The 204758-nt window shown below is 38.8% G+C and overlaps 9 protein-coding genes, 2 long non-coding RNA genes and 1 other non-coding gene across 56 annotated transcripts; 5 read left to right on the forward strand and 7 right to left on the reverse strand.

The window, feature by feature from the left end:
• Positions 1 to 4688: 4688 nt before the first annotated feature.
• Positions 4689 to 9230, reverse strand: LOC139989101 (uncharacterized). The gene is made up of 2 exons (XM_072007071.1): positions 8598 to 9230; positions 4689 to 5394 (listed from the first exon to the last, which is right to left on the reverse strand). The coding sequence occupies exons 1-2, from the start codon at positions 8881 to 8883 to the stop codon at positions 5258 to 5260; spliced, it is 423 nt and encodes a 140-aa protein (XP_071863172.1). The 5' UTR covers positions 8884 to 9230; the 3' UTR covers positions 4689 to 5257.
• Positions 9231 to 17115: 7885 nt separating this feature from the next.
• On the reverse strand, positions 17116 to 22252 carry LOC139989092 (uncharacterized). Its single transcript, XM_072007032.1, has 14 exons — positions 22083 to 22252; positions 21739 to 21938; positions 21440 to 21653; positions 21187 to 21363; positions 20896 to 21032; positions 20583 to 20826; positions 20326 to 20505; positions 20063 to 20196; positions 19789 to 19984; positions 19286 to 19471; positions 19032 to 19201; positions 18687 to 18924; positions 18436 to 18612; positions 17116 to 18336 (listed from the first exon to the last, which is right to left on the reverse strand). The coding sequence occupies exons 1-14, from the start codon at positions 22132 to 22134 to the stop codon at positions 18197 to 18199; spliced, it is 2445 nt and encodes an 814-aa protein (XP_071863133.1). The 5' UTR covers positions 22135 to 22252; the 3' UTR covers positions 17116 to 18196.
• A 207-nt stretch (positions 22253 to 22459) lies between these two features.
• Znt49b (solute carrier family 30 member 9) lies at positions 22460 to 83666 on the forward strand. Of its 3 annotated transcripts, XM_072007034.1 has the most exons (12): positions 22460 to 22469; positions 80425 to 80485; positions 80664 to 81141; positions 81271 to 81457; positions 81551 to 81633; positions 81857 to 81980; positions 82056 to 82194; positions 82271 to 82594; positions 82701 to 82913; positions 83023 to 83157; positions 83216 to 83329; positions 83431 to 83666. In XM_072007034.1, the coding sequence occupies exons 3-12, from the start codon at positions 80718 to 80720 to the stop codon at positions 83473 to 83475; spliced, it is 1788 nt and encodes a 595-aa protein (XP_071863135.1). In that variant the 5' UTR covers positions 22460 to 22469; positions 80425 to 80485; positions 80664 to 80717; the 3' UTR covers positions 83476 to 83666. The 3 variants fall into 3 exon arrangements, with proteins under 3 accessions (XP_071863135.1, XP_071863136.1, XP_071863134.1); XM_072007035.1 differs by lacking the exons at positions 22460 to 22469; positions 80425 to 80485 and adding an exon at positions 80144 to 80317; XM_072007033.1 differs by lacking the exon at positions 22460 to 22469 and having other exon boundaries at positions 80145 to 80485.
• On the forward strand, positions 29514 to 70859 carry Hipk (Homeodomain interacting protein kinase). Of its 16 annotated transcripts, none has more exons than XM_072007168.1 (20): positions 40656 to 40793; positions 47630 to 47875; positions 51917 to 52011; positions 52598 to 52945; positions 54836 to 55165; positions 55263 to 55355; positions 55429 to 55647; positions 55740 to 56112; positions 56191 to 56408; positions 56519 to 56842; positions 57026 to 57205; positions 57317 to 57463; positions 57544 to 57708; positions 57792 to 58216; positions 58536 to 58625; positions 59015 to 59287; positions 59365 to 59530; positions 59758 to 59981; positions 60437 to 60757; positions 61381 to 70859. In XM_072007168.1, exons 3-20 carry the CDS (start codon positions 51958 to 51960, stop codon positions 61577 to 61579), a joined length of 4149 nt encoding a protein of 1382 aa, XP_071863269.1. In that variant the 5' UTR covers positions 40656 to 40793; positions 47630 to 47875; positions 51917 to 51957; the 3' UTR covers positions 61580 to 70859. The 16 variants fall into 16 exon arrangements, with proteins under 16 accessions (XP_071863278.1, XP_071863279.1, XP_071863285.1 ...); XM_072007173.1 differs by having other exon boundaries at positions 61411 to 70859; XM_072007174.1 differs by having other exon boundaries at positions 60437 to 60724.
• On the reverse strand, positions 30462 to 32143 carry LOC139989151 (uncharacterized). The gene is made up of 2 exons (XR_011800273.1): positions 31068 to 32143; positions 30462 to 30814 (listed from the first exon to the last, which is right to left on the reverse strand). It is a non-coding gene; the product is annotated as an uncharacterized lncRNA (long non-coding RNA).
• On the reverse strand, positions 75886 to 78920 carry LOC139989150 (protein YIPF1). The gene is made up of 4 exons (XM_072007185.1): positions 78621 to 78920; positions 78074 to 78456; positions 77819 to 77999; positions 75886 to 77748 (listed from the first exon to the last, which is right to left on the reverse strand). The coding sequence occupies exons 1-4, from the start codon at positions 78820 to 78822 to the stop codon at positions 77576 to 77578; spliced, it is 939 nt and encodes a 312-aa protein (XP_071863286.1). The 5' UTR covers positions 78823 to 78920; the 3' UTR covers positions 75886 to 77575.
• A 150-nt stretch (positions 83667 to 83816) lies between the features above and the next one.
• Positions 83817 to 85618, forward strand: LOC139989094 (transmembrane protein 237). The gene is made up of 5 exons (XM_072007036.1): positions 83817 to 84414; positions 84576 to 84901; positions 84980 to 85098; positions 85175 to 85355; positions 85431 to 85618. Exons 1-5 carry the CDS (start codon positions 83931 to 83933, stop codon positions 85611 to 85613), a joined length of 1293 nt encoding a protein of 430 aa, XP_071863137.1. The 5' UTR covers positions 83817 to 83930; the 3' UTR covers positions 85614 to 85618.
• Positions 85619 to 86033: 415 nt separating this feature from the next.
• LOC139989095 (CD151 antigen) lies at positions 86034 to 176462 on the reverse strand. 4 transcript variants are annotated; one of them, XM_072007037.1, is made up of 8 exons: positions 175964 to 176462; positions 150073 to 150170; positions 149362 to 149426; positions 123097 to 123289; positions 104332 to 104523; positions 90103 to 90276; positions 88391 to 88552; positions 86034 to 87936 (listed from the first exon to the last, which is right to left on the reverse strand). In XM_072007037.1, exons 3-8 carry the CDS (start codon positions 149403 to 149405, stop codon positions 87790 to 87792), a joined length of 912 nt encoding a protein of 303 aa, XP_071863138.1. In that variant the 5' UTR covers positions 149406 to 149426; positions 150073 to 150170; positions 175964 to 176462; the 3' UTR covers positions 86034 to 87789. The 4 variants fall into 4 exon arrangements, with proteins under 4 accessions (XP_071863138.1, XP_071863139.1, XP_071863142.1 ...); XM_072007038.1 differs by lacking the exon at positions 149362 to 149426 and having other exon boundaries at positions 175964 to 176405; XM_072007041.1 differs by lacking the exons at positions 149362 to 149426; positions 150073 to 150170 and having other exon boundaries at positions 175964 to 176414.
• On the forward strand, positions 105271 to 107998 carry LOC139988990 (uncharacterized). Its single transcript, XR_011800245.1, has 3 exons — positions 105271 to 105799; positions 106583 to 106753; positions 106852 to 107998. It is a non-coding gene; the product is annotated as an uncharacterized lncRNA (long non-coding RNA).
• Trnar-ccu (transfer RNA arginine (anticodon CCU)) lies at positions 157567 to 157639 on the forward strand. Its single transcript has one exon. It is a non-coding gene; the product is annotated as a tRNA-Arg (tRNA).
• A 1277-nt stretch (positions 176463 to 177739) lies between the features above and the next one.
• On the reverse strand, positions 177740 to 182333 carry LOC139988892 (uncharacterized). Its single transcript, XM_072006679.1, has 6 exons — positions 182259 to 182333; positions 181955 to 182171; positions 180910 to 181221; positions 179462 to 179602; positions 179082 to 179162; positions 177740 to 178487 (listed from the first exon to the last, which is right to left on the reverse strand). The coding sequence occupies exons 1-6, from the start codon at positions 182331 to 182333 to the stop codon at positions 178474 to 178476; spliced, it is 840 nt and encodes a 279-aa protein (XP_071862780.1). The 3' UTR covers positions 177740 to 178473.
• Positions 182334 to 183697: 1364 nt separating this feature from the next.
• Positions 183698 to 204029, reverse strand: LOC139989097 (troponin I-like). Of its 25 annotated transcripts, none has more exons than XR_011800264.1 (10): positions 203891 to 204003; positions 201277 to 201320; positions 198776 to 198793; positions 198270 to 198398; positions 197668 to 197791; positions 197074 to 197174; positions 188204 to 188247; positions 187939 to 188080; positions 186981 to 187087; positions 183698 to 184327 (listed from the first exon to the last, which is right to left on the reverse strand). XR_011800264.1 is itself a non-coding variant. In XM_072007048.1 (10 exons), exons 2-10 carry the CDS (start codon positions 201289 to 201291, stop codon positions 184262 to 184264), a joined length of 657 nt encoding a protein of 218 aa, XP_071863149.1. In that variant the 5' UTR covers positions 201292 to 201320; positions 203891 to 204021; the 3' UTR covers positions 183698 to 184261. The 25 variants fall into 25 exon arrangements, 24 of the variants coding, with proteins under 24 accessions (XP_071863149.1, XP_071863148.1, XP_071863147.1 ...); XM_072007048.1 differs by lacking the exons at positions 186981 to 187087; positions 197074 to 197174 and adding exons at positions 185125 to 185142; positions 195619 to 195719 and having other exon boundaries at positions 203891 to 204021; XM_072007047.1 differs by lacking the exons at positions 186981 to 187087; positions 197074 to 197174 and adding exons at positions 185125 to 185142; positions 194450 to 194550 and having other exon boundaries at positions 203891 to 204020.
• Between the last annotated feature and the right edge of the window lie 729 nt (positions 204030 to 204758).

Here is a 204758-nt window from a genome sequence, read left to right on the forward strand (position 1 = left end):
AAATGCGAGAACACTCCGTATGACTTATTGTTAGCGAGATTCCGAATGTCAAGCAGCGATTACTTGATTTGCTTAAGGAGGAATCACTTTCGTGAGCCTTGAACGATGTGCTATTCGTGGCTTCCGCGCACGAAAGGAAGAAGGCTAGTAGGCGCTTAACGATTTTCAAGGCAGTTCCGAAGGCGGTGGAACGGAACGACCGAAACACAAACGGACACTCGTTTTTTCGCTCTTTATATTCAGACTGGAAGTGATTTCACGCTTCGAAGGACCTCCCTTCGGCCTCCAGACAGGATCTAGGCGAGGCATCCTGCCTCGGAAACCTCACCTCCTAGCAAGGCGTTAACCACAGTGATATCTATTTCTTTCTACTGCTCGCCGCATTTTCTTTCTTACCATTTCTTAGAAATGCATTTTGCATTTGTCGTTATACAGATGGATTGACTTGCTACTAGTAATCGCGAGGTTGTAAAGTGGTATGGACGTGCCATGAGAAAACGAGGATTTCGAAGATTCTGTGGTCGCTGCTCCGATCGAATTCGCAACAGCTATTCTCCCAGAAAGACTACCGTGAGAGATAGGACGAAGGACGATGATTCGATCGTTCGTCGGTAGACATAACCTCGCTCGGTTCAATACGGTCGGTCAGTTTTTGCGGTGAGTCTTGGTCCGCCGAACAGAGAACTCGGTACCGAGGTGCCCGTGGGACATCTGCCGTCGAACAACACGCTACAAACGTACTTGCATCTCGTAACTATAACTTACCGGGCGAATCGATCCATCGAAACTTCGTGGGTGGGGGAAAAGTGGCCCGGTTGAAATTTCATCGGGACCAGAAGTGGTTGCCTCTTCGAAGGATTTCTCTGCTTCCCTCTGGTTCACCCTTCTCTCTTGCATCATTGTGATTCACCACCATAAGTTACACATTTATTCGTTAACTTCATATCGTGTTTACCTGTTCGTTAAAAATTATCGAACATCTGCAAAAAAAAAACTTCAGACTATACCAGATCATTCTTTGATATATAAGTCCTAAGTTTCTTCATTATCTATTTTTAATAAGGTATCGTTTCTAATTTATCAAAATCAGATTGTATCTTACTTGTCTCCTTAATTAGTATTTCATTACGACAGGTGTTAGTTTGAAGAAGGTTAGCAGAATGGTGAGAGAATAGCAATCGAGTGCCTAAATTAAAAGCTTTCTCGGTAGGTACTGTATATTTTACTAAGTTTGTAAAGGAAATAAAACGACAGTTTCGTGAAAGAGAAATTTGGCCAAATTCTAAATGACAGAGATAAAATTTATAAAACGACCTAATAAATAAATACCGTATATGCGGCCATCTGCATCCATTTAAAGATGCGATTTTTCGCATCGTACTTGTTTAATTCTCGAGTACCATTTGAACTCTCATGCAATCGAGGGATTTATGTGGCGTCCAACGTGCTCGTTGCGTGGAGCGTCGACAGAATTACTATCAATCGTTAAGACGTACTTTGAGTGCAGTTCGCTTGGTGCAGCATGTGGACGTCACGGTACAGACATTCAGTATCGACACATACAAGAAACAGCTTAGTTTTTTCCTCCTTTTTTCTTATAATTCCCACTTCCTTTCCAAGCATCGACACGTGCACTTTCTTGCGAGCGTTCCCGACTCAGTTTAACTTTTGTTTTGTCTCCACTGAAGCATACCTTCCCTTGTATACGTTAAATATCCTCCAGCCTTTGATTTATTAAAAAAAAGAAGAAAAAAAAAGAAGAAGAAGACCAATCTTGCCAGGATAAGTAAAAAAGATAACCGACGAAAAGATTGAAAATACATAACGAACTCGTTCACATAACTATTTGAAATACTCGAATATATTTTTACCCATAAATTATGCAGTGAACTTGCAAAGTTACATATTTGCATGCCAGACTATTACGATTCAAAACCTTGACGTTTCAGAATGATTAATGGAATAACGTAAAAACTTAGAGTGAAACGAAATGGCAAATGGTCCTCACATGTTGAAGCAAACGGTCATCCCGACCAGTTTCCGCGAACACGAATGGAAAGGGTTCGATGGTTGGTCCACTCGATATGAATGTCCTTTAATTAGAGCAGTTGGTTACTCCCCTCGTAACACGCGTGTTTACGGGGTATTAGTTAATGGAGGGAGCAACGGGCTCTGTGGAGAAAGGAAAACACGAGGCGCGTGCTACCGTTAGAAAGTGAAATGCCACTCTGCAAGTTCGTTACGCTATTGTGGTCATCATTTGGAGGATTTTGATCGGACATTACCCTTCTCGCTTACTATTCTTCGATTCGTTGGTATGATCGTAATATATCACCTTTTTATTTATGTTCCTTTTTTCCCTGATCGTCCAGCTGTTACATATTTGTCCTTTGTATGTATTTTGGTCAGTCAAAATATGTACGGTAACAGTTTTTCAAGAAACTCGTCATCTTCAGACGTTTAATATAATTTATTACTGCATAAATTTAAAATCGGCTTTTAATTTGAACGCAATAAGTGTTCGTTTGAAATTTCGTTGAAATCGTTGGAATCTTTAATTTCATTGTCCGTTAAATTTTTCTCAGATAGACACATAGGTAAAGGTTTTGAAATGTCCCGCGAGACTGGTCTTTTTCTTGGACTGCGTGATTTATCACCGTATAAATTCAAAATTGCCTTCCAATTTGCATTCCATTTGTTGCAAATCTACGTCGAGAGAACGTTAACACTTTGACAGTCGCACATTTCGGCGTAGGTCTTACCCCTAATCACCGCGGCACTTCCCACTCAGTCTATTATTGTATAATTATGTTCGATTGTTTGAGAAATCGCATTGATCATCATTATCGTCATTATTGAATCTTTATCATATTATCTTAATTTACTTTGTAGATATGTGTACATCTGTGCGTTATATAAATTTATTTATTTATTTCCTGATTGTCTCGTACAATTACAGAGATCGGGATTATGATCATTTGTTGATCATTCATTTTCGTTGGATCGTTAAACTCGCAATAGAACGCTATCAACTACAGGAATCGTTTGTCTCGCGAGTAAGTGCCGATTAAATTAAAAAGAAAAAAGAAACCGAAGTCACGTAAACATGATGGCGGCTGACACCAGATCGTAGAGTGAAATCACGTTTACGTGACAGCGGTCGTCAATTTGTTAAGAAATATTTTTAACATGCCAGAAACGAAAACGCTCGATTATGTAGCGCACAGAAGTAGACGAAAAAAAAAGGAGAAGAGCGAGCTTACATCGAATGACAGTTAATGAACCCGGTGGCATGTAAAAAATGATCGATTAACCTTAATTTCGATTAAAAAAAAAAAAAAAAAGAAGAGAAGCTTGATCGATCGAGCACGAACCAATATGATCCATCAAAATCGATCCGTCGTAACTTTGTTGGGGTCAGGTGTAACTTCGATATAAGCTGATTCCACGACTAATTCAGTCAATTAAGCCTGCGGTGGAACGTTTATTGACGATAAATGCTCGGTAAGCATACGTACAGTGGTGCACACCTGGATTTTCATAAGCATCGATGAGAATTTTGTAAAGCGAAAATATGATCTACGATGGCGCGGTCGTCCTCTCCCTTCTTGCCTTCTCTTTTTTCCTATAATTTACCCCTACCATAACGCGTCTTTGTTCTTTTCCTCTCCTCTCTCTCTTCTTTTTTTCTTTTACTTTACACTCAGAACTTCTTCTCTCTTTTCTCGAGTAATTGGATATCGCAACGACCGGGTCCTTAACGATCTTGGATACAATAACCCGATGAGGTCACGTCCTGTTTTAGGTTTCCAATTATACTCGAAAGCTGCGATACAAGATTCTAGCGCTTCGTCTTCCTTAATATCAAGCATATTTAACGCTAACCATAAACAATATTGCGTATGCATGAAAATATACTGAACATTGAAAATAGGAAATTATGAGACGTTGGATGTCGTTACGATTGGGAAATCGTTAGATCGACCCGAGCTTTCAGCCGATATTCGATTTAACAGGATTGTAAGTACAGACCTCAGGAACCAGCCGTATTAGTTACCATTATCGAAATGACCAGCTAGGATGACAGCCATTAAAAGCACGAACCAGCTGCTTCCCTTCGTAAGGTTCCCCCATGGTAGAAGACCCTATGGTGCATCACGCATTATAATTAACCATATATATGTATACCGTGTTCTGCCACCCCCCATGTTCATAGCACGTCAAAGATAAGTAAATGCTCCGACACGCACCTACACAGGGTCTACCAAAAAAATCGTGCGATAATCGTCATTCTTCTGTTTGAACGTCTTTTGTCTTATTTTTTCATGATGTACCATACGATTAATAATAATCTAGACGAGGTTATTCATATTTTACGCGTAGGAATTATAGTTTATTTTTATTAAAATTTTAAATTCTACTTGGTAACGTTTGTGATGATTATTTTGTGCCACCCTATAATTTACCCTGTATGCGTGCATCGCGGCGAACCGTCATGGTTAGAATCCAGGTGAATGTTACAAAATGTTCGTTACAAAATAGCATTCGTATTCCTCAGCTGCCTAATTTTCGATGATTCCATTTGACTCTCGTGCGTCGAATACCCAACAATTACATACGATCAACGGACGTTTCATTTAGAATTCTAATTTAATTACGAGAAAGGGGATAAATGAATACACACAGCGGAAACGTATGAAAGCACGATCGTTTATTATTTAATTTTCCTTAAATGACTAGATGACTAGAGATTTTTATATTTTTAATTATTCAGATATAGGTAGGACTTCAGTATCTCGGAAGACGAGATCAAACAGCATGGAGTTTTCACTCTTTCGTATTCAGTTATTCTTTGGAGGCGCTGCATTGTTGATTCATCGAAGAATCAACCGAATCAGGCTTTCGATGGCTCACTCTGCGATTGATTTAAAAAACGTTTGTCATTACAGAAGTCGTTATATCTCCATTAACAATAATCTCGTGTTTTGACTACGACGAAAGAATTTTTCTATCTCGTCTAAGTCAAAACATCTACTACAGCGAGCTCATCCTAAACCTCCATATATATCACCCGACGAACTATTTACAGAAATAACATGCTTAACAATTGGCAATTAATGCTAACGAGGACAACGTCGTCGATCAGTTAATTTACAATGACGACGGTATCACGGAAGAGCGATGACAAATAAATATACAGGATCCGCGACGCTCTCGTCACGATGATGTAGCTGCAATTAAATACAAGCTCGCTTTCTCAGTTTTGTGCCGCCTTTTTCGATGATTTCATCGTCTTCGACGTCTTCGACGCTTCGTTTTGTTGCTTCGAAGCATCTACCGATGAAGCAAGAGGCTTCTTATTCACCTCGCATACCTTCCGAGCTCGCCAATAATCTGCAATAAACAAAATAGGTCAAGTTATAGATTAGTATGCACATTTTGCGATTAATTGAAATTTAAAGTACGATACGCGCGTTGCTCGATGCATAATAAATTTAGGAATTAACTCGTTTGTAGTTTCGCTAGTCTAGTCCGTAGTTTACCGTAAAAAAGAAAGAAGAATGAGAAATTTGAAATGAAAACCGTTGCCATATCTTTGTTCGAAGATAAGTCGTAAGGTTTCGTCGAAAAGGAGACGACACACTTGTAAAGCTGGAGGGTTCAGTTTATTGCGACGCAGTTTAACGTAGTATGGGGAACACACTACGCGAGAAGCACAAAAATTTCCACAACAAAAGCCACGGACGAACAAAACGTCTTGTGGACACCCTATTTTTGATCAGGTAGTCACCTGAGCACCCTTGCTGTTTCCTTTTTTTACTCAATCTCTTGTCTTTCCTTTACTCAGCAGGTATGATTTCGCGTTAATGGTGTCACGCTGACTATTTCTTCTTTGTATTCTTCCTTTGTAATCTTTTTCTTTTTTAACAAAATTGAGAAACAATCAGGATTAAGGAAACGAAAATCGATTGAACTTAGGAACATACTTAGCGAACTTGATTTTATTCGACAATTGAAATTGAAAATAGCAAAGTAAACTAACAGTCGAGTAAACTAAAAACAAGACAATTATCAAAGATATCGATTCAATCCTAAAACGAAGGCACTCGATTCTGTTTGAGAATTGAGATCGAAAGTAGCAATTGCGATCAGAGAATTGAAAGATCAAATAGGCTAGAGTTGAAACTATTATCAACGATATCGACAATCTCAAAATTAAGAAACGTAATTTTATTCGATGATTGAAAAAGATAGTAATCGGGGAAACGAGTATCGAGTAACATAATAGCGGGACGATTATTATCAACGATATTAACGGTATACAAACTAAGAGACATGATTCTATACGATAATGACAAGTGCAAGAGATGGAGTAAATCGAAGGAGCGGCCATGTGTCGAGGACACCACGATCCTTTCTCTCGTCCTCCCTTTTCGCACTGGTTTGCCATATGGCGTGCGAAACCAAGCTTCCTTAACTAACGTCCTCTAGTTTCTCTCCTCTGGCTTGAATTCCGTCGAGAATTTCGTCTGTCAACATCTGTTTCCTCGCCTAGCCAATCTACAAAATATCCTACAACTGCGTATTTTCGCGGAGGGCAACGTCTATCTGTCCATATGTTCCGAGCAAGATTTGGGAACAAAGATCGGGATTACCTTTGTGCGTGGATCCTCGATGTACACCCTCCTTCCTTCTCGAGAGTTTCTCAATCGAACGAAGAATTTCCACCCGAGGATTTCAAAAGGAGGTCAGTTCCCTTTGGATTCTCTAAAGAACATACCTAAATCTCCCTTCTCTTTATTCGAAACGCGCCACAATTCTCAGAGGTCATAGACGATGCTTTAAAGTTTTTGATTGGCTGATCCGCACGTATATCAGGAGAAAGAAGGGAAGAAGTAAGGGAGTATCTTTAACCTGCGTTGCTGCTCTTTATAGTCGTAACGAGAAACGGATGGATAAAGGAAATGCAAATGCGATCGTAAGGAGCCGGGTATTGTGACAGGTGGTATACGACCTTCGAAAGGTCCCGTTGGTATCGCGTGTTCGCGGGTCTGATTTAATCGTGGGAAAAGACGCCGAAGTCGTCGCAGCGGTATAGCGGAGGTTAACAGGTGTTAGTGGGAAAGGGTTTGTTGTAGTGTTTCGCTCCGTTGACTTTTCACGGTTCTTCTCGTATACTTTGGGTCAAAGAATAATACAGCGACTTGTTATCACGCACGATGGTACTTCTGTAAAATATCCAACATGTAAATACTTCGTGTTCGTATCAATCGGGTAAGAACGCCCTGTATATCTCGTTTATAAAAGCTACGGTGAACAATTAGATGAATTAATCGAGCAAATAAAGTTAACCAAGTAATTAGAGTAAAAGTATTAGTGACGAATGGTCGCACGCGAAATATGCACTTGGCCGACATTACATGATATCCATTGTGCAGCGAGCGACCGTTCGCGTACATGGTAAAACTACTCCAAAGTGCGCTTAGGTCCAAGGAATCCAAGGAATGCGATCGTAAGTTCGTCTTACTCCTTGAAAACTGGAGCCCTTCGATGAGTCAGAGGACCCTTCAGGTATTTCGTCCGCCTTCAAACATGCGTGACTCATCGGCGTGATTCATTCGACAACCTATGAGAACACTTTCTAGACCTTCTATCCGCTTGCACATCGCTTTCTTATTTATAACGATTCGTCATTCCAACTTTTGCGTCAGTTGTTAGCAATGCAGTCGGGAAACGTGTTTCATCGACCAATTGAACCGCAACGTGAATTAACCGAGCAAAGATTGTGGTGAACGAAACGATACACGTCTCTGGTGTACGAAAAGATGCACGAGCTATATGTTAATAGGGAGGCGGTATCGTGCATGCGCGCGCGCACGTGTGTATGTGTGTGTATGCGTGTGCGTGTGTAAGAGAGAAAGAAAAGATCCGGAGGGCCAACTACGCAGCTGGGTTTGTAATTTTGGAAAGCGATAGTGGTTAGCCGACAGGGTCGAAAGTTTCTGGATAGTCGCGTAAAACCAGAAGCTTGGGAGGATCAGAAGATGGAGGGAGAGAGAAGGCGGAAGAGACGCGGAGCGAGGCTAGACTAAGAAAACAGGTCGGAGCCACGCGACCGGCCTGCGCTTGCGCTTCTACCTTCCCTTTCCTCGCCAAACGCTGTCGCTTTCCCGCCAAAAATCTACGATGCTCTTACCACCGTACTAACAAATTTATCAAATTCATTTCCATTTCGTGGATATCCCACCAGATATATCACGTTATACACATTTCTCATACAAAATGTTATTTCAGATTTATTATTCTACTCCGCTTCAAAACTTATAATTACCGAATTACTTGATAAATTAATTCATATTAAAAACAACGAAATTCTCTCTATATGATCAGTTGTAAACGAACTTTTTGTTGGTTTCTGTCAGAAATATTGAAAAAAGGATACTTTCAGTTACAATTTGTTACCATTTATGGAAAACCTATAAAACTCCATGAAATTTTCAGGTAATGCTGAGTCACGCTCGATGCATCACGTACTACCCAGAAACCATTTACTTCGTTACTCGAGCGAAGAAAATTGTCGAAAAATCTGTACTCACCGTGCATGCTGGTTTGTCTGGAATACGGATTGCTCCGTTTTTTCGGCGATTGTTCGTACTTGTCGTTGTGTTTCCTCTGGTAGTTGTTCTCCTTGTCTTCGGATCGCGGATCGACGCCCCATCGTTTCGCAAATTTGCTTCTCTCCGCATCGAGCGCCTCGTGCAGCATTTCCACGGTTTCCCTTGAATTCGGCTTGCCGAACAGGCAACGTGGTACGCGCGAGGCCATCGTAGTACTGGACAACACTGTGAAGTGAACTTCGCGACAAATCGAAGCTACCAGCATCTCGAAGACGTCTTCTGTTTTTATAAATCGGATTATCAACTTGCAAGGAAACACTTTTGCTCGGATTCTCCGCTCTCCGCTTCAGAAGTTCGAACGTCTTGACGAATTTCCTATTTTGCAGATAAATTCGAAGGTGTGCAGGTCCGTTTTCTTCGTTTTCATACGCTCAGCGTTCCTCGAAGAATTATTCCTTTTATATTTCGATCGGTTTTCCTCCACTTTTCTGTCAAGTTTTCTCGAAAATTCGTCGCTACCTTCCTAGCAAAGTCACGAGAACCGAACTAAATAAGCAACTTCTAGTCTTCACCGTTCGACGGTCAGACTCGTTCTGGTTGGATCTTCAAGGCAAGGAAGCTTCTTTCGAGCCCACCGTTTGCCGAAGCCACGAGGTTCGGTGCCCTTCCACCGACTTCCAGGATTCAAATCTGATTGGTGCGCCAACGTGGATGCGCAGTAAAAATGGCGCGCATTCACTATCGTTCCATCCTTCTCTTATCAATATATCCTCGTCTTTTTCAACTTACCAATCACGCTTTTCTTCTCGTTCCTCCGTCTCCCTCGCACTTTCGTCCCTCGAACCGTCCAACGGATTATGCTAAGCGATTTTGGTCAGAGAAGGGACGAGGCTCGCGCCATGAAGCCTACCTTTTATTTTTTTCTAAGTAGCACGACGTATAGAGCGATCACGATCGCGCGGAATACTCTCCTATACGAGTGTGTGCCGCGGTTCCTCCTCTCTAAATCATTCTCAGCTTTTTATCATCGCGATTCTTCGCGCGTGGAAATAAAAGATACCACATTTATTTAGCCAATTTCTTAGCTTGTACTTTTGCCACAATGCTAAAAATATAGTTGTTTGAACCGATAAGATCGAGAGTTGATAGTTGATAGATTCAATGTCTAAACTACTCCAAATGATATTTATCTTTGTAGATTGATCGTGCGTTTCGATAATTTACAGCTTGACGAAAAGAAATAGGTTTTGTGATACAAATAAAAAGTTGCGCCCGAGCTTGTCAATTATTTGATAATTTATGAATTCGAAGGGTGATCCGATCGATTGTTAAAAATACGTACTATGTATTTTCGCGGGAAGCCGAGCGTTCTGCGATGAAAGGAAAAAAAGACGATCGTTCGAAAGCAGGTGGACCAGGCAGAAAAAGAGGGAGAGCCGATGTAGGAACAAGTTTCGTGTTGAAAATTGACCATCGCGTCATTGCGATTATTTTTTCTTTTTCACAGCAATGATTACGATACAACCTGATGTCGATCAAATGCAAATCCTCGATGATCGTTCAATTTTAATTACACCGTTCGCAAGTTTTTCCTTGAACAGAATATCTTGTTTTTATACCCGATTCGTAGAATTTTGAAACTAACATTGTGTCATTGTACGCAACGCGATAGGGGTTCGAGTTTTGCATGGCGCATTGTGAATGTCGGCAAATTCGTTCAAGGTCGTAATTTCATTTCGGTACAAGGTGTTATCCTTGATACTACACTGGATCGGTCGTCTCGAAACACCCTTTCTATTTCGTTTCAACCGTGTATGCAATTAATGCGAATCGTAGGTGAGCTAACGAACGTAATGTCGTAATTATGAACAATGTGTACGAATGTGCTTCGTTGTACATATATCACGGTTTCCATGCGATGAGGGTAAATTCGACCGTTACAGAAAACGAGTTGAAAAACACCGTACACCGTAGATCATGCGGGCACACAAGCTTACGTGTGTTCGTATACGTGTAAAGCGGCTTTGAGTGTGACCAAAGTATGGACAGGTGAACACCGTGACCACGATGGTCAGCCGCCGTAACGATTATTACCGAGGTTTGTGATTGCTTTGAGAGATGTTTTGCGATATTCCCACATTATAACCGAGCAACATCATTAGTGGCTCATGATTGTTCAGTTTTTAGGAAGCTTGTGATAGACGTTATTTATCGCGGACATTATACATGTCATACTTTATAACGAAAACCATTTTGCCTTTTTTATCGTTTACTTCTTTCTCATAGAAAAGCAATAAATCGCATAATACAAACATCATAGTCTTTGAATGCTTTTCAGACTTTACTTCAATCCCGTTTCTAAGGGCAACCGTCGAATCCTCGAGGGAATATCAACTTCCTCCTTGCTTAAACGCGAGAACATCGATATCCGTGGGGGATTTTCAGTTTGAACGCTCCGCGCTCCCCAACGAGTTCGTTGTTTCCGGTCCCGAGCATACAGACCGGAACACACGGGGAACACGGTGACGTCAGTGCATCGTCGAAAATTAGAGAGAAACCGATCCGCAGGGGTTCTGTGTCAGGATGTAGTTAATACCGGCAACTTTAACTCGAACCCAAGACGATTACAGGGTCGATCATTTTCCATACGCCTGCACACCCTAATAGATAATACGTTTAAGCGGTAAGCAATTTGCCGGATTTTTTCAAAACGTTCGGTTCCTAACGAACGAATTTTACGAAAGATTTTTAATCCTCTTTATAATATTGGACATTCAAATTTCGAGGTCATAACGTTGGGATTCGAATTTGGAGAAATAAAGATCAACCAATACGTTTGATAGGACAAGCAATTTGCTGGATTCTTCTGGAACGATCGTTTTTCTAACCAAAGAATCTTACGTACGATCCTCGATTTTGTTCGCGATTTTGAACACTCAAATTTCAAGATAGCAACAACGTTGGTGCTCGAGTTTTAAAAATAACGATCAACAGCTGACTCGCGAACGGTCAGAATCGGACAAAGACGTAGGAAGTGCGTGGAAAGAAATCGCGAAGAATGGAATTTGAAAATTCGAGACTCAACCCTTTGGCCGGCGCGGCGCAGTCCGAGCAGCTGGCAGCATATGCTCCGAACGAAAGAAAGGAACAGAACGTCACTTTAAAGGACAGCCTGATCAGCGTTGCTCTTCCTTTTTTCGTAAATTCTCCTTGGTCAAGACACGTCACCCAACATCATCGGAGTAACGTACATCGGTCGGTATCTTTACAAACATCAAAGGGAACAGCCGCCTAGCATCGTCTAACGTTCGACCAACGATAAGAATCCGATTATTACCAAGCAATCGTTTTGATATTCCAGAAACGTGATCTCTTCCGGAGAGCGAAACTTCTTTTTAAAAAGATCTGTTTCGTGTGTCAATGAAGATTCTTATCTCCGGAAGCTGCTGGAAAATTTTATCAAGCGTCAGAACAACTTGAGGAAGTACGTAGAAGAGTAGAAAGGAGCGGCTGAAGAAGTACGAGGAGGGAAAGAGAGATTGAACAAAGGAGAACGTGTTCGCAATCACCTGTACACTCAGGTACCCTGGAGCGTGCGTAAGAAAACAAAGCTGGCTTTCCACGTGCACGTTTACCACAAGGAAGCCGAAAACAAACAGAATCCTTCGTGTGGCCCTAGTATATAAATGTACCATTACAAAGAAACTCGATATATTTCAACATGTTTGGTCATCTGCTCGCAACGCCACGAGGCGCGTGATCCTTCCTCTTACTTCTTGCATCGCGCGTGAAGTTAACACTTTGACTCTTTCCGATTTCTACTGTTAATACTTCAGCCGTAATCCTTTCTCGCTACACGTGGTACTGACGGGACATTTTTGAGAAATATATTCGTTTATCTCGTAGTCCTGTCGCTGACGATTCCGTTAAAATCTGCTCTTTCCAGTTGCCAGATGGAAACGTCCCGTTTATGTATCGCGCTTGTCATAGATCGAAAGAATAAATGGCGAAGGGGGTGATGTAGCCAACTGCCGGCATTCAGATGTTCTCAAAATTCTAGAATCTCTACGGTAAGCGTAAACAACACACGCGAATAAAAGATATTCAGTCGTGGATGGTGAGTAGTGACTTGTGACGTTGTGATTTATAGCCAAACGTAGGAAGAAGAGATTCTTTCTATTAAATTCCATTTCTCCAATTACATTGAGGAAAATATGAAATTACATAAAAATTCTTTAGTTAAGATGTCCCATCTTCCATTAAAAAAAAAAAAAAGAAAAATCCGGAACAAGCTGAATTCTTTTCATTATTTATGACATTTCTGCGTTTCTTCATTTCAAGATATTTACTTCTAATTTCGTAACAGCATGTACAACGTAACGTTACTTAAAGGGTAAAAAAGTCAAACATTTCCATATATCTTGAAAAATTATAAAATACTAGATGGGAAATTTTAACCAAGAGGGACGAAATTCGTCGCAGACGGCAATCGTTAAACAGGTAGATGCGTTCTACGAGGACGATTACGAGTAATTGAGCTAGTTTATCCGTGACAGAAAAATCGTGCATGCAACCGAACCACAGAGGAGAAGGAGGAGGGAGCGTTTAACACAGGATGTTCCTCTCCACCTTGTACCCGTGCGTGTAACGTTGTGTTTCGTTCATTTCCCGACATTAACCTTTCGTGCGATCAAGTAAAAGGATAGAGAAAAGAGAAACTACATGATCGCTGGCCTCTGTCCACTGGGAATGTTCCGTGACATTTTGTTCAACGTACATCCGTGCATACTTCGCAAACCATAAACGGTTGATTGAGAGAGGAATTTCAGAGAAAAGGCGTAATTTCGGTTATTTTTTCAAGCTCCATACTCAAGGTGAACAAGAACGTTTTCTCTTTGACGGAAACAGAAGACCATCACGAAACTTGAAGGATTTACCTGGACGAAAAATAACGTAGCTCCGGACGTATGCAATTAAAAATTAAGGACCAGGTAATATGTTATGGCGAAACGAAACATTCCGCCGTGGAGATCTTTTTTCCCCAGCGAACGAGAACAGCATTAGATACGAACAATAAGGGGAGAAGGCGTGACCGAGAGTTTTTCGAGTCTTTAGCGATCCAGCTGCTCGTATATACCTACCTTCACCGTTGCTCTCTCGAAACCACCTCCGCACGATAGTTTCTTCAGATAGAACGAATACCAGCAGATCTCTCGAACAGACGCTCAGGAGGGGGTGGAACAGCTGTTCCGCTTAGAAACAGAATCTTCGCGGTCGAACGAATCGCGTGATACTTTCACCCCGCTCTCCACATTACTTCTTAATAATCCTCGTTTTTACACCCACGATTCCTCGAACGATTCGTCATTTTTTCACGTACGCATTGCATACGCGTTTCATCGGCCTATTTAAAACGTCCTACGCAAATGCAGCTGCCTTTGGCCGACGCCTCGTCACGATTTAAGTATGTGAAATTGAAGGAGGCGCGAGTTAACATTTGTTGGGTGTTTCGTTCCAAAAGTCATCGTGTCTGGTGGACTAGTTTTTAAACGGTTGTGGTTACGTTAGCGGTTAGGGCTCGTGGGTGGATGAAAGAAGGGGAGGAAAAAAAGGAAAGAAGTCGGGCCAGGAAACGCAGGATTGCCAGATGCCGAGGGTAATTAAATCGCCGTAAACAGGAGCAGAACCTTTCACGTTGCTTGACGGATGGCAGCCCTCGAGGCAGCTACCATCTTCGAAAACCAGGTCCTGCACGTCATCCAGCGTGCGAATAAGGGAAGTAAGTCGTGCCCGTTAACTGTACACTGAATGCGAATTTTGTCCCTCGCATTTTTGCTGATATCATTTAAAAACTCGTTTTTCCGTAAATAAGTCTTTAAAGGGCCTTCATAAATTTTTTACGTACGGGAGATATAACGGATTTGGTTGTCTTTAAATATTACGTTATAGCCAGATGTTGCTGGCGATTAAATCGTTGACCGAACATCCGTCGATCTAGTATTAGATGGGTTCTCGTGTTTCTTCGGTCCAACAGGAAGCAGGAAGGACACGTCCGTTCGACGTAAGAGAGGGCGGTACATGAAGGACCGCTCATCGATACAAAGAAATCGAATCCTCGGAAGTTTGACTAGATTCTCTTTCTTTGGTCAAATAATCCATTTCCTTTCACTGTAACTGACAGTGATTTATTTCATCGTCGCGCGATTCCACGAATATAAGTCGTTGAATGTTAAACGATGGAGATGATCGAGTATCTTTGACTTTTTCACCGCTCATTGTTACATAAGATGTAAAGAGAAGATGACTTATCTGAAATATTTGGATTGATATTTAGCTCTTGGTTAATGTGCACTTTTCCTATTGCAGATTTAAAGCAGGAAATACATATATAACTCTAACGATTATACTGCTCAACGTAATAACTGCACAAATGTGTCAAACACTTACCTTTAAATAATAGTAAACATTATGCGTCTCAATTTAGTGAAAAATTGCGGTAAAGTATTTATTTGATGGTTTCTCGGGTTACGGTGTTAAAAGGCTAGTACGAACGACGAGGGAAACGATTTAAAAGTGAAAAACAAATAATTGGAAACAGTAAGCGCGATCGAATCTCCGAGAGACCTGGGAACAAAGTTCCCGCCAATTTCTTAAAGTGTGCTCGAGGCAGTGTAACGGCCGCCGGTCCGAGATGCTTCGAAAGTGGCAGGTGCAACTCGAGCCAAACTTCATTAAACACAATCGCATCTGCGCCCTCATACTTCCAAAACGTCTTGTGGCCGATGCTGCTCTTCGAGACGAAGAAAGAAGAGGAAGAACAGGAAGCCTGTAGAAGCTTCAAAACAGTCGGTTGAAGCGTTTCACCTTTCTTTCCTTACGCCAAACTGCACGCATTATGTCATATAAGACTTTTGCACACGTAACATCGATGAACTTACGAAACGATACGAAAGACAAAACGATCAATGATAGATCGATTCTATGTATCAGACCTTTCGAAGCATTTGAATTCGAATAATTGTTTGTCAATGAAAACACCCGTTCTGGATGCGGACGTGGAAAAACTAGACGTTCGAGATGTTAGGTCGTGGTTCGTGCCGAAAGGGACCATAGACGAAGAGTAGTTTCGGTTAAAACACAAATCGTTTCTTGGAAGGAAGCTGTAGCCACGTGGCTGATCCTTCAGGCACGCGTGCCTGGTCCTTTTGGCCTTTGAGATTTATTGATATTGGGATATAGTCTACCGTCAGGCATCGAAACGGGATAAGAATTCAAATTAGACCATTATCGAAACGGACAAGCTGACTTTTCATTTCCGCTAATTACGCAATACATTTAAATATACTTTTAACGAATGCATTTCGAAAAAATATGTTAATGTCTAATTAGCGTTAACACGTGCTTCTTCGATACGTTTCTGTAAATTGTTCAATACGAAACATTTACTGATTGTTTAAAATTTTCGTTCCAATAAAATTCAACAGATATTTTCTATTTAATTAGAGATTACGATAGATTTGTTCATAATAATTGACGCATGCATTATACTTGTGCGCTATGCGCACCGTAATATATCGATACAGTACAATGAAAGGAACACTTGCTAGATTACGAAAGATCTTGGATGAAAAATCATCTCTCCCCAATTTCTCATGAACTTGCCTTCTTAGGAAAAGGTGCTACCTACATGTTTTCCACAGCTTGCGCAGGACATCGTAAAAGAGATCCCAGCTCGAGGAACGAGGCACATAATAGGGTTTCCAGGTCCTTTAAACTTTAAAGGGAAGATCCTTGAACAGCTGACGCGTTCTAAGGTAATCAAGTACACTGTCTGATAAATTTTGTATACCTTAAAAAGACTTTTGTACGAGTAGGATCAAAAAGCGTGTTGTCGGATTTCTCGGAAAATTTTAGGGAAGAAGTGAAAAGAATCGCTACGATTTTGCAAATATTTGGTTGCAATCGGTGATTCATTCCGAGCGTTTCATTTTAAATTTAAAATCGCCTACCTTCGATCTTTTCTGTTGTATCGTACGAGTCCGTAAGTAGCGTTACTTTTCGCATAATACGATTAAGCTGCTTGATTTCGCGATATGTATCCGAAGAAGTTTCAAGCAATTTTAACGTTGAAAATTTCAATTTTACTATACGGATGCCGTTTGACTTTTATTAACTACGATTAGATCGAATATGTTTAGAACGTTTCACGAAAGTATTTGAACGCTTGTAATAGAAAACTTTTATGAATATATCGTGTCTGTTTAACAAAACTGTTTGCTAGTTTATTAGTACTATAATGAAACACGATTATCACGATTATACTTATAAAATTTGAAGTCGATTCGAAAATGTATGTATAAGATACAAGACATTTGTTGAGAACATACGGTTTACAAAAAATTGATATATACAATATGATCGTCTTAACATATTTACACATAATTAACGAATTGATTGTTCACTGTAGGGATCTGCGCAAAGTGTAAAATGTATATTTGTATTCTTTGTGTACGTTTTCAATTTTGTTTCAAACTTTATTGATATTATACATATCATACATATAAGTGTTGAAATATTTTTATCAACCAAATCTGTCCTAAAGGACTCTCCTGATTTATTGGTTCACTGAACAAACGATAGAAAGAGCATAATCGAAACGAAAAACGAAACAATTATTTCCGAGATTACAGTGAGCCAATAGCCCAAAACCAATTGCTTGGCGTGGGAAAACGGAAATGGTGATCGATATTTCTGCGAGGGTGAAAACTGCTTGAATTGAATTGGATATCTTTAACGACCTAGACCAAATTTTTCGAATAGTTATTTAATTCCCACGGATGTAAAAAATTTCGATCGATGCATACGTAGTTAAAAAGATCGTAAATATTCTCGACGAACAATTAACGCTGATTATCATGGATTTTATTACAACATCTGTTATATACGATATGATATCCAGGTAGCAAAAGGAGGGTGTGTCCAGAATTTGATATTATTTTACCCAAAATCGCTATGAAATACGATCTTTTTCCGGTCTTATATTTACCAGGGTTTACGTTAAACGACGTATTCTATCATTTATTCATAGATACCCATCTTTTTTTTTCTTTTTTTTTCAGTATATCTAAAAACATACGAAAAATGGCAAATTCATATTACTGCAATTAATTTTGTTTCCGAACGTATAAAATTGTCGTGCAATTTTACTATTTTGCATTCAAATCGATTTTCGGTTCACACGATCGTTCACATGACGTAACGCATATTGAAGTTTGGCAAGTAAACGAGATAATTGGGGTGGGCGTAACCGTGACGGAACGTGAGGGGTGGTCGAAACATCGAATTGTTTCCTAAAGCAGGATAATTAACGAATGTAGTATGCAGTTTCCCAGCGCCATATGTAAGCGTGTTGGTACATCATATGGGTATGTTCACCAATATGTACATTGTGCATACTGCATTTGATCCCATCACTAATGAAAACTTACTGTTTATCGATATTTTGCAACGGTCTTGGTAAATTTAAAATCTACTTCTGTAATAGTTAATAGTTGCACAAGTTTTACTCGTGTTTATTATCAAACACCGTATCCTCTTTTTCTCTTGTACATCACACCTAGATATCCAATTATAGCGACGAGAATAATACCTCCGATAATACCACCTACTATGGCTCCAGTATTACTATCAGTTACTGACTCATTATTGGCACAGTTCACTGAAAATAAATCTCTAGTATTTTCCTGGCGTTATAAAAATACTTAAATGTAACGATGAATTTCTATTATTGCACCGATAAAATTGACGTTCGTTTTACCTGATTTCGAAGTAATATCCGCCGCCTTATTGAACGCGATCAAAGAAACTTTACTGATAGTTACGACGACATTTTGAGCGTTCACCGAAATTTTATCGGAACATTTGTACACATTGTTTAGAGGAGTGGAGAATAAGTCGAGTTTTTCCATTGTGACATTTATATATGTACCGATAGCTACGAACAAACTAGCATTAACATAACATACTATAATAATGTAAAATTTCTTACAGCACATTTCGAAACCTTACCGTTAGCTCCAGGAAAATTATGTTTATCTAAGTAAATAGACAGATTCATAGACCGAATGAAATAATTTGAACCGTCGTTCACAAAATTAATCGTAACCTTATTTTCTTTGTGTTCGTCCTGGGAATCAGCTTCTGAATTCTCAGTCCAAGTTAAATTCATTATAGATTTTTCATTCTCGCATATGCCATTTACATTTATTCCGTTTTCAATCGGTACAGTCAAAGTTGTTCGGTTCGTCTACAGAGTGTACAAGATTAATTTCATACCAAGCATGAGTATTATTTATGTTATTAAAGCGAAGCGTGCATCGTGATGAAAATAGTTTAGATTCGAAGGATACGTACGTTAGATGTATTTTTCATCGTGTAACGTACTTTTATAGAAATCGTCATATTAGCTGCGATGCAAGGTACATTTTGCTTATTTCTCACGACGTAAGGATAGCCTACTACAGGAGGTATAGGTGATTCAGTTGTAGTTCCATCTCCGCCTGAAGTGGTAGAACACTCTGTCACTAAACAAACGAAAGCATTTTTATTGTATTTGGAAGAATTTGCAATTTTTTAAGTATAACTTGCCGCGATTAATATTAATTTACCTTTTTTCGGGTTAAGGTATTCTTCGGTGTTGAATGCGATAAATGTAACATTGGTTATGTTTAAGTGGATATCGTCGACCTTTATTTCGTGTATAAGATTTGTGCAATTATAAAGTCCGTTAATCCCGGATGCCGAAAACAGATTATGCATAATATATGACTCCCCGTGTACATCTGTTGTTTTATCTAAAATTATTATTACGATGCGTTAATCGTGAAATACGATTACAAAGTATAAGAACGCATAGATTTTGTGATATATAGACTGCGAATTCTTATGTAAATTCACATTTATAAGAATATAATTAAGAAATTAGAACCTCGGTAGAAAATTGTTTTACCTGCCAAATATCACAGAAAGCACTATATTTTGGATATCTTATATATTTTTTCATACTGTGCGCGTTCTATGCAATTTTGCATTTGTAATTCTCCTATAGATACATAAAAATCCGCAGTTTGGTGATACGCGAATGATTCCTAAACATAGTGGCACAACATACCATTTTTATCATAATACACGGTGGCCGTTGCTCGATAAACGTAGAAATTAGTCTCATTTCTAGCAATATAAAATGTAATTTTATTCATCGTATCATTTTTGCCTAATTCTGACCAGCTTAGTGTCATTTCAGAAAATTTATTACCGCAATTACCGCTAACAACAGCTGTAGATGGGACGTTTAGTGTTCTATTATTCTGTAAAATGTAGCATATGAGTCGATGTTACTGTAACAGTAGCAGACCAGAAGTATATCACATGTTTTAGAAACTTACTTGTGTATCACCTTTTTTGTATAGTACTGTCGCATTAATCGACATTCTTGCCAAGGTGCAAGGTATACTAGTATCAGTTCGCCGTACAATATACGTGAAGTCACGTTCAAAATATGCACTTCTACAGTCGGTTACTGAAATATTCAGATTTAGTTTTATTTTTGTAACCAATTGCATGTTACATGCGCGTGTAACCAATTTTTTCATTAATCGCTTGAAGCATCATGCTAGGTTTGTCTCGGCTGATGGTAAAAATATTTTACCTTGTTTCGATGCGAAATCTTGTTCGGCATCAAAGGCGACTAAGAGAACATTGCGTATGGTTACGGTAACATTTGCCATCGTCCTAAATGTTTTTTCAGGGCAGCTATGGATTCCATTTTCGGCGGTTGTAGAAAAGAGATCCTTAAATGGCGCAAGTATCTGAATGAAATCACCTGCGTCTAACAAATTTATCATGTTTTAACATAAATAATAAAAGAGCAGATATTTTTAATGGCGCGGTAATTTATACGCATACTCTGAGCATCCTTAAAATGCGTGTTATCTACGAAAATGTTAGCAGTAATCAGAGCAACGTGGCTGTCTATTTTCTCTCTCTGTATATAAAATACAATTTCATTTGTTTTCTTATTTTCAAATGTCGATTCATTTTTCGACACTTCTGGGTCCCAGATTAACAGCATAGTAGAAATTCCCCTTGAAGAGTCGCACTTTCCGGAAACTTTAAGCGTGGTTGGAACTTCTATAATCGCAGTATCGTTCTAAAGAAACGTAATTAATTTATATAAAAGTATTCTAACTTAAGAGATATCTCATATCTCAATTCTTACTTGCATATTGTTCTTTCTGTATGGTATCTTCAAAGAAATTGACATTCTTGCTAATGTACATATGCGCATGCTGTTTTCATCCCTTGAAACGTAAGGAAACGTTCGAGTTTTGTCGTTTTCGTCGGAGCATTGCTCTTCTACAAGACGATAAATGTTTGTTAGATTTCCCATTTTTCCATACTCCGATTATTATTATTCTATTATTACTTAATTATTCTGTTATTAGGTCCTAATAGAATAACACGTAATATCTATTAGAAATCGTACAAAGATAACATAGATTTAATTTACCTTTGGGCGCAGAAATATCGCCGTTCTTATAAAATGCGATTAAAGAAACGTTTTTTATATATATTTTTACGTTATCAACTGTCACTAGCTCTTCTCTTTCGCACTTATAAAATCCATTCGTAACGGATGCAGAGAATAAATGAAGATCGATATCTGACGTTGCGTTAAACGAATCGCCTAAAATATACATTTGTGAAAAAATGATGGAGTATAAGATATGGCGTAGAAATAAGTATTTAGCACTAAATTTTACCCTTTGAATTAATAGAATCAGTTTCGTTTAGGTGTATATCGAGACCGATAGAAAAAAGCGAGAAATTTTCGTGATCGTTGATAAATATAAATTTAATTGTGCTTTCTTTGTCAGTGTTATTTTCTTTCCAAATTAGTTTCATTTCTGATATTACAGATGAACAATGACCATCGACCGTAGCGTTGTTTGGAACAGTTAAGGTTTTATTGACGTCCTGTAATGAACATTTTAATGCATCGTATTGATTTACTCTTAACCATTATACGCAATATAAAAAATATTTCATATTTAAATCATACCTTCTTATCCTTCGTTGTATACGGGACCGTAACGGTAATTGACATATTTGTCAAAATACACGGCACTGTTGTTATCGTGTTATTTACGACGTACAAAAAATCCTTTGCTGTTAGTTTCGTTTGCTCGGCATTCATCACATTTCCATTTTCTAATCCCGATGCTAATTCTTGTGCATTAATGTTCCGAGAGAACGCTGAAACTTTTTATAACGTTATACACATTAAACCACTTTTATATACATTTATATACACATCGTTAGTTTTAAATTTAATAACAAAAATTATTTTTATATTTAACACTCAACAAATTATAAGCAATTGCGACATTAGATATATAATCTTACCGATAACGATTAAAGTAGATACAAATAATAATCCTAATTGTTGTCGATTCATATTTCTTTCACAATTATATACTGTCTTATTCGATTCTGTTAATTTTAATTACTCGCGACTTTATTCCACAAGATAATTCGATTTTATTGTAAAGAGGTCGAAAGTGAAGGAAAACGTATATGCTAGTGAATATAAAGGAATCAGCTTATCCCTACTCTTAAACATACATGTATCAACGTTATCGCTTGTTTTCTGATAGACCGAGATAATACATGTTTCATTCGATATTTTCATTCGATAATATATATTATATATTTTTATTATATATTATATATTTTATAGATATATTTTTCTAATTCATTACAGCGACGTATTATTACTTCAAGAACAATATCTAGATCGCATGCTTCTCCCTAGTTTTATCTAGAACTTTCTTAATATTTATGTTTCAATTAATTTGACTAATTTCCTCACGCTGTACCTTATTATATGTAACATTGGTCGATCGATAACTACGACAAAAATTATCTAATTACATAGTTCTCATACCGCCGCTACGAAGAAGCAAAATCAATAATGGTAGATAACAAATAAAAAATAAAATAAATGATAGGAAACGATTAAAGGTAAAGGGATCGATATATGTACATTTTTGGAATGTCGGTTGCAACCGATACCTTTTATCACGGTTTTCCGTTTCTGTATCACGATAAAGCCGTCGCTATCGATTCATACGTACAGTGGTTAACCGTAAGCACCAGTGAACAATATAATGTCTCGAACTCGCCCCTGATTTTTGTAGTTCGTGGGTGGTTGCGATTTTGACGAACGCCCTTCGTGTGTTCGACGTGGGCGTAAGAAGCGAGTGAAATTGAAAAAGAACGTGGCAAGCGTGACAAAAATTGGACAGGATGTGGTTGCACGCGCCCACGACAATCCACATTAACCGTGTATTAAGCAAAGGCAACCCTTCGCTCTCTTTTACCCGTTATTGTTCCTGGCAGCTGCCTAATTCACGGTTTCGCCTGATTTTTTCCTCCCTCTTTCTCCCTCGTTCTTTTCCTCTCTTCTCTCCAGACCACCGTTTCGCCAGCAAACCACCAACTTGTACCAAGTTGATCGCGTTATTACATAGTTATGAACTCCGATAATCATACAAACGAATAATAAAAATGAATCCTCCGTTCATATTCTCCAGCGATCGCGTTAAATTAGTCGCAGTGCAATCAAAAAATCGCTAGATCGATGTCATTTACAGAGAAATCTTACTTTCCGATATTAACGCAGTTTCCTTTTCTCTATATACGTCTACGTCTGTGTAACGATACAGCCAATGGAAATATCTGGAAAATTCTCCCGTTGAAATATCATTTAAAACAGCTGTCATAAACGATGAATCCGATGAGTCAGGTAATGTGCTGTTTTACACTTCGATAATCGTCATTTCATCTTTGCCGCGAAAATTGCTTATTGGTTCCGGTCAACTTCTTCCTCATCTCGTAATTGAGGCTACGTAGACACGAAAGATATTCGTTTCGAAAGCGGAACCAATTAAAAGCGGAATAAAAATTTTAAATGGTATTTCAAAAAGAAGAATGTTTCTGATGTTTCCAGCGGTTTTACGAACGTTATCGTAAGCGTACAGCGAGAAGGAAGGACGCTGTTAAACAGCGAATAGTAGAATTTCTCTTGTAAATAACATCAGTCTGGAAGCTTTCTGAGCGTACTTTTCACACAAATAAGTGTTTTATATCTACGCAATTATACACAGGACGCAATCGACTCTGTATCTTGAAAAATATCGGCTCAAATTAAATCAAATTAACACGTATCCAACGATACTATACGTACATCGTTTTTGATATTTTTTTACCAAGCACTAAAAAACCGGTAACTCCTTGTTTCGCGCAAAATAAAGTCATCTTTTGATGTTTCGCAAGAATTTACGACAGTATGCGCAACGGGCAATTTGGAACGATCCAGATGTTAGTCGTTTCTCTGTTTGCCTCTTTTAGGTTCCTAAGCGATCTCGTTTTCATCCCACGAAGAAAGGGAAACCGGCAAGCCCTTTTTACAACGATGTTTGTCCATCGGTAAACGACGTAGCCCGGTTCGTTCGTTAATAATAGCCGCAAAGAACGATCTTGTTACCGATCGTTGGCCGCGACCATTGGGCATTGTGCGCTGACCGTAATTTTCGTCACAAGGATTTTCCAAACTCGCCGAGTAATCACCGCTTTGCGGGGGAGCCGGTTACTCAGACAACCTTCAGACCCAACCATTTTCAAGTCATTCAACCAGAGATGCACGCCACGTGTTTTCTGCAAGCTGCAAAGCGTTACGTCCATGGATTACTAATCGTCTCTGTGCGTTGAAATCAGAGTTAAAATACACGACACATGTCAACGTTGCGTATAATCGCTATGCTATGGTGCATTCTTTCTTTATTTTCAATGTGTGTGTGCGTACCAGCATGTTTTCTTTTATGCGCGTAAAAGGATTAAGAATCGCGCGAAACAGAGGGAGAGAGAGAGAGAAAGTATAAACACAGAACGGAACGCAGATTGAACCGATAGAAATCTGCACGATGGCACGGCTAACCGTTCAAGGTTTATCCAGTAGTGCTCTGGCGACATTTTCTGCGATAGCCGTTTCCTGTGGAGTTGTATCCACTAAATTTCAACAGATCGATCTTATCGATCGGTATTACTCGATCGACCATCTGTCAAAGACACTCTTCAAGGGTTGCTAACCCTTTTCTGGACCTCTACTGGACTTTTACGGACGAGCGGTTACCCACAATGCACTGTGAAAGGTGGACGAACAAAGGGAATGAACGGATACGTCGATTGCTCGATGCGTGACACGAATTTCCTCTATCGACGTGTCTGCACTTACCGTATGTTTTGGAGAGGCACCGCAAACAACAATTTCGTATCGATTATATAATATGCGAACAACAGCGTTATTTCTCAAGTGCTCGCTGGAAATTATGCTGTCGATCGAATCATGTATGATCGAATGATAATACCTATATAAGATAAGAGAAAAGCCCGAAAAAGAATTTCTACTTTCAATTCTTTACACGTAACGTATATTGAAACTTTAATTTATTTCAATGACGAATTTATTCAACGAGTAACTTAGGATATTCTATTAACGATAGATACCTATTCTGGGAAAATCTTTCCGTTACAAGACAATTACAATTTAGACATAACGTCAGTTTCTAATTACTTTACGCGTTAATGCTTTTCGTATAGTCCGAGTATGAACCGAAAAATATAAATCAAATCTGAATCATCGAACGCCAACCTCGTACAATTTCTCGATTAAGTCAGTCGTTTCTACTAACTTCGATTCGGTCGACGACGCGGCACCACGTAACGGAAACGTAGAGAACACGTGCCGACGCGCGACTTCTCCTTTAGGAAGAACAGGATCATAGAAGGTATCGTTTAATCGCGACGATTGCTCCAGGTCGCGATACGTTTAACTCGCAGCATGCACAAGCGCGCCTCTATGTACGTGCACGCGCGATCGTCCACGCACGGTAACACGAGAGGAAGTTAAATTAACGAGTGGAGCTCCGCACGGAGCGGAGTTTGTTGCAGGAGGGAAGCAGCCCGCGTATCTCGGATATGCAAATTCGTAATAACGCTGTACGCCCGCGTATTACCGCGCGCGGATCCTCGACGCGGCATGCTCGTTGAAATTTACCGGAACGAAAGCCGCATCAGATAACGCTATTACGTTATACCCCACATTTTTCTTCCCTGCTACAATATCGGTTTCTGTACTTACGCCCTGTGCGATCTCCAGCGATTATCTGACATTTTGTTTGCCGAATTCCAGCAACCCTAGCAAGAGTTCGCCTCGAGAGACCGACGAAGGCTACCACGTTACAATGTTTCCATACCTGTGAAAAATATTCGTCAATTTATTAGTTTTATTATTATTATAACATTGACGTGCTAATTAATTTTCTCCAAGCACAAAGGATCATCCAGCAGCACTTTCATACGACTACACAAATTTGATATAGCGAACATTTTTTTTTTTTATTTGCGTTTATTTTGCAATCAATTCTCCTTAGAGAATTTTAAGTAAATTTATCTGACGTGGTACTGTGACACGATTAATAAGTGTTTATAGTATGTTTGATTCTATTTGAATCTAGTGCTTAGGTCTAAGATGTAACGTCTTTTTAGCCTGCGGATCCGTTCCGACGTGTCGAGTAGTTGAGTAATCAGAGGGTTTTGGTGGTTATATAGCGAACATGAAACGTAAAACGTGACGAAACAGCGCTTCATCGGGCAACAGGAGTATGCGATGCGACAAAAAAAAAAAATGTAATCCTCGAACAACCCTTGTGTCGACAGCGGAATAGCCATTTTTACTTGTCCTTTAACAATCGTTTACGCTCTTACGGAAATATCGCAAAATCGCTCTGGATCTTCCTTCTTTAAATACCTTTACATCGACGCGAGTTGTTATTTCGGTTGCTCACTATAAGGGTTGAACCGTCAATGAGACGCATCCCTATTAACCGCGCATTTTTTAGCGAAACTCGAGGAAACGCGTACGCGTAAATTCGATTTGAAGTTTGGCGCGTAACGCGGAAAGTGTATATTTTCCTTTAGCCGGTGGCAATTACGCGGATATTAACTTGTGCGTTAACTAAATTTCCTCGAGTTACGAGCGTAACGCGCGAGATTAGCATACGAATGTAAAAAAAACGCCGCAGTCCGGGGAAATCGAGCGAAACTTTTCGTTGGTTCACACGCGACAGGTGCGAACACGCGAAACGAACGACGTCGTCGACGACGCGACGGTGCGATTTTACGCGCGAATTTTATGTTCCGTAAACAAACTACTCTTGCAGAACCTTCCCCTTCGACGCTCGCGTGTGAAAATGACCAACGATTCCCAGTTCATCTTCGTTCTTCTTCTCCCCTTTTGTTCGCGCTACCGAACACAGTGGTTCAAAGGTTTAACGCCATTCGCTATTAGTACAATACGAATATTTGCTTCTAGATTTGCATCTTTTTCTCTTTTTTTTTTTTTTTTTTTTTAGGAAAAATATTTCGCGTTACGTAATTTTGAGATACGGTACGTCCGGCAGGAAATGACCGAGGGAATCCCTTGAAGACATTTCCGTTGGTATTTGCTTCCGGATTAAGGGACGACCGATGGGCACGTGTCTTTCCTGTCAGCGAAAAGGTTTCGCACGGCGAACGTTTTTTCTTCACGTTTTCGATCCGTCCGATTCGAAGAAATTTGAAAATTATTCACGCTCGAATTAATAAAATTTATATCGGAAATTTGAAGGTAATCGCGCCTTTGTCGCAAACTCCTGCGAGTTAGATATTTTTCTAGATTTTCAGAACACGTTTGTCGAACGTGCGTTCAACGTAATGTCTTAATCCATTAAAGCTCGCCGTTGCTTCGATACAATGTTTCATTTGCAAGCCTTTCCGATCGATTTTCGTTATCGAATTCCCCTCCTCAACATTGTAGCTACGAAAGGAAATTGCAACAAGTCCTCCTTTTAATATCTTCTTCGTTATCACGTAGATTCTAGAATTTCATCAAATGTAAAGGATATTTATAAAATTAAATTGTATGGTTTAACTCTTAATAGGTTAACGAGCCACGCGTCGTGAAACGAAGGTCTGGGACACGAATATCCTTCGACAGGGTGTTCTTTGTGTAATCGTGGCCCATTATTTCCATGCTGGGGGCACGTGAACCATATGGCTCACGCGACCGTCGATGCACGCGTTCTCCAACTTCGATCGAGCTATCGAATTCACGAAATTTAAACTTTGCACGCGCGATCAGTTCCCCGTCCGCGCTTCGTTGGCTTCATGGGAAATAACATTAGCCGTCCAGTGTCCCTGAATCGAACATTTTTTCCTTCTTCCCTGCAACCCCTCAAAGTACCCGTGTTCGTGTTCGCGTCGGCTATTTTATATTCGTTTTCGATCGAATCTACGATTAAGTATTCAAATATTCCGTGATTGTTTCATACGATTTAACGTGCACTACGTTCGAATCGTCAACGCACCGCAATTAGCAATGGGTTCAGCAAGCCGTGGCGCTAAATATGCATCAATCTGCACCGATCCGAGACTCGTTTTTTGTCGATCGTGTATCCTGTGCGACGTTGATGACACCGTGTCGACGTTATGCTAAGTTAAAGTGGAAACGAACGAGACGTCTGAAAATCGAAATGTACGCGACGGATCATAAAAAATATTCGAACGTGTATTATAGAAATTTTGTACGAACGTATGAAGTTTGTTATAGGAAATGTTTCGATATTTTATTAGCGCTGTAACTGAAACCCGATTATCGTGATCGTGTTCGTAAAATTCGAAACCAATCCGGAAATGTAGTATGTAGAAGTTACGAGCCATTCATTGCGAACATACATTCGGTAAATTAATTAGTATACAGCACGATTAGTGGTCTTATAATATAATTAGTGCTAAAGATGATCTCGCTAAATATTATGGATTACTAATAATTACTAATAATTTGGTGATCTACGTGAAATACGTGGTTGCATTAAGCAATCTCGTAATCTCTCTGTACGTCTTCAATTTTCGTTCTAAGATTTATAAATACGATTATGATGATCAGCTGTCGTTGCAGGATTAATGGAGTTTCATGAAATTTTATACGATACACGTAATATATATTCCTAAATATTTTCTATGGTTCGAATATCTTCCAGATTCACTATGTACATACATGCATTTCGTTGTTCCGACATGTTTGTCGAAACAACAATTCATGAAAACACGCATACATTGTAACTACAACAATCCTGCTTTCATTTTTATGCATTTTTTTGTTGACAAAAAGCTGTGTTCGACCGTTACAAGAACGGTATTCGTTCCAGAGAGCATTGTTCATTGTACAACTGCGTACACCTGCGCTTTACGATTGCTAAAAGCGGAAGAACTCCCCTGTACATATGCTTCACCTGTGCTTTTCTATACTTTCACATGTGCACCATATCGAAGAAAGAGTGTTGATTCTTAAATGACATTCTTTAGGAATACTTTCCTTCGAATTATCGTATATTACTCTTGTTTTGGGCTGGACTACGTTACATTGTTTATAATTGTTTGCTTGAAATTCTACAATGGATTTCTCTATTCATAGTTACGTTTTAAGTATCGAAATTATTTATTCGTAATAAGCAAATTTAGTTTCGTTTATGAATATGCTTCGGTTGTAATTTTATGTTACCGACAATAGATGAGGCTTGTATTCGTTCGATGGTAAAGTAGATTCCCCTTTTATGAACATCTAAAATGTCTAATGCGATTTTATCGATTCAGGATAAACCGTTATATTATCTTCGAAAGTTTCGAGATTTTGGCTAGATGGCGTTCGAGTTGACCTTTCGCAATAACAACGCAGTAAAGGATCACCGCCATTAAACGATACTTTCAGTGGCACGACGTTACATCGATGATTCTTTCTCTCGTAATTCGAAGGTAAACGCTTACGTTTATAAATTTTGTTTAATCCACGTAAGAACATTTTATGTAAGAATGATTATATCGTGAAGACGCGCCATAATAGACGAACATAATCCATCTCTTTGAACTTGAAAACGCAACAAGTATATTTGGTGGAATGTGTCACGAAAATCTTATTCGATACGATCGTACTTTATTTTCGTCTAAGTAATAATTCCTTAAATAATCCCTTTCAAGGACCTTAGTTTAGTTAGCAATACAGTCGGGACGATTCAACGTGGTATCGATTACTTTATAAAAAGATTCAAGGCACACAATAAAGAAACAGTCGCACGAAACAGATAACAATATATATTCGTTTATCGTATTCAAGGGAATTTTATCGCTTATCTATCGTGTTTGATCAATCGTACGTCTAAACAACGGTTTTGTACAAAACTTTGGTTAACCATCGTCGATAGCTTTGTTTGACGAACCGATAGAATAATTTTGCGAAAATTAGGAAAACGGAAAGCCGGATAGAAGCAAGCCGGCATGGCTCATAGTCTTTGCCGCCGATAAATTTATCATTTGCGTCTATTTACATCCGAATCGATAATCGACGCCGCGGGCGCGCCTCTTGCGGAGATATGTGTATATATGTATAATATATATACATGTTTGATAGTGAATAGTGAGTATACATGTAACCAACGTATCCGCGTATTCGTACTGTGTCTGATTATTATTCGATACAGCTACGCAGTGTGCTATTCTCGCGAAAATTCGGGTCCAAACGCTTCCTCCCGTGAGTACAATTTAACCCTTTCGGGGCGTGTTTCTCTTTTAACAACGAAAGTACTACATAATGTAACAACAGAAACTATAATCAAGTTTAAAAAATACAGATTCTATTTTACAAAAAGTTTTATTTCAGTACAGTTAATTTATTTTTGCTTGCATCAGCTCTTAGGTATAAGGATAGCGAATAATATGGTTTTTATCAATTATATTGGATATATTTATTACGTTAACATACACAATTAAAAGAATAAAAGGTATGTATGACGATATGCTTTAGAAACGAAAATAACATTGTAACTTTAATTGAGAAGGAAAATGATTCTTACCGACGATGGAAAAATTACTACTGTTAATACATAAATTATATGTATACATATAGATCTATACTATATACATACTCTAATATTTTTCCATCGAATATCGTATTCGAAATTTTTGTATACAAATGAATGAAATTTCTAGAAAAAAGCCCATAAGTAATGACGAAATTTTTCACAAAGAAGGAGATAAATTACATATAAGTCTGTAGAAAATTGTCTTCCCCGAGCATGCAAATTTTCACAGTTTTCAGATATGTAGCTATACATATACTAAGCTTCTTGACAATTTTCAAACGAATGTACTGCAATATATTTCATTTACAATTTTAAATTTTAAAAGACATTCGATCGTAAGGATACTAGAATAGGTTCGTTCAAATAATATTTTTACCGTTCTCGCTTCCGAGAACGACGCTTTTCGTCACGAGGCCGCCAGGTGTCGTCATCTACGCAGTTATCATTCTACACGCGCACGTTATACGACCTCACGAAAAATCCTCTCGCCCTTTGACATCTGTTTCCTTTCGCCCCTTTGTGACAGTCCAGTTACTTAGTTTCCCAGTTTTATTCGACGACTGCATTCGATCCGCTTTCTTTTCGCCTGTCTCAGCAAGATCGACAACTTCTTAGTACGTCTTTTCATACGTCAGAGGCTTTAGATCACGATTTTTGTCCACGAGAGAGGTTAAAGCAACCGAAATTACAGAAAATTCCAAGATTCTGAAAGTCGTATAAATCTCTGTCAATACGATCTTCGCTTATCTTCATCCGAAATAACCGGTAATAAAACCTAAAGTTATTTACATTTTTATCCTCATAGTAAAATTCTCAGCCTTCCACATAGACTTTTAGTATTCGAACAACCGAACGAAAAACATGGTCTAGTAGTAGGATAACGAGCTAGAGTTGACGGTATAGTTATTCGTGACTCAACTGTGTCGATGACTGGTATAGTTCGGACGTGTTTCGTGAGAGTCCTTTCTACTCAACTCGTATAGATTATGGACGGACGGTTTGTAAATCCGAGGCGTGAATCGTGAAGCGACTTCGAAACGGTAAGATATACCGTGTTTGGAGGAATTAAGCTAGCTTTATCTAGGAACGGTATCGGGCCACGCTTGTAAGCAAAGCTAGCTTATCGTGACCGGTTATAAAAGAACACAGATAAATGGTACGTGGAGAGAACACGGCCGACTTGGAGATCGCGGTCGACTCGGTCAAGCAGGGTCACCGCTTCCGCGACTGTCCTACACCAGCGACCGTGTGCGTAGGCTCCTGCATATGTATCGTTTCTTGTAGTCGGCTCAGGTACGCAATATTAGGTCCGTTTTTGCTGCTTATCATTCGGCGGACCGTTCTGTCGGTTCGTTCTTGCCGGACACAGTGGCTTACGGAAATATTCGAATATTTGTGACATCCTTTAAAGAGTATACTATGGCTGTTACACGAAATACGTTGTCACGACGACAGCGCTCGAGTTTGAAATAAATCTGAAAATGTATTAGGTACATAATACCTAACCTCAAAAGCTTCTTTCGTTTTATAAGAAAATAATAGATGCACGATATTTATTGTTTTATATGTGCATCTAATAATGACAATCTAATACATAGAAACTGCAAGATATTTAGTGCAATATACTGTATTGAAAATTATGAAAGTAATTAAACAGCCAATTATCTGTTATATTAATGTCTCGATATCAAGTGGAACCATTTTGAACATTTATTATATGCGTAGAATGTTTTTATATTTTCCTTGTATACTAATTTTTGAACGAATATATGTTTGTTATGAATAGTCAGCGTGTTTCATTGTTGTACCAATGAAGTTTCCAAATGTTTCATGCAGTACATACAACGTATGCATACAAGCTTCTTATGATAAGTTTCTACTTTTCTGCGATAAATGTTCAAAAACATAAACCACTGTATGTTTAACGTCGAAACGTAAAGAACGATGTGTACACGTGTTACACATTATACATATACGATACCATGAATGTATTAGACAATTTGTTCTCTCTCCAACTGTCCCTACTTCCGGTTCATACTTAACAACGACCAACGAAGGCAGTTTAATTAGGAGAAATTCTCAATGTTTTATAATATAAAACGTGGAACGTCTTTATTCTTAAAAGTTTCGAAGTCGTAATAACAATTTAGTTTTACGCGCATCTAGCAAAATAACGAAATTAACGCGCGAGTATCAATGGCTCGAGGAAACCGATAAGACTCGTTTCCGTTGCAATCCCACTTCCTATGATTACGCAAATCCTATGGCCGATCCGGAAGAATCCAGCCAACGAATTCGCGTCAGTTTTATCCGTAATAAAATTATATGCCACTTAGGTAATGTGATTAACCGGATATCGATCGTGTAGTAGCGTCCGATGCTGTTCTCCTTGCAGTAGCTAAAATGTCTTATCTAGCATTTTTTTTATTTTTCAAGATATGTTGAACTATTTGAAGTCGTCTATGGTTTTTATTTTCTCTAAGTAAAATATTATTATACAAGATATTACGAAATAATCGATAATTATTTTGAATCGTACGAATAGGAACGAAGGCGACACAACAACAATGATAAAACTTTGACTTTTTTCTTTCTCTACATAGAGTTTAACTTTTCATTAATCGCGCGTATGTGCCTATTAAGATAATAAAAGAAAATTCTGTGGGGATTAAATTTCATTATAGAACATCGCGTCCTTCGTAATTTGGCAATTGCAAATATCACACGTTAGTGAGTCGGATTCAGAAATTATACGAGGATGCGTAAATTTAGTACAGCCAATCCTAAATCTGCTTAATATTATTTATTATTTACGGTCGAGATCCGCAACGATCAAATCGTTGTTAAATAAAATCATTGTTAACTTCGAATGCATTGATTAACGATGATACAGAATTTTTCCATTCGCTGTAACCAAAAAGAAAAAAAAAAAGGAAGAATAGAGATTTTTACAAGGATGTGCGTTCAATCTCGACTTCGAAGTAGGAATCGATCCTACCATGGATACGATTTCTCTCATCGTGATATTCTTTGCTCCGTTCGTTCTGACTCGAAAAAGAAAATTTGATCGATCGAGAAAACTGGCCAACTTGGTCGTTAGTTCAACGTCATCGTATGCAGTTGGTTCACTGGCCTCGTCCCTGTGCCATATGGAGAACACGGGGAAACAAATTGTTATCAATTGTGGCGATAATTCGCCGTTGCAGCGCGTTCGCCACCAAATCGTCGCCCTGTCATCCTGGTAGGACCCATTAAAACGCAATACACCGGAAGCATCCGAGCCATCGTGCAATCAGAAATTCTTGCTCGATTGAAAACCAACTATTCTATACGCGAACGAATCCGGTGATCCAACGATTCTTTTATTCGCGCGGGTAGCTTCGTCGATATTGTTCATTAAAATGTTCATCGCGTTCGATTAAGTTTCACTATTTTATTCGTTCCGGTTTGGACTAGCATACGTACAGATTCTTGTGTCGACGATGTTTAATCCAGCTACAGTCCTTGAATATTTGTTATTCGTCTCTTTTCGACAAATAAAAAGATCGTTAATTAAAAAAATAAAAGACTAAGATCGACACAAGACAATATTATATAACAATGATTCTTTATACGTTTAAAAAATCTGTGTCACTTTGATCGTTACTTGCGTTTTGTATATCTTCTTTAATAATTGCCGTCATTTTTGCGTCAGCTCTACTGTCGCGATACTATACTATATAATTATTGCGTGCAACTGTATATAAAATAATTAAATACATATCTAAAGTAGTACAAGCACGTCATTTTGTATAGTTACGCAGAGAACAAATAATGTACTAAAACTTGAGATCGCCTTCACCTAAAAACAAATACATTTATCGTTCAATTAATTAACCACTTAACGGAATACATACGATGTTGTATATATGCAACGTGCATGAGAGGGTTTCTAATGGTAAAATCGATTGGACAGAAAATGATGCACAGGATGTAGCGGGGTTAATATTCGTTTGAGCATTCGAGACCATGTTGCTGCTGATAGGACGCTTTTCGTCCGCTAGATTGTAGATTGATCGAGTCTTTCCTAATTGAATCTTCCGTGCTGGAGGACGACGAGCAACGTCCTGAAGGTCTTTTCGACGAAACGTCGCCACACAACATCTCCGCAACGACGTTAATCTTGATACGAACGAAATTTTGATATTCGTTATACGTTACATGTCGTTTCTTCCTTTTCTCTCTCTCTCTCTCTCTCTCTCTTTCTCTCTTTCTTTTTTATGGCTGGGCAGAAGAATGTACCTCGAGTACCTTCCTCCTCTCGATATTTTCCGACCACGACTTACGGGCGTTTCGCCTCCGATATTTCCTGCGCTCGAGTATTTTTCCGTGTGCACGGTGACGTCATAAAGATTCGCAGAGATCGACGCGAAGTTAAATCGTATCCACTACTTGTCCCTCTCCGTCGTCATTTTGGTTTCTTTGTCTGTTTCACGGTAGGCTCATCGATAACAGCTTTGATAATGCATCTTGACTTTTGACTTCGCTTTGTGATTTTTTTTCAAAAACTACGTTATTGTCGAGTTTTCGAATATTTCGTCGTTTTTCGACAAAAATTCACGATCTCGAAAGATACATACGTTTCAAATGGAAAAACGTAGAACGTTATCTACTGGCAAAATGATTGCCTATTTTAGAGGGATGCAAAATGACTCATTGAAGAGTGCAACCGATGCTAATCTATTCCGAAGCAAAATGGGACGACCTTCGGCAAGCAAATCTATCGTTCCTTTCGATTCTTCCTATTATCCCTTTCAAGGTCATAGAACTCCATAGTATAAGGTATTAAGTACCCTTACTCAAAATTACAGAGTTGTTAAGAAGAACACAGATAATTCTCAACAAAATCAGCATTGCCAAACAAAAAATGTCCGACGCGGCTCAAGTGCCCAAGTTATCTTTACTTAAATTTCATAAACTTTTCTCCGAATTCAATAAAGTATATTTATTGTCTGTCAGAAATGTGTTAAAAACGGAAAATAGGATTTATGAAGGAAATAGAAGGGTATGTTTTTAAGGGTTAACCTATCGATGGTTAATCCTAGTAAAGCAGGGTTTTACTGTGCTGTTTACAGGATGACATCATCATATGAGTCTACTTTCATTTGGGTCGTAAACAATTTCCTCGACTGTTTATTGCTAACCATTAAGTCAACATTAGAGGGGTTTTGTTATAAATATCTTGATTTTTCGCCTGGTGTAAGCCTCGTCCTCACTAGCCGATTCTTTTCTCGGTGAACGATCCAGGGCCGTTCGAGAAGTAAACCTTCGAGCAAAACGACTTTCAGAGCTGGCAGTAATGTACTTTCACATTTGCAGACCGAGGCATTGAATCCTGTTGGAAACTCGTTTCGTATTGCGCGACAGGGACGCGATAAGAGGCGGACAGAGACGCAGACAGAAACCACCTTCAACGGGAATGATTTTTCGCAACGACGTACCGACGCGACGGTGCCGCGAGGCTTCTCACGAAAATGTTAGCTGCCTGGCTCGTTTCGAGTGGAACGGTAACCCGCTGTTGACGTTCATCGGTTTCGCGATCGTCCACCGTGTCCGCGTGTTTCCATTCGTCCAAACTACGCTCGGCCCGATCTGTACAATTCGCTACAATTCAGGTGACACTCGAGGTGTATAAGGATATGGCTACAGTGGATGCGTATTCCGACGAAGTGTCGTTCCGACGAATACGTCGAAACAATTAAATGTACGAGTACATACAGTGACTGAAAGAAGGAAATATTTTTACGAATATGTTACGTGTGTTGGACAAAACTTTTTGAAATTTCATTGCTACTCGTATACAATCGAAGCTGATTATGTATCGTGATGATAGCAGCAGAATTTGAAACCAATCTGGAAATGTATATGCAAGTTACAAAACATATATTTACTGTAAACATGCACATTGTGAAAACTTAGTACTTAGTACACCGTATAAATGTTACATAATATAACATTTTGCATTAATACTGTAATGAGGTACGATCGTCACGATTGTATTGGTACATCTTTAAAACAACACTGAATATGTATAGAGAAGTTACGAGATATTTATCGCAAGTATATCCATATTTCGCAGAGATTCTGAGAGTATTTACATTGTCAATTATACATTATGCCAGTATGCCACGATACTCACTGGTTAAATCGTATTTGTATATTTCGTTCGTGGGAACGACAGTTCGTCAGAAAACAGATTCATTGTAGTTGTAACTTAATAGTCTAAATTATTTATAGATCGTTCGATTAAAAACTATCGACCTTTTTCTTCAAAATGCTTTCAACGATCTTCACCGAGTATTTTCGTTAAGACGTACGTTCCCGGATGAACTTTAGAGACCGCGGGCGAATACGGAGGTTCGCGGTACTCTGATATTTAGAGAGCGATCTGTATTCACGTTCCCGCGCAGGACAGCAAGTGCACTGACCCAGTGACACGTGGAAAATCTCTTCGGCGCGTGTACGGTGTGGGTCGCATCGAAAACTCGCGAGGTGACTTTGCCGGCTAATATCGACGATGACAGTCGCCACGGAGGCATGTAACTTAACTTTTTGGCAAGAAAAAAAGCCACGTGACTTGGCTGACTCGAGATGCCTCGATAACTACGCAAATAACGACGATTTTAATTTTTCACTTATTCAGCCGATCGAACACGGATCTCTTTCTCGTATAATCTCCATCGACTTTCCAATCCGCGAGTCGCAATTCGAGTCCTCGACGTTGCTTTTCTCCACGATCGTATTACACATACCTTGCGCGTTCTACGAGGAAAAGCAGTTTACCGTCATTGAAAACGGGAAGACTCGAAGCGTCGAGTAACGTTGGAATAGGCCGATGTGTCGTAAAAATTCAAGTACAGCCCATTAAAAGGATAGGAACATTTTTTCTAATCTGTGGAGCCAAGGAAAATGACGAGAAAAGAAAAAGGGACAGTTTAGTTACTGAGAGATAATCGTAGAAATCACATCGTCCGTTTATTATCGTTGCGTAGCAGGGTCGTTTAAGCTATAACTTCAAAATCTGACAAATAATTTTCTCTACGCAACAATACGACTTGTCGAATAATTTTCTCTGTACAATAATGGAAGAACGGTGCAACTTTTCTCGGGAAGCGGATGGACGTTGTCAGCGTATATACTGCCGGAGCCGGCCGAGAAAGGAGAATAACGGGACGAACGCTATTTATTGCGTTTTCAGGTCAGACAGGAGCGCGTGAATTTTCGTACGAAAAACGGGTGCCTGCAGGCTTCCAAACCTCTCTTTCTCTTTGTCCATTTTTGAAGGTACTTGCTGTGAAACCGTTGAGAGATTTTCAAAGTAGGGTGCAGAAGCACGATGGTTAGAGTGGGGTGCGGTACGATGTGGCGAAGTGGGATCGAGGGAGGGGCGTAAACCGTCGTACGTACGGCCTGGCTCTCTTTATTGCACCCTCCTCTGGGTCGGTGCCGTGGACCCAATTCGCTCCGAGATCTCGACGACGTTGCGCCTTTAGCACAGTATATCGCGAACGTATTATAGACGAGTTGGATTTTCACGTTCCTATTGGAAAATTCAGAGTCCCGCCCGAGAGAACTGCTATCCTTTAATGGCCAATGACGTCACGCGTCGCCAGGTACGCGATTAGAACAAGCCAGACTCTAATAGGATCGTAAACGTTTCGCTTAGCCACGCTCGAATCAGCGAACTTTCTGTTGCGATTGAAAAAATTTTCTCACGAATTTCCCATGAAAACAACCCTCCGCTCGGTCGATTCGATCGTGCGATTCTTCTAAACGCGATGCGAGATCGCGTTTCGTACTATACGAGAAAAAGAGCGACTGTATCTTTAGACTGGCCGGGTCTGACGTAGAAAGATCCGGTTTCAGTTGGCTCGGGCGCAAACGGATTATCTTCTAATCTGCAGGCCGAAATTTCGAACTACTTTTCGCCTACTTTTGTGAACCTATCGACTAGATTGACTATCGCCCGATAGATCAAGGACGAATGTTTCATTTCTCCAAAAAGTACTCGAGACGAGTTTCAAGGAATGGGCGTAGCTCCCGGATATGATCGGATCGGCAATTCGTAAAGCGGGTAGCTATTTTTGTAATTTACGAAAAGACCACCGCCGCGTTATTAATACTCCGTCATTCGAACGAAGTAGTCATAAAGATATCATCCTTTCCGGCACACGCTTGATTCTTCGAGTCCCGTGTCCTTCGATCAAATAAATGCTAAATCGTTTCTACGGTATGAACGAGTAAAACGTCCGTTTCAGAAACTACAAAGTTCAAGTCCGATAAAGCGTCCTCGATGGAGTATTGTTTTACTCATCGCATGCGTTCTTGTTCGACATTTTCATGGAAAAACGATTTGCATGAATTTGATGTAAAAACAGGAGACTTTCGACCTTTCGCGTATTGCCATTCGATTAGATTAACGATTAATCGCGAGGTACGAGCACGTTCATTTTGTTCGATGGCGGTACGACCGTGAAAGTCCTTAGATCGCTTGGTATTTTACTTGTTTCCGTTTGTTTCACTACGATGATTACAAATAGCTGGTTCGACCACCCGTATACCGTTGTCTTGTCCTTTTTTTTCGTCAGAGACCGGCGTACCGTGGCGCACGGCAAAACAAGAAATCGATGGTGAAAATAATTGCACGAGACGTTTATTTCCATGTAACCCAGCGTTGCAAAATTAACAAACAAAACGAACGTTTCGCGCACGCGTTGCGTACACGCTGATCCTCGATAAGAATGCTCGTTAACGAAAACAAAATTACACAGATCGATCTACATATGTTGAAAGACCATTAGCGACTAGCGTCATTCGCCGACGTCATTGCGATTTCCCTTGAACGCGAACGCTGCGGCGAAGATCGGAACAGTGAAACACGAAACGCGGGGTACGCTTTCAAAAATCAACATACAAACAGATCGGTTCAAGAAGATTAAATTGGACGAAGGAATTATACACGTCTCATTTTGATCGAATAAAATTGCAACATTTTTACGTAGCAACGTATCCATATGTCCTGCAGATTCACGCGATAAAGAGGCCTCCACGGTTTCTCAAAGCGACGGTGGCGGTTGGAGTTGGAGCGCGTATACGTCAGAACGTGGCACATGAGTCATCCAAGAGGAAACGGGGACGGGGCGCTTGATGCGCCCACGATATCGCCGCCCCTGCGCAGAAAGTGAGCGCAAACAGCCGAGGCGTACCGAAGATGGCCGAAGTGGTTGAGTCGTGCGGCAGTCGAGCCCGAGCGATCCCCCGATCGCAGTCGTGCGCGTTGGAACAGGTAGTACGGGTACGGGTACGGGTACGGGCAGTCAGTAGTGGACTAGCGGTAGCCGGAGCAACATCAGCAGTAGTGTCCACGACGGCCGTAGCGGTGGTGCAGCGCTAACAACAGAACGAAACAGAGAAGAGAATATGGTAGGTCAAATTGACAGAAGACATCGGTAAACGGATAAATAACGGGTTCGTCGCGTTTACCCTGTTCTCTCCCGGGCGAAGAACCATCGCGTTGAAAACGAAGGTGCGCGCAAACGCTGGCTGCTTCACGGAATATGTATGTGACGGAGGTGGGCGAGGGCCGTGCGAAAAAGTGGCGAAAACTGTGAGAGAGGTGCAGTGCCTCCACGTCGGTGGCAGTGGCGGTATTGGTAGTAGTGGTGCTGGTGGTGTGGTGGTCGTGGCGGTGGTGGTGGCGGCGGCGGTGTGGTGTTGCTGGTGCTACTTCGGTGTATATGCGCGTGTGTATTGGTGAGACACGCACTTCGGCGGGGCCGTGTTTCTCGCTCTCGCTCTCGCTCTCTCTCTCTTGTTACGTCTCATTCCCTCCTTCTCTCGAATCCCCCTATTCACCGCGACTATCCTCTCTGTCGCGCTCACGGAGGCCATCGTACCGAAAGCGACCGAGCCAGGCCAGGCACAACGCAAGATGGCTGTGTGTCGCTAACGAGAGCCCGACAAACCAGACGGGGAAAAGACAACCCGGGAATAAACAGAACATGCTGCTACGTGATCGTCGGGCCCGTCCCTGAACAGAGAGACACTGGCCAAGAACCGAGAGGTATGTTTCTCTTTTTCTTCTTTTCTCTTCTACTTCAATTTTGCCGACGATCCGTAACATGTTCTTTCCTTCGGTCGTTCTTTTCGACACACCGTTAATCTCGTGTGTTTCCATCCCTTACGTACGAATCAATGAAACGATGCTTTTCTATATTTCTACCGACGATATTTGCGGTTGACAGGTTACCGGAAGATACCGTGACACTCTCGTGTCTTACCCGTTCCATTCTCGGTCGAGCGATTCGCGTATAGCCTATCATATTGCGAACACGTATATTCTCACGAGCATACGTACGTTCGATACACTGAAAACGTAAACAAATTCAAGTTTTCCCCCTCGTGAACTTCGGTCAATTGCCGTGCGTTCGTTTCACGAAACTTTTCTGCGAAAACCAGTAGGCTGATCGCGCGATCATACGGTGTAAATTGATCAGGTTAGCGGCGTGACAGTTTAAATTTTTTCTCCGCACCAGGTTTCGTGCGACGTCGACACGACAGCCACCTAGGAGATCGCGAAACGGGAAGCAGAATCGGAAACATCTGTTGCCGAAAGCTTGGAACGGCGAACATAACCTCAGAATGTCTGTTTGCATGCGTCGTCGTTAGGTAGAAGATATATTTCGGATCCGTGTTTTTCATTTCCGTCGATTTATACTTTTATCAACGAAAGCAATCGTCGGTAGGTGTGTGCGTGCTCGTTTCAAGCTTGATAAATAACTTTTTGCCGTGGTAACGTTTTGCCTAACTTTTTTAATCGTAACGATCGTCTCGAGCGTGGATCTCGATAATATGTTGCGCAGTGGGATGCAATTTCACGAAACGCGTAGTATTCCTGAAATTGGACGAAATGCCAGCGCAAACGGAGTCGTGCCGACCGAGTGGAAAAGTTTCTGAATTGTAACACGCGAGCGAAGAACATCTGTCGACCAAGCAACTGCGTGCACGTAGGCTGGAAGTCGCGTCGCAGAAGCGTTTACTGGATCGCGATTTCTACGTGTCACCGAGTTGTACGTCGATAGCGTACGTATATATGTATATATATATATATATACATACATACATACATACATACATATACGATGTTTCATTACGAACGAAATTCTAACACTTTTCGTTGCTTCGTACAACACGCGCGTAAGCTCGCCTGGAAATTCCCCATCCACCCAACACACCGTCGGTTGCTTCGTGCCAAAGTGTATACAGTATATGGATCATTTACCAACGTGCGACCGTCCTCGTTTTTTTCTCTTTATTTTTTTTTTTTTTTTACGTTAAAACCTACTGTCACAGGCAGTAGCGATATTTTTTATTTCCGCTTAGCTGGGAGACTCCCGTATCGATACCACGTTTCGTTTTGTGAATCGTGCTACGTTGCCGTCGAATGGTTCTTCCCCCGGCTGAAATTATATTTTAGCGACGGATCGAAAACTGCTCGCGATGTCGATCAATATCAACTCTTGCCTCATAATTCTTCCGTTTTTTTTTTTCTTTCTTTTTGTAGTATATACGTTAGGATTAATTAATACTTTAACTATGTACCTACACACGATTTTATCCATGTTAGTCAAAACGTCTTATGTAGCGTCTTTTCATTTTTCAAGATATGCTGAAATATTTAAACTATATCGGTATTTTTTACTTTTTAAGTGAGGTTATGTAGGCTGTTCCGAAATAATGACCAAAAACTTTAAACTGAACAAGGCAAAATAAAGATAGCACAATGAATATGATAAAAATCCGAATTTATTCGGTTTCGATATGGTAGATAGGATACTATAACTGAGAAGGGTAGAATTTGTATTCAGTAATCTATAATCTTATAATTTTAAAACAAATTCGGGGTTAAAATTGAACTTTGCTACGATTATATGACTCCTCTCGTTTCACTTCAGAAATGAGTGATTTAGAAGCCACATTGGTCAATTTCATAAATCAAGCACGGGAAAATGATGATATTACGAATGCAGTTCTTCAAATTTGCTATTATTCATGTTACCTTCTCCTGATAGATGACTTTATGGAACTAAATGATTTGTTTCTTGAGAATTGAACATTAATTGTTCACTCGAGTAATGAAATTGAGGAATTAACAGAAAGTGGAGAACACTCGGTTTAGTTTCTGAGATAGTCGAAAATGTAGCTCGATATTATAAAGGAAGACGTTAATCTTTCGAAATAAGACGAGCCGCTAACTACATTTCTCTTTCCATTTCGAAAACGAAATAGCGAGCGAAAGCAATTTCAAGATAGAAAGAAAAATAATCATCGAATCGTTTTCCCGTGGAAGTCCGACTGAAAATCCAATTAGTTTCATCCGTATCCCTGTTCCTCGGAGTTCTGCGCGTTCATCCGCAGATCGATTGATGCTCTATATTGTCGCGCTTGATTATCGTTTTCTAATTATCGACCGCCGTCTGGCAGTCCGTGAGGCAAACGAAGTAATCGGAAGTGGCAACCGGCGGCATAGCGCGCTCGCCCAGCATTTTTTATCTCGTTTCTACGAGATTTCCTCAAACGTGGCCTTCCGAAAGGCCTTTCGGTATTTCGAGGTTCACCTCTCGACACGTGCGAACACGTCTCAGAAGGACATTACCACACTTTACGATTACTACTTCTCTTCATCGTGCGTGCGTGTATATATCAACGTACGTCGTTCCATTTACTTTTTCCTGTTCCTCTTATAAACCACGTCTCGTTTTTAACACCGCGATAGGCGAATAACAAAGCACGAAACAACGTTTTATGGTAATATATCGTGACACAAGCGGGAGGAACGTGATTCCTCGTGTAAAAATAACTTGGAAATGTCGAATTTTTCATACGACGCTTTGTTTTTGAGAAAATGCGGTTTGATAATTTGCTTGATATACGTACAAGGTGTATTGTAATTCATGATAAAAATGGGGTCAGGGAGATTCAGTGACTGAAAACGAAACTGAAACGAAGGATAACGAATTTGCGTTTAAGAAAATCAAGTTTGAAAACTTGTCAGGTTAGTTATGTGAATCTGCCTGATTCACCCAGCCAGACAGGAGTGGACAATAGACTGGAGACTAATGTAGACGCGAAAACAAGTTGAGAACGTAGAGCACAGATTTTTCATTCGAAGTCTTTTTTACGAGAGAATGGAAATTAAAAATCCTGTCCAGCCTGCGTTTATCAGGTTAATTCTCGACTAAACGTGATCAGTTTTTTCGAAGAAAAACTTATTTTAATTTATTTTCATATATAAAATAATTTTGTTGTGATTGTTTTTCCATATTCGGTTGAGAATTAGCTAAACTTACATCTACTAAAAATATCCAGGATTCGTAACAAGAATGACCTTTGCCCATGTTTGTCTCATTCCAGGACCCTTTCCATTCTTCCATTCTTCAATACATTTAAATCACGATTTCGCAATCACCTTGTATATTAGGAACAATAAGGCACATACATCAACTATGCTCAACGATAGTTATTGTTTCTAAAGACATTATAATGAAATATTGTATAATTACACGAAATTGTACGGCGATGAGGAAGTTTGATCGAAAATGGTTGTTTCGTGATTTCAAGGCGATCACGAGCAAGTTTGTGGAGTAAACCGAATACCGATCGATACATTAAACGAACTTGCTATAGCGCTCTGGGACATTTGTTGATCTTTAGGTAACCTTAAATGAGGAATACGTTCGATATCGCGCGATAAAAGCAAGATAGGTGGCCAAGCTAACCCTTAAAGTCTTCGAATACTCATTTCTTATACAGTGGTGTGTAAGAATTTTCGGATAGATTTCCCACTTTATACTCCAAAAAGGATACTTTAAAGAATTTGAAATTGTGATTGTCAAGGCGGAGTTTATGAGATTCCAGCGATTTTTATTTTTAAATACAGTGACCAATATAATGCATAGAATAATACTTTAAAAAATTTTTTTAAATTATCCTTCTTTCAAACACGAGAGTGCTACGTTATATCTCTCCTTGTCTTTCAAATAATAAATTCTACAAAATTACAATTAAAATATCCTTTAAAGTACTGAATTTTCGACCTTGCTGTTGTTGTCTTAATACTTTTCTATGTAGAATGAATAAATGATTTGGTTTGCGATAAGAAATGTTCTCGTTCCAAGAAATAATATAACTGCGAAATGTATATACGTCATTGCACTTGCGAAGAAAAATCATCGGGAAATATTCGTAATTCTCCTTGCAACCATTCATCTTTTTTCTGTAACATTTTCTTTTAACTTTATCCGAGAAAGAGATAAGACTTGCTCCAGTTTCGTAAATCATCTTGTATAATTACATAACGATATTTATTTATTGCATTGCTTTCCTTCATTCGCCATATCCTTGTACCAAATGTCTCTTAAAAGATTCTTTTGGATATCGCTATGTTAGAAAAATTTATTTGACAGTGAACTTTTGCATAATAATCGCAAGATAATCTTCGTCGAAATTCCTACTCTAAATGATATCCAAACTTTTAATTTTACAATTAAATTCTTAATCGTAGAAAACGTTTCAATGTTTTTTTTTCTTTTTTTTTTTGAGAAAATGGATCTTTCTTTCGTATCGTATTTGTATTCTACAAAGAAATTTTGTTTTTTGTTTTCTTTTTTTTTTTATGAAATAAAATCCTCTCTGTTCGCTTATATCGTTCAACGGAATTTTCCATGCTTCATGGCCTTCCGTTTAAGGACTAAGCTTGGTCTGAATACTCCTATCTTCTGGTGAAAGCTCGGGTATCCTTTTGCTCGTACTGTTCGTACGCGAAACTCGTCGCTTACCTGGTAGATCTGGTTATTTCGTCGGTCGTAAACCACGATTCCTCTCGAAACCATCTCTGACACGCTTCCAATTCGATTTAGTTTGGCGTAGGTTTTTGCAAACACAAATAGAACGCGACACACAAGACCCATCAAACGTCTGTTACACTGTTTGATCGATAGAAACACTGTGGAATCTTGTTACAGTGTTCCTTGGAACGAATGGGATAAAGATGCTCCTCCAATCGACGATACTGTACTTCGACTTTTATTCTCACGCGTTTCGTGCCGAAAAATCGTTCGTTTCTCCGGTATGAAATAGGATCAATATTCGGAGGTTATAGTAAAGGAATGTTTAGATTCAAAATTCGTTATGAACTAATTCTGTATCGAAACTATCTCTTCATCTGATTTGAGGACTAAATATTTTGTATCATCTTGTTGGACATTTAGAAAATGTTAGTATTGTTATTTACACAGACTATTAGTAACGAAATTAATATTCTCTTCGTGTCTTACAAAACATTGCGGATCTATGGCTTATTTTCAAAGTATCTTCAAATTTATCAGATTATTCCCTTCGTCAGTTCTTTCATACTTGAAATACAATTTCTTTTTTTATTCGAGCGACATAAAAATCAGAAGAACGAGAATAGATTTATCTATTTCTTCCACATCGGTCTGCTATAAAATCGGAGTAAAATTCCTAAGAAATTTTGCTGTCAGATTATCTTGGGGATTTTCCTTTCGAATTTTCTTGCGTATAAAATTAAGCCAAAAATCCTTAAGGTTTATTATCTTCCCCTTCCGAACTTTCTTCGGCAAACCAAACTAGAATTTCCAATGAGTCATTGTTTTTAGTTTCCGCATTGTATTTTTGAAATACCTGGACGTAGATTAGCTGATGAAACAAATGATCTCTTAAATTTGTTTGTTGGGTAGTTCGGTAGACATTCGTAAACACTTTTAATAAGTTGCGCTTAAGAGCTGATGGTCGCACGATTTTTCCATTCACATCGCCAGTAGAAAATTCGAATATGAATGGGTTGGTCTTCGGCGTGACGCATAGCAAGAAATGTCGCATACAAATAGCGTCTCGATTTACACACGTAAATATCATAGGACTCGAATTGCGGAAGGATACGCGTTTCGGACGAAAGACATAAGTCTAAAAGGGTGTAAACGTGACATAGAATAGTTTAATCGGAAAATTCCGTTGTCGAAGGAATCGTTATCTTGCGTGCGGCTGGTCGGCGAGGAAAGCATGGAATTTTACAAGGGAAGAAGGAGCGTATAATGTGTTTATTGTGTAGTAATCTTAACAATCGACCGACGAAGTTTCTACGATACCGTGAAAAACTGTACTCGCTCAACCGGCCCAAATGGCCTTTTACATAATATTGAGCAACGATTTGTTGTTTTCCCGACGTGCGTCGTTTATTCATGTAAGAATCGAACACCGCAGGTAAAGAACGGGATAAGCAATTTTTAAATTCTATATAGCCAATTTTATTTTATTACTTAATTCCTTACCAAGGTTGTCCCTTTATTTGGTTGCGGTATTAAATATGTACTTTTATATTTTATCGAACGTTTCAAACACGATCATTCCATGTTGCCTACAAAATTTTATGGTTTTGCTACTAATTTTTATAAGACAGTGTTATGTGTTTGGATAGGTCGTTTTCTTTTCAATTGAAGATTACGATACCAATTTCAAAATTCAATTGATTCTCAAAAAATGTTGTGTCACCAAAATCGTTCTTTTATTTTCTCCACTCTCTTCAAAATATCGTAGGTACTAAAATATTCCTTGTCTTAATACCTTGTCTTTCAATCGTCGTATTAAAATGCTTCTGTCTAATCACAACTGACGTTAATATTAGATAATCAACAGATATGTAGTTATCATGTTTTCTTCCTGTGATGTTCAGTTGTATATATTAGCCACCAAGTGACATTGAAATAAAAATTTAACGACGATACAGCATCTCACATTTTTCCTGTGTGCTCTTCAATTATATAATTGCATGCTTCGTTATGATAATATCCACTTACCATTATTGATTTCTATCCGAATCAGAGTGTTTGAAAAACGCGAATACCTTTCATCTAACATACAAGAAAATGAGGAGTCAGATTCAAGACTTTCGTTGGAAATTACTTTCGAGCGAAGGATAACGAGTTACGAAATTGCGTAGAGGAATAAATTGTGATGCTTCTTCTCGAGGAAACAGATCGAAAACGTAAAAAAGAAAATGAAGAATTTGCAGCAGTAAGAAAACAGCTCCCATATTTAAATTGAACTGACTACGAGAGAAAGAAAAATGTAAGTTCCATATTCAAAAATGCCTTATTTTATTATTGCAAACATTAATTAATTAATCGTCTATGAATTTGTAACACGTTTGGAAAAGTGATTTGATGTTGAGTTGGTTTTCGTTGGTTTGTTCGCAACACTGGGGAAAGCACTTATTGCAACAACCTCTTCAAATATGTTCTCTTCGAAACATTCGTTTCAGTGATAATTGAAGCTTGCTTTAATAACAATTTGGTAATAATTGCAGCAATCCTTTCGACTCGTACTCGATCTGCAAACGCCATGTACATACCCGTGGATTACTTGCAAATATGACTTTACCGCTATCCTATTCCAACTATTGTTAGCAGCGGCGTGAAAACTTGCTAGAGTAGAAACGAAGAGTCTAACGCATGATCATCCAATTTGTCGGCGAACTTTTGTGCGCGCGATTGCAGGTTATAAATACAAGACGTAACAGCCAGACGTTTATGATCGCGATACTAGACGGTTAATTTACGACAACGGACGGGCTCGAACTGTTCGCTGTCTCTTCCGAGGAGAAGCAACGCGAGTTTGCGAGCGCGTACTTCTTAATCGAGCAGTGTTTCAACTCGATACAATTTGGTATACGGTCCAGTAAGATTCGATTTATCGCCGCGTGTCTGTATCTCGAAGTACGACTCTTTCTAGCGAAAAGTAGAAACTTGTGTTATCCAAGTTGTTTCGAGACATTTTCCTTGCGTTATCAATCGTCTAAGCGACGAATACCGCGATTGATCGACGACAACAATCCGTTATCTAAAGCGAGAAAGTAGTGAAACGACGTACATACGCCTGGTGTATGGCGTCTTCGGTCGTTTCCTTGCATTCGTCGCAGCTTCGAGAATATCCTCTTGAACGGCCGTTATTCACGCGTCAGATACAAAGAATTGGTCAATTGATAGCCGACGGAATCGGTGCCTCGACACGTTTCTAACGTGCTCGCATCAAACGTCTTGCATTCTCATTGCATCCGCACTGAAAATGAGTCAACTTTTATCTTTCCGGTTCGGGAAGTCAATATCTTCGTGATTCATCTGGACGGTTCATTGTTCGATCGGCAGTAACTCTACGTTGCGACAAAAGTTTCTACGAAAGTTAGGTCAGTTTCGGGTCCTTTCGGGTTTCCCGTTTATCTAGCGATCAGCTTGAGTCACCACGATGACTGTATACAGTAGTCTAGACTTTGCACACGATTATTCATAGCCTATGCAAGGGTAGTGTTGTGGACTGCGGCTTGGAACGCGCGAGTACCATCGCAAGCAAGCGCAAACTCGGCAAAGTCGGACTTTCGTTTCGTTGGTTCGCGCAACTTGCACGGATAGACAAGAGAGCGAGCGAGCGAGAGAGAGAGAGAGAAAGAGAGAGAGAGAGAGTGACTCATCGCCAGTCGCCAGTCTATATCGCGATAGAAACAATAGCTGTCCATGTTTGGAGAGTCACGGCTGTGCCATGAGAATGGAGTGTTTCACAAATCTCAATCACTCGTCGATCACGAAAAATCGCGATAGATTAGGTACGTTAATCACGTTGTTTGCTAGTCGGCGCCTATTCGCTTTTTTCCGTTATTGTGTGCCGCCGTCGCTTCGAAACGATTATACGCGCACGAGTCGTTCGTAGATAAGTCGAGAGAGATCAGGACGACGCTCGACAACGCGACTTTGCAATGCAAAGATCGTCCGTTGTGTTCGATGTATCATGTTTATCACAGTGTCACGAGTCAGCGCTATTGCCTTTTATTTATTCTTCCTTCGTTCTTTTTAATTGATGGCTAAGTAATTGTCTGAAAAGTTAGGTCCGTTGCTAAACTTTTGCAATAACCAATCGACATGATAATATATAAAAGTCGACTGATCACGAATAGTAAGCTGAAACTCCTTCGATCCGCTATCTGCTACGTTCAGCTATTACGTAAAGTTGCTACTCTTATTACGACGTACTTCGGATGGCGCTTCGTTCTTCAAATACCACTAGTCAAGGAGGACGTCTATTCACATTTTTCTTCGTTTTCACCAGCCCTGTTTTTCGTCTGATCCAAGGTGTGCTACCGAAATTCGTCGTGGAGCCAACAACCGGCTTTTTTCACCTTCTCGCCAACCGGCCATCCGCTGGAATTATACTACGACCCACATTTACGATCGTTCTTCTTTCCTTCGTTCTCTTACCTGGCGTGACGAGGTACCGTGAGACGAAACTTTCTAGCCCTGCTACTTACTCTTCTCCACTGATTTCATCTTATAAACTTGACGATCGTCGAGAAAAGCGTGTAGGGAGAGAATAGTTTGGCACAAAGACGACGCGACGGTGACGAGGCGATTCGCGTTCAAACTTAGCTCACGACCAACGAGTCGCGAATTCGTAGTAGCTTTCAAGTAGTTTTGTACATAGCTTTTAATTAATTTTTAGCCAAGCGCCGCGACAGACGTGATATGTTGAGAAGATGTCAACGAAGAATAGATTCGTGATCTATTGATACCACACGTAATCTGTCGACGCGTTAGCCTTTCAATAGGCAAAATTATCAATCCCATTCTTTATCAGTTTCTCGATTTCATTATCCAGCCATACGTTCAGTTACGTTCATTAACGTTCAATTCTCAGAAACCAAGTGATCTACTTTCATGAATTCATTAGTCGTAAAAATGAAATAAACGATAAAAGCGATCCTGCGGAGATATCTGAATGAAGACTTTAAACGTATCTATTCAATGTTAAGATCTTAGAACAGTTGGAACATGTGTTTGGCCATATTTTTAATGTTTACGTAGATTCTACGAAGTGTCAAGTATTTATTAGAAACGGTGATGGATTTTTTTGAGTCACGTCGGTATATTGTTTATTTCAGTTTAATTTTAGTAGATCGTTTGGTCCTGATTCTTAGGCACAATTATGAAGAGTTAATAGTAGAGAAACTTTAGTAGAGAAAAGTCATTCACAACTTTAACAATACAACGAAAATCACAACTTTTTGATCGAATTACACCAGGGTCTCCCTGTAAAATAATTTACCAGCTAATAATATTAGTAATTTGACAAGTTACAAGTTGTAGACTTCTCTTTTGCAACTCTGCTTTACGTATATTAATCGGATAACTAATCATTTGTATAATTCAGTTGGAAAATTTAATTCCTTTTAGTAATTTGTTATTGTTGCATAAGCGAACTTATTGTAACTTACGATTTGTAAAATTTCGCTAATATTAGTCGGCTGGAATAGAAAATGTTAGGTGTTCAAGTACTTCTGGACTATAGTGTACAATATACAATACGATTAGATATCGCGTTGTCTCTGGTGCACCAATTAAACAGAACTCTCTCTCTCACCGAGTAACGAGACAGTTAACATAAACGTAACTGTACTTGGTGGTACCGTAGATCGTTCATAATACGGAGCAACACTATTTCTGACAAGTAGCACTATAATTAGAGCACGTCGTGCACGCGGATGAAGAGGGATAGCCGGAAGAGAGAAAGAGAAAGAGAAGATCGTGGACATGTGTTAACGCGTGTGGAGGTGCCGCGGGGGCGAGAACCGAATCGGAGCTAACGAAAGTTTCCAAAACATTCGTCACGTGCCGATCGATCCGGGACGCGGTCGACCGAGCCACGGTATTTCTTTGTCATGTTTCGTTTTCCTTTTCCACACCGGGATACACCTAAGTATTATGCTGCTCTCGAGTTTTACTTTGCGACGTGTAACGTCGATTCTCGCGCGTGCACCCGCGAAGCTTTCTTTCGCGATCGATAAGAGGAAAGAAAGGCACAAGCGTTATCTTATCTAAAGCTTAATTTCATAAGTGCAAGTTTACCGGCGCTAGAAACGAGCGCTCCAGAAATCGATCGCATTATATTCTCTATTTCCTGGAAGTATATCGGGAATTTTCTGGAAATTATGGGAAATTTGATTTCTATAACTGGATCTGGTGAAACAGATGCGATTTTCACGTAGGAAAATTTCACGATTAATAACGGAGTATGTAGGAGCGTTAGCTCGAGAGAGACCAACCCAATATGTTTGCCCTGTTGCAGTTACTCGGAGTGTCAACGCGCAGAAACCTGATATTCGGTAGATGCCTTTTGAGAGCCGCTGGCCCGAATCAGCGTGGAACCATACAAAGGCACATGTACGTGAAGGAGATTCTAAAATATTCATAGTCGTCGTGGTCGGCTGTTAGTTGCGTACGTTTTTATATATCGCGCGTCGCCTCGTCGCAATGGCGAGCCGTGGGCTCCTCTCTCGGTTCGCCTAAATCAGAACGACGCACGATGGGTCCCCTCTTTTCTCTGGCTCGATCTCCCACTGCTCGCAACAACATGCCTCGGAATAAAATCCATCCACGAATATACGGAAACTCTTGCCATTTTGTATCTTCTTCTATTCTCTATCCTCCATTTCCCGTAGCTTTGTTCATTTTCGTTTTATTTTTAGTTTTGCCGACGCTTTCCCGTTATTTATCATTTGCTGTCGAATCGGAAACAGCGGTATATCGCTTGTTAGCTGACTTATTGTACGATTAGCGAGACACAATCGTAGATCGTAGGAACGAGTTTCGCGCATCTCGCTCGATCAAACTGGCGATCAGAACAGCTCTCTGTCAGCCTTTTTCCGCTTCGAGAAACGTTCCAACGTTCGAACGTTCGATAACGTCCTTACCTCGCAAAGAATGATCGTGTGAAATAGTAACGATTTTGTTATCTATATCATTGCAGGGAATGTGTGACATGTTCATCCAAACACAGCAGACGAGTAGCGTCAACGGCAGCAGCAGCAGCAGCAGCAGCAGCAGTAACAACACCGTTCACCACCACAGCAAAAAACGCAAGTTGGAGTACAACGTGAGTCAGCCGGTGATCCAACACGCATTGGTTCAATCGACCGGCGACTACCAATTAGACAATACCGGTCTGCAACAACGGTACTCCGTGAACGGTGCTAATACCGCATTTAGCTCGCTGCACAACAATAATGCGCTGCAGAAGAGTAGCCCGAACCAACAGACCCTGGTACGAGCCTCGACGATCAAGCTCTTAGACACGTACCAACGCTGTGGCCAGAAGGTTGGTGCCACTTCCTCCAATTTCCTTTTACCTATAATTCTCTTCTGACCCTCGTGATGCGTCGAAGAAAGTCGACTTATCCTCGTCTCGATCCTTCTTTCTCTTGGTCTTGTTGCTCGTCAGCTTTGGCGTTCATGCTTCCATCATCGTAGAAGACGAACACTGGTCGTACATTCGTAACGCTTAGATCACAAATTTACAATCGAGAATAATGTATTTTTAAGCGAATTCTTGCTGACTTCTTTAAACTCTATATCTATCGAATCTCGCTTCTTTTCCTATATTTTATTCTTCCTTGCTATTGATACGCTCGATGAGACGCCGCTTACCGCTTGAAATCGCTATAAATAAGTATTAACGGTGAAGCCATTCTCCTCACCTAAAAACAACCCGAAGAAGACTTTCTTCCACGGTTTTGTAACGCGCAATCGTGCGATGGGATGTGTATCAATATGAAACAGAGTCCTTATGCATGTTATTTATGAATGTTATCATGAAATAAAATAGCCTCAGTTTTATTTCAAGCGTTTGTTACATCGTTCAAGGGGAATGTCGACCTCCTGAAATCCTATAAACGTATCCTTTCAGGTGTTTCTCGTACTCTTCACATCGCATCCTGTCTCGTTCAGCTTGGTTCGAAGCAGCGATCTCTACTACCAGCTAACGACAGAGTTAATCCGTTCTTTATCCGCGTATATACTTTATTTCGTCATCCAGTTGGTTTTTTCTGATAAGAAAACTTGCGTTTACCAGCAGTATTTGTCTCTGCTTATTTTTCACCATGCTGGTTTCCGCAATCGTTCATGATACAACTCGTTACGATCGCTAAAAATAGTGGCGCGTTCTTTCCTTTCGCGAGGGAACGGTCATCGTGTTCGCCATTTTTTCTCCGTGACCGTTCGAAAATCGACTTTGTCATCTGGCCATGTTGGCTGTTTCACAGAAGTAAGTAGTGACTTTCGACGACAGTGATTCGTTGAATCGTTTGGCAAAAGAAAAAAGAAGGAGCCAAGAGAGAGAAAGGAAGAGAGAGAGAGAGAGAGAGACAGACAGAGAGAGAGAGAGAGACAGAGAGAGAGAGAGAGAGACAGACAGAGAGAGAGAGAGAGAGAGAGAGAGAGAACGTAGTACCTGCGGAATGATAATCGTTGGCGTTCGACAGCTACGGATTAATATCGTCTAATACCTGTCATGAGCCAACTTTCACAAAGGTAGCTTCGTTCCGCACGGACATACAAAGCCGTAAACGATTTTTGTCTTTGCGTATCTATCGCATTAAATGCTTCGAAAATCGATACGATGCTATTCTGACGGATAATTAGGGATATAATTGATTTTCGTTGACCCTTCGATCTTGAAGATATTGTAAGCAAGTACAGATGTACGAGCGTTCCTCAGAAATTTTTCCATGTGGCGTAGTTAGATATCGATTGCCGTCAAGGCTTTCATTTCATATTTCATGACCGGCTATCGTGATGTATTTCCGCTATAGTGTTCGAAGTTCCTTAATGCTTGCTAAATCTCAATGTCGAAGATCATCATCGAAACGACGTAAATCGATGTGTATGCAAAAAACTATTACGTAGAACGTTAACAACTAAATTTTCCTTCATATTCTACTGACTACACATCCTGTACGTGTTTGAAACTAATTTTTAACAACGTGCGAATGTCTGTGTGTATTTATTTAACAGACGAGAGTCATGTTATTCATGTTACATCGATTCTTATGGATTGTGTTTTGGATTTGTGTTGCCTCGGCTTGGATTCATCAAAGTTTCGTCCTGCGTGTGTTCATCGTTATCGTCCCTACACAACTAAAGCTATCAAAAGCTATTTACGATCTCTTAACGTCCAAAAATTTTTGTATAAGGTGTATTCCTCCTACAGAGAAAAACTTGGTCGAGGGAGGGTAATGGTGACGGCCTGGCAGTCCACTCCGCCAACGCGACGAACGCAGTGGGTAGTACTGTAGTGTCGCAACATCATAATCAACAGCAACAGCAGCTGCAACAACAACAGCAGCAGCAACAACAACAACAACACAAGCAGACAGGCATGACGGCACATAGCAAGCAAGTAACCAACGCTGCCAATGGAGGCGGTGGCAGCAATCCCCAAGGAGATGGAGATTACCAGTTGGTACAGCACGAGGTTCTCTATTCTATGACTAATCAATATGAAGTCCTCGAGTTTTTGGGCAGAGGTACTTTTGGACAGGTAAAAGTTTCTTTTTAACTCTCTTGTATAAACTGTGCTATTTTTAGCTTTAGTTTCATAGAAACTAAACGACATTTCGCCTTTGTTTTGTCCCTAGGTCGTAAAATGCTGGAAAAAGGGAACCAATGAAATAGTGGCCATCAAAATTCTGAAGAACCATCCATCGTATGCGCGCCAAGGGCAGATTGAGGTGAGTTAGGATATGAATGATTAGCCAGTTTTATTTTTAAGTCATGACTAAATGCAATTTTTATCCCAAATAGGTCTCCATCCTGTCTCGACTCAGTCAGGAAAATGCGGATGAGTTCAACTTTGTGCGCGCTTATGAGTGCTTTCAGCACAAATCCCATACCTGCTTGGTCTTTGAGATGCTAGAACAGAATCTGTATGATTTCTTGAAACAGAATAAATTTTCACCCCTACCCCTCAAATATATCAGACCGATTCTTCAACAAGTACTCACTGCTCTTTTGAAACTTAAGGTGAATTGCGTTTATATATTTACATGCTGGGACAATTTCGTGTTAATTTTTTTATGGGTCAATGAATAACCTTATGAATTTTTTTTTTTTAGCAATTGGGGTTAATTCACGCAGACCTTAAGCCGGAAAACATTATGTTGGTGGATCCAGTTCGTCAGCCTTATCGTGTAAAAGTTATTGATTTTGGGTCAGCTTCTCATGTATCTAAAGCTGTCTGCAACACCTATTTACAATCGCGATACTACCGTGCACCTGAAATTATACTTGGACTTCCATATTGTGAAGCAATAGATATGTGGTCGCTCGGCTGTGTGGTTGCGGAATTGTTTTTAGGATGGCCTCTATACCCTGGTAGTTCAGAATACGATCAGATTCGATACATAAGTCAGACGCAAGGCCTACCAACGGAACACATGTTAAACAATGCCAGTAAAACAACAAAATTCTTTTACAGAGACATGGACAGTAAGTATTGTACTTCATAACCATTTCAAAATTGATACTCTTGAAGGACAGATACAGATAATGTTAAATGAATTGCAGGTACATATCCATTTTGGAGATTAAAAACACCGGAAGAGCATGAGGCTGAAACTGGTATCAAATCAAAGGAAGCGAGGAAGTATATTTTTAACTGTCTCGATGATATTGGTCAAGTTAATGTCCCGACCGATTTGGAGGGTGGTCAACTTTTGGCAGAAAAAGCAGATAGAAGAGAGTTCATTGACCTCTTGAAGAGGATGCTCACAATGGACCAGGTAGTAATATCTAGTTCATGCTTTGATTCCATACAGCTATCGGAAGACAATGGCTAATTTCTAGAATAGGCGAGAGTCATTCCTTATCCATCGCGTATCCTTATTATTTGTAGGAGCGCCGCATAACACCTGGGGAGGCTCTGAACCATGCCTTCGTTACGCTGGCCCATTTAGTCGATTATGCACATTGTAACAATGTTAAGGCTTCCGTCCAAATGATGGAGGTTTGCCGACGAGCCGGTGACTTCACTGCAAGTCCAGCGCATCATCAAGCTCCTCCAGCACCTCAACCACCACCACCAACATCATTGGTAGCTAATTTCGTGCCGACGACAAATGGTAGTGCCGTAACTTTCACCTTCAACAACCAGTTGACCAATCAAGTACAGCGATTGGTTAGGGAACATCGGACTGCGCAAACAGGATATGATAATCTGGTTTGTTCATAATTTTTCTCGGTACCCTTAATCGACGCAATGTTTAATATCGTGTTATTTGAAAATTCGGTTTTGACCCTTCGCTTTCGCATTTTAGTTTTATTGTTTGTTGTTTATGTTCCTTCATATTATATATTTTGTATATGGAGTTTATTTTCTATCACGGTGTATTCTTTCTTTTAGTATCAAATATACAGTAACAGTAGTCGTCGTGCGACTCAGTACAGTAGCTCGTCAAGTGGATCAAATAGCGGACGAAGTGGTGTGCACGACTTTCCACATCAATTGGTGCCTGGTCTACTTTGTCATCCACCCAGTTATCAGACGATGCCAAGTCCTGCAAAACACGTAGTTGTTGCTCAAGTAAATAAGACACTTTTTATTTTAACTTAGTTACATATAATCATATTGTATATAATCAAATATTTAAAGAAAAATTCGTGATCGTTTAATTGCGCTTTACACGTTCTACAGCCTCCACAAGCGCAACAAGGCCCGTTACAAATCCAACCATCGATTATATCGCAGCAGGCTGTTGCTGCTGCAGCTGCAGCTGCCCAACAACAGTATGCAGCGGTTCCCGTATCTATGGTGGAAACTGGACGACAAATGTTACTAACCGTAAGTATTCTTGAAAGGTACAAATGTAAAAACGTTTATGAATTATAAATGGCCAATTATATTTTATCATTGAATTACAGAACGCTGTACAAACCTCTTGGCCTGGTGGAAGTCGTCAAATGGCCGCTATCGTACCATCTTGGCAGCAGTTACCACCGCAACATGCAGCCATACAGCAGCCATTACTGAGTGATGCCGGAGATTGGGGAAGACCTCTTATCGTCGACAGTTCTGCTATACTGCAGGTAAACGTTATTGCCTTACCTAATGGTTACTTTTATAAGTCGGTCGGATAGGTTTGTAACTAATCTCCCTTGTTTTGGGGAAGGATCAGAGGCCAGTATTTCCTGTCACGGAAGTATACAATACTAGTGCCCTTGTTGAGCATCCTCCCCAAGGTTGGGGCAAGCGTAGTGTTACGAAACATCATCAACATCATGTAACTGTACCTCAGCAGTCTCAACATAGGCACGAGCATAAAAAGGAAACACAGCAGTTAAGTCCAGTGAAAAAGAGAGTAAAAGAAAGTACTCCACCGAGCAACATGAGACGGCATTCACCTTCCAGCAGTCATTGGCAACAACAACCCATGCAGCAACACCATCACAGCAGCAAACACAGCAGTAGTCATAATGTAGAACACCATCAAGTTACATCTGGTCGGCAGCAAACTATTACAATTCATGATACACCATCACCAGCAGTTTCTGTTATCACGATAAGTGATAGCGATGACGAAACATCGGGCAAGTGGTAAGTTAATTTAATTATTTTTGTAGAATATTAGAAAGTAGTTAGAAATTATTGTTCGCAATTATAAGGTTAGAAGAGAACTGCTGTTTTGTGGCTACCGTATCGAAAATGTTACAGCTATTTTGAATTTTTATTATTTCTATTACTTTGTTATTATTTTGCTTCGTTAAAAGTTTTTTTTTCTGTAGCTCGTTGAATTTAAAAATATGATTATGCAGTGTCTCGTTTACAAGTGTCTATTTATATTTAGTAATTTATATTTTATTAGTAATTTATTAGAATAGAAAGTAGTGGAATCATGCATGAATATTATTGACAGCTGTGGAGATCAGCAATGTGGAGCCTGTCAAAATTTGGCAACTCGCCTGTCTGGCGATGGACGTCCAGTCCGCGAGGAAGTCATTCGAAGGTATATGAATGTAACGTAGTATCACGCAATCACACACCATAGCATCGATTAATGGTTAATAATCGCTAAGAACATGCTATAACACGAAGCTTCATAACACATTGAGAAATTAATGTTGTAAAACAATTAACGTATTTTGCGTTACTGCACCTGTACAAATACATATATTGCAAGACTAAAAACTGTATATAATAAAGGCAATCTAGAAACACTGTTGTAGCGTTTGAAGTGTCAATTGTCTCAACGGAGTAACAACACTCTGATTTACAGCTCTAGCGTTTAATGCCATTTTTTCATGCTGAGTGTTAACGTATTTTGAATTGAATGGGGATATCTGTTCTCCCTGACTCTTTCATGTGTAACTTACCGCATATGTTTTTTATTTCTAGTACGCAGTCAACACCACGCGCGGTTCAACCAGTACAGCAAACCCATTCAAGTAGTCAGTCGCATACTAACGGCCACGTAACAGCGCATAGTACATCTCAAAGATCGCAACGAAAAAATATTATCAGTTGTGTAACTGTCGGTGACAGCGATGGCGAAGCTAGTCCAGGTCGAGCGCATAATCATCTATACCAACATTTACCGCAACATTCTCAGCATCAACAAACTACGCAGTTAATTAAACACGAACCCCAACAGCAACATCACGTCAGCAGGTAATTATATCAACGATCAAAGTTTATAATATCATTGGAGACAGTTGTGTATAAAGCCAATGTGTTGTTGATTGCAGTAGCAGTTCTGGATATTCGTCTCAATCGCAAAAGAAACGTTTATTGGCCAAAGTACAGTCCGAATGCAATATGGTGAATGTTGCGACAAAACCGGAGCCCGGCGTTGAGTACCTCGCACCACATCCGTGTCACGCGCCAGCCTGTAAAGAACCACCGACCTATCAGGTTAAATTTTAATTCAAATTACGATCCTTTCTTTCGTTTCTCGATCTTTTCTCTCCGTTTTCTATGTTATTCTATTTTATATAATTTTTTTCTTTTTTTTTTTTTACCCCCTTTTTTTTTGCAATTGATTTCAATTTCAGGAATAACTACAATGATCCTGATTTGCATTCACTGAGATACCCCCATCCCCTGTTTTAGTAATATTTCTTTTGGAAATGTTTTTCTAGGATGATGCCTATGACATGCATGACTACTTCTTGCAGTATGTGACCACGAGTAGCGCGCATCCGCACCTCCAAGAGCAACACATTGTGTATACGACCGGCACGGACAAGCGGGTATCATGGCCTGGAAAGAGAGCTGAATACAAACACGAGTACGTTCAACCACCGGCTGCTCATTCCAGAGACCACCAGAAATGGGCGGTAGCGAATACCGTGCATCAGTATAGGTTAGCATCGTGCTGCATGTTACAACGTTTGATTTACACGACACTCAAAGCATGTAATATATCATACACAGATAGATTTAGAAAAATCTAGCAAGTAAATACATGGAATAGCGTAGTTAAACGAGATTTATATGCACGTAGTTATTGAACGCATATAGGTTTTCTCTTTGAATGAGAAATGACCAAACCGATGACAGGCAGCTCGTGTATACGTTGTCGAGACAACAGACGGGCTGAATATCATGATCGGGCAAGTAAACAGCATGAATTTCTATGTTATTTCCGGAAAGTAAAAGACCGAGAGTAAAAGTGAATCTGAAAGGATCTCGGAATGAATCGATCTCTTGATTCTCTGTCGGTTTGGTCTCTGTCCTCTTAGAGAGACTTCTTACAGTAAGTAAAGAGCGCATGGGAATTGCATAACGGAGGGATGGACTTTGTTTTGGGTTTTGTAGGCAGAGCCAGGTAGTGGGTTCGGCAGCCCATCCGGGTCATACCCACAGTCACCATGGGCATCCGGCCCACCTCAGTCCTGGGGGCGGTGGCGGGGGCAGAAGTCCTGCAGGGGGGGCTGTAATAGGAAGTGCCCAGCATCTGGGACAGCCCCTGTACCAGGAGTACGCCCATGTGCGTTCAAGAGCCCATGCCGTGCCACCCCCGGTATACGTAACTGCCGCGCCTTCTCAGGCTCCCACTGCTATCCAGCAGCAACAAGTGCCCACCTATCAGGGATTCACACCCGGGTGGGTACCTAGACACCTAGTTGATGCATGCATGTGTGTACCATTTATTATATTTTCGTTCTAGTGATAGTTCATCGTATGTTGTTATATTTGTGATCGTACTGTAGTACTTATTGTTGCAATATGGTGCGTTCCCGTGCAACCGTTTTATCTCGTTCTCAATGGCATGTAACGTTGTAAAAGATCGTATGATGTATTTATATAATTCGGTCGGATAATCGATATTCTTCTCTAAAAATGACCTGAACGTTGTTTTCATGTTTTATTTTTTATTAGTATTGTTGTCTTTTTTCTTATCAAAATGTAATAAACATACAATACATATTTTTCGTTCGATTGTACACTTATTTTGTACAAAGTAGACCATTGATTGCCTGCTTAGACAATTGCACAAAGATAAAGAAACGTTTCGTAAGCATTAACGAACGATGTATTATATGTAAAGAAAAAAAAAGAAAGAAAAAAGAAAAAAAAAAAGAAATTTGTCGATTACTCGATTATCTTAAATGTATGATATATACGTATATATAATGTTATCTACTTATAAAACCGTATGCGTGTGGAACGAAGAAATGATCTTTATAAAACAAATATTTCATTTCCCTTTTTAGAGCATTACGGAGACTTTCTAACGTTCATTATCCCGTTTTTTACAGCTCGTCTCCATTAACGTTGTATGATTCTAGTCGAGCGTTGCCACCACCAGCTCATCATAGCTCGGCCAGACCGTTGCTGGCAAGTCATGCAGCGCATCCACTGCCTGCACATATGCAGCCAACAGCCGTTTATGGATTGGCCCCACTTTCACCGGCCAAACATCAATATCAACCTTCTGGTTTGTGGTTCACCGAGTAAATTATTCCTCTGTCTGGTTTCAGAAGAAAAAATCAAACGGCGTGCGAGCACTAGTTTTCGCCGCTTCTTTTTTTTTTAACGAAATTTTACAAGGTCGAGAAATAACCGATCGCATCAAAGATAACCGTACGAAAGGAAAAAGAGAACCTATCATTCTTATCGAGTTCATTCCTCGCGAACGTGTTTTTTTACTAGCGAACGAAGGGGTCTCTTCGCGATACTATTATCAGCTCTTGAAAACACAGAGTAAAAAACTAGGCTTGTATTGTTACGAAAGGAATAAAAAAATCACGACTGGAAAGAGTCGACGGAGTCTCAAGACAAGACCGAAGTCGTTCTTCAACTCAACTTTTTGACAATCCGTCCTTAAAAAGCGATAGCCCCCTTCGAACTGCCTGTCTGTGCTATTATGAAAAAAATTATCAAAGCTCTATGCATGATTTCGATTGACAAGGAAGTAAATAATATGGCTTGGAACGTCGATAGACTGATCGCGTTTGCGTCGTGTCCTAATGATTTTACTAGCGTATTTATCATATTCTCTTCGTGGAACGTGTTGTCTTTTTCCTTCCGTTCGACGATGTGAACATCGTATTCGAAACGAAAAAACAAGTGAAAGTAACGAACAGAGAAGAAAAAAGCAGAACGATAAAGAAAAGAAGCTTTTTGATGCTTCTCGTTGCGCAATCGTTTCCTCAGTGAACCATTGCTTTGATGATTTGTATTTGTATTATTTTTCCAAATATTATTTGACGATCGATGTACAATTTTGTCCGACTTAGATAGCGCTTATGTTATATACGTGACAGTATATAATATAATTGACATGTTTTGTACGATTCTGAAGAAATAGTGTTGCCGCGTCAAAAGGAATTTTTACGAGGTTATACGAACGAAAAAAAAAAAAAAAAGAAAAGAGGAGGCCAGACGATTTTATCGTAACGTTTGAATCTGCATTATTTGAAATTAAGCGCAGTTTAAGCAGATAAAGAGAAACATGTTCAGTGTCGGTGATTTGTCAAAACTGTTCTGCGGTGTAACTGTTGTACGGTTAAGAAGTTATCTTTTATTGAAGTTCAACGTTAACGGGAATAAATTTGCATTTCCTTGTGGTATGATATATATCATATACATTACGTTTTTACTACTCGTTAACAAAGCTAATCTTAGCGCGGTATAATCCACGGTTATTGGCCGATGGAATTTTCGTCAGACTTGAGATTTTTGTTATCGAGCGTGACAACGCTTTAATGTATTCTAAGCGTTCTCTTTTAAACGGGTCATCGACGTTGATGAAGATTCCCGTTCTTGTACCTAATAATTGAAAGCGAGTTAATCAATTACACTCATACACACAATCATAACATGACACATTGATTTGTTGTAAAATGTGTTCCGGATTTTATCGCTAGATTTATTTCAAGCTGTGTTATAGGTATACTGGTGTAATACCAAACACTTCTTTCCAATGACGTTGCTATACGAAAGTAAAGTGTGTCTGAGTTTAGAATCGAATTCTTCTATTTTGATTCGAATACATTATGGGTATATTTGATTGCATGGTTAAATTTGTATTTGACAAAAGCTGTGTTTTCTCGCAGCAGCCTCACTATTTATTTTTACTACGTAATTAATCCTATTCTTCTCATCATAATTATTACTATTACTATTACCATTACTACTACTATTATTAATTGCGAATAGGCATCACCGACTTTAAGATAATTGCAGTAGCAGTTTGTAGTCATTTTTTTTTTTCTTTTTGTAGATATCACGTTCGCGATAGGTTTGCGTTAGATTCGTTTGAAATGAGATTTTTTCCTTCTGCAACATTTTTCAGCGTTGAAAGATCGTCGTACAACATATTAACATTAACTTTTTCATTCATCTGTTGCGTTTCAATGTTTTGCATTTCACCGAGGATTGTAGTTTTAAAATGTATGTATTGAGTATATGTTGCACAAATCTGCGGTACACGATTAGCATGAACAATAATAAAAGGATCTGTGTACAGTAATAACGCAAAGAAAAAGGAACAAAACAAAATATATATATATATATTCAATTTTCGCGAGATTCTTAGTTCAATCGCTTTCGTCGAAAAAGAAGCCTTCGTTGCAAATATCTGTTATAATGTCGGATTGCACACATGTTTTCTTCAACGTACATTCAATTCTTTCTATTCCGATGAGAGCGTCAATAGTGCAAGTTTTTAACAATCCCCATTCGTTTTTTCTCCCTCGTCGAATCATGTTCTTCCTTCTCACATTTTTCCACGTCAGTTTAAAGAAAGCAATTTCTAATATCTCACAAAATGAGAAAAACTATATATCATATATACATGTATAATGTATATGATTGCAATTCCTTGAGTAAACTGCATTCGATGTATATGTGCATGCCCATATGTCGATTTGTACGTATAATTATCCTGAGTGGTTCTCCTCCTACATTTCAACGTTCGAACAGGTGTAAGAATGGATTTGCACACATTTTACGACTTGTGAAATAGTTTCAAAGACGTTTTTCTGCGTGCTGACGTGTATATCGTGGTTTTTAATGGAATGACGCTTAGGCATTGTTTTGCTAATTATTTTATATACATAGCTGTATAATAACGTACGGGATATTAGCTGTGGTATGTTGATTAGAGTGAAACCATGTCCAGAGTTTAATTAGAAGTATTTTACACTTAGAGCGAGAATGTGAGTGAACAAGTCGAAATGAGTGAAACGAATGATTACGAATGATTAGCGTGATTGATAAGGAGAGAAAGAGAGCGAGAGAACAGTGTTAGAAAGAATAATAAATTGACACTTTAGATATGTTACCAATATCCTAAAACATTTTTCAATGTCTTAAAAGATGAATATAACGTGAAGCTGCTAATCCATTAATTTCGATCGGATAAATAGTCGTAAAATTGTTAATATTTTTAGAAATTAACTAATACTATTTATATCAAAGGGCACCTATGATAAAAACCTGGCTAATTTCCTGTTTTATTCGCGAAACGTCTACTTAAACATTCGTTTGTCTTTTTTTTTTTTTTTATTAATTTTCCAAATTTAAGCATCACGTTTATCAATTGCGCGAATTGGCTTCGTCAATATGTTTCTTTACGCGCATTATACGATGTAAAAATTAAAGGGAAAAAGAATTGTGTAACCAAGTCGATGTGCCTGTTTAACAATTAATCATATTTACATTTATATTTACTGCAAACGAGTAAACTCACAAAAAAAAAAACGTGTATAGCGAAAGTTGCAGTAAAACAGAAAACAAAGAAAAGTTACAATCAGCTTGTAAGTGTTACGTATTTTATCGACCACACACGGTACGAATATACAATTATAATTATACAAACACGTTTGCGCGCCTACATGTATATATGTATGCTTCCATATAAACCGTAGAAGTTGTATCGCGTAGGAGAAAACATACCGTTTTTTCTCTTAAGTCGTGAAAAAACAGAAGTCATATCCTTAGATCTTTCGCATTTTACGTAGAAAAGAAAAATGGGAAAAATGTGGCGCGTGTGTATGTATAGAAACATGCCTTTTTTTTTTTTTTGTCGCAGGAATCGATACATGCACAAACACAGACGTAGGAGATGTACATGCGACAGTTCTACGCATCATAGTCATACCATCATCATGCTTCATTTCTTTTTTTTTTTTCCTCTGTACATTCGAATGTATTTAGATACCTATGTCACTAGATAAGCAAAGGGAACTTCAGTCAGGTTTCTGTTGTTTTTTCTTTTTTTTTTTTTTTTTTGCATCCAAAGAGCAAGTTTTGACTGACGATGTAATATTTGTAATGTTTAGCATAAGACTGTAATTGTCGATCGTAAGTTCGGTTATTCAAATTAATCACTGATAATATCGTACTACGTATAAGTATGCTATTTTATTATGTTCACGTTGTTATTAGCGTCGAATATGCAAAAGTATTTGGGTAGTAGATTTTAGGTGGTCAGCTTTGTGGAGTCGGATGTCGGTGATTGTCTAACAGATAGAATTATCGTTGTCGATGTTTATTACTAATTAACAGCTTTGGGTTTAGAACGTATACGCAAACTACGCAATGGTCCTACGTTAGTTTCTCACTTTTTAGGTATAGATCGTCAGTCAGTACGAGCTCAGAGTCACGTTAGCGCAGTCATTGTTACTTTAAGTAGCACGTTTTTAAGCAGTGTACGAGTAGATAAGTAAGCACGAGTATCTAATTAATCGTAGGCTACCATGGAAACTGTACGAGAGGGTAAAAAGAAGAACGATTGTTTTCTTCTTTTGGGGACATACCGTAACAGTGACGATGGTTCTAGTTGTGATATTTTATTAATATAGGGTTTGTGTACGCGATATTATTTTGGTCAGGCTTTTCAGAAGGCCAACACGCGCATGACGCGATATATGTGTAACACATAAAGAAGATACTATAGTGTTTTTTGTCGTTAACAATCCAGGAAGATTATTGTCATATGGTTGTTACTTCCGATAGGGTGATATGACACGTTACCTTAGCTGCTCATCGTCTAACTTGCTCCAATTCTTTCACGCCATTCTTCTTCATGGGCTTTCCTTGTTTTTCACGGATTTCGCTTCGAGTGATACGACACATCAAATCATGTTTGTGATAGATTTTTACTTCCATACTTCTTTGCCATTTTAAAGGGGAGAATTGTGTTATTAGAATACGATCTTTTTAACGTAGATCGTGATGTTTCACAACGTTGTTGAGCGCGAGCGTAACAGTTGCCTCTTCCTTTCGGGTGACACGATGATACATAAACATAATAAAAAGAAAAAGGAACACATGTACAAAATACACCTACATAACACATGGATCATATATAACGTGCGCGTTTGAGCGCACACTTATACATATACACTCGAAGCTATAGAGATACAATTATTTTAATCATTTTTAAATTTGTACATACATTTCTTATCGCATCAGGGCAGAGGGGAGCGAAGTGATTTCTTAGTGTCTAGGTGTAGTGCCTAAAATGTTAATGAGATTGTGTCCAATAGAAAATTTATTTAGTGTGGAATTTCTAACGTTCGATTCCGAGTGCTTGTAAGAGGAACGCTAATTTCGTTCGAGCATGTTTGACCATAAAATTAGAAAATAGGATGATTTGACGAAAGAGGAAGCATTTTCCGAGGCTGATAGATTTTTTCCGTACAAGCGCCCGGAGTCGTGGAACGAATAACGTTCGACGAGCGAGTCTAGCACTGTTAATAAACAGATACTCGCGTTGAAATGGCCAGAAATGAATAAAAAAGGAGCGAAAGAATGAATGAAAGAGAAAAAATGGAATCAAATGGACATCCGCGGATAAAAATTACGTTTCTTTGTGGACTTAGAATTTAATGTTCATCGCGTTGTATGGATAGTTCGTATAAAATTATATATATATATATATTATATATATTATCATTGTAAAACAAAGCAACTGACTTTTTGCGAGGAATAGATAACGTAGCTACTATAAGTATAGGAGAGAATAACATATTTTTGGAGTTATACTACTAGAGGATTGATATTGTATTGTGCTCTGTGAGTTCTTAAACGTTTGTCTTCTTACGTTCTTGGTCTTTAATCGTCGAATTGCTCATCACGATCGGACCACATTTACATGTAGAAACGAGAATTATTAAAAGCAAATGAAAGAAAGAAAAATAACTCGAAAGATGTATGCTATCGACGTGTATATCTTATGTATGTACGATTTCTAAATTTCGGTTCGTCCCGACATGTCTCTAGAATTTTGCTCACGATCCATGTGTACGTACTCTTCGGTACGCGCGCGCGCGATCTCGTAGATTATATACGTGCAAGAGAAATCACAATAGTCTGTAGTATTTAATTCGTACCTTGACTTCTCTGAACGATTCGATATTGAGAGACGAACCATCAAGTCACACGTGATAAAGGTATTTCACCATTTTCTTTTTTTTCTTTTTTTTTTTTTAAGCCAACTGTATATCGTAATAGCGAGTAAATGAAGTCCGATTAGGGAAGCAAGAAGTAAACGATAGATCATGCGGGTAAATTAGGCTAGAATCGATGATTCACATCTGACTGTTCTTCGATGTTCTTAATGTTCACTATTATACTATGGTAATATTGCAAATAATTATGAACGGTAGTACTTGTATTATACGTTTGTCAGACTTATGCATAATATTATACGAGTAAAGATTAATCATAGTTTTTAAAAGAAAAAAAAAAATATGGGGGAAAACACTCTAAACACATCACTGCTGCTAAAACGTTGTTATCGTTAACGATTTTTCTCATCTTTAATAGGGTGATGGATTCAGATCGACAATTAGGGACATACCGTGGCATAGCTGGATAGTCTTCGCTGTGGAAGAAAGTAGAAAATTTGGTGTTTCGATGTTCGTACGGTTTAGAATATTTTTCGTTTTCGTAGTTCTCTTCTACTACTTTTTGTCTTTTCTTGTTCGTATACAATGCGCAGCCGTTCTTATCGTTTTCGTTCGTGCCACGGGACATTCTATTTTGGACCGGTTATTTACCAGGTCGGTTTTTCGGTAAAGATAGCTTTCGAACGAGCTTTCGACTTTTTATATGTATAGATAGTTTCAAAGATGCTGGTTGCTTATTATTCGTCGTTTTCCAAAGGTTCTCCTTTATTTTTCAAAGTTTGGGAATCTTTCCGAAGAGTTTCCAGTTGTACGGAAATGTAATTTTAATTAACTCTATATAACCTTTTTGTAACTCTGAAGTAGTTAAAATGGTATAAGTGCTTGATAAAGATAATTACGAATTGTAACGAAGCTAAAAAACAGGTCTATGTAAACTCCTTATAATTTAGAAACTTTATACAATCGTACGAATAAGCCGAATTCGGAATGTTACGAATAATCCTATTCGCTATATGGCTATACTATATATTTGTACCGCCTATAAATGTGCGCCTTTTGTGTATTTTAACTGTACTATGATAGTAGTAGCACTATTTGTACTATTATTATTGATAGGCAGATTTAATATCGTTATGATTATAAATAATTGTGTTATCTGATTCACGTCGCACGGGCCGATACACACCTATTCTATTTTCTAATCGTAATAGTTTTCAATCTAAATTGATAGTAAGCTTTGGATCTAAATATTTCGATGAAAAATAGATAGAGCGTAAATTTCTTCATCTTCCACGACGATAGCGATTTAGTGTCTTTTCGTTCTGTGGTCGTAATTTTCTCTTCTACCATAAAAAATACCTTCAGAATTCTCGAGGCTAAGTCGATTTCAGCTGTTCTTTTCCTTTTTTCTTGATGCCTTGCCTTATCGCGGTACCATTACCATCGATATGTATAATAATTACACTGACATCAGAGCATATACACACGTACAGGTACATACGTACATACATATACACATACACCACAGCAAAGTAGATACAAACGTAACACACGTTAAGAGGATAAGTCCTTTGTGCCGTCGATTAACATTAGTATTTGCCAAACTTCTTTATCCTATACGTAACGGATACAGCTGTATAAATGTGTAAATTATCGTTACCAGGTGTGCTCGAATTTATCGACGTTTAACGTGATCGTTTCTAACAATCTTCTCGAATCGAATATCAATTAGATCCGATACGCGGTATTACATAAAATTTAGAACAGACAAAGGAGAAAGATAAACGTTAAAATTTGTGAATTCGAGTACGCGTGGATCCTTCGTACGACCATGCATCCAGCAACATAGTAACCCCAATCGATCGCCTTCGTGGCGTAATGTAAAGTGAAGTTTCTAAATGGCGGTATTTAGCGTAGGTGAATATAAACGAACAAAAAGTAAAAAAAGAAAAGGAACACACACATACACACAAAGAAAGAAAAGGAAAACAAAAGTTTTTTTAAGCTTTCGCAGGAAGTCTGTCTTAAAGTATTAAAACTCTCAGGCTGCGCCGATTGTCTTTGCCGCGTGCGTATGGAATAGCGGCCGCACGGTCGCGGAGTCGTCGAACGAGAATGGTGTTCAACCGATATACCCGAGCATAGGAACCTCGAGACAATTCGAGTCTAACAGTTCTCGCTGTGCGCGACCCGTAGAGTTTGTAAAATAGATGAATATACGATGTATTCGCCATTTGGCATTACAAAGGACACGTAGAAATCGGTGGTTCTCCACACCGTAATATAAATAATGATAATAATTTGGAACGATCGTAGCTCAACGCGTGGCCTGTAAAAGACGAAAAGTAACCAAGATGTGTCGAAACTCGAGTGGAAGCATTCGTCGACAGTAAAATTTATTTACTAGTAGAGCGTGCCTTATATATCGACGATCCATGCAGGATCTTTTCTAGATTTCGTTTTTCGACCGGACTAATTGTTTTTCGTAGCTAGATTCGATCGTCTCGCGTCTTATACTCCAGTATCACGCTGAACACCATTTCACTCTTATATATATGGATGGATGAATACACATTTATCTATTAGATATATACATATATGCATATGCATATTATATATATATACATGTACGTATATATTACGTATAAATTGTATAATAGAAAGCAGAGAAAAAAAATTGGGATATCCATTGCTTGCGCGTGTGATGAATTATTTCAGAGGTCGACCAGAGTACAAAGCGTAGGTTTAGTTTGGTCTCGGAAATAGTTTGTGCACGAATACGGACTATAGGAGTCGAGTCGAACGTCGTCGCCGAATGTTAGAAAATTGGTTGATAAATAATAAGTTGAAACGAGAAATGTCTTGTACGCACTTGCGAACGAACAAAAGAAAGAAAAATCCTAGAGACGAAAGGCAAGAGAATATGAAAGAAAAAAAAAAAGAAAGCGGAAGAGTAAAACAGAGTTTATCCTAGAGCGAAAGAACCGCTGCGTTACGGTTTTACAGCGTTGCGTCGACCGACCGCGACGAGTCCCGTTCTTTGGCTTCTCTTTCGTATGTCCGACAATAAACGCTTCATTGGAGAGGGCGACGGAAACGAACGACAACCATGAATCAATCAGCAGACAAATCAAAAGTACTTAGGCTTTAAATTGCACCGTGTCAAACGATTCTCGAAACCTTTTTCGTCACTGTCGACCGACACGACGTCTCGATATTGTAATGGAGCGCATGGAACATTATATCATCTAGGTAACCAAAAAAAAAAAAAAAAAAAAAAAAAATTCTAATCTCATCGCGTCGTAGCTCGCGACTACTAACTGTTATACATACATCGTTGTGAACATTTTGCTTACGATCGAGAAAGAAAAGAAAAAGAGGAAAAAAATTAATCGACTGATATTTTTCTGTTTATTTCGATTTTTATCGAGGTTTTGGTAGTAGCGAGCTCCGCGTTCTTCCGTCAACAGGGGTCTTAACTAATCGGTGACGACTTACTTAACGAACGTTTCTCAATTTTTTAAGTCGCGCATCGGCATTTAGGTGCATACATCCTGGGGGCAAGAAGTCTATTTGATATTTATATTTTAATATACACGGGCCGATTATATTTAGTGTATTGTAATTATTGAATATTAATTGAAAGCCCTGGGGGCTGCTCATCCAGCGGTACGATAGTCATTAATTTATTGGAGGAACAGTATAACACTAAAAGAAGGAACGAACATGAAAAAACAAAATACATAATTCGATGGACGAGCAGGCCGCCGGGGCAAGAACCACGATTTTCTGTATATTACTGTAGTATAATAATCAAACACTAAAGACTAATGCTTAAGGTGATCGATAAGAGCTTCGATGCTCTTCGAAGCCGCGTAAGTGTAATCGAGGAATTATGCAAATTGAACGATTAAAAAAGCAAACGAAAAAGAAAAGAGTGCAAGAGAAATAAAAAGAAAGAAACGAATAAACGAAAAGAAACACACATATACATAAAAAAAAAAGATAATAATAAAACGTTTCAATTAAACGACAGAGAAAGAAAGAGAAAAGTACACACAGCGGTACCAGGCATCACTATGTTTTAAATGGTTAATAAACGCAAATGTCCGTGTATTCGCTCGGACACTTTTTCAACTGAGTTTTCGCTGTCCTTTTACGGCTGTATTATTTTGTCAAACGCTCTTTGTCTCAAAACCCTTGTTTCTTCGTTTTACTTTGCTTTTCGCGCGCTACGGCCGCGACTCAAACCTAATTCCATTGCAACGTCGACGTTCTATCGACGATCAATGGACCATCATTATGATATTCCTTCGTATCTGTTCTATCCTTTCGTCGGCGAACGGTATACGAAAATAAAAATAACACCATCGTATCCTATGTTCTTGCCGTATGCGTAAGAGCGAGCACGTCGCAGAGTCGGTCTGTATGCCGTACGCGGGCATCGGAGTTACCGATTCTCAACTTCCTGCATTCTTTAGTTTCTGGCGCAACCTACGCGTGTCTGGCGTTACAGCAGGAAGAAATTACGATTCCGTCGTGTCGGTTTTACAAAAGAAATTTAACCAGGAGATCGTTAGGATATAATAACAGCATAACAAGATCGATCGATGAGCTCGTGAACGAAAGAATCGAGGGAGAGAAAGAGAATGGACGATATACAGTGGCTCTCGGAAGTACTTGAACACTTCTAGAAACCTTTTACAAATATATTACGCATGTTATAGGAAGCATTTTGAAATCTCATTAACGCCGTGGCAGAACACGATTTTCACGATTATATCGGTTAAAGTTGGGACGAATCTGTAAATGTATATAGCGTTAATCAAACAGTTTCGTACAACACGGTATATATTCAGAAAAATTGTGCTTGGCGTTCAAATTGGTAAACTACTGTACTCTACCGCTCAAAAGTATTCAGATACTTGATTATTTTTAATATATAGTGTCTATATGCTTTAATTATAAATTTACAGAATCATACTACTATGATTTTATTTGTTATAATCACCACGGCTACGTGCAATAGCGTATCATAAATCGACCAAATTGATTTCTGGAAGTCAATACGCAGTGATATCATTTATTGACGCTTATGATCGTCAAATCTTTTTATTACGATATTGAATGTATGAGTTCCTAGAATCCAATGTTTCCAGCGAAGTCTACGATAATTTACCGCCCGGTGACTTCATAAATGGGCAGCGAGTGTTGCTTCTAATTATTCTAACTCAGTATTAACCGTTTGTACTCGGCATATTTTTCATTTTCTTATTTCTTTCTTCGTACAACGCGAAGACGAAACTTCAAGGAGATGATCTTTGAAAACTTCAAGGAAATGATCGTATCTCTAAAAAGCTCGGACTTCGTGTAATTTTCTGCTATATAACCATCGGTAATCTCTTTGCGTCCTCTTACAGGAAACATTCGAGTTGTTCGCTAGATTTACCATGTCCGCTCAGATGTCCGGACAGCAGAGTGTAAAGAGTTAATTTGTATACTTCAATAAAATTAGTAAGTAGATGGAGTAAAAAGTGTCCTGATACTTATGAGCGATATCGTGTACGCACCGACTCATTTGTAATATCGCGCAGCTTCGAAGAAAAGCTTTTGAAAAGAGAAAAATAGAGTCCATTACTTGTATAATTACACTTGGTGGGAGAGATATAACGAGGTTGTAAATTAAAGTAACAATTAGCGACATAGGTTGATGTAGCTAGTGTCTATGTTCAATGTCAATATGCATCTCGTAGAAGGGTTTTTAATCTCAAACCGTGGAAGTCATTCGCGAATCGAAGCGTATCAAAATTTTCCATAATATTCGAATCGTATGAAAAAATAGCAAACTGTGCGTGTCTAGAAAATTGCTTCTCAGATTACACTACGCATTATTTTGTTACTTTCGTCGCAATCTTCCCGACATTCTTGACCAAATTATATCCTTCTAACGTTAAAAATATCTCAAATTTGAACAATGATACGCGCGATGATGTCTTCTGTAATTTTATGTCAAATATGCTTTTTATGATCTTGTTATATCTCTTTTATCAACAATACGTACCTGTTATCACTTAAGCACACAATCAAAGCAACCGTTCGATCGAACCACAAATAAAATATGAAAACAACAAAGGAAAAGGAAAAAGAAAAAAATAAAGACCGCAACGGTCAACGCGAAACATTTGATCAAAAGAGCCTCGCGTTCGTGTAAGCCAAGCCATAGATGAAAACTCGTTAGGGGAAGTAGAGGAATAGCAAACTAAACGTCCCTTTTTATATCTTTGCATCAAATTCAGCGAACCACGAATTCTTTCTTGGGACTCGGAATAAGTAACTTAGCGGGTGTCTTATTCGCGACGTGTTTCTTCTCTGCTCGATATCTAACTGTGCTTTTAGCATAACACATTTGAACATGGTCTACATGATATAAACAGATACACACAGACATACACACACGATGAAAATATTTAGCGTCGATTTTTTCTCGGAGCACGTAGAAACGCGTGTTATAAAGCGTCTAATTGTAATATATACGATAAAATATAGAACGCAAAATGAATTTTGTAGAGCAAAAATACTGATACACGTTTATACACATCCATACACTCGATACGATAACTGCGTATTGTTCGACGTAAGTTTTTCTTGTAGTATCTCGATCGTGTTAGTCACTAAAGTTAATTACATGTCCTAAGTAACCGACCAAAACGGACTAACGTTATGTTCCGGAAAGCTATGGTAAGGCGATTGTGCGGTTCAACTATATTTCGTTGAGAATATATTCGAAACGAGACGAGAAAATGGTTCAAATATCTGTAGCTCCTCTAAAGTCAGATTAAATTCTTTACACTTTAACACAATGGTAAAAAGATTTGCCACTCCTGAAAAGAAAGAAAAGTAAAGATCAAACTTTGCGTTAGCAATTCTTAAAACGGGAACGTAAGGCTAGTTGCTTATCGGTTTGAACTACGTAGCTTCTTCCTTAGAAAAAAGAAATAAGGAAAAGAACATATCAGTATCACAATCGTCGATAGGAAAATCTGATATTCTCTTTTTAAAAGTTTCTAAAAATAGACGGTTGAACAGTCATATTTTTCTCCTGTTTTCTATCCGTTCTTAGTTTTTCGGAAAAACTTACCATTCACCTAGATAGTACAATAAAAAGTAGAAGTTCCTTGCAAACGTGCTGAGAGGCGGGACTGTTTTTAATTACAAAGCGCGCATTCTAATTAACCGAAGTAGCCAGGTTACAAATCTAACAGTAGGTGTTAGTTAAACGGATCGAGTAAATTGAATTGATTGGAACGACAGGCGGTATTTATCAGATTTTTCAAATACGCGTTTCTGTCACAACAAATAGCGGTAATTGTTCGATCGACGATAAGATTGATTCGACACGAAAATGGTATCTTAGACACGAGAAGAACGTACGCAGAAATGTAAGAAGTGCAGGAAGCTTTAAAAATACAGTAACTACGAGATAAAGAACGAAAGAAAAAAGTAAAGAAAGAGGAAGAATGTATATACGAATACTAACGTGTTTTCCCGTGTCTTAAAAAAAAAAATCGTTCGTTTTCAGCCTGATATAATATCTCTCGTCAAAGTAGACTATATGCAGTTTTTTCTCTTTTTTTTTTTTTTTTTTTTTTTTTAGGAAGAATAAAAATAAGCTTTGGAAGATACGTAGCCATGATCTCGAATTAAACTCAATCGACACACAGTATCGTTTATCGTAAAGTAAAAGTTTTGAAGATGCCGATGAGTTCAGTATAAAGGAAGAACGAAGAAAAGGAAATGGATTACGTACTATCTAAGCATGCGACTGAATAATCAACCTGAAATTATTGCAATATTGCGTAACATTGTAGAAGATAATAGTCAACGATTGTATAAAGAGTACGACATTTATGAGCAATGTTATATGAGTATGTGTATATATATATATATATATATATATAAAAGTACCTACATATATATGCGTATACTTGTAATAATTGATAAAACCAGGGTAAACATTAACTATTATCTATGTGTAATATTTAAAGAGCGCCTGGTGCGCGATCCGCGCACAGCCGCTCCGTATGTCTCTGTAATAACTATGCGTGTTTGCATTTACGAAATAGAAGAGGAAAAAAAATGTATATTATATGATACTAATATTAATATTAATATTAATGACGATAGATATGCCCGGCGACACATCTTATTGTAAATAACGGTAATAAGAACTAATCGCACGGTTCTCAATTCGTTTAACACGTTGCCCCTGTTCGTGTAAACGCGTTGAGAATCCGCGGTACTTTAAATTTTGAAAGAACGGCGAACAAAATAAATGAGATGAAATAGCGCTGCGTGTAAACGTCGAAGGAAAAGTCGATAGAAGAAAAGAAAAAAGCAAGTAACTAAGTAGACTGTCGTAGGTTTATTACTCGTTATTATTGCTCCTGCCTATTCGCAAACTTTGACTGTAATTATCTCGTAAACACGTTGGACCAAGTCGTTGTGAGCACTAGCCGTAAATCGTAGAACGTCGTTCCGATGGTTTCGTGATCGTCGAAAGGCTTTGAGTTTAAACGCTCGAACAGAAATTCTGGTAGCTTGTATCGCGTATATCAATTGTCCAAGCGAAGAAAACCGATTTGATAAAAAGTGTCTATCGTTTTACAGTATTAAAACAAGTTATTAAGTGCACGGCATATACTATAATTATTGCGCCTATATCACCGTAATCCAATAAATGTTCCTTGCACAGATTTTCTATGCAAAAGTATGCAGAGATTTGGATCTCCTTTAAAGAATGTACATGTCACATAGGTCAACTCGTGCGACGATATTTCCGCTTAGATACTGAATTAATTTGTACCAAATAGTTAGCGATCGCGTCAACAGCCATCGAGTATCGTATATCGATTTTATTTTTTAATGATTGAACAGATCCAAAGGGAATTGGACGAGAGTAGACGAGAGTACAAGCTACGAGAGATGCTTCACTTCTGTCTAAGGAGGAGTCAAGCTCTGCTCGAACTTTTTTGTATTTTGTACACGCGACGCTCACATCGACAAGGCTTGCAAAACGGAAGACTTCGTAGACCTCGAAATATTTGCTAAATTTTACTATCGTGTTATCTCTTGCGAATCGCTTGATGGACTTTTACAAGATTATCGTGTTGGTACCTTTCGAAAAAGTTGAGAAAAAGATAAAGAGGAACACTTTTAACTTGCAATTAGATTGAAACGCGAAATTACGACCTATCGTTCGTAGAAAGAATGAACATTCTTAGCGAAAGTAGCTTTTCAACGCACTCTTCGTTTCTTTTCGATAATGGCTCCAGCGAAGATCAAGTGAACAGTCTTCGTGTGGTGAAGAAAAAAGTCGAAATCTATCAAAGTCCCGATAAACAATTGGAAAGTTATTCGTCAATACATCAATGTTGCATTATTTGTGTAATAACGGCAAGCAAATTACTACTATCACGAAATATATTGATAGACCGATGATAATAATGTAACGATACTACTACAAAGTGAATGTTGCCTTTTATCACATTGGTTAATCGGAAACAAAGGAGAAAAAACTTAATTAATTACATACAATTATATTAACGACGACTAATAACTATAAATACTATCTATTGTATTATGAGTACTAATAACAATTGCTATGTACACATGGAGGTTCGTATGATTGTAAATGATATGTGTTGCGTTGATATGTAACGCGTCCCTATGTTAATATGGGGGCTGTGAAAATAAATCAACCAGACACTTTGTTGGCCTTCTATATTGCCCTGACACACAGGAATATTATATATACTTGATATGAGTCGACTGAAATGTTTTTAATAAACACTAGTGCCTCAAATGTGACAAATTTTAGTTATTTTCATTTATTTTTTGTTTATAGGTATAGTATAAATACTACATCTACTTGCACGAAGACGAAATTAACGTCCAATAAACATATTCGAACTGTACCGCTCCATTTTATCAGCCAGTATTTATTGGAACAAATAAGTATACCGACAACGTCGATAGTTCATTTCGAAATATAGATGCGTCCAAATCCATTATAATCGAATAAATGGCAACATTATTAGCCAGAATTATTACGCGAATCATTCTCGATTGCTATCGTGTGTATGGTCGTTTCCATGTGTTCTATGGGAAATGACTTTGATGGTGCATGAAAGAAATATCGCATAAATCCTGCTGCCAGTAGAAGATGCATCCCAAGAATTATCACAATATACATTATCCTATATCTTCCTGAAAGTTAATTTACTTTATCCACTTATTCTTATGGTTTTACAAATGTGTATGTTTTTATATGAAATACCTGATATTAGGGGAAGTAAAGATCTCAATAATACTCCTCCAGATAAAAAAGTCGCTAGTGCAACTAAACTCCATTGTAACCATTCAATTTGAATTGTCCATAGAAAAGCCACTGGAACATAAATGGCTAAAGAGTACCCATAAAGACATAAAAGTTCCAAAAGGCCAGGTGTTGCGTAAGACTAAAACAAAGATGTCCCTTGAATGTTATTACTATGTAGTGTCTCTTAGGAAAGATAAACGGACAAAGTCAAACCTCGATTAATTCCTCCTCTGTATTTCTTGAACTAGCGGTCCACTTCAGTGCACCCCATAACGTAAGTGGTAATAGCCATGCGTACAAAAATATACAGGTGGCAGCATAAGACACAATATGAAATTCATACCTCCAGTGATATTTGCCTGAATTAGCTGTATGTAAATAATCAGCCAGATTCCCACTAATAGCTATAGAAAATATTAGTGTAACGCATATCCAAAATGGACCATAAAGATCTGGATTTGGTCTAATATGAGATATCAAATAATTATCACTGCCATGTGGAAACATAGACCTTTTGATTCTTTCTACCACGTCATCTGTCTTTACGTTGAAGAATTTCTGGTAATACTCTATTGTCCAAAAGTTATGCGATGAGGCTAGAAGGGAAGCGATACAGTGTTCTAAAGAAGTGCATAGACTGAAGTTGATGTAACAGATGTAACATAATATTTTAAATTATAACATTCGCGTTTACCACATGAATAACAACAATCGTTATAAAGTTATTTGAAACTAAATAAAAGATCGCATAAATATAAACCTTCACTTTTATCGGGCATTCCTTGAAGATCTTCGATAATACCAATTCCCGTAGGATCGTTTGAGAGGTTATTAAAACCTTGATGACTAGAAGTATTGACATCCAGTTGTGCTTGACCAATATTTCCTTCATGATTTATCGAAGGAAAATCTTGAAACGAGATGAACTGTGAATCGCTTGTTTTAGATTGACTTCCATCCATAGCTGTTTATTTTGTACTTTTGTCCATCCGTTTGACAGAAGTGACGTATAGACATTGCCAGAGATGAGTACGTAGGAAGATCGCCGATGTAATGTTAAATAAATCAACCAAAAAATGCGCACAAAGAATAACAGTCTTTAGCGGTAAACGGACGAACTACACGCATATTTCTTCTCCAGTACTCTTGGTGGGAGAAAAGAGGAGAAATGTGTATTTGTATCGACGCGGTAACAGCGTGTTTTCTATAATGGTAGATAAAATCATTTTCTACCGAGACTTTTTAAAAAAATTAATCTTACCAATACTTACTTATATTTGCCAGTTTCGTCGGAGTTCCTCGTCACTTTTTGTAACTTCTTTTGTAAATTCTTTTTTTATAACTTAACCTTATGGGAACTGTAAAGGATTTGGAGATTGTGGATGTTGGAAGGATTTTAAATGACTAAACGCTTTGTAGATTTGCAAAATAAAACTGTTTTTTTCAATTCAATTTGCCATTTTACAATAATTGTACAATTTTACGAGTTCATCAATTTCTGTATAACTATTCGTGTAATTGTGTAATTTTATAATAATTTAATTTCGTGGTTCGACTAATGGAAGTACGACAAATCTTCTGATGCAAAAATGAGGATTACAATCTTATAAATACTTGCGGTACGGTGTAGCATTTTGTCGGAGTTTTCGAAACGCCACTAATTGCGAAGGGCTGCTTTCGGCTAACTGCGAATGGTCCGGTCCGAAGGCACATTTCCCCTCTTCTCATGCATATGCACGTTTTTCCCACCAAAATCATCTGAGGAGGAGATGTGTGTATAGTTCAGCTGTTTGACCACTAGAGGCGCTAATTCATGGAGCGAACATTTACTGAATTTTTCTCATGCTCATTGGCGATCTCTCAACGCATCTCTGATATTCTAAAGGGGAATATATATGCTCATACATATATGTATACATCTCTTTAGCTGATTCTTCTCGTCATTTGATGTTATCAATGAGTATTTATTAGTATATTTTTGAATAGTTTTATTTTACATGATACATGTCATTACATAAAATATAATTAGATATTAATTAATAAGTTCAGATATTAATAAAAACACGTATAAATTATATGTATGAATTTATATAATTGTAAATTCCATACAATTTTTATTAATATAACATATATAAGATAACATTTCTACAGAATCGTATAAAAATCATTCTTTTTATAATTAAACAAAATAACAAAAATTTAATTTTGTAATTAAAGTAATTGTGAATGAGTTAAGAGTTAAGTTAAAATTATTAATACTCTCGTGATGTATTAGCCTTAAAATAGTTACATATAGGGATATATTTGTACTAGATCCAATTTTTAATTTTAATGCAATTAATGTTATTATTGTGCAAGAATTTATATATTGGAGTAGATTTAAAAAGTTTGTCATCTATAAACATGTATGACTAAATAAAAATACAATATTTCTTGTAATAATCATCGGTTTTATAGGTATTTTATTATCCTTGCCGAATTAGACAATAATTGATTACCGTTTTGACAGTTTGAAGGGAACTTATTATAACGTTGAACTAAGATCGTATAACGATCTACTACGATTTTCGTATAATATTATTAACAATGTATTCCATTGTGTAAAATAAGTGAATGTGAAAGAAGGTAAAGATATACTGAAATATGTTTTGTTTTTTAAGCGCGTATAACTTTTTTAAATGTATTCAAATTGTAATATTTCTATTTCTACGTTTTATAAAAGAAAATCGTTTTTTAAAATAGAATATTTACGAAAAGAATTGTTATTCGTCAAAATACTTAAACGTTATTTATTTTTGTACAGGTTAGACGGTTCAGCTTGTTCTGCAATACTTATCACTGATCCAATATTAAAAACATGTTACAACGTGTGCCTAATTTTCTGAAAGTTCTTCATAATATTAGTCACTACAATAAAGAATGTTTATATATGTTTCAAATAGGATATGCAAGGAGACATATTAGTACTTTGATAACATATAATTACAATACCAGATACAAGGTGCAAATTGTTGCGAATCCTCAAAAGATTTTTAATGCAAATAATGTAAAACATCTGCAAGAATGGAGATGGATTCTTATTACAATTTCCAAACCAATATCTGTCATAGCAAAAGTACAAAAAGAAGAAACAATAGACTCCAGCAAAAATACACAAAACAATGTACAAAGAATCATAGAATTAAAAGAAGAAAATTTAGGACAATTAAAAGAAAGAAAGTTAGATGTTAAACCTGATGATAACCAGACTAAAGAAGGGCAACAAAATTTGAAGACAGAAGGTACAAAAGGAAACATAGTCAGAAAAGTATAGTAAAAAGCTTTCTTATTGATTTTTAATTCTATTTTTTATTTTTATTCATTTTCATTATTGTTTTTATTTCTTATATTTACATGTTTCTTATTTATAGTTAAAAAGAAGAAAACAGATAAAAGAGTATCGTCATTAGAACGTAATTTCATTACACCAGTTAGAGCTATGTCAGATTTTTTGCTGAAACCATCTGATCTTGAAAACTTACCAAAGACAAAAAGAAGATCACCTTATGAGTTTGAACCTCCAATTACTGTTTATTGGAGAAAAGATGTGGAGGCAAAGTAATACTACACATTTTAACGATGAAATCTGATGAGATGATTATTGTAATAAAAAATAGATAGTTATGTTTAACATACTGTGTTTATTTGTAGAGCGATAGAAGTCTGGGGATCACGAGAAGTCTTAGCAAAAGAACTTCTTAAGAAGGAACTTCAACAGAAAACGTATCAGCAAAGTAAGGATAATATTCTCTGCTTTATCTACACATAATTTAAAATGAATTTCCCTAAATATATTTAGAATAGAGTTAGAAAACATTTTATTTGATAAGTTGATTAGTTTCATTTTCTTCTAGACATTCTTCCATTTTACAGGATTATTGTCACTACTTTTGTTAACATATTCTTTTTGTAGAACTGATATAAATCTTTTAATTTAAATGTTTTATGATTTCATAGATATATTTACTGTTAAACGAAGATTAAGAGATTATAGACGAGAAATTGGTAGTAAAACACAAACCGTAGATCCAGAAGGTCTTTTTGGAAGATCTGGCAAAGTAGTTTTAACTGCCATTGTAATGTAAGTCCTATCTTTTTATTTTTATTTAAAAATACTTCATTATTAGTATACTACATCTATCTTTCTTTCTTTTAGCAATGGTTGCAATTTTTTATGTAAGCTGTGTGCGTGGTTGTATACTGGTTCGCATAGCATGTTTTCAGAGTGTATTCACTCTGCTGCAGATACTTGTAATCAATTGATATTAGCATATGGTATACATAAATCAGTACAAGTATGCATAAAATTATGTCATGTGGAATTAAGATAAATCTTGCTTTATATCTCTATATACATTTTTAATATTTTAGACTCCTAATCCTGATCATCCATATGGCTATACAAATATGAGATATGTATCTTCTTTAATATCTGGGGTTGGTATCTTTTGTGTTGGAACTGGTCTATCTATATATCACGGAATTCACGGCCTTCTGAATCCTTCGACAATAGAATCGTTTTATTGGGCATATTTTATCCTGGCTGGTTCTTTGGTATCTGAAGGAGCAACTTTATTAGTAGCAATACAATCAATAAGAAAAGGTGCAGGAGAAAAACGACAAACATTTAAGGACTATGTATTAGGAGGACAAGATCCTTCCGTAAACGTCGTACTTATGGAAGATTGTGCAGCTGTAAGTATTTATTAGAAAAAAAAAAAAAAAAAAAAAAAAAAAAAAATAAGAAAGGATAGGAACAATCGCAGTTATTAAACACGAGGTGTTATTTTGAATATGATAGGTGCTTGGTCTTGTATGTGCAGCTACATGTATGGGTTTAACATCCTATTTGGAAAACCCTATGTTTGATGCCATTGGATCTCTTATAGTTGGTGGTCTACTTGGCAGTATAGCTGGGTTTATAATACATACAAATGCCACCGCTTTAATTGGAAGAAGTATATCTCAAGAAGATCTAGATAAAATCAATGCGGAATTAGAAGCAGATATAATGGTAATATTTTTATGATTGTATCGTAATAAATAAATAAATTAATTAATTAATTAATTAAAAAAAATATATAAATATTTTTATTTAAATTAATTGAATTCGAAATAATCAGGTTCGAGCAATCTATGACGTCAAGGGTATCGATATGGGTAACGACTTAGTTCGGTACAAGGCTGAATTAGACTTTGACGGCAGGGAATTAACAAGGTCTTATTTGGAGAAGCACGATCTTGTTCAAATGCTACAGGTACTAGCTTAATGTCCAAACAGTATTATATTAATTTTCAAATTATTCTATTCCTTAGGAAGTAACAGGAATGACAGATATAAAAGAATTGGAAGCATTTATGTTAAAGCATGGCGAAGCTATTGTTGATACGCTTGGTGGAGAAATAGACAGAATGGAACTAAATCTAAAGGTATACCAAGAATATTTTACATATCAATTTCTAACTATTTGACATTATGATTTAACTTTTTTCTTTAAGAAAACTACTTACTTTTTTCTTTTTACTTGTAGAAAAAGCATCCCGAGATTCGACATTGTGACCTGGAGATCTTATAAGTACTGTATAATACGACTACTAATAAACGATATACATTCTAATGTAAATAATGTTTCATAGCAATGCTTGCGCTATGTATCTTATTTGCTGTATTTTATTTACATATTATTTATACACATATAGTGCCCGCGTTATCCTTTATGTATTAACAAAGAAATAAGCTAAATAAATTTGAATTTCTTATCTATAATTGTGTCGTACTTTTAATTTATTTTTTAATCTTTTCACGTTTAGCATGCACGTTATGGGCGTCGCCTATTGTCCTGAATTATCGATTTTTTCCAAGTATCTTTCACAGTGTACAACAAACGGTTACTATGGATACTTTCCTCTATGAAGTTCCGGGTATGAAACTGTTCTCGTTTCCAGTGAGATAGGCGCGTTTAAATATGACGTATTCTAACCGCGATATTAGAAAGATTGAACATTTTTACGCCATTGGAGAATCGGTAAAATGAATCGGGCGAACGAAAGAGTTTTGAAACGACGGAGCAATCCGGAAGTTTCGCGTAGAAACGACTCGAGCAGCAGCGAGGAATCTTCGTCGGTAACCGAGAGTACCGAGTATTCACCATATGTGCAAAACACTAGCACGCCTCTTAGACCTAGATGGACAAATTCCGAAGAGATCAATAGGTTTCGACGAGGACAGGAAGAGATCAACGACGCAGAAGAGGTGTCATCCGACAAAAAGGGATCGAAAAAGTTTCAGAGACGCAAAGAGCATGTTGATCGAAAAAGGTATCAGGACAATCGTGAAAGGGTCGTTGAAAGACAGAGAGGAGGACACGACCGACGTAATAAACGAAGACACAATAGGCGTTCTGAAGACGCTGCTAATAAAAGACGAAAGGAAACATCCAGTTCAGAGTCATCGAACAAAAATTATAATGAAAGCGATTTGGAACGGTCGAAACGAAAAAAACGAGATTTAGTAGGTAAAATTGCTTATGGTGAGAATGCTTTAACTCTTTGATTGCGCGATAAAATGATGCAGTATGAGAATAATTAAATCTTTAACTTTTTATAGGAAAAAAATATTAATAATCGTGTTATGTATAACGACATTTAAGATGTTTCACGCTGGTTTGCTTCGCAGGAGATAATGAATTGCCTATTACGGAAATCTTAAGGAGGTCGCAAGAAAATGCGCGAACCAAATACGAGCATCAGGTGCCACTGCCTGTGTTAACCACGGATAAAGTTTACGTACAGCACAGAGGTGGTTTTAGTGCAATGAAAATTAATCAAACAAAAGGTTTTCCTAGTGACAAGAAAACTGAAAGGACAAGTAGCGTTGATATTCGTGACGAAGAAAATTCTCCGCCTATAAAGGTGGCCGTTATGCTTCAACAATTTTGGAAAAATACAGGTCTTTTGTATCAAGGCCTTTTAGGCGGTATGGCGCTTACTCATTTCATCATGGTACGTTACCATTACTTTATAAAAGAAAATCTTTCCATCTTTGTGTTTTATCTTCTTCCTAACCTTTTCTTTTTTCAGTTGCACGTATTTTTTAGTAATTCTATAGAATTCATCGCAAAATACTCACCATTTTGCGAGATTTATACAAACATCTTTTCCTTTCTTATTGCCATGTGCATCGTTTCAACGTTCGATAAGTACGTTTACTTTGTATTAAAAAATTCGAAATCGTCGAATATCCTCCCAGAATTTTTAAATCTTCATAATCGTTAGGTTTGATTTGGCACGATTCGACGTGGAGCATCTGCGTGAACTTTATTTCGACTATAACAAAGCAGTGATCGCAGTTCCTTTGTATCTCGTCGTTTTCTGTCTTCATCAAATCGGCGCAGGAACCGACGATCAATTAAATTTGATACATTATTACAATTCCAATCATACCGTATGGCAAAACGTAAGCAGAAGATTACACGTTTACCTACAAAGCACGCAAAAAATATATTTTTATGTTAAAGACATTTTATTTTAGGTCTCCAATGTTCAGTCCCTTCTGGACGATTTAAATAGTTGGCAGAGGATATCCATGTCGAAAGATTTACTTGCAGTGTTCGCCTGGCTGTTTGTTTCCCTTGGTACTAAAGATGATTCGTTCCTGACTTACCTACAGTCGATGGAGAAGTACGCGGACGATATCGAGTCTTCCAGACGGTAAACGAATCAAAGTTTCTTCGGAAAAGAAGAAACCTTTCTTAATTTGGAATATCGTATTTGACTGAGGAACTGTGACGTGTGCGATTTCAATGTTTATTCGTAACAGAATAGGGTCTGATATGTACAATATTTATAAAGTTCTAAATTCTAACAGACAGTACACGTACATGTAATACCAATGAAGACAATAACATTGAGAATAAAATAACATATGGCGCGATCGTCTTGTAATAGTAAAATATGTTCTTAGATTTTGTTTTGAGCGTGGCATTAAGTTGAATCAACGATTGCGCAAATAAATTTTACAAGTTTTTAAATAAATAAAATAACGGGGAAATAGGAAGAAGTATTAAAGAAAGATAAATTATGCACGCAAAGTGCGTTGCAATTTGTTTAGAAAGAGAGAGAGAGAGAGAGAGAGAGAGAGAGAGAGAGAGAGAGAATATTCTCACATACAATCGTCGATACAACGCGTGTTCTCGTTGCACGACAAATTTTGCTATAAATAATGTGCGAAGGCTCGTATTGATTTGCGAAGCAACAGATATATATATATATATATACATATATATATTATATTATATTAAAATATAATACATACATATATATATACGCATCATATATGAATAAATACTGTACGTACATTTACAAATCGCTATCGGTTTTCTCTGCACGAATTTACATCGGCGATAATTTAAAATATCTCTGAACTTAAACGCTAACTCGTCAAGGCACTGTTTACAGTTCTGTCCGAGCTTATGAATTCGCTGAATTTCACGTCGTTCCCTCGTTCGAAATGGTCGATACTTACACGTCCTCCATCTTTCCGCTGAGTTAAACGATCTTTAAAGTCCTTCGTCGAATAAATTAAGAGACAAAATCGTTTTTACGTTATAAGAAAACTCGAGGGACGCGGTCGACTTTCATAGAATAGGAGGAGAACGATCGTTTCGCGATCGCTCGAACAATCGGTTCTCTCGTTTCTCGGTACCCTTTTTTTCTGTTTTTATTTTTGGTGAAAAAGCAGGACGATCGAATGGTCCGGTTAATCGACAAATGGGGACTCGCTTTGGCCCCGAGGAACAGCGCCGTGTTTCGATCGCTACCACTGGAACACGTCGTTGTGACTTTTTACTAGCTAAAGAACGCTAAACTCCCTTCTCGTACGTGTAACTTGTGTATATACCTTTAGAAACGTTTGTGCGGATTCGTTACGGCAGTATTCGAAGAGACAGCGTGATTTGTACGAGCGGAAGAACGTTCGCCGACAGTGAAACCAAGTACGTTCGACGTAGCCAGAGATCACTTGTCGCGAGTGAACGGGGCATCGTGATCGATGCTGTCCCGTTACAAAAAGAAGAACGCCTCTCCGTTCTTCCTCGAGAAAGAGAAACGGCGTACAAAAAGCTTCGGATTCGAGCACACGAGTTGCTCGCGACGCAGAACAAACACGCTTTGAAATAGGCATTCGTTGAAACATTTTTTTCTAAAATTGTCATGGTTCTTTTATATGGAAAATGCACGTGGTATGACCCCGGCCAGTAGTCGAGAATTAATTGAGATTCATTTAGGCGAGGAGGAAGTCGGTGAACTTTAAAGACAGAGTTTTTCTTTTCATCCGCTTCCTCTCGGCCGATTAATTCGATCGAAATAGGATTCCTCGCGGAGGTGAATCGGTCAACGAATGGAAGCGAGGATTTCGCGACCATTTCGTTATCGAATATCGGTAACTCGGTGTTGCTCCCCTTTTTATTCCTCTTCTTTTCATTGAATTCCGCGTTGCACGGGACGTATAAAAGAAAGAGAAAGAGTTTCGTCTTTGAAGATTTCCGTGGCGAGGGAGATCGTCACGGTGACCCAAACGCCACGCACCGTTTACTCCATTTTTCCTCGTTTCTTTCCCTTTCGAGTCTCTTTGTACGTAATCTCCCCTTGGGAAAGGGATAGAATAGGACAGAAATTCCAAGAGTCCGTCTCTTCGAGAGGCTGGGAGGATTTCAGCGCCAGAAACGGAGGAAATCCTGAATGGCGAACGTCGGAAGAAGGATCTCCTCTTTTCAACGACCGCTCCTCTTCTTTCTTTTCCGGTACGACGATCAAACGGTTCCATCACCGTTCTGCATGTATCTGCACCAGGAACGGCCGTTGTTGTTGCTCTCACGGATTTGCAGCAATTCTCAGTCGTCGAAATCGTGTCTGAGCTTTATATACAGGCACGAGCCAAGAACGATACCGAACAGCTCTAGGACCGATAGTCCTAGGCCTACTGCTCCCAAGATGATCAGATGGTCCTTCGTCGTCTCCAGAAATTTGTAGATACAACCCTGTACAGAATTTTCAGATTCAATGATTTGCATTCTAACCATCCGATTTTTTTGATACTGATCGATTTTCATATTATCGTACAATAAAATTGTATCAAAGAAATTACGATAACGATGTACTGTCTTTACACGTTGAACGTTCTGCATATCACCCATTTATGAGCAATGAGTTTCTCCATTTACGTGAGTAAAATTTTGCAAATTATTCGTAAGAATTGATTTTCCAATCGCAATTAACAATAACTAATGATTCCAACTTTGTCGTTTAATCTTTTACGCTCGGAAAATGTTGGAAGATTTCTTTCCACGAACTCGACACATATTCGATTTATAGTAGGCGTTCAACATGTTACAGCTCGTATCTTTGTAGCTCTTGAAGACTGAAGCTGGACTGAAAAAGCGTGCGCTTCAACAAGGAAGGGACAATTGGATTCGACTGAAAATCGATTGGTACCGTGTAATGGATGTTCGACGGATGATCCCTCCTTCCACAAAGGTGGGTCGGTGTCTTGCAACAGCTATCTGGGACGAGGCTTCCGTCCTTGAGAACATCCTCGCCTTTGTGCCATTCGCTCACCAGCCAATCCTCGAATCTCACGGCTCCGCAGCATTTGAACTGGAACGATGATTTACAAATAAAGTAACTGTAAATATAAATACCATTTAGTATTTATCGTGAAAAGTACATTAAACTTATTTTCAAGTTTAATCCTTAGATAAACCCGGACGACGAAGAGTAGATCGATTCTGACTCGTATAGACGTTTCACCTTTGATGTTACACTTCGTAATTTCTATCTACTTATTATTATTCTATTTTTTAAATTAATTAAGTCATCCTACACACGGAAAAGAAAAAAATATAATTTTTAATAAAGTTTCAGCGTGTAATATACATTATCAACTGTGAATTACGTGCACTTTTTAGCACCTTTGTGTCGCTTAGTAATTAATTCTTTCAAGTTTTGAGGCAAACATGCTGAGACGTGAATTATAACGGTATAGATCACACCGCTGCTTTTTTCCATAAAACAGCGTCTTTTTATTTTATAACAAGTTTATTATTATATCTTTTCAAGCCATGAAAACCTATCGTCCGAAGCATGAATTTACAACTTAACTAATTATAAAATTAAAGAGACGATACCTTTATTAAGAGTTGTAATGTTGAAAACGAATTCTCGAAACACAAAACCGCGTGTGATAATTATCTTGAAATCTTTGAACGCGCAAGAAGCCGCCATCGCGTGACTGTTAAACGAAAGAACATTCCTTCGAAAGAGTATTTCTTTTCCACTGTCGAAGGTAAGGACCACGAACATCAGCAACAACGATTCAGTCGATCTTAAGACGAACGTCGAGTTTCCTCTCGCGAGGCAACGACGATGGGAGAGAAGAAAATCGGATCGATGCAAGGAGCCGCGACTGCATTAATAGATTCGCAGAGGACGAACTCGAGGCCATTTCGCCACACGATAACGATGATTTGCAGTCGTAAACGTAGCGAAGTAACAGTGGCACCGGTAGTCAGGGTATAGAGAAAAATGGCTAGGCGATATCGCGGCCACGTAAGGCAGCCCTTAGCCATTTCGCGTACTACAAAACTTAACGACATTCTACGTTGCGTTGAGAGATAGTGACGAAGAAAGATGAAAAGAAAGGCAAAGGGAGGAGAAAAGTCGCTTTAGCAAACTAACCGTACCATAAACAGATATCTTTGTCAAGTACTTAATACATCGGGAATGCCAGTGATCTAAACGTTAAGTCTAGCGGTATCTCTTCACAGTGAGTGAAGATTCAGCGTCTGGATCATCTGTAGAGATTTGCAGTAGCGTGCAAAAAGTTTAGATCATTTACGACTGTGATCTCATAATGGCAACTAATTATATATTCAGGAGATAACATTCTACGTGCTAGAAACGATGCTATAAAGAAACGAATCTTTACAAATATAAATTTTGTTCTTCTTATGGGAAGAAGTTTTACGTAACGGTTCATGTTTATAAATATTCTTGGAATGTCTTCATGTTTTGTGTTCCTTAAAATTGTTAAATTTCTATAAACGAACGTGAATACAAGGTGGAAACGTCATGTTAACGCCAAATTTCCGAACGATCTATGCTTCTTCCGATCGCTTTGAACAGCCAGTATGTCACCGGTAACTTACCTCTATCTGCATTTGGTCGATCGCCGAAGTTTCCCTGCTCCTCATAGAGTAGTTCTCGAGGAACGTACGATTAAGGTTCATCTTCAATTCAGGGCCGACTTGTTCCTCGTAGAGCCGCGCTAGAGCACCGACACCCGCTTCCAGCACGAACACCAGCATCACCACGAACACGTACTGCAGGGAAAAGGAATACAAAATGAAAGGAATTGGAGAAATAGTTCAATTTATATAACAACGATACCTATCTATCTTCGTTTTCCGTAACGGCAACATGATTTTGATTGCAATCATAAAAAAATTACGATTCTCGCAGGACAGATCGTACAATTTATTTATCGTTACAAGCCAAACTGATCGGTTATGATAGTTTTTAGAAATTTCTATGACAGTATTTGGTATCAGAGTAGCCGATCGATGTTTCATTAAAAAAAAAAATTAAACAATTAGTTTGCACAGATAGCATCGATCGGTTGAACTTTCCTCTGGAGTTCGTACTAAATAATAATTATCTATTTTATCGATGGACAAGTGCTTGTAACATTATGACAAATTATTCCTTAATCGATAGATTAAAGATGAGAAATTTCATACGTTCGCGATTTAACCCATTGAAGATTAATTATTTTTAGAGAGCGAACGCTCTTAAACATTGTCAATTCGCAGGCTTTCTAACGTAACGAACGAGGACCAGAATTGAACGCTGCCGTCAAAGATTTGCGTTCCTGAAACCAGTCCCCGTATCTCCCACGATGTCGACGATCTCGATTGCGATTATCCGCCGCTAACGACTTCCGCGTCTTCAAACGTGGAAAATCGTGGTTAATACTCGCGAGAGAACGCGTAAATCTTCCATGGAAGTTTCTAGTTTTGTCCAGCGAGTCGTTAACACGCGCGAACACGGTCCATCGAGCGAAACGTGAATCACGCCAATGATTCTCTCGTAGCTGGAAACGATCGAGTCTTCAACGTGGAGTTCTCAGAACGGTCGATTAATAACCACACGCAACAGCGACTCGTCGAGTCCAATGATGAAAACGTGTTCGGAACCTGTTTCCTTTCTGTCGCGATAAATTATGCCACGCTTGTCAACAGCCGACTGGCACGCGACGAATAAATCGAGTTCCTCTAATTTTCAAGCAAATAAACTCAAGTCTGGGTAATTTGCCTTGCTTGTCGTCGCTTCGTTTCGCCAATCTGTTCTATTTTAGGTTTCCGAACTTTTTGAGATTCGAATGGGTCCGTCATATATTCAAATTAAACAAAATTAATTGCTTGTACCGAGGTTCGTCGATCAAAACGGAAGAACCAGCGGTTTGCAATTAATTTTTTTAGCCGGACGTCGCGTAAATTTGTTTCGTTCCATCTTCTCGCCCTATTTCAAGCTTTCGGTTTTTCAAAAATTTCAAAATTTCATTTATTCGAATCGAAAGAGGAGGAAAAGATAAATAAGGGGAATCAGCGGCGTGTAATTAATTTGTTAGAGCGACTCTTGCGTTCGCAGATTCAACTCGCGTTAATCTTCTCGAGCTCGTTTCAAGCTTACGAATTGTTTAAAAGTCGAAAGCGTCTATTGTGTTCGTACGAACCGAGAGAAAAAGACGGAGGATAAGAACTTTTCAATTATATTTTTTATTCAAATTCCTACAAGCTAGGACCGCGAAGGCGAATACTGTGCTAGAACATAGCGTTTCGGAAGATGGTATCGGCAAGCTTTCATCGGCAAGCTTTCATCGACAAGCTGACGAAGATCGTCGGAATTAACCGAAACTTTCTTTGTGATGAAATTCGGTCTGTTACGTGTTAGAGCCGCAAAACGCTGTGCGAAGCGTTTTAGGATTTTCATGAATATAAATCCCCGACGCGTCGACGAGCTGTCCGCATGAATATTCAAGCTGCGAGGAACTGGCCACGGTCGATCGTTTCGCAAAGTTTCCAGGCGAATCGCTGAGGAAGGAAGAATTCGTTCGTGATTCGCAAAATGCGTTACCCTTTGAATCTTGAACATTTCCAAGCTGTAACGTCTCTAATCCTCTACCTTTTCAACTTTGAAAACTTCTTCAGAAAGGAACGCAACCTTTTTTGAAGAAGGACTACCGCGTCTATTATTTTCTATGGCTATCCCATCACTTTGGAAACATTTCTATATTATCTTCGTAGGAAGAAACTGCTTGAAAAATGTTAACTGAACTGATTGAAAAAAGTTAACACTTTGACTGCCACGCCGAAATCACGCGTTTCGCTCAGGACGCCACGGGAATATTTTTATTATTCGAAGCAAATAATGGTAAAATAATAATAAATTGACGATATAAGACAATATTCTTCTCCAATGGACCGTTTATCTTACTGGTGACGCTTTGGTAACAGTTGATAGCGACATATTATAACGAGGCTTCGTTTATTTCAACAAACCATTCGCATTCGTTATTTCATCGTAGGCAAAACGTGCGGAATATATCGTTGAAACGTGTACAAGATATTAATAAACAGTATTTGCTCATTCTATATATAATAGTAAGGTATGTTCACACTTCTAACTTTAATTATATGATCATAAAGAAGCATTTACGATTATTTTCTAAGCTGTGTTTATAATAATACTCGTGGACTACCCCTCAAAGATATGGATGCAAACACAGTGCACAGTTAGATGCAGGATTTGTTATCATTTTTTTTTTTTTATCGATGTTCTAATAAAAATGTTTATTCGTTCAATGGGGCACTTTTTATTTCAAAGTATCTTCTAGTTATCGGTTATATTCAAACTGCCCTAACTGTCAATTTTCATTAAATTTTTACAATTGTAAGAAGTTCAAGCGCTCTGGTCACCAATGACTACCATAGCGTCACAGGAGAAACCGTGACCGGTCATATATGAACAACGTGGCAGTCAAAGTGTTCATCGACCTATTCAGATTTCTATTATCCAAATAAAAACTATAAGAAGGAACACGACAAGTCACACATTTCTGTCTGTCTTCGACAACAGAGTAATTTAAAAATTCAATACATTGTTAACTAGTTCCACGTTATTTCAACTGTTTTGCTAATCGATTATCGCGCTATTGATTATGCTCCTGTATCTTGAATAGTCTCCTCGGGCGATCCTGAAATATACCACAAAGTGTGATAGAAGAAAATTTCTTCCCTGAATCCGGCGATCCAATAGAAAACGACACAATGTGCATACGCGCGCTTCACTTTAAATTCAATGTACACGCGCGTGATATGTAAGTACACTACATTGGCCGCAGCATCCGAGCAGGAACGGCAATTGACAGTTTAGAATTGGACAGAACCGCTGACAGCGAATAGACGGTCGATCATGAACACTGACCGCGGTCACGGCAATCACCGCCGATATCCGTGGACAATGCAAATAAATCGATTCTACGAGCAGAAACGGCTTCGTGCTTGGCACATGGTTCGATTCTATTCGAAAGTGACGTCGTGTAACGACGCGAGATGAATAAGATCGATCGAAATATCTCTTTTTTAAATTGTTAAAGAAAAAAAAAAAAAATACACGATTCAAGATTCCTTCGTTAAAATATCAATTATTATATTGGATCGTTGGAAAAACTTGTACAATATTATGTAATTATTGACATTAAGTCCCATTTGATATTCGATTGGAATAGAGTATAATTAATTACGACGTGATGCAAGATTCAAATAAATATTGCTCCTAGTTGGTCATTAAATGTAATCATTAAAGAGAAATATTCGGAAATAATCAATAAAATGGGAGCTATTTTTAAATCAATTAACGTCAATCTAACGTTAAATTAGGAAATTGAATCATTTGAATATTTTATTCTAGTTTATTTCGGTTTCCATAAAAAGTTTTTAATGCCGAAACTGAATACGTTAAAAGCTCGTAAAAGCTTGAAAGTATTCATAAAGTACTAAAAGAGATGACAAGTTTATCGAGAAAGCAATCATGAGGCGATTAAATAGATGGTACAATGTCATCAATTTCGTCACGAATTCTTCAAACAGTACGTATCGTATTTGATTAAGAACCGGAAAAAGTTACGTAATAATTCTTTTCCTAGAAAATTTCTCGACCGTTTGTCTCCAAGTTCTCTCATTAAAAATCGAAAGAATTTTCAAAAGGAAATTTCTGTCTCTCGCGATAAGTTAAACTGTCGATTGATCGCTAGCAAACTGACACTCTACTCGATTCGCCTTTTACTTTTCCCGCGTAAACGTGTAAAATCGCCGCACTTTCCTTAAAAATACCACGGTGGTCGTTATCGGGATTTACCTACCCGATGGTTGCGGCGGCGGCAAAAATTTTAATTGAACGCCGTATATGGGCTCGGCTAATGAGACGATTCGCTCGTGCCATAGTGTGCACAGGTGGTGAAAGGGAGCTAAAGACCTATGAGTGGCTATGAGAAAGGAGAAGCAAAAGGTTGACCGAGACAACGCAACGTAGAAAACATTTCGTAGCGCGTAATCGGTCTTTCATTAGTCTCATTACTCGTTTCACGTAACGGTGTTCGTACACGATGGCCGAAAATTCGTGGTACTGCATTATGTAGCTGAAAACAAGGTAAAAATAAAAAGTGGCGAAATTGCGCGGAACGTTTCATCGAGTTTGAATATTTGAGGAATCTGAGAAATATGACGAATTCCTGACTACACTGACAAATAATTTGGAAACGTAGAATAAAGTTTTGTCGTTTAAGGCCTCAGTTTACAGAAAATGGAATTTGAATACGTCACTGATGTTTACTGGGCAAATTTTCAAACTTGATTTTCTCGATAACGTGGATCCAGACGGAAAAATTTTATTCCACGTTTTCGACTTACTTTCACACGTACATAAATCTCCTATCGATTATCTATTCCTATTCTATCTGGAAGTTAAGCAAATTCACGTGTATTTGACGAGTTTTCAAACTCGATTCTCTCGAGAACGAAGCCTTCGACGTAATTTTATTACTCTTCATTTTCTTATGAACTTATTTGGAACCATATAACCTACTTGATTTATACCACGAATTTAGTACCACGATGTAGAATTCTCGACCGAAAATGAGTGAAAATCTGCGGAGAATGGAAGTTTTTCCAAGCTGGTCGAGCTGTCGTTCTACTTTTCATATAGACCGATTGGAAAAGTAATTTTCCTGAACGCGGCGTTCGTTCGAAGGACGAAAGAATAAAAAGATAATCGAGAGTTCGCGAGGCCTCATCGATCCAAAATGTTCCAATTACTGGTGATATAATGGGCAAAAATTGCATCCATGCTCGTCCCGTTGATTGGCAACTGCAACGATAGTTTAAAGCTGCCTGAAGCCGAAAGAGCTGGGGAAAACGAAAGAAGGGGAGACAGTGGAATCAATCGGAAATCAAGATTCTCCGATCGAATGGAATCAACAATCTGATTTCAGTCGCATGGTGGATGTAATGGTTTTTTCCTTTTTTGCTTTCGAAATATCGTGGACGAAATAAAATGCAGAAATTCCAGATAATCATGGAACGAGCAACGGATTCGAGAGAAACGAGCAGCGATATTATCACTTCGCCACTGTCCGATAACCGACCAACAGAAAAATTCATCATGCTCGTTGAAACGAGAAATTAGAGAACGTTCAACTCGATACAAACGGTCCTGTCTTTGTTTCTTTGTACGTTTACTCAACCGATTGTGATATTGCCGTTGAATCCATATCGATGCTGGTCTTCGCTTCTTTAAATTTGTTGCCGGTTGTTTCGTTTAGTATGTGAATTTCGTTGATGGTCATAAACGCACTGTTCGCAGATGTTCTTATCGAAATCTTTTCAGTATTTCGTTCGTAAGTATATGAATATTTTTAATACATTTGCATTAACGATACATCGATGTTATTCAGATATAATATCACGAAAAATTAAGATCAAAGGACCTTCTTATTTTATTTTGCTTTATTTATCGACAAGTAAACGAACCGAGAATAATAAACTTTTTAAATAATAAGATGTAACAGATGTAAAATAAATATGCCATCTTTTGCATACTATATGAATAATTCTGAACGAGCAAAGCATAGATTACGCGCTCCTGTTTGTTCTAAAAACACCTAGTTCAGCGGACCCTAATGGTGACGACGCGTGCTGGCGAGAGGATTTGCAACCCCTTGAGAACATCGTGCACAGGAATCCAACGTGTCCAAGTCTCCTAAGAGAGGTACGAAATAATCCGGCGCAAGAAGATCTCGACGATGCTAAACTGGCTCGTTCAGCTACCGGTGTGTAATTAAAAGAACATTAAATCTAAAATGGTCGAATCGTCGAGAACAAGAGAATTCGCAAAAAGATGTGAGATTTCCAGACAAATATTAGAGACGAGAGATGCCTTCCTGGATCCTAAAACACACTAGCTGACGATATCGTGGCTGAAAATAATAATTAATATTTCGAGTTAACTTGTCTTTTCTGATTAGCAGATTAAAGCGATATATGTGGCATAACAATACTGATTATAACATAATCTTGATTTATCATCTTCGATTGTCGTACGTTCGAGTTACATCCAAACGATATTATTTCAAAGGAAATTGGAAGGCAAAGAAGAAAATTCTTGAAAATATTCCCTCTAACCATAGTACTGCAAAGTACTCAAAGACTGACCTAATTTTCTTCAATGTTAGAACTGTCGACTAAAATATAAAGTTCGCAAATATAAAGGAAATGCAAAATATATAAAGTATTATATAAGAATTTTCAACGACACGGTTGTAAAACCGTACGTGAAGTATCGGACACGCGATGTGGTCTGCAAAATGGTTGCATAATGCGTTGATTTTTATTCGAGCAGCATATGACTATCCAGATGTTGTAGCACGAAGAAGAAGCTTTTATCTATCTATCTATCTATCTATATATGTAAATATTTTACAAAGAATCATCTGTAAAAATACACCGTTACAAATGTATAAAATAGCCCTGAAAAATCTTGAATTAATCGTTTTTTTAAACATCCTCGTACTTGTAACGTTAAATTGTCAAATGAAAATTTAAAACTACTTAAAATTCTTTCTGTTTAAGCAAACTCTCGAATCACCGATCTTTTACGATCAGAGGAAAATCACGGGTTGTTCATTTCGGATTAAAATGTTCTAATTAAAATCACTTAAAATTCCCTTTGTTTGTGCAACGCTCCAATGTTACGCTCCAGATTCAACGCCAACGTAATGTTCGAATCACTGATCTTCTACAATAAGCTTCGCCCAACTCTCAAACCGTTTACCATTACGGACGAACAGAGGCCAGAAGAGGCGGTTATTCGTACGTATCTCGGTAATGAGGTCCCGATTCTGCGAAAGGATATCCTCCGCTTTTGTCTCTTAACGCTGCTACCGCATGGTTTCCTCCGGCCAACTGGATTAACCAGCGCGCACTTATCTCCTCGCCGAGAGTATTTCATGCAAGTAAATATAAAAGAGCCGGATAAGGCAGTCGCGATATATTTTCTATCCGTATAGGGTTAACCGTAATCACGGATATCTTAGTTTCATGCGTGTCGAAGGTAAACGGAGCAACCAACGATCCCTAGATTCGCTATCGAGAGACGGGCTCGTTACACCGCGACATGGACACGTTTTAACAAGGAGATATCGTCTATGATCCTTCGAGTATCTCCTTTTACGTCCTTCCTGCGTAAAACGGCGTCTTTAACGAGCCTCGCCTCGCATCCTCCTTCGCCTATCGACCTATCGTCCAACTTTTACCGTCATTTGAATATTGATTGCAGAAAGAGAGAGAGAGAAAGAGAGAGAGTCATTGTGAATTACAAAAAAGTGGTACAAGTTATGGAATAGATCCCGATGAAGAATTTTTGAGGATTTTTCGAGGACTTTTTCATCTTCCTGATTCACACGGTATTTTTATATCAAAACATGCAAAGTATAGACTCTTCATATCCCAAGAAATAAAACAAAACCGCAAAGATTTTAAGAAGTTTCTAATAACTTTTTATTCCATCCCATTTGCCATAAATACCCTAATATGTTTGATATTCTCATTTCTCAGCGAGCAACTGAGTATTAGTCAAATTTTCGCTAACAGGGTAGGTAAGCTAATATCCTTTACGCTGCTGTCTTTTGCGCACGATTATAAAGGTCACAAAGGATATAATTTAGCAAACACGACGATGGTACCCCGCTGGGGGTAGCCACCCACATGCTATATTTTTATTTTTATTTTTTATTCACTAAGATATATACCAAATGTCCTTCTGGACAAATTGTAAAATTCAAATAAATAATTAAAAAAAAAAAAAAACAATTATAAAGGTACAAGTCAATTTCGCTTCTTTCCCGCTCTTTTACCTGAGATTCGAACGATACATCTCAAATTGATTATCCGATCTTACATCGTATTTTAGATATTGTAGGTGCTTCTTTGCAAAACTAGTAATTCTCACTAGTAATTCTGTTGCGTATTCGCTAGAGATTTATCAACGAGTATGTACATCACGAGGAAAAGACAATTTCAACAAAAAGACTCTATCGATCAGCGAGGAAACGATTCGAAGAAACGGTCGCAATGATAAAGCAGAAAGTGCTTAGGGAGGAACGTGCAGAGGTGGCTGGAAATCGGCAAATCGACGGGTAATCGATGAACTTCGAGTCCGTACCTCGATTTTCTTACTCGTACGCGTTCGTTCGAGCATAAATTGGTCGTAAGTGGCGCGATCGGCCGTTGGATACTTAGGAAGTAATGTGGTCTCGCCCGAAGCGTTCGGATCGGTGCTCGGAACGACGAGTGGAACTGGTTCGAAACCAGTCCGAGGCGTCGAGACTTGTCCGCCGATGCCAGTGCCGCGATACGTCATTTACTGGCATAAAAAAAAAAAAAAATCGACCGCTACTATGGTCATGGATACTAATTGAAACGCGCCGCGTCTCGTTAATACGCGAGCTTGCTAATTATTGCTTAATGATCTCGAAGCGCGCGGTATCCGTGATACACGCAAACATCGATATCCTTTGGGACATAGCGATCGTGAATTAGGCGTATCGTTCGATCGAATGTGACCTTCGCCGTGATTATGATCACTGTTCGACGGGTAATTGTTGGTAGCTTTGATAAGAGCATTAGATTATACATAGTAAATTACACAACCGATTATACGATTATACAATGGAGTTTGAAGGTTGAATCGATTTGACGGATTCCTGATGAGATTTGTGACGTGATCGCCTGGGAGGAATGGAAGATTAGGAGGCAGATAGGTATTTATCAGAGAACTCGGTGAAGAGGGAAATTACAGAGCTTGAGATTTTGCTAGAAACTGCATTTAATCAACTGTGTGGGTTTGTACTACTCGCAGCACGTGATGAATATATCAAAAGAATACGGTGGCTAGAAAAAGTATTGGGGTATATCCTTATTTTACAATGATATGTATTTTTACTGGATTCTGTGCGTTTCATTTTCACATTGTGGAATTTTTATAGTTATGTAAAAGCAACACTAAATTATACGAAATTTAGTCGCAAGTTAAGCTTGCGTTGATAAGCGAAATTGTAGGAACTAAAATTTTATTAGAAACTTTATACGTATAGTCAACTATATGTATGACAGTACTGAAAAGATGACAAATATATTGATAGTTGGATATAAATCGCGGTTACGTTAGTAAAAATAGGAGAATCGCGAAGATGTATTTATCATAGAAGCGTATAGCGGCTGTTATTACTCAGCGGAAACGTTAGCCTCGTAAATGTTACTTTAGGTTACAGTAGATACAACGCGTACACGCTAAGAGCATCGAATGAACAGCGATAAATTTCTACGTTGTCGTGTAACATCGGCTAACGATGACAATTTGTCGTTTAGCGCCGTGAGAATGGCGTATCATCGAAGGAGCGCGACGAACGAAATAGTATCGGAAACTATTCCTGCATCGTTCCCAACAAAATCAAAGACTCCATAGGGGAAGACTAAAGTGACTTTTCGTTAAATAATCATAATCTTCGCCAATCGATTTGAACAAGTGGAGAGTCAAATTAAGAAGAATCTGTTCTCACAGATCTCTCTGCGGTTTGCAAGGGTTGTTAGTGGAATTTAACTATCATTTATGTGGAATTAAGCATGAGCCAGTCCACGAAGGTTGCAGGCTCAATGGTAGCGCGAGATACCAGAGCGGTGCTACGCTAATTCTCGCTTAAGCACAATTTATAGCTTAGCAGGGAACGCTAGTTTTCAGATAGAGAAACAACGGACAGGTTCGAAGGACGAAACTTTGCATTGAAACATATGGTTATTTCAAACTACGGAACTTTGTATAGAGTTTAATTATTTATTCAATAATATAATATCGTAACAGGAAAAGCGTATTAGATAAAAGAGAATACGCGATATGAAAGCACGCGATGTAGAGCGCTGGAAATGTAATGAATTGTAAATACGTCGATATACAATGTTGGAGAATGGCAATTCGACTGGGAAAATTCTGACAGGAGGAAGCGGATGATTTTGGTCATTTCCTGCTACTTAATTCTTGGTTTCTACGAATTTCTGTATTCATAATAATAATACATTGCGAATGTTTGCGTATATTCATATTTTTATTAACATAATTAAGAGAGTATTACTAGCTAGGTATCTAAATATTCGAAATACTCTTTGGCTTTTTATACTTCCGTTTGGTTTAAAGAAAGTGTAAAGAAACATAAGGCAAAACTATTTTCTTCGAACTATTCTGAAAATTTATTAAACGAAAATCTCAAACCGAAAAATCTTTGGCACTGAAAGTGCTCAAATACTTACAAAACGAAGAAAATATAAATTTTGCAAACATGGGTGAGATATTGTGAATACGTATTAAAGTCCATTAAGCTGCCAGACTGCGTGTGACGGCATATCCTCTCTCGGTGAATTATGTCGTTGGAGCGCAAGAAAACAAGGAAGCTTTTAAAGTGATTCTTTTTTTTCGTTCCTTTCTCTATTTTTTCGTTTCTTTATCTGTTTTTCCTTTGCTCATAAGAGAAAATCGCCTTCGGTTCCGCTGATCGAACTTCAACGCAATCTGAGCTTTCGATGCAATTCCGTAGAAAATATCCTTGGTACCGTATCAACCGTAACGACTGATCTTCTCCGTGGAAAAATCTGGATATTTTTAACAGCGTTCTCTCTATCTATTTGTTTTACTTTAGCACATTTAGCTTTGACGATAGAACCGCCATTGGATCGCGAACGTCGCGATCAACAAGGGGAGACTTTGCCGAGGAGTTCAAGCGATAATGTCGGAGGCAATCGACTATGCGTTCAAGGCGAAATCGACCTTGTGATTAAGTATTTTATTACGTGTTACTACGTGGATGGGATTTCTTTATAGTGGTAGGTGTATTTTATGCAGAGTACAAAAAGTAGCGCGATCTACATATAGCTAAGATTTATTTCACTGGTAGATAAGCAGCCGGTTTAGAATCTTCGAACTATGTAACGACGATAAGCTCCGTTTACTCGTAACTTTAATAACTATCTTTTCAAATTAAAAAGATTGAAAAAGTAAACTTGAAGAAGTGCTATGCAGTATATACTGTGGAAAATCCTTACACCATCCACGGATAACGATCTCGTAACGATACTCAAATCACAATTCTAATCCTAAGTCCTAAATTAATGTTATAAGATACGGATAGACCGATTTAGAATGATATATGAGATGAAAGTAGATCAAAGACGCAAACAATTTATTCGAAATACTACAAACTTCCTGTTTGATAAATGGCATAGGACTATTGCATAGTACTGTGTATCCTTTCGTAAATCCCTTTAAAGTCAGATCTGAAATGAACGGTGGTATTATGCATTCTTTCTCGTGTGGTGTTACCATATGATAATTGAATTAAATTAATGAAAAATGATATTATTAAAACAATATATTATTATTAAAACATATCATTGTCAATTCTTTAACCGATTTCATACGTTATAGGAAACACATAGAATAAAATTACAGGCTTCATAGCATCGGTCAAAATCGATGGTATAATGTAAACGAGCAGTCTTTCAAGCAATCTCTTCCCCTACGCCATTCCTTCATTTTCATCGAGGAAGCGAGCTTTAACAGCAGACAAAGTCTCCGTGCCTGGAGCAATAATGTCGGAGGCAGCGATGCAAGTCAAAGGGAAGTTCAGCTCCACAGCCGAGAAAGAAACGGAGCTCGTAGATGGGCATTGAAGCTGCCCCGGAAACGGAACTTCGAGAAATCTTTTTTTAAATGCTTCGGCGAGAACGTCCCTCTCAATGGTGGCGAACCATTTTAATTACCATCGTGAATATCCTTTTCTTCCGTCTTCCATTCGAACGCTTACATCATAAATGGAATTTTTCCTCGAAAAGTTTTAAAACGAAAAAGAGAGGAAACACGGAGAAACGAAAAGGTAATGAAATGGAGGACAAAACGACAATGAGATGAATTCATGATAGAATCGAGATCGCGTAATATTCGGCTTACAATGTGTTTTCTTTTCCGATCTCCAATGCTAAATCGTGACGTTTTAACTCGTGCCGGATCTTTGACACGGTGACTGAAATTCAAAGGGAAAGACGATCCTCTTCGTTTTATCGATATGAAAGCGGCAACACTTAATTCGGGCATCAGTATGAAAATAATCCTCAAGAATTATTAAGCCATCTTAGTATCGTGTCAGATAATATGGAAGAATAATATGTCGTTCAACTCTGTAACATAATTTACGAATTTAATAGAAACATTTACAATTTTACAATTCAAGATAATAGGTATATACATATGTACACCTTAAAATAAAAAATTGTATTTCTATGTACACTCACTGTGCTCTTGACCCTTCTAGGTATAACGTAAAGTGTTATCTATTTTTGAAAATAAATGATTTACATTTAAAAGTTGAAATTGCCTTTCTCCGAAACCTTTATTTCCACACTATTCGAAGATTTTCAGCTCTTCCCTAGGGATTCGAATTCCTGCGATTCGATTGTAAAGCGCCATCTTGGCCTTAAGCTCACCGTTACAGCTAATCTCTTTCATCTATATTTTACTTTAATCTTTCTCTAGATCTCTGTATCCTGTAACTACTTATCATTGTAAATGCATGCATTCCAATGGACTCATCCCGTATAGAAATAAAAAATGCAGTAAGTTGTATCCTACACAGCTGCAATTTGGTGCATACAGCAGCGTTAAAAAGAAAAGATCGTTTCTTAGACGAAACTACGTGAAGCTCTACGATACTTAGTTATGTATGAAACTAGTAAGCTTTTCCTAGCTTCGAATAGAGCATTCGAGAAAGTTTCGTGAACGATTGTTCTATTAACCAAAGAGCATCTGCTACCAAGGTTATAGGCAATTCCGAAAACGATAGCTAGAGTGGCTGGTTTCTCTAACATTCCAACCTTCTATATCATCCTCTGCTTTATCTTTGCCTCTATCTCTCTCGGCTAGGCGCGTTTACCCAGACCGGAGAATTAATTAATCAGACAATAGTGGCACCCTGATAAATGGCCGGCACGGAAGCGCATGATCGATAAGAGACACCGTGCTACCCATCAACGGTGTTACATGTTCTCGACAAAGCGATGAATCTTACGGAGACGCACGAGAACCGTTTCCGATTCGATCGACTCTGTCAAGATTATTGGCTAAAATGGATTCAGACGCCGTAAAGCGGTTTTCTTACGGTGAATTAAATAATCTTACGAGTCAATTCTGCTAGACAGGAATTGATGTTAGCTGGTTGAGGTTGAACTTCGTTATCCGACATTTCATTTTTCACGACAGCTTTTGGTACCGACTTTGTGGACTGAGTTTTTGATATTACTTACAGTCGACATAGAAAGCACTCGTGCAATGATTAATTACTAAAACCTTGTAAAATCGCGTACATCGAACGAAGAAATGAATATAAACGTACGAATATAACATACGTGCAATGGAATGCTCGTACACTTTTCACGTTGCGATCAAACCTACGAGTTTAAAATATTTATTGCAAAAACAAGAAATAATTGTACAGTTAATATTTAATAAGATTTTTATATTTTCGCAGTGCTTCATGGAAAAATAAAGATATCCGTCCAGTACATACTACAAGCATACCAATAAATGATCACTTACAACGTATTCAATCATATGATATATGCTGAAAGAGATAACGATTGATTCAAACCAGCAGAGGTCGATCGAGTCGAAAGAGCATTCATCAGTGTTTCGCGGAAAAATAGAAATATCCTTCGATTACTTACTATAAGAAGAACGCATCTATTTTCAGAGGTTACACCGCCGCATCCGAGCCAGCTACCGACCACAGCCAGGACACCTGCGACGATCAAAGCGTAAGCTAGCGCCGGGTACGTCGAGGTCGTCATCAGGGACACGTAGTTGTGCTTCGAAATCACCGTCCAGATACCGATTCCGCCCACTACCAATCCAGATAACTGAAACAAAAATAAACCAGTCGACGCTCAACTTCTGCACGTTCTGTTAATCTTTAATTAATCACCGCAATGCTGGGTGCATAAGGGATAAAACGCGGTTGAATACGTGCTTTCTCTCGCGCGTTCACGCGCTCAGAGCCAACAGAATTTGCCTATTCGTTTTTCTGTCAAATAAACCTGCACGGAGTAAGTGATTCGCAGTTGGCTTTTCGGCTAATCGTATTTCACCCTATGCTAAACTCGTTAAGCCATCTCCGTGTACATACTAAACCTGTATGCGCCATTGTGAAAGTTACCATTTCCCCACGAGATACAATCAACATGTCTAAGTTCAATTAATTCGTTCGATTAAAAGTGTAGTAAATGGAAGCAGTAAAACGAGGCCATGAAATCGGTTAGCGATTGAAGTTTAGGATTTTCGGCAACAATTCGATTCACATGTATTACGGATCATAAGGATTTAGAACAGATTTCAGGGACGTGCAATATCTAGTCAAAAATAGTTCTTCCTTTTGTGATATGTACATTTCCGCTTCTAAAGATTGTAATAACGTATTGTAATATAGCGTATAATCTTCGTCGTTAATTTTAACAATCAAAACGAATATCTATCTCAATTCTGTTTCTTTAATTGCGCCTATGAAAATATACATAGACACTCTGAATATCGTATATATTTTTTAATATTATGTGTATTCTGTGCAATTTATTCACGATGTAGGTATATGATGGATAGAACGACGATATCATAATGGCGTATATAACCATGACGTCTTTGATACGTCAGTACGTTTTATTCCGCCAATATCGAAGTTCGAATTCCATCGAATTCGGTCATAGTACAGATACGGTCACCGCCTACAAACAGTCGGTACACAACGTCGAACGTCGTCGATAACCGTCCGTGCCCTTCGGTATCTTTTCTCCACGACGATTTATCTATTTTTTCGTTTCTCCTTTTCTGTATTTCGTTTCTATTTTTCTCCTCTTATTTTTTCGCTGCCTTGATTCCGGGGAATTTTTGTTCGACCGACCAGTGACAACGCGGTAGCGACGCCAATCGTCTCTCCCGCGGGAGCAACGGTGGAAAGCACTAGGAGATATACGGACAACGTCCACGTAAATATCGGTGGACGCGCGATATTTACGGTATCCAGGAATGTGCAGTGTACGCGGTTAGTGTGGTCTGTGTTCGTGCAATGACCAAGTTTCTAGACACGTGTGTTCGACGAACGAAACGTTCCTGGCCATTATCCGTCCTACGAAAGATGCACACGTGAGATCGTACTTTATTGTTACCGGCGATAATCGTGCTAGAATTTTTTCGTTTGTTTCTATTCTCTTGAAATAATGTAAATTCGTGGAGAATTAGCAGATTTTCGTAATGTCTTTTCGTGGAATAGTTTTTTATTTAGTTATATTTTTATTTAGTATTTATAGTTTTTTGCTCCAAATGTCTTATTGTATTATTAAATCGTTGTATAAACATTGTACAAATATACCGTGGAATAATATTATTCTTATACTGACTTAATAGAATTTTGTTGTAGTACTGTACCTCTTTTTGCTCTACTATACGTGGACGGACTGTTTTCTTTTAGAAGCACAATGTTTTTATTCTTCCCTTTCTTTGGATCTATGCTGAGAACTAAAACAACTAAGTTTTGGAACGTGCTGGAATAACAGTCTAAGTGTAGTTCGTTGTTCTTTGAACCATACAGAAACATTTGTGCTGAATATACATAGATAATATTTCATTAATTTATTTGATCCAAAATTGAAATAAAATTTTGTACGAAGCTGATACCTCGGCTGAAATTAATGTGTCATATATATGTGATACATAGTAACGAATGCGTTAATTATATAGTTAATTATCTGCCAATCGTATCTAGGTTAATTATACGAGTATAATGTTGCATCGGTATCTAAATTTGTTTCTCATTAGCACATAATTTCATTGCTTTTCCATTTTTTCTTTTTATTTATTTTAACGATTAAGAAATTAAAGATTATTCGTAGCTACTAATGTTATCCTATAACGTTAAAATTTCCCTAGTGTATGGTATAGTTTGCGACGGTATACATAGATTCAGGGAATCTCCAGGGAGCTCGATGAATCAAAGCAGTAGTCCAAATTTAGGGTCATAATCTCATCCTACTCGTGTAAGTCTCTCTAGAAAGTATCAAGTCCAACATGTGAAATATCTGTTTTCTTTGGACGAAATAGGTATGCTTTTGCTTTTCACCAAGATAAATATTGACATACTTCTGCTATCGAGATATAATATTTCCAATACCACTTCTGAAAAAATACTATTATTCTAGATTTTATAAAATCTTCGTGGATTCACCTCGTTCTTTATTTCCAGAGCTGCTGGTACCTCTAGAAGAAAATTACAAAATCCAACGACGAATAATATCCGCCTTAGCAATGTATTATACTCTACAATAAAACAATTTATGTGTTCAAGAACTATATTAATATAATCTATGCAGAATGACTTTTAAAATAGATATGTAACTAAAATTTTATAGGTATATATTCATTCGAAGTAGAATATTCAGGAAGAATATGTAGTTCTCGTTGCAGATAGAATATCGAAGACTTTGCAGCGCTATAATATATAAACGATACAGGGAATGGAAAAACATAAATCAACCTTTACTTCTACATAAACCATACTGCAGGCAATCTACGCAAAGGATATGAAGCGTTCAAACGGGCATTTCATACGTTACAGCCTAATATAACCGGGATTTGTTTTTGACCGGAAAGAAATAGTTCCCTGTCATATATCCTAACGTTTCACGCGAGCACATATTGCAAAAATTATAAAACCTTTCTATCTCATCGCATGGAGCCGTAAATTTTCGAAATAGCCACGATCGAAAAAGGGTTTGCATCAACGGTTAATCGATATTCTTTTATCTACGACGTTCATCGGGCCGGTTCTTTTCGGGGCTGACAGAACGAAACCGCACCTACGCATTACGCTATATATCTTCGTAGAAAAATCCGGCCAGGAATGCTTCGAATCCAAGTCGATATTGGTACATACTGTATACCATATATCTGAATACTTAGAGGAACTCTGTACACATGAACATATTATGTGTGTTTTACGAAACGTTTTGAAATTTCATTAGCACCGTAATGCGACCCGAGTAACATGATTATATTGGTTAAGTTTGAAACCAATTTGAAAGTATATAGGTGTATAAAGCGTACAGAGTAGATATACGTAGTATGTTATTTAGTATACGATATTTAGTGTAAGTGTACGTATATTTCGCAGAGATCAGACAATTATTTAAACTACATAAATACAGCGTCTACCAATTTTTTTTTATCAAATACATGCTTGCAATACATATTTTGTAATCGTTATATACATTTTCAAATTGGTTTCAAGTTTTACCAATATAATCGCTACAGTCGTGTCTCGTTACGATGTTGACAAAATTTTACAATATTTTATATAACACGCACAAGATATATAATGTGTATATGAAAATTTTCTATGGTAAAAGTCTCTAAATACTTTCTTAAGTCAGTATATTTCTCCGCGATGCTCTTGAATCCCGGTGGCTCTAGCATCGAACAACTCCGAAATATCTCACTGCGTGGAAGCTGCTCGAGGGGGCAGCGATTTATTATTTTATCATAGTCCCGATGCCGAAGGCGGCCACGTATTTCGGCCACGGAGTCGTAAATCCCGTATTATATCGTAGATTCGTAGATACCATAGGTGGATTATATTTTGTATCTTTGTACGATACGGTGCATAAGTATAGAGTAATCTAATTATGGATGAACTTGAACGACACAGGTATATTCTCTGTTCCAGTTTCAACGTCGAAGAGCAATCGATCTTGCAATTAGTCGTGACAGGAGGCTGAAAAGTTAACAGAACAAAATGTTTCTCAAATCAAAAGCTTGAAAATATAAGAAAGATATCAGCGCAAGATCATTTTATGATGGAGTTTTAGTATCAGAGAAGTGAGTTCGCGCGACAAGAAAGAGAAACAAAAGTAGATGATTCTCAAGCTGCGACCTCTCGAGAGGAACATAAACGTAATTTACGATTAGTATTCGCGATGGAATATTTATGACGTGTTCGGTTGAATATTATTTACATACACATAAGTTTCGAATAGCGGAGATATTTACAATCGGTGAAGTCAAGTGCGTAAGAGCGGAGACTTTCTCCGCGAGCAGACGAGATTATGCGCCATCGTATTTTTCCAACATGTCGATGGTTACGCGCGATGAATAGCTCGAGTCGTGGCGATCGGCATTCTGTCGCGTGGTTCCCGTCGAACGTGAATCCTGGGTGGTCTGCCAGAACGGCAGGACCACGTACAACGCGATCAAAAAGTTGTTACTGCTTCCTATAAAGCGATTTGGAAAAGAGAAAATAATGCGTACAGAGACATGTACGAGTAAAGAACATATAGAGGCTGCAAAAAGTATTGACACACCGGCGTATTTATTTTATTATAGCATTTACCCATTAACTAAATTAAATGCAAGCATATTAAAACTTGATGGCATAAAAACGAAATGTAGAGTCTGATAAAACACTGATAAAAAATACCGATAAAAAGGTTCAAAGTGTATAACACACCTCACACATTAAAGGTATCTACAAATGCTCGAATACATTTCATGCGCCACTGCTGTATTAAAAGAACTCTTCGTTTAATTGCAACTTTTTGCGCCCTGGCTCCCATACGACGTAAAATGCGAATAATAAATTCAAACAATGCTATTCGAATAACGCGGAACATACTTCTTGTGTTATCCTACTGTACAAAGCCAGCAGAGCAATGGATCGAACGTCGTCGAGTTATAGGACTCGGTTCCAACCATAAGCGGGCCATTTTCGGTTCGATCAAGCCGAGCCGAAAATAAAAAGACTAGCCGCGTCGTTTTTATCTAGCTTGCTCAATTAGAGGAGCGCTGGATTTCGTCTGTTCCTCGAGGCCGACCGCTAACTATGCACGCGCGACATTCGTCCCAGTCAGCTTAAAAGCCTCGTTTGGACAGGTTTTCTGGAATTCTTCGAGGGACACCGATGTCTCCCACAAACGCCCCCGCAGCTCCCTTTTACTCGTCTCCCGAAGGGCTTTAAGACCTTTGTGCGTTCGTTTTCCTGAGACGCGATGCTGACTTATCTTCTTCGAGAGATTATGAATTCGGAGAGCAAATAAAGAGACGAGTGTCTAACGGCGCTCCACGGTCATTCTTTTACCACGTTTCGCTCCCCATCTGACGGTCGATGGAGCAGAAAATTCATTTCCTTCTCGCCATTCTCTGACGGATAAGTTAAATCGTATTGGCAAGAATTATTATTGCGATGTTGGAGGGTAACAGAGATTACGTAGTTTTGGAGGAAGGTATTAGGGAGGGCAGTGTTTCCGAATCTACATCGAAGTATAATTAAGCCCCTCGGAAGATCAATTCTTCTTATATTCTCAATATTATTGTTCACAATCTTCTTACACGATTGAGCCAATATTATTGGTGAAATTTTATAAGCCACCAGTTACAAGTTGTCAGAATGAATTCTCCTGCATAATAACGATGTGTTTGATAATAATGAGAATGAACGTTCAGAAGCAACTTTCATAAATTACGCGTCATCCGATTTCCTATCTGTATACTTGTGTATTTTCTCAGTATATCTTCGCTTGTCGTACTTAATAATATTTAATAATTACATTGTGCGTAATACAATTTAAGATGTAAAAATTGTTATATTATTCTTGACAGTTTTTTCAAATCTTTTTCGTCCTATAACATACGATAAATAAGAATTTGTAGCGATTAGAAAGTGTATTCTTTTTGACGAAGTTACGTTGTAATAGTATCGTCATAGCTTCGCTCATCCCCAAGATCGAGCGACGTTTGTTCGAGTCTAACAATCTTTTCGTCCGACGGTTATAAAATATTACACTGCTAATTCCATAAATCGTGGTACACCCTCTCTTGAATTTTTGCCAAGATTTATGAGGACGGTAACTAGGTACGAGTTGTATAACTTGCACGATACGATTACGACCGCCGAGCAAGCTATCCTACACCGGCAACGACGTTGTTTTCCTTTTTTATTATTTAGCCAACATTTTCTTTACGTTGCGTCGTTACGAAGACCTCAGGCGTCGCTCCTTAGTTTCCGCGCCGAGTTTCGAGTCTTTATACTTGCCTTTAACTTCTTCCGTTTCAATTTTGCTTCTGTTATGATACTTACAGTGCAGTTTAAATAGTAAACGATGTAAATGGTAGAAATTAAAAAGTAATTATTCTACCTGGAAAGGATGCAAATTCTATGAAAAATGTGGCCACGAATGTTACAAGCGGTCAGATGTTTATGCAATTGGATATGTTTACAAAGCACATACGAAGAATTGAATTTTGAATATAAAAGAGAGAATGTCCTATTTTCGAAATATAATTAAATAATAAATAAATAAATAAATGTAACTAATCCGACGTATTTTCCATCATTTATTCTCCCTTTAAACTTTTAAAGTAAAGTAAACGTTGAAAGTCCACAGGTTGAAACTACGGAGGTTAAAATTGCGTTAATAAAAGGAAACATTCGTAGCGCTGAAATAACAAATAATATAAGTATCCGGGTTAACAAAGTGGCGCTTCTGTTCATATTAGAAATCTACGTTGCTCGCTACTTCGATTTCTCGATTATATCTACAAAATTTTCGAAACGAAACATTTCATAATAACAATTGGTCTATGTTAATGATTTTCAGGATCCATATTAATTTCGTCTGTACAATCCCGATGCTAAATAAGCAGACATCCGCCTGTTATACTTTTGCGTTGTATTTGTAACAAAGCTTCCTCTCCGCCCGGGCCAGTGGATTTTAACTGACACGGAATATCCGCTGTTACGCAATGCACTGGCTTTTCACGTCGGATCACGTAGCGGCGCAAAGTATGTCGGGGATGCGTCTAATTTTAAGTCCTGCCCGTTGTATCCGCGAGTTACGCGCAAATAAGAATTCGCCTGTTTGCATGTCAACCTATATATACATGCTTGCATCAAATGTCTGCCAAATTGAAGCCAGTAACGATGAAATTTTCGTGCTTTGATCTTGGTAAATTCGTGCAACGATCTTCGTTCTCGTTATTACATAATTACGAATAGATCGCAAATATTTATATATTTTTATATTTTTGTGAACGTAATTAAACAAATGGAATTTAAATAGAAATTTATGTCATGTACTAAATATTGTAACAGATACTTTACTTCGAGTGTCTCATAGAATATTCAGACTATAAACCTCTCATTTATTATTACGATTTTCGTGACAGATTCAATTTCTATTATTTCAAAGTTGTTACTTCGTATTGGTAATTTGTAACTCGAAGAATTTTGCTGATGGTATTAGTTCAATTGTACAACACGGTCCCGAACCAATGGTCAATAAAAATTGAGTCAACGAATAAGAATTTTATTTAATGTGGTATTTCATCAATCCGTTAGCTACGTAACAACGTTAATTGTTCGGAAATTTCCTGGTTCGTATCAGAGTAAATAGAAAAAAAGGTAGGGCCAAAGGAAAAACAGACACACGGCCTGATGGTTCGATGATTTCTCGCGTTTAGTCTCGGTGCATTCTTCGGTACAGCTGCAGCTGCCACGAGATATCATCGCTATACCAGCCTGTTGTTCCACTCCCTTGGCATGATACTTGCGTATACGTATACTACACTATATATGTACAACGCAGGGTACACGCACGATTTATGACGGCCGTTTTAAGGCCACCGGCACCGCTTCGTAATGCCATTAATGATAAACAATTTCGACGCTGCGTGCCCACCGCCAGAACACTCAACCGCGAAACACGAGAAACTTAGACGATGTCGGTTAATTTAATGGAATCATTTGCAGCGAGAGCTTTACGATAATCGGTCGAACCCCCGGGCACGACTCCCAGACTTCGTGCTATGAAACGCCAGTTCCCTCTTCCAGACTTCCTGTTCTACGTCTCTGTTATATAAGATACGGTAGAGCAATCAAACAGGAAATTAACTAAAGCAAAATGTTAATGTAGAATAGAATTTGCTTGTTCGAAGGTTCATTCTCGAGAAGATCGAGTTTGAAAATGGGTCAGGTTCACGCGGACTTGGATAATTTCTGATTGAACACGAGAGGAAAAATTCTACATACAAAAGCGAAGATTAAAATTTTTCTATTTGAAGCTTCATTTCCGAGAAGATCAAATCTGCAAACTGGTCAGTCGTGCTACTGTGAATTTGGCTCATTTCCAATTCGATACGCTTGTAGGATAAGAGACCCTGTCTGTACGTGAAAATGAATCGAGAACGTAGAATAATCTTTTCTTCGTTTGGAGCCTCGTTTTCGAGAAAATCGGTTTTGAGAAGCGTTCAAGTACGTACGTGAACTTGGCTAATGGACAATTTGGTAAGAACCTTTTTTTCGTACATGCGAAAATAAATTGAAAATCCAGAATAACCATTTTTTTTTTTCATTTGGAGCCTCTTTTTCGATTATATCTATATAATAGTTTGAAGAGCGGTCAAAAATACGTGACTAATACGCAATGGAATACGAGTGGACAATTGATAAGAGATTCTGCACGCGAGTTTCATTCAAATTGACAGCGATATACATATGTTTAACGCTAAATTGAAAAAAAGAGAGAAATCGGCAATACGAAATTGATTGGCAACGTAGTGAGTTTTTAAATTGTTTCTCTGTGAAACATGAAAAATGTTATTTTTGTTTTTCTCTTGTATCATTCGTTATACACTTTTCATAATGACGGTTGAATCTCGTTGGAATACAAGCTGTTCGAAATATTAATAAATCGCGAAATGTCTCTAAACGTGCAGAAATGCCAGAAATCTTAAAAGACAATGGGAGCTATTAATAGCCTCTATCCAATAAATTCAAATAATCGGTCGCTGTAGCAGCGATACACCGAATTCCGGCCCAATTTCTCGCTAGATCGATAAGAGAGTCGGAGAATGCAGCGTTGGAAATGCTCGCAGAAATTGGCGAGCGCGCGTGACATTCCGTCCAAGTTTATCGACTCGGGGATCCATCGATCTTCAACCGCTAGCTGGAATCGATCGGGAAGCATCGCATGTATTCACGTGTTGCACGGTAGATCTCAGTTTGGTAGAACGTCGTTCTAAGAGCAGTTTTACATTAATCGGTCTAAGCATGTTGAATGAGAGGTTCGACTTGTGCTCGAGCGTTTGAAGTCGAAGGTGAGCATCCTATTAGCATAAGAACCGAGAAGATCTCTTGGCGAGAATAGCTGCTGTCTTATTTACAATGTGTCAGAGATGATCATTCACACATCCGCGAATTTATTCTATGCGCACTGGCAAAACGAAGATGTACGATAAGACAGGTTTATTTGGGTCATTTAAGCTTCAAGATCTTCAGATTCAATCTTCAACTTTGTACAGAACAATTCAACTTTGTTGTGTATCATGAAACGTCATTAGTCCTTGATATAATAACGAAAACGTGAGAAAATTATCATGTACCTCTGGTGCAGCGAGGGAAAATATAAGAAACGAGAGGATGATCGTAGGCCTTGAAAGTTTTCAATGTTTTGCAGGTCTCGGTAGGTGTTCAATATCTGACAAACATTCTCAATATGTACTTTTGTCGAGGCGAGTGCATCGGCATAAGATATTTAATCAAGATCTAAAATGTCCGAGTCTATAATCATATTCGAATATTCATTGTTCATAGTTTTGAGGAACTTCAAATCGCTTTGAAGTTGAAATTCAAACATTCATCGCTGGTCATGAGCAGATCGTGTCGTTTCAGCATCAAACACGAGTGAATGAACGTGAAAACGCAAAACTCGCGGCTACTTTGCGTAATGCACGATCACCGAGCGATGAAGCTATTGAATAACCTTTCAGAGCGCGACAAAGGTTCGCTGTTGAGGCTCGTCCTCGCTTTTCACTACCGAGAACGAGATTCCATCACGGGACTGCGTCCCTGTTCGTTGCACAAAGATTCTAGTTCCGTGACTTCGAGCGTGAAACCGGCCCGAGCCCGGTCCCGGAATATTCCCAGATTCAATCTGCAGGAGGCACGTAAACCCTGTATAGCCAGAGAGCTATTCTATTCCCTAGCGAAATTAGAATAATTACGTGTTACATCGTGTCTCGACGACTCTCGTCTCTCTCCTGACTTGTTCAAGTGTGCATAGAGAAACTACGTTTCGTTTGGCAGGACTTCCCACATTACTTTTATACTTAAACATCTCTTTCCTTCGTTTCTTCGAGGTTTGGAAGTCTTACTTCTGTGAGAGAGTCGAGAAAAAAAAAACTCTTCGTGGACGGCTCGAGGAAATTACGTTTGACACGCGATGCGTGAATGCGAATCCACCTGACTGCTGCAAATTAGCGACAGTTTATCAAAGGTGAACTCAGGTTACCACACGTGGAGTTAGTGAGTTTCGCACATTCTATTTCGCTGGCAAACATATAGCGATAATCTTACTCTCGTACGTAACTCAAACTGTCTATAATTTTCTCTTTCTACGATGTACCAAATACAGTTTTAATTACGCGAAGCTACAATGTAATTCCAAGTGACAGAAGTGTAAGATAAATTCAAGAAATCGTTCGTAGGTCGACGTAAATCGTGTTCTTATAGAAGACAGCAGTAAGATATCTTCGTCAAGCCCCTGAATAATCAATCTTTAATGATCCTTTCTAACGATCAATTCTTAATAATTAAACACGCAGCAACGGTTTTATATTGGCAAATCTTATTCGAGAAATTGTTCCACCTTTACTTCTTAATGATAAATCTGACAATTTTTACAAAAGGGAAAGCACAGTGCAGCCTAATAAATTTGAAGCTTTAATACCACAATACGTAAAATTTATTGTATAAATTTTCATTTCGAATTAAAGTGAATTGACATTGCACGAGATTATTCAGAGAATAGAAACCGAAAGTAATTTTACCATATTTTCGCGAGATACAAATTAACTAAATTTCCGACAAAATATATATACGAGTTTTCGGTTGCGCACAAGGGTTAAGCAGCGTATCGAGTCGACTAACGAACCTAAGTTTACCAGCTCGAGACGTGACAAATTTCAATTATCCATTCTCTTCGAGATAAGCCAGAGACGTTTCCGATACTCGTGAAAAATTCTTCACTCTCTGTTTGACGTGTCGAGGATAATTAAACGGTAAACAGCGAAGCAGAATAATTCGAGTTACGTTCGGGATGGCGCGTGAAAAGGATTTTAGCGATGCACAGAGGATGGTACTGAGAAGTGAGCGATGCGAGCGCGTGGACATTGCTTCACGCTTGATATTTCACGATCGACAAACGTGTCAAGTGCGATCTGTCGTTGGACGATGCACCGGTATGCACGCGCGCCTACGTGCGTTCCTGCGTTGCCTTGTGCGTGTACGCGTCCTGCCTGCACGGAAACGCAAGTACCCTAGGGCATGCACTAGGTGTCCCGTGGTATACGTTCGAGCGAATAGCCATTACCTCCGGACGGTCACCGGACTCGTTCTCGTCCGAGAAATAAGCCGGATGACGGTCGTTTCGTTCGTTTAGAGTGACTCGTTTCAATCCTCTGGTTGGCCATGCAATTGCAGTCTACTCTTCTATTTGTATTTTTTCTTTTTCTTTTTCTTTTTACTTATGCTAATTGAGTCGAGGAAGAGCTATCGCTACGAATGACTACAATTTCGTTTTACTTATGCAAATCGAACCGGGAAACATCTATCGAAGTAAACGACTATTTAGGAAGTATATGGGTGTATGTATATAGGAAGGCTTAGTTACATAGTTATGTTTGTAATTTTTATAGACGTAGATATGATATAAAGTGTACGATATAAATTAAAATGTAATTACGTTGGTAATTACATAGAGTGGAAAAGTTTGAAAGAAATAGCGTTATACCTGTAATATTTAGAAGCAAGTTGAACATTAAATATAAAGATAGTGACAAGAATCTTTCCGATAAAAAATTCATGGAATATTTCATCTTAAAGTAACGATTTTAACGAGTTTACGGTATAATCCGGTGGGAAAATTTCTCTTCGTAATTAAATCAAACTTTCAAACAATCTTTATTTATTCACTATATCGTAAAATATATATAATATAAATATACATTAATGAATTGGTATATATGACAAAACAAATGCCTCTTAATAATACCAGAGGACTGGTTATAAACTTTCCCTTAATTACTTCCGTGCTTAATTATCGAATTGGTAGAGAGAAACGCATCAAGATTTTCTGAGTTCAAAGGTTAATCCAATATCATCAATTAAATAACCTAATTGAAATTCTCAGTTGATGAATGCGCAAGCACGTATCCTATGAATAATACCCATATAAATGTACATCTACATCAATAATATTAATAATTGTCAGCATGTGCGTACTTTTCACGTTCATTTAGTGTCAGGCAGTAGAGAAGTAGCGTATAAAATCTTTACGTTAAGCAGACATTAGGTCAGTCTTACTTAAAGCTTGGAATTAGTAGAAGTAATGGTAGGTACTACGTAGACAAGATTCCACTTCTTTTTATTTCTTCTCGTCCGTTCTTCCCTTCCTTCCTCTTCTTTCCTTTCCTTCGTTTCTTTTTTTTTTTTTTCTCTCCCCTTGTGGTCTTCGAATAACTTTGCCGAATGTTGTTTCGTTGTTTTGGCGCTATTAAACGCGCAGTATTTAACACGGAACTCGCAACGATGCGGCTCAAACGAGCCGCGTGGAATGCGGGAATTACAAATATAATGAGGGGCTGTATCTAATGCGATTGGACCACGCGGCGAGATAATCGTATTTTATTGCGCGAACCATTCTGCGCTCCAACGTTCTATGAAGGAAGTGCCCTGATATTCGTTATTAGCGATCGTTAAAATTAATTCGACTTAAGGGACTGCTAAGAGGATCGGAACAGCGGCAATTTTCTTCCACGAACCGTCCCTGTCACGTTTTCCGCATACCTTCCGTGACGAATAAATTTTTCAATGGATAGAATTGAAAAACATTTTTAATTACCAAAGGAATTATTACATACGAATATTACGAATTATTAATTCATTGCGTTTCTACGATTTCTACAGGCAGTTTCAAATTCCCTTAAACTGTTATCCCGTACAAAACTAAAATTTTGACAAGTTCGACTTTCTTCGATAATCTGGATCAGTTGTTATCGTTCGGGCAATCAGAGCATGAAAATAGCAATTTTAAATATACAATTTATACCGAAGATCGTCTCACTAATTGTTAGAATTCTGGCTAACTGGATAAAAAAATATAAGAGGGAATAGGAAATAGTTTCGTTGATTTACGATCGTTGATACCCTAACAAAAATATTTCAACCGTTTTAAAACAAATACACGCGTGACGCTTCGTCCACCCGAATTAATCCGGATCGAAATAAAAACGGTGCTGCGTCAAACAAGCTAATCCTCTTTTTTTCCCTTCAAAAAATTACACTGGTAGCAGTAACGGTTGCGGTGGAAAGTTTACCATGAAATGCCACGCGAGTGCCCTTGATGAATAAACTTTTCACTAGACTTTTCCGGGGTGTACGCATGCTTGAGCACGCACAACGTCGGAACAATAGGAAACAAAATACTCTTTCATTTCGCATCCCTTTTCACTTTGTTTCGTGAAATAGAATCCGTACATTATTAGGTGCATTATTATGTAGAACAGAAGGAAGACATTCAAGTGTGATGTCAAGTCTACAATGAAAATCTCCAGCGTTCTCGAATAGCCAAGCTTGAATGCGTTGGTCCATTATTATTAATCGGTAATTAGTAGTTTAGCCAACGATCTCTACTAGCTATATAATTACGGCTTTCTACGGAGATGGCCAGAGATAACTTCTCTCTCTCCCTCCTCTCCTTCTCTCTCTCTCTCTCTCTCTCTCTCAGTGTAAAGTTTCAGGACGGTGTTCGAGTTGTCCAAATTGCAGCAATCTTGCACCGTGTGGTATGCTACATATAGATACACTTGCTCAGAAACACCGAGGCAATCGATTAGAACTTGTATAGTAACGATGCAACGATGACAAACTTGCCATCAACTTTGTCGATCGTAGGGCAAAGATACAAGTCTGACGATCAACGTTAAGACCCGAATACTCTTTGATCGTCGCGAGATTCATCGTGCGCTTGATGGCTAATTAAACGTTGAATAACTAAAGCATCGATCAAACGATCGATCAACCGATCCGATAAGGGGAATTTCATTTCTGCGTTTAATTTCCTTCTTCGATATATTAATGGCGTTAAATGTTATAGTTTCATGGCGATTGAACGTAAACTTGTATTAAATATGCTCGTAATACTTTACTAATAGCTTTAATATCGGCGATGGTCGAAAGTAATCAACCAAATTTTCGCTATCGATAATAGTTATTAGATAGCAAAAATATTTTGAGCCACAATAACGGTGTTATCTGTAAACTGCGGATATTTATGTAAATTCATGTTTTTGTGAAAATAATTTAAATAACAGAACCAGGAAAAATGGGAAAATGGATACTGTAACTTTGTATATTTTGTATATTTTTGCATATCATGTGCGTTTGTACGCCTTTAAATTTCTCGCAAATGCGTCAAAATCACCTAACAGTAACCAAACGAATTTCTATCATCGAATGGTTATAATATTCATGAAAAACAAAATTCATCGTCGACGATGATAATGATTATTAGTAACCAAAATCAATTTCCATCATCAGTACTGGTTACCAGCAACCACAAAATACTTTTATCACCGATAATGGTTACTCCTAATAAAAATCAATTCCTCCTATCGACAATGATTAAGAGTAACCATCCTAATTTTAATTATCTATATTGGTTATTCTTAGCACTAAAAGAATCGATGTTCTTCGATCAACTAATTTCTAGAGAAATCTTTCCAGAATTTAGTGACCATTACCTTCCATTTAGGCAAAACTTAATCATTTCTTAAGCACTTTTTAATTAAATCTAGTAGGGACACATTTTTCCTGGCTTTACCCTAACAAAAGAGAAGTCAGGGAGAAGGGAACCGGATCGCCTCTTCCATCCTTTAATTATCCCTTGTTAATAAATCGTGTAATAACTAACTTCGCTCTATCTATTAATCGCTCGATTATCTACAACTTTAACTATCCTTTTTGCCAATCTAGCCAGCTATTCTACGCTCGTTGATCTAACAAGCGGCAAAGGTATCAGGCTAGTACCACTCTTCCCTCGAGCGTAGTTCGATTCAACTTTGACCGCGAATAGTTTACAATTGGTTCGGTCGAACTTTCCTTTAACCGGGAATCCGTTAGCGATCCGGCAACTGATCGAGAAATCAACGTTTACGCTTCATTCTCTATTCGCTTAACGTCCTACGCGAACACATCTAACAATGAGAAACTATGCATCGAAGGAGGAGGCAGGCAAATTTCTGCCAACGAAGAAGATTGTCGCCAAGGAATTCAAACGGTTACGTGCCCGAGCGACGGGGAACAGCCTGACGGCGACGACTAACACCGCAGTCATTGGAATAATCCAGTGACTTCGGTCTGCCAGGGTGACTGCACTTGCAAACGCAATCAATGCGAGTAAACGTACGCGTTAAGCGACCGGCATTGTTGCGCGGCCATTGTTCTCGCGAGGTTATTGTTGCATTATCCCTGCATTATCGAGCCTTATTACCAAGCGAGTTTAAAGTCAGCCATTCAGCTCGATCGAATCTTGCGGCTGCTCTGACCAGCGCGACGATCATCGCGGTGATTTTCCAATTTCGACGAGTATACCGATAGACATGATCGCTCGGGAATAATCAGACGTAGGATAGACTGGGGTCGGAAGCAAGTAGAAGTGAAAGTTAAATATTTCGAAATGTATTTGTAGTCTGTACGTATGGAGTTTCTTAGATGGAGCTTGGACGAACGTTTCTTAGATTATTAGATTAGAAAACTAATCTGATCAATTTTTGGCTTTACAGCTGTATTAGGTTATATAATTGATGTTAGTCTTTTTTAAAAGCTAGAAACTTATTCCCGTGAATTTATTAGCAATCGATAGAAGAGAAGATCAGAAAATAAAGAATTATAAAGTCTGGTGTAAATGATTAATAAAAAAATATGTTTGTAACGTTATTATCATTTTACGCTTTTTAATTTATTAAAATGATCACTGTGAGAGCTAATGTAATGGAAAATTATAACTAAATCACACACATCCACGTTTCAGCGATCTACATAACAGAATAACTTCTCGACATTATGAAGTTCTTGTTCCTCAACGTTTTACAATGTAACATAACGTATCCCTCTGTTACTATCGATTTTTCATTCGTTTCAATTGCTTTTTCTGTTTTTTTGTAATCTAGTTTTTGTTTGATGTAACTTGTATTGTATTTTACTCACTTTTAAAGCATGTCATCGGTGAAAATTTGTTACAGAAATACAGAAACACGACAAGAAAACGTTAACGTGTAACGTTACGACCAATCTCGGCTGACGCGGCTCGTTCTTTAAACGCGTCTTTGAATTTTTATTTCATTATCACGATCTAGTAGAGCGTAGAGAATTTCAGAAGCTCCAGCATGCCCATTCGTCTCTAAAAAAGAGGCTGAATTTTCATTTCATTATCATAATCTAACGGAGAACTTTAGTAGCTCTGGCACTTGAGTAGCTTTCATCGCAGAAAATTTTAATATACAAATTTACTGCATTGAGCAAAATAATTTTATGTATTAGATTAATTTCGAATAAATTCAGAAAAATGTGAAATAATTCATTGATTTGAGATCCTATCGTATTCAAAGAATTTTACATATTTCATCTCCTTTTTTATTTATTTTTTATTCCTTTTTTTTTTTTTAGTTTACAAACAAATATTTTACCTCTCTTATAGATTAGCCGAATAAAGATACGAATTTTTTTAAAAATCACAATTGTTTTACTATCAACTCCACCCACTGTTCTACCACACGGAATTTACGATAGAATTTCATTCGCAACCATAGAAATTTCATTGTTCTTTTCTATGACTGCTGGAATGGCGAATGCAACGATCATTTTCGATAAAATAACAAGAATAGAGCATCTGTCATACACAAGGGAAACGATGCACGTGCAGGCAAAATTATGAAAAATGAGACTGCGCGAGAAGGCGGCGGCAATAACAGGGTACAAGGCTCGAGCAAGTTCCTCGCTTAATTTTAATCTCACGGACGTCCTCGGTGGGACCCGCTTCTCAACGAGGCGTCGACATTTTATGCATTAAACTGCGATGCTCCGTGGTAAGGGCTACCGATCGATTCAGAGATCTTTCTGCTCTTTTTTTCGATTCCTCTCCTTCTTTCGCCTTTCGACGCTTTCATTCCCGGCCCGCGGCTGCACCTTACCACGCGGACTTCATTAGCATTTTATGGGATGTATCACGATGGGTCACGATGTTTCACCGGCTGTTTACAACGCTCGTGCATCCATGAGACGAAACGCGAAACCTTGTTTCCGTTAAGGAAATGTCCCTGTGGGTTTGCGCGTGAATTGCCTCGTTAATTTTTGCGATATACCTCTCTTTCCACGTACTTTTGGACGAAGAAATTCACGAAGTTCAAAAATATACGCCCTTATATCACGCAAACAGAAATTTCAGAGAGTTTAAGCAGAAAGAAGGGACTTGGATTCTGTCTGGAGCGTAAAATGTTAATTGGAAGCCAGTTATTTTCTTGTTAATTTTTACTAATACGCTAAATACTATAAAATAGAAAGCGATAACAGGCTAATACGATGAAATTTCAATGGAAGCTCGAAAGAAGTTTCAAATACAGCGTGGTCGTAGTATTAAGTCGTTTGATAAAATCGTGCCGATTTTGTGACGATTTACGAGATATTTCGGAAAATGGGTTCGTATGTATGCACTGTTCCATCCAATAACTTTCTCTGACTTTTCGCGAATAAATTTATCAAGATGTCTTCTAAGCTTGCTCAAAGAATCGGATTTCTTTTTGTTTAGGAAATTCTTCGGTGCTTTCTTTTCCGAAGAGCAGCCTCTTCTCGAAGAATACACATTCGTTTGCTGTTTGTACTGCATTTTTCCCATAAAAGGAAAACCAAATGTATCACAAGTTTACTTCAGACTGACAAAGGCAGGCACGATACGCACGTCCAAGCATACGAATCTACTTTCGACCAGATCAATCGCTGTGTCAACTCGGTGTTCTAACACTCGAAACGTTCCGCGAATTTTTTTGGAATACGGAGAACCGGCTTACGGTTCGTTGATCGAGCCGAGGATCTAGTTGCAGTTGGTTTCATCGATGTCGGCGGGTGGTTGAAGCCATAACAATTAAAAGGGGGCGTTTACGAGGCCGAAACGACATCGTTGCAGAGGACGTGGCCGATTGTAAACGCCAGCCGAGCTGGGCGAGAACGTAAATGGTTTGCCCCGTCGGTCGCTGACAATGCACTGTCCAGTTTGTATTTCGCTCGATATAACGCACAGAATATATCAAAGATATATCAGAGCACATGACTTTACATTACTTACGAATAACACCACGTTGTAGATGTGTAGAACGTATTTCAGGAAATTCACGGAACAGCAGCCGTCGTCCCGGGTCCTCAGCCTGGTGGACGTACCAGGAAGTCTCTCGGCGCTTTTAGCCATGATTGGTTGATTCGTTTCTTCTTCGTGTGTCTCCGTCGTGCCCGTGGTCGTCGTCGTCACCTCGTCACTAACTCTGAAAGCACACGGAATTCCATCGGATTAGTGATTTTTATAGGCGAAGAAGGATAGTCGTTTCTCGAATGAAAACCCAGGTAGAACGGATGGAACTGGATCTTGTCGCTGACACGAAATTGTATTTCTTCCGGCGGCGGCTATCGAGATAGCGACTCTTCGCGTTCAGAATACGGTTTTAGGGGTAACCGTGCTCCGCTCGAATCGCGAGTAAATCTATCTTCGAGCGTCCCTTCCGGTCCCTGGCGGCAGGCCAGCGGACACCACGCGCCGCTAGCATTTCCGACCAAACGGCCACAGACACGAGAATCCGATAGATTTCACCCCTTATATTTGACTGGTACGTCGCTTACGATATCCGGACCGTTTTTCAAGGTACTTCGTATCGATCCAGTAGATATCTGACTGACTTCGGAGAACAAATTGGATACATTCAATAAAGAACATGGAGCATATTCAAACGAATATTAGAGCAGATAAAGCGGAGGAGATTTTTTTGAAAAACGTATACAAATCATGGGCCAGTTATATTTGTAGTCAAATTTGAAGAAAGTGGTTTAGTTATCGGAATAATTGTGGTTTATACAGGAAAGTAAATTTATGTATTAAATATTTATGTATCAAAAATGTTATTAAAAAGTAAAAAATATATAATTACTCATCTGTCTGTCGCACTCGACTTTTTCGACGTTTTATTATACATGGTATTTTCGTTAAACGTTTCGTTCTCTCAGTATGATTCGAAATGAATTTTTAGGAACGAGTATATTTTAATTAAAAATATTTTTAATAAAGAGTAATTTTAGTGTTCACGGTTTTGTCCTGTTCTATAATTTTCCACGAACTTCTTCCATTAAATAGAAACGACGAATAAGAGACAGTGAAACAGTGACAAAGTGGAATGAAATGAAAAGAAAATATGGCGTGTAGTGGCAAAGGATCTACGTCAACGAATTGTAAGTAACTCTTCAGCGCTTCGAAAGAAAAGCGGCATAGATTGGCACGAACCGATTCTTTCACTTCGCCAAGGAATGCAGTTTTCGATCGATCGTTTCTCTTCCTTCGCTCCATCCCTTTTCTGCTCCTGTAACCCCTTTTCCTCACTTTGGTCGCGTGCACGAAATCGGTCGGTGCTATCTTCGTGACAGTGAGACCCGAACTCGATTCCAGCCATCGTATCGTCGACTTCTCTTGTGCAATTTCTTTCCTGTGCATTCGATTAGCTCGCCACGTATCGTGCTCGAAGCGATATCAAAAGGCATCGATTCCAACTCTCTCGGCGATGATTAAATTCATTAGCCCTTCCATCTTCACATTTCTTTCGATCTGACGAAGAATTGTTAATATTGATTAATTGTCCTCTTTAAGTATAATTGTCTGATCGCTGTATAACAATGTAGTTGGTATTCTTGTAAAGGGCAAATAAAAGAACAGAATCTAAATAGAAATTTATTTTTAATACTTTTGCATGTTACGCGCATTCCGCGTATTCTGTCACCTTTAAGTTTCCTGTCAAGGAATAATTTTTAGATTCCTTATACATCTAACAAACTGTTTTGCAGCCTACCACCTTTCAAGTATTCAAATTAATTGTACTCTTCTACAAACGTAATCTAATCGAAGCAAATCCATTGTTTACGGTATTGAAGATTTCAATTGAACGATATGACAGATAAAACGCGGCGACGATTCGTTCACTGGCCGATAACAACCTGCGGAGAATTAATTAGAAACCGCACCTAGCTGGCTGGCTGGCTGGTTATTTATTCGCGCTAATTGTGTTTCCGCAATTAGAACGTAGCCGATCGAGAAACAATTGGGCCTGGCGCCAACGAAGACGCAATTGGCCAGGCCATTCTTCGTGGGGATTTCGGTGAACCGCGAGGTTGAATGAGACGAAGGATAAATGGCGGACTAATGAGAACAAACGAATGGAGGCGAAACGCGACGCGACGGAGGTGGAGATGGTCGAATGCGGAGGAAGACCGTGGAAGAACTGATTGCAGGCGATGCTCGAGCAACCTGAAGAGGGGAGATGAAAGAAGAGAAACCGCGAAATTAAATGGGTGTGACCCGTCATACTCGTGTGGGCGAAGTAGTTTCGACCGCGAGCACAGAATAAAGAGAAGTTCCCGCCGCCTGAATGCAAGTGCATTACCGTTCACAAATACATATTAGGGTTAGGACAATTAGAGAAATACAATGTATATAAATAACCTGACAAACCGTTAGACGATTATTAAACCTCGCTTGGAATAATGGGCTGTGAAGAAGCGATATGTTCGATGTCGTAATAAAAATCTCATCGATTATATACGAAGATCTCAGGAGAAAAGTACATTTTTGTAGGATTATATTATTTCAATGTTACTTTATGAAAAATAGATAGCATTATTTTCGTGTGATTGTTAAAAACGAAAAGAATTGGTTGGGGCCAAGGATTATGCTTCTCGTAAATGACTGATAGATCGTGAGATTTTTGTAAGAAAACTACTAAGAAGCAATATTTTAATAACGTTTTTGATATTATAGAGAGGTTGTAACAATCGAATATGCAGACAATTTTAACAGCCAATTGAACTGTTCAATTCATCCCCATTTTTTAAGAATAAATGTTAGAACAAAGAATTACATAGGAGTCAACGTATAATTAACTGTTCATTCGCCTGTTTTCTTCTAAAACTTTTCCGAATAATCTCTTTAATTTCGACTGTTATTTTTTTACAAATACAAAATCTTAATCGATTAATTATTTCTCTAACAATCTGGATCAACCATGACATTCTGTACACGACCAGAAGGTATCCCTAATACTTATAAACGGGAATTTATATATTTTCTCTCCTTTTCTTCGGTTTCGTCTACTTTCTTCCTTTAGCAACGCTTGCAACTTTTAACGCGCAATGGACTGAATAACCCTTCGCAGTTGTTGGCCTTTGCATGCTTTTTGCTTATGTTATTTTGTTTGTTTATCGATCGAATATTTTCCACTTCTATTGTTACTTTTTTCGGACAGGTAGCTATATAGCCCTTAATATCAACCGGCATTTTTTCGATTCATCGAAAAAGCTATCGTGTTTTATTTTACCACAGAGGATCGTCGTGCGGCTGACGTTATTCCAGCGAATACGTTATTCACTTCCAGTCCGGGGGACAGCTGTAATTCGTTGAAATACGTTGGAAATTTCAGAATGATAGTTTTCGCGCTGTTACATCGAGGACGGGAAATGCAAAGAGGTAAGAGAACCGGCAAAGTTTCCTGCAAGTATCGTTCATTATGCCAACGTCCCGCGGAACAAAGCAGCGGAACAAAGCAACGGAACAAAGATATAGATCGCGGAACAACGTGGTAAACAACAGCTTTCCCGAACGAAAAACTCAAACAGATCGGAAGAGTAAAGGCCGCAGGGGAAGGAAATCCCAAGATGAGGAAACTTACTGTTTCCGCTCGATATCTCGCGGTAATGGGGATACAATGCTTTATTTTAACGAATCGTCGCTGAAAAATATTCAAATGTGCTGTTAAGAGATAAGTAACGAGGTTTTGACATAAATATTTTGATCTGTTGGAGGGTAAAAGTAGCAAAATTTATTACGTAATATTAAGTAGATTATTATGATTGCTGTAGCCCTGTGCTACTTCAACTTCGTCGCGTTAAATTAACTCAAATGAAATATTTATAATTAGTTTCTTGCGTTCTAGTTGCGTTACGACCATATAGCACAGGTTTAACGGTAATGTAATTGATGCAACTAGGTATTAGGTTGTCCGAAAAGTTTCTTTCGTTTTATAAGGAAATAATAGACGCACAATATTTTTTCTTTCATAGTTTATTCAATTGTGCACGAACATAATAACAGAAATAGAACGAAATGGATCATACCTAATTGAATAAAATAATATAAAACAGAATTTGTTCATCTATTATCTTCTCAGAAACTTTTCAGACAACCTAATAAGATACGACGAATATAATGACGATCCACCTAAGTACTATCCCTTTCAAGTTCTCAAATGTATTAGTATAATTGTATTAGTATAATTATTATTCTATAACACTAATACCTAGTGGTATATTCAATCATACACCCCTACTCAGAGATACAGCTATCAAATTAAAATGGAGAATCCATTTGTGGATTTATAAGGCAACGAACGTTCAAGATGAGACGATGCTTTCAAACAGAACCATCGAAATGGTTGGCTTAACGAGATACAAATGTATGTATCTTCGGGATAACGGATAGTGAAAATAATCAATGGTGGTGACATGAAAAAATTCATCTGCCACGCGCCGTTCACCCGATACGGCTCTTCTGCTAACCCACGTGCTACGCTCCTCAGCTTTCAGCTACACCTCCGTCGCCCACGCTGAAAGTCACGGCCTACGTTCGCGATGACGCATCTATATGCATCTGGTATTTGTTTTTACAGACAATCTAGCAGAAATAAATGGAGAAATATCGATGCATTTTGAATGGTTATCCTCTATCGAGAAACTACGCGAGAATTACATAAATCCTTTTCGCGATTTACCTCTATCGTTGGATTTTTGCTGATATTTACTGTTATAATTAATTTTCCAAGACGAACAAATTGTATTGCGCGTATATCGTACACTGGCTCGGGAAAGTGTTTGGATATTTACCATAGAAAACTTTTATGTCTATGCTTCATGTGTTACACGTATTTTGAAATTTCATCGACATGTTACGATTATATTGGCAAAATTTGAGACCAATTTCAAGATGTATATACACGTTACAAGATATTTACTGCAGATGTGTTACTAGCATACGACGTTCAACTACTTTTCTGATCTCTGTGAGATACAAATAAACGAATAATTTTATTAACATCTTAATTATTGATCAACAACCTGCTGAAGTTTGAAACTGCTTGTCTATAAAAAATAGAAAACGTGACTTATCGTATTATTGCTCTTCTATCATGAAATCTTCGATCGCATTATTCCTATTTCATGAAATACACGTTATTTTCAAGAAACTGATACATAGCTCGATCGATCGTATTAAACGATAAATACATACAAATTACCGGTACTTTCGTATCGCAGGATGCGCGAGACGCGTGATAGGATGCGAGCGATTCGCGAAATTTTATCGTTGGACGATTCACCTGGAAAGAGCGGAGGTGAATAATAGAAAAAAAAGGGTATTCGATCGCGTTGCTTGAATTCCATTTTTTAGGGCCCCCATCTACTACCCTTTGACCCTTTGGTGCAACTCTACAAGGGTCGCGTTAATTGTCGAGCTGACACGCGCACGTAAGCCCACCTATCGAAAACCATGTCTCATAATATATCAGCGATGACATCGAGGCTGTCGTTCGATCCCTTCCCATCAATTTGCGGCAGTGCCATGTTCCCAGCATAGACATATCCTCATTTATCCCAATGTCCTACACGTCGCCAGCCAATTTGCTAATCGAGCCAATCATCCAATCGTATTAACCTTGCCGGCCATTCAGAGACCCCGGTCTTCTTTTTATTGGTTGGTTCCTGCGACAGGTTTCACATTTGCAAACACACCAGCCTCCAAGGTGTTAAACGGTCTGGTCGTATCGGGACACGTCGTTTACCTTTATCGATCGATCTACAAGAGCCATTAACGCCTCAAAAGGATACTCGTTGCCGTGTAAAGGCGAATTTAGACTTTACACTTTGGACATGCATCGTGAACGATTTATTCACGCGCCAAAGCTATAAAGATTGTTTCCATCCGCGGTTCATCCAGTCCAGGAATGACCAGTCAAAGATAGAGTCAATCTCTGCTTTCGAGTCGGATTATGGTCAGAGAAGCAATAACCGACCTGTCGAATGAAACTAAGCTATCATATCAAGATCTTCTTAAATCAATCCATAGTATCGGAAAAGAAGAATGGAGCAGGTTATGGAGTTCGACCAGGAGAATCCAACTTCACGTCATAGTTCAAAACTTTTATCATCCAATACCTTTCGTCGATTCTGCATTTCACCGAAAAACTCGCTTAATTACAAGATCTATAATTTTACGATTCAACGATAATTCTGTGGTTTTACAATGTTTCTACTGCTTTGTTCGTAACATTGCGATAAACTACGATTTGTTTGGTCCTCGATTGGATTAAACAGCACGGCGGGGGAGACTTTATTCAAAGGAATTTCGAACGAGCTCGTAGACTGCAAGATAAATGGCTCGCTTTAATAACGAGAACGATGGACGACGTACGAAGATCGTACGATGTGGGATCACGTATCGACGAAAACATAAAGCATCGCTGGGGATTCCTGGCACGCTCGGTTTAAGTCAGAACCGTAATCCGAACGCCCCTTTCTTCCTTTATTCCATGAACTCCGCCCCGTGAAATTTCGTCGATGAAGACGAAACACACAGCAGAAGCAGCGTGGCAGACAGATTGGCTGACTTTACGCGATCGCTCGTTAACTCGAAGTAATCGAAAATTCTTTCATCCGGAATGGGAGAAAAAAGAACGCGCCTCGACGTATGGAAGTATTCTTTAGAGTCAGGTATTTTGCCCTTTCTCCTGTATCGAACCATCGTAAATCATCCGTCGATGTTTCCAAACCGCAGCTCGTTCTTTGACTAAGCAACTTTGAAGAGAGCCTGTATGTACCGATATATCGATCTTCGTCTTTTTCATCTTCATGAATGACACCAGTGTGCTCGTTGGTATTTGCCAGACTATCCACGCTATTGCCTAGGTTTCGTATTTTCTCGTAATACTTTCCTCCTTTTACGTGTAATTCTTCGTAACTCGTTCCTACTCGCTATGACATCTACGTTTTAGACCTCGTCTTTCAAGAGAAATTACTTAATTAATGTGTCGTGTATCTGCGTACTTCGATCGGGAGCTTCGCAGGTACAACTTTACGGCTTAATTAGACGTAATTCTTCCACGATATAATTACAGATACACTTGGAGGAATCGTGTAACTTAACGAATATTTTGTGTACAGGAACCGGAACGTATTGAACAAAAGTTAAAGATGCTGGAACCTTTCCTTTGGGAATTTTCTTTCTACAGGAAGATAGTAAGTACCGCTTGTAACTACCAATTCGTCACAAATCTGTACACTTTGTTCAAATTCAAATAAAACTGTTGTAACAAATCGTAGTGATCAGAAATATCTTCCACATCTCTCTATTAGCCTTCGCTCGATTCCAGTCGGCGCGTTACGCAGTTTCCATTTCAATTACGCGAGGCTATCGTTCCCACGTAATGTGGTATCATTTACAGCGACCGAAAGCTTCGCGGGGGGACAAAAAATCGTTGGATCTACGCGGTATCGATTTTATAGCAGCTCTCGATTTACTAGCGACCGATTCGACCGCAGGTTCCATCGCGCACCAGCTGGAGCCAGCCGCCACACGGGCAAACGTACAACGCGGGAACCAGCCGACGAACGAGTACACCGGCCCACGCCATCCGCCTCTGCGTGCAATTGCACCTCGTAGCACCGTGGAAAATTGGATAATGCGACTCGCACAGGCCGGGAACAAGCGGAATCTGACCGACGTTATACCGACAAACCGTGGCGATCTTCTTCGATCCTCGGGCGCGTTTCGAATTTTCCTCCGCTTCCGGGAAGAACGATCGCCCTCGATCTCACGCAGTTCCGCGAATCGCTTTCCCCTTTTGCAACTTGACGTTGTGTGGGTGAGACGATCTAACCTCGACGAAGGAAAGGTAAATCAAGAAGGTTTGTTTAATCGCGTTTCGCGTGGTCGTAAAGTTACGATCGTCTTATTCCGTAGAAATTGGTGATCGCACGCAACGTCGCTAGCTAACTCGTTGACGAAGCCTCGTTCAAATTGGTCAAGTAATTTGAACTTAGGTTTGGATTAATAGCACGAGTTAGGTTATTTGAATTAAACGGTTGTTCCGAATGAAATTTCTTCGGACAGCGGATGGTAAATAATGTGAGTAGGAAGGATAGTGAAAGTCGCATAGCGCGTCAAGTTACTTCGATCGAACGGCTCAATTTTTCGCTTGTGTCTTTGACGACATTTATACGTCCTTACTGTTATTTCATATCACTTTCTTACTACTTTAGTACGAAGCTAATATCGTACACGTTAATATTTTGTATATAATGACATCAAAGAGGAAATGTCTTGTATCGAGCGCCGAGAGGAAAGAAAATACTTCAGAAGTTAGAGAAGGTAGATAATTAATGACGTCAAGAACAGGAACATGTAATTGGAAATTACTCGGCTGTTTCAAGAAGTAGAAAAACTTTAATGATATTGAAAAATAAATACACGCGCTCTGTTTTGCAATAATGGTAATGAGTCAGCGATAAAGAAATGCCACTATCTAAATATATATATATATTATAACGCTAATGTCTTGAAACATTTTGAAATTTCCATACATATTATCAACATTTTAAGTCCTCGTGTTGAAAGCAAGAAGATCACATTGAAAATGACGACGAAGACCACCTTATTTTCAAACGTTCCGAAAAGACGCGGATTCTACTAATCGAAAATACCCTCGTCCCAACGGTTATGTCTCTCCATTAGTCTGGATACTAGAAATTCCGCTGTAATGGTTTGTGAAATGATTAGTTCAATTTTCTAAAACTTCCTACGCTTAGATACATTTCGACCGGAGAAACCGGTTGTCCATAGACGATTCTGAGCTATGAAGATCGATTCCGCCAAGTGTAGCTTCTTTTTTCATCGTGTCACAGAACGAGGCACTCGTTCTTTTTTTGCAATAACAAGTTATTCCTTTTTGCCGCGACCGGCGACTGAAGAACTGCGAGAAAGCGGCGCTGGCAACTGGTGTTTCGCGTCGCTTCCTGCAAAGCTAAGCAAGCGGTTGCAGTGCTACGGGGGGACACGTAATTAACGTTTATAAACCAACGTGCCCCGGAATAAAGAGCCCTGGCCGAATAGTACGCGGCAACTATCTACGTATACGGAAGTTACGACCCGTTATTTATCGCGTTATTACGCTGAATATCGTCCGCCTGTTGGAAATAACACGAGGCATTTAAGGGATCGTAAAGGACACTCGTTTCGTCTTTACGTCGTTTTCCCCTCGAAATACGAGAATTATGTTCGCCAGGTTGTTACGTGCACACGCTAGCCGCTCGTAAAAATCCTTCGCGGCTCACCACCTCCAATCTTTCCTGGATACGGTCACCGTAGATCTGATCTAGACATTTTTTATCCTTTCGCTAGCCTCGGTTTACTCCGCGCGGTGTTTCCAACGGGTTAATTAGTCGGATAAAATTCGTATTTTAATATTTCGTATGTGGATATTTATGCAGGTTCGTATTTGTCTGAATAGGTACAATTAAACAGGTAGAATGTAGGTATAGAAAATTGTTTGATACATTAAATAAGGTATTAATTGATATAGAAAGTGCTATGTGTTAGATATCTTATATATCTATGTGCCTTTAAATTTTTGCATAAAAATCCGCGGTCTACTAATATCGCGATATGAAATTGAGATATTGGTAACAGAAAAATCATTTTATATCAGAAATATCAGGAACGCATTGATGATACTAGGTAACATACAATTTTTTATTACACGCTACGATATGAAATCGCTTGTTAAAACAAATAACAATATTTACAAAGTATCGGAAAAATAAAAGAATATGTGTATTCAATCTTCCAGATGATATTTGATTTGAATAAATAAATTCATCAGAATATAATAAATATATTCATCAGTCATACTCGTGTTAATTGTTTAAAAATATTGCCCAAAACAATTTTATTTGTGGCGGCATTCGACAGTAAAAATACCATCACTCGACACTAACTTGTGCCGGACGACGCCAGTGCAGTGTGCCAAAGTCGGTAATGATGCCGATGAGATCTCATGAAGTTTTTGCCCTGGTATTTTCAAATGACAGCTCTCTAGGTCTCAGTTAACAGGAATCTTAAATTCTTATCGAACACTACTGGGAACCGCCATTACGTTTACGTCCAAATTCATCAGTGCCAAATAGGCTAAAAGTTTTGACTGACTAGACTACTACAACCCGCCATAGTCCCCTTCCTCTTTAGGAGAAGGAGCCGCTACATAGAGGTACAACACACCGCGTGTATGGCGCACACCGATCTTCGCACGTCTAACTCAAGTTGTAGTCTGTTGTACATATGGTCGTGCGTAGAGCGAGACATGTTCTGCTGTTAGCGTACTGCTGCATTTTCCTTCTCATTTTTTGGGTCGTGGAAGAAAAATCGGAACTCCGGTCGCCGGGATTTGAACCCGCGTCTCCCCCAACGTGCGTTAAGGCGCTAACCACTGCGCTACGTCATCCCTACACACTAGTAGCAGTAGCACACTATCACCACAACTAGCTATACCGACTACTACAAAATATCAACCAATCTGTAAAGATGAAGATGAGATCCGTATATTACATGCTGCAGTACCCCAGCAGCAAAATCTATCTCACTCTACGCACGACAATATGTACAACAGATTACAACTATCACGGCCTATTCACAGTTCATATTTATACAGAATACGTATATTCAATTTTCTAAATAATATTTTATACGAATAAACATAAAAAGATTATTTTGTCTGGGTATAACCGAAACCTGTAACGCGTAACTTCAAACGACATAAATTTAATCCACGAAATCGTCACAATGGCCATTCAAAGGAATTCAAACGAAAATATGATGGACGTTGGATCAAAGTTGCAATTAATATCACCGATGAATACTGAAAGCGCTTTTCTTTATCATTTCTCTGCCTTTATACTATAACACGTGATAACTAGCGGCGATATTTTTCCGAACGGCAGTGATTTCCGTGCGCTAATTGCTGCTGCCAGTCTACAAAGTAAACCATTGGAAACACGTAATGATTTTGATCGAACGAACGTTGATAAAGCTCGCGGGCTATGTATCCGATGGAACATGCAACCGGTATTCGTTCCTATTTCCCTTATCGCGTTATAAAATTATATTATACATCCACCGGCTGAATCGATTTTACGATACAAACCATAAAACGTTCCCACCCTTCGCCTTCGAAAATCGAATATATTCGCGCCCTATAGACGTACAATCGTGAAAATCCGTATTTCATACGAGACTAATTTTCCAAACGATAAAAGAGAGAGCGATACACTGATACATTAGCACTCTAAAATATCTGGCTATTTGGTTATTTTCAACAACGTGTTATTTAATTACAGGATCACAAGTAAAAAGTTATGCACGAACGAAAATTATTTGAATGACAGATACATCGATAAACCGTATCTACAATTTTAATACAGCTGTTATTTATTTTTGAAATTTATTTAAAAATTATTATTTCTTTATGAAATAAATTGCTCAATGCTTTTGGACGTTCTCACTGATTTCCAGCTTTCTAATTTCGTTTTTATCTCTAGTTTCATTTTGCTAACATTCATGCACCATTGCTAAAAATATAAATCGGCTAGAATGTTTGCATATTTCGTAGTATTAGCGTAAAAGATCGTTTACGAGACTTTTTCCTAGTTTCTCGAATAACGGGACAATTACAGACGGCTAGGAACACAGTTTTGCAAACTAGGCGTGGATTTAACGAGCCGAGACTTCTTGAGGGGTTAATACGTTCTCGAATCGGTGACCGTGACATCGAATTAGCCGCAATTTGCTGATCGGCTTCCTTTTTTTCCATCGAACCGCGCAATTAAGGAATAAACTTCCGCTCAGACCAGGCACATGTGCACACCTTTTTCTCCATCTAATCCACGTTCCCATTGACGCAAACGAATATCGTTGATAGTGTGCAGAGTGACAGTCGTGGTTGGACTATTGGATTGCACACCTCGTTGCAAACGGATTCTCAATCCTGATCGAATACTTTATCGAAAAACGAAATCTATTTCGACACGATCGTCTAGTCGAAACGGAGGAAACCCGACTGAATTTTTAAATCTCCGATAGAGGATTGTACGCAGCGATCGTTGGCTCGATTCTGCCTGATATCTTTCCCAGATTACAAACGTATATTATTGTTATTACGATTATTATTTATTATAGATGGGAAAAAACTGCGATTGGCGTAGGAAGATAGAAATCGGCAGACGAGTAATTGAGACACGCGTTATATAAAAATTACACATAATACAGTTAATATTATTATCTTATAAAATAATTACGTAATTATTTATTTTATTACGCAAGGATAGTAAATCGAGACTTAGAAAAAGATCCATTCCAAAGCTAGAATTGTAAAACTATGGAAATTGTACCGTGTGAAACGCGTGAGCTCCAGGAATTATAAAAGTACCAAGTAAATTATTATAGTCACATTGTACAGCAGAAGTTATGAAAACTACGTACATACGTTACATTGTTTCACTGGAACTTTAAAAGACACAATCATAGTAAATCGAAAGATAACAAAAGATTATACCGTTTAAAATCTACCGCGGTCTACTTTCTCTTGAAATTGACCATTCGTGATAATGGAGAACAGTACGTAGGACGCATGTACGATACTATGCAATATAAAGTTATATACACGTGTGTGGGCGGAGAAGAAAAATACCGTGGACGCGGGAAAGACTTGCTCTCGGCGATCAGCCGGCAGCGACGTCTTGATTACAGTAGAACCGGATCGAATGAGAGTTATACGACCATTCCCTCTGCTCTACACATGTTTAACTACAGACGAATCGATCACGAGTATATTTTCTCTAATTAAAACCGATACACACGACAATGACGCGTATTAATCGATCATCCATCGACGAAGGCTGAACATCGTGTTAAGTGCTCTTTATCTTATTAAGTACAAACAATTGTTGGCTCAACATGGATGCATTAACCGACTAATGGATACTGTTGAAGCGTATGAGAATTTAATGCAGCTTAAATTCAGCACAGTTGTAATTATTTAATACCGTTCCACTTACAATATCCACGTACTCTCGTAAATTTCAATATGGACATATTTACAGTGGCTGAGGAAAATACTCGAACATTTATCACGGACAATTTCTATGAATACATCACGCGCGTTATACGAAAGTTTTCGAAGTTTCATTAAAACTATAATGAGACATGATTTTCATGACTATATTGGTAGAGTTTGCAACAAAATCCAAAATGTACATACAGTGGTTCGCAAAACTTTCAAGTCCGCGTTGTATGCGTTGCAGAAAACATTTTCAGATATCATTAACACTGCGATGAGACACGACTGTCGGCATTGCATTGACAAAATTTGATCCAATCTGAAAATGTATGAAAATATTTATTGTGAAAGTTTATTTAACCAAAGACTGATTAATTATCACACAATTATATTAAGTGTTAAAGACACTGATTAGAACATTTTATATTACATTATTATAATGGACAATTAATTGCTCCAATATTTTTATCATTTCCGTGAGATACATGTTTGCACCAAACACTTTGTAGATAATTTCTGTACAGATTTTCACATTTGTCCCTTTACCAATTGTACTTTACCAATACATTAGGTTGTCCGAAAAGTTTCTTTCGTTTTATGAGGAAGTAATAGACGCGCAACATTTTCTGTTTTATATTATTTTGTCGAATTACGTACGGTCCATTTTGTTCTGTTGAGATAAATACCGCGACATTTCACAGACTTGGTTTTACGTTTATACGAAGGTGCACTGTTGTAAAAAACACGTTCGCGAAAGAAAGACACTTTTCGGACAACCTAATGCATACTCATGATACTTCAGTCTCATTGCGGTGATAATGAAATTTCAAAATGATTCGTGTAAGACGTATAAATAATGTAGTGTCTGAATTTTTTCGTGAGCAATTATATACGCGTAATTAAAACGGTACGATAAATTCAGGTTCGTTTCCGCAACGACACGACGTCGATAATTATGTGCTCAAGAAACGATCGAAGGAAGCTTGTTCCTTCGGCAGGAATTACTTCCGCGATTCGACGCCAAGATTCGACTAATTATATGCTCGTCTAAGTGCAAACAGAAATTGACAAGCGACGTCCTTCGAGGAGACTGAGAAACGGAACGACGGTCTGCGAACAATATCCGACGACGAGAATTTCCAGCTTGCTAATATGTATATCGGAACTGAAAGCTGTAGGATCACAGCACAGGATACGACGAATATTAATTTAATTAAAATATCCCCAGCACTGCTTATACTTGTTAAATAATCGCCACTTCGTAATTACGAAGAAGATAATAACCGCGGAAAGCTTGCAATCTCACTTGCGTATTAATCTAGCAGCTTGTGTCCCCAGTGGCAACCAGTTCAATTAGAAAAATGAACTAGTCTTCTCGTGTAGTGCAACAAGGCCTCGTTTCCAAACATGATTTCTGAATGTTGTACTTATTAATTAAAATTCATTTAAGTACATTAATACACGAGATCCTGCTGTCTCGCATTTACATCCTCGCTTGAAAGTCTTAGGTTCATGGAAGGATAACAATTACGTTAACAATTTTTCTTATTCTTTCAAACGGAGGATCATCGAAAACAATCAAAAAGGGAAAGTCTGTCGTCGATAATTCTTATTAGCGAACGAACAAAAAGTTCGTCATTGACATCCTGTTTAACGATAATCAGAAAGAAACTCCATCGTCTATAACGATCATCAAAAAAAAAAAAAAAAAAAAAAAAAGAAATCGTCGACACGATTTCGAATTTCATAATCCATACGAAAAACGTAGCTGAGAAAATCGTAGGTCTTCGTTTAAATTCCCTACGAAATAACAGACAATTCACTATCGATGACTCGGGGTTCTTGGCATATTTATAAACGAGGGTTTACGTCGACGTGGCTTATCGATATAACTGAGTGGTTCTCGATATGGCGAAGGGAGTAACCGCAAAAATGGTGGTTAACGTAGCGGTAAAAAGGCGAGATGAATGTCGCAGAAATCTGAGCCATGGGAGAGGGATAAAAGTTAAAGCGACTGAAGAGCATGCAAAGGGTAATCTCGCCGGGGTAAATCGTAGGGAACAACGAGACGCGGGCAGAGCAATCTCTGCCTCGAGATAGCGTCCTCTTCCTTTCTATTCCTCCCCCTAGTCCGGTGCAAGTTAAAGCGGGGAAAGTTAGGGGTGGAGATTATGGTGGACGAACACGAAACGCTGCATCGTTTCCCTTCGTGCGGACGAAGCTGCCGCTGCTTCGCTATAATCTGCTGCTCTCTTGCTGTCTCTGGTAACGACTTCCAGGCGAATTGAGAGACAGCGTGTTCAAGGATTGTTCGGTGTTTACCATCTACCTGTGCATTTCGCTTCCAGAGGCGGTCGTTGGTCGAGACTGGACAAACGTTTGAAATATTCGCCTATTTGCATAAGGGACGCAACGGATGCGCTCATGCTCGCGTCGATGGATATGTTGCAAAAACAGTAACGATACCGCGTTCAGAGATCGCTTTATTTGTTCCACGTCGAGTCACGTTCGTATGATACGTCGACAATGAGATAGATTTGCTTGTATTTCGCAGGATAAACTAATAGGTTTTCTATGATAACTAAATGTCAGTATTATTGTTTTCGCCCGTATGTGAACGCGAATGATGGGTCAAATTAGATTCACCTGTTTCACCAGATATCGATTAACCTGGCGCGCGAATGGTGGCAAAAATATATGTTTGCTCTCTCTCTCTCTCCTCGTAGAACATTTTCCATCGCGTGATTTTCCAACGAATTCTTCCCCCTCTTTCCTCTCTTTGCTTTTTCTTTTTAAGAGTACGTATACACAGATTTAGGGAATATGTTTGGAAATGGACTGTTTATCGTCACGGAGTCAATAAGCCGATGACACGTTGCGCAAACATTTGATTTAAACGACGAATACGTCCCATCGGTAGATCGTCTATGATGACTCACGATAGGATTTGACCATCGATTTACTTTGTTATCCACGATATAAAATCCATCGTTCTTTTTGGATTTATTGTGATAAGAGTCAATAGCTTCGTTCGATACGATCGCAACCGTTCAACTCAAGATCGAAACTTCTTTATGGGCTCTGTTCGTTGGCAGAGAGAGAGAGAGAAAGAGAGAGAGAGAGAAAAAAAGATACGACGCGAAAGCAAACAAAACGGCATCCAGACGGCTGGTTGAAAGCAGCCTTCGAGTTCGCCGAATCCATTAAGTTCCGTACTTTGAATACCACTAGCATCGAAGTCGAGTCGCCTCGGTATGCGAACCTTCGCACGAATCCTTCCGGAAGCCGAGGAAGTTTACCGTTTGCGTAGGACACGAACAACATTCGTCGGCCGAATTGACTCTTCGATAGAATAAAGAATTTACCTTCGACTAGATTTCCAGCGACATTATAAAATGCGATTTGTTTTAACGAGACGTGTTCTCCGACCGTAAGGAAAACACATGCTGGTCGTTCTTCCGTGAAAGAAGAAACGCGCTTTGGGGAACGTCAATTGCTGTCGTGACAAATTTCGTTCGAACGCGAAGCAATTGCTTCCTGTATGCTAACGAATTCCGTGCACGTCTCTTAAAAAAGTTCCTTCCGCCGCTTGGGTGGTGGTTAAAAATTCGTGAAAAGGGGGCGAAAAGAGAACGAACGTCGATAGCCGAAGCTTGCAATCAAGAGTGGTCCGGAATTCCAAATACGTAATAAGGAGCTATTCAATTGTACAAATGTAATTGCTTAATTGTAGATTCGTTAAAAGGATTAGTAAACATACGAATACGATATATGAAATGAAATAAACCAAGAAACAAGGAATAAAATAATGTTTCGTCCTTCTGGACGAGATTAGCATCTACGAGTCTCGGACGATATTTAACCAGATGAAAGCCAACTATAACGAATTCCCATCGAATATATTGTCAATTTGTCAATACCACCCAATGACAAAATCCGCGATCACTTAGTTGCCAACCCAATAGAAAATGAAAAATTTTCTATAGAAAAGAGTGGGCAAACGAAGAAACATTTTCGTAGGTATCCTAGTGGTATAAAAATTTTCATACTCGAAATGTCATATGTGGCATTTTATCATCCGAAACGCGCTTTCTCTATTTCATCTCCTGTCACCGATATGAAATTCGCTACGGTACTTCGATATTACACGTAGAAGTAAATCGAATTCGGTTATTCTCGAGAAGGATCCACTGGTTGGGAGGATTAAAATCTTTACGATCACTTTTCTCGGTCCGTAAGAGGATCAGTCTCGCTTCGTCGCACTGAAAATACCTATTGGAAGGTAGCATCGGAGCATAGTTCTCAGCTTTGCATACAATTCCCTTTCTCCTTCGAAAATGGAACTCGATCGAACGAATTATCACGAAACTTGACAGTTTAAGGGCACAAAATGTGCAACTCCAGTGGAACGAACTTCGTAACGACACGTGAAAACGTTCGTGTCTATGTTTCTGTGAATCGAAATTTCTCTATTCTCCAACTTAATGTACGGAAATCCGTGTTTGTTCTAATATCGTTATCGGGTCGTTCGGAAAGTTCGTAGCGTTTTTAGTAATCGTAGCACTCCTTTCGTTGCGTCCTCTATGTTATATGCTTCGTCGTATTATGTACTTTCGAAAAATATTGCGATGCAGCGATCGCAGAAGAATATTAGTCGATAGAAAAAGCATCGTATTTCGATAAGGAAAAAATATTCCTATTCTTTGATGGGATGTAACTAAAAAATGTTCGATACTCTTCGAGAGCGTAATCCATCTTATCCATATTTTAATCCTTTTAAGACTTTCATAGAACACTGTTTTCACGGTGGAAAGCGAGATATTACAGAGGCCTGCAAAAATTCTTTTTCGCAATTCATCGATGAGAGACTCGATGTTAACTTTTGCTATGAGCTACTCGCATAAATACAATATGCGCTACACCCGCCATTTAATCCTTTTCGTCAAGGAATTCTTCGTTCTTTGATGGAAGGTAGAGTCAAGATGTCTGCTCGAAAGAGCTGGCTAAAGATCGTAAGAAGATAAAATCTAGCTTGACGCTTATTGACACGACGCGAATACAAGCCTGATTTAACGAGGGAAACTTTAATTGCGAGTTAATGCTTGCACAATTAGCAATCTCGGGAACTGAAAACTTGTTAACCATCGACTTCCTCCGCAGAAAATCCCGACAGGCAATACGGCGGATTACACGTGGTGCGCCCCAAAAGAATGAAAATCCAATTGGCGACGTAATGGAGGATCGTGCCTTGGATTCCCTCCCGCCTACTCAGTATCCCTCTGATCCCTACAAACTCTCAACTCCCTTGGGGACTCGCTTTTGGTTACGTCGAAGCTCGTTATTTTTCCATTTTAAAATCTACGAAAGATCACTCGCATACAAGATACAGATTTCATTTGATTATTTATACTTGATGTGATTTTTATTATATAACACAAAATACATAAACTTTTCTACCGCAATCACATAGATAGTATCATGTAGAAGCTTTAATAACAATCCCTAACAATCTTTTGATTTTACCATTACGAGCGAGGAAATACATTAAAAAATGACAAAACCTTCGAAAATAATTTGGCTTGCTCGGTTAATACGAACAAACGAACGATATTAAGCGTATGAAAACAATGAAACTATTCTAACTTGTTTCTACGGCCCCCAAACTGCCAACAAAGCGACATCTCACCCAAAAAAAAAAGAGAAAAAAAAGAGAAGGTAGGAGGAGTCAGTTGACGAATTTCCTGGTAACACTGTGTTTCCAATTGTGTTATTCAAATCGCGTAGTGTTTGTACGCTGCCACCTACGTCCATTCGGCGAGATCGTACAGAACGAAAGCAGCAGGGATGACATTTCATTCTGTCGTGACACATTGCCGGTACACGGTGAAGCCACCACGAGCTCTAATCAAAACAGTGTCCGCGTGCTTCAGCCCCATCATTCTTGGATTCACCGGTTCCGGCTATTAGAAAGGGAAAATAAATAACCGTGGCCCTGTCCTTTTATTCAAATAGTGATATTTCCATTTGCCTCTCGCTGCTCGTACACAATGGCCAAAGAGAATGAAACACGGCGCGCGTATTCATCGAAAAGGCGTGCCGGCGCAGCCGATGGTAGAGAAACATAAGAGCGATCTTGCGCTGACTTTCGACGTGCGACAAGGGGTGCGAGCCTCCCCTCTGTTAGCCCATTACTCAGCGGACGTGTCCCGCTGCCAGGTACAATTTGTTCGACTCGCGGAAGCGAGAAGAAACGACGAACCTCACGTTATTCCGTGACAGATGAGCTTCGCTGAGTCGCCGGTGGAAAAGAAAAAAAATCAACGACTAAACGTCCGACTGTCGTAGGAAAGAAGAGAAAAGAAGGTTGGAATTCTTTTCTTTGAGCCGTCGAACGATGTTCCATCATCGTACGCGTAACAACAATTTCAAGAGACACGACGTTGCGTGGAAATCGTATTTTCATTCGCGGCCCTTTTTCATCGAGCAGGTGGCAGAGCCGAGTGTAATCAGGCGAACACGAGCAAGTTATTTCCACGGCTCGAGAGAGGGAACGTTAATCGTGCTAGAAGAAGAAAACCTTCGGCTCGACGCCGCGTACTAACACCTTTTCTTGATCGACAACAAGGAAATTACGCTTTAACGCCGTGGCGTAAGAAAACGCGGTCGCAAAAGGGGCGGCTTACGTTCGCTCGGCGCAAGGAAATATTCCAAAGAAAATAACCTTGCAAGTAAGTTGCAAGTACGTCAACTTTCAACATGTAGAGTACTTTCTATGGACTATGGAGAAAAATGTTAAAACCTTGAAAATAAGCATTTGAATAAATTCTTCTTGACACGTTGCTAGGAATTGTATATAGTCCACTTAGTCGTAATAACGAAAGAAAATAATCGTTGGAAGAATATACAGAACCATAATTAAGAGAAACTGTGTGTAATTAAAGTTCCATCGTACAAAACGACATTTGACGTGCGCCAGGCTCGTCTATCTTATGAAAAATAAAAAAGTATCCGGATAATTTTGAGCAGGCTAGTGTATGAGAATTCTAAGAGTAAGATGTATTCGTGATTCTCCGCAAAATTACCAACGCTTGTAATCGTCTCTGGTCGATAAAATGACACTGTCGTGTACCGTGAGGTTGTGAATAGGATCTACAGCTTTCAGTTTGAAAGGGAACAGTTTCGGGTTTGACCCACTCGGAAGAACGAAGGGATAAAGATTCGAATATCTCCTGGCAAGTTGGAAAAACGGTAAGAAAATAATCCCCACGATTCTAAACGAGATGCCTTCCTGCTTTAGAGTCCTCATCCTCTGCATTCACCGACGAAGAGAAGGTTCGTCGGTGAACGCGGTTATCCATTCAGTCTGAAACGTCCTCTATCCCTCAGCCTCTTTCGTTCGTCTACCTCGTTTTTTATTTCAATATTATTCGAAGCTTCTTATACGGCGATATCGCCAACTATCTCTAGGTATAATACGAGTACGGTTATAAAGGAAGAATCCAGAGCTCGAACAAGGCAGATTTCGAACAGAAACGACATCGCTTAGCTTAGTTTTCCCGAACGGAAATTCTCGTCCATTAAAAAGTTGCTTGGTAGAAGAACCGATGGATGAAGAGCGTCGTGTCGCGTTAAACTATCGGATCGAGGCAGAGTTTCACAAGCAATCGCACAACCTGTTCGACGTGTTGATCCACCGAACTCAAAGCTCATCAATGAACGAACAGAGCGTCGGCAAAGCTTTGACACCAACACCGACGACCAACGTAGCGGAATCGAAGCACGCGTAATCCCGATAAACCGTCTACGATCGATTTTCTTCCTAGGAAAACATTTTCTCCTTTATAGAGGCAAAATTGTCCCGACGAATGTTTCTGATTAGAAGTCGCTAGAACACGTTAGGCAAACATCGTTGGCAACGTTTCGCCGAAATTCACGGTGCACTCTGTCCGCTTGGCGTTGATTCGAAGAGCAATCAACAGCAGCAGACGCGTGTCGGCTGCGTTTGCGATCACGCTGGGAAATTAATTCGCGATGAGAGCATATCCTGCGATTCTGTGTTCCTGGCTCTCTCAAATAGACCGACAGAGAGGGTTTGAAGCGAGGTTGGAAAGTCGGCAAGATTTAATCGCGTAGCGAAAGTACGTAGAAACGGGGAAATTAATATCGTGGGAGGAGGAAGAGCACGGTGAAAGGGCGTTTAAAGTTTACAGGCGAGCGATGTGACTTTAGACGGCGTAAAACAAAAACGTCGTCTGGCGAGGACAAAGGTGGAAAAGTTCCTTCTATTTTCTCGCCGGTATTTCTCGCCGCTAAAATGGATATAACAGAACGAAACGACCGAGATGAAGGAGGAAAAGAAACGTCAAGAAAGATCAGATGGTGTCGGTATTTCGAGGAACACCTCGATATTCTGCAGAGATCGTTTCTTTCTCTTTCCAACCTCTTTCGTTCCTTCCTTTCGACATCGTCGACTGTTGGCGGCCAATAAGGAAGCTCGGATACTTGCTCTCAAGATCCCTTTCCTCTGGGAAACATCTGAAGAAAGAAAGAAAGAGAGAAAGAGAGAGGGAGGGAGGAAGAAAGATCGAATCGTCTCTCTGTTTGCCAAGCGAAAACAGGTGCCGCGAAAGACTCATGCTAGCCGCTTAATTACTTGGGGAATTCCATCGAACGTTTAGGAAACTGGAATCGTGCGAAGAAGTTCCGAGATTGCGAGATAACGTGGCTCCTAGCGCCGCCAACTTGACGACTAATTCTATTTGTTTCGTTACTTTCAATTACGGTGCACGTGTCAAGGAAGGAGAAAGGAGAACTCGTTGTTCCTTTGGAAATTATACAATTTCAGTTTTCACGAAGTTTTCAGTGCACGGTGCTACTTTTCGAAAACTTTTCAGCCTTTCATCCGGAACGACACCTTGGTGGAATCCCTCCTATTGTACTTTAAGAGAAAGAAGCGAAGTTTCCAAGTTCCTATCGCGTAGAAATATCTTCTCGAATACATGCTTATGGCTAGGCACGTTGCACGCGACTGATACGCGTCATTTTTGCAGTCGTGTCGATTTAATGGCACGTTCCGCCGACACGTTTATTTATACGGAGAGGTAAAAATAATCAAAGGCGAAGACGTCGCGTCAAATTGACACGATCACGTGCGGGAATAGACGGAGACGAAGACGTCGCGTCATATTTTAAAGAGTAATTGAGGAGGAACGTATGACACGTTAGATTGACGCGGTAAAATTCAGAATCAATGGAAGGTGAATAGGAGGCAAAGTGACGCGATAACGTCCAAAAATGATTTTCATCTTCGTTTATAATTCAAGAATGCGATGTCAAATCGACGCGATAAGCTACGAAAATAATTTTTATTTTCGTTACTCGAACGTGAAGCTACGATGCCGACCAGACGCGTCAAGATGCAAAAATAATTCAAGACGAAGACACGACGTCGGATCGGCGTTATCGCGAGAATAACGAGTGGCACTCGCGTTCAACGGATCTCGGACAATTCATTGGCAAAAAATACTGATTCGAATTCCGTTATTTCCAATACGATCCTAGCGATATAGTGGCGCGAGATCGTTCCTCGGGCTTCGATGTAAACTTCTACAAGGGCGGTTGTTGGAATTCGTGCTTTAGTTCGCGCCAAACACATTCTAACACTCTCGCACACCTCCTCTGTGGCTTGACGCACGGTACAACGCGGTTCGACGCGGTTTCACAAAGAGACAACCCGGCGTGCGGCATTGTACGGGCTCGCGAACAGCTCTCCTGCCGGGTCTTCCACGCGACCACGCGAGTTATTGAATTCGCGTTTCAACGCCGGCTTATTACCGAGCGGCTTGTGATAGCACGGCATTCACCGCACACCGGGGCGTCGCCGCTGGAAACATCGCGTTCGAAACGTCTGACGCGCGATTTCGCCGCCACAAGAGGAACTCTCGAGACCTCGCAAGTCTGAAAAAGTTAAATCCGCGAACAAGTGTATCGAAATCGTGGAACGGAACCGCTGATTGGAAGCTTTAAAGCGGAACGATTTCTTGCACAGAAGCAACGCTGAGGGATTCGCTACTTCCGAGCTGGCAGCCGATTCAATTCGGTTTATCACGCCTCAATCTCCCGTTGTTTCTAGCTCCGGCAGAATTGTCGTTGCGATGCTTTTTATTTTCTCCGCTTTCAGACTTACGGTACGGCTCAGAGGTACGGTCCTGTGCTTTATATCGGGTTCAGGCTATTCGAAGTTTCTTGGTGCGAGTCGTGTCCAGAATTATATCTCGATGGTGAAATTTTGAAAAAAATTGCAACTAGATTCTTCGAACGAATTAAGCGACATACTTAAACTGTAACGTGTCCGATATCGTGAAGCTATACACTCGTACTTGTTCAGAACTACTAGTACTATTAGTATGCTCGACGATCTGATACAAAGCGCGATAGCCCACTCACATTGTTACAGACGCGAGTAATATTCGTTTGAGATAACAATACATAATGCGTTAGGAAGAAAATTTTTATTATAAAAGGTACTGGCAACAGCAACGAATTAACGATTGAAATATTGTAAAATGAAATGCAGAGAAAAATGACAATCACAGGAATTATTTTCCAAAATTTGATGTTTACGATTCGTGTAATAAACGAATAAAGTTGTGAAAATAGCTCTTTGCCTTCTTGAGGTTTTAATCGGAGTTGGCCAGTTTGGCTTTCGAAACGCTCGTATACATTGATCGCGTTCGTGTCACGAATCATTGGTCAAAGATCAAGCCTTATTTAGTTAGTCAGCTGATATCTTTATAACACCAGACGACGTCTCAATGGGCCACTTGACCTTCTGATCCAGCTAACTGCAATACTGGCGAACCATCGGAAACTTTCGAATGGCCTTTTATTTTCTTAATTTTTTGGCGCTGAAACGAAGTTAGTATCGTTTTTAGATAACTCACTCTTCGATGCTTTCGATCTGCCTTTCTTTTTCACTGTACTTTTTCTCTTTGTCTTTGACTGAACGTACGGAACAAGTCCGAGTGGCATGTGTTCTGCTTACATCGAGGTTCCGTGTAAATTCACGTGGGTGCAAAATGATGTACTGAATCGTAAAACACTTGTACTGGGTAGGGGAAACTGCGTCGTTGGCACCCCTCCGTTAAAGACAGTCTGGAATTTCGAGGGAGGAATTTCACGGTGGAACGCCTTTGCACGTCGAAAGAACGCGAACGCGGCCGAAAAACGAACTGGCGGAATTGAAGTTCGAATTACCGAGGCAGGATACGCGTACTTTCGCGCTACCGCGAATAAATGGAATTTTAGAAGAGCTTGGAAAAAAATCACCGACTCGAAATTGGCGGAGAACTCTCTGCTTATGAATGAAACCAGCTACTGAAACCTCTTCTGCCTCGGTCTCGCGTTAATTTCATCAATTTTGTGGCCAAACGCGAAATAGTTCTCGAACAGACAATTATCGAGGAGAATCGATCCAGCTGTTTGCTTAACGTATTTTACTTCCACTGCTTTCAGTGCGGAATTAAGTGGCAGAATAATTCTTTTCCAAAACGATAAAATTCCGTGTAAACAAAATAAATCACGACGAGAAATCGGGTACCGTTCGTTCTCTGGCGAATCTCCGCGTTGGAAATTCACTTTGTTTATTTTACAAGCGTACTTTACATGGAAACAAGCAACATTTTTTCTCTGACGTTAAACAATAAACCCGTTCAACGTTGCGAGAGGGAATTTCCCGTCTTTCAAACGTGTTTAAACGAACCAAGAGGCAAGAGCTCGCGAACTAATCGAGACACAGAACTCCGAAAGTTCCGTCTGTTACAACGTTTTATTCGTTGCAGGACTTCGGAAAGCAGACAAATGAGCGAAGAATTTTTCTCCAGGAATGCTGGATTACCGTGGATCTCTCATTTCATAATTACATCCACAAATGCCAGAGAACTCCGCTTTCTGATAGTTCTACGATTCTTTTTCATCAGTTCCTCTGCTCTTCTCGTATGTGAATTCACTCCATGAATCTTTTAGCAGACCGAGTATAGTCGCTCTCGAGGCAGCGAGTTTTAATTATTTACGTGTGATCATGTGTCCCGTAACTAACGTGCGCAAAAAAAAAAAAAAAAATCCTCGCCATGGGAGACGTTATTTGTCAAAAAAATTATTCCAGCGAATTTCCACGTTCCATTAACGACTAACTTCGTTATACGTTCGGAAAAAGCTGACCGTTTCATAGCGATGATGCGTAGTTCATTTAAATATTCGAACACGAAGGAGGGACGTTATTTTTCAGACTGGCTCCTATTTCAAGAATTGCAAAAACGAGGAACGAGCTCGACCGGTTGCGACGAAACTCCCGCGAGCTTCCGATATTACCGTGAACGCGGATCATCGATTGCGCTTCCGAAACGATTTCAGATAGAATTTCGCAGATGCGTGTGCGCCAACACGAAAAACCGAAGGCAATATTGCCTCGCCCGTTCTCTTGGTACATCACTACTGGTTCAACAGCCGAGAGGATAAATATTATAACAGGCTAGAAATCGACGCTCTGTCGATCAATTTGCAGCGGGCTGTTGGATTTAATCGTTTAGTAAGAAATAATTCTATTTCCGGCGGTAAAAGCGAGATGCTATGGAAGAATAAAAGTACGTAATACGCAGTAGTGAAATACGGATTGTAGAATACTCGAAATCAAAGTAACTTTAACAATGGAATTGAAAATATACGTGTAAAATATAAGCGAAACGAACGTCATCACGAAAATGATATATGTGCACGTACGAAAATATATATTTGAATATGAAACGTAGAAAACTTGTATGGGCATATTACGTGTGTGGGAAAAACTTCGTTGAAATTTAATTGGCACTGGAAAGAAATAGCAATTAGCATGATTAGATTGACCTAGCTCTTGTATCTTTGTTTTTACACGTCTCAACGGAAATTTTAGAAAGACACAGAAGGCAATGAAATATCGTGCCGGGACAAACGTTATTACTCCTTTTGAGATTAATATAGTACAATAGGTCCCAACGTGAGCCTAAAAAAGATTGCTCAATTTTTACAATTTTTCTCGTATCGATAGGATCCTTCATGCTATAAGATTCCGTGATAAATAGAACTGTATATTCTATTTGAAAAATTATGCTTACCCTAGCTTTTGAAATATGTTTGAATTATATCCCATATAGTCCATATTGTTATATTAGTGTGGTCACTGTTGAAAGAAAAACGAAAGGATTAAAACAAAGATATTTCCAACGAGAAACATATCTTACTTCAAAGATAGAGTTATAGCCGTAATTATTTTATTTTAGATCGAATATATTAACGACTGATGCGCGTTACAATAATCGGGACTTTTTTCAGATAGAATGATACAACGTGTGTAAAGTGTTCTCAGATTACAAATATAGTCTTATTTGATCAACTTGTTCTTCGAATGAACCGTGAAGCGCATTAAAATTTCCAATGACGGTCGATACCGAAGTCGCGGTAGCAATTAACGGCCCCAGTAATCGTGCGGTTTGCAGGGGAAAAATTAATTGGGCCATTTTTCATGCGGCATACAGTGTAGAGGACGCGCACGAAGCAGGAAGTACACCACGCGTGGTTTGTTACCACGAGAGGTATCGAGCAATCAAGTTAATGAGGAAAGAGGAACGGAGTCGATGGGAGGAGAGCGAAAAAGAGACACAATGAGGAGGGCCTTTCACCTAATGGTTTGAGAAACGTGCTCGTTGGCCCGCGCCACGCCATTTATGGCAACGCGGCCGAGCTCCGCGACGATTTTCATTCGACGACCCTCCGAATTGCGTTTCCTCCTTTTGTCCCCGATCGAGTAACGACCGTGTTACACTTACCCTGCGTCATCGATGTGCAGCTTCAGGCCAATCTTCGATACGCATGTCCACTTTAGAATTTTCGAAAATTTCCTCTCGTTACGACTCGGTTACGTATCCTGAAACGAACATAGGCAATTGGTAAGTTAGAGTCGTTTATAGCAGCGATTATTGTATCATTTATAGTGAATTAAAATGGAAATAACAAAAAAAAACGTAACCAGTGTGTTTGTATAGGAAATTGGAAAGATCAAAGATCAGGGTTGAAGGGTTAACATGTTCACGACGTACGATATACTTTTACGTCGAGTTGAAAGCTGCATCGTGCTACGAATAGCGCAACACCGTGTCAGCTGCTAAAATTGTTTCGGCAAACTATGATAGATTATTTAGAAACTATGAACGGTAATCGGAATATTAATTGCAACTTGAAATTACGATTAGAGTAGACGGTTCAAGAAATAATATACTAAACGAAATTAATCTCTGTTATACAACTGTATTATAGTTGTTGCTTAAAATCATGCCAACTGTATATATAAGTACACATAAATATAAATATATAATCCACATGCAACGACAATATTTAGTATATATCGTTACCTTTTAATATTTTATAATGCACTAGGTGCCCGCTCACGACTTCGCCCCTACAGCTTTTACATCGATAAATTTATATTTAGTACCCTCTTTTTGCAACATTCTTTAGGAGTGGAATTTAAAAAAAAAACGCGTGTTTGTTTATTTTTAACGGGAAGTTCATATACCGAATTTCAAGTTTACAGACATGGTTATCCTCCGAGAAAAAAACATTCCTTTTTCGCTTCCATAAGGGTTGCATTTTTTGCTTAAATACGCGTTTGTTTATTTTTAACGAGGGATTCGTATGCCGAATTTTACTTCTGAACTTTAGTGTAACTAAACCCGTAAAAAATTTTTATCATCCTGTTATCCCTTTAGGTTCCTCATTTACAAATATCTTTTTTTATCCCGTGCATACATCATAGAAAAAAGTATAATACATCTCCTAATTTCACGTTTCTAAGTACAACGATTTAGGCTGGGCGTTGATAAATAGTCAGTGAAACTTTATATGTTGTTATATAAATAATAGATATGTAATATGTATGAATAATATATAAATCTGCGAAAACATAGTCTACCCATTATGTTCGATAATTTCATTTTATCTGTTTTATCAAAACGGTCGACATCTCGAAGCAGAAGAAGGAGCAGAAGCTCGAATTGTTCTTTTTCGATTCCAGAGCTTCCTTCGTTCACCTCATATTTTCTACCCTGTCCACTATTTTTCGCCGTGCACACAGAGAGGTTCGTCCGGCAATTACGTGCGGTTCGGTCCATTCGACAAATGTACTTGAGACATGCAGTCACTTTCCAACGAAACACGAACGCAATTCTTCCCCGCAATCGAACGATTCAATGTAATAGAATCTTTCTTTTTCGTCGAATTTTCGTGAAATATCTGCTAGTTCGGTGAACGAGATATCTGATATATCGTACGAAATATTCCTCAATGAAATCTCAACTTGCGATAAAACTTACTGCTACGAGTATTATGAATTTCCTAATACCTACGGATATTGAATGCTCTCTTATGAACTAACGCTACTTTCTTTTATATTTTTATACTAGTCTTCTATAGATACAGTAAATGCGTTAACTCAGCAATTAGCAAATGATACAAAGCCGAGAATTTACGTCCAATGTACTCGTGTATAGCACGTTGTTCTTTCTTTCCAGATAATTAAACTTAACGTGGGTATCTCTGATATCAAATACTCCTACGAATTATTGTTCACGCCCCTAAATCTTCTTACGACAAACGAACGTATTTCTCACGTAGATAATCTTCGTGTAAGAGATGATACAAGAGGTGATCTCTATATAGTACCTTTAGTATTATCCATTGAGGCAACCATGTTCAACGCTACAATCGTCAGAGTAATCAAAAGAATCAATTCATAATTTTTCATTAAAATTTTATAAACCTATAACATTACGTGGTTAAGAAGATTGAAAAATATAAAAATTCATAGGATACACGTAGTATGCAAAAACATATAAAATATTCAAAGTCCTCGTTTTCTCCATCTGTGACTAAAGTCTATTCCATCGATTTCTTTAATTACATAAAGTCTAATTCCATTAATCTCATAAAAATATATATAAAATCGTAGATCTCCTTAAGAATAAAATAAATTTTTGCATAAAACGTCTTAGATAAACGTCTTCCCCACAAAATGTAACAGCCCTATGTCTTACACATTTCCCCATACGTTCATTGTACCTTTGATAGAGATTTCAAGCTTATGGCGTTGAACATTCCCCTGTTAAGGGCCAACCGAACGATACGATTATATTCACCTCGTTGTAAAGAAGAATAGCGATCCACGATGGTTCATGGAGCGAGGAAGGTATTTGCCTTGGAATTAACGGGCGCCATCCTTTCGAGTCGGTAATACGCCTGATGAGCCACCCTTAAGCGCGAATCGTCAGCCGATTTCGTGACCAAGAGCGAAGCGACACGGGCTACAAATGACGCCTGGAATAACGTAAACACCGTAAGCTGGGTGCGGCGTGTAAACGCGATCAGATTTACGACCGCGGTATTTACCGCGATAAGCCACGACCCACTAATGCGAACCGTCTGTAGCAGCGCGAGGATTGAGCGTTGAACATGCCACTCTCGTGGACAGAAACTTTTCTATGGGGGAAGAGAAATGCTCTTTGGATGGCGCAGACGTCTCTGATGGAGACCTATAAACCGGCTGAGAGAACTTGAACCGTTCAATTTCTGCGATAGTCGTCGAAAGTGCAACAGAGGAAAAATCTGTATTTCTTTCGCGACATAAAAACTCTCCGAGGAAGAAGTTGTAAAATACAGTACAGCTTGAGAATAACGACGAGAAATAATAGTTCTAAAGCAATATCGAGAAATAATTACTCGATCGGCGATGTTTCTCAGTAGAGATTCATAGAATTTAATTTGTACGGAGATCAGTCAAGTAAATTACCTCCTCCCTTTAATTTCTATCGTATTAATTTCTACCTTATTTATTACGGTATTTATCGGAACTGATTCGAAAGACATATACAAGAAATGCAATACCCTGAAAGCTTGCAAGAACTATTCAACGGAACTCGTTACCTAAAAAGACGAGCATTAAAAAAAAAAAGAAAAACGAGGAAAAGACTCGAATTCTAGTTGAATCTTTCTTAACTTTAACTTTAGCCTAAGTTTATGTTAGTAATAAAGAATATTTTTGTTAATCGTTCGTAGCTTCTTAAGCGAGAGGAAGTAATTCAGCGTTGATAACTAATGTACGTAAATATAAAATATTCAAACGACCGAAACAAATTATCGTTTATCTATATAGCGAGTAAACAGATGCATATTCATACCGCGAGTGCAGGAACTTAAAGCCTCGTCCGTTTCTGCATTATCCGCGACGCAGAAGAAACGAGAAACAGAAGGCGAATCTCACGGGTCGCATCTCCTCACACAGCACGTACGCGGACTCGTTTCACGATATTATGCACATCCAGGGATTCCTGTCCGTGTCGAAAATCGCCACGAAACACTGATAAAATTCGATTCCATCGGGAGCGAATAAAACTTGACTCCCGAAACTTTCCAACTAATAAAAAAAAAAAAAAAAGAACAGTGTCTAGACGGTGCGAACAGTCTCCGACTGGTCTACAGGGATTTCAAGAAATATTGTATTTAAAACATAGATGAAGAGACGATTAAAGTATACATCGTCGATCAATTCTTCGATTACGAAGAAATACTTCTTTCTGTCAAAACACCAAATGGCATAAAAATCGAACAATTAATAAAAATGGTCTCACCATATTTCAAATGTATACTAAAAATAAATAGAAAATAAGAACAACGAAAAACGTTCGATTTTCACGTATTAAATATCAGTAAACATCCTAATACCCGTAAGTAATAGCCAGCAGTACTTGCTATTGGACGAAAGCACGAATCAAAAAAGGCGACTCGTCAAACAAAGATGCGAGCAGAGAACACGAAAACAGGTAAATACGATGAAAGGTTAGCTGAAGCTTTTTTCTCCCTCTTGCGACGTTCTAAAGCACATCGATCCACCTCTTATTCGTCAGTCGTCAACAATATCCGAGTTTTCGATCAAAGGATCCTGGATGCTCGAATGCCGCTTGGCCGAATAAAAGAACGCTCGCTGCCGAACTATTTGCCGATGATCTCCAAACTTTTTGCGTCGCTTCGATACCTTCTTTATTGTTTTATGACCCTTTCAGTGGATCGCTTCCTTCTTAAACGGTTGAACTTTATCCTACGTTATTTTCCTACTTGAAACTCCGTATGGTTAAATTACGTTATTTGAGTCAGTTAAACTTCAATATCTTACAATTTAGTCTTAAGCGGTCAAATCATTTTCTTGTTTTTAACATTTTCTTTTGCTCGACCTAAGATCCACGATGGTTTTTCATTCCGTCGTTATTATATTAGAGACTAATGTCGTCTCAGAGTATACGACCAGTTTCATTATTCTGTGTAACGTTCAAGACCGAATTTTAAAACGTTGAAGCATCAGTGAGTCGAATAACTCTATCTTGTTATTATTATATTTTACTATTGGGTTGGCAACTAAGTGATTGCGGAGTTTGTCAATACCACCTAATGACAAAATCCGCGATCACTTAGTTGCCAAGCCAATAGTTTCTCCTACTTCAGCTACTCCATATCAAATTTCACGACGAGTTTCGATATCGATTCGTACGAATCTTCGAACGATCAGCTCGTCTCGCGTCGCTAAATCGTCCTCCATGAGAGAATCAGCTGCATAATTTGCTCGTCTCGTAGCGCGGAGATCGAAATCGCTCTTTTTACCGCGACGATCTCTCGCGTTTGTTGAAAACCGCGCGAAAGAAATTAGCCGAATTCCGAAACAAAGGGAACTTTTATCTCGCGAATTTTTAGCTTCGTATACTCTTGCCGCTGTTTCGGATTTTGCATCGCGAGCAAATTTGCATGGAAATGTTAGGCTTTTAATTCCAACTCCGAATCGCTGTATAAAGCGATCTCTCTGTTCTATTGATTTTCGGTAGCTGATTTTACTGGCAGTTGCCGCGGGTAATCAAATATTTAGGGTTTTAGTCGAAAGATATATCCATCACGTTGGATTACACGCAGCTTTCTTTGCGAAAATAATATTTGGTTGACAAAATGTGGAATTTAATGCTACAATTATTAATTTCCAACCGTTTATTGTATAATGCGTTAAACGCGAATAACATAGATGGGGCATTGAATGAATATGTACTTTGAAATAAACATTAATTAGCCGCTGTTGAATATGGATATAGTAAAATTTCGTCGCGAACGATATTTCGCGCTAAATTCTCGGCAATATTAATTAATTAAATACGATGTACGTCGACCGGACCAATTATTCAAATAACGTTTTATCGAGTCTTTTTTACCAAGGGAAACGTGTTTCGTGAAACACGTTCGGTCTCATTGGAGGATGTATCTCCCGGGAAAACTTGGTAGTAGTTTTCCTCTTTTTCAGAAACTCGCTAATAAAATAGAGCGCTGTAAGAGAGAATGTGTAACTATACGCCAAGCGAATGGACGAAACACGGTTAACGGTGTCGCGTCCTCGCAGTTACGGGCAAAGAAAAGGAAATTAAACTCCCTTACAACTCTATCTCCATATATTTTGGAGGGAGAAACGCTATCCACTGATTCCATTCGCTTAAACGCGACCATCCTTTCGCATCTGTCTTTTTTTTTTTTTTTTTTTTTCAATTTTCAGAGCCAATCGATATTTCGAAAAGCTATAGCTACAGATAGTTTTCAATTGTTTCGAGTACTTCAACTAATGATGAAAACGAAAACGCGAGTGAAACAAGAAAAAAAAAAAAAGGTAGAGATCGACCCTTTCAGCATTCATCAATCAAATTGAAACGCGTTTCGTGTAACCCTGCCCGTGACAACTATCGATATTTCGATGGAAAAGTTTCCTTGGAACGACGACGTTCTATTGTAGGTACGGATAATCGCTCATCGCTTTAAACCGCGCCACGAGCAGATACCTCGGTCTTATCGACGTTCGTAGTTCACACAGAAAACAGCAAACGTATAAACGATCCAACATTCCCTCGAAAAAGCCTTGCCATCGGCGAAAAATACCATTTCGAATCAAGATCTTACAACGCCGTCGTATGTACAATCGGTCGACTCGGGAACTTTGAAAGCTCTTCGTCTCGATTCAAACTCCTCAAAGAAAGCGTACTTTTTCAAAATTTTCAGACAACGCTCGCACACGAGTCTCCGTGACCCGGTACCGAAAGAAACTTTCGTGGAACGTTTCCAATTTTTCTACCACGTTGCTTCCTCCTGATGATACGTACGTATCGCCGCGTTTCCACGGCTTTTAACCAATGGCTTTCCGACTGCCTGACTCGACAACGAGAAGACTACGTAATATTGACCGACTTCGTCGTTCCGAGTATTTCCAGCACCGGATACACCGAGTGTGTGCAGGTTTCAACGTAATAGAATTTTTCCTCTACGATATACAATTTTTAGAAGCAGCGGAATCGATCGATATTTCTCGACACGACGTGTGCTAAATCAATTTTGAAAACCGATGCTACGTATCCGGCGTCATCAAACAATATAGTGGACACTCGAGCGTAATTTTGCCGGCCAACGGCGGCAGCCAGGTAACTACGTTACAAGGGATTTCTAGGTATCCCTAGCCTCGGTTTCAGGGAAATTTCAACGCGAGCAGTCTCCAGAGTGCAATTCACTTACATAGCTAATACCTGGTGCCGTCAACCGAACATCAGCTGCGAGGGCAGATTCTATTAAGGAACGCTAGACCATCTTATCAGTTACAACTCCCGTAGGATTTTAGTTTCAAAAGTCTTGGTTAACTTCGCATTCAGGCACACAACGACGCGATTGTAGAACCTACCCGATGAAGATACCCGCTGCTCCGATTCATTAACAAACCGCCGAGCCGCTTTCAATTTTACGCTCGCAACACTTTGCACCGTTTGAGAATGATATTTCGAAGTGGCGATTAATCATACACTATTATACCTCGAATTTTTATCTCTGAAACGTATTCTCGTTTTAACAAATAAAAGGATATTCAGCGTTTCGATAAAGTACGCTGGAAAAAATGAAAACGAAAAATAATGCATTTCCCTTTTTTCTTTTTAATTTAAGAAATTTGTTAAAAGACAAAAAAAATACGATCGAGTATCCGTGAAGCGAGGTAGCCTTTTTTTTATTCTAAATCGTTCTTTGATAGCATGCAGGAAAATAAATGAGAAAACTATTCCAATGAAGTGACTAAAAGCTTAAGAGACAAACCTCGGATATTAGAAGAACTTCGCCAACAATAAAGCCGCGTAATACAGTGGAAAGCGTAATTGAATTATAATTTGTATAAATTACTTCTTATCACTGTTAACATCTACCCTCGCACACCAGCCCCTGTGGCCTAATGGATAAGGCATCGGTCTCCTAAACCGGGGATTGTGGGTTCGAGTCCCACCAGGGGTAATCACAATTTTAAAATTAGCATTTTTATTAACCTTTACATTCCCTAAAATAATTTTTTCCAATTATGTACCTTTGGGTAATTTTAATTTTAAAAGAAAACACGTTCTTTAATTTTCAACTCGTTTTACGCGCGCTAAATCTAAAATGCAATTAAAGCTAAAAAATGTATCGCTACGAATATTCCGCGATAGATGCTTCGTATCACAGACGAATAACAAATATTTACAACGTCGAGAAAGATACCTACATTACTGTTATTACATTTACTTTATGGATACGTTGATATAAATGGTAATAAAGTAAAATAAAAAAATAATTTACATAAATCGTGGCTAATGCTCTTCAGTTACTCGCTTCATTGCGCGTTATGATTTCAATACAGATACGTCCTATGATATTATCTCGCTTCTCTTGTGTAACATCTAGCTAACTTTGTGATTTCGTAATAACAGCTCATTAACATATTCCGTATACCATACGCCATTGTAATATCAATTTCTAATAATTCCATTCCCCATACGTATAAGCAAAGCTGAATATATAAATAAATAAACAAATTACAAATGCAAACAAGGGTATCGGATATTCTTCCGTAATTTCAATAATATCGCTTACCGTATCGTCAACACGTATTATAAACGAATCAACGTGTTACTTTTACATCGATACAATATACAGCGAATGTAATGCTACACAAAAACGGTGACAGGATTTCCCTGCATTTAAATCCGCTGTGCGCGTGGACATTTTCTCTTTTGCGGATTTTTGTCGACGAGCGGAATCAGTGTGGGGCCAATTATCGCAGATTGTATGACGGGTTCGCGAGCGAGATGGTTAACGGCGCTTCAATTGGTCTAATCGCAGTCACTTTGCCGGGCAAGTCCCCGCCGGGCACCGACGTTCACGACCCGTTTATTAAATAAGAGCAAAGGCCACGAACCATTTGCAAAGTGGGACGAATGGATTAGATTTCCTGTTGCAATTCTACGCGTGCATACGTCCGCCTTCAACGACGACTAATGAATGCACCGATGAAAATCGCTCCATTTGGGCGTGAGATCGCGTTACGTTCCTCCGTGGAGAAAAATATCGTTAACGATGATAATGATAACAATAACCATTTGAGCATATCAGAATCAATAAGCTACGGCCGATTCTTTCCAAGCAATTTTCTATGGGAAACTATTGTTCGGATATTGCGCGCGATATTATACGTTAATTAATTCGCGTCGAAAGTTTCTAGTTTATAAATATCTAATTATATTTAGTAGAAACATATCCTTGTTTCTATCGAGTTTATAACTGGTTGCTACACGCTTGTGATGTGTTAATGTGAGAGTAGGTTTGGATATCTCTCGTTTGAAATGAAAATTATGGTTTAATATGATTGAAAACGAGAATGTTCGATGCAAATAAATTCCGAAATATTACGAATTATATGGAACAACGTGTTTCCATTTGTTTGATTATTTCGGATGATAATGGACAATGAAACGTAACGAATAATAAGCTTTTGTGTAAGAAATGGCGGGAAATATTCGCCCGGAAAGTAACTTGATATCGAAATACTGTATCAGATGAGGAAGTAAAGTAAAAGTTCATAGATGTTATCCGCAGTATGGAGTAATTATTCCAACGAAAAGATTCGTTCAACAAAAGCCAACTCAACATTAGATCAAACCTAAAACAACGCGACCTGACTTACAAATTGACGTGTGTCGGTTTTCTGTTTTTGCTATTACTAAAACCAAGTAATAAAGCAAGTGCATACTTTCGACAAAATTAATACCAATCGAAGTAATGTGTTATTCGTTATATATGTTATTACAATAACCTACATATAGTACATTAAAGTACACGTTACAGGACCATTTTCACGAATGAACATACACACACACACACACGACAATCAATTTTCCCTCTATCAACAGAGCGACGAACCCTAAGCAAACTATGGCCGATGAAACGCGAGACGAGTTCCCTCGTGAGAGACTCGACAAATTTTTCAACAGAAAGATCTTGTATCTTTGCGGGGACAACGAAGTCCTCGGGAGAACCGAGGGCCAATTGGAAGCCGTTTTCTACTCGTCCTGGAAGTCACGAGAACGAACGGTGACTAATAATACATCGTGAGTCACGACATGAACCGTGACATAACCTCGAATATCCTAGTCCTCTCGGCTTCTCTTTTCTCTTACTCTGTCTCTCTATCTCTCTATATATATTTTTCTATCTTGCGTTGATAGCGGAACCCTTTGCCTTTCCCTTTCTTATGCTCACCTACGCGAATCCTCGCCGACTCGCGGAACAGCTTGTAAAATATTAGAACCCGGTGAGCAGCCTCGACAACAAATAATCAGTCGCCGTTTCTCCTATATCGCCGTGTAGGCGGAAGCACTATTATCTTCCTTTCGAATCGAAAGGACCGATGAATCGAACGTCGATCGTTTCGTAGACTCAGCTATACAAACGACCTAAGGCATCGTTGTTGTTGTCGCATTTTTCTCGTTGATCGTTAGTTGAAGGGAAATCGTAAACTTTAGAAACGAAGATATGTACATAGAGTAACGTCTATAAGTCACCAGACACTTATTAGTACATTTAGGATAAGCATACACAGTGGCTGACGGAAGTATTTAAAAACCTTTCCCGAGTATAAGTCACACAGAATTGATCACAGAGGTCATATCATAATGAAGTTTAGAATTGAAAACTAAAGAGAACCGATAACATTCGAAAGTGTTAATTCTCAAAATTTATCTACGATTTTACTAATATTCGTTTCGTTATGAAATCTGTTGCTGCTACACAAGAGCATTCATTAACTTGTAATTTATTTAACGAATAAGTTTCATTAACGATATTAGCTCAATTGTGCAAGAGAGGCTATTGTTATAGCGAACTTCGATTATCAGGGTATATTATCAGGTTACAATATGTTATACGTGGCGAGGCAATTCGACAAGAATTATATTTTACGTTAATAAACGAATAAAAAAGTAAATGATCTTCTCGGACGTAGAATTAAAAAACAAAAAAAAAAAAAAAAAAAAAAAAAAACACGGGTCACGAGCAGTTCGTACGATCGATGTAGCATGATAATTTTGTTCGAACGGTAGCGAGTGTAAACAGGGAAAAAATTACCGGCTAAATTAATTCCTCAACATCGGTGCTCTTAATAGCGTCGCTAATAGGTATCATTCTGATGCGAGCGTTACGAGGGCAACGAAAGATTCTTGTCGGCGCAGTTAGTCGACATTTTAACCTGGTATGTTAGCTCGTTACACTAATTAGAGAGCGGAAAGCCTCTCGAGTATCGGGCGTTGTATCAAGGATGAGTATCGCAGGAAAATTTATCTCCGAGAGTACATCGTGTATTGGTCGATCGACGGTATCTGAATCGATTCCTCCTTGTGGCTTCTAGAGCGGAACTCTGCGTTCGTTCCACGAACGGGAAGATGAACGAGAAAAATCATTGAATAGCCCGACACCGTGTGTTGCTAATGCTAACCGAGCGAAAACGAGAAACAAAGTTGTTCCTAGCGAAGCTACTTCACGTGGCGAGTTTACCGTTGTGTACTATGTATCTGGATCGATGCAAACATTCCACCAGCGACCTCGAGATGTTATTAAAATAATTATCGATCCTCGAGGCTCCGATTTTCTCCTGCTTCTTCGAACTAGAACCTTTCTAAAACGATACGGATACGTATAGTATATACATAACGAGGGATTTTAATCGTTCGGGTCTACAGTAAATGAGCTTAATTAAGATTTTAACGTATGAAACGGAACTAAGGAAGCTAACGAATACCAATGCGCGTCTATAGTCTGTGCAAGGGACAACTGATGGTTTTCTATTTCTTTGGAAGACTAGAAACGATCGACTGTCGTGTTTTAACGCGTGTTGCTCAACGACGAGACAACTCGTCACGCGACGTCGGGTGTTCCGTTGAATGGAAGACACGATGTGATAAAAATCAGTCGTACGTGATTCGGTCTTTAACGAGCTACTTTCACGGCATTTCTCTGCTCTCACGGCCGCTTATTTGGTTCATTGTGCAACTTGAATCGTCCTTCGGGATCTGCCACTATTTACACCTCGGCTCTTCGTGTTCGCGCATTTAAATCGTACGCTCTGCTTTGTCTATGTTTCCAGCGGAAACGCGAGGAAGTAAGCCAGCTAGTCGATGCAATACACGAATCAAGAAGTACCTTAAAGGAAACTTTTTCTTAAGGTTACACATTGACAGTTGGCCTTCCGTAACTTCTTGATTAAAAGTGCTTCTGCGAAATCGTTTCGCCTATTACGCTAACGCTGCCGTACTTAGCCGGTAACTTTGTAAATCGTCGTTCACACGAAACTCAAGAAACGGAGGAGGAAAAGATCGTTCGGTGCCTGGAACGAGTTCCAGCAAGCTGGAGGGGATTTCCCTAAGGACTTGTAGCGCGTAACGAGTAATTCTTTCTCGTGACACACATCTCCGAGAGGGATCGAAACTTTCCTCAAACGAGATTTCTCTCGTCTACCGTTGGATAAAAGGGGAGCCCCTCCCCCGTGAAAACTGCATGATGATTAAAAACGTGGTTTAAACGTCTAGAGGCTTTTCGCCAGTGCCGCTCCTTTCGTTCCCGTTTACTTGAATTTTCAGACCCCTCTGTTGAGACTACGCCGTTCAAATTATACTCCCACGGCTATATTTCAGGACGGTGGCGTTCCCCTATGCTACCATCGAGTACCTGCAGATTATGGGATCCGGTCGTGGGTCGGCCTGAGCACGTAATTCTCTGTCCTTTCAGAGAAATCTCAACAGGCTTTATTTCCAGAGCAGGTAGAAATGCCCTGGTGGTACATAGTTCCTAGAGTAAAAGATTGCATCGGCCCCCCCCCCCCAACCCGCCGGCAATCGCCTCCAAAATTATTGCGTCAAGCTTGTAATCGTTATAAATAACACGATATTCGTACAAACGAAAACCTCCTACCTTTGTCTCCTTTCATTGAGCTATGAATTTTCAAGATACACTTGCACGAAACACCGATAATATCGCGAAGCGATATTACGTCGGCTATTCTGATGCAATTTGCTCGATAAATTCAACGGCGTTAATACGGCGGTCCTCGATTCTCAAGGAGAGAAACGGAAAATACTTATTTCCATTATACGGGGAAGAATTATTGAGACAGGTCAAAAGACACGACGGCGGAGCTCCTTAGAGAGTCGTTTAATTTTACAATGCGGCATATTTCTTTGGGATTCATAGCACCTGCTCTGGTAATAACAAGCAGCCGTTAACGCGGCGAAGAGGGACACGGAAGCCGATATTTCATTCGCGAAAATTGATGGGATGTTCGCGTTGAAGAGTTCCTCTTCGAATTAAATGAAATTTCAAGTCCAGTTTTATTCCGCTTGCACGGTGCTTGTCTCATCGACCGTTCTCCCCGAATGAAACCGGCTTCCTCGTTTCCTGAATTTTCCATTTTGCATTTTCCACGGAGAAAAACGTGGCGCGCTCTTACAAGGCAGACTCCAACGACGCAAACGTTTCGGAACGATCGTGGACAGCTGACGTTTCGACGTGATCCATACCGAGTACTCCCGTTGCGATTAATACATCGCAGACGGGTGCAGGATACTGCCGAAACGACGAGGTGGAAGACACAGAGAGGACCGCACGTGACCAACACGCGTGTTCCTACATTCATACGTGGCCGGATTTGGCTACGTGTACCCATTTATGATGCAACCTAGCTGCATCTCTGACCAGAATACGATCAGGCGAGCGTAAAGTGCAGTCGAACGCAAAATCGCCATTTTCCCCGGACAATAACCCGGGCAATTGCACGGCTTTCGTCCGGTCTGTTAAAAAATTTCAGGTAGAAACAATAGCCAGCCACAGGATGTCAAAAAGGTACACGTTTAAAGGGACAACCGTGAAATCACTCTTTCCACTGGAAAGACAAATGACGGTTATTTTCGTTGATCGTTGGTTTCAATAAAAGAATTTTCACGGTGTTACGTAAGAAAAAAACCGTCTGAGGCAATCCCAGTTTCCAGAATGGTACGCTTTTAACGGTTCCAGCTTCTATGAGCGCCTTAAAAGGTGCACGGGCACGCGCCCACGCACGTGCGTGTCTTACCAGCTACGAGATCTTTCGTTCGAGTCGAACAAATTTTTTCATCTCGTTCGTTCCGAACGATACACCTTAGGAATACACCAAAGAATGTTGGGTCTCTCTCGAACGTGACGTCCGTTTGAAAAGTTACTCGAAATTAATAAGTTCGAGTAGTAAACGGTTACGTAATAGAAAAATACGAAAGGAATTTTTTAGAGGGGAAAAAAGCTAAATTACATTCGGAATATAGCAATAAACAAAAAAGGGGAATAAAGTTACAACTATTAGGACAATTTATGTTGGTTTTTATAGACCTGACAAAGTTACCACCGTAAGTGTGAATTATGCTTTACTTTACTTTTACTTCGCTTTTCTTTTCTTTTATTACTTTTCTTTTCCACAGACAGATTTAATAATTTATTATCTTTGGATTCAACTTTTTAATCTACCGATAAATAACATAAGTGACCGTATTAACAGAAATAAACATCTTATTACTTATTATCAAAAATCTTCAAATTTACATCGTTTATCGTTTCGACTCCTCGATCATACCCCGTATATCTACCAAAAAGGAACTCTTTGTTTGTCTAAGCTGAAAACGCATGCAACACGTATCAGCAATTAATCATGGGATATTTCTATTATCTCGCGCCCGGTATCAGTCGTGTATTATTGTTTGGCGTCATTAATCCGACGTTAATCCTATCACAATGGACTTGGTGACGTACTCTGTACCTAAAATTCTTCCACGCATTACCCTAACAAATTACAAGTGTTATCTGGTGTGCTGAATCATCGTCTATACAAACGCAGACAAACAATCGGTAAATTATCTTTTCGTGGTACATTGTAAGCGTTGAACGAGCAACCGAGTTTCTCGGGGCAATTCGAATGGCGCGTAGAAACAAGAACGAAAGAGCTGCTCGTTAAGTAATTATTTTTAGAAGAACGATAAGCGTACACTGGTTGCTGGCGATCCGGATCACGGTGCGGTACGTTCGTTGATGTCACATCTATCAAGCGAATCAATTACAACGGCGTTCCTTGTTTCCTCGCGAATGAGAGCGTGGCCTTTGCTTTCGTTTAACGGGCACCCACGCACGTCCCAGCATTCTCCGGCCCCCGTACCCTTTCAATTATCCCATAGAATTATTTATGAGCTCTCCGAGACGCCCGTTGAAATTATTACATACATATTATCGATCGTGATCTATAGAAACGCCGACTTATAATGGTTTTCCGCAAATTAGTAACTCCGATACGTAATCGTTCGATTGCGAACAATTATGCATTTATGGGAAATTTCTATATGCAAATATATGCAGAATGCATGGACGATAAAACCACGGGTAAGAGGTCTCACTATGTCCGGTTTCATTTGGTCGCAGTCGTTCTCGTTAGCCGAAATAATTAAATAAATTACACTTAAATTTCCCCATTGATGGTCCACGATTCTCAATATTGTCATTTCTCGATGAAATTCTGAGAATATATAATTAATAATATGATAATATATCGTTTATGTCGATAACTGTAATATTGTCTATTCTTGCTTCGTTTCGTCTCATCGTTTCACATTTTTGTTATATTTTTATCATCTTATTATATTATTAACTATTTTTACTAATTGCGAATGATTAGTAAATTACATTTTACTATTAGTATATACCGTGACCTTAAATTCACGAATGCTTCGAGTAAAATAAAAAAGAACTTCGTAAAAGTTCGAATTTACGTCCGCAATCGTCATGAAATTTCTCTCTTGAATAATTAAAGAATGCCTAGAAAAGTGAAGAATTGTCTATCATTTCGAAGGTTGTAGAATTTTAACGAGCAAACTGACGTAAAATTTGCCATCCAGAAATGTTTCCCTTCTGTCAATGACGAATAGTCAAATGTTTGCATAAATCGGATATAACGGGAAACGTGCCACGCTATTGACATTCTCTACTTCCCTAACCATTTCCAAAAGTTGGTCAGACTTTCGACGATCGATTAAACCTTTCTTCAACGACGAACAGTTTTCAGAAATGTCCACAGCTTTGCAACTATAAAATTTATCTTTTTATAAAATTTGCCAAACGTCTGAGGCACCGTTTGCCAAACTTCTTCGTACATTTTTCTGTGAAATAAGAATATCGTAATTATAATTTAAAAAACGCGATTAATTATGCTATTAACGTCATAAAAGAATATCATTACGAATAAAGAATACTTATTGATTTAAGCATATTATCATCCCTTTCGAAATTCTGACATGCTCCAAACTCTTAAACAGAAGTATAAATACGACTATACCACTGAACGCGTTAATGCATCCAAATGAGATACTTATTACGCGATAAGCTTCCGATTCTCACAAAATTGTACACGCTTATTAAAACATATGTACTTCACATTTCGGCGAATAGTTTAGCGGTCCGTTAAAAGGCAACATTCTGTCCGAGTATTTTCGTCTCTTTCTTTTTTCAAGCGAGAGCCGGCGGTTTCTGCGTGCACACTGAATCCCAAGTTCTGCGGTTGCTCCGGCTCGAAAAGGAGTGTTTTAATTGGCGGCATAGGTAGAAGGGAACTGGTTCGCTCGTTCGTGCGGCAAATTTGCATTCAGCGAAAAGGCGAGAGTGGCGGGTAAAGGGTGGAGAAAGAGGCAGGGTGGAATAGAGGGGAGGAGAAGGGGTATGTGGCACGACTACAGCTTTTTAAGGCAATGCTCGGTGAATCGACGAGATTTAAGCCGAAACTGTTTCGCGGCTTCGCTCGATATAGAAACTTATTAGCGTAATTAACAGACTACCCGAACATTCGTTCGGCTGATCACACGCTTCATCTGATATTTAAGAAACGAGTGAGTTAATGACGCGCGAGCCGATAACGCGATCAAATTAATCGACACGCGCCACACGAAGGAATCATAGGTATAATTAAAAATTAATATCGATTCATTTGGACTCGACCGAACGATAATGTACCCCTATTCTCGCCTCTGGTTAATACGGAATCGTTCGTTTAACTCGTACGATCCGATTGCTACCACGTTTCACACTCAGATAGTCTTACAATTGGTACAATTAAAAGAAATTTTAATCCATTAAGGATCAAGCGATAGCTTATCGTAGCCATAAGAATCCAATTACTTTAAATTTTATAAGATTGTATAATCTACGTGGATAAAATAACGACGAAAATGGATCAAACGAATTTTTGAAATCCTCTTTCACAGCCGCAATGTTAAAAAACTGAATTTTATAACGTAAATTGGTTGGAAAAAATTGCAAATTAAATATTGCCTTCTATATTGCGTAAACTTGCAATATTTCGTAAAAGGACGGATATTTATTTATAATTTCCAAATTTATTACTCGATTTTTCATTACCTCTGTATCTAGTAATTACGAGAGAAAATTAGGCGAGCTTGGATTCACTCGTACGAGCCACTCACGATCCAACCCTGCCACTTCGCGGTTCACGCTCCGAGGATTAATTAATTTCTCGGTCAATTCAAAATTGCGGGCAAACTTGATTCCATTGTTAGCCTCTCGCCTATAAACTGCTTGGCCAAATTCGGAATTTTGAAAACTAGAGCATTTATCGGCCAAACCACGGGACAACTTGAATTCATCGATGGATGCGTCGAGAGCGAAACGTAACTTTCAACTTCAACCGACCAGAAGCATTCGCGATCTATCGATCATCGTCAGTTCGCTTTGTCGAGTATGTACACGTTAGACTTACCAGTGCGTTTATTACGATAATTTTTTTAATATCTACCGCATGACTTCACAAGCCTGCAACTCGAGCTCGTGCACTTAATGACTCGACGCTGTCGCTGCATAAGACAGCCTAAGTGGCCATTGCGATTAATAACCATCGTACGTATATGCCGATTAATTCAGTCATTAAAAGAATAAAAATCAAATTGTAATTTTTTTTGACATTTCTAGAATTGTATCGGAGAAATGTCGAATATAACAAGCAACGGGGAAGTTGTTACTAACATTCGCGAAAGTGCTGGCTATGACAATAACGCATTCGATTTTGCTTACCTTCTCCGATAACACCGGAGCAAGATCACGTACGGCATAATGGAATACGGTAAAGTCCACTGCTCGCTTATAAATATTCTCACATAGCTTTTGCTACGCTGAACTCACGCCAATCGAAGATTACATCATAGCTCGACATTTATCGCGTACAATCCATTAAATATATATATATATGTGTGTGTGTATGTACATCGAAGCTCGCTGACTTCCTACGATGTTACGCGTTCCAAGTTCGAAGACACACGTTTGACATTAAATAGCGCGATCAAGTTCAATACGCGAGTAATGTATTCGCGAATCCAATTTAATTCCAACAGACAAGTTCCACTTTGTGACATTCGAGTATCGGTAGAAAGCAATGTTTCATTTTCATTCATTCGCTAATTACAAATATGTATTCAGATTATATGAAGTGGACTCGAACTAAGAAATCAGTACCTTGAGTGCTCGCAACACTCGAGTACGTATTTATAAATACTTCGACATTTGAAGATCTCTACAGTGATTTTCTAATTTTTATTTCGCTTGGTAGGTAAAAGGGAATATTTTAACATTCATATACGTACAACTTTATTACTCATATACAGTTATTTAAAATTGTCTTTAAAATTTTGACAATATCGTCGTAATATTAAAATATCGAAGATATTAGAATATCGTTTGTCTTAATATTTATGTCGTTGATTTCTATATCTTTCGATTTAACAGATTCCACTTTTCCACTTTTAGGTATTTCATGTTGTGGTTGACCGATAGAACAACGAGTGGATGAATTTGTAATAGAAAATATATTGAAATAAATAAAGTTATAAGTTTGCGCTGATCCAGATCCTCACTCTCATAGTGTTACAATACCAATACTAATCGATAGGGAGCACGTTCATATATTTATAGCGAAGGATATTACCAAAAAAGTAAACCTTGTAGCTCTAGCTAAGGGCTACAAGAAACATAAATAGAAATCTATTTATTAGCTCCTTTGTTCCTAGATCTTGTAACCCAAAACATAACTTATATTCAAGGGCACAATGATATGGACCTCTTCTTATTCAGAATATTTTTTTTCTTTCACTAAATTTTATTTTCTACGTAACAGCGATCTCCGCGTCAAGGATGTACAAAAGTAAAGATGTATAGTTTTTCTTGAAGTAATTACTTCAACGTTTCATATTAAAATATTCCTTTTGAGTCACAAAGCGACGTTAAAATAAAAAAAACTGTGTTTTTCATGCGATCTTTGATAATATCTTTGATACCGTTGCTAGTTCAATTAATACGTATATCGATTTGAATACAGTTGAATGGACAATTTAGTAATTAAAAAAATTCCTCAAGTCGGACGGTGAAAGAAAAATTCCAACAGTTTCACGGCAACCATGTCCTGGACTATGCAATTCTGGCTGTGTAAACGACCCGACGTAAAAATTGAAACGTGCTTCATTCCCGGCTCTAGACGTGGTACGTTTAATTTTAATGCTTTCATTAAGGAACCCCCCGTGGATGGTTCGCTTCTTTCGCGATAGTACAGTGTATTCTTCGTGAACTTTGCTTCTTCAAAACTCGTTTTTAACGAATCCTTTGAACCTTCTGTACGAGGATAATATACATTCGCTAAAATATCCTAACTATTTAAATATTGTAGCAATAGATACTATTGTAGATTTGATTGAAACGATAACAGCATCGACATGCTTATCCGGCACGTTACGTATCGTAGTATTATCTTTCTTAGGGTTGTTCTTGCAAATTTTCTCGTTCGCAACAGGTATAAATATGCTTCGTACAAAATCGATATCTCTCCTGATTTCGTTTAACGCCTTCGCAAGATAGGGTCGACCCTATGTCAATGTTCATTGACCCTTGAATTTTGATGACGAACCTCGGCTAAAGGGCACTTTTCGCTTCGTCATTTTCTGCTACGAGAACAATGCTACATTCATAATCAGATATGAACAGCTCAAAAGTTATATCAATGAACATCATAGATAGGAAAGCATAATAGAAAAAGATATTTCATTTTCTAAGATTTATCTTGGAATTCGCTACTGTTCATGTTCTTGCAATAAATAAGTTGCTTGCTTCTTGAAAGATTATTAGAGAGAACAATGAAATTGAGGAATTAAGGAAAAACGGAGTTTAAGTAAATTTTGTTACATTCGCTTTAGAGTTCGTCATTGTCATTTATTTAATTCTTCTCCCGTGTCATTCTTTCGTGATAAATAAATTTATGGAAATAAACCTTTTGGTAAGATCCGCGCGAATATCACGCTTAGAAAACAAAATTGAAGAGTTTTAACCGCTAGAGTGACGAATGTAAAGCGTATTCTTGAATGCAAAAGAAGAAACGCCAATGTCGCATAGGTATACGAGGCTTACGCACATAGTAAGCGATAACGGTGATAACGAAACACTCGACACTTGGAATGGAAGCGTTTTGTATGTGCTCGTAGAAATCGTTACCATATATACATACGTAACGTCCGATCTGCCCGTTCACAACGCGACGCCTGGGAATGCACCGCTGTCTTAACTTCGTTCTCATATTCAAACAGCAACGAAAGTTAGCTATCGTCTTTGCAAACGTCGAATATCAACATTCGTCTATGTCTATGTTTCACGAGAAAGTTATTCCCTTGGTTGCAAGATTCATATTTAGCTTGTAAATTAGATGGATATAGAACAGAGAGGCAATTTCAAATGACGTGTATTCAAAGAAAAAAGTTGTACGAGTGAGAAAATGTTGAAACTTATTACGATCCTTGAGTGTTGTACGTCTCAATGTCGCTTTAATTTCAGCCAAGAGAAAGACTTTCAATATTTTAATCCTTAAAGGTTATCGCGTATGAAATTTCGATAAACAATATATAGAAATAATATAGGAAAGTGCGTTTAACATATCTATATCATTGAAGTTTTCTATCGATATTTCGATCAATTTAAAGAATGCAATATAAACAAAGTCATCGTTCAGAGCAGAAGCACTGTATCGGTAAAGCTTTAATGAATTAAATATTGATTAATTAATTTGATGAAATTCAAAATAAAAGCCTCTAGATATGTACACGTATATCGATGTTATCCTTTCTTGCGTTTATTTCGTTGTTACAAAATCCCTCGATCAAAATCAAATTGAAAAACGAGACGACCGTTTCCAATTTTACACATATACATGTATATAGATTAAAATTCTATAATAAATTGGAATTTTATTAAAAACTATTTATCACGCATAACCACGAAGACCTAGAAATTTAAAATATAATCCTCTAGGTACGTAGCCCTGCTCTTATCTCGCTTTTGTAAAAAAGAAAAGGAAAAGAAAGAAGAAGAAGAGAACTGCGTTTATACAACCATTCAACAAAAACTCTCAATTAATATCCAATCGAAGAACAGGAATCTCTGATTCTCTGTGTATAGCTCGATACCGTTCTTTCCATTGTGTCCGCGATACATATTCAGCGCGAGAGACGATCGTGTGCCTCAGGTATAATTGGAAAACTATCGATGTGCTGTAACCTGAAAACGGCGAGACAGTCTCATGCCAAGCCGCCAATAACGACGAGAGCTCTTAATCCCAAATTGAAACTGGTAGCATGAATACGTGACTTGGAGGGCTTTCTAATTTCTTCCGGTACCAGTTGAGGAAAAAACCTGATGTTTTAGTTCGCGGTAGCGCCGTGATAAGATTTACGATATAGCGACGAATGAGATGGGACGCGCAAAATAGCGATATTTCAGCGAGGGAAGATAAACTCGTGTTTACTTTGCTCTAAATGTCCGTGCATGTGGCGAGATATTAACATAGTTTTGTATAATCAAAACGGTCGATAACGTACGTTTACGTTACGCACGTAAAAATGCGATAAGGGGACCGGTTGCTTCGGCTCGTTTTCTGAAGAGATTTTTGCTGCTTCCTCTTCGAATAATATTACTCGCATTACTCCCCTTATTTATACGTGTATTAAATTTAAGCTTGCGATATTGCGCCTATATGCGATCCCGTTAACGCTATAACTGGAAAACTGTACAACCTAACCATGAAAAATAAGCGAAAATGGAGTTCAAATTATTGGAAAATATAATTTCGTTTATGTAGCAACCGAATAAGGTCAAACCAGCGTCTAAAGGGATGTTCTATCGTAGAGCGACGAATAAATTAGTTACTTTTTTTTTTCCATGTAATTTCTATGGACTTCTATAATATTTTAGAATTTATTTCGCCAATTTGATCCAAATTTTGAATAATATATAAGAATTTTTTGGATAGTTGCAAGTCGTACCAAAATCAAGCTATAACGAATATCACTTTTAATTTTGTTAAGCTACTCCGTGAAAATTGATGAGAGAAACCTAGAAAAATCGATAGTCTAACTTCAAAGTACGTTTTTTAATTATCGACTTCTCTCCTTCATTCTACTACACGCTATAGCCAAGCTTATCCTGATTAAGAATCTTTTTGGTTTTCTTATTTCAAACTAGCAGAATGGTTGGAATCTCGGACGCTATGAAAAGACACCTTTTTCCAGCGAGAATGTCCAAGCCTTTAGATTATCCGTGTCAATTTTTATTATATTTTTTTTAAAATGCTTGTATAATACTTGTATAATATATATATGTGCAAAATACCGATGAAAAAATTATACAGTTTCCTTGTACAAAAATAGCAAAAAACGACAGAGTATCCTCTTAAATAGTTTTGACTATTTCATACCTATGAGAAAAGTATGCAGAAACCTAAATAACAGCCAACATTATCTACTCTTATGTCCGCATTAAACGAAATCTATTTTGCGTTTTTGCTTCTTACAACTGCCATTCCATGATTATAACCGTCAATAAATAAATAACAAAGAAGTAGCTTTTCTTAAAAACGCGATATCTCACGATAGTATTCCAGAGCAAAAAAAAAAAAAAAAAAAAAGAAAAGAAATAAACGGTGGACAAATTGACAGAACGCACATAATATTCAAAAATATGTAAAACATTCAAAGAAAATAGATAAACAACTAGAAACAGACTTATCTCTAGATTTTATTTCTTTCGTTGCGTTCATAAAAGATATTCGAAAGCCAAGAGGATGTTTCCTCATCCGTAGTCGACTTATTATCGAAGATCCCGAGCTGGTTTATTAACCACGTTGCTCTCAAATAGCAAAATTGCTCCGGATTACGTCAAACATAAAATACATTATCGTTATTATTATACGTCCATTAAAACAACCAGAAATCGCGCACTGGTCTGCAGTCGAGTTCGCGATGAAAATCTGGAGGAAAATCGCGAGGCAACGAACCACAGCGGCGCTAGTCAAAGCGGAAATATTCATGCAGTCGATTCTATCCAATCCTGGCCGACTTGAATACGAAAGAAGGTAAAAGAGCGGCTGGCGTTAAATCTCTCGACGGCGGACATCGGCTGGTACTTTCAGTAACGAGAAAACTACTTCAACCTTGACTAAACCGTTCCACGCGCGATTCACTTAGCGAACGCGTCGCGGAAACCGCAACTATCCGCGTGGAATTCAAACTACCTTGGACGTTTCGCTGGATAGATACTGTAGTTGCCTAAGAATCCACAACGAGTTGTGTTTTTTTTTTTTTTTTTTTTTTAGTCGGTTCTAGGGGCTTTTTTATTTGACGAACGCGAGAAAGTTAGGCCACTTGTGAACCACCGCGCCGCTCCGAAAGAAACTTTAAGGAAGTACCTTTTAAGTTAATTTACCGTAACAAAACGACTTTTCGAGTGTTTTTGAAATTCACGTCGTGCGGTTGTTTTACCAGGACCGTGAAACTTTGTACAGTTCCTGTCAGGTTTTTCAGCTTTTGACCGAGAGATTTATGGTACTGTCGGCTAAAACGATCGAGAGACAAACGCGGTACAAAGGTGCAATAGGAATCATTTTTTGAAATGTCCTACGAATTCATGACCAATTAATGTTCGTAGTAATAAACTTCTGTACGTTTGAATACCTTACTGTCTATTTGAACTTTTACTTTTTTTTCTCTTTCAATAAATATAATTCGAATATTGTAGCTGCCTTTTCAATTAGTTGGTATGAATAATTATCTTGCGACCAAAAGGGCATAAACGAGGAAGTCAGATTCTAATTAATAGTTTGTAATATTACAGATTACATTATAATTCTATAGGTTCGCGTGTTATTCGTAGAATACTATGGTAATTATCGACTTTAACTTGAAAGTTGGAGCAGTTGAGAATTACGGACGAACTTCTGGAAAACACGTTTCGAGCTGGTTTGCCATAATAACACGATTTTTCGAGCGCTTTTGAAATTTACGTCGCGCGTTTCTTTTCCTTGGACCGCAGCACTTTGGACGGATTTCGTGCCAGGTTTCGTACCTTTTGACCGTATAAGATTTATAGTTCCATCGGTTTATCTACATTGCTACGAACAGTTAGTGAATTGCTACCTACTACATATAAATAATTCTGTTGCGATCAAACGAACAAAAGTGGACCAATTCTATAAGTTTGATAGCTTTATACGCATAACACTGTGATAACGAATGCGCTGCGTGATAAATTTTTCCAATTTTTGAAGATATTAATATTTTAATATTTAATATTTTTTAACTGCTCCGATTTTGCATTAAAAATTTCTTTGTCGACCTCTGGAAACCAATAGAAAAAATCAATAATGCTAATAAATGAATCAAAGTCGAATCCTTTAACGAAATCCCCGTCAAGTATAATAAATATAACATCAAATATTACAAAGTAAAGCATGAAATAATTATTAAAACAAAACAAAAAATAAAATGCAGAAACTCACGGAATAAATATAAAAATCAAAGTGACACAGAAAACGAACCTCTAATTGTTTGGAATAGCCTATCTTTTTTTTTCTTTTTATCCTATTTTTCATTTTAACGAGAATGTCGCGTGCAAGTATATATTACGTTTCAGAACAGTTCGTGACTATGTCATATAGCGTAATTAGACAAACTACGAGACACGTTCGAACGCCTCCACTCGGTCAATAAAAAAACCTGATACGTATTAACCTCAAAATGAACCGGCACGGTGGCCAATATAACACGATCATCTCGGGGGACGCGACGAGAAAAGCCTATGGTGTCGCACGACGGATTTCTTGTCGTCGGCTGACCGTTCTCTCGGATCCTGTATCGCTCTCTTTTTCAGCGAACCGACCATCCTTCTCTCTCCCGTTGTCCTATCCTACGCCTCCTTCATAGGCTTTACACGATGGGAACCGGTATGACCGGAACGAACAGGCAGAATTCTTTCTATGACTGTCAAAACAAGTCTGTCCGCTGATTTAACGAACTCGCATCATCCGCTCTAATCGATCATACGCGGCCTTTACCGTACCTGCATTTCGTCGAACGTTCGAATGCTGTGTCAGTTTCGACCGAAGATCTACCGAAAATTCACGAACATCTACGAATCAACTATACGAGAAATTACTAGACATTCATATTCCTATTCGTATTCTAGATATAATCTAGGATATTTCGTGACACGGTCACGTTTTTCTGAAATGGTTTGTAATTTTTGGACTGCAGATGTTTACGTATTTATAGAAAATTTAAACACGCAAGAGTGCAGAGAACGTGTCTAACGTAATGTAAAGTTATATTTAAAATATAGACTTGTATTTAAGATAGAGTAATTGTCATAATATTTAGTAACTAAAGCAAATCTCTGCTGAAGTTTCATTTCTCGAATTATATAAAAATACGAATTTGCATAAATATCTAGTAATTTTAGTAAGAATAGTTGTAACTGTTTCTCCATAACCTAATCGGAGGAAAGTTTCCACGTTTGACATGTATACGCGACCACGACCGCGACCGCGACCGCGATCACTCTCATAAAGCACCAAAAATACCAGAAGTTCGTGGAACACTACGCGCGAATCCAAACAATATTCGCAATTACGCGAGCTTATTACACCCCACAGACATAACCAAAGACAGTTACATCGAATTAATATTTTCCATAATGTAGAAGCGATGTTACAAAGAATCGAATAAACGCGCCATTCAGATATAAACACGTGTCAAAACATGTCGCCATTTTTTTCACTTTTTGCGTAGCAAATCCCGCGTCCTTCGCCAGCAATACGAAACAGCGTTACGTATAAACAATCTGTTTCGTATAGAATAATAAACGTGGACTTACCGAGTGCGTCCTCGAGACGACCGCGTGCCAGCAAAAAATAAACACGAAGCAAAGATATGCACTGCAAGTTTGTACAGCTTCCCGCGTGCTATGATCAAACGAAGTTGCGTAACGCGACAACTTGTTCGCACAATGCGTTGAAATACGAAAGAACACTTGATTTATCGCGTGGACACGCCAGGTAACACTGATACGTTGACACAAAATGTCGCGCAGTACGAGGAGAGACAATCCGTTTGTTTTGATGAAAAGATGCGAAACGAAATGAACTCGCACGAAGGTTAGAAAAGAGAAGCGCAACAATCACCTTCCACTACGACGGCTGGAGCGCGACTGACTGGCCGTGCCGGCTAGCTTACCGCTACGCTACGCACACGGCCTCGAGTTTCGAATTACGCGCGGCTTAACGACTCTACATTCTGCATCTGTCAGTCTTACCGCTCCGAGATGAATACATGGTTATTACGTGGTCATTTTGGAGCTGACGTTTTACGCATGAAATACTGTAGCTCACAAAAGTATTCAAACACTTAATTTTTATATACGTTATAATCTTGTCCTAGCTCTCTTTCTAGGTATTAAAACGCATTCTGATTTTGTACAATATACGATAGACCGCGGGTTTTTACGCATTTGTGATGAACTTGAGGACGCAAAAAAGCGCACAAAATGTATGTGATATGTAAAAACATACAAATAAATCCAGAATTTAGTATTCATTGTATTATTTAGCGAAACAATTATCTACCTAGGTTTCATTTTTTATCTGAATTTAAAAGTTGGTTGAAGCAACGATCGGCAAACGCAATGAACAAACGAGAAATATTTGATAACTTTTTAGCGATCTCCAACATACATGTATAATTTATAATAAAAATCTTATTAAATATTGTGGTCAATATAACAAATAATTGACTGTTGAAATACTGTAGTGACCTCTGCGAAATGTATGCTTCCGATAAGTATCTTACAAGTAATATCTTATAAGGATTTTATCAACGTATCTAACCGCGATTGTTGTCGTGTTTCATTATAAGGTTAATGAAATTTTGAAATATTTTACATAACACATACAGTGTATACATGAAAGCTTTCTATGATAAATGTTCAAACACTTTTTTCGAATGAAAAATTACCAGTTTTATTTTCCTTTCCCCCGAGCGAGATGAAATTTTTCCCGTTAAGCGACCAGAGGCATATTTACAGTAAAATGACCGTCTACTTAGTTACGCTTAGAATTATCGTGATTTTATCCATGATTAATCGTGTTGTTTGCAAATATAAACTGGAAATAATTATGATTTGCCTGTCAAGTATATTAAGCGTTTCAGTTGCTATGCTACCATTAAATTGCGATACGGTTGGCGATAGTAATTTACGTTGATAGCCCGAAGAACGATTGCGCTGACAATAGAGATGGCAGAGACTGTGAAAACCGTTCAAAGTAAGACTAACCCACGTAAATTCCATTACATAGAAAGGTCTATTGTTTCCATGTTAACTGCGCACGCGTAGAGAAACAAAGCGACAAAGGGATTAACAGAACACATGGAATTACACCGAGGCAACATAAACAAATGATGCCTATCAACCATGTGGCGCGGTAGTAAACTAACTCCTAAATAAGGTACGCGAACGTGAAAATCAGAGCTTGCAGTCTTTGAGTATTAATTAAAGGTGACGTGGCTGGAATCGTACGGCTTAATGAAATTACTGGAAGTAATGAAAACTCAAATTAATCGGAGAAGGGTATTTATAGAGTGATAAGATTCCAGATGCTGGTCGCAGAAAAAAAAAAGCTTTTTATTACGAAATCCAATCATTTCGTGCAAGGAAGCGTTGATAACGTCTGCATATACGATAGAACGCGTCGTAAATTATTTACATAAAAATTGTTGTGGTAGCGTATAACTACGTGTTTATTTCGTGTTATGTCTCGTTCGATTTCAGTCGATAGAAAAATCCGTATGACGGCTGACGAACGCTTATGATCATACGAATACAACAAAGCCTTCTTTAGAACAACAACACGGCTTATAATTTCCTCCTATGATTAGGTAAAACAAGCGGAAAAATTGCTCAGGCACCCCGTCATGATTCTCGATTTACTTTGAACAACAAGGTGTCGCAAAATCCACGAAGAAACGAAGGAAAACACGTCAACGACAAACGTTTCTTTTTCTATCTCCCCCCTCCCCCCATTTATATGTATGTATCTTCTTTCGCTTCGTTTCGCTCGCATTTCTCGAGATACGCAATAACGTATGCCATGACGTTGAAGCTGACGCGTGTGCGGGACGAAAACAATGGTTACGATAACGATGACGATGACGGTGATGACAACGATGACAAGTAACGCATGAACCATAACGACGAGTATGATACGACTCGACGTATCTGTATATCCGTACTCTATGCTTATCCGTGTACGTTTTATGCAAATTCTGACGATGTGACGAGTGGAAATCATACAGCGAGGTGACCCTTCGTCCGTTTCAACTTCGACAAAGTTACGATGCCGGTGCTGTAAATAAAATAAAAATAAGATTATTTTCGTAGGAAAGGGAAATTACATTCACCTGCGTTAGCTCCTCCCGCGAGTTCGGGAGGGTTTGGTTTAAAAAAAAGTTTATATTAATCTATTTTTTTAGTCTTTTTAGCTAATCGTTATTTTTTGTAAGAGGAGCTTGCTCGTCCCTTCTCATTTTCGTCGAAGTTTCGACGATTCGTAGCAAAAGTTCTATTCGTTATTATTATTTTATTATAATCTACTGATGCTAATGAACCGATTACTGTTACTATTGTTTTATCACTTTCCATTGAACAAAAGTTACAGAAACTTCGAGAGCAGAAGTATAATTAAACGGTAGAAGTTAATGCTCTCCTCGAAGTGCGGTCGTCGTGAAACGTACGGTAAAGATGCGAAAGCTTGGTCGTTAGAAAGTTAACGAGTGTCGGTTCTAGTTCTCGTCGATGAATGTCACCGTGAGCAACGGTGGTACACCTGGTACGCGATCGATGGTACTATTAGTTGACTATCTCTGTAAACGTTACTTGTGACTGATGACTAGATTTTTAGTCCTCTACTAGAACCACAAATTTTTACAGCTTAACATACCGTACGTGATGAACTTCGAACCAGTTATCGGGCGATTGGGAGTGACGTTCATTGTAACTTTCAAAAGTAAAACTACCTTAGCTAGAAAATTAAGTTGAAAAGAAAACAACGTTAAGAAAATTAACGATAACGGGAGAAGAGAAAAAAAAAAGAGAAAGAAGAAGAAGAATAATGAACGGTCGAAATGAGCACGTTGCCTTTCCATTTCTTTTGAGAACGACGTGGAATACGTTTCGTGAGTGAAAAGAGCAAAGATTAATTAAAAAATGGAAAGCGGAAGTAGCCCAGTTTCTCTATGATAAATGGCGAGAACAGATGATTAATCCTGCAATGAACAATACGTAATCGTATCGGCTAGAGTAATAAAAGAAGTAGATTACCTTCAGCGGGCGCGGGTGCCGGCGCAGCCTCTGCTGGGGGTGCAGCTGGAGCTGGCGCTCCCTCCGCAGGTGCAGCACCTTCGGCTGGTGGGGCTGCTGGTGCTGGTGCTGCTGGGGTTCCTTCCGCTGGCACAGGTGCACCTTCAAAAATTCACGTTAGTTTCTTACCAAGTTTTGTCACAGACACTTAGGATTAATGAAATTAGCCCTTCGACAAGATGTAACAAGAAGATAGGAAACTCAGGTTGCCAGATTTATAAAATAATAGAGTACATATCTTTGTATCCTTAGGATTCCCTGGATTTCTGATATTGGATAGAAAAGAGTATATAATTACAACTTTTTCTATGAAATGAATATCGATAATTGCGTTATGTAAGATAACTTTTAAGATATGAAACGTATGGCACAGTAAAACATCGACTATCAGATAACTGATTAATCACACGGTCGATTATGAGCATCGATTAACAAAAACAATTTGGGTTTGGTTCTTTGTAAGAAAAATTGGCAAACAAGGACACAAACTCAAAACAATCGTTACCTCTATGTTGAAAGATTTCTATTTAATATTAACGTTTATAAAATGATTCAAGCAACAAAAAGTATAAGGAGTAGGGATGGAGACATACAGAAAACAAAGACCATATACAAAAATAGGACAATCAAACTATACCAATCGGTATACAAGCGCATTCTAACAATAAAACCGTCAGAATATCTAAGGAAGGAAGAAAAAGGGCAAAAGTTAATAGCACGAGCGAGATGCGGAAATTTGTAAAATTGCAGCAGATAGTAGGAAGAGGAGAAAGGAAGAAGTTGCGATCTATGCGGGAATAGATTCCTCAACCACGAATATTTAACAATGAACTGCAGTGGAAACTGAAAAAGATGTCAGGTTGGATGACGTAATGAGCGGAAGACAAGATAGGAGGATTATGGAACGTTCCGAGAAGCTGCAAAAGAAAAGAAAAGAAGAAGACAAGGTACAAGCAGACCAGAAAGAGTTTTAATAAGTGGGAAAGGATGCAATCGGTAGGACAATTATTAGTCAGAATAGGTCGGAGTGTGAATAGAAGAGAGAGAAAGAGAGACAATGGACAAATAGATTTATAAGTATAGGTATTCGTGAACCAAGTTCAATTCTTGGTTGTGGTATATATATGAAATGGTTCAAAATAATATGCTTTCATATGAAAACAAAGTTATTCGATTGTATCATCAGAATAAACCGATATAACGTGTGACATGATTAGCTCGAATTATCAAGCTCCTACTGTACTGATTGTAGAGCTCGAGTCTCTTCGCAGTTAGTTTAAACGGTTAATCACCATCGTATCGACTGAAAATACGACTTTGCAATGACAAGCGAGGAGTTAGACTGAAAGAAAGCTAATGTCACAGGATCGTTTGCAAATGAGTCGTCGTAAATGCTATGACAAGATCACCTTCTGCCGGTGGTGCCGCAGGCGCGCCTTCCGCGGGTGGCGCACCTTCCGCTGGTGGCGCACCTTCCGCTGGCGGTGCTCCTTCCGCTGGTGGTGCTCCTTCCGCTGGTGGTGCAGGAGCTGCACCCTCAGCAGGAGGTGCACCCTCGGCAGGAGGTGCACCCTCGGCAGGAGGTGCACCTTCAGCAGGAGGTGCTGCCGGCGCGCCTTCCGCTGGTGGCGGCGCTGTTCCATCCGCAGGAGCAGCTGGTGGTGCTTCACCTTCCGCTGGTGGTGCCGCGCCTTCTGCAGGTGCAGCCGCCGGTGCACCTTCTGAACAAGTACATGCACCTCGCGTTACTAACACTACTCTAATCTAAGACGGAATGGACAGACTGTGACAAAGTGCGACTTGTCCTCTGGAATTTCTTTCGTCGTTGATGGAGCACCTTGCTCGCATCGTTATCATGAAAGACGAAAACACATGGAGATTATAAAAGATAATAAATTATATTGATAAAAGACTTTTGGACTTTCAGATCCTTCAGAGATGTTGCGGAAGACCGCAAGGGAGAAGTTTGATAAATCACATTCTTTTGTTTTTACAGGACAGCAATTGAAAAAGTCAGTATATTATCGATTGATCTCGTTTTGACAGCAAAACTAAGCGCTAATTGTCTTTAATAAAGTAAAAATGGAATTAAAATAATTCAAGCGGTATGGTACAAATGAAAAATATGAAAAATAGATTCTCTTAACACGAATCGATTGTTTTTTTTTTTTTTTTTTACAAAATTTCGTAGATTTATCATGTTGTATCTAAATCGCTTGTATCTTTAATTTTACTATCTAAAGAACCCTGTCAATGTAAAGAATTATTTCTTTTTTAATCATGTTCCATCCGCTGAAATGGTCCTTTTTAGTTATAAAGTAACATCAAACTCAGCGAATCAAAAAAAATGCATTTGCCATGCTTCTCCCATTTAGTCCAAAAATTATTATACTGATATGTTATACTGCTAGATACAATAATTACTGTAGATTACGTGATACGCAGTTCACTGACCTGCTGGAGGTGCTGGCGCTCCTTCCGCAGGTGGAGCACCTTCCGCTGGCGGAGCTCCCTCAGCAGGAGGTGCTGGTGATGGCGCTGGCGGTTCTGGCGATGGCGTTGGAGCTGCTTCTGGCGGTGGAGGTGCAGGTGTCGGTGATGGTGTTGGCTCCGGTTGTGGTGATGGTGTTGGTGCAGGTTCCGGTGTCGGTTCTGGAGGTGGAGCTTCCTCCTAGGCAAGAATACCCTACAGAACTATCTGACTACTAAGATTTGTAGCACTTACGTATACTAACAGCATACAAAATAATTAGTATACTTGGTATGCGAACCATCTCTTCAATGGAACATTGCTTACGTTTTGCAGTTGTTTATAACTTCGTTTCAAATGCATGTGATTCAAACGTTAAATAATACCGTAGAAAAATCATAAAAACCGTAACAACGTTTATCTTGCACAAGTAGTAGAAGGCAGTGCAATTTAATTCAGCAAGACCTGTAGCACGCGGTCAGGATAAAATTACATTTCCATGCTCGTGGCACGTCGACGACACACACGCATTAAATTACGCGATTTACGGTCACCGTGCACATTTCGCAAATGTAGTCGCATTAAAGCGTCGTTTATAGATACATCATTTGTCCGGACGAACGATAATAATGCTTTATGTAACGCTCAAGAGCTTGCGACGTGGAGCCATCCTCTCCCGTGGCTATTCGATAGCGTAAATCAATGATCATTTACGATAACGAATATTGTCAAGATAATTAAACAATGGCGCCGTAACGATAAACGTTGCTAGGTAATTTCAATGCGCGTCCGTCGAATGAGTTTCGTGTGCACATCGTGACTGCTCGCGTCCCTTGCATATATAATTCTGGTCGCGTGTTCGTCTGAAAACCTGGGTGTAGAATTTAAGCGAGAAATTGGCTGACGAACTATGGTAACGATCGAGGTACTGTAAACAACGTTATTTTTCGAAACGCGACGAATCGCAAAGTAATAACGAACATGCTGTTCGCGAATGCTATGTTTAAACGTAAACAATGTACAGATCGTAGCGAACATTATATCGAAGCTTTACAAATGCAATAGCGAATCGTATTTAAGCGTGAATGTACGTGTTGAACCTACCGTGCATGTACCTTTATTGAAAAATAAATTCTGTTAATTTTCTTTTTCCTTCTCTATTTTTTTCTTGTGAAACATATAAACAAAGATTGGTTAGAAAAATTAATTAAAAGGTGTCAAGAAATATTTTCAATAACACGGGAGCTTAACGCGAAGGTTCGATTTCTTAAAGTATCGTCGATATTTATAAGACGTGGCGTAAAATTTCCCGGTAGAATGTGCACGCCTCACTGTGCGCTCTGCCATTCTATACGCCTCGTTGATTCTTTGACAGGTTTACAGTCTTGTCAAAGAGCGAACGCTGGAACGCGGCAAAAAATTGATTTCTCGCGCTAAAGCTAATGATCGCGTTCTAATTGAGCCATTGGCAAAATTAACAGCATTATTTAAATACTGGATCTTAATATTCACTTCGATGCGACACGAATGCAATTAAGATTCTTCTAACGTTGAATTTAATCAAAGGCCGACAGTTTTAAATACACTCGACACGGTACTCATCTATATGTAAATTTGTTGTCCTAGTTTAAAACCGGCGTCTTCGATCTTACAACATAAAACATAAATGATTATACAGGAAGAACAAAGGGATCGTGGTGTGTAGGAGAATGAACACACAGGCGCAATGTATTTCATTGTCGTTAAATATTTTGCTTTACAATTAAAATCTTAATTAACGATTCCCTTTCTTTCTTGCTATTCCATTACGTTTCATTTCTCCCTTTATCCGGTTCACAGAGAATTACATCACATGTACAGTAGGATTAGCGTGTAAAAAAAAGAACATTGACAGACGGAAACGTAAACGGTACAGGGTTTTTGTTTCTTTTAAAAAAATATACATATACATATCTTGTAGACGAAGAGAAAGATAAAAACTGGTCAGTCACAAAATTCTGTACTATGGATTAGAACTCGGACACGAAAGATATTCGATAGATTCTCGATAATACATCGAGGAATCATCGTAGACGAAACATATAGACAACGTGTTTTCTCTTTTGCGTGCATTTCGGGAGTTTTCTTTCTTAGACGTTAAGTTAATCGAGACGATGACGAAAACAGAAAAAGAAAAATAAAGACAGAATAATAGAAGCAATAACGAGGAGGTTTGTTGCGTCGAGTTATGTTATCGGATGGATGGATGGACGATCCCTTCTCGAAAACGTCGAGAGCGCGTGTCAATAGCCTCATGCCTCCACCTCTTCTTCCTTTACCTTCTTTTCGTCGCCTTTCTTCGACCAGTCGGGTTTCTTCTGCAAAAGTTCAGAAAACACATGTGAGATGGTCGCAGTTTACGAGCATAACTCGGTCAAATTTGCACACGCTAGGTCCGGGGTTAGCGCCATGGGAAACTTTCGCAAAGCAGGGTAACAACACGTAGGTGATACTTTTGCACGGAAAATTTCCTCTGGTGAGGAGCGAAAAATTCGTCGCGATAAATTATTAACAACCGCTCGTGTATTCTTGTTACGACGCTTCTCGTACATACGTATGCGCTTACATCGTACATTCGTGGCTCGAAACTTGTTGAATCGAAAGTTTCGGCTGTTTAAAACAAACATCGCCAATCGAATAATCTCCGATGGAAGTTGCGACGACGTGTGACCTTCTCTCTTTATCGTCATCCAAAAAGCCGTGCAATGTGTTAGTGAAAAGGAGGCGAGAGAAGAGTCCGTGTGAAAAAGATTAAAAAGAAAAAAAAAAGGAAAAAAAAGATTCATCGAGGTTTCCTAGAAAACATCGAAATACTTTCGCCGAGCTGGTCGTTTGCAACGATAAAAACTCGTAGCGAAAAATACGGAAAAAACTTGCTAAAAAGAAAAACGAAAAGAACGAAACGTCGAAGAAAAAATGTAGAAATTCGATGAAACCAATTATTGCGTTTTTGTATCGTTAAGGGGGCCCAAGCTTTCTCAATCTAATCCTAGAGTTTCTTCTGCTTCGTTCCTTCACACCATCCCTGTAATCTATATCATATCTAATACACGCACTAACTGTATTCTCATACTAGAAGCATGCCGATCTACGAGTTGATCGTTTAAAGCTTTACCTTATCTTTTGACGCGTTCTGCGAACATAATGCAAGAGCAACATCATTAGTCAACAGATAAGACATGGACAATTATTAGAGCGTACATACTAATTAATAACTTAACGATTAACGGGTCGCTCGTGATTCATTCGGTCGATCCAAGTCCTTGTTTCATTTCCAAGTCGCTCCTTTCGATCGTAGAGAATGAATCACGTTCGATAACAATGGCGTGATCGAACCGTGCGTCGAACATCGCAAATGCTATTTTATCGTCACTCTACACGTCCGGATATTTTTAATACGAATCGTGACTTATTTTAGAATTGTATTGTTTGTATCGGACCGTAAATAATAGACGATCGATGCACGGATCGAAAGAAAGATTCAGACGGGACAACAATCCTACACATGTACAGCCTGGAAGCATGGCAGCCGAATAATGGCGGTAAAGGCAAGCTGCAAAAGAGCTTATTGCATGTTGGAAAGAATTTTAATTGAAAGTGATGCGCGCGACGCTTTCGCGTCTGGCCATCGTTTTACTTTGTTTTCTGTACGTTTTGCGTAGCACGCGGATAATTGTTTCCTAAACGAAGGTACTTTTGCATGAAGGAGCCTGGCGCGAATAACGAGATCAAACAGAAGATAAACGAAATGGATGCAGACAGAGTCGATGAATGAATAATTAAAGAAGGTGATAGAGAAAGGAAGGAAGAAAGAAAGAACAGGCACTTGTGAGTAAAGCGCTTCTGCGATTACGTACGAAACGAAGAAGAAAGTCTGTAAGTCTTAAATATTAACTTTGTAAGCCATTCTCACCTTTTTCTTTTTTTTTTTTTTTTTTTATTTTTACATCGCTTCTTTTTATTCTTTATTACGTTTCTTTTCTCTCTTTTCTTTTTTTTTCTTTTTTTAATACCGCGTATTGGCTCTTTATTACGCTATTACCGATATTCTTTGTGAAATGGCATTAAAAGTAGGATAGAAGAAAGGAGAAAATAAAAAGTAGACGCGTTAAAAGCAAATTAGGTAAGATCTCGCGAATAACCCACGGTATTGTCGTCGAACACACAAGACGGATAAAAGAAGAAAGATCAGTGGAGCTTAAAGAAAAAATTAGTGGAGCAGAACGAAACGATTCTCGATAACACTCGACCCATTCTTATCGGATATTCCGTAAAATCGTCGGGATCGCATTTATTCACTGCGTTTTATAGAGGAGGCGAACACATTTTCATATTCGCGCAAGATCGAGTCTCGTCGAGTATGGTTCCTTGTGCAAAAGAAGTGAATGAAAAAAATGTATCAGAAAATATGTCGCTGAATGAAACGAAAGAAAATATCGAGGAAAGAACGAGCTACGGTCGAACAGGGTGGAAAGATATAAGAAATGATCTTCGAGAAAAATTATTTGCCTATTTTTCACATGCACTTTCTTCGATCGTTTATTAACACAACATTCTTTGGCGTTCTATTATGTTTCTTTTTTTTTCTCTCTCTCTTTTTTTTCTTTGCTCTCGTTTGATGGCGCGCGCGCGAAAATTCGATTTCAAAAATAATAACTTTGGCTTACGACCTAATGCAATTCATACAACGAGGAACGGTTTATAGAGGTACAATAAAATCAAGAAAACAAAAAACGACCGGCGAAATGGAAGAGCGTTTACAAACGGTTCGATGGAAAGCGGTAAACAGGTCACGTTAATCAACGCGAAATAATATAATCGCGCGAGACGACGAAAACGTTTCCTCCAGCTATTTTTTATTTTTTTATTTTTTTTTTTTTTCTTCGCGGTTTTCCATTTCTGTTCGCGTCGTATTCACGCGGTTCGGTGTGTACGTGTTGAAGCTCTTTTTCGATAATGTATTATTATTACTTGATTGCCTGTATACGCGTGTGATTGTTCTTTTTTTTTCATGTTTTCTTTATGTTTTTTTAAATCTACTTCTTCGTCTGCCACTCTGCCTTCTCGGACTTCTTGGGCTGTGGAGAACAACACAATTGCCTAGTCAACTATCGCTGCTACTGGGGGGATTTTACGTATAACGAAAAAAAGGATCAAAAAGATGGCGTGCCTTTCAGGAGATCAACTGGTTTCATACCTGATACGTTAAATTCCATAAATTCGAATAATATGACCTTTTCGCAGTGTATTTACCACGAGAAAGACTCAGGCTCGAATCAAATATAGCTATCAGATATAGTAAATATTAATTATTATTATACGCATTCTCTGTGAAAATGTCGAACGCACGTATTTTTGTATTTATTTTATATATATTTAATTTTATTGCATTGGCGAAAGATTAAAAAAAAAAAAATCGCCATAGATACCGCAAACACGAATCACGGTGATTAAATCGTTTGATCTCTTTGAAAGGACGTCCGAACAGATAATCAAAATTCTACCGATACAAGGAAAAAAACCTGCCGATTGGGTTTTATGCACGGAAAGAAAACCAGAGCCACAAAAACTGTCTTTCTCATTGGCTGGAAAAAAATATGTATACAGACCTACCCGTCGTATGGGGAAAAAATTCAAAACGTCCGCGTTAAAAAAGATGAAAAAACCAGGACTTTTATATCATAAATGGTTCGTAGAAATATAAGACTAACTTTTAAGTTTGATCTCGGATAAAAGGAACGTACAAAGGTTAATCACATCTTCGTCGCGAAGTCTTATATTTCCGCGTACTTTAGCCGGCAAACGAAGCACGTAAATTGATGAAACGGAAGAATTCAAAATAGACCACCGACGGGCAGGGGAAAAATGTCTACTTAAAAGTACACAGAATTTTACGACAATTTCCGTTGTCGAAAACGATCGTCCTTACCTCCTTGTCCTCTTCCTCGAGGGTGAATTCCTTCTTCTTAACCTGTTTAAGCTGGTTACGGAAGTTAAACTCGGCCGCCTTCTTCTGCAGTTTGGCGAACTTGTTTTCGTACTTGGAGACTTTCTTCAGCGTGGGTTTCATGCTAACGACATCAATGGAATATTATTAGCAAGTAAAACGTGGAATAAGTATTTATCGAACGATAAGAATAGCCGTATAAATTGGCAAAGAAAATGGTCGATCGAAGATGGAAATGGTTACTTACAATTTACCTCGAAGGTCGTTCACCTGGCTGTTCAAGTCCGCGATCTGTAGCGAGCAAACATCGTATTAGATTCACGTTTCATTCAAACCGGATAAAGATTATAATCATGCGAGCTTCTCATCGAAATTGTACCGCGGGACACTAGGAAATCGAAGAAACGATCCTCTTAGGCAACTTCCATTAGACCGAGAGAACATTTGTAAAAAGCTTCGAAAGTCGAATCGAGTAGATTCAAAGTGGATTATGCTCGAATCAATGGTCATGTTCCCAAAGGGAGATCGTTTCTCCACGTTACTATAGAACGGGGCAGTTCGTGCTCACAGAAGGGACATTCATCCCCGTGGATGGTAATTACATAAAACAAAAAAAAAAAAAAAAAAAAAAAGAAAAAAAGGAAAAGAAAAAGAAAAAAGAGAAGCATCGAGTGTTTCTTTTTAATCACAGTGAACACGATTTCAGTCGCAAAAACACGCACACACACACACAACACTGCACAGAAACCATGGAAAGCTTCCACATTGGAGAAATAATCGAAATCGAGCAGCAACTGGTTAAGCGGACGAAAGAACGAGAACATAGTACTCGAGCAGAAATTAGCATGCGACCTGCGTGCCAGAAGCAGGCGGGATGGGGTTTGCATACACGGAGAGGTTTCGCAGCGGATACCGAGATATTCGGTTAGCGAGTCACTCGACGAATCGAGATTGACAGTAGATTGGTTTGCTGATTAACTGCAATGCCAGGTAACTGTGATAGGATTGGAACGATGGGCGAAGAAAAGGCTCATATAGTCGGAGAGCGGAGGAAAGATTGCATTGGAAAAGTATAGACGAGGTTGTCGATGTACAAAGAGATGTAAAAGTAAAAAGAAAAAAAGAAAAAAAAGATAGAGACACGGTGAAAATAAACCACCAGCGAGTAGATTAAAGTTGTACACGTGTAGCCTCCTCGATATACCCCGACATACGGTGCAGAGAGTAACAGGCAAAGTCAAGCTATCGTTGGATGAAATTGAACGATTAAATTAAACGCTAGTCAGTCGTTGTTAACACGTTGCATCGACAATGCCACGATCAAAAGCCACGTTCTTCCGTTTACATTGAGCCGAAAACAAATACGGCTTTGATGGCTGTTGTTTAGGGGAAAACCGGTAAATTTATGTAGCTCAAAGCTTTATGTCGTGACACATTGACCGTGTACGTGATAGACATGGCAAACGATAAAAGATTGAACTGTACTGTGACAAATTTCATTCACTGCGATTTTGATTAAACGTCAACGGCATGTTCGCTACGGTGAAACGAAATGCATAACGCAAATTAAATAATGTATTATATATATGTATGTATATATATAATACGACTGTATGTATATCAATTAGTTGTTCTTCTCCTAGTAAATCGTTTCAACCAATATTATCTTACCATGAAGGTTTTCCCATCCGAAAAGCGGCCACTTTTTTTCTAAGGATCTTTCAAACAAATTGATTTTCTAGTGTCTTTGAATAGCTTCTGGTAAAACTTCCTCCGGAAGCCACTTGTCGGATTCTCCGCTCTCTCCCTGAGAGACGTTCCAGTCTTTCCTTTCTCGTTCCCTTTTACCTTTACGGTCGTCGATGAGAAGAAGAAGACGGAGCGAGTCGATCAAAGGGAGAGAGAGAGAGAGACAGACAGACAGACAGAAAGAGAAAAAGAGAGATATGGAAGAAAGGACCGACGAATCACAGACAAAGTGAAACAAAGAGGAACGTAACATAAGAATCAAGGGTAGAAAGGATCAGCAATGATAGGATGTGAATTTCATTCTGGCCAATCAGGGGAGAACTGGTCACGATCAGCTCTTTATCCACAGAGGGTGAAGAGAAAAAAAGAAGTAAAAAGTCCACTACAATCTCTTTTCTGGACCGTAGGAATTCTGTTCCTCTCGCTGTTCGACAATCCTCTAATTCTTTAGATTCGACGCGATTCTTATCTCATCGTAAACGCGTTTCACATCTTACAAAATTAAACGATTATCAAAGTACATAGTTTATTAATCGACTCATCGAAAGTATATCTATCGGTTATTTAATAATATCTAGAAGGAAATATTTATATTTGAATAAATATCTGTACATGAGGAACAGAGTTCCGCCAGAAAGGATCCGCTATTTACAGGCCCAATTGAACACCATGACAAGAGGACACTGACAGTCGGTGGTGCGTGCGAATCGGTGCAAAATCACTTTCGCTCGTTCCCATTTCGACATCGTAGACGCGTGTACGTGTTCGCTTTCACGTCTCTTCCACGGGACAACAGAGGGAGAACAAGAAGAAAAGAAAAGATCCGTATCGTTTCTTTTTATTGACATTCACAGACGAAAGGATTTAGAGGTGGCGGACTAATTTACACGGGACTGTTCAGACGAAAAGACAAGGGTAACAAATAAAAAAGAGAAAGAGGCTGGGCCGGAGAATTTTCACAGCATGGCACTTCGGTCTCGTGATCTCTTCACTCGGTCTCGAGACAGTCCACCTTCGTGAGAGTTAACAGTGGAATCAAGATAAAAAAAAAAAAAAAGCGTGGTAAAAGGAGGTAACATACAACCAGCGTTCGATTATCTACACTTTTTTGGGGGAAGAGAAATACGATATAATACACGAGTATTCCGTTCAAACACGTAATCAAAAAGTTCAAGGGACAGAGTTGAAAACGAGGGTCGGCAAAAGTTTCAAAAGGCAGGTTTCCTTTTACATACCTACTATTCTTTGCATCAAATACGACATCGTGTTTCTTTTAAATGTCTTCCATGATTTTCCTTATATATATATGTCAGCAGCGTCTTATACGTATGTACGGAATAATATCGATCATCGACGATATACGACCATATTTCGTTGATTTTTTCTAGCCAGATGAGAAACAATTGCTCGAATAATATTGCAGAGCGTGTTAATTTTCTTTTTCTCCACTCGCGGGGAATATGAAGTGCCATACTTCCTTCGCGCGATGCAAACACACAAGTATAATACAAGTGTCCTCGCTTTTATTTACCGAGAAAACACAACTGCAGTTTTATTATAGAAATCGATCGATTTGTTCGCGATTGAATATCGCGATCGGCCGGAACAAAGTTAATAGAAAATCTACGATGCGTATTGGCGTTGGTGTAGCGTGAAAGAATTGATCCATGCTGTTAATTTAGATATCAGCCGAGCCATGGAGAATTTGTGCCCGCGTGTATTGAAAGAACGTTTGGAACTTTATGAAAAAAAAAGGAACAAAACGATTGAATAACGTGTGCCAGTTATTTCGGTTGCCGGCACCTATTGAGTTCTATTCTATTTCGTTTTCGAGTTATTGTTTAAAAATATTACACGCAGACATTGATAGACACCGATATAATTTAAAATACGGTGGAAAAATTTCTACGTTCCAATAATCGATTACTTTATTTATATACGCATATCATAAATAATTACAGAATGTCGTTAGTGGATATCGAAAGCCATGCGTGTTCAGAGTTAGGTAGATTTAAGAGAAAAAGCAGAGCCACTTTAATAAACATCCGGAAAATCAAGCTTGCAATTCGCCAGAGGAGAAAAGTAACGGATAGCAACAAGAAGAGAGAAAAAGATGGGAGACGTGAAAGGCGCGGAGAAATCAACAGAGAAAGACAGAGAGCGAGAAATAGAAAACACAATGGTAAAGCGAGCAGAGAGAAAACACGAAGAAGACGTGAAATGTACAGTAGTAGCCGATTAGCGGCGATAACGATACGATACGATTCTTTTTCAAACTTCCTCTATTCTTCCGCCTATTTACAATACTTTGTCCGTTTCGTCTGACTTTTCCGATTTTGCACCGTGCACCCACGCACGCACACGCGCACACACACGCGCGTAGTCTCACGCACACGTTTGAATCTCGCGTGACATTGAAAGGGGCCACTTCGGCCCCTTCGAATTGTGTTCTTTTCCCTTGACTGTATATATGTACAATTTTTACAAAAAAAAATATATATAAAGAGAGAGAGAGAGAGAGAGAGAGAGAGAGAGAGAGTGAAAGAGAAAAGAGGGGAAAAGAATTGGAATTGAAAAGAGAAATGAAGAAGAGTCGAGGATGATTGTTCTATCGTCGGGACATCGCGAACATCTCATTTCACGATTCTTTTTCTCAGCGAGAACGCGTTATGCGGTCGATACAAAACGCTTGCTGCGATCACGATCGCGACGAAACGATCGTTTGGCAAAATCGTCGGACCAGTCAGAGACGTGAGCTCGAGAACGAAATAAAGGGACGCAAGAGACGTTACACTCTCGCATCTAAACATTGGGATCGACTTGACCCGACAAGCGTCTCCTCCATAAGCTTGCCCAGCCCTGATTCGATTCTCGCGAGAAGCTTTTATTTTATTTCCCTTGGCGAGTTAGTAGAAAGCTTAGAAAGCCTATGTCTGCGTTATAATTGTTAGAGAGACAGAAAGATAGAGAAACAGCGAGTGTAAATCAGACGGACGTATCTATACAGGTATAGATAATGTTTGTAAGAGAGATAAAATAGAGAGAGAGAGAGAGAGAAAGAGAAAAGAGAAAGGCGGTGAAAAGAAGAGAGGAGGCGGGCGAATAAATCGACGAAATATCATCAAGAAAGAAAAAAAAAGAGTAAAATGGGGATAAAAAAAGAAAAAGAGCGATCTAGGAGTAAAGGGCAAAAAATGTTTCAATTGCGGCACTTCATATCCACGCGAAAAAAGAAAACAATTCGGTAGATTGTTTCATTCTACCCAGGAAACGACAGACGGATCGAAGAAAAGGGTAGGTAAATTACCGAGACAGGACTGACCAAGATTATACAGTACAGAATAAAATGGCCGTACGAGGCGTCATCGAAATTACGAAAGTAGAGCAAAATGCTGGAAGCAAAATCGTATTTCTTTGTTTTCACGTTCGGTTTTGTACTCGCGTTGACAAAAGAATAAAAAAAAAAAAAAAAAAAATGGAAAAAAAGAGAAGAGAGCGAGAGAACGCAGTCGTTCCTTTTCATTGTTCGATTTCTGGTTGTTGAAAAGCCACTCAACGTGTTCTCCAAGAGAAACATCGTGAAAGAGAGAGAAAAAAGAACTCAAATAGAGACGTATGTATATGTACAGAAAGAGGGTGGAACAACGAGAGACAACGCGAAGAGAGACATTCAGAGAGGGGTTGCACAAAAGAAACGTGCGGCTGGCGGTTGCTCTCTTTCTCCTCGCATTGTTCACCGTTTGTTTTTTTCATTTTTTTTTTTTTTTTGCTGCTTTCTTTTATTTATCTCCTGTACCTCATAGTCCCTTTTCCGAACTTCACGCTCCAAATCCCACTTCTGACCCTCACAAAGGTAGACGCGGTCGTAATACATTTGGCAAATCTCCCTCAAATCGTCTACAAAGAACATGGAGTGTCTCTCAGATATCTTTCACTCACGTGATACGTTATTTTCACTAAATAGCCAGGAGGCAAGACGAGAGAAAGACAGACAGCTTCACATTTACGTTTCCAATTGTACATGGACATATATGTTGAATTCAATTATCGCTTCTTTAGAATTTCTTTCTTTTTTTTTTTTCCTTCTTTTTAAATTCTCGCTTACATCGAGACGACTAATCCTTTCGATTGTCGATTTTCAACTTTATTAGTTTCCAACTATTACTGAAAATGGTAAATACCGAGTTCTGAAACTGTCTCTCGTTCTACTCGTGCGATAATAAAAGTCGCGCGAAAACTGAATGCCTAATCGTGTTGGGTATTCGAACCCGGCGATATTCTTGAGAAACTGACACGAACGTGACCTGCTCTGAAATCTCTCCTTCTTTCGTTCAAATGGAAATTGTCCGATCGACCTCCATCTGTATCGAAACATAGACGAGGTTACACTCCGGTTACGTACCCTCGAAATTTCAATTCAGAACGATCGAGGAATCCGATAAGAACTAACCGCATCGCGGCGAATACGCGCAATCGAATAAGAGCGTTGGATCGAGAATCTAAAAAGAGAACTCTTGGAATTTCTTTCGCAAAGAGAAAAGGGGGTGAAGGTATCAAGAGTGAAATTTCGAGGGTGCGTTGACCCGGAGAAATAAGTACGTGGGACGATCGACCAATCGCATTATACGGTCGCAGACGTGGCAAAGTTAAATTAAATCAAAAACGAATCACGTGGGAGGCCAGATAAAAATAATCTTTGCAGGAGACTCGTTAGGTTTTCTTCAGGCGAGCCGATCGTATTTACCTCGAATTCTTTCAACCTAATTTGCCTCTCGAGGTCAAACTTATCGCCCTCGAGCGCGTATAGTCTGTTCCAATATGCCGAACAGATCGTCTGGAGCTCGGCTAAAAGAACAAAAGTTTCAGGATGGAGAGAAAAATGCAAAAAGAAAAAAAGATAAGAAAAAAATGGGAAGATGGTTTCGACCATTCTTAATGACGTGATTTTAAAATCTCTTGTGTTAGCGATATGTAAATTTTCGATTATAAAATGATGAAAGAAAAATAGAAAAGACAAGAGAATATACAAGAAGATTGCATCTTCTACGAGAGAAAATAATATAGCGAAATGTCTTCGTTGATACTGTTTTCGTTGAATTACACGACCGATAATATCTTACCATTGACGTTGTTTTCATCGTCGTTTCTATCGAAATTTCTGTACCATGGGTTTAAATCGCGGAGGGGATAAAGAATCAAGGGATGTAAAAGTGAATGAGATTCTCGCGTTTTGAAAGCAAGAAGCACGAAGCTGACAACTGCGTGAACGTTAACCTGATACGAAAGAGAAGGAGTCGAAGGGAAAATGAAGGAAACGTATTTTCGGAATAGTACTGGCGCCACAAGGTGGTCTAGTTGCCTACGCGCAAATAAACGAAAGAAAAAAGGAAGAAAATCGTTGTTCTACGTGAAATCGCTCAAGATAGGAGGACTAGGAGAATTCAGCATTATGATATTATTTAACATCTACTTGGCTGCGATTCTACGAATCACGCGTGCCTGCTGCTTTTGTTCTTTTTCTAATCATTACGTACGCTCTAGGAAGACGTTCTAAAACTAGTCAAAAGAAATGTTGCGAGTGCTACGTTAGAATTGGTGCAATTAGATGATTCAGCCTCGATGCCTAAGTTCAATTCGTCGTTAAAGGTAACAACAGCCGAAACTTCAATTTCGTTTAAGACAACAAAAACTGATTATTATGTTCAGCGATTGTGCTAGCAAAAATGTCCTTGCGTACTAATGAGAAAAAAAGATTCAGAACAAAAGGATAAGAGAAAAAAGAAAAAAGAAACACGATAGAAAAAAGAAGAACGGAAAGAAAAATATTCTGTTCTCTGCTTTGTTAATTGCAGCGTCATCTGTTTTGTTTTTTTATCTTTCTTTTTCTTTTTTGTATATCGAAAACTTTTCGACCTCGAAATCCTTCTTGGCGACTTCGTACTCAAGGTCGTACTTTTCCCCCTCGAGAGCGATGATCCTCTTATGATACTGGATCAGAATGGACTTCACGTTAGCTGTCAAAATTCCAAGTCACCTTGAAACATACTCCTCTGTTTTCTTCCAAACGGTATGATCGATTTTAACCAGTAATGTATCATTTGTTTTTCTCTGTTATACTCTAAGCGTTTCATTGCTCCACGAGAATTGTATTATCGACGACTTAAAACAAACGAGCGGCCGATACATAACATTAAAACATAAAGTAGTTTATCGTGTCACGTTTGTCGCTTTGTTAACCGCTAAGGACAATGTGTCAAAGCAGGGACAAGTGTGGCGGTGAGTCTGGTATCAAAGCTGAAATTTGTCAACGACGTTACGAAGTGTCAGCGTTGCTTTCGAGTATGTCGACCAAATCGAGTGTCTCTTCGATTACAATCACGAGTGGAAAACACGATATAACTAGAAAATTGAAAAGGGAGTAGTGGCGTGAACATAGAAAGCAATGTGAAAACGATTAAATACGTCGGACGTAGAAATACACGCGGGAAAAAAGTGTCGAACAGAAGCACGCGTCTCTCGAAACCAAACGAGTTACCATTATTATATACCGTGAGTATAACTCCATCATACACGAATATAGCGTTTTCTGGCGACAACTTGTGAGAACACAATAAGTTAATACGTGAATAGTCCACGATTGCTCAGCTTACTATGTATAAAATACGTCGAGGTAGCATTAAACGAAGAGCAAAGACGATAAAACGATAGATAGATCGCGCGCACAAATAAATGCGAACAGAAAAAGTTGTGCGAGAAAGAGTAACAAAGATAAAGAAGTATAGAGATAGAGAAAGTAGCCGTGTTATGAAAGTGAGAAAGATCAGAGATATAAATAAAACAATAAATATTATAGAAACACGGAGAGACGAAATGCGAAGCTCGCGACACTTGCTCGGATTACGCGAAACCGATCGCGATCAGAACGAATTACGTTTAGCAAAGAGTTCGACGAGTTCGTATATTTGAAAAGTTAAAACAAAGAAGAAGAAAAAAACGAAGAATAATTTTTACACTTCAAAAAAAAAAAAAAAAAAAAAAGAAAAAGAAGAAGAAAGAAAATAATTGAAATCGAAAAGATAAAAATAAAATAGAGAAAAGTGCATCGTCATCTAGACGATAAAAATACACTTTGCTTACTTATAAATAATCACAATGTTACGGTTGCGTAACACGACCGATCCAACAAGAGTTTTCGAGCACTTTGCCAAACGTATCCGAGGCTGTTCGTCATCGCAAGTGAACGCAACCGAGCAAGCGCGGCACATTACTCAAGTGCAACAACATTGAGCATCGTTACGGTGTCGTGAATGCCTCGTTATTTGCACGTATCGTAATGTTCTCGCAACTGATTCTCTTTCTCGTAAGTACCTCGTAGTCCTTCTTCTTCACAACATATTCGAGGTCGAATTTTTGATCCTCCAATGCTGTGATCCTATTGTGGTATTCACGCAGCACGCGCTTCACGGTTTCTGTGTGGATCAAGGTGAAAAAAGATCGGACAGAATTCATCATATTGAATTTGAAACAACACGAGGGAATATTCGAGATTCTCGCTGTTAAAGCGACCGTTTAAACAAATTAGCAGCGTCGCGACGTCGAAGTGTCCGGCTATAATTTATGCACGAACGTGGAAGAATCTTCGGGATGTAATTCGTGAGATTCGGCCAACTTCAAAATATCCTGTGTGCCCGAAAAACGAGGAGATGGCCTGCGAACAAGTGTGAGCAGGACGAACGAAAAAATTTCGGGCACGACAATCTGTCACAGCGAATCGAAATTGCTTCACCCGCGTGTATCTGTCGATGTCAGACAAAAATGAAATTTCTATAGACCTGCGGTAAGGTGTTGTTCGATCTTCGACCCTGACCGAATTGTTAGCAGTCTAACCACGCGCCGATGAACCGAGAAAAACGCGGTTACAGTGTTATCGAGTAATACATTTTTGGAAAATTCTGAAAGTACCTTCGCTAGCGTCGTCCACGTTCTTCGGCTTTCCACAACGTTCCTCGATAATGCGCCTTCTCTCGGCTGCCTTTCTCTCCTGCTCCTTTTTCAATTCCTCCGCGGCTTTCTTTCGCAGCAACAGCTAAGGGCGCACAGATGAAAATACTCGTCAGAACATGATTCGATAAAAAGAATGGAATTTCGTTTGGAGAAAACTTGGAAAATTCTACAGATAAAAATTGATAGACGAGTCGTTATTAACTATAGGACAAAGGCGGTGAAAATGCTTTCGAAGGAAAACTACGTAAAAAGAGCAATTCCTTCAAATGGATTAGAAGCTTCCGAAAAAAGAATCTTTCGATAAAATAAATACGAAAATATATAAGAAATTTTACTCTTTTTTTTTCAGCAAGCAAAAAGGAATTTTTTAACGATAGAAAAAGCACGATTGAGCCGCAATATAACGGAAACAACGCAACAGAGTTAAATATAGGAAATAAAACTGGAAATATAAGTTTAAAGCTAAATTGCGTAAAAATACAATGGTCGTGAAATATTATCCGAGCATCGATTAAACGTTTATAATATAGTAGGATATTATCAGAGAATAGAAAGCTTACCCTAAGCTTCTTCTTCCTGTCAGGGGTCATGAAACCCTTCTTCGCCTTCTTGGCTTTGGAAGCCTCTTCAAGGCGGGCGCGGACCTCCGCCCTCTTTCGATCCGTCTCCGCCTGTTTCCTCTTCTTTTCCTACATTTTTTGTATTGTATGGACTCCCTTAAAATATCTTATCTGACAATAGCCCGAAGCAACGTTTAACGAAGCATCTCGAAAAAGTCTCTCATAAAGAAAAGATATTTAAAAATAATATAAACGAGTAAGATAATAAAAACCGTCGATCTTTAGGAAGGACAAAAAAGAAAAAAAAAAAAAAAGAAAAGAGATGTAAATGATATGGCAATTTTCGATACGGTCTGCAACGAGCCCTTAATACGAAAATTGTTAGAAAAATCATTCGATTATCTCGACAAGTTATTGAAAAAGTTTCGCGAACAGGGCCGTCCTTCTTTTCTTGACTTTAAGTTTCACCGATAGTTTCCCCTATAGTTTCCCCTTTTCTTACGTACATCCTCGAGACGTTTCCTCTGTAAAGGGAAATAAAAAAGCCATCGTGAGAAAAATCGTTCCCGTGGATTCCCTATGTGCGGAACACGAAGCATTCGAACGGATACAATAAAATCATAAAAGAATTTTCAAAGAGCAACGTGTTTCGAATTCCGCATTTTGAAAGAGCGCCAAGCGTTGAGAAAGCGATATCGTTCGCGTGATTTGCGATATAAAGTGCGCGATATCGTTATATACGTCAATTGACGATAGATCTCGATTAATTTATGCGTTTGATTCGTACACATTGGCATCAAGTACCATGCAATAGTTCGCGTATATTTTAACCGGTAAATATTGTCAAATCGAACGAAATGAGACATAACATTATGACATAATATTTAGTACATAATACACGAAGGATAGGCGCGATTAGCATGCAGCTGTCACACAAGGACACAGAAATATTCTGTGTTTCATGCGATTATATTATCTACGTTACCTCAGCTTTCGGATTACTAGATGGCTCGTGCTTGGAGTTCTAGTCTACCGCTACGTAGTCATACTAACGACTATTCTTAATCGAATTAATAGAATAGTAACAAATGTTAGACATTTCTACAACGTGGAAAAGAACATTAAATGGCACGGAAGAATTACAGAGGCTGTATTTCTATTCCCTCTCCCCTTACCTAATATATTACTTTGATTTACATTTAGAACGAACTTCTGCCAAGATTTATGTCGCCGAAACTCTGACAGAATTCCAGTATTTTCTTATCTTAGTAGCAATACCTTCCGTGCCAATTCGAATGCAAAATCGGGACGAGGACAGGAGAAGACAAGTTGTAAGGAAAAGTTGAAAAATACAAGTTACAGGGATATCGATGGTATATTTTTACAATCAACGGGAACAAGTCGCGATAGGGAAGAAAAGTTAGGAGGTGTTGTGAAATAAGAGGAAAGGGATAGTTGATAGAACAAATAAGGTACACAAGGGAAGCACGACGCACGGTGGTAAATAAGGTTGAAATAGGGGCGAGAACCTGACGATAAATCAGAAGAAAAGTCCACCCCGTGTCGTTCGTAATATTTCCGGATCTATCCTTTATTCTTCGGGTCCCGATGAGATTTCACGTTCCAAGGATACTACACGTACTTTTGCACAAGTGAAATAACCTATCAATTATTGATTGAAACTTTCGAATATTTTTCTTCTCGATTTCGTCGGAATATCGATAACGTTGGCTGAGAAAGAGGATTCAATCTGTTATATCCTCGAGAAGCTAAAATCGCGTTAAATTGATCGAAGACAATTTCTTCCACGGGGATAGACCGTGATATTACGAGAAATCCAACCCTTTTTCGCAAGAAGGAGCGGATCAGAAGGATATAGAAGAAACAGGGATAGAACGGAACGTCTGAGAAAGTTTCTAACGAAAGGAAAAATTAAACTCGTGCAGTTTCCTCGTTATTCCGTGAGACAGTGTGAACTAAATGCGAAACTGTGTGGTTCGTTGTCGACCACTGTTCACATAGTTACGTCAACTTTCTACTGTCGAGAAAAAGTAAATTTAACAGGACTCGGTCGGTCGAAGCCCCGGTTCTACCAAAACTACGTCGCTAACAAAAACCTCTGCTATCAATTATCGATAATAATTGATATTTAACTTTCAAGCAAACAAGTTACTTAAAAAAAAAAAAAAATATTTAATCCACGAAAAAAAGATGCGAGAAAATGTTAAAAATTCTATTCTAAGGTAAAAAATCGTTCGCTCTTCGACGTTTTTTGTAAAATGTAGCACAGACGGAGATGTGGTTTTTTGGATATCAAAAAATGGACGTTAATTACGTTTTCGTTCGAACTAATGATCGTTCCGATGAAAAACAACTACAATATTTTTACAGGGATCTCACAAGCACAAAGCTCACAAGCAATGCGTACCTTTCAATGCCATTAACTTTACTGCAGGGTGCCAAGTAGACGGAAGATCCATCGTTCGCCATTTTCGTGTAAAGTCAAGAAACAGATGCAACCGGTAGCCGTAAGAAGAGAAACATAAAATAAAGAGAACATCTTAGAGATATTAAAGTCTGTGTATCCTCGTGAAAACGTCTTGGAACAAATAACGATACGAAGAAAATTTCGAATATTCGGAACTCGAAGCTTCGTGTTATTTTTGTGATTCGAAACTCAGGTAAACGATAATTTGTATAAATAGCTCACTAGAATATTCTGAATTTACGATACGAATATATTTTTATTCAACTAATATTCCATAATATTCCAATTAAGTTTGTACTTAAACTCATATTATAATGTGATTTTCCGAAGAGAGATTTGCTAAGCTTTTAATTCCTGACTACATCGATGCTTCTTTAAACAAAAAGCGAAAAGATAAGCGTTCCAAGTTTCGAAAGTTTCGACACTTCGCGAAGTTCCCGATTCGAGTTTCGCTAGTCTAAAAATCAAGTTTCCATCCGTCTCTGGTATAAATTAAATTTTCCAAGATACCCACCTAACCTCATCGTCCGCCATCGTGGTACCTGGCTGCTACACCCGTCTACCTAAAAATAAAACGTGCAAGGTGTTGTTTCACGAATTCGTGGCAAAATAACAATAACGTCGCGTTACGTCAACGGCGCAAATACGATCGTTTCGACGACACGGATAACCGAACGAAATGCAAACATTACACGGGTTTAAATATAAACTGCGTGTTAAGAGAGCGGAGAAGAAGTGGGTTGAGGAGAAAATTTGCGAGCACGGAAAAAGGGGGGAGGGAAATCGAAGAAGATCTCCGATTGCGTCAGTGGATAAATTTTTCTTTCGTTGGCCGGTGATAGCCGTTCCTACAGATCGACGCGATAAATCCTACATTCTGAACGTAAATTTTGCCTCTCGCTGCACGATCAGCAACGGTATAGAATATCCGGGGCTCGAAAATAGACGCGGACCGTCCCCACTTTTCGAGCCGTGCGTCGCCGAGACGTCGCTACGTCGACGATCCAAATTTGGATGCAACGACCCGGTAGATCGCACGTCTCCTCGAGACTCCAACTCGATCCGATGGCGAAAACGGGAAGGCAAATCGAACTGGAGAAAACGAGAAACACCGCGGGATCGTTCTCGTAGAAACGTTATTTTCTCCGCTATTGGAAATTGTTTCGTTAAAACTGAAATTGAATGTGAAACAAAATGTAATCCTTGTAGACGAAACTCGTATAGATGAAATAAAAGAAGAAAAAAAAAAAAAAAAGAAAGCGAAAATACTGAATTAAAGATCGTCGATATTATAGAAGATATTATAAAATCCAAATATGTTCAAATACGAATATTAGGGTACATCTAATCATTTTTCTTCCTTGTAATATTGAAACAAGAAAATGTAAACGTGAAAAATAATACGATGAGAATGATGAAACGTTAGAGAAGACTTCGTTGATAAATGAGAATACGAAAGCTCAAAGTAATTCATTTCCTTGGCAAACGTCTTACGTGCCGACGTGGTCGCGAAGGTAGTGAATCAGAAATAATGTTTGAAAATAGATATCAAATTTATTGCACGCTTGAATTGTATAACCTGGTCGTGTGCAACGGTAACCGTGCTCAAAATGTCAGTTGTCCTCATGTAGCAACGATATCTTACTCCTTGAATGTAGAATGTACTCTTTGTCAAATATTTCTTCTTTCTTCAGCTAGAAAATCTAGATTTTAATAATTAAAGTATCCTTTGATAATCGATCTTTTCTTTTTTCGGGCGATATATATATATATCAAAAACTATGAAAAATAACGAAAAATCATCGATTCGCAGAAATTTCATTCTATCACTGGCAATTGCTTTATATGTATAATGGACGATCGCCCTCGCTAAGTATAGATTCCCTCTCGTTCGAACCATTCCAAGACACGTCCCACCGAGACTTCAATGTGTGTCTCGTCTCCGATGTCAAAGAAGATCCCGGCACCGTAAAAATAGAAAACACGCAGAAGTCTACCTCGGATGATCCACGATAGCGAGACCATCCTCTATCAACGAGAATCGCGTGCTCGTTTTTTTTCCCCTCTCGAAAAATCCAGCATCCTAGCGAGACATCGTGAAGAAGACACGCCATCACCGTTCTTTCTCTCGCATGAAATTGAAAAACGTGGAGGAAAATTCACGAGAGACAGAAACGAAGTCGGAAGATTCGCAAGCTTTTTTTCTCGCAAGAGGCGAATGATAAATGGCGATGACATGGACGCGTCTGAAGTTATATTGGTCAAGAGGATATTGGTAACCGCGACGAATACTGGTACAAGGCTGTTTACGTAGATCCGCGCGGATTCACGTAGCAACCGAAACCATAATGGAACCAGCGACTTCTACTTCGAGCGTATTCATCGAAGAATTATGAAATAAACAGGAAACTGAGTAATTTAATCATTTGAAATGTCGTATAGGAAGTTTAATTGTTTTTCCTATCCTGAGGAGGCTTAAAGGCGATTCGGATATAAATTCGAAGATATAAATTCGAAGAAATTAAGGAACACTGGTACGGATCTGCAAGATTTCCGATAAAAAGAAATCGTTCAACTTCTCGTAAGTATGGAATGTATAAGAAATTAAATAATTTGATTATTTGAAATACGAAATACGAAAGGTTTAATTATTTTTCCGATCCCGGGGAAATTTCAAACGATTCGAATATAAATTCAAAGACATAGAGATCGAGACTAAGAGACACTGGTATAGATCTCCAAGATTCACAATTTCGTCGAAAGGAAAAAAGAAACGTTCACCTCCTCGCGAAAAGGAGAGTTTAGACGAATCGAGAGTACGAAGTCTCGGTTCCTGTCACTGGAAGATCACAGACGTCTCACTCGAGGCCGGTTTCCGCGGGGAACGTCACAATCGCTGGAGACGAGTCGAAACGTCGGGCAACACTCGTGACCTTGAAAATAGTCTCTCTGTTAAGCACACCTCTCACTGGCACTCGATACTCGACGAAACGAGAAGCGACCTCGCAGAGGTGGTCGGTTCGAAGAAGGAATATCCTTCGCGTAGTCAGCCACGAATCCTGAAGTGAATCACGAGGATCGTGCGACGACGCGTTCCAGGCGGCTCCCGGCCGAACATGACGGTTGAGCTTACCTTGAGAAGAACTTTAGCTGGCTACGACTGGCCAACCGGACCTTAGGCAGCTGACTGTGCGATCGTGAATCCCTAGTCGACGTCGTGAACCTCCATCGTAGGTTGTTCACGTGGTAGTAGCCGACCAATGACGACTCGCCATTGGTCGCACAAGCATTTTTAGGCGAGAGCTATGCCCGCTGTGCTTGCTGCCAAAAATAATCGGAAACTGAAAACGGAGCCGAGCCTGCTTCGTCGTTCGTTCAGCTGCACGTTCGATCTACCGCTTGTCTTCCAATACGCTTGATTAAGTATGTTAATCTAGCTGTTACGAGTGTCGAGAAGAAGGCGGGTTTCCTTCATTCCTTTTCATATCGTTAACGAAGGTCGATCGATCAGGCAGACAATTTCTAGTTAATTGACACAGTTTCTCGTACTTAAAAAAACAGCACTTAAGCCTGTTGTCTCGCGCAAAGACAACAGCTACTTAATTAGAAGCACGAAAATTGCCGTAGGTGTAGCTATTTGGGGACTTTTGTATTACAATAGAGTATCGTATTAGGAAGAGATTATATATGTGAATACGAAGAAAGCTTCCGAAAGTATCCGAAATTTATTTATAGGGAATAAAACTGAAAGATGGTTGCGTAGCGTACCCCGAAGCTTGGTTTCTGTAAAGAACGATCAATCGACCAGTCGAATGATCGAAAGATGGAATAAAGATCGTAGTGGGAATTTAACAGCTGCGGCTGATCGTTCGAGTAGCTCGACACACGTCGAGACGGAACGAAGATATTATTAACGGATTGTTCTGGATTTTGGGTGTGCCAGCTGTTTGGCACTAAACGCGGTAACGCTGACGGAAACATCGTCGCATAAACGTAACACT

The sequence above is a fragment of the Bombus fervidus genome, chromosome 7, assembly GCF_041682495.2.
Source record: "Bombus fervidus isolate BK054 chromosome 7, iyBomFerv1, whole genome shotgun sequence".
NCBI classification, from domain to species: domain Eukaryota; kingdom Metazoa; phylum Arthropoda; class Insecta; order Hymenoptera; family Apidae; genus Bombus; species Bombus fervidus.

Coding starts and splice junctions, on each gene's coding strand:
- LOC139989101 (XM_072007071.1), bottom strand. CDS start 8,883: ATGCTGGTAGCTTCGATTTGTCGCGAAGTTCACTTCACAGTGTTGTCC. Junction 5,395..8,597: donor CAGACAAACCAGCATGCACG/GTGAGTACAGAT, acceptor TGTTTATTGCAG/ATTATTGGCGAGCTCGGAAG.
- LOC139989095 (XM_072007037.1), bottom strand. CDS start 149,405: ATGGACTATATGGGATATAATTCAAACATATTTCAAAAGCTAGG. Junction 104,524..123,096: donor TCTACAACGTGGTGTTATTC/GTAAGTAATGTA, acceptor TTTTTGTTTCAG/TTATCTGGATTGGTAGTGGG. Junction 88,553..90,102: donor TCGACCAAATGCAGATAGAG/GTAAGTTACCGG, acceptor TCATCGTTCCAG/TTCAAATGCTGCGGAGCCGT.
- LOC139988892 (XM_072006679.1), bottom strand. CDS start 182,333: ATGCATTTGAAACGAAGTTATAAACAACTGCAAAACGTAAGCAATGTT. Junction 181,222..181,954: donor AGCGCCAGCACCTCCAGCAG/GTCAGTGAACTG, acceptor GTACTTGTTCAG/AAGGTGCACCGGCGGCTGCA. Junction 179,603..180,909: donor TGCGGCACCACCGGCAGAAG/GTGATCTTGTCA, acceptor GAATTTTTGAAG/GTGCACCTGTGCCAGCGGAA.
- LOC139989094 (XM_072007036.1), top strand. CDS start 83,931: ATGAATCGGGCGAACGAAAGAGTTTTGAAACGACGGAGCAATCCGGAA. Junction 84,415..84,575: donor AAAAAAACGAGATTTAGTAG/GTAAAATTGCTT, acceptor TTTGCTTCGCAG/GAGATAATGAATTGCCTATT. Junction 84,902..84,979: donor CGCTTACTCATTTCATCATG/GTACGTTACCAT, acceptor TTCTTTTTTCAG/TTGCACGTATTTTTTAGTAA.
- LOC139989150 (XM_072007185.1), bottom strand. CDS start 78,822: ATGGATGGAAGTCAATCTAAAACAAGCGATTCACAGTTCATCTCGTTT. Junction 78,000..78,073: donor CAGAGGAGGAATTAATCGAG/GTTTGACTTTGT, acceptor TCTTTGTTTTAG/TCTTACGCAACACCTGGCCT. Junction 77,749..77,818: donor TTTACTTCCCCTAATATCAG/GTATTTCATATA, acceptor ATTAACTTTCAG/GAAGATATAGGATAATGTAT.
- Znt49b (XM_072007034.1), top strand. CDS start 80,718: ATGTTACAACGTGTGCCTAATTTTCTGAAAGTTCTTCATAATATTAGT. Junction 81,458..81,550: donor AGAAAAGATGTGGAGGCAAA/GTAATACTACAC, acceptor GTTTATTTGTAG/AGCGATAGAAGTCTGGGGAT. Junction 82,914..83,022: donor AATTAGAAGCAGATATAATG/GTAATATTTTTA, acceptor CGAAATAATCAG/GTTCGAGCAATCTATGACGT.
- Hipk (XM_072007168.1), top strand. CDS start 51,958: ATGCCTTTTGAGAGCCGCTGGCCCGAATCAGCGTGGAACCATACAAAG. Junction 57,464..57,543: donor GACGACAAATGTTACTAACC/GTAAGTATTCTT, acceptor ATTGAATTACAG/AACGCTGTACAAACCTCTTG. Junction 59,288..59,364: donor CAGCAACATCACGTCAGCAG/GTAATTATATCA, acceptor TGTTGATTGCAG/TAGCAGTTCTGGATATTCGT.
- LOC139989097 (XM_072007048.1), bottom strand. Junction 188,248..195,618: donor TCGCCAAGAAGGATTTCGAG/GTCGAAAAGTTT, acceptor TGCTCGCTACAG/ATCGCGGACTTGAACAGCCA. Junction 188,081..188,203: donor AACGACCTTCGAGGTAAATT/GTAAGTAACCAT, acceptor TGATGTCGTTAG/CATGAAACCCACGCTGAAGA.
- LOC139989092 (XM_072007032.1), bottom strand. CDS start 22,134: ATGAATCGACAACAATTAGGATTATTATTTGTATCTACTTTAATCGTT. Junction 19,202..19,285: donor ATACCTTAACCCGAAAAAAG/GTAAATTAATAT, acceptor TCGTTTGTTTAG/TGACAGAGTGTTCTACCACT. Junction 18,613..18,686: donor TAATTTTCCTGGAGCTAACG/GTAAGGTTTCGA, acceptor GTTTGTTCGTAG/CTATCGGTACATATATAAAT.